We start from the raw sequence: 214,283 nt of genomic DNA on the forward strand, positions 1-214,283 counted from the left end.
AGAGGCTTCCTCATTACTGTCTTAATGGCTGTTCAATTAGAGTTTCCATCACTATGAACTGAAAGTGAATTAGTCCAACACTGTAGACTATGAGCTGCAGTTAACTATTTGTACAAAAGGGTCATTCGAGGCGTGGAAATGGGTTTTATTTCGGGGAGGAACTCATACGGTTGTTACAGTAATGAGAGACTAGGTGTTTTGTCTGCATATGGACTTACAATAATACAATAATGTATATACAGTATGGAGTCCAAGGTCAGCTGAGGCTTTATATTGTCTAACATACAGGGATCTGTGTTTTATGACTAACTACATTATATGCTAATAATATTTCCATGATATTACAAATATTACTATATTGTTAGCATACCACATAGTGAACATTAAGCCTGGTATTTGACAGCACTGTCAGCATGAGCGACATGCAGAGCTGCTAGCAAGGCTTTGTTCTCTTACATAAACACTTCCAGTTCAGGTTTAAGATAATATATAATGTATATAATCCCCAGAAGTGTGTGTGTCAGAGTATACCTGTCTTGATGAGCTGACATGAGCTGTCTTTTGCCATATATGCCCTTTACTGCCAAACAAACATAGTTAATTTTTCTTTTTTCCCCCCAATAATGTCTTCTTCCGTCTTGAACCCTTTGCGATATCCATCAATCCTTAACTGTTGAGGGACACACTCATTTCACAGGTCAATTAATTTTAATCAGACTGTGTCAATTTAATCTGGGTTCAAACCGCTAGACGGACACTTTGTGAAAATCTCATTAACCTTCCCATTTCCAATCTGCTCACTTCATCAGTGGGGCACAGCAATGACTCAGACATTTTAAAACCCACGCATTTTCTGTCAGTAAACAAACTCGTGAATTTGGATAATGTCACAAGAAAAAAGATGCCTAAGAGAGGAAACATGTGACCCCCCCGCACACTGACAACGACATTGACATTGACTTAGTGTCCTCAGGTAGGTGTTTTAATAGCAATAACGCTGGCGAGAAAATCAATGTGAACTCAAGATAAGGTTATGGTTAAATGATTGCTTTGAGGGTAAGGGCCGACTGCGGCAGCAAAAGAATGGTGATGGTTAATGCAGGATACGAGTGACGGCACTTAAACGCTTGTTAAACAAACAGGCCAAAAAGTAAATCTGTCAAACTGCGTTCACGCTGCTCAGACAAATGCTGCTACTGGGATATCTTTTCTTTCACCTGATTTTTTACTACTGTGTACTTTTCTGCATCATGAAGAATTTGTGCATTTTTATTTTATTTTATTTTTGCTGAAACTGAATAGAAATCTAAGAGATTAATAGGTGGCTATTAACACAAAAATAGGTTGGTTTGCATGGCTATGTTGTGTAACTTTCTGAAGCCAGTTAATTAATTCACACCAACATCATGATGAGTGTTTTCCTCTCTCTCTGTCTTGCCAGTTCTCATTCTGGCCACAACTATTTTTGGGTCTTTTCATGTTTACAAGTTAATGCAACACTCTCTATACTCCCCCAGCAACAGCTATAAATACATTGATTGCCAATATAGTCAGACAGCACATCTTAAGAATTATTTCAAGAGAGCATGAAACAGCATTTTAAGTTGTTTTTTGTGCTCAAGCAGACGAGACAGTCTAGTCAAGTATATTACATGGTGTTGTTTATTTCTTTTGGCCATTTCATCCAATTAAAATAGCATTACACGTGGATCATCACTGATTAGTAGATACCATGATGATGTCGGATCTTTGTTCTAAAATGCCCTCTAATTATTTTACCCCTGTCCCACCATGTGTTTTGATTTCAGTCAATGTGACAGATTTTTACCAACAGCTAAATCATTTTTAGTGCAGCGTAGGTTCTCTGAGATTAATGTCTCCATTAACCAGCTGTTTGTATGCTTTCTGTTGCAAAACGTCCATTTTTATAATTTGCAAAATCGTGGAGAGAAAGTGTAAATGAGCTTTTGATTGTACAACACTCTCTTTAAGTAAATGAAACAATACATAATTACATTTTAAACACGTTCGCGCAGTATTTTGAAATGTTATTATCCCTATTTTTGATATTGTAAATAAACAATTGTTCTCTATTGTATATAAAATCGTAAAATTGCAATCATGACTAAGCAGCTGTATGTATGCATTATGTGCAACTAATTTGATTTTACAGATGGAAAACCAACATATTTACACTGGCTACACTGTTGTTAGCTATTAACATGGTTATATTACAGCTTTTATTTAGTGCTCCATTAAAATTTACCAGACTTCAAAGCAAAACCCTGCGACACTACAGAAATACGCTGTTGTTATATGGTGAATCTTTAGGCACGACAATTATATCTTGTCAGCTGAGGTTACACACACTTCATTAAGCTTTACTCTCATTCCAACTAATGCTTAGTGGTTTTTATTTTAAAGGTTTCAGTGTGCTTGGCAGACCAAATCGAGTGCACCCAACCACTACGGCCAAGTACTCATTATTTGGACTTTAGTGTCGTGGAGAGCTGATAAGATGCAAACTCATTTGCATGAGAGGCCAAGACACCCTTCAGAAACCATAGAGCCGTGCAGGAAAGCCACTATACTCAACACTGGCCTTTCATCTCTATCTCTATCTCCTTTACTCTTCTATTCTCTTTCTTCCCTCTAACACACACTCACAATGCCAGGCACAGAGAATAACATGCATGCACTGCAAAAAAAGAAAAAGAAAAAAGACAAGGTTGGCAAGAGATTTTATTTGGAATGAAAGCTTATCAGGTTAATTTTACAATAGTTACCATAGCTTGCAGACTTGTAGCAGTATGTTAACTCTTTCAGGACATTTGTTTTGTAAAAAAGAGAAACTGTCTCACTGAGGGGTTTTTTTGTGTTTTTTTTTCTTTGGGGGGTTCATGATTATTCTCCGAAAAAGGTCATTTTGAAGAGTTAAAGAGCAGCTGCACAAAAATGCCCTTAAGTAAGGGTGATCATTCTTGGTACAAAATACAAGACATTACCTGGCTTGTCATTTTTATAGTGTAGGAATATGAAGACACACTCACATACACACAAACACACGCATGTATGGGTGCTCCTACTCCTGCTCTCACTTTCTCATAAAAGCACTCACTGGCCTTTTTAGTATTCTGATGGGGTTCGTGATTCTCTGTCAACATTTGACTTCACAGGCGGTGGGGATCAGACTCATACAGAGAGAGGCCAACCGCCTGTGGCTCACCACTGCAAAGGACTATTGATAGGGATTACACAGACAAAGGGACAGACTGACAAAATGCCATATAGACGGACACCTGGTCTCCTTACACTTGAAGTGAAAAGACATTTGACGTTAAATAACCTGGATTGGCAGGTACAAAATCAGAAACTGTAAGAATCAACTCCTCTTATTCTGTCATCATTTGAGCTACAGTGGCCCTTTATGGTCAAAAAACACAAGAAAGACAGATGATCAGAAAACAGATAAATAATCTTGCTAATTACAGCAAAGACCTTTTTTATGCCTTGAAGATATATATATGACAAGCAGTTTTTGCTGTGAGGGGCTTAACAGTAATTCATATATATATATAGACCCTTTAACATTCATCTCACATCCAGTTTGCTTCTGGATATGATTCAGCTGGAGTACATTTATGGCTGACATTAAAATGCGACGGCAGTATACACAGTGAAATTGGATTTCTCTTCCCCTCGCCTAAATGCAGATTGTGTCCTTTACGTCCTTTGAAACTGACAGTAAACATCTCATCTTACTTGTTCATCCACAAGTACCCAATTTTTGACATATATTTTACAATTCAAGCCATGTGTTGGCAGTTTGATGTGTTTTTATCTCTGTGTGTATTTTCTTTATGCACATTGCTGTTGCTTTGCATTGCCTTTCCAGGTGCATCCTGGGGCATCTGGGAAACAGAGATGGCATCCTGCACATGCGCTCTGCTTTGCTTAGAGAAAGTGGATTATGTACTGAACACGCTGGTGCAGTAATATCCTGATAGTAGTAAAGCTGCAGAGCTTGTGACTAAATACTGAATATTTAATCTTTACTGATTTAAACTTCTAGTGCATCGTCCTTCCTCTGCATCTGCCACTGACGTGTCCTGGAGCAAGGCACATCTTATCTCTATTGCAGTTATGCCTTCCAGGTGGACTTGAAATGATGAAACATTGTGCTTCTCTCACTCCAGAGCAAGCTCATTTCTTACTGTCATGATCACAGCTGCTAACTCAGTGCTCACGCTGACCTCTCCCATCTGTTTTCATTACCCCAACCCCAGCCCCTGTTTACCTATAATAAGTAGAGAGTAATGGGTAAAAACAATAATGTTACCAGTGCTGGGTCAAATTCCCCATTTGCGAAAAAAAAAAGCGGTCCCTGAAAGATTGGGGGAGTGGGTAAGTCATATAAAGCCTAACTTGTTTCTACTTTCATTTTCATCATCCTGTAGAAGGAATTTGGATAAGGGGTTTTCTTAACCAATACCTCAGTTTAAGAAACTACAACAGGTTTGATGATGAGCTGGCACTCTGTAAAATGAAATGAACTGTGTAAACTAGCAAAAGTGTCGCTTAAAAGGGTTTGCGAAAAAGTGGGATTAATCGGTTATTGAATGCTACAGTTTCACATAAATGACTCTTTTGTCCCGGCTTTACGTATACTAAACCCATGTATCTACTGTATGTTCAGAGTTTGGGTTTAAAATCAACTGGAAGTTCCATGTTTTTACAGATTCTTTTATTTAAAGCATGTTTTAAATGTAATAATTCACCTGGTGGGGACGTTTTAGATGTGCACCTTAAACCATACCAATACTAATCTACTGCCCTCATCATCTGAATACAGTTCTCTCTGAAGAGCGAAGATTATTGCAGCTTTTGCTCTTCAATGAGATAAATTTAACACTCACGCCATCCATGACAGGTGTTATCCTTAGACACCTGGCTGGAGGATTTTGCAATGTGTTTCAGCACAGAAACAGCCTTCAAAGAGTACTCCAAGTAGAGAACCGTTCAAAACGTGTGCTGCTAAGCTTGTTGTGTGCCAGACTGGTGACACAAGTTGTGATTTCTGACTGTAATTCTGGATCTAAATTAGGTTCAGCGAGGCAGAAAATCTCCTAGTAACATTGTCTCTGTGCTACATCCACTAGAAATGCAGATCCTGTTAGCCAGAAGAAAATGTTAGCTGGTCACCTGGTTGCACGATCAGCTGGGTTGTTGTTGGTAGACACATTTCCACTGGCTTGCTCTTGTGGGCTGTTTGATCTGTTGCACACAATTGTAAACATAAACATAAAAGCGTCTTGACTCACTTAAGTTTTAGCCAAGTATTACTCTGCTATGTGTCATGGTCTCCGTGCCTGCCCGGCCGGCCCCACAAGGCTACATGTGTTGTTTGGTTTTCTCTCTCTCTCTCTCCCTCTCTGCCTGGGTGGAGCTCACTGTGGGCTCCCGCCCTTGGCCCACACACCTGACAACAATCAGCTGTCATCACCTGGAGCACTATTTGAGGCTGGAACACAGATCCTCTCGTTGCTGGATGATTGTACTACAGATGTTAGTGATTCTCCCAGCTCCTGTGCTTTAGTATTCTTGTGATTCGTGAGTGACTTCCCTTTCCTCTGCTACAGACTTTCCTCCCTGGACCTGTGACCTCCCTGCCGTGTGAGCGTGCGTGAGTTTGGGCAAGAAGACGTGAGCGAGTGTGAGAGAGCTTCCCCGTGATTCAGAATTAGAATCAGAATACTTTATTGATTCCCTGGAAGTTTGGACTTTCCCTTCACTGTATATATCGTGCACTGGTGCTGTAAATAAACTGTTTTTGGAGATGTCAAACCGCTCTGCTGTTGAGTTCCTACTACCAGTTTGTGACACTATGAGTAAAGAAGTGCACATCATCCAGTGTCTGTCATGGTCCGCGGCCTGGTGCCTGAGGAGCGGATGGGATGCCCACGCCTACGGGTGTGGCTGTCTCTCCACACCTGCATCCCATTCCAAGCGATCATCAGGAGGACTATTTAACCCCGCACGGCCGGCTGCTCCACGTCAGTCCGTTAGTCACCATTCAGCAGTAACTTGGCCCTCACGTGAAGGTGGATGTGGAATCTCTGGTTTCTTTCGAACTATGTTAATCCTTCTACTGTGTGCCCAGGTTATTGTTCAGCGTGTTTGAGCCTACACCTGCTCGTCCTCCTGCCCTCTCCCGCCGACCCTCACCCCTCCCTTTTGTGTAGCTGCAGATTTGACTGCTAACATACAATGAGCTTTCTTCAGCACATCAATAGCCTCTGTTGCAGTATGGAATTCCTTGAGCCCATCATCAACATGATGAGCTCTCTTCATACTCGTCCCTCCATGGTCCATTTCAAACCTGTTGTTTGGCAGACACTGTCTTGGTGATCGAGAGGGGCCACCGTTGGATTAATCTTTAAAGAATTCTTCATTCATAAAGCAAATAAATGCTTGTCTTCAAATGATGATGCCAGCTTATTATCCTCTATGGCAGCGGTGGGGAACTCCAGGCCTCAAGGTCCAGTGTCATCCAGGTTTTAAATGTGTCCTTGATCCAACACAGCTGATTTAAATGGCTAAATTACCACCTCTGTATGTCTTGAAATTCTCCAGCGGCCTGGTAATTAACTAATCATTTGATTCAGGTGTGCTGTACCAGGGTGATATCTAAAACTTGCAAGCTACTGGCCCTTGAGACCTGCAGTTCTCCACCCCTGCTCTATGTTTACTAAAGGTCTGCTTGCTAAGGTTATCTTAAACAGGAGGTCCACTGCAAACCTCTCTTTGACCTTGATGCTGTTTCCACATGGTCTGAAGGAACTGGGTCCACCGTTCTCCAGAATACAGGTCTTAAATGCGTTCACATTAGGTTTGTGGGCTCCCTTCAGGCACATGTCTCCAAATGTTACCCATTCTAAATCAAGGCATTGGGCTTTATTTATTTTATTTTTTTTTTTTATTTTTTTTTTTTTCCCTATTGGCCCATTAAAGTGACTGCACACCTGATGGACATGGATAATGTCCCTTCCAAGCTGTCACGGTCCTGGGTCTGTGACCCAGTGTTTTTTGTTTCTGTATTACTATTGAACTTTGATTTTGTCATTGTTTATCTTTTCTAGTCTTTTGGTGTTCCATGGTTGCGGTCTCACCTAGTCAGGTCCGCGTCTGTCGTTTCCTGTTTTACTTTGAAAGTCTGTGTCCTATGTCAATGTATTGAGTCTTGCTTCCCCTTGGTCTTGTCTGATTACTCCCAGCTGTGTTCCCATTCTTTGTCTCATTCCCTCGTTATCCCTCTGTGTATTTAAGCCTTGCGTTTCCCTCTGTCAGTTGCTGGTTTGTCTGCGTGTCTTCCCCTGTATTTCTGCCGTGTGTCCCTCTATGTTCCACGTCTCAGGTTTTCATGTTTCAGGTTTCCCGTCACAGGTGGGTTTTTTTTGTTGTTTTTTTTTTTTCTTCCTTCCTTTCATTATTATTTTGTAGCTGTTCCCAGTTTAGGTTTTTGTTAGCGTAGTTCTCTGCGATGCTCTGCTTTGGTTTGCATTTTGCCTTTCATTATTAATAAACTTTCTCACAGCTATGGTGTTGCCCGTGCTTGCGTTTGGGTCCAAATCTTATTCCTGACGATTTGCCTCCCAGATCGTGACAGTACGAACCAGCCCATAGCTCAGTCGCCTGCAGTTAAGCCTCCTGCTCCTCTTCCACCACAACTGTCACGACAGTCAGCTGCTCAGGCTCCAGTTCAATCACTCAGTCTGTAGCCCAGTCTCCAGTGTCCCCGCCAATCCAGTCAGCTGCCCAGCAGCCTTCAGCTCAGTCTCTAGCCCAGTTAGCTGTTCAGCCTCCTGTTAAGTCGCCCTTGGCTTAGTCATTACTGTAACCACCAACTCAACTTCCATTACAACCATCATTACTGCCTTGAGCTAAGGTTGCAGCCCAGTCAGCCGCCCGGCCTGCAGCCCAGTCAGCCGCCCGGCCTGCAGCCCAGTCAGCCGCCCGGCCTGCAGCCCAGTCAGCCACTCCACCACCTCTTACACCTCACCACAATCATCTCCGCTCCCCGTAGGTCAGCCCTTAGCTTTGCTCTCTGTAGCTCAGTCTTCAGTTCTGTCAGCCACTCAGCCACCTCGTCAGCTACACACTCAGCCAGGGGTTCAGGAGAACCCAGCCAGCATCACGCCTCGTCAGCTGGAGGGTCTGAGGAGTCTGTCCAGCATCAAGCCACGTCAGCTGGGGATTCGGGTGAGCCCGGCAAAGCATCACGCCACGTCAGCTGGGGGATTGGGAGAGCCCAGCCAGCACCATGCCACGTCAGCTGGGGGATTGGGAGAGCCCAGCCAGCACCATGCCACGTCAGCTGGGTGTTCTGGTGAGTCCGGCCAGCATCTTCTCGTGTCTGCTGACGGCTCCAGTGAGTCTGTTCAGCCACCACCAGCAGCTTCCTCGCTGTCGCCTGCAGCGCCGTTGCCTCCGGCTGCCATGCCGCCATTTGGTCCTGCCTCGTCTGGTCCTGCGGTTGCTACGCCGCCATCCGACCCACGTCCAGCACCTCAACATTGCCGGCCACTTTCCGGGCCACTGGCTGGACATCATCGCCGTCGTGAACGATGTCGCCGCCGCTGGCTTCTGTGCAGCCGGTGTTCTGGTAATCCATCCTACCTGAAAAAACATCCTACCCAATGTTTCTGCGCAGACGCGGTGCATGCGCAAAACACCAATGCTGAATTAACTTCATCCGGAATACTTGCTTACCCATCCGGAATACTTCTTAAGGTTATGGTTAGGGGTAGGGTTAGGTTTAGTCGCAAGTCACCGTCAAATTATAATATGGGTAGGACGTTTTGTCAGAGTAGGATGGTTTCTCAGAACACCGGCCTCCCGACCTGCTCAGTCGCCGCCGCTACCTTCCACGCGGTTGGCCTGCTTAACTGACTTTTGGATCTGTCGACTTCCGGGTCGTTTTCACTTTGAGCTCCTGTGCTGCTGTCCTCCAGCACTCTGGATTATGTGTGGACTGTTGCTGGAGCATCAGTGCCATTGTAGACGCCCTTTTTGGACTCTTGTTCCCTGTTGTTGAAATTTTGCTCCTTGTTTTTCATTTGTTTCAGGTACAGGAATTTCTTCTCTATTATTGGGAGTTAAGTTTCACTCAATAAGTGTCAGTAGTGCTAAGAGTACATCACCATCTAGAGCCAAGTCCATGGCCCTTCTTCCACTGTGTGTATTACGCTGGGACGTGTTTTCAAGGTGTAAGAAGATCCGGCTTCCTGAATGCTGAATATGTCAAAGAAAGCAGACATGACTAGTAACTTGACATCCTTTAGGATATACATTGATTAAACACATCTTTGAACATGTTCAGAGTTGGACTCTGAACAGTGAATAACAGCCTTGCAATCTCTAGCTTTATGGTTTGTAGACATGCAGCATTTGTAGCAAATGGAATGCTCTTTGAGAAAACTCTTCCTCTCATCCAAAGTTTTCATTCTGAAATCCCTACATTTTTCCAGAGTAATTGTTTTCTTGTAAATCATATGATGCTTGTCTGGATCGATGCCAGGCGTTTTGCCATCTGGAGATCTGAAGGCTTCAACCTCTGTCTTATTAGCAGAGATGGGAAACTTGGTCTTCCACTGATTATCTAAAATCCTCTCAGATTTCAGGGAGGCCGCTCTGGAGGGAAAAGCTTTGGTCTGTTTTCATTACCACATGATGGTTAACAAAATTAACAAAGAATGAGAATGGTGGGTAATGAACAAAATAGTTTTGTTTGTATTTGGTGCCTTCAGTAACCTGTGACTCTTGAAGGTTTTGTGGGAGCTTTTCCAGAATTGAGTTGATTCCTCTTGCTGAATTGAGGATGCTCAAACCACATAGGTAGCCCTAATTTTTTTGCTGCATCTACCTCAAGGAAAAGATCGGCAAGCTCTTGAAGATGTCAGTTAACTTTATTAGAGATCTTTGGGAAGTTCTCAAGACATTTGAAAAGCAAAGCTTTGATGACCTCTGGAGAACTTCCTGAAGTTCTTATCTAAACGTTGCCACAATCTGTCAAGATCAGCTGCTGCATTATTGATGTGGACTGCTCTCATTCTTAAAGCATGCTGAAGTTATTCCCCCCTCTAATCCATTTAGTAAGTAAGTCTAGTTCCTCGCTAGGTCTGAGATTTAAGCCTTTTTTTGGAGTTGCGAAAGGTTTGACTTCCACAACAGATAATTCTCTCACCAACTGTCAAATACCTTATAAAAATACTCTGCCGTAAGAAGATCATGATGAGCAAGGAAGGCAGCAAGGTCCGAGACCTCTGTAAAAATCTGTTTAGGTCTGCCACTGATTTCATGAGGACCCCACTGTGAAATAAGAATGGGCAATAGGCTTTAAGGTTGGCGTGAATGATGGTTGCAGTGTCTTGAAATTGTTGGGGTGTGTAAGGAGAGAAAGAGAGGCTGCAACATAGGTTGGCTGGCATATGTAACACTTTTATACCAAGACTCTGAAGTATTCTTCTTTTCATCTGCTGATGAAAGAAGTGTGCATTGATGTATTCATCAGTGTGTTGTTGTGACACAGCTGGAGGTAAAGGAGGGCCAGTGATGATGACATCACTTTTACCATCTTCATTGTCTGCAGCAGTTAATTCTTTATGTGCATTAAGCATTGCAGCAATGCAAGCTATCTCAATTTCCATGTCTATTTGATGTCTGGCAAATTCTGTTCTGCTTCTGCTTTAGCCTGCATTTCTGCTGTATTTCGGCTTGCATGTGATTTGCAAGAATGACGTGAAGACACTGACTTTGCTGATTAATCTTTACACTCTAACCTGACCTCCAGGTTTGAAGCTTCATTTGGATCTGGAGGATTTGACATGTCAGTACTTCACGAAGATGTAGTGTGCATCAAATCCACCATGACATTCTTGATGTATGGTAAATCTTTTCACTCTACAGAACACCTAACACCACTGAACAAAGTCCAACTTTTAAGTTACAGCAGCGCAAACTGTGAATCACACTGTTATTATTCCGTTGATGATGGAGAAAATATAGAAATGTACTACTATTTGGTCCTCATGTTGCTTTCTCTATTTTACTCGACACGACACGAATTAAGGAATTGACTGGTTAGATGTGTATGTTATTTATCACCAACAATATGTATTAAATCAATAAAATTAGTTTCACTTTGATCTCCCCACAAACTAAAGTGTTTTCCACATCTATGTTATTAGGCTGTTAGTCAGTAACGTGTGGGTTTTTTTTGTTTTGTTTTTTTTAAAAACCTACAAGGGTAACAATTTTCAGCAGCATTATCCTGTTATTTACAACAGCCTTGGATTTTATTGATTTTATTGGTCATTTTCTCCTCATCTCTACCATCTGATAACATCTGTGTGTGAAGCAGACATCCCTCATAAGGATTATTCTGTGTGGAGGATGAGTGATAGGACATGCGAAAAGTCCTTTTTATAGAGCTTGAATCATAAAGCCTGGCTTAACAGAGAAAACTGATAACGTTAATGACACCTTTCAAGGACGCTTCCTTGTGTGTCACTGTCTTGTGTCTGCGAGTATCCCAGTATTCCTGATATGTTGGAACAGTAAACAAATTTGCACTGAGCCAGGAGGGAACAAGAACTGTGTTGGCCAAATGAACTTGGAAATAAAGCAACTAGACTTGTTTAAGTTTAGTTAAGCCATTTCACCTCTCTTGGAGTCTTCATCAGTTCTAAAACCAAATTGTGGAGTTTCAGGTATTTAAACCCTTACGGGGGCTGTTGACCCATTATTAATCATTTGGCTCATCACATTATGCCACACGGGCCAGTCAAGTGATACTGACCAATGTGAAAAAAGACATGGGTCAGTATCGCTAGAGGTTTTAGGTGAAACCACTGTGAGACCTTGCCTCATCCTATCATGTGCCCTATTGAGGTCAGCTGATGCAAGATGTGTGTGGGTGTTAAGGCACCTGGGAAGGGATCTCAAAACTGCATTGTAGGTGGCTGATAGTTAGTGTTGCCTTTTCAGTCTGCTGTTTCCTGCCTCATTTAATGTCTTTTATGCCAAATGTTCTTTTCCAAATATAAAATCTACTGAAATCAAGTTGTGAGATTTTACACGATGCACCTTTAAGTCCATTAACTAAAAGGTTAATTGTTATGTTGCGCTTAACACATGTAAGAGTATACACTAAAAGTAAAGTAATAAATGTTTATGTTAATTCCATGTTCTTCCAAAGAATAAAAGCTGCATTCACTTTAGGATTTCAGTATATTTGTTTTTTACTCACTTCTTTTTTCTGTGAAGAGCTGGGAAGTTTTCAGCTCATGCTAGTGCTGACAAGTTCGCTTGGTAGGTTCACATGTGATATTAAGTGGGTGTTTTTGGTCATTTGTGTGTTAGAATGTTTCTTGTTTCTTGCTTCTCACTTCAAAGCTTTCATTATTGTTTTGATTAGCTAGGATTCCGGCATGAGAAGATCTCTGATACACTTAATAATTATGCTGAGCAATAAAAACTGTGCTGCTTTTAGAAACACTGGAATTTGACTAATCTTTGCATAGTATGAACACAGTGTGTGCACAGAATTGAGGTTTTTCACAACAGTTTAGATGTTTGCTAAAATATTTGACAGAAAGTCTGCTTTCTCTCCACCCACTAATTGGCAGAAATTAATCTTTGAAGCCAAAGCTTAGATGATGATGCACTGGTGTGCATTGTGAAATTTTCTGAACAGCTAATCCCACTATCAGATGTCTGCATTGTGGAAATGCGATTATACATGTGGAAACATTTGTGGGGAAATGATAAAGAAAATCTCAGTGGGCGCCACTACAACTTTCTGTGTCCACTCGTGTAATCGTGTATGCATGTGAATTTATGTGCATGCAAAATGTCATTCAAGACAAGCGAGGCTTCGGGGGACTTGGTGCCGTGTGTGCATGCTGAGAAGGCGTGATGCAGGGATTAATCCGTAGAGATTTCTGTAGTGCTGTGAATAATTCATTAAAAATCTGAGTTAATGACACATTTTATTTTCAAGCAGCACTTCTGACTTGAGCTCGAGAGTGGAGTTATGAGTGAATACGGGGATTTGAAAAAGATGTCCGTGTGTGACAAAGACCCAATTGTGTGTGTTGGAGTAATATTGGGATTTTTTTTCTGTATGTCCATTATGAATTAATCCCCTCTGCTTTGTATGTAGAGTGAGTGTATATGCAGATTGGACATACATTTATTCAGAATGTATATACACATGTAATTTTTGCAATCCACTTATGTGTACAAGGTAGTGGGGGGCAGGAGTGCAGGCATGGATAGACCTTAAATATGGCACCAGGCTATCAGAGCAAATTGCTATAGAAGGACTATAACCATTCTGAAACAGAAGCTCCCTGTATTTTGTTGCTCTGTGACTTTAAATCAGTTCTTCCGTTGGTATACACAAGGGTGCGCAGATTGATTAATTTAATTAATTTTCATGCCTTTAAGGAGCTGCTAATCAATCTAAAACACTTTCATCAGTATCTGTTTCATTGGAGTTTTTGTATCACATCTTGTTCTAAATTCTTTTTCACAGGCTTTTCCATCCAGCCAAGAACTGTCTGTGTGTGTGTGTGTGTGTGTGTGTGTGTGTGTGTGTGTGTGTGTGTGTGTGTGTGTGTGTGTGTGTGTGTGTGTGTGTGTGTGTGTGTGTGCACGCACAAAAGCCCCTCCGATTAAATACCGCTGGTTTGCTATTACCCAAAGGCGTGGGCCACCACCACAGCACACCACAGCCATCATATTCATAATGGAGATAAAATTAATTTGCTTTCCCCTCCTCTATCGCTTCCTGCCACTCTCCACCTCCTCTATCGCTTGTTCTCTCTCCCTACTCTCTCTCCTCCTACACCATTCCCTACATACATTTATCTCTATAGTGTCATCTGCCATCTTCTGTGTCTCTTTGTTTCACTGCCATGTTACAGCAGGCCAGGCAGCAGCCTCCAGCCTCTATTGGTGTCAGGTTTGTGAACCGCACAATGGAGAGAGGGGCTATTAGGTGCTTTCTGGCTCCTCTGAAAACGTTTGTAGCAAATAGGCTTGAGCTTGTTCTTGGGTTTTCTTATCAGGAAAACACCATGCTTCAGTGTGCATATCTATCCATTAGTTGTTCTTCTTTGTTGGTTAAAATGTATTAGCATAATTTAAAAAAAAGAAATTTTACTTATGCAACCCATGCAAATGAGCACCTGCTAATGAACTGCTGTTAACAGCCAAGAAAAAGCTGTATAAGAAAAAAAGGAAAATTTATCATAAACTTCTTTTTTCCAAGCATGGGAATACTAGCCATATAGATCCTCTCAAATAGCTGTGAGAGGGACAGAATTCTGAGATTAAAGTCAGAAATGTCAAGTTTTAATCTGATGTTTTTCTCAGAATTCAGTGAAAAAAGAAATCCCCACTGTTTTTTTTTTTTTCTCTAGTATACCTAATCCTCTTCCATAGACATGCACTTTGACTCCCACAAATAACTCTGAATTTACTGGGGTAGTCCATTGTGAAATAATTTGCTGTTATTTGAACTCTACCCGTATAGATGATTTCCCTCACGATGCAGGGATTTTATTTTAAATAATTTAGATATGTGTGTTTTTTCTTTATATATCCTTTCCAAGATGCACTGGCATTCGCAGTACCTTTCTGAATACCTTGTCATGTGGAGTTGAGGAACGACTCAGCCCTCACTAGGGGCAAGATCACTGAGGCAGTTAAACAACTTGGTGGCTGCGTCTCTAGGGTGGATGAGGTTTGCCTTGAGTTCCTAAAGGCTCCAGATGTAGTGCATGCTTTTACAATGTCATGTGGAGATCTGGGACGATGTCTGTGGACTGGTAGACTGGGGTGGTGGTCCCCATCTTTAAGAAGGGGGACCAGAGGATATGTAAGGATGTGTGGGAGTTTGCTCAACCTATCTAAATGGTCTTGGAGAAGACCTAGGCATAGCCAGGTTGGGGGAAGGCTTTCACTTTGGTGGCCTTAGATCCTATCCTACCTCTGGTTTTTGCAGATGATGTGGTTCTACTGGCTTCATCAGGTGGTTAAATGAGAATGAGCAGCTTCAAATCTGAGGCCATGGCTCTCAGCCACAAAAAGATTGAAGTAACCACTCAGGGTCAGAGACAAGTTGCTGCCCCAAGTGGACAGTTTAGGTGTATCGGGGTCTTGTTCACAAGGGATGAGACAGGGGAGCGTGAAATTGACAGATGGATGAGGTCGCGGCTGCAGTGATGTGGACTCTGCACTGGTTCATCGTGTTGAAGAGAGAACTGAACATAAAAGCAAGGCTATGAATTTACTGGTTGATCTACGACCCTACCCTCACATATGGTCACAAGCTCTAGGTAGTGACTGAAAAGAATGAGATTGCAGATGCAAGTGGTGGAAATGTGTTTCAAGGAGTGCCTGGGCTTTCCCTTAGAAATTGAGTGAGGATCTCAGCCATTGAAGAGAGGCCAGAGTAGAGCTGCTAACCCCGCAACCTGGCCCCAGATAAGCAGAAGAAGATGGATGGAAGAAAGAATAACATGTTGAGTATACTGTGAAGTACAACATACAAAGCTTTACCCAAAATAGAAGCAAAATTGATTTTAAAATAGATCAAAAAATACTTGCCGTGTTAAATCTGACAGCAGAAAATGCAGACACCTCCAGAAAAATGAAAAGAAAAAAGCCCAAACACTATCTAATGCAATGATATGCAGAAATCTCTCTGGTTAGGGTTATATAAAAGTATGATAGCAGCTTTATGAAAAGGCACATAACCCAAATAATAATAAAGCACCTTTTTACTTGTACAACAAGCAATTCTTGACATATTCTGCAGACTATAACACAATATACAACATTGTATTTTTACGGTTTCCTAACAATCAAAGGAATACGGTGCAATTTCTATTTAGTGAGAGTTGCTATGTTCAATTAAAATTAATTTATTATCAAATGTTCCTCCATCCAAGGAGGATAGCAAAGCTTATTTCTTGTTCATCCACAGAGAACTACTGTACATCATGACCAAACAACTTGTTAATTCTTTAGTTTTCTGGAAATCTAAGTAAGGTAAGTGCTTAATGTGCGTTGTTGGAGAATGGGGCTTTTAAGTACTCTGCTGATGTGATGCATAATTCAAATCATGTTTAAGAGGAGAGAAAATCATTTGATTGCACCACTTGACTTGGTGAGGGGGAAATGATAAGGCCAATCGGCTGTCATCATCATCTCTCGCTCTCTCTCCCTTTCTCTGTGTCTCTCTCGCTCCTTCTCTGAATGTTTTTTTCTTTAATAGCATTGCCACTCTGAATTTTGAACACACTTATGCGTGTCTCCACAGCATGATACAATCACACTGACCTCATGTGATTTAATGTAATCAGCCTTCCCAGCTTGTGTGAAATTGTATTGTTCTGTTTTAAGGAAAATGCTGTGCGATTCTGTGTAAAGGGATCGCACAGCGTCGAACCAGAATGATTCTGTGGGGGAAACGATGAGGCAATGTCATTAGGCAGACGGTTGTGTGTGAAAAGCTTTTGGCTCCTTCAGGGATAGCAAAACGTGTTAATTATTGTGTGGAACAGAAAGTGTTTGTAATCATGCAAGCTTCAAGGAAGGCTTCATTCACAGTAAATACTCTAGTTGACATGTTTATATAAAAATATTACACTAGATACACAATATACACCTTTCTGACAATCCCATTAAATAGTTAATTAGTGCTTCAGCTGAACTCATTAGTAGATTTGCTGAAAAACAATAAATTAATTTTATTTGATTTTGGCATACAGTTTTTTTGTAACACAGTAAGAATGTTTGACAAAGAAATATTTAAAAAATACAACATAATACAATAAGGTCTAACATCTAAGATTAAAAAGACATGAACTTGTCTGTAGAGTTGTATCTTCTCTGTTGTTTAAATGTAAATTAGTTCCACCCTTCAGAAGCTTATTCAAGTAAGTCAAGTGGCAGCCATAATTTAAAACTTAAAAGCATATCTGTGTCTGAAGTTTCCAGGAGACCACAAGCTGCTGAGGAGCATTTTGAACGCAGGAAACATTCACAATGCTCTAAGTGAAATTCAATTTTATTTATATTGCACCAAATCACAGCAAAAGCCACCTCGGGATTCTTTATTATGTAAAAACCTTTCAAACGTTGAGAGAAAACCCCAACAATCAAATGACCACCTATGACCAAACACTTAGTGACAGTAGGACGAACACGCAGGAAACATCCACAATGCTCTAAGTGAAAGTGTCAGAAATCAATTTCTTTGTGTTTGTAAGTAAGTGAGGTTTTCTATGCCTTAAATCGTGGCTATGGGTCTTAGGGCACTGTAAAAGAAAATTTAAAAAAGAAAGAAAAGTACACTATATTAACAAACGTGTTAGGAACTTGTGTGTCACTGCATTCTTAATCCAAAGAGTTTAATATGATGTTGGCCTACCCTTTGCACCTATGGAATCAGAACGATGCCACCTTGAAACGAAACCGAAAAAAAATATTGAAACCGAAAAAAAATATTGTAACTGAAATAAATGTACTGAAAATTCTTGTATTGAAACCGAAAAAAAAATTGACAGCGAAAAACAATTAATTGAAACTGTAATTATTTTGTTTTCGCTTACAATTTTTTTTTTTTCAGTTTCAATCCTTTTTTTTTCGGTTTCGTTTCAAGGTGGCATCGTTCTGATTCCATATTGCACCCCCTTCTGGGAAGGCTTTTCATAACATTTAGGAGTGTGTTTATTGGGACTTTTGACCATTCTTCCAGAAGCACATTTGTGAGGTGAGACGCTGATCAACTAATATATATGCAGTACTGTGCATTATGGTCACTTTGACTCGACTTAGGTACCGGTGTTACAATATTTCTGTTCTATTAAACTATCTCAGTAAAGCATGACAGTTTCAATGTGACAGTGAGCCATCATGCACAATAACCTTCAACTGAAGCCAAATGGAAGTCTGCAATTAATCATTTTGTCTTATACACTGGTGGTTTTTCTACAGTGACTTGTGTGAAAAAGACCCTGTGATAAAAAAAAAAGTTAACTTTAATTATTAAAAAATTAAATTTTTTAATAATTAAAGTGCCTTACACTGGAAATACTGTGTGTCTCTGCTTTGCTGTATGAAATCATATCATTTCCTGTGTCCCAGATGACTATACATTTAACTCATGGCTCAGATATCTGCTCTCTTGAACGACCTCCATAGTCACTATAGTCTTCGTCTTTCACCATCCAGCTTTCGGTCATCAGAAGAACATGTGGCTCATTGTCATTGTTCACATGCATACTATACAACTGTCAGCAATATAAACATCAATAATGCACCTGGACGTTTACCTTATTGTATACTTGGTAAATAACCACAAACAGGCATTGGGATTGGGAGTATCAGTATAAATACTTTTTCATCATCTATTTTTTGTCTTTTTTTTTTTTTTTAACCCAAATTCATTTGTCAAACTCATAAAAAGAGCCTTCTCCAGGTCCCTGATTCAAAGCTTTGTATTCATCTGAAACTGCCTCTCACCAGCCCTGGGATTTCCATATAAAGTCCTCTTTTCACCCTCATGCTCCCTTTTATGCTCTTTCCTCTCTTTTGCCTTTGATCAAGTGCATTTTCCCTCGTGTTTGGTGGGACGTCAAGCTTGACTGCCTGGCAGTGGCCTTCCTTTTAAATGTTGTTTCTATTGCTCTACTGTCACAGATCACTGGCCAGAGACTGGAGTGGCAAAGGAGGCTTCTACACCATGCGGCACTCATACATTTCTCAATGACGCTCACTGAAAAGGTGGTTTTCTGCTTGTCTGGAACAGTGGGACAGTTTGGCATATGAAGCATCTTCTGCTATGAACGCACCAAAATTGAGCCTATAAGACCAGGATTCAATTTTGTGAGGTCTGATGAGGTAACAGTCATGTGTAATTTAGTTGTATTATTAAGTGGGCTTATTTCAGCATTGGCAACAGAGCCCAAAGGATTTTGTTGGGAGGGGAAACATATTTTTGTCAAGATGTATTATCAGTGGTGGATGAAGTAGCTTATTAATAATGCATCCATATGTACACATATTCTGCTAAACCAGAACAATGAGATAACCACAGAAATGAAAAAAATGTAGGTTTAATGTTTTAAATGCATATTCTAGAATGTTGTATCCAACTTCAAATTAATTTTATTTATATTGCACTAAATCACCCACCTCGGGATTCTTTATTATGTAAACCCTACAATCATTGAGAGAAACCCCCAACAATCAAATGACCACCTATGAGCAAACACTTGGCGACAGTAGGATGGAAAAACTCCCTTTTAACAGGAAAAAACCTCTGGGAGAAACAGGCTCAGGGGGGAGGTAGCCATCTGCTGCAACCACCTGGACATGAGGGGAGGGAGGCAGGACAAAAGACACACTGTGTAGAAACAGCCAGAGATGAACAATAACTACGTAACTGAAATAAATATATAAACACATGGAGAGTAAAAAGAGATGAGTGAAGAAGTAACACTCAGCACATCATAAGAAGCCTCCAGCACCCTAGATCTATTGCGGTGTAACTAAGGGAGGGTACAGGGTTGCCTGGTCCAGCCTTAACTGTAAGCTTTATGGAAAAGGAAGGTTTTAAGCCAAATACAAAAACTAGAGAGGGTGTTTGTCTCTTGATTCCAAACTGGGAACTAGTTCCACAGAGGAGGGGCCTTAAAGCTTAAGACTCTGCCTCCCATTCTACCTTTAAATATCCTAGGAACCAAAAGTAAGCCAGCAGCCTGAATAAAATGTTCTATTGGTGTGAAATTGTATTATGAGGCCTTTAAGATAAGATAGGGCCTGATGACGCAAGACTCTTTAATCTTGCTGTAGCATTTAGGATCAACTGAAGCTTTCTAGTGACTTTTTAGGACACCCTGATAATAATTAATTCATTTATTGTATTGTGTTATAATACTACTTTGTGATAACATACAAGCAACGTGTTCCCGTTACTGCTTGTTTAGAGGATCTAACTTTCAAGCACTGCCATTGATTTGCAGAATTCTTTTTGGGCAGGGGGAGGGGCCCTAAAAGTAACCATACTTTTAACTTCTCCAAGTCTGATGGTATCAGACCCAAGTTTCTTCAGACCCGTGTCTGTTAACCTGAGTCAAATTTACAGCTCACGTATAAGGCAGCATATGATACTGGCGTTGAAGTAGAAGCCGACATTATCAGAGCTTGAGAACTGTTGACCACCACATGTGACTGGAGTGATTGGATGTATTAGTCATGGGCAGAAGGAGGAGGAGTATAGAGCACTAGTGAATGATTTTGTGGCATGGTCTTGGAGAAATAATCTACTTCTGAACATGAGTAAGAAAGAGAGGGTGGGAGTGGATATTGTGGATGAATATAAGTACCTGGATGTCCAGATTAACCACAGATCTCGAAAACCCACACAGAGGCTGTATACAAGACAACAATGTCCTATGGACGCTGAGACCAGGGATGGACTGGGACAAAAAATCGGCCCGGGCATTTTGACTAGAGACCGGCCCACCAAAAATGTGACGTCATTCAGGGGTAAAACCGCAAAGAATTCTGGGAACTTGTGGCAAGAGGTACTAGCGCACGCAGGCTTTCAATTGAACTCAGTTACACAGCGATAAAAAGAAACACAAAAAATGGCAAGAAGCTGTTGTATTATTAACTGCAATAGCCGGCGGCTGCCTCGGGTCTCTCCTCCTCTTGCCTCCCCTTTCCCTTATCCACCTGCTGGCCTCCACCACTTGCTGATGTTGCTAAATCTGTGGAAGCGATGCCATAGCTACCACCAAACAATTCAGTTATTTTTACACTTTGGCAGCGTCTGCCTGAAGGGCTTGTTTCTTTTTGGCCCTAATTTTTTCTGCACCTCCTTTCCTTTTTTTTGTTCTCCATTTTCTTTAGTTCGTCTATAAGATTGCTAAACAAGGGGGCGGGTGCATCCGACCTCCTCGGCTGTAATTGGTCCATCCCAGAGTCGATCATGACCAATTGGCCAATCCAACACCCATCATTATTTATACCCTTCCAAAAAAAAAAAAAAAAAAAAAAAAAAATCGATCGGCCCATAAAAACAAAAAATCGCCAGCGGCCCACCGGGCAAATGCCCGGTATGCCCGATGGCCAGTCCAGCTATGGCTGAGACCTTCCCGATAGAAAATGATGGAGATTTTTAATCAGCCAATTGTGGTGGTTGTGGTGTGCGCTGTTGGCTCTGTGACTGGCTGCAAACTGGACACATTTAAAAAGTGATCACTGAAAAAACTATTTTCAGTCATTCATAACCCTGATCAACTTCATCACCGCTTACAATTTCCGCTAACAGACTGATTCAGCTCCGCTGCCACAAGGACAGATACAGGAAATCTTTCATACAAGATGCAACAACATTTTATAATGCAATTCAGATATCTGACATACAGTGATCTGCTTTTTCATTTGAACATTTTATTGATATTTAAAGTGTTTTTTCCCTTTTATTACTGATTTAGAAATATTATGTATTTCTTTACCGTTGCTTGGAATTTCAAAAATATGGGGAAAATAAAGTATTTCTTAATATTATTGTTGTCTATAATAGTGTTTGTCCGCTGTACTGTTAAGACAATTAAGTCATATTTGCAAATTTGGTTAAATCACTTATGAAAAAATGAATAACACAGATACAAAGGAATACAAATAATCCTAGTACAATTGTTCATTACAGGCACGGAGAGATATGGCAGTCCAGTCTACGGGAGAATTCCGCAACAGCAAGGATGATGATGTAACGATGACAGTAACTTTGAAAATGATCAAAATCCCTGTCCAAATAATCGCTCCGACTCGTTACGAAGATGGTTGAAAACCCTGCTCATGCAACGTCAACGTTTACGACAATTCGTTGCTACGGCAATGAGTGAAGACTGTTTTACGGCAGGCATGTGTATGCAGGGAGCTTGTAGTTAGCGGAATAGCTGTCTACTTAAATTGTGAGAGCGCTTTTTCAACTTTGAAATAAAATTATAAGAAAGCTGAGACTTGTATCCTGGACAAATGGACGTCGGAGAGCTCCTGAACTATCAGGTAGACGTTTCACTCCTGATAATGTGTGTGAGAGCTAACTAAGCTAACAGTAACTTATCTCATTCATTTGGTTGTAAATAAACGCTAACAGTTTAATGAGTGTGAGCATGTAGACTTTTATTTAGCCTCCTTTGTTTGCGTCCTTGTTTAATGATCAGTAAATTAGAACTGAGTGACGCTTGCGCGAAAAGAAAGAACAACTTTGGATCTCAAGTCCGTGTTTACTAACGCTAGCAGTTAGCCCGTTTGCTAAAAGTCTGTTAGCTATCTCGCAGCAGCACATCAAGAGCGGGGAAACTCTGCGGGTTTCCCTGAGATACATCTGTTTAAAACTAGTTATGCATAACAAAGCATTTTGAATCTTTGGCATTCTTTCGTCAGTTTGATTCGGTCTTTTATATGTTAATGTCGAAACAAATATGTAGCTAAACAGTTTCGTTTATCATACATGGACGAGAAATCGACTTCACCCAGTATTTGTATCAAATATGCAAATCGCCATTATATGTCACATTTCATAAATCTGTATTTCAGTAAAATCTCGTCTTCTACTTAGGCTCACTGTTTTAGTTGCAACTTTTTTTTAATGCCATCAGTTTTCTTAGATTAGTTGTTTGACATCTGCTGAAAACTCTGGCAGCTGCTTCGATTAACTTGATAAAATTATATGTGCTCCTTTTTTAAAAATTCATTTGAAAAGTCATGATTGAGTATTTCTATATTGACTTTTCTATAGTTGCCAGATATGACCTAGTCAGGTGCTATAATGGTGTATTTCATTGATTGTTCATTAAATGTCACCTTGCTGAAAACAAGCAACCACATAATTTTGGGCTCTCCCAACACTTTTTCATATATTCGTTTTATAGAGTAAATCCCTGTACACACATTTAATGATCCCTTTTCTTGTTGCAGCCTGATAGGGGAGCAAAGCGTCCCAGGGGCGAAGAGGATGGAGGAGCAGGAGGAGATGAAGACTCCAGAGGAGGGAAGCAGTTGAAAGGGATGAGTGCTAGAGAGCTGGCCAGATACAGGGAGGTGGCAGGAGCAGAAGGAGGTGCTGAGATGAGGGAGACTGAGGAGCTCATAGGGGACAAGAAGATAATCCTGGAAAAGCTGATGGACCAGGATGCAGAAGAACCTGAGGTGGGTTATTGTAATTGTTATGTTATTATTATAGAGTTGTTACTCTGATTTCTTTGGGTGATGAAAAATGAAGAAATGTGACAAAGATCATGAAAATTAAATATGTTCCTTTATTCTCATATGTTTTGAGTTCATAGTTTGCATGGCAATCTTTAAACAGCTTTCACCATACTAGCATGCGTCATCAGGACATAAGCCATATTAGCAAATTCAGATAGATTTACACAAACGCTACTAAAACAAACACAAACATGCTATGATTAAAAATGTTTCAACCAGATTTATACCGAGTCAGACTTATTAGATGTTATTTGTTGGTATACTCTGCATGCACTGTGTCTAAATGTAACTACTTGTGACATCTGTGTCGGTGGAGTAATTAGAACTGATTAAGATTGACAACATTAAATAGACAAAAGTTCAGTTTCTTTAACACGTGGGAGCACATCTATTAAGTCAGACTTACTCAAGAACGTGTTTGTTTCCTGTAAACAACACAAACAACAGACTTAAATGCATTGGCATTTTTCGTGAATGGTGCATTGATAATATAAAAGAGCAATTTAATTCAAATGGAATACAGTGTTAAATGACAAAGCCGGCTAATTTATTTTAGGCAATCTCTGCTTTGAAGACAAATGTGAGATTTGATGGTGCTGCCACTAACCCAAATTCTCATCTTCACTACTGCTGCATCCTGCCTTTAGGCCTGATTAAGAGATCCCTCTTTTTACATCATTTAAAGTCATGCCATTAAACGAGACTTGGCCACTGTGGTCATGTCTGTTTATTGTTCTGTGACCTGTTAAAGTTGGTTAATTAAAAAAACAAAAGTAAACGTCCATTTATAAAGTGTCTTTGTATTTTTTTATTTTTGTTCCAAGCTGCTTAGTCTGCAGTACCAGCTTAGAATAATAAGCAATAAATGATATAAACTGTAAGATGATTATTGTAGTGGGCACACAAAGGTTTTTATAGCCACTTTTCACTTTCCTTTTTCATAGTTTTCTGTGATTCCAAATTTCCCTTTCAGTTTCGTATTGTTCGTTAATCTTTCTGGTTGATTTCTATCCAGGTTTCTGCTTTAAAAAAAGGAATTGCAAAATGGTTTATTCCTCAAAGCTCTTTGAGAGGTCCTCTTGCTCCACTGGGGTTAAAACTTCCCATACATCAATCCTCCAATCACAAAGTTGCCAGTCTTGCCAGTATTGCTGGTCCCATATTCAGTGACCACAGGGGGTGTGCAGTCAGTCTGCGGGGTCTAATGCTCTTGTGGCTTTGACAAACCAAACAAAACTAGATTACTATAACCAGGATCTGGTGTCCTGAATCACCCAGTTAATCTTGGATCTTTCAAGAAACTTGGAGAGAGTGAGACTTGAATTACTGAAACACCTAACATGGTGAAACAGCATAAAAATAAGTTCCAGGAAAGGTTGTTTTATTCTACATTGTTATCTGTCCAGCACTGCGGAGGTTTATAATCTATCAGGAGGTCAAACACATTCTCTTTTCACTCAGATGTATTCCTTCTGATTGAACAAAATGTCTGCACAATTTGCTTCACTCACATGATTAGGGTGACCTACAGTCTCTTTGTTGTTATTGCAGCAGCTGCTTTAATAATTTTATTTTTCCCTTTTTCTCCCCGTCTTCCCTTCTCCATCTTTTTGCTCCCTTTCCCCGTCTCCTGTGCTAATCAAACAGGCAGAACTGGTCGATGAGAGCTCAGTGAAGAAAATGATCCTGACCTTTGAGAAGAGGTCATACAAAAACCAGGAACTAAGGATTAAGTTTCCAGACAATCCAGAAAAGTAAGCCTATTACAGACAGAGTAATAAAGTCTTGTTTGACTTTATTCCACCAAACAAAACTATATGTGGACTTCAGTGGATCTAAAGAAAAAAGAGGGTCTCAGCCTTTCTAAGAAACACTGTCATTATGATCAAACTTATAATGCAAAACTTCTGATTTGTGTTATTAAACTAGGTTCATGGAGTCGGAGCTTGATCTGAATGACATTATCCAGGAAATGCACGTGATTGCTACGATGCCAGATCTCTACCACCTGCTGGTGGAGCTGAACGCCGTCCACTCACTACTGGGCCTCCTCAGTCATGAAAATACTGATATCCTTTCACGTTGAGATTGATTCAGATCACCTCTCTCTATTGAATGTTTTGTTACATAACATTGGTCTTTAAACTTGTTCCCTGTATCCTAGAAGTTTACTGTTGTAAGCGTAGCTAGTAAAAAGAACCAAGGACAGGATAAGAACAATGAATATGAGCTAAGAGAGTTAAGATGTGTCAACTTTTTATTGAATTTGTTGCACACAAAGCTTGTTGCTTTTTTTTTTTTTTTTTTTACTATAAACTTGCTCTTACATTAAAACTGTAACAAAATACAATTTACTAAGTGAGTCATATTTCAGATTCAAAACCATATTGGAGTAAATGCATAAACCCTTAAAAATACACAAAATAAATATTACTATAGCCATTAAAATACCTTCAGTGAAGGCACTGGTACTCAAGATGCATCCCCCAACAACAAATCAAAAATATAGACCAAACTGGGTGATGAATTTGCATTGTGGGTAAAGTAGTCGCCTGGCTTTTAGAGGAAAAGAGAAAGCATTGATTTTACTTCTACAGTAGCATAGGATTGCAGAGTTAAATCGAGTATGGAGTATTGTTATTGGCCTGAGCCTGAGCCACATGTCGCCATAGCCGTGGTGGACCTGCTGCAGGAGCTGACAGATATTGACACACTGCATGAGAGCGAGGATGGTGCTGAGGTACTCATAGATGCTCTGGTGAGTACAAAAGTTTCATGAGTCTCTGATGATATTGATGAAGCAGCACTGTTTGGAGTTAGTACTTAAGCTTCTTGGCTCTGGTGGAGAGAAATTGATTGCTTAGTCTTTGTTAATGAATCAAAAACAAGGTTTTAGTTTAGTCTCACTTAGAAGCATTCGTGGTTTTTGGTTTTGTCTTCTTTGTGTGTGGTTTGAAACACAAATTACATTAAATTAAAATAATTCTAATAAAAAGCGTTGTATTAAAATAACTTCAAAGGGGAAACAAATCCACAAACATTAGTTCTTAGTAAAGCTGCCAGTATCATTTACAGGGGCACAAATGTCTGAAGTTACCTGTTGATTTATTTATTTAAAGTCTTTTTAATTATCTCTCAGCGGTGAGCTGTGACAGTTAAAAAAACATGATGGGATTAGCAACATGACAAGAACTCAGTCAAGAGGAAAAAATGGATTTCAGTATGTAGTTTGATCAGCATAATTATAGCATCGACTCTCCCACTCTTTCTTTTTCCATTCTGTTTTCTTTGTCACCCTCCGGCTGTGTGTGTTGGCATCACTTCACCGTCGATGATCTCTCCCTGTCTCTCCATCTCTGTATATTTAGCCCCCTCATTCCTTTTTTTTTCTTTTCTAGTTCAGCCTGTCGTGCTGCCGGGCTTTCATAAATATTAGAGTGTCGTGATTCTCGATAGCCCATTATGTTTTTTGACATTTAGATCGACACAGACAAAGGTCAAATTACAATAATATGCGGGTAAAGCCATGATGGAGAAAAGAAATACATGCCTGTGTTTCTTCACACCTGTCACTGTGACACTTCCCAGGGAATCAGTTGACTTTTTTTTCTCTGCTACACTTGACAACTTTGGTTGGGAGTCTTGGGAGTTTTTGAGTAGTTTGATCCCAATATTTTACACATCCGCGTGGCATTTTGTACATACTGATAAATTAAGTGCAACTTCATGAGGATAGCACTGTTTCTGATGTGAACAAGATGCCAACACCAGACCTGTGTTGTTGTTGTTTTTAAGTCTCTATGTTAGCTAATTCAAGTTTATTCATTTACCTGGTATGGACTTAAAAAGTGACAGGAGAAGGGAGCAGGAGATTGACAGACGGATTGGTGCTGCGACTGCAGTGATGCGGACGCTGTGCCAGTCTGTTGTGGTGAAGAGAGAGCTGAGTGTGAAAGCGAAGCTCTCAGTTTACTGGTTGATCTACGTCCCTACCCTCACCTATGGTCATGAGCTGTGGGTAGTGACCGAAAGAACAACATCCCCGATACAAACGGCAGAAATGGGCTTCCTCTGAAGGGTGGCTGGCCTCTCCCTTAGAGATAGGGTGAGAAGTTCAGCCATCCGGAAGGGGTTCAGAGTAGAGCCGCTGCTCCTTCACATCGAAAGGAGGCAGTTGAGGTGGTTCAGGCATCTGACAAGGATGCCTCCTGGGCGAGGTGTTCCGGGCATGTCCCACCGGGAGGAGGCCCCGGGGCAGACTGAGGATACGCTGGAGAGATTATATCTCTCGGCTGGCCTGGGAACGCCTTGGTGTCCCCCCGGCCAAGCCAAAGGAGGTGGCTGGAGTGAGGGAAGTTTGGACTTCTCTGCTTGGGCTGTTGCCCCCACGACCTGGCCCCGGATAAGCCAAAATGGATAGTTGGATGGATGGATGACCTCTGTGGATTTTTAGCACTTTCTATAGATGGTAGATTGGATTTTATAGTGGTCTTTGAACAATTTCTGCAGTATAGTTGGTAGCATCATCCTGTTCTATTCAATGAGATCACTGCAGAACATTACTCATAATATTAAAGTACCTTCATTGGCTCAGCTTCTTCCTTTAACGCATGTTGCAAGCCCAGTAAACACAGTACCAGCAGCAGAATGTGGGGATATCACATAAGACGGACCAGTGAAAATCCTCTTTCTATCTGTGTTTAACTGCACATTTAATCCCTGCGATATCTAATTATATGAATGGAAGTGTATTTGTAACAGTACATCTCTGTTTTTTAATATGATAAACAAATGTTGCTGTAGTAAATGAAGAAATCTGTCAGAAGAACTCTCTGGGCTCAAAATGTAAAAAATTGTGTTATTTCAGAAAAATGACAGATTAGGTTCTGGTAGCTCAGCTCAAACTGTCCTGTGATTATAAAACAGATGGTTTCTGTTAATTCACACAAAATTTTCTTTCACTGTGATATATTTAAACAAAACAATTATACAGTAGATAGTGAAAAAAACAGGAACTTTTGCCATTTATTTGTTTATCTATTACTTAATTACTTTGGCATAGTATTAGTGGCCATGGTGGAGGTCTTTATCTGCACAAAAAACTTTAAAGCTAAAATTTTCCAAAGTCGTCTGAGTGGGTTGGATGGGAGTCTTTCCTGGACCGATTCTGGGACCCAGACCTCCTGATTGACATCCCTGAAAGAACCTGTTTCATTGGACCACACCTACTTGCTCTGTTTTCTGGTTCTCATGCTAACCTTCCTCTTTGCAGGCACATTAAGAGGTAGATACGAATTTTTAGTGTGCAATGTCACCAGCAGGCACAGCTCTTTATGTAGCAAGCAGCAATGAATGGTTTGCACATTTGTCAGTTGTGGCCCTCATTAAGGTTTTCAGCAGTTGTGTTATTGTGCTGTTGGTCTGTATAGTAAGCCTTGGGCTTGTTGTTCTTCCTTAAGACATAATGGCGACTACATACCACAATACCTCACAAGAACTGCCTTCCTTTGGCCTAACGCTGTCGTGTAGTTGTCAAATTCCTCAGCTTATCTCCCTACCTCTCCTTAATGGCATGTGCCACTGTAAATAATTAATGAAATGTATTCACTTTATTGAATGGTTGGATGTATAGATGGTTTCTGTGGTGTTGCCCATGGGGCCTTTCTCTGAAATGGTCTTACAAACACAGAACAGAATATTAATGTTACTTTCTGTGTAAGTATAATATGTTGAAATACTGTTTGTGTTCTAAATAACTGACACAGTCAAGTTAAGAACACATATCTGAGGCCTCTATCTTAGTTATATTGGTGTGTGATAGGAAGAACTGTAGATGAAGCAGGATAAACATCAGAAATTGCTGACAAAAGCTGGCTTTTGTGTGTGTTTGTGAGCTGGCTTCTTATATGATAGTGAGTGAGATAGTGACTCGGGTAGCTGTGCAGCGCTCACAGGATGAAGGAATTTTATAAATGCAGTCCATTTACCATGCAATGGAGCGCCCATAAACCTCACTCTTCTTTACAGCTACTTCCAAGGGAAACAGTTTCAGGGCAGCAAAGGTTGGTTGAATCCATTTGTCTGTCCTCTTTGCTGTAATGCCCTCAGCTCCTCTGTCCTTGCTGCCTGAAGGCCAGGTGGCATCCTTGGTAAGATAAATCAAAATGATCCACGGTGGTCTCCAGTGGCTCATAAATCTGTGTTGACTGTCTTCTTTCATCTATAAGAGTACATTTATCCAGCCCGCTGGCACCTTGCAAGCTTTGTGTGGTTATGAGTCTCCAATCTTGACTTGACTGATAACATTCAGACATCGTCAGAGAGGCTCCAACAGGAAGCAAGCGTCTTCTGCAAAGACAAGTCTTAAAAGTGAACCATCTCTCTGTTATCCCTGGATAGTCTATATACATCTTTTCTTTTCTTGTTTTTGAGATGGAGACTGTAATTTTGTTTTCAGACAGTGTAGACACAATCATCTGACAGACCTCCAACAAAGTGCAAGGGTGGGAGTGTTTCTAGAACATGAAAACATTGTCTTTGCTATGTTACCTTTCACCAAAACCTTTAAAAGATGAAAAATTGTTTCTCCAAAAGTCTGATAAATTTATATATGACCTTTGGCAAAATTGTTTTAGAACCGTGACTTGAATTTCATCTTTGTGTGTCTGTAGTTGGAGGGTCAGGTGGTTGCCCTGCTGGTGCAGAATATGGAGCGTCTGGACGAGCAGGTGAAGGAGGAGGCTGATGGAATCTATAACACCCTCGGTAAGGAGACATAATCCCAAATCTTAGCAATGAAACTCCAATTTCTAGTTGTCCTACAGTAAACTGTCATCACACTTGGGAAGAAAAAACATAAACAAAACAAAACACTGGATTTACAGTTAAACAAGGCTACATGTAATAATGTGTTTGTCAGCTAATTCTATATTTTATGCTTGAAAAAGGTTTTGTCCACTTTGGCTAAAATGACATTGAGTAATGGTTTAAAGGACTATACACGGTGCTTTTTCAGCTGTGGAAATAACATGAATGTAACTTTGATTTCCTCAGTCAGGTAATGTCTGAAACTACAGCGCTACCACCTGAAATAGGACTGAAATACAGCTAAAGTCATGTTGTTCTCATCTGTCCAACATATATATATAAAATAAATAAAGCAGTCTGTTGACGTTTTGGCATGAAGCAGTCAAACGTTCATCATGGATTGAGTGGAATAGTAGACAAGTGAAACTGCCCAAACAAAACAGGTGGCAGGAATAAAAATTGGAATTGTTTTTTTTTTTTTTAAACAGTCTGATTCCTGTTGTTCAGTGGAGTGAATTCAAGTAATTCAAGTACTGCTCAGTAGTCTCATATGAGCTTTTTTTATTTTATTTCTGTGTTGCTTGAATGCTTGAAGTTATCAGATTTTGGCTCTTTGGTATTAACAACTACGAGGGCAATCCCAAAAGTAAGGTCTCCCATTTTTTTTAGAAATACAAACAACTGTTTATTTTCTGTAATATTTACATCATTTTAAAGGTTAAAGAATAATTAATTTTTCGACATAATCGCCTTTTCGGTGGATGCATTTTTGTAGACGCTGCGGCAGTTTTAGAAGGCTCATGTCATACCAGCTCGCTGCCTGTCCTTCAGGAAGCGTTGAATCTGTCACCTCTTCATCGGAGCAGAATCGTCTAGGGACAAATGTTCTTTCAACTTAGGGAACAGGTGGTAGTCACTAGACCACTTGTGAACGTTTTTGACATCCATGCACGGCTGTCCGTACACTTTCGTCAATTAGCCTTGAATTTCAACCGGTTTAATGCCTTTTGCGTTCAAAAGTGGAATAACTGCGCGAACCTCACACCTGGCGGTAGCGTTCAACGGGAGCTCCATTTTCAAGGGCTGCCAAGCCAAGATTGAGAATCCTAGCGAAGTCGTGCATGCTTGTTTCGGAGTGCAGAAAGCACCAACCACAACAGTGTGGCAAACAGCCGTACAAACAGTTTCCCCACTGCTTTGGAGATGTTACTTTTGGGATTGCCCTTGTACATATTTTGATGAATCAGCAGGTTCTTATTTGTTATATTTATTATTTGTTTATAGATACATTTTTTCCACCCACCACATGTTTTATTCGTTCTAATTCTGTGGCTGCACTAATTATGTGACCCTTTGCAGAGTTGATGCTGCAGGATTCTTCTACTTTCTGATTTTTTCAGAATAAAATAGAAACAAAAATGTTCTGATTATTTTCTAAAATACTAGTATTATACGGCAAACAACTCTTACATTTATAGATATTTATACTCATTTTGCACAGTAACTGTGTGCTTTAACACTCAGACATCCTGCCTAATAACTGTATTTGGTCTGCTCTTTAGTTGCAGTAACAACACTTACAGCTGCTTGTTGAATTGGAGGGAAGAAATTTCACAAACTGACGATTTGTAGCGGTGGCATGCAATCACAGACCCATGACCAGTGGGCTCTTTAGAATGACCCAATCTTTCACAAATGCTGTAAAGCCAGACTGACTTTTTAATGTATATATTTATTTTCTTATTGTATAATCCTGAGGCAATGGGACTGAAAACACCTGAATTGTGGCCCAACACCTTTGTACATAATGCATGTAGTTCTCTTTCATAGCATTCGTTTCGTGTCTCACTATGGGAACGCCTCCTGCGTGACCTCATCAGAAGCTCAAATACCATTACGCCAGCCCTTACAGGCTGGCTAGGTGACGCCCATGTCAGGAGGGGCCAGTGCCTCCCTATATAATAGGCTGACATGGCGTCAGATGTCATTCAAAAACCTCTTCTCGCTTCTCGCAGAAGCCTGTAGACAACTGTGCTATTGGGTGCTAAAGCTAAACTGTCCACAGATTCGAGTGAACAACTCGGTCGCCGGGCGCTTTGTTCCCAGCTTTTCAGTTGTCCACTAGCATACAAGCAGTAGCAATACTGTTCTGTAGCTAGTGCGGGTGCCAAGTAGCAATACTTTCACCCAGGGAAGTAGCAATACTTTGCTAATAAAGGTACCCCTAGCTTCACCATCAGGTAGCAATACCCTTTGACGCTAGCGGTTTTTACACATTAGGTAGCAATACCTGTAGAAAAGTAGCAACACTTTTCACCCCACGTTAGCGAGGAATAGCAATATTCGCCGCACTCAGTGTCAGTCTCGCTAACGTGCGCAACCCTCTAGCTAACCATGGCTGAGATGCCCGATGATTTGGCCGCAACGCCAGGGCCGAGCTGGGCAGAGGCAGACCCTCAGCCCATTGCGACCGCTTTCCCGTCGCTGGAGGCACACGGAGATCGTGTGTTTTTCCCCGATGCTGGAGTCACCTGGGGAGGAGATGCTAACGAGGACGGAGATGAGTCTGCTGACTCGGAGCTCCTGCTGTCTGACGACGGCGAGGAGGAAGATTTCACCTCCTTGGCTAGCATCAGCTGGGCTGCAAAGCCCTCGACTACCGGCGAGGTTGAAAAACCGACACCGCCGTCTCCCCTGGATCTCGACATGCAGGACATGTGCAAGCGCGCAGCCGCTAGGGTCAACATCCCGTTGCCCGCCATACAAACAGAGGCTGTAAAGTCTCATTTTGACGGTAAGAAATTGTCAAAGGCGAAAAAGACGGGGAAGCATGTGTTGCCTGTTTTCCCTGAGCTACTCGATGAGATAGCGGTGACGTGGAAAGCAAAACCTTACAGCGAGAAACACCCCATCGTGGGGAGCTCTCTGGTGGATTGTCAGGGGATGGAGTCTATTGGCCTCCGCCAGATGCCACAAGTGGAGCCGTTGGTGGCGAGCCATCTTCACCCGAAGACGTCTCTGTCCTCATTGGCTCCATCTCTCCCCTCCAAAACAGACCGCTTCCAGTCTAGCCTTACAGATAAGTGCTACAAGGCAGCGGCTCTGTCAGTAAGAGCCCACAACGCCTCTTCTATGCTAATGGCTTACTAAGCTGAGCTAGAAGAGAGCATGACAGCTAACCCAGATACCACAGTGTGGGAAGAAATCTGCGTTATAACTGACCACGTCCTCCGCCTCCACAAGGTAGCCATACAGGCTACTGGATGAGCCATGGGCCTCATGGTTCTTCAGGAGCGAGCACGCTGGCTCGGGCTCACCAACCTGACGACCAAGGAAAAAGAGGAACTCCTCGACACCCCTGTCGTCCCTCACGGTCTCTTCGGTGCGGCTGTTACATCCATGCAGAAGAGATGTGAGGAGAAAAAGAGAGATGATGAGGCTCTGAAACTCTGCCTGCCGAGGATGGCCCAGCACGCCACCCCAGTAGCACCGCGCCAGTCATTCGCGCAGGCAGCGTCTCGCCCGGTACCCGCTTTCAGGATTCCCAAAGTGCCTAAGACGCAGGCAGCCCCCCAGGCTGCCGGGGCCCCTAAGAAGCCATGGACTCGGAAGCAGTCTCCCCAGGCCAGACCTCAAGCGGTCCCTCCTCCTCCCCCCGCTGCCGCGATCGTGAGGAGGAAGAAGCGGCCGGCCTGACAGCCTCTCCTCTAGGCGGGAGCGAACCCAGTTTCCCCCCTTCAAGGGCCGCCCTGCCGCCTCCCTGCTCCGTTCCAGAGCGAGTTCAACACACAGAGTGCTTAACTCGGGCCGGCGTTCCTGTCACCGGACCCGCCAGAGGGAAAGAGAGCCAAAGTTCGCAGTGTTGTTTCACAGGCACTTCTCTCATGCATTCTGTATTAAAAAAGCCCCGACACGCGCATCCAGGCAGTTTGCCGAGGGCGCTGTCGAGTGTTGCAAAACGCATGAAAAACTCAAACATGCTGAAAAACAGAGCACCGTCTGCCATAACGCAGCCCGTGGAGACTCGCGTTTCCACGGCTGTGATGATGCAGATGAGCCCGTCACCTCACTCGCCTGTGACAGAGGTGACGGGACACCGAAATGGCGTATGTTTCGCGCTGCGACCACAAGGGGGCGCCAAAACGCCACATTCGGTGGAGTGGCCAGTGAGCGCTCTGTCTCTCCACATGAAGAGCTGGGCCACCTGCACTCAGTCAGCATGGGTGCTGAGGACATTGGAAAAGGGCTACAGGCTGCAATTCAGTGTCGCTCCACCACATTTCAAAGAAATCGTTTACTCTCGTGCTCTGCGCGAGTCAGCCAGTTTTCTCCTGGAGGAAATTTCCACCTTGAGAGACAAAGGAGCTATAAGAGTTGTCCCTCCCGAGGAAATGCACAGCGGATTTTATTCAAGGTATTTCCTTGTGCCAAAGAAAGGGGGGAGGGGGATCAGAGCCATTCTGGATCTCCGTGCCCTGAACCGGCATTTGAGGACATACAAGTTCAGGATGTTGACACACGCCTCGCTGCTACGGTTTGTACGAGCGGGCGACTGGTTCACATCAATCGACCTGAGGGATGCTTATTTCCACATCCCCATATATCCCCCACACCGAAAGTATCTGAGATTTGCTTTCCAGGGGATAGCATACGAGTTTGTAGTCCTGCCTTTTGGTCTCTCACTGAGCCCAAGGGTGTTTGTGAAATGTACCGAGGCAGCAGTGGCCCCGCTCAGGAAAAAGGGCATTCGGGTGGCAACATACATCGACGATTGGCTGGTGGCAGCCCCAACCCGCCAGGGAGCGACTTGTCACACAAATGCTCTCATACACCATCTGGAGAGTTTGGGTTTCCAGATAAACGTGGAAAAGAGCACATTGACACCAACTCAATGCATTACTTTCATAGGGCTCAGCCTAGACTCCCTTCGGGTGAGGGCTTTTCTGTCCCCGGAGAGAACAGCGGCCATACAGTCATCCCTAGCACTGTTTCGCAGAGGCAACACAGTGACCCTCAAACAGTGCCAGAGGCTGCTCGGTCTGATGGCTTCTTCTCTAGTGGCGATAACACTGGGACTCAAGCCAACTGGGAAGCCAACTCAATGCATTACTTTCATAGGGCTCAGCCTAACACTGGGACGCCTGCACATGAGAGGCTTTCAGCGCTGGGTGGGCTCACGGGGACTGGACCCTCACCGAGAAGGCCACCGTTGTGTGAGAGTCTCTGCAGACTGTTCACTCGCTCTCCGCGAGTGGAAGAGGCCAGGTTTCTTGTCTCAGGGCGTTGCCATGGGGGCAGTTTCAGCCAGGAAGGTGATTTCCACAGATGCCTCTCTTTCGGGCTGGGGGGCCACCCACGAGGGCAGAACAGTGAATGGGGAATGGGGAATGGGGCCCATGCGCTCCACCCACATAAACTGTCTGGAACTGCTGGCGGTTCACCTGTCGCTAAAACACTTTCTCCCTTGGCTGAGAGGTCATCATGTTTTAGCATCGGACAATTCCACTGTTGTGGCTTACATCAACAGACGGGGGTCTGGGGTCCCCCAAGTTACACACACTGGCACACAGACTGATAGTCTGGAGCAGTGTCCACCTGCTGTCACTGAGAGCAACTCACGTGCCATGGATCTTGAACTTTGGAGCAGATCTTCTCTCCAGGGGCAACCCGCTGTATGGGGACTGGAAGCTTCACCCAGAGGTGGTGAAGCAGATCTGGCTGCGATTCGGTCAGGCGACCGTGGACGTTTATGCATCCAGGGAGAATGCTCAGTGTCCCCTGTTTTACTCGCTGCACGATCAGAGAGCTCCACTCGGGGTGGATGCTCTAGCTCACGAGTGACCGAGAACCCTCCTCTATGCTTTTCCCCCAGTGGCCCTCATTTCTCCAACTCTGGCCAGAGTGAGGGAGAGAAGTCACTATATGATTCTGATAGACCCGCACTGGCCAGGGAAGCACTGGCTGGCGGAGATTTTTCAGCAGCTGTGTGGCCCACCTTGGCCGTTACCACTACGCAGAGACCTCCTGTCTCAGGCACAGGGGGAAATATTCCACCCCCACCCAGAGAGGCTAGCTCTATGGGCTTGGCCCGTGAATGGTTTAACCTGAACACGGTGGGGCTCCCTCATAGTGTTATCGACACTATTCAGTGTTCTAGAGCATTGTCTACTAGGACGCTATATGAGCACAAGTGGCATGTGTTTGAAAGCTGGTGCTTAGAATGACAGGCCATCCCTTTTCAGTGCTCTGTGGCTGTGATTCTGTCGTTTCTTCAGGCCCTGATTGATAAGGGTAAAGCCTTCTCCACCATCAAGGTGTATTTGGCAGCAATTTCAGCCTGCCATATTGGTTTTGAGGGAAAGACTGTTGGCCAGCATCCCTTAATATGCCGTTTCATGAAGGGTGCACGGCGTAAATTGCCTACGTCTAGGCCGTTGGCTCCATCGTGGGACCTTCCCACAGTATTGGCTGTGCTCTCCTGTTGCCCATTTGAACCCCTGGAACAGGTTGAGTTAAAATTTCTGTCCTTGAAGACGGCTTTATTAATTGCTTTAGCTTCTGCTAAACGTGTGGGAGAGATCCACGCTCTCTCAGTGCGTCGGTCATGCATTCAGTTCTCCTCGGATAATACGAGGGTCAGTATGCGGCTCAACCCTGCCTTTGTCCCGAAGGTTGTTGGCACATGTTCCCCTATAGAACTGCCGGCCTTTTGCCCACCGCCTTTCTCCTCAGAGGAGCAACAGCGGCTGCATACCTTGTGTCCAGTCCGTGCTCTGCGCATTTACATGGACCGAACCCAGAGTGTCAGACAAAGTGACCAGCTGTTCGTGTCCTGGGCTAAGCCACATATGGGAAAGCCTGTGTCTAAACAGCGCCTCTCCCATTGGATAGTAGGAGCAATTGCCCTGGCCTATACTAGCAGGGGCCTTCAGCCCCCTGCTGGCTTACGTGCCCATTCCACTAGAGGTCTGGCAACCTCATGGGCTCTCTTTAGGGGTGTTTCTATTCAGGAGGTGTGTGCAGCTGCATGCTGGACCTCACCTCATACATTTGCTAGGTTTTACAGGTTAGATGTGACAGCGCCTAACCTAGCACATTCAGTCCTCAGTGCAGGTTCTTCCCAGGTGGGGCCTCTCCCCTGTGAAGTGCTGTTGAGGACAGTTGTCTTCTTAACAGGCATGTCTGGCAATCCAGTATTTCTCCCATAGTGAGACACGAAACGAATGCTATGAAAGAGAACTTAAGGTTATGTATATAACCCCGGTTCTCTGAGTAGCATGAGTGAGTGTCTCACCAGACCGCCCTCCTTGCTATGGAAGCGAGGAAGAGGTGGGCTTGTTTTGAATGACATCTGACGCTATGTCAGCCTATTATATAGGGAGGCACTGGCCTCTCCTGACATGGGCGTCACCTAGCCAGCCTGTAAGGGCTGGCGTAATGGTATTTGAGCTTCTGATGAGGTCATGCAGGAGGTGTTCCCATAGTGAGACACTCACTCATGCTACTCAGAGAACCGGGGTTATATACATAACCTTAAGTTCACTAAACATAGATGTTTACATTTTTCATTTATTTTTTATATTGCAAACATTTGCACTGTTATCAGTATTTGCACACTATTTTATATAATTTTTTGACAATCTTTAAAGTCATTATTCAATACATTGTTATTGTTAAATAAATATCGTCACATAATCGAGATCTCAATTTCAGTGAAAATAATCGTGATTATCATTTTTGCCATAATCGAGCAGCCCTACTGGACACCACCCTAAATGCAGAGTTGTTCATATGCAAAACAAGGGAGACTCCTATTTGGTGTGCTATCTCAGGTGCTGCAGAGAGTCTGGTCCTAAATTCAACACTTTAAAAACAGACTTGATTAAAAATAGCACCTCAGTAAGATTTGAATATTTTGAGCAAGAATAATTGGCAAAGCGTGCCTTCTTTTTAGAACTGAAACTTGGCGTGTATGAGCCAGGGTTAAGTCTTTGGGCAGTGCGGTGACAGGAAGTCCTTGCAGACTTGGGTTATACGTCATAGAAGCTATAGACTAAGTTTATTTGTATTCTGTTAGCAGTGTGTCCCCCTGTTGCCAGCTGCCCTAGAAATTTTCAGTGACAGTGAAAGGAAGCTGTCAATGCACCAACTCTTTGGAGGTTTTATACCTTTTCAGAGCCTACCATAAAAGTCATAAGAGTTTCTGGGGAGTAATAATTGTATACACAAGGTCCTGGAGAGGGCATGGGCCAGCAGATAGTTTGAAAAGTCCTGGTCTCTGTATTTAGCCCCACATGAATCAGACTTTTCTGCCTCTCAGCTCTTTTTGTGTAGAATGAGTCTACTGAGACGATTTTTTCCCTCTTTGTTGCCAGATTGAGGCCGAGTGTCAAGAGGGCTGTTTAGGTGTGTGTATTTGGCTCTGTGTATGAGGGTTATATCGTGGGGGCAGTGCTTGTGCATCCTCTGCTCAAGTTTGTGTGTGTGAGTTATCAAGGGAGCTCTCCAAGCTTGAATAAGCCTTTTGTCTACCTTGGCTGCTCTCTACTCTGAGCCGGGTGTCCTCCAGGATGCTGTCTGTCTGCTCTGTTTGAATCACTGATAAAGGCTCATCTCTCCCTCAGCACCCTGTCACTTCATCCCCTGTTTCACTCTTTCAATCATTTCCCTGTCATCTGCAGCTGTTCTCTCCAGATGTTTTTGCTTTATTTCAGTTTTTATGCTCTTGCAAAACTCTCTTCCCTTTGTCATCTTGTTATCTCCTCATTCGCTCTGTTTTCCATCCTTCATCCCTGACACTGTCTTCCCGTCCCCTTTTCCCTCCCTTCTGCTTTTCCTCTGCCCTCCTTCCTGTTAATCTTCCTCTTTCCCCCTGGTGTCATGAACACCCCACAATGTCTTTTGCTCTCTTCGACCCCCTCTGCACTTAGTCTACTGTGATGGAGACATCAAGTCTTTCTGATGATAACATTAAGGAAGAAGCTGGGACAGAAATCAGATTAACATTCTATAAAACTGCACCATGTTGTAAAGTCAGAGAATGATTTTTGACTAATAGTTGATTTTGATATTAGGCTTAGAAATAAAACAACATTGCACACAAAGGAACCCAGAGCAACACTGATTAAACATAAGTGTTAGGACAGGCTTCTATAAGGAGGCAGAAAGTGGATTAGTCACATCCGGGCAATTCTTAATCCATTAAATAAGATTGGCATTGGTTTTGATATCAATCTGGCAGATTTTGATGTCTATCAGAAATCCTTTTAGAAACTTACTTAGAATGAAGGGCTGATATTAACAGTAAACGCTGAACTATGGTGTTGTGTGTTGCAGCCATCATTGAGAACATGGCAGAGTTCAGACCAGGCATGTGCACAGAGGCTGCCCAGCAGGGACTCATGCAGTGGCTGCTCAAGAGAATCAAGGTAAGAACGGAAATATTGTTTTAAGTTGCCCCAAGAAGGGTACGTGATTGGTTTGTCAGGTTGTTAGCAGGATTTGATTCATTTTTTTACATTTTTTCCACCAGAAGGCCAACTTAGAAATTTGTAATGGTGGAATCAATCTGGATTAATACATTTCTTTTTAATGATTATTTGTTGCTGCAAGATATTGAGCCTTTACAAATACATATCACATTAAATGTCATCATCATGTTCTTGAGCAAATATCAAAAACTAATCCAGAGTTTTCAGCATCCTTCTCGATTTTTAGACCCAAGGTAAAACAAAATATTTTGAGGATAACTTATGTCGTGACTTCTGTGTTATGGAGTTTATTTACCAGTATTTTGATGTTGAGTTAGCATTTGCCTTTAGTTCCCTTCACTTTAAGACCTTCACGTAGTGTTAAGCTATCTTGCTCCTAAAGGTGTTTGAATTAATTCTCATAGAAATTGCGGTATGAAAAGAAAAATAAAAAGAACGCTTAGACACTGCTAGCATAATGGACAGGTTTTTGACGGGGCTCCCACACAAACGCAAAGCAGGAGATGAAGCATCGCCAAATATGTTTCCAAACCAACTTCATTCCAAGCCAAATACTAGAAAATATGGTGAAGCATGTCTTCCCTTTGGCTTCACCTGCACAAGTGCCGAGGCAGGTCTCTGCGACAGAATTAGTTTTCCTTGCGTCTGGAGCACGCGCTGGGCTCTCCAAATCACGGACAAACAGTATCCCACATTCTTGATTTTTAGTTCACAAACACTTGTTGTAATAACTAACTACTCCTGACATTTCGGAGATGTTAGCTCTTTATACAGTAAAGTTACAGTGGGATACAAATAATATCAGGCTGATGCTGCCACGATTTGTTCCCCCGGTTCAAATCACGGACAAACAGTATCCCACAGTTGTTTATGTTTTGAATCCATTTTTCACAGAGAGGCATTTTTTTGAAAAATGTATTGATAGCAATGTTGAATATTATTACACTGGAAAAAAAATAGTAAAATAATTACTACATGTAAAATAATCACACGTGACGCCTCTGCCTTTGTAAATGGAGCGACAGTAGGTGCGTGTGTAAATGTAAGCGTATAAAAACCGAAGATAATCAGATTAACAGTATTTTGTCTCTATCTGCCATTCTGCAATTCATCTCATGTAAACAATAACGTGGCGCACAGCGTGACGTGAAAAAAGGCACATACCTTTGACGTTGCGTGACAAACTCTGCATTCCTCATCCACACGAAAAGCAAAAAACTGCGTTTTTAAAAAACAAATCTCCGTTTTCGGTGATTCAAAACGGCGTTTACGTGTGGACGAAAGGTCCAAATGCATAGAAACAGCTGCGTTTTCAAAAATACCCCTTTAAGTGTGGACGTAGAGTAAAAGAGTTTGGAGATTATTTTATTACTACCCGTAATTTATTGAAGATTACTTGTATTTGCTTAATTGTTTACTAAATGTTTGAGGTGTGAAATAAACCGCAATGGAGCAAAATATGGGTGTGTGTGGTTGGAGGTTTGTGCAGAGGGGAGGGGGGTTAGGTGGTCGGGGGGCGCGAACATTTTTCTTGTAAAACAAAGGGGGGACCCAGCAAAAAAAGTTTGGGAACCACTGATCTACATTATGATCTACGTTACTTTAGCTCTCTGATTTCTTCTTCAAGGTCAGATAAGGTCAAACCATAAAATGCCTTTAATCTTTAAAACTGTGCTTAAAGTCCTACTGACATTGTTTAGATTAGCAACATTTAGGAAATGATACTGGTATAGAGCGACTGTAAATATCACATCATAGTTGGCAAATATCAAGTCATGTTTTACCTCTGATGATACTTTTAGATTTCACATCTGCCATTCTTTCAAGTTGTCCTCAAAATATGTCATATCTTTAAAGAGTGTGTTGTCAAGAGAAAGAGAATGAGCTCCAGAGTTAGTTAGAAATGTACTGTAGGAAAATATTATATAATAAGATGAAGTTATTCATGTCCAGTTATTTACAAATCAATGCCTGTTATCGTTACCTACTCCTACAAAATGTTTGTGTAAAGCTAACATGTGTCATGCTACCCTTTTTACTACAAACTTCTTAAAGTACGTTTAAAAAGAACAAAGAAAACAAAATGAATATATACGAAATGTAATGCAAATACTGCCCAGAGAGTGAGCTGCCTTGGTGGAGGTTTGTGTTCTCTGAGTGTTTTTGTTGTTGTTGCTGTTGTTAATTTTTTGTATTTGGAGTTTCTGTAAACCAGACAATACAAGCAAGAATTTCAGTTTAAAGAAAGAAAGAAACAAGTTTGTTGTAAAATATGTTTTGATTTCCAAATTCACATAAAAACCACAAGCCTCCACCCGAAAATTAAGCACAGCTTCTCAAGATGAGTAGTAATTAGATTTTGGTCTCTTTCCCTCTCCCTCTAAGGCAAAGATGCCTTTTGATGCTAACAAGCTTTACTGCAGTGAAATCCTGGCCATCTTGCTGCAGAACAATGACAGTAAGTGTGTCTCACTAAATGGTTTGTGGATTCCAAATGATATTAGTTTATCTTTCATATTTTTGCCAACCTATTTCCATTCTTTTCATTCCTTTTTTCTGCGCGTTTAGGCTTAGTCATGGTCTGTCGCAGCCTTATCTTATTGTGCCCTTTCCGTGCTCCCTTTTCCCTCCCTACATATTTTTCCTCAGTGTTACCTTTTCTTTTCTCTCCCTTTCTTTTGCCTTCCACCACTTTATGACTTCATGTTACCTTTTAATGTTTCCCGTTCTCATTGTGCATTTGCCATCTTTCCCGCTAACACTAAAAACCCAGTAGAGCCTCACATAGCCACAGAACTATCTGGTCCTTAAACAAGTAATCGTTAATGGTACAAGTTACATTGACATTCAGCTGGAGTTGTCTCATTTTAAGCTCACCACCCTTCTCATTCACTCGCGCTGCCTCCATCCTATTCCACTTACCTTTCGAACACAAAATATAATGTAAATCTAAAAAAAATGTTCTTTTACAAAAGAACATTTTTCTTTCTTTCGAGAAATGCTGCCAGAAAGGATGTACCTTATTTGAAGTAAGAGTACAGCAAATCATACAGCTGCTAAGAAAATGCCAGTTTGTAAAGAGCTTTGATGTGCTAATTTTAATGTTGAATTGGATTTAAAACTGGACTCTGAAAGAGTGCATTTTAAAATTCAGCATCCCATCCCAGTCCATAAATAGCATGAAAATTGATCATGTTCTCCAGCTCATTCAGCTGTTTATTGTAAAGCGAGCAAAGAAAGGTAAAGGGGGAAAAAGTCATAGCACATAATATTATTAGTGTTGTGTGTGCCACTTTCTAATGTCAATTTATAGGACGTGTGAGTGTGTGTCAGTTGGGTCTGCTGAGAAGCAGAGGTGTGTTGTGTAATGCTCAGGTCTACATGGAATAACTTGTGAGGATGTGTATTTGTCAATGCCCTCATTTTTCCTCATTTGCTGACTCTCTGGAGGTCCCTCGTAGCAGTTGTGTTCCTCAGTATTTATCCCTCTGAAGCACTTCTGTTCTCTCTCTCTCTCTCTCCCCCCCCCCCCCCATTTCTCTTGTTTTCCTCTTTCTCTGTCCACTTAAGCATTCTTTTTCCTGCTTTCTGTCCTCCCCGCTGCTCACTAAATGTCTTTTTTTGCCACCATCTCGACATAATCTCCCTGCTGTCTTTTCCTTTTTATTTTTCTCCTTCACAGATACCAGAGAACTACTGGGTGAGATGGATGGCATTGATGTGCTACTGCAGCAACTATCTGTAAGATTTTTGCTTTTTTTTCCCCTTCTATTTTTAGTTTCTTCTGTTCACTACCCTTCATATTTTCCCAACAGCCCTTTGAGAGGCATACACAGGTGAAGCTTTAGTATTTCTCTAATATGAGCTTCTCCAGATCTGTGGTAAATTGTTACAAATTTAAAAAATAATTAAAAAAAAGAAAGAAATGTGCATACTATGTATCCTTTCAAAATGCTTCCTTTGTTCTCCCGCCTGCCTTCTCCAGGTGTTCAAGCGTCACAACCCGTCCACAGCTGAAGAGCAGGAGATGATGGAGAACCTGTTTGACTCTCTGTGTTCCTGCCTCATGCTGCCCTCCAATCGTGACCGCTTCCTCAGAGGTGAAGGGCTTCAGCTGATGAATCTCATGCTGAGGTGAGGTGGTGTAAGATGTAGAAGTGGAACATTCCCTGATGGCTTCATGCTGTAGATGCTCAGTTTTCACCTGGTTGAGAGCCACCCAAAATGTGTGCATCTCACATTAATACACTTTTTTTTCTTATGATACTCAGCTACTAGGGGTGCAACGATACACAAAATTCACGGTTCGGTTCGGTTCGATACTTTGGTGTCACGGTTCGATATTTTTTCGATACAAAAAAAAATGTTCATGCTTTTTTAATTTGTCATTTATTAAAATTATAAATATATATTTTTAACTCAAAGTACAGGTTTTTAAATTAATGTTGCTGACCACAACAAAGTAATAAAAAAAAACAAACAATCTATCTGATCGAGAAATCACTCATCTTAGGAAAAGAGAGTTTGTTACAGAGAAATGGCTTTTTCCAAAATAAAAGCTATACTATACGCTTCTTCTGGGGTATACTCTCAGTAGCATATTAAACATATCAGGTCCCCATAAGGAGACTCATGTGCTAACGGCTGTCTAAATGACTCAGATAGAGATGGACCGATCCGATATTACGTATCGGTATCGGTCCGATACTGACCCCAAATTACTGGATCGGATATCGGCGAGAAATAAAAAATGTAATCCGATCCATAAATATCAAAAAAAGCACCTCACAAAACTTGCGACAAGGCGTAACTCGTCTCATAACCGTAGCACGTTGCAGCAGTATGCGTCACGTGATAGAGCCGCTGTGTGTATTTGTAGCCTTGCTAGCAAACCAGCATTTCATCTCCGAGGAAGTTTTCCCAGAGAGAAGTAAAGCAAGTGTGTAAGTTCATCTCTGAATGTTTGTAAAGCATTCCCATGTTAAGCTTAACAACAGATATATGGAGCGACTGCCTCTCTCTCTCTCTCTCTCTCCTGCTGCTACTTCAATCGTGAAACAGATCAATGATCAGCTGATCGGCTTTTCTGTCGCGAGTCCGTCTCTCTTCTTAGTTTTTGGCCCACTTCTCACCAGAAAGAGGAAACCAGCGGCTGAACAACAGCAGCACTATTAAGCTTGATAAGCTGTTGTTAGAATTTATTTAATATTATTTTCTACACCAGGATCTTTTTCTACGTAGCTGACGGCTGGTAACTGTGCAGGGGCGGATCTAGCAAAGTGTAGCCAGGGGGGCCAATAGGGCATGAACAGGCAAAAGGGGGCACAAAGACATACTTTTCTTTCTTATTCTCATTTAAAATGTCTAGCTTTTAATAAATAATTATCTGAATCTTACACCCAAAGTTTTAATCTGATGTAAAATATATAGAAGTCCATTACTGTATATAGTAACTGTTAAGTCTAATATACCCTAGTAAGCTATAGTACTTTTTCCTTTGGGAAGATACCATCTGTGCAGTCTGCAGTTCTGTTGAAGAAAGATGTTGAATCTATTTAATTATTCTTGAAAAATAATTTATTTCTGTGCATTTTCCCCCCTGCATCAAATTAAATTTGATTACATCAATTAAGCATCATGAGGTGGAGGGTGGTTTGTTTGCTTTTTGCTGGGGAGTTTGCAACCCTATTAGTTAGGTTGCTTAATATTTGTGCTAAGTACTCTTTAAAATACCAGAATAGGGAGGATGGAGCAGGTTTAAGTTTATTAGATTGATCAGTGTTGCTGAACTATGAAATATAGTGCAGTGTATTTTTTTACATACAGGTATAACAGAATAGCTTTAGTTATTTATTTAAACTTGAGTATAAACTTATACAAAATGCAGCAAGATATTAAAAAAACGTTTTATTGATTAAAAAACACACTATATCGGATTCATATCGGTATCGGCAGATATCCAAATTTATGATATCGGCATCGGTATCGGACATAAAAAAGTGGTATCGTGCCATCTCTAGACTCAGATAAAGCTTGTAGCATGCCTGCTTGTTGTTTTTGTCTGCTTCCACTTGTCTTTGCACTAGGATGATGTCGGAGTAAATGTGCAGTCATATTCGTTGTGTTCCCACTAGTGCTGTCAGCGTTAATCTCGTTGAAATGACGTTAACGCCACAACACGGCAAATCTCCGTTAACAAGCTACCGCGGATTGCCCCGTGCGTGGGGCTGGACGGCCAACACGTTAACGAGCTAACTGCGCTAACGCACTAGTTCCCACCAATGTAATTGAGCATTGTGTGGCACATCCAACATACTGTTTTACTTTTGTCCATGACGCGCTTACGTTCAGGGTCATACGTCACATGAAAACCAAAATCGTTCCAAACGGCACATCTGAATGAGGGTGGGGGAGGTTCAATTTGCCATGTTGCAAGGAGAGCTTAACTTCTGTCTCGCTAGCTTGCCCTGCGCTCAGTGAATCTGCGTTCGACTACTCCGCCTAGGCTGCACTGTCGAGTGCAGATCCACTGAGCGCTCAACACAGAGAGCATCGTCAGAAGGAAAGTTGATAAAATTAATTAAAAATTTTGTATTGTTTGATACATATGCGTACCGAACCGAAAGCACTGTATCGAATGGTTCAATATCGATACGAGTATTGTTGCACCCCTATCAGCTACATATTGCACGCTAAAGCCAAGTGTAATTTAGGTTCAGTCTTGTTAACCCTCTACAGAAATCAGCTTTCACTCTCCTGCTGTTGCAGATGTCGACTACGATGATTTACTTCCCAGTTTCTCTTCAAATTGAGTGCTTGGTGGTGGGCCTCTTTGACAGTTCATTCATGTTATCTGTTGCTGTTCACAGCATCTGCCCAGTTAGTGTTTTTGTTTGGCAAGGTAGTGCTATCATTTACTGCCGTGATAATAACTACTGCTTACAAAACATTTTTAATCTTACGGTGGAAACTGTGATGTTTCAGGAACTTGATATTGCCATACTAGTAGAGCAGGATGATATGGCCAAAAATATTTATCACGATTTGAAAATTTGAGATAACGATATAACTGATGATATAATTGACACTAGACAAAATACTTTACAACTCCACAACTTTATTAGTGCAAAAAAAACAAAAACCATCAATGTATTTTCACTTAAACAAGCAGCTGTTTTTTATGTGCATTAAAGTTATATAAACATTTAACACTTCAAATGCAAATTCCTAGCTCAATAAGTCGCTGTCTTATTGTTGCTCTAGTGTGACTGAGGCATAAAGCAGAGTCATCAGTCCTTTGCAGTTGAAACAGGGCACTCATTTTAATAATTAAACTGGTTTAGTGCTCTGCCATAAAAATTGATATATGGGTAAATTACTGCAAATGCAGTAATTGCTACATGAGAACTAATTAAATGTGAATAGATAAAACTTGGTGACGCTACTTGCCATATACCTGGCCACAGTTTAGTTTCGTCTGGATCATAGATATCGTACATGAACATGTTTGTTGCAATATTGAGTACCAATGAACAGTATCACTTCCACAAATCCAGAAATAGAACTTGGTGTATGAACTTTGTTCTCAGTGTAGTAACATACAGAAGTACTATAAGTGAAACTTTAAATGACTTCTTTATTGATATAAAAATAAACATTAAACGTCTTGATATAGAATGGGGCCGTTCTGGCACAGCTTTCCTTAAACGCCTCTATGCCTGCCGTTTCTGCCAGTCCAATCAATCAACAGCTGGTGGACTGCAGCACTGCAGAGATGTGACCTTAAAGACTCATAAAGACGCATTACACGCCTTTATGAAACCTTCACAGCTTCTGCATTATTGTGCTAATAATCACATCACTGGTCACGCAGATTTAATGCTTCGATCAATATCTCATTATTGGAATGCAGAACCCTTTTTCTGGTAAATCATCTACGAGGGGAAAGGAGAGAGAGTCAGAAAAGGAGGTGGTGGAGTAATTACAACAACATATGACGGAGCAGAATATATAACTCTGGGAATGTTGTAAATGTCTTCTTTAGAAAGAAACAAGTTCTGTAATTTTTCACTTATGAGCACTTCATTGTGCAAGGATGACCTTTTATTTGACACTAAATTCGTACAGAGAAAACTTCCATTTTATCATATTAAATAATCCTGCTGCAGCCCTCAGTCTTCATGTATTCATTACCTCCCTAACAATGTGTCAACAATGTTCCCTGTGCTGTGTGTGTGTGCAATTGCGCACTGCGGTCTCTGCACACAGAAAATCTGCGTTGCGTACAAAAAAAAAAATCGAACCTGAATTGAAATTAAAATTAATACTTTAACAATTCTGTTTTGCAGTGTTAGTCAGTGAGTGACTGGCTGCTCCCGTATGGGATTAGAACAATGCCACCTTATCCCATAGTCCAGCCAATAATGCGATTCACATTTGTATATACGCAGCTAATCAACGTCGTTGAAAGGCTATGACAGCGTCCTTATGTGCCGACTCCGGTGTTTTAGCTAGCAAAGCGGCGTGGCTGATGTGGAGTGAAGCCACATTAATGACAACGTGTACAACCATTGCAGATGTGAGCAGGACAGACGGAACAATTGACGGAAAAAGTGTGGACTTTATACCAGTTTTTAAATTGTGTTGATCGGCCACGTAAAACCAGAGTTACGATAAAAATATATGCAATGTTTGGTTTTCTTCCTGAATGCTATCGTTGTTTATAAAACTGTGTTTTATAAGGAAAACGCTCGAAAGCACTCTCTGCCTGTGAGCAAAAACAAAACCAAAAAAACCCCAGCCTTTCCTATTGGTGGAAAAATGTACCATGTCGACCAATCAAAAAATAATATGGTAATATGGCATTTAGTTGTTTAGGAATGGGGGAAGTTTTAGGAGTGACGACGGTGTTTTGAGATGTGAGAGATTTGCGACATTTAACGCAAATCTTGTGTAGTTAGTGTGTAGTGTAGTCAATAGTTTTGTTGTGTGCGTCAGAACAATGAGGCGACTACTGAATGTTACAGGTGTTACAACAGTGATACATCTCCTGTTGTCAGGCCTGCAGGTATCAGGCTTGTGATGTTCTCCTTTATCTCATAGTGGACAGAAATTATTTTTTGGAGTGGCACAAATAATTTGTGTGGCATCAAATTTGATGCAGAACAGCTGATTGTTCTGTAAATAGTTTGAAATGTTTATTTTAAAAAAACGCCTTGGCTGCATTTTTAGGTAAACAGCTGCAAAAAACTTTGTTGTTTGCATAACTCAGTTACTATTTTGAAGAAGTAACTACATAATTAATTGCCCAACATTGGTCATTATATACTGTATTTTGCAGACAGAGTTACAGGACTCTCTCCCAGACCACAGACTCATAATACAAGTCAGAGCTTTAGAAATAAAAAAAAAAATGTTTTCAAAATTGGAGTTCAACCTATTTTTAACTGTGTAGGTCATGAACAAGTTTTTTGGGTTTTTTTTCATTGTAAGTGGGCTAAAGCACTTAATTAAAAGTAGTCTAACATAAATGTAAATGCTGTAATTTGATTATTTTAATAAACCATGTAACTTGGATGGCTTCGATGCTGGCGTGACCACAGTGCACATGTCTGCTGTTGCTCACAGTCGTCCAAGGGACCGCTCAGGGAGTTTGTGTTTGCTTAGACACATGAAAAATTAGAGGGAACATTGCATGTCAATAACATAGTCAAGCTATTAGCCTGCATTGGATATGTACCTCTCAAATATCACATTTATGTTCTTTTGTTCATTCATTCATATCTATAGACAGACAGACAGATAGATATAGAGACACACACACATCTGCAGCAGAGGGATGATGGAAGCATTTGTCTCATCTGCTCCTTACTAATGGTGAACACATTGCTGTTCAATGCTTCAATAATTGTAACTTAACTTCACTAACTTTTTCATTGTCTTGACCAGAGGTTCCCAAAGTGTGAGGCCCTCACCCTAGGGGGGAGGGAGTTTTATTCCAAAACTTCAAGTAGTGGGCAGTTTCTCCCATTCTACTTTTTTGGATGGATGGGGCACGTTGGAGCATAGTCATTTTTAAATCTCTCCAGAGAGGTTTAATAGGGTTCAAATCTGGGATCTAATTAGGTCACTCAAGGACATTCAGAATGTCCCCTTTGTTATCATGGCTGTGTGCTTAGGTTAGTTGGAAGATTAACCAGAGTGCTCTGGAGAAGGTTATTACCAAGGATGTTTCTGTGTTTTTCCCTTGAACATGACTCGTCTTGCAGTTCCTGTTGCCAGAAAAGATCCCCACAGCGTGATGCTGCCTCCACCATACTTCACTGTAGGGATGCTGTTGACCAGGTGATGAGTGGTGCCTGGTTTCCTCCAGGCATGACGCTTGGCATTGAGGCCAGTGAGTTTAGTCTTTGTTTCATCAGACCAGTGAATTTTGTTTATCATGGTCAGCGTGTCCTTTATGCCTTTTGCTGAACTCCAGCAGGGCTGTCATATGCCTTATTTTGAAAAGTGATTAGTGGAGTGCTGCAGAAATGGTTGGCGTTCTGGAAGGTTTCCTCTGGAAGGCTTTTTTAGATTAGCCATCAGGCTTTGCACTAAGGTCCAGTATAATATGAACAAGGATAATTTTGAACTGTGAATCATAAAAAAAAGCTAGGTGTGGTTTAAAAGAGAGATGTAAATTAGAATAAAGATTCACTTTAAACACCGGATCACTTATATTTTCCTTATATTTATGGTAAACCGCCAACATGCCTAATAAAATAACCCCACATCATACAAAATGTAGTGTTTTTGATAACCAAGATAAACAGAATAATAAAAAAATGAAAAGCTGCTCTACTCACTGTGACGCTTCGATCAAAAGCTCAATTTCAGACCTCTTCAGCCTCATATAACATAAAAGATTTGAGACCTGGTGTCTTGATGAATTCCTGGCAGAGCAAAATATTTGTTAGACCCGCCACTGAAACAGTTTTATCAGAGCAGTTTTACAAACACACAGTACGACTTTTAAATGCGTCACCATTCATATAAGTTCTTATTAATGTAGTTCCCTGTCTTTTCCAGTGGGATGTAGCCATTTTCTGATCAATCCTCGTAACTGTCTTGCTCAGGTTAATAAACTCTTTTCCAGGTTCTTTGACTTTGTTCGGGTTTAGTTTAATCTAGAATCTGACTGAAATCAAAAACATACTGCTGCTGTCATGCTTGTATCCACTAGATACAACCCACAATCCATTTTTTATGTGACAGCAGAGTAGTTCATGACACCAGGACTTTGAGTTAAGTCAGCTGTCTGCTAGCTGAATTGGCTTCCCTTCAGAAGGTTCCCTTCTGAAAGTACACTGCATATCGCTCCCCCTTGCCCTTCACTGCCGTCCATCATATATAATGTGTCTGTCTGCAGAACCAGACACAACTGCCTGAAATATGTGTCCCTCCTGTGAGATAAACACTGTCATCTGTCATTGGTGGGAATGGAGGAAGTGACACTTTGATAGACAGCTACATTTCCTACAAGAAGTGTGTAGAGCGGACGGGGTTGATGCAAAGAGAAGAGAATAGCATATCCTCGTTATTACTACAATAAATTGATGATGAAAAACAGATGACAATTCATCTTGTCGTGTTTACTCGTTTTCTTTTATTAGTAAAAGCATATATGAGTTTTCATGCATTACATTGGGCCGACAGCCTTTAGTGATATACAACTTAATAAATGATGTGAGTGGAGAATATAGGCAACATTTCATTGTTGCTTGGCAAGCTTGCACGTTCCTGAACGTTTCAAATCTTTCATGCTTAATACTGTGAGTGTTGTTTTACAACTTGTACAAATCAGCTCTTTAAAACTGCACTTATTTGTTGTGAATCAAATATAAAGCAGCTGTGTGTTTGTAAGGTATGATTTTTAGTCTGTAAAATGCTATGAAATGCTAAGAGTTGTTTAGACTAAGCCCTGGCTTTGACGAGAGATACTCGAGGGATGTGACAGTCATATAGACCCTGAAAGATATTATTATATGTTTATGCACTTCTAAACTGTCAACAACACCTACAGCTACCATAAAGAAAGTTTGTTTTAACAGTGCTGCAAGGATTGTCAGGCAGCTGTTTGAGGAATTTTCTGAACCACTACAGAAGTTTAAAGTTGCCGCGCAAAAACGCCAAGTATTTGTCAGTAAATTCACAAACCTCACGCTGAGGAGAACAGCGAAAAAAGTATTCTTTTATTTTAGATCTGGATCACTTGTATGTTTTGTTTGCAGATAAGAGAACATTCCAAAAGCCAGAAGCAAATGCTGAAATCCCTTTTACATGGTGCTCGATAACAAAAGTGTTTGCACAAGTAATTCTTCATGCACTCCACTGTTTATTTTAAGTGCTTAAAATTTCCAGCAGCATAATTGTCAAATACCTTGTTTTTTTGTATCTGTTAATTCTAGTGATAATGTAAAGCTATGGTCCAATTTAATCCATGTTGTTTGACTCAGTCACTGCAGGAATAAATATATATTGTTTTTCTGTTAGAAATAAGAACATGCACCTCAAGGCTGAAATTTCATGTAGATATAAATGCATTAAAAAATGGCATGTCTGTTATCGGTGTCTCAATAGCGTTAGCTAGACTTTTCCAGGACAAAATAAAAAAGCCTGCATTTAAGATTTATTCAGTGTTTCTTCTCTATCCTGCAGAGAAAAGAAGATGTCCCGAACCAGTGCTCTGAAGGTCTTGGACCATGGAATGATTGGACCAGAGGGAACAGATAACTGCCATAAATTTGTGGACATCTTGGGGTTGCGAACAATCTTCCCGCTTTTCATGAAAACTCCTAAGAAGATGAGAAAAACTGGTGTTTCAGAGCGGGAGCATGAAGGTCAGTTACTAATTACAGCAGGTCAGCGAGGCTGTGTTCAGCTGTAATCTTGTTACCTTGTTTTGATCTCTTGGAGTAGAGTGAAACATTGGTTCAAGCAATGAAAAAGAAATTATTGCAACATTTCTAAACTGCGTAAAATCTAGGGGGACAAAATATTGATGGGATTGGACTGTTTTTGGTTTTATTTTCTCAGAGACATTATCAATACACTGGTGCCAAAGTATTGACTTTTCCACTTTGTGTCAGTACTTCATGACTCCTCGTGGTGGCACTTTTCAAATGTCTACAAAGCACAGTGTTTGAGAGCAGGGAAAAGGCAAAAACCTGAAGAGATGCATTAAATTGATCCAGCAATGTTAGTCGGATAAAACTTTTGCATTTTTTCTTCTTCTTTGAGTTAAACAGACATTGTGATGTGTTAAAGATAATTGTTTTGAATAATGTTGAACATCACAGAGTTGCTGTATTGCGATTCTAGGTTTTAAATGGGGACTGGGACTAAATGATAAAACACTGTAGCTTTAATGAACTCGGCTGCTCACAGAACTAAACAAACTGTGGTTCATTTTTAACTGTGACCAAACCAGAAAAGACATGTCCCTATTTAAACCTTTGTATGAGGGGCAGCAACTCTCTTTTTAAAGTTATGGTGACTCTTCAGAATCAGAATCAGAATACTTTATTAATCCCTAGGGAAATTATGTGGGTTACAGTTGCTCCAGTACAGTAGCATCAACAAAAACAAACTAGACTATTTATCAACACAATATGTTAAGATATGAGGAATAGCACAATATATACAAGTCACCAAGTAATAAATATTCAGTCAAGTCATTTGCAAGGCAGAAATGCATAAAACTTGTTGGTTCAGATTCATATTTAGGTGTAGAGCTACATAGCTTGTACTTATTTTGCATTACAATCTAAATTTGTTCAAGATCGTCTGCATGATGATCAAAAGTATTGGGGCTACTTTGCCTAACAGTCTTCATAATTTTGGTTGTTTGTCAAATTAAAAAAAAATAATAAATTTTGCTGACCATGCTATGCTAATTGAAGTGATTATAGTAATCAAGCCATGGTAACTTGTTTCTGCTCCTGTTTTCTAGTTTTCCGCAATGTCTAGTCACACTCATTTCCTGCAGGCGCACTCAGTCCTAATCTGCTCATGTATCATGGTTTGCTACCTCTTTGGCCTGTCAGTTTACACTATCAATCCAATCTTGATTGATTTTCCTGCCTGTGCTCTCGAACCTCTCTTGTGTCTGAGTGAGAGATAGGAAGCGCAAACGAGAGACGGCGAGAGAGACGTAGGTTCGTGTCATACACGACAAGTGAGTAAAAATGGAGCGGAGACTGAAGGAAGAGGAGTTAGACAGCTTGTCCATCTCTCTGCCCTTTGTTTGATTATCAACGACCGAGACGTAAAATCCTTCCTCTCCTTCTGTTCGTATTAATTAGGTTTCATATGTCAGCTGGGGCTTGCTTGCTCTGCAGAGAAGAACAAATTGTCTTCCATTGTGTCCCATTTTCACCCAGGGACTCAATAAATTAACCTTTGACCCACTTGAAGAGCAGGACCAAGATAATAAAGCCCCCCCTCAGTGTGTTGAAGCCTCTGGCAGGGCAGACATACTCTTAAAAGACTAATGTGGAAATCCATCCCCAAGGTTCTCCCAGCCCTTGAATTTTGACAAATGTGGTCTTCGTGGGTTTGTATTTGACAACATAAGCTGTGTTTGGAGATCAACAATGTGATATGCAATAATGATTAAAGAGGTCAAGATCAGAATCAGAAAATGATGTTTTTAGGCCAAATCAAACCATGCTCAGTTGGGCTGTTTTGTGGTCTTCAAGGGAAAAACTGGGGAATTACTACTGGTCCTTTTTATAGGCATCATTACATGACATTATTATTAATTTTTTTTAAAAAGCATAAATGCAGAACAGTTCCTACTGAAGGTGGAAGTAGGCAGGTGGAATTTATTACATATGTACTAAATGCATTTCTCTTAAATGTCAAGATTTTCAACTTCTCTTGTAAACTGCAAACTATAAAAATGTTCAAAAATATTACATTTTTGGATTTGGAGAGCTAAAATATTTTCCCTCCTATGGTATGTGAGGTCTTTTAATTAAATGGGTGGCTGTGTCTCTGGAGGTGTCGCAAGCCATCCACTAATGCGAACGTGAGTGGTTTGATCCCTGGCTCCTTCAGTTTTGAAAGCATCGCTTGGAGTGGTAGCTATAGAGTGCTTAAACACATACATCAAAGTGCTGTATTAAATGTGTGTATGAATCAGTGAATGTTGCTTCTAGTAAAGAACATTTCAAAGCTCAGCGTGGAAAAGCACTATAGAAGCACCAGTTAATCTAACTTAATCTTCCATGTTTTTATCCAAAGCTACAAAGAGGATGGTTCACTCGAACAAATTTCTACGTTTCTCTTAACAGTTCAAGATATCTATTAATAATAAAGAGGAAAAGGTTATACCAGCAAGACCAAAATACTGCACATATTTCCTGTCAGATATAAGCAACAGGCATACAATCAATTCAAAATTGTCTTTTAAGTGTTTTGTTTATTCTATTTTTTATGCAGCATTACATCAACTAGTACATACACACACACGTTTCAATAAAAGTGTGTGTGTGTGTGTGTGTGTGTGTGTGGCACACCAGTTGCTTTAGCTACCTTTTTACTTTACTTATATTTACTTTGTTGAACTTGTGGACAGCTGTTTGCCTCCACCACTGTGCATGAAGTAGACTAATTCTGATTTTGTGCATCTCTACTACTTTCTATTTTATTATTTTTATTTTATTTTATTTTCTTCAAATACAAACATAATCATTGGGGGGGAGGGGGACTCAAAATAACTTCATAGAATCAATATAGTGCTTCTAGTTTGATATTTGGCACATGATTACTGTTATTATTCTCTGTGGTTACAAATGGGACCTGCGTAACTTTCCCAATCACGTCTGTATTGATTCGTCAAACAGCAATAGATGTAATGAGTTGCCTGTCACAATATAAGAGTGAACCCTCCTTCTCCGTAAGACTTCTAATTGAATATGGTGTGACTCAAGTGGTTCTCTGGAATAACATAATAACAGTGTAGATTAATTAACTATCATGCGCTTCAAACAGAAGTAATTAGAAACTATGCACCTCTCTGTCCTATCCACAGTCCCCTTGGTTACATTCACTCTATTAGTCTCTCTATCATAAACCTTTTTGTGAAGACTGATCCCTATGAAATCCTTTTTGAAATTAGCACAGCTCAAATGACCAGGGATTGCCAGACCAAGTTGGCACACAGAATGGCATAATTAATAGAGAAATTGTAAGTGGCGAGAAAACACTGAAAAGACGCGAAAAAAAGAAAAACCCAAACAACAAATTACATTTCTGTGCTCATAAGTATTCTTGTCTCGACACCGCCATTCACCTTGTTTTAGGGTATCAGTTTATTGGTGTATGTACTCTGTCATTACCAGTGAAATGAGATTGTATGATGGAAATTGGTGGCAGCCGGTTGTTATATTTAGGTGGCTAATGATGTGAGCGAGTGCGGGAGGGAACAGAAGTAAACAACTAATTTACATGGTGAGGCACAATAGTCCTAGCTCTTTCTCCAGCTCCAACTCAGAAAAGTGTTTGTTTTTTTTGTGTGTGCACTTGTGTGCATGTGCGTGTTTGGTGGTGAGAGAGGGAACAGAGGCCTTTGTGCATGATACATTTTGAATGCCACGCAAACACCTTCCAGTGCTGCGAACGGCCGTATCGCGACCCTTATTTTCTAATGACTGCACTACTATAGGTAATGAGTGAGACATGCTGCCAGAAAGAGACCAGAAGCACCATCATGTTTTATGGCTCTGCAGGTCTGCAAGATATACACGTTGTGGGTATAAAAGATGGAATAGACCATTTGATGGAAATGGCATCCCTTTATGAAAGCAACTCCACTCCTCCTCTTCGTCCTCAATAAGAGATTTCATTACAAAGAAGAAACATCAAACTCTATCATCTTATTACTTTATCACAAGCATCTCTTCTCTGATATTAACAAATGAGATTTTTTTTCCTTAAAGCATGAATGCATAGTAGAATATATGACATTAGATAAGTGACTATAATGGAAAAACTTGGTTATCTAGATATTAAGATGAAACTTGTATATTTCGGGAAAAAAGCCCAGAATCAAATAAAAATCTCCTTTATTCATCCTTCTCCCAGCACAGACGTTTTAGGCATAGATTGGTATCAGTAACATTTTACAAGTATGATTGCAAACTGTGTTGTCGTAGTCGTGCTGTGTTAATCCTATTATTAGTGTATTTCAGAGGGAGAGATATGCTGTTTGAGCCTTGTGTAAAGACATATCTAATTAACATCTTCTTTATATTTGGTCTTTCCTCTATAGGGGGATCATGTTTTATCTCTGTAAACTTTAATGAAATGTGCTGGGGTATATTAACTTGTACTGTATATAAATGGTTTATTTCAACAGACTGATCAAAAAGGGACTTGGACAACATTTAGGTGAAATGTATTACTTAGTAGTAGGGCTGGGCCATATTATACCATTCACGATAATACCGGTACAATGTTAGGCAATGATAATAAAATGAAATATCGCAATAGAATATGGGTAAAACGAGCATGCGCAGTGCCTTTGTTTTCATACACACATGGCCGAAAAAGCATGGCGGCAACGGAGAATGAGAAGGGAGAAAGCGGATCGTTGAGTCAGGATGAACCAGATTTGGTTTGTAAAAATGGTGCCACTTCAGTGATGTGGAACTGGTTTGGTGTTTGTCTGTCAGATACCCACTAAAGCACATTTCTTTTTGTAGAACATGCAAGCGGGCCGTCGTTATTGCCGTATTTGTTGGACTAAGGTGCTCGTAAATCTGGGAGTAATCTGTGTCCTAAACTCTGTCCTTTAAGGTCCCAAAGTCAAACAAACACTGCAGCATCACTGAGAGTTAAATACTGTCTAAATTCTTTCATCTTTAATAAAGTGATCTGCATTGCTACTTTACCAGGTTTAACTATGAAGTTTAACATCCAGGCATCCATGAAAACAGAATTTATTACATTTAACGGAGTTAGAAGTTAGCGGAAGTTAGCTCGCTATTTTCGCTAGTTACCTATGCATGATATAGCATGTTCTGACTGAGAGATTTGTGAAAAAATTCAAATGTACAACTCTGCTATCACTTCCAACATAAATGAAGACAGGAAACTAAACAGCAGTGACGTTTGTAGGGTTACTGAAGTTGGGCTAGGTGGTATATAATGATGTGCTACATGATCGCTAGCGACACAGCTATGTTAGCATAACATAAACAGTGAAGCTGGAGGATGAACGCTAACACTTTTCCACTCGATAAAAGTTAACGTGAGGGTTCCTGATGGTTAGAGACAAATGCAATCGCATGGCAGGATGCTGTAAACGGACCAAACTTCAGTCAGGAGAACAACTGAGACAATCCATCCACAATAATAATGGATTGGATTTATATAGCGCTTTTCAAGGCACCCAAAGCGCTTTACAATACCAATATTCATTCACTCTCGCATTCACACACTGGTGGAGGCAAGCTACTGTTGTAACCACAGCTGCCCTGGGGCAGACTGACAGAAGCGAGGCTGCCATATCGCGCCATCGGCCCCTCTGGCCAACACCAGTAGGCGGTAGGGTAAAGTGTCTTGCCCAAGGACATAACGACCAGGACAGAGAGCTTGGGGACCGAACCGGCGACCTTCCGGTTACTGATGCGCTTCCCAACCCCCTGATCCACGGTCGCCCCAATAGAAGGTTAGTGATTAATATACTGCAACAACATGGGAATAGAGCAGCTGTGATAGAATACAGCATTAATGAATCAATGGTACAGAAGTGGAGGAAGCAAGAAAAATTAGTTGAATAAAGTTTGATTTATCTGACTGCTTTGTTCTGCTTAATGTGCCTTATAATCCGGTGCACCTTATGGTCCGAAAAATACGTATTTGACTTTTTTATTTGGCACACTGCAGTTTAATGTTGCAAAAAACTTCTTTTTTAACTTCAGTGGATATTATACATGGTTATGCTCAGGATATGTCAGCCCATTTCTACTGGAAATGCCTTTTGGTTAAACTTTCAGCAAGGAATTTACATTTGCACTGCTAAATTTTTATATCGCTTTAATGCATATAAAAAACAGCTGCTTGTTTAAGTGAAAATAAATGGATGGGGTTTTTTTTTGTGCTGGTAAAGTTGTGGAGTTGTATTTTGTCTCGCATCAATTATATCGTCAGTTATATCATTATCGCAAATTTTCAAATATATATCGTGATAAATATTTTTGGCCATATCGCTCTGCTGTACTTAGTAGTAGTAGCAAGTAATAAACGTTTCCAATGCATGGGTTGTTTGGTGCAACAAGGTGGAACAAATATATAATATAATAATAATATACCGTACAAAAAGCTTTTTTTTGTTTTGTTTGCAAGACCTATTGTAGTGTTTAGAAAATGATTGCTCTGCGGTCATATACTGTCTGTCAGAAATGGATTAATAGAATGGGTTAAAGTGGGATTTGGCAGGTAGCTGTGAACCCTGTTCTCTGGTGTAACAATGCAGCAAGGGAAAAAAAATCACTTAGAAATAAGACACATAAATTGTATCGTGAGCTCTAGGATGTTTATTTTCATTGCATACAGGTTGTGACCAGCTGACCCATGCTGCCGTTGCTGCTTTAGGTTTTATTGCACTTTGTAAATTAGATAGTTTAACAAGATTTAAATTAATGTCTGCTACTCTAGATAATCTGTCATTTACCAAGAACACCAGAGCTTGCCCTGCACCGGTCCATTATTGCAGTCTTCATCAGAATACTGCGCAATAACCAGTTTAGCCTGCACGAAAGTGTATTTTGATGCAACAAAACTGCTGTACTTCATTTTGTTTTTATGTTTTTCACTATATGAAAAAAAATACATAAATTCAGCAACAGATTATCAATAAATCCTGGAGCTATTGTAAAAAAATCTCTAAATTTAGAACTTTACCCAACCTTTAGATTTTTAGTGTTTCAGATTTCACTGAGCAGTCCTTACCTCTGAAAATAATCTCACAGCTTCTTCTACAGTCCTCTCTTTTTAACACCTTTCTCTGTCTCTGAAAATGAATTATCACACATGAAAATTTTTCCTTCCCTTCTGATCTTCTGTAGTTTTAGCCAGTCAACTTTATTGATATCTGGAGCATGAATACGTCACAGTGATTACAAGAAGAAAGGATGTGTTGAAGACATAAGTTGACTGTGGGATGACATTACTTTCTAAGTACTGAACAAGCATCTTCATCCCATCAACTGTGAGCAACACACAAGTTGCAACACAGAGGTAAATAACTTTCTTGATAGTTTTCTTTAGGAAACTGCCTATCAGATTAGACTACTAATTAACTGGAATTCCCATTCTGGACCGTTCTGTTCCGCTTTAACACCTGTTTAGAAGCAATAAAAGTGCAACCTTAAAATTCTCTTATATTACCTGGTGGAGCTGTCTGCATGTGTCCAGCACAGTCAGATATTGATTTAACCTGACAGCTGCTTTTTTTTTTCGTTGGAAAAAATGGTCTGAAAAATGCATGCTGAGCAGACGTCAAGTGTCCTGCCACAAATTCCAACCTGGCAGCGTCCTTGCTTAATTCCATTAGTAAAGGAACTCTTATTGTTTGCTACATCTCAGAAAGGACAACATTAGATGTCCCATACAAATTACATATAAATTGCTACATTGCCTGTAGTTCATCTGTGATCATGGCTATTCTGACAAATATAGACTAGAACCATATATACTTTGTATACAAAAACTGCTCCCATAAAGCAAAACTGTACTGTATACTGTGTTACAAAGTCTGAAAATCTTACTGAGAAACATAATGAATGAATCCGAAGATGTGGCCTTTGGTCTCTTTCTCCAGACCTTATCCTCCGGAGGAACTTCTAAAGGCCTTTTACTCACCAAGTCCATTGCAAAAAAGTGATGCTAAATTCTGAATTTTTTGGATATGAACTTGCATTTTAGTGGAAAAAGAAAAGTCGAAATTTAGTGATGACAAGCTGGACCTGGTCTTTCTGCACAGAAAACGGAAGAAATAGAGATTCTGGGTTCATCCAATTCTCAAGACAAGCAAGCACCAGGGGGAATTTCATGGTTTCATCCAAGAAGCTCTATCATGGCCGCTTTCGTGCATATTTCAGGATGTCAGCTGGGCAGTTTGAGCTTTTGCTTTTAGAGTTGGGACCACATTTGAGACAGAAAAACAATTTTAGAGAGCCAATTGAGCCGAAGCAGCATCTATCTGTGTCTGAGGTAAAATAGTATTATTTTACTATTTGTATATCCAGTACCTGTGCGCATTTTAGGCTGCAAGCACAGTGGTCTGATTGGTCAGATCTGTTTATTTGCATCTGAAAATTCAAGCTTGGTTAAAAGAAAAACAAATGCCACAAATTCTTCTATGGAACTTATGCGGTTGGTGTGTACAGCTGTATTAAGAAGAATAATTTTAACTCACAAAATATTCAAACAGATTCTACATGTCATGTGTGTTAAGTCATCAACATGGCCTGCATTTTGTCAACAGGAGCATAAATGAACCTTAATTTTTGTCATTTCTGCCCACAAATCCGTCTCTGCTTCTAAGAACATACTCTTAGATACCTGTTTATGTACTCATCTGAGGAACCGTGAAGATGCTAATTAAACAGATGACTGCTTCAATTATGACAAAAATAGGACAGAAACATTAGTTTACTGTGGCAGCTGAAAACATCCAGGACTGCAAATTTCCACCCAAGTTCCCAAATTATCAGACTGTGTACCCACCAACAGGTATTGGAACAAGATGTATTATGCATTTCCCAGGGGCAATATGTAGATTAAGTTTTTAAACTTAGCCAAGCTAATGATAGCAAATTGATAGCAATGAAATGAATCAAACAAACAAAACCACAATTCATTCATGCTCCTTCAGGTACCTCCTGACAGTATCTTGTGGTGCTGAGAGGCTGATTGCTCTCCCTAGGGTGCTCTTAGTCCAGACTCAATCCGTCTATCATTTAGCTACCACCTATCTGTTCTTCTGTCATTCAGAACTACACCATGCTTCCCTTAACTGTCAATCAATAAATGAATCCAGGCCCCTCAGGGTTATTTGCATGTTAACTTAGTGCTATGGATCCCCTGGGGCAAAGCAAATGCAAATGATGAATGATTGATGAAGGATGAGTGAATATTTGCAATTGGAATATTATGCATTGGGTAATGTGAGTGCAAATATTTCTAGGAATATTTGACAGGGACCTTGTTCACTGTTGTGAAGTAGTTTAAGTTTACTCGAGGGTTTCGTGCATTACTTTTTGGCAGTGCAAACACTAACAGCAGTCTCGCTTTGTCTTATTGTCAGCAATGATGTAACTCTAACACGGTGAGGTAGGCTTTTCAGACGACATTGTTGCTTGACATTTATAACGGCAATATCCATTGATCTAGTGTTGTCTTCTTTTGTGACTTTTTGAAGGACTTTGTGGAGTTGTGGATTGCTCCCCCCCTCCCCCCAGTTGTTACACTCATTATTCAAAAGTAAAGCACAGTGTTTGGTTACTTGTATAACCTCTGTTCTCTGAAAACCAATTGTGGTATCTCACTATGGGAGATGTAGCCTACTCCCAGATTGCTAATGATCGGACAGGACAAAGTGAGTTAAGCCACCTCTGGCTCTCAGCAGCAAATGGCGGAGGAAAAGCTGATAGATCCTGGGGCAGCTATAGGTAGACTCCCTAACCTTAGGCATGAAGGCAGGGGCGCAGAGCCACCTTATATAATTATTATAAGGATGGGGGACAAACTGCAGACAGGAACAGGACATAGATAAGTCATTCATAGCATGCAAATCACTCATTGTTTTTGCTGATGCCAAAGCCAGCAATGGTGTTCAACACACTGGGAATGTGCGTCGTGCGTAATGACAGGAGGTGTTTGCTGCTGCACGTAGTCAGGCTGTGTGTCAGTCTGTGCAAAGTTACAGAGCGAGTTCCTCATGACGGTTTATATACGCCACTGCTGTTATGTCTGTTTAACTAAGACATGATAACTTTTCAGAAGTGGCAAAAAACACTTCAGCGTTGGAAAAACTGCTGCCAGCTCCAGGTAATTTTCAGCGAGGTGTCATTTACGGCGGACCCCTCGGAAATATACCCCCATCCTGTTAATGTAGCATCCATTGTCAGTTTTCCTCATAATAACGGTATTCAAAGGGTCACCAACAGTGAACAGTTTGGGGTCCCTCCAGTGACCGAGAGCCAGTAGACATTCGGGGAGAAATTTTGGCCATACGACTGAGATGACGTCTCACATCCAGCTGCAGCAAGGACAGCCCCTGGGGGAATCACCACAACAATCAGCCCAGTTAAACTCAAGCAAGCTGTTAATGAGACCAGCTTTCTGTTGCGAAACAGAGTTATTTGTAGGCTATGCCCTGGAACGCAAACCTAAAGAATTAGCATTTATCCAGCAGTGGAAATGAGTGTCTTGTAGATCTATCGATGTGAATAGATCGAAACAACACATTTTGTGTCAACATTCTGAATTTGTATTTTCTGAGGTGAGAACTGAGGGAGGGTTAATTTCAGAATGGGACCAAATGATCCCCCACCTTTTCGGAATTTGGAAATGTCTGGAATAAAAGCCTAGATACCACTCCTTAGCTTAAGAGAGAGGATATTTTGCTCTCTAAAGCCTTTTTGGCTTGCTCTGTAGCCATTGAACCCACCACACCATTGTAAATGGTTGGTTTCGTTGCAAACTGTAGCCTGTAGCCCCTGGCAACAGTTGTTAACACTCATGAATAGACTGCTCGTGCTTGCCATTCCTCCACCCTGGCAGCTAATTAGCCCGGGGGACGAAAGTTCAGAAACAAGGTCCAGTCACACTGCTCTCTTGGCTTTATGTCTGGCTTCATAAAAAAATAAAACATGTCCGTACATACTAGGGGTGCAACAATACTCGTATCGGTATTGAACCGTTCGATACAGTGCTTTCGGTTCGGTACGCACATGTATCGAACAATACAAAATTTTTTATTTATTTTATGAACTTATCTTCTAACGATGCTGTCTGTGTTGAGCGCTCAGTGAATCTGCATTCGACTACTCCGCCTAGGCTGCACTGTCGAGTGCAGATCCACTGAGCGCAGCGCAAGCTAGCAAGACAGAAGCTAAGCTCGAAATTGAACCTCCCCCACCCTCATTCAGATCTGGTGTTTGGAACTATCTTGGTTTTCATGTGAAGCATGACCCTGATGGTAAGCGCGTCATGGACAAAAGTAAAACAGTATGTCGGATGTGCCACGCAATGCTCAATTGGTGGGAACTAGTGCGTTAGCGCAGTTAGCTTGTTAATGTGTTGACCCCGTCCAGCACCACGCACGGGGCGATCCACGTTAACTCGTTAACGGAGATTTGCTGCGTTATGGCGTTAATGTAATTTTAAAGAGATTAACGCTGACAGCACTAGTGGGAACACAACGAATATCACTGCACATTTACACCGACATCATCCTAGTGCAAAGACAAGTGGAAGCAGACAAAAACAACAAGCATGCATGCTACAAACTTTACCCGAGTCGTTTAGACAGCCGTTAGAACATGATTCTCCTTATGGGGACCTGATATGTTTAATATGCTGCTGAGAATATAGCCCAGAAGAAGCATATAGTATAGAGTGATTTCTCGATCAGATTTATTTATTTTTTTATTTTGTTGTTTCAGCAACATTACATTTAGAAACCATACTTTTGAGTTAAAATATGTATTTATAATTTTAATAAATGACAAATTAAAAAGGCATGATCATTTTCTTGTATCGAAAAAATATCGAACCGTGACACCAGAGTATCGAACCGAACCGTGAATTTTGTGTATCGTTGTCCCCCCTAGTACATACCCACAATTCTACTAAAGGCACAGGATGTATCTGGATGCCACCAAACTAGTTTTCTAACACGCGGATAGCAGTAACGCGACAACTGCTATTATTTCCTCAATGAAAATACATAGCTACAGCATAATAGATGTTCCCGAAAACTAAAAAAAAAAAACACGTTCTTGAACAACCTTAACAGCTGCGTCAATGAACAGATTAAATTAATTATCCTGGTTCAGGACCACTGAGGAGCTCTTATAATCTTTACAGGGAAGAAAGTGAGAATGCCTAGTGTGGGGGCCAGGGGTTGGGGGGGCCCTTGTCCTTGAAGTAATTGGTCTGTCTTGAACAGGCGTGGTGGTAGTGGCGCTTCCATGATTGGTCACGCCAGAGGGCGCTTCCCATAGTGAAATACCGAAGGAGGTTTGAAAGAAAACATTTAAATGAGGTATTGATTGCACACTTTTCTAAAGACAGATGAGGAAGCTTATTTTTACTCAGCTTTGCCCTTTATCTGGTAGCCACAATGTAATCCCGCTCCCACCTCCTGCACAAATCTCAAAGGAGCAGTCTCTGCTTAGTTTTAAACTCTTTGGAAAGAACATTCTGCAGCCAGCGATCAATAGCCTCCCCGCCAGGGCGTGGAGGTGGTGACATCAATTACCACTTGGATCAAGTTGATAAAGTAGTGTCCCTTTGGAAATGGCATTTAGCCTCCTTGTCTTTGTGTACAGGAAATAAGGCTGTCTACATTAAAATAAGGGATCTTTGGACTGAACCGTCCTGATGTGCAGCCTGAGCAGATACTTGTGATACCTCTGAACCAGTCAGAAATAGTTCATTTATTTTTTCCTTTCTTCTGATGTGTCATGATGGTATAAAGGATTTTAATAGAAGTGCTGAGGTGATTTTAGTGTGTCAAAATTTGAAGTATGGTTAATTAATCCTTAATTTAATCCAGTAAGCAAGCAAATCACAGCAGTATAAATCAAAAATTGGTCTACTTTAGACATGGGCATTCTTGCAGTGACTGTTGAGATATGGATAATGTAAGTTCAGAATGCCTTGAAAGTTTCACGTATTGAATTCTCAAATTTTAATGAATCAGAGTTTAATAATATTTGAATCAAAATATAACCGTGGTGTTGTTATTTTGCCATCACCATATGTCACACCTGATTAAGCCATGCCCATATAGGGCTTATCACCAACATTACCTTTTCTCTGTGTCAACAAATAACTAAAAGCTGTTTTTTATTCAAGAATATTTGGTTGCTTAGAGGCATAATTAAAGCACAAAACTACAGTTTCAGGGACTTTAATTACATCAGAAATATTGAGTAAATTATTAGAAGTTTGATGTAAAACATTGGAGGGATTTAGTTTGATAGAAGAGGAATAGATGCGAACAGAAGTGTTAAAATAACCAAATATTTGGCTTGCAGATTTAGCAGGAATACACATTTATTGTTTAATTTTTAGCTTTTGTTACATTTTACATTTCCGCTGAATTGCCATCCTGAAACACTGCAACTCCAGTTTATTTTGCATTGTACGCTGGTTCATTTTCACACTCTTTTCTTTTTCCTCTGCTTTTGATGGATATTTCTATATTCTGAAAAGGCTACATCTGGCAGGTGTTAGAGCCTTAAGTGTTCCAGCCTTCACTTCTTGTGGGTAGAGAGCCTGCGGGTCATAGGGGATTGCACAAAGGGAGCTGACAGCAAATACGACCCCTTTTAAAAAGTAGAAATGGGATTGATTCCTGCACTCTTGTTGCTTAGCAACTGCAAAGCCTCGTTGAGAGAGAATATTGACCTCTTGTTGATAAAGTCCAATTACATTTTTTCCCCCTCCACGCTGTATATCCAGAGATTTTACAATGACATATTCTCTTCTCCCCTTGTGTGTACACTGTATTTCCCATTCAATATCATGGAGCAATATTATGCTATGATTGCTGCCTTTTGGTGCCGCTTTGTGACTAAGAAGGTCTTTGAATGAGATAACACGTCTTACATAGCATGAATTTGGCTAACAAGGGCACTCAATGTGACTAACTGGTTTTTGTTGCTAATTCAGTCAATTAACATGTTTCTAGACCTCCTGCTTGCTAAATGGCCCCAGAGCTGCCACAGACAAATTTCTATCACCCCAATAAATGTAATTCAGCCACAGCCAAAACCATTTAGCATGTTCCAGCATGCCCTAAAATGAAAATTGATTTCTAAATTTCATTAACATTTTTCCCTCCTCTCATTCTGTGCACTCTCTGTAAGAGTATCCACGCTTAGCCGGCTGCGTGCTCTAATTGCAAATTATCAAGTGCTAATCGATTTGTCCTTTCTGTGGATGTGGGTGAGAATGAGCTTTGCGGTAATCGGTTCTTTTTTTCTTAAGAGTTTGAGACTGTTTGCTTTAACTGTAACTGTGGTGAAAGATCATGCACCTGTTGGGTTTTAAGCTTACTGTAAACCCCTGTGAGGTCTTCAGTGAAGGGATGTCGTGCTTGAGATATTTGAGAGATATTTTGTGTCGTTGATGAGCTTTTCTCTTCTCACGTTACTCTTTCTCAGAACACGTCTGCTCCATCATCGCCTCCATGCTGAGAAATCTCAAGTCCCAGCAGAGAAGCAGGCTCCTCAGCAAGTTCACGGAGAACGACTGTGAGAAGGTTTGTATCATTGTCATCTTGCTGGTTTCTTCATTCTTCTTCTTGCCTTGCAACCCCGTTTTGTTTTGCATCTCATGTTTTTGAGTGCTTCATCAGACTGTGTTGTTGTCTTCATTACCAGTTGTTTTTTTCATTCAGAGCAGGTGTACTGTATTTCCTAAATTTAAATGACTTAAAAATATATTTTCTAAAATTCCTTTGTACTCTGTGCAATAGAAATGCACTGATCAATATTAGGAGTAGATAATGGTCCAATCCTGACTCAAATGTGTCAGGACTAGGTATTGGTGAGAGAAGGCTGTGAATACTACTACAGCATGACTGAGCTTAAGTAGCCTTACAGCAAGGGTTATTCTGCACTTTGTCATATGATTGAAACAGGTTTTTACCCAAATACTAGAATGAAACTTACAGGCAGAGATGGGCAGTAAAAATAATCAGATTACAGTAACGCGTTACTTGTAACATATTACTGTAATCTGATTATTTTTTTCAAGTAACGAGTAAAGTAAGGCATTACTATTGCAAAAACAGTAATTAGATTACCGTTACTTTCCCGTAGGAACGCTGCGTTACTGCGTTACTAAAACCGTGATTTTTTTGCGAGAATGTCTCATGACAGTGACGTAAGCGAGTGCGACGTTCGTGACAACAGCTGTGTGCAGATCAACAATGGATAATATATCAAGTGCGGGAGAGAGTATGAGCATGCAGCGTTTAAAGCGTGGAAGTACTGACCTTATTTTGAGTTTGATTCCATAAAAAGTGACAAAAACATTAGCGTCCGTTGTGCGTGGGAAGAAAACTTTTTTTTACACCGAAAAAAAACCCCTAAACAAGCTCCGAGTGTGCAACAACGTAATGGGAAACTCACAGAGAAACTCGCGGATTCTTCCACTGACCGCTGTGGCACACCTGCACCAGGTGAAAATAGAGCAACAGGACCGCTAGTCTTTGATTTTATTTATTTTCTACTGTGTTTTACTTGCATCTATTTACATCTATTTGAAAGAGTGAGTGTAAACACAAAAAATATTTTATTTTATGTGCTGGAATGTGCAGAAATTAGGTTTAAATGTTAAACTAATTTCTTCAAGTCAGAGAATGTTGCATATAATTTAATTTTTGCTTGATGCATAAAGTTAAAAGATTAAAACTAATAAAACAAGTTTTAAAAAAAGAGACTTTTCCATTTGATTACATTTTGTATGATGGATTATGTAGAAAAAGTAGAATTGGGCTGACAGATCTATCGCTTTATCACCTATTCAGGTTGTAAATCGTGTTTTTAAAAAGTAACTAAGTAATTAATTACTTTTGAAAATAAGTAATCAGTAAAGTAACGGGATTACTTTTTTGGGGAAGTAATCAGTAATTAGTTACTGATTACTTTTTTCAAGTAACTTGACCAACACTGCTTACAGGCAACAAAGCTTTCCATATTGGATTCTCTTTCTGTCATTCATCCACACTTGCTAATATTTGATCTTATATAATGTTTAGCCCCGAGATGAGAGCAGCATGCAGTGACCCTACTCTGAGCTGAAATGAGACTAGTGAAAAAATATTGGATGAAAAGCATAATCAAATTTTTTTTAATCTTTTATTTTCTTTATCCTGGTACTGTTTTCATTTATTAGTTTACTAAATGTATATTCTTGGGGGTATTTTTTTTATGTATTTTATTTGTGTATTTTATTTTGTGACATAATCTTTAGGTCCTGATCTTGCGTTACACATTTAAAAAAAATATTGTCTTGAATACTTCTAGTGCTGCTTGGTACTCTGTATCTGCAGACTTTTAAAGTCATTTTATCGGAACTGGGAAAAGTTGATCATCTGTCCCTTTTGGGCACTGGCAGTTGCGTATTTCTCTGTGCTCCATGATGTAGTGCAGCGGTCCCCAACCGTTTTTGCTCCACGGACCGGTTTAATGTCAGACAATATTTTCATGGACCGGCCATTAAGGTGTCGCGGATAAATACAGCAAAATAAAATGATACGACCAAGACAAAAACTGTGGTATTTTGTAAATATAATAATAAACACGAATTCACTGTGTAATTGTGTAACTTTATTAGCAGCATCATCCTGAAATGCGCCAACAACATTGAGTGTAACATCCTCCTCTCTGCCCCTTAACACTCTCTTGTCGCTATGGTAATGTGTAAATATTTCATTCAAAATAAGACACACAACTACAACACGGGAAAAGACCCAGGGAAACCGAGTTAACGATAAAAACCATAAATTTCGCACCCAAGCCTCAACTCTTGCGCCCCGGTACCAAAACAACTCACGGACTGTTACCGGTCCATGACCCGGGGGTTGGAGCCCGCTGGTGTAGTGGATTACATATTCTCTTTACACACAGAAGATCCTTGGTTAGGACTGTTTGTGTACTCCTCATGCCGGCCCCAGCCCACTTAAATGGGAGGATTACATTTGGAGGTCATCTGTGCCTAATCAAACATGCAGATCCATCCGCTGTGGCGACGCTTGTGATTAAGGGAGCAGCCAAAAGAAGCTTTTAACTATTAGTCAGAAAATTCACACGGCAGTCACATCAACTGATTTCCCCCAAGCCTCTTCCTAATATCTTTAGTTTTTGTTCAAACTAGTCTTTAGTTTAAATTTACGTGAGCTGCATCAACAAAACTTACGCCCAGTCGTAACTTTGAGCGGTCTTTGCAATGCAAAATGTTTTACAGCAACTGTAGAGGATCAAAAGGGGAAAAAAGGGCAAGTTCAGTGACATTTCATTTATAAAAGTATTAAAGTTGTGTGGTCAGTAAAAACAAAAACAAAACACTGGCTGCCTAACTTTAACTTCATGACAGCAATGTTGAACATGTATAAATGAATGTATAAATTCTTACTCTTGGAAATAAATTTTAATCATAGATAGACTACATATGTTTTCTTTCAAAAACAAAAATAAATAAATCTATTTTGAAACTGGTAGAAATATCACAGCTAAAAATGTTAGTATACATGGAAACGAATAAAGCAAAAGTGATTAAAGGTGAAAGCCTGAATATTCAGCGTATCCACGATTGGGCTTTGCCACAGATCTTGTTTTCATAACATACTCACATTAGAAGGCCATTCAGCTTCCACACACTTAGGGAACACCTTTACCTGAACCAGTCTGCAGTAGTTCTATTTTTTCCAGAAACCAGTTCTAAGACGTTACAAGAGAGGTTAAATACACGAGGTCATCGAGTCACTCTGTACCTGTGTATACCGTCTCCCATATGTTGCAGAATGTGAGAAAGTAATTATGATGTCAAACCTGACAGCTCGACACACTGCACACTCTCCCACCACCCACCTCAACTCCCACGATCCTACTCACATGTGCCCAAATGTGTCATATTCAGCCTGTGGCTCAAGGCCATTTTAATAGGATGCATGACTTTTTTTGAAAATGCCTGTGGTACAAATCAAATGTCGATAGCTTTCTCACTACTGAGGCAACCCAGAGTCTCATTTTAATCAGCTTTTAAGGTTTGTATCCAGCGTCTGGCGATATGTTAAGGCAATAAGGGAAGCTTGTGTTTTCTTCTCTTTGTTTGCCACTCCATAGGTTCCTCCCTGCAAAAGGTCTGTAGCCAAATGAATGAGGGGATGATCAGTAGCATACTAACATATAAAAAGAAATATGAACTTGGAAATGTATTTTTCTATTGTTACTTCATTTTAAGAAGGTGGAATTTGTTTGTCCCTGTTAGAATTTTTCCATATATGCTCGCAGAGCTTCATCCTGCTTTTGCTCCGCTTTGTAGTGTCCTCTTTTTTTCTACTTCGCTCTATTTCATTTTCTCTCCAGGTTGATCGACTGATGGAGTTGCATTTTAAGTACCTCGAGGCTGTTCAACAGGCTGACAAAAGGATTGAAGGAGAGAAACATGTAAGCGTCTCTTCTTTTATTCCTTTTTCCCATCCCTCCCTCTTACCCTCTCAGTCTGTCAATGAGGCTTTTTGATTTGATGATGAATTTACATTATGCATTCATGTTTCCTGGATTTCATTATTGACCACAAACAAAAGCCATGAATTATGAGTCACTGAGACATTATTCTGAGTAATATTGCTATACAGGCGGTTTTCTTTTTTGGGTTGGTTGATTTGTTTGTTTTGTAGGACAAGACAAATTCCAATAAAGCTCTGTAAAATATAACTAAGAACAGAATGCAAGGATTTCCAAATACCATTAAGCAATGTCCTACTCACAATGGATTAAAAAAAAACATGGAAGAAATGCACCATTTCAGACGAAACTAGAGTTATTTTTAATTTGATGGCATCAACATGGGTGACGGCCATCCCCTCTTCTTTTCGCAACAGTCTGTAAATGTCTGGGACTGAGGAGAGCAGCTGCTAGACTTTTGAGAGAGTGTTGTTTTCCCGTTCTTGTCTGATAGAGGATTCGAGGAAAAGCTGCAGTATGCAGTTTTGCGTTGCCTTGCTTAATTATGCAAGGCCCTCCCTGAAAAAGACAATGGATGGGAGCTTATGTTGCTGTAAAACTTGAATAGATCTTTGACCACTGATGGTACATTTCCAGCTGTGCAAGCTGCCAGTTCCATAAGAACCAATGTACCGGCATACTATATGAGATGCAGACCTTGGCGTTGAGGACTGATGACAAATTGGATGATCCTTCTCCTCTTTAGGACACAGAGTCCATGTTTTCTAAGCAGAAATGTAAATTCATTGGACCGCAGAACAGAGAAGATGGCACTATTTCTGGACCTTGTTCAAATATGGCTTCTTCTTTGCATGATTAAGCTGTGTCCTGCGTTTGTGGACGGCACAGTGAATAGTCTGTACCGAATGCACCCAGATAAGTTGCCCAGAACTTACCATTCCTGCATTCCCTTTCCAGGCCTGGAAGATTGTGTGTGTGTGTGTGTGTGTGTGTGTGTGTGCGTGTGTGTGTGTGTGTGTGTGTGTGTGTGTGCGCGCGCGCGCGTGTGTGTGCGCGTGTGTGTGCGTGTGCGCGTGTGTGTGTGTGGGGCTATAGATGGAGAAACCTTTGGGGCCATTTACTCAAGATTTATGGTCCTTTTTATAAGTGATGAACAGCCTAATTTAGTTTAATGTTTTATAAAAGTCTGTCCATCCATTCCTTCATTTTCTTAACCACTTGTCCAATTCAGGGTCATGCTAGTCATATGGCACGAGGCGGGGTACCCCCCTGGACAGGTGGCCTATTCAGAGTGCCAGAAAATGGGAAGAGGGAAATGTATTGTCAGTAAGAGCTCATTTATCAGGTGGTTTATCTGTAGTGTTGCGTCGACACTCTTTTAAAGGACACGTACAGAAGCATTGCCAGGTTGAATACATTTAGAGAGAGAGGAAGAGAAGGAAGTTAAGAGACAGGTCTGTGAGTTACTTGAGCAGTCTGCAGCAGGTCATCGCAACAGCACAAGATAAACTCTGAGTTGGAGTTGGGAAAAAATGTGGACTGCAGCGCAATATCAGACAGACATGGTTTTGTATTGTCCACCAGCTAAATCTCACTGCAATATAGATGTTCAGATTTCAGCTGCATTTCCTGTTTGAAAGGATTGGTGTTTGCGATCAAAAATACAGTCCTTTTTGTGTTTTTTGGAGGGGGGGGCGGGTAGATAAGATGTGCAGTTCCACACAGTGTCACATCCAAAGCCATGAGGAAAGAGACCTAAAATACAATCACAGTCCTGCTGATAACAATATGACAGTTTACAGAAGAATGGAAAGTTTGATAGCTGTGTGAAAGCGGCCTATTGAGCTGTCTGCGTGTGTATATGTCAGCGCATTGAGCTGTGGGCTAGACGCAACGATAGAGGGCTAGAGATAAAAGATAAATGACCGAGCAGGGGATAATGGCTTGAATGGAGAGAGAAAGAGCCTCAAAAAGGTTGGAAGATAAGAAAAGATATAGTTATACTTTAAATATCTCAACAGATATATAGTCAAAATAAGAGGAGATGGTGTCATAAATGCAAGGAGAAAGAGCGAGGTTTGAGTGAAAGCGAGAATGACAAGGGGAACGGGGGTTTGGCTGGAGACAGATAAGTGTGAGATTCCTATCTAAAGATGACAGAAGATTAATTTCTCAGACAGGCATCTTTGGTGGGATTGCCAAGAAAAGGCCAGACAGTTTGACATTTTCTCTCCATCTCTCTTTCTCCTTTTCTCCTCTCTCTCCCTGCCTCCCTCTATCGTTCTCTTGCCTCTTCTTCCGGGATGGTGGAAGTATGACTGCGATAACATGGTGATAAGAAACATGTCTACGTGTGCAGCTATCTTTGAAGCCACATGGTTTTGCTTCAGCCAGTTCAGACTTCATACTGTGAGCCAGTTTGTCGCACAGCAACAGTATTCTCTTCATTTTACACTGAAAAAGAGAATAATTAAAATATCTAGGCTCTGACTGGAAGTTTTTTCAACTAGTAGTCATGAGCTCAAGTAAATCACATTGATAAGATGCATTTCTTTATTTGAGTGCACATTTTTTAGGTTGAATCAGAGCACTGTTTTAGTTTCCGTGTTGGTGAGCATTATTCACCTTTTATTTTTGCTTGCAAAGGAGCACTTGTACCATTTATAGACTTAGAGTTATATGAATATAAGTGTTTAATGGTGTAGAGCAGGGGTGTCCAACTCCAGGCTTCAAGGGCTGGTGACCTGCAGGTTTTACATGTGTCCTTGATCCAACACAGCTGATTTAAATGGCCAAATTACTTCCTCAACGTGTCTTGAAGTTCTCCAGAGGCCTGGTAATGAACTTATCATTTGATTCAGGTGTGTTGACCCAGGGTGATATCTAAAAACTGCAGGACACCAGCCCTCGAGGCCTGGAGTGGGGTATTCCTGGTGTAGAGCTATATATTGGCATGCATATTGTAGCCTGAAGCCTCTAGCATGTAGCAGGGATATGAAGTACTTTACGGTGGGGTGGTGCTGTCTGTGGACCCAAAGACATTTATAGACTGAAGTGCTTTTTGTCACATTTGGGGTGGTAACACTCATAAAAGGTTAAAGTGAAAATAAGGGCATATACACTCAGGTAGGATGGGTGTTTAATTTAGAGATGGACCGATCCGATATTACGTATCGGTATCAGTCCGATACTGACGTAAATTACTGGATCGGATATCGGAGAGAAATAAAAAATGTAATCCGATCCATTAAATATCAAAAAAAGCACCTCACAAACTTGCGACACGGCGTAACTTGGCTCATAACCGTAGCACGTCAGAGCAGTGTGCGTCACGTAATAGAGCGGCTGTGGCCTGCAGATCTGTTGTCTGGTTCAGCATTTGTAGCCTCGCTACCAAACCAGCATTTCATCTCCGATGAAGTTATCCCAGAGAGAAGTAAAGCAAGAGTGTAAGTTCATCTCTGAATGTTTGTAAAGCATTCCCATGTTAAACTTAACAACCGATATATGGAGCGACTGCCTCTTCTCTCTCTCTCCCTCTCCTGCTGCTACTTCAATCGTGAAACTGATTAATGATCAGCTGATCGGCTTTTCTGTCGCAAGTCCGTCTCTCTTGTTTGTTTTTGGCCCACTTCGTGCCAGAAAGAGGAAACCAGCGGCTGAACAACAGCAGCACATTTAAGCTTGATAAGCTGTTGTTAGAATTTATTTAATATTACTTTCTACACCAGAATCTTTTTCTACGTAGATGACGGCTGGTAACTGTGCAGGGGCGGATCTAGCAAAGTTTAGCCAGGGGGGCCGATAGGGCATGAACAGGGAAAAGGGGGCACAAAGACATACTTTTTTTTCTTATTCTCATTTAAAATGTTTAGCTTTTAATAAATAATTATCTGACTCTTACACCCAAAGTTTTAATCTGATGTAAAATGTATAGAAGTCCATTACTGTATATAGTAACTGTTAAGTCTAATATACCCTAGTAAGCTATAGTACTTTTTCCTTTGGGAAGGTACCATCTGTGCAGTCTGCAATTCTGTTGAAGAAAGATGTTGAATCTATTTAATTATTCTTGAAAAATAATTTATTTCTGTGCATTTTTTTCCACACTGCATCAAATTAAAGTTAATTGCATCGATTAAGCATCATGAGGTGGAGGGTGGGGGGGTGGTTCCCTATTTTTTTTGCTGGGAGTTTGCAACCCTATTAGTTAGGTTGCTTAATATTTGTGCTAAGTACTCTTTAAAATACAAGAATAGGAAGGATGGAGTAGGTTTAACTTTATTAGATTGATCAGTATTGCTGAACTATGAAATATTTTGGGTGGAGTGTATTTTTTTACATACAGGTATAACAGAATAGCTTTAGTGTTGTTGTTTATTTAAACTTGAGTATGAACTTATACAAAATGCAGCAATATATTAAAAAACAGTTTTATTGATTAAAAAGCACACTATGTCGGATTCATATCGGTATCGGCAGATATCCAAATTTATGATATCGGTATCAGACATAAAAAAAGTGGTATCGTGCCATCTCTAGTTTAAATGATGTACGGTTGGTGCTAAGGGGCCAAAAGTGTGCAAAGAAATGATCCCCCACAGCATTACATCATACATTACATCCATTGATACTGTATAGATTTATGTTTTCATCTTGTTTACACCTTAATTCTTCTAGCAGTCTAGCTGTTCTCCTCTGACATCAGCGAGGAAGTTTTGCTGTGTGTAACTTATGGCCTCACGTGTACCCATGAGGCCATGATTGTTCTCTCCAGCTCCTTTTGACATGTCATTTTAATTCACAAACCATAGAAATTCCATTAGTGTTTTCTGATTTGATCACTTCTTCTCCTTAATGTTGGACAATAAATGATACTGCGGTTGCAGTGGTTTCCTTCCCGCTGGTCCGACATCCAGTCCTGAAAACACCCGAGTGATATTTTAAGTCTGTGTGAATCCAAATGCCACGTTACTTTAAATAAGGCGATAAAGACGCCAACCCAGTTCTGTCCAGCGCCTTGTCAGAATCGACTGCCGTCAGCAGCAGCAGCGTTTTATCTCTCTCCGCCGTGCTTTTTGGTTTCCCCTAGTTAAGCCTGTTTTTAAGGGGCGGTAAGCAAAATGTTTTTCCTCTGCAACATATTATCCACAGATTTCTCAGGAGGATAGCAGAGGAAGAGCTGCTGCTGCCTTTTCTCTGCATCTCCAGCCCAGTCCCTTTCTAATAAGCTGCTTATTTTCTTTCCACCTTGGTATCTCTTTCTCTTTTCTTTCTATCCCACTGATTCTCTCCTCCTTTTTCTTAAAGCTGTTTTTCATCCTATCATATTTCCAATTTTCCTTTTTCTGCATTAAATTGCGTTTTTACCTACCTCTAATATTATTAGTCTACTTAATTTCCATACCCCCTTTTTCTTCTACCTCTCCTTCTTCCTTTACTTCCTTGTGAGCAGCTTATGTATAAAATGTATTTCTTGTTGTGCATCTTTTCTCCTTCATCCTCAGTTTCTGTTGCTATATCACACCACCTCACTCCTCACACATCTTTCTTATTTCCCTTAGTTCTCCTTTCCTCCTCTCCCTAATGCCGCTGCTTTCAGTTCTCTTCCTTTCCAAACCTTCCCTTTGCTCTCAGCTTGTTGGTAACAGCTCTTTGAGATTGATGAAGCTCAGCAAAACATGGCTGAGGCCGACCTCAATACTGTAAAATGCCTGAGTGCACTTTCCAAGCTCCTAAGAACTCAGTTGCTGGCGGTGTTGTGTGTGTGCATGTGTGAGAGAGAGCGAGTGTGGGTTTCCTTTACTGGTCTGTAGCAAGTACAGCAGAAATGAGCTAGTTTAGCTTTGCTGACAGTAGACATTTTCAAAGAAAGTCTGTGTTAAGTTGGAATTGGTTTTGCACCTGGATGTGATATATTTAGTTTTCTTAAACGTCCTCCAAGAATAAATGTTTTCCCTCACTCGCTCTCCCTCTATCTGTTTCCTGATTCATGCGCGATTCTTCAGTGAAATTTTGTTTGTGTCACAGCTTGTTTATCTTCCTGTCATCATTTCTCTTTCTCCTCTCAGCTTCTTTTTTTAAATCCTCATCTGTTATTCTTTCCCTTTAAAAGTCACCCTCCATTCATATATTTGACTGTTTAGTCCTCAGGGATTTAGGACTAAAAATTACCTTTAACCAGAGTGTGCCCAGCTCCAGTTTGGACTGAATTATTTAATGTTAACAGGTATTAACCTTTCAGTCTTAATTCAAAAAGACATGTCTCTCATTTCTTCATCTACTGTGTTCATATAAAAATAATTTCTAAAGACTAATACATTTTAAAGGGGAAAAAATGCTGTTGTATTTACAGGTAATGTTGCACTTCACAGATGGAATTATTGTAGTATTATTTTACCAAGGCGTAAACTTAGTCAAGTGTCAGATTACACAGAGACCAATTTTTGCATCTCCTTGTTAAAATCTCTTTCTTTTACCCAGTGATCCAATTTATTTTAACCAATAAATTGGATCTAAATTGGTATAGAAGTGTCACAATCACTGATTTTCACTACATGATTATTGTAGACAATAGACCATGATAGCTTTAAAAAAAAATAATTCCCCAGATGTAAATATTTAAAATATGATGTGGTTAAACTGGTAGCAAGAAATGTGAAGCAGGTGAAAATACAACAAAAAACTGCAGTGGCTAAATCAGGCCATCCAAAAACACCTCTGAGTCAAGGACATGGTGATGGAGTGAACAAGTCAGTGATAGAAAGGAAACGGGGATTAAGAAGTAGCAGAAAGAGCAGACAGCAAACTAGTAATTAAATAAATAATTAGCTAAAGCAAATCTACACCTATGTGAGTGACTCAGTCAAAATGAGCAAGTTTGTTGTGGGAAGTTTCAGTCAGTATGTGAGAGGTGAATGCCGATAGCTATAGTCACCTTATTTCAATCAGCCATGAGGCGAGTGGGTAAGTTCAGGCATCAGTGCAGAGCCGTGCTAAATTGGTGAGTAAGTCAAACCATAACTGTTCTGTTCATGTGCGCTTTTTAAAGAAAACATTATGATGTGATGCCCATGTTTAATTGTTTTAATGGTGAGTACTGCCAATACTGGTGTATCATGATGAACTTAATTAGGTCTAGCACTGAATATGGCCTAATGCAGCAATAAAAGCTTATTTTATTAAAGATATACACTCAGTGGCCACTTAACTATTTACTCCTTGCTTGCACACGGTTAGATTTTTTTCTGCCTTCAGAAGTACCTTATTTGTTCTCTGCGATGACACATTGAAACATGAAATATTTCTCTAAGATTTTAGTCTTTATTGATATCATAGCATCATGCAGTTGTAGCAGATTTTCAGCTGCACAGCCATAATCCAAATCTCCCATTCCACCACATCCCAAAGGTGCTCTCTTTGATTGAGATCTGGTGACTGGGGAGATTAGCTGAGTACACTGAATCATTGTCATGTTAAGGAAAACAGTTTGAGATGACTTGAGCTTTGTGATGTACTACATTATCCTGCTAAAAGCAGACACCCAGTGATGGATACGCTGCGGTCATACAGGCATGGACACGGTCAGCAACAGTACTCGGACAGGCTGTGGCATGTAAACAATGCTCAGTTGTTACTAATGGGCCCCAAGAAAGTATCCGCCATACCATTAGCTTGATTCTTACAAAGACAGAAACATTTTTGTGGGTTTTTTTTGTTGTTGTCGTTTTAATGCTGCTTATGAAACATTCTGACCTAACCACCAGAATGTTGCAAAAGACACTCTCATCAGGCCAGCCAGTGTTTTTCCAAACATCTATTGTTCAACTTGACACCCAGTGTGGTATTCTGCTTCCTTATCCTTTCTGTCTTCAAGGTTCGACAAGGTTGTGCATTCAGAGTTGCTCTTCTGCATACCCTGGCTGTAATAAGTGTTTGTTTGAGTTACTCCTGCCTTCCTGGATCAGTCTAGCTATTCTATTCTGACCTCTAGTATCAAGAAGGCATTTTGGCCACTCATTGGGCATTTTCTCTTTTTCAGACCATTCACCTTAAACCATAGATATGGTGATCATCTGCTGTGGACAATCCCAGTAGATCAGCAGTTTCTGGAAAACTCAAACGAGCCTGTGTGGTGCAAACAACCATGTCAAATTCAGAGTCACTTAAATCATCTTTCTTCCTCATGTTTATGGTTAGTTTGAGCTTCAGCAGATCATCTTGACCATATCCACATGCCTGAATCAATGAGTTTGCTGTCATGTGATTAACGGCGAGAATGTATCATCTAAGCTGAAAATACTACCAAACTGTAATATTCTAATGATGCCTAAATAATACCTATTGCAGTAAACGACCTAATATTGGAAATAGTTGCATTACCGAGTGTGAATACTCTTGATATATTGTAACCATCAGTTGTTTGTGTCTATTTTTGAGACAAAAATAAGTGTAGGTAAAAGTCCAATTGGACCAGTCTCATATACTGCGAGGCAGTCCCTGAAGGACCCATAAGTAGGTTAGGGAAGTGCCTGTGTGAAGGCATTACGTAGCTTTAAAGTCGAAAACACAGATAATCTCATTACACAGTGCACTTTTCAGCTGAGAAACCTCGGATCCTGACATTCAAGTGGATGTGACATACAGCACCCAACTAAACATTGTTCGAGACTAAGCTACTCCCCCCTGCTACACTGTGAAAACTCATCAGTATTGGATTGAAGAACATGACAAAGAGCCTGAGGTGTTGACCTGGCCTGCAAACTCCCCAGATCCCAGTCCAATCAAGCATCCATAGATGCTCTGAACCAAGGCTGATCCACAGAGACCCTCCCTGCAACTATCAGGACCAAAAGGATCTGCTGCCAACATTCCAGTGCCAGATTTCCACAGCGTACCTCAGGAGGTCTGCGTTCATGCCCTGATGGGTCCAAGCTGTTTTGGGGGTGTGATGTATCAGGTGCTATAGCCTTCCCAAGGACTCTGTTGGACACTTTTTTGGTGCTTATTTGGGAGTTTGGTCTAATATGTTAAAATCCTTTCTCTATTTTCAGCATCACGACACCAAATAAGGTAATATGTTTGGTTCTAGAAGAAAATGGTAGCCTTAGAAAAACACCTTTTGTTGGTTCTTTTACTCTTTTGTAACCGTCTTTGTTACAATGTTTGCTTTACTTCCCCAACTCTGGCTAAAAGCAGTGTGCCGCTGCTTTCCTGAGTCTTTGATTGAGTCATCCAGTCAGGGCTAACTCTGATATCACAACTTAAAAGATAAATTACAGGAGAAGTGTAGTCCTGTTCATAAGAGAAACATTGAAGGAAGCTGTCAAAGATCGAGAACACAAAGCTGCTTGAGACTGAACACGGACAAACTGTGTTTTACCGTCAACCATTTCAACATTTGATCAGAGCTCAGCACACACCGAATGTGTTGTTTTTGCTTGCAAATAGCCTAACCCCTCCTTCTGGAGTTTGCTTAAGCTTCATCAAAAACCATTAGTTCCTACACACACAGCCACAGTGGGTTTTTGTAAATTGCTGACAAAGAAATCACTTTAATTCTGCATCGAAGTATGCCAGCAAAAAAGAGAGCACCGGAATAACAAGCAGACACACATCTATACACACACACACACACTCATTAAGGAGCACGCTAGATAAAGGCTCTTGTTCAGAGATATGTACGCTTATGAACATGTCAAACAAAGACGCAAACAAACCTATGTGGTTTCCAAAAGTATGCAGACTGTTCCATAAATCATACACATGCCATCACACAAACACAAGCACAATGCAGCTGAAAATCACTGCTTATTACTTTGTCTGTACTGTAGCCTAGCTGCCAGGCTCCCCTGAGGTTGCAGTAATTGACTTGTCCAGTCCCTCCTTTCAGCACGTTTTTCTTCCTCCGCTTCTTCTGTCCGGTGTTTGCCAGAGGGACCGAGCTGACACACAAAAGATATTGGCCACATTGTCAAAACGTATGAGTGAACAAAACTCTCTCGCTGTAATGAATCCTGCCATAGTGCCTACGCCGGTTCAGCTTTTAATATCCCAAATGTCCACTTCCACTGCTCTCTATAATAAATTGTAAATGCACGTCATTCTTCAAAAAGAACTTCCACTCTCTCACACGTTCATAGGACTTTCTTGATCTGTCGAGCTTTTCTTGCTGTTACTGTCAAGTGTTGCAGGTGACTTTTGCAAAATTTTTATTACTTTTTCTTGTTGATGAGGCCCGTTGTTGCTGAAGTGTAACTAAATGGATTGTGGATCATGGGTTATGGAAAATGCCTTTAGAAGTAAACGTCACACATTAATTATGTTAGGTGAGTTACAGTTATAGAGTTTAAGGCTTTTGGTTAAAAACTGCTTCTAGTCCCTTAAACCCCCCAAAAGGGGGGGGGGGGGGTATTCATATAGATAAATGAAAAACTTTCAGTGTTAATTCACCTAGATTTGTATGTTCTGCAACTTAGATTGGAAGCTGGTTCCTCTGGTTTTCAAAGCAGTGTTTTCACACAGCTCGTTATCAGGCATCAGCTTCTGGAGCTGAGAAATGTGCCAAACTATTCAGTTCTCTATTGGGCACTTGAGGCTGGCTCTGAAAGCGTTGCAACCCCCTTAAACGTTCACGTTAAAATGACATTTAAAAAAAAAAAAAAAAAATCAGTTCCTTGTAAATGGTTCTTATTTTGTGCTTTTCAACTCTTAATACTCAAAGTGCTGTATACAGCTTGCCTTATTCACCCATTCATACATGCACTTTTTCTATGCTTTTTCTACCTAAAGGCTTTTCTATCTACATTCACACACCTTTATACTCTGATGAATGCATAAGAGTACGACTTTGGATTAATATCAAGGATATTTGTCGTGCAGACTGGAGAAACCAGGGTTTGAACCACCAACCCTCCAATTAGTAGAAGACCTGCTCTACCTGAGCTACAGCTTACCAAAAGTGTAAAGCTCCTGGTATTCCCAGGTCGTCTCTCATCCAAGTACTAACCAGGCGCAACTCATTTAATTGAATTATCTGACAAATAATATTGCTTTAAGTGTCATAGAGCCCATCCATGAAGGTTGTTCTTCAGTTTTGATGAGTGAAATTATTCTTAGTCATATGTGTTTTGATAGATTAACATACCAGAGTGCTGATCTTAGCTGTCTTATGTCAGCAAAGAAAACCTTGCACACATTTTTCTGTGACAACATGAGCCTAACTGTAATTTTCTTTCTTTCTGTCATCCTCCATTGGTGACATCATGACTTCTCCTGCCTTGACAGGCCATATGTACACTCTAAAATTATACACTAAATGTGTTTTGAGTCTGGGCAGATGCTTTTTCTATTAGAGGTTGAGGTGATAAAGTTCTCAAAATTAATATTAATAGCTGCCAGGATCATACTGAGGAGGAGTTTTCTGAGCATTTCCCTCTTCCTCCTCTTCTGTCATTTTGAAAAACACCTCTCTCTCCTTGGCACGGTTTCTCAGCACTAAATAAATTAAACTGAGCCTCTGACTGTGGAATCAAATAAAAATGATGCAAGTCTGATACTTCACTGACATTAAAAAAAAACATTTTGCACAAGTATGATATTAAAGTGTCAGGGACATTAGCTGACAGTAGTTTAGCTGAGATTTTTTACGCTGAATATAAAAGACATCAGGTCTTTGACTTGGGTATTTTTCCCCCTATTCTTGTAATTAATGAAGCCTAAACCAGGGGAAACCATGTGTAACCTGTTAGTTTCTTTTAGATTCACTAATTAAGTCAGTCATGCACCATACAACACTTGTAAACTGAACTTAATAACCAGTTTGCAGCATACATGGCAGCACTCCAAATCAAGTATTTTTTAATCAGCATCACCTGTCATGTTTCAGTTCTGCTCTCTGAATCATTCCAGGTAGGTGTGCTTTATAGTACAAGTAGAATAGTTTTACTTTTTTTTTTTTTGTTACTTTGTTACTAGTAGCTGGCTGCAAATGTTGCAAAACATATTATGTGTTCCCATTTCTTTAGCTGGATTAAAAAGAAATGTCAATGCTAACACAGTTTGGGAGGCATAAAATAATATTTTTGGGCCAACAAGGTGATTACTAAGAAGAATCAAAAACTTGGTGTATCTGAGCATGCTATGTAGTTTGTCTTAATTGAAAAAAAAAAAAAGAAGAAGTGGGCAAACCTAAAAATCCAATAAAGACCTGACAGAGGACCTGTGAGATGCATCTGGACCTCTAGCTGATTTATCTGCTGTTCATCTGCTCCTTATCAGAAGTGATGTCAGTGGAAGGATGGCCATCAAGAAGCCATTCTTCAAGAAGGGAAATGGGGAGAAGAGGCTGAGGTATGCCAGATTACACAAGAAAATCAGTGACAACAAGGCTTATGAAGAGAGGTACACCCATTTGTAAAACACAGTTCATGGTGATGAAAAGAAAGAAAAGTATGATCATAAAAAACTAGGAAAAACAGAAAATGGAATGCTGTTGATCATGGACAGGCCTGCTCAGAGCCTGGACGTCATCATTATTGAAGCAGCGTGGGATCTTAACAGAAAACAGAACAAAAATCTGCCAACATCCAAAGAAGAGCTTCGACTGTCCTTTAAGAAGCCTGGAGAAATATTCCTGAAGACCACTTTTAAAAAGCTTGCCTAAGAAACTTCAGGCTGTTTTGCAGAATAAAGTAGACATACCAAACACTGACCTTGAAGCTTGTTAGACTTGTACAAACTCTGAAGGAAAAAAAGAAATGAAGGTTGACGCAAGATTTTTTCCATAGTACTCTAAAGCCAACTAAACAACGAATACTCATCAAAACATTTCCCTGATTCACCACGTCTTACTCAAACTGAACACATATGGGACTTTTTAAACCCTCTTGACAGACGGCACTCTCCGCAAACATCATCAAAACGCCAACTAAGAGATTATGTGTTGGAACAATGGCATTCCGTCTCTCCAGCAGACTTCCAAAGGCTTTGGAGAATCCGTCTCACAGTTCATCAAAGCTCTTCTGGTCCATCAACAATTTAATAAAAATGTATTTTTGTATAATTATTTCAAATGTACTCTAGTGATTACTAATATGACATCTAGACTAGGTCACTACGTAAATATTTTATGCAGTCTCAGGGTTAATGCACAGGGTTTATAGTGTGCGGTCAGCTTGTTGGTTAGGAGTTAATGTGTTACTAGTCTCAATAGCAATAAATGCCATAATATTCAGCATCTCATTCCTTTAAATTCATTTTCTATCTAAATGCAAATATGCTTGTATTTAAAACAAAAACAAAAACTCAGTTACAAAGAAGTACTCCCTGAGCAGGGATACCTCTAGTTGAGAATCACTGATGGAGACGTGGATTATAGTTTTGAAGTCTGCATAATAATATCTTTACCACTGTTTTTCTTGGTGCTTGAGGCTTACCTTGTCTCAGAATTAGTTTTGTGTCTTTGATGAAGTTGGATTGTGAGATTTACTGTATTCCCTCCTAATAATGAGCCGAGTTGGAAACTGAGATGACCCCCCCCCCCCCCCTCTCCTACAGGAGGGAAAGGCAAAGCAGTTTAAATTCAAATAACTTTGTTTCAACTTTTGTGCATCTTTAGTAGGTATGGTTGACAGCAACAAGACTGAGCTCTGGGGCTCTATTTTACAATGCAATAACACTCCTCTTTGTAATAAAACAGAATACTAGGCCACGGTTTTACTCAGAAGACAAAAAATGCCCTACATTTAATGGCTTTATTAACGGTTCTTGTTTTAATTATCTGCATTGTCTTGCATGTTTAACAAGCTGCATTATATACCAGGGCTTTGTTGTAAATGTGCACTGGGCTGTCTTCTCTTAGGAATGAAATCGATAAAGCGGGGCTCCATCCTGCTGTTAAATCACAAAGTCTCTTACACTGACATGCTATTTTGTTTCCCAGCTTTGCAGCATGGTTTAAAAGGGCTTCCACAAAATAGTCTTGTAATGTAGTCCTCAGAAGAGGCAGCTTTTCAATGTGATTGATCTTAAAGGAGAAGTCCTTAGAGATTAAATCATTTGGGTCTGAAGGTCATGGGGATACCCATTAGCTTGATGCTCAAAAATCCATGTTTTGTTGTGTTTTACCAATATACTTTGTCAACCCTGAAATTCTTTTTAAATAATAGGCTAGGCAATAAGTGTCTCTTTTCCGTCATTCTGTCTGGCAGCAAGAATCAGATTTTTAGCTGCTTGTTAAAAGTGAAATTTGGCTGCCTCATTGAAAAGTTAGTATTACCATTTATATTATTCAATATGAAGGTTAAAAAATGGCTACATTTGCATTATCGGTAGCTTAATAAAGCAGGTTTCCTGTGAATGTCACCAAAGACACTCAGTTTGTCATTCTGCAAATACATGAATATTTCAGTGTTTTTATTACAAGGCCAGTTGCATCATTCACAATAAATAGTGACTTTACTGATGACGTTTAGATGTAAATCTTAGAGGCTGCAATGCGCTATACACACTGTTTGTATTTCTGTGCCACTCTAGTGGCTTACGCTTCAGATTCCCCTCTCCCCTCAGGTCTGCTTCTTGATCTCTAATGATGATTAATGTAGGCTGTGTGCTTATTGGCACCACTGTGTTATTGGCATACTGACAGGACCGTTAAGATGGATAACTATGCAAGTGTGTGTACGTATGTGTAAGTGTGTGAGAGCCAGCAGTAGAGCTGTGAAATCGATTGATTTGTTTGTCTGGTCAATAAGAAAATTGATTTGTGGAAGAGGCTGAAAAACAACACCTAAATTAAACTTGGGCTCTGATTTTTTTCTGTTTGTTGAATCTTTTATAACTGTGCCACAAACGACAGAAAACTCTGCTTTGTGCTTGAAAACATTTCTTTTTTTTTTTCTTCTTCTATCTGTTTGTGTGTGTGCAGGAGATGGTCCGTCGTGGGGAGATCTTGGACGACAGCATGGAGGATGAGTTTTACCTTCGTCGTCTGGACGCCGGGCTATTTGTTCTTCAGTTGATCTGCTACATTATGGTGGAGATCAGCAACTCAGGAATCCCACAGGTACACACACATGCGCACGCACGCACGCACGCACGCACGCACGCAAACTGGGCCTGGCTTGCCAATTTCCTTTCAGATTAATTGTTCTTAACATGTCTGATCACACAAACTATGAAAACAGATGGAGGTCAAATAGCTGTTAATGGGTGCAGTTTGTAAAGTGTTACAGTTGCAGGCAAAAAAATACTGCTTAGGCATTTGACTTGCATTATGTCACAGTCTATAACGCCGTGTCACTACTGTTACACTGTAATACTGCTGCTGAAACCTTTTGGCAGGGATAAATTCTAAGGCTAAATTCTACTGCCTGCAAGGTGCAACCACTGCATTGTTTTCTATATTGTAAAAAATATGAATGAAATATTGTGATAAAGATTTGAGGCAATATTTCCCAGCACTAGTGTTTAAAAGGCCTAGTATAACATAAAAGCCACTATAGTAGAGTCCAAGAATGAACATATGGAGCAAACAATTAGCTTAAAGTTGAACATTTTAAGCTAAGCAAACTAGCATTAACTCAAAGTGGAAACTGTCTTTTTACCTACAATGTTACCTTTAGTTCTTGTTTAGCACTAAAATACAGACGAAGTAATAAGACACATCAAAACAAACAACAATATACAGCCTTAGATAATAGGAATTCTATTTTCTTTTCTTTTTTGTCTGCATGTAGCTTCAACAGAGGGTCCATCAAATTCTTAACCTAAGAGGAGGTTCTGTCAAAGTAGTGCGCCACATCATGAGAGGTGAGTAACTTTATCATCTCAATATTTCCTTAGTATCTCTGCTACTCTGCTGCACATAAACATACAGACACTGTTTTATGTGAAAATATATGGGGAGCGCATTAACATATAAATGTGTTTGATCAATACACAAAAAGTTATTAGTATTTTTTAAGCGCTGTTAACGTGAGTAAAGAATTTTTAACATAGCTTTTTATTTTGGATGTTTATGTTATTTTACTTTGCAAACAGGCAAAGTTATTTTATAAAAACCCAAAACAGCCAGGGTTAAAATGAATCAGTTCCTTTTTGCTGGATAACAACCTGCACGCCTTCTCCCCAGGCCATTCTTCTTTGGCAAATCTCTCAAGCTTCTACAAATTTGACAGAGATAGTTCTTTACAAGGAGCTACGCATGTTTTGAGTTGTGTTTATGTTGGAGGACAAAATGACGACCCAGATCCAGTTTGGCTTCTGACTGTTGAAATCTTCAGATATCCTTCATTTTCTCAAGTCCAAACTGAGTTCTGTTGTCTTTTGGCATGATGCTTTCACAGGTGACAGCTCAAACTCTCGCTGAAGTTTTTATATTGTGGAAGAAAATCCTCAGTTTTAGCTTGATTTTACAAACTTTGAGTATTACAGTACATAAAGTTGAAACACATCATTGCACAGCGGTGGTTTGATAAAAAGGTTAGTTTTTCAGAAGGCAAATAGTACTGCTTTTGCTTTTTCTGAAGTAATTATGTTATTGTATGCTTAGAAATGCTATGTTATAAATTCTTTGCTCCGTTAAAAAAAGCAGTTGGAAGAATTCTGACAAAAACCTCCATTCTGATAGTCCTCATCTATCAAATTGAAAGTGTGAAATAATTTTCTCCTTATCTTCATACTCTGCAAATGGGAGAATAATCTGTAGTGACACATTTCTCAGCACAGGCCTTTCCCGTGACTTTATACCAAATCTACAGGTTGATCTGGGACCTTGCCCAAAAGCATACACCCTTCACCTTAGAGTGAACAAGGATAAAAGTAGAAAAACTGCGTATTTTGAAAGGGCAAAGTGGTGCCTTCAAAAGCTGCTCTTACACCCACAGAGATTTATATTACTTTCAGAAGTGCATTTTATTGACACATTTTGTAAAATCCTGTTTCCAAGTGCTTCTCAGCCTGGCAAGGAAACAGCATTTCAGGGGAAAATGTTGGTATAATCGCTGTTCTTTGGCTCTGGTTATTGTTTGATAGCAAGCCTGTGCTGTTCGCCTGCCAAAGTGGTTAGGTTGGAATATAATAAAATACCACAAATAATGTCATATGCTCCTGTTCTCTTGAACAAAGAAGTAGGCCTGGGGAGACCCTGTCACTCTGACCTTTGTTTAGTACATTCTTCCTTTGCATTTGCACTAGCAGTGGTCACACTTGGGACCTTGTATGAGAGGGGTGTTTTTAATATTTAGACTGTCCTGAAGATTACGATATAGAAAATTCAGATGGAAAAATAAACACAATAAAATCGAGCATCTAAAATATCCAGGCAGATGTGATCGTTTGTTTTGTTTTTGTTAATTGTATTACCTTCCTGCAGATGGTAAAACAATATGATGAAATTGAGCCTGGCTTGCAAATCTGAACTGATCATATTGTCACTGAGTAGAGCAGAGACAGTCTGTCTGTCCTTTATTCACTTTTTTCACTTAGCCAGAGATTTCTCCTCGTGCTATATTTGTTTTCTGCCGTCAAAGACCTAGCAGGTTGTGTTATTTCCTTCGCAGCGCGACATCCATCCTTCCCGTATCATTGTCGGATAAAGCTCGAGGACGTGGCTCCGTTCACACACCCTCTGGCTCTCTGTGGCATGTAACACTGTAGATAGAGCCATCCGTCACACATGGCACTGCCAGCAAGCGTGGCATTTCTCCAGTCCTCCCCGTGTGCGTGTGTGCAGGAATTTGTATCCTAAATGTGGCTGTGTGACTCTTTGTTTTCATCTGCATATTTGCATACACGCACATCGTGCTTGTCCACACTATGTTTTTGCTTACTTACAGAGTTTTTGTGTGTGTGTGTGATTGCCATTACCATGTCTCCATATTTATTTGTACGCACATGTCCTTGCTTGCTTTTATCTGCATATTTTTTTAGATATTAACAAACCTTTGAGAGGAAATCCTTGCAGATGTTTACTTCATTTCTGATTCTGTACCCATGGCTGCCCTTGAATGTTTTCTACATATTAATGTGCATGTTAGGTTTCCTTGCATGATCTTGATGTGACTTATTTTTCATAAACTATATTGTGTTTATGTGTTCTGCAAATAACTGTGCGTCCGCATACATAATAGCTTAGAGCCATTGCATATGTCTATCATAATTCATCTGCGCGCGTGTGGTTCAGTGACCTCACCCTTCCTACTAGGCCACAGTGTGTGGAGCCATCTCCCATTTCAAGTGCCCCACCCGGTCAATGTTAAACCACAGGAAAAGGTTAAGCACATGCAGTGTGTGTCGCCTGCTCTGCTATCTTGACCTTAACGGCTTTAGCTTACTGAAGGAAAAAAAAACTGCTCCGCAGGAACAATTTAGCTTGTGTTGTGAAGTTTTTGGTTTTGAATTCTGAGGTTATGGTTCTTCTTTTTTTAAATCTTTCAGTTGTGATAACTTTATATAATAATACTTGGATTTTTACCCAAGTATTGAAGCTAATTCTTACACTTAAAGTTATGATACTAGTAGTTTTGAGCCTACAGTGGACAAAAATGAATGCAATTCTTAAATATTCAGTGTAATACCTTCAAATAAAACTGAAAGTCTGCACTTCAAATTATTTTAACACAATGAAAACCAGCCTTTGTGCCATTAAACTGTACCATTGACTAAAACGGTACTTAAGCGACTAAGCGATTAAGAAGTTGGGTTCTTTCCTGCAGCACATTCTTGTGGCGTGAATCTTTATATCAATAAAGATGTTAGAATAGTTTTGGGGGTTTTAAATCAGAGACCACCCTGACTAACTGCTGATGCAAACTCTGTTATTTTGTTCTATAAGAAGTTCAAAAAAGAGCTTCAAGGTTTACGCCTAGTAGGCCTTCAAGAGGTAAAGAAAGAAAAAGGTGCAAAAGAAGTCTTTACGCTGTATTTAAGCTAAAGGTGGAAGTTGACCAAAATATTGAAACCCTTGCTCACCCTCCCATCATAAAAAAGAACAGTTAAGTAATGTCAAGCCCTTATTCCAGGGATTAGAAATTATGGCTCCCATGGTATCGTGTGGGGTAAGAACATGTACTAAAGAAAGAACTTGCAAGACTTAAAAATACAAACTATTGCATTTAGTGTAAGTAGCAAAGTCCATCTTACAGACTTTCTCTGAAAATATCAAAAATATAGACATAGATAAAAATTAATTTGCGTTTGTTAGATGTGCTGATGAAACTGGTTTATGAGAAGAAAATAAACATTTGCAGCAATTATTGTTTTTTGAAGCTTATGTCTTGCTAAATGTTGTCATGGTATCCAGATTTTAGCTTTTTAGCTTTTGCAGTATCTTTTTTTCCCACTCTCTTTGTTTGTTTGTTAAAAGGCAAACTGCATGATGATTATAGACGGTAGGTTACCCCACTGTGGGCATATTCTGTACCAGCTGTCCTTTGTTCAGTGGGATCACAGTGGCTTGAGACTGATTTAGCAGTGTTTTAAATGACTTATGGTGCTCCAGCTGCAGCTGTAATCACGCTGAAAGTCCTATAGCGTGTCCCTATCCTTGGCTGCCGTTGCAGAGGCTGCTCCTGGAAATGATTCTCCTTGTATTCATGGCAGATCCGTCCCAGTCACTGACCTGAGTAATGGCGATGCTCACTACTGTATTGTCCTCTGCCGTGTTGCCGTGGTGACAGAAGGAGAGGGTACCAGCATGCCAAAGAAAAGGTTCTGCAGAGAGTTGAAGAGTCACGGAATCTCTGACCTCTCTGTCTGTGTGGCTGACTGCAACACCATTTATAGACATGGAGACACTGGCACTCGGTCACAATGACAGGCTGGCAGTAATAGAGGCCATAGATTATCATGTTTTTGTTGAGTTGCTTTCTCTGAGTTGCCCCTCACCTGCTTTTCTCAGTCACCCTTAAAATTGTGCCTTTTTAAGTAAGTCTCATTCGCATCCAAACCTCTGCAGATCAATTTAAAATCCCTGATTCTGACATTCAAGGCTTTTGTATTTGCACTGTGGACGAATCTGCATCCTCATATCTGCAGATGCTGGTCTAACTTTACACTTTCTTAACTTTATGCCTAGTGCTGTGGCCTGCTATAACCTAGCTCTCCCCTGAATACTCAATGATGGAGTAACCCGAGCGGATTACTGTCATCCTGAGCGTCTTCTGACCTGAGCTCAGTGTTTGTACTTCTAGAAGCACTTCTTGTAGCGTGCTATGCTGCCTTTACTTCTAACTTCTTTCTAATGTTGCTCAAACTTAAATACATGTCTGCAGTCTCACTTCAGTTATTTTTTTGTGGTAAAGTAAGGTCTGCTCCTGTCTGCATGCCAAATATCTTTGGGGAAAGTACTAACCCCAAGTTGCGAATGTGTGGATGTTAGATAGGAGCACTTGTATAGAAAGAGTATCGAAAAAAGTGCTTGTGTGAATGGATGAATGAGCAAAGTTGTGTAAAGTGCCACTACATAAAACCACTACATAAGAACTGGTCCATTTACCATAAAAATATGAAAATCTCTTTTTGCACTAGGGCGTCTCCGGTAATCTCACTGTAGCATTCATCTCTACTCAACATTTAAATAAATATACTCTTCTTATCAGGTAAGAAAAGGCAAGAATTAAGCTTGGAAGAAGTGTGGGTTTAGGTATTTAAGCTCATTGTCATCTTAGTGCTTTAAAGAGACATTTTTTCTTTTTCTTAAATAGTTTTAATAGTTTTGGCTATTAGGTATTATCATTGTCTCTCTACAAGTTTCACTGTACAGAACAGTCAAAGAATTATGCATTTTTCAAAAAATCTCTGTGTTAGCTCAAGCTGTTTAGAAGAGAAAATCAAAACTTGGCATGAATTTCTTGCATAAAGCTGACAATAAATGTCAGACTCAACTGTACGCACAGCTTGGCATTTTCCATTTATTTACTCTCAGATTTACCTCAGACTTCATCTTAGTGAAGTAAGCAGTGACCTAAAAAAATGAAACTAACATGGAAGTGGCCAAACTTGGCTAATTACTCCGTTCATTACAACTTTGCAGGGACTTGAAATTCTGCTTTTACTGACTACAGTCTACTCATCTATACTTTTGCTGTACTGTGGGCTTTAAAGCATGATAAATGCTATCTCCAACTGAAGCATGGTCTTAAAATCACGTGAAATATTTTTCTTCTTTTAGAATTTCTGAATGCAAATTTTATACATACATATTTTGATCTACAAAGGTTGACATTACTTTCCATGAGTGGCATTACAAAGTTAAAATTCCTAATGAAAAAGAATGCATCATGCTGCATTTAGGTGTTATTTGTTGTGGTGAGGAAACATAGAAAGTGTTATTGTTAATAGCTTTCCTATTGAATAAGAGTTAGAGAAAGATATTTATTAATCACTGTTAGGGCTGTTCGATATAACGATATATATCGGATGACGATATAAAAACGTCTATTGTTTAATTTTACGCTATTGTTTGTGTTGTGGTGTCTCAAAATAAACTGTTTACAGCAATATTTTTTCATCGTTTTGATGGTTACTGTAGTGGCTATATTAATTTCTTAAAGTTCTCTTTTTCTCTTATATTTTATATAACCACACTACGGACGGACAAGCGCCTGTATTTATGCGTTGTCTTTAGCAACAACGACGGTAAAACCATCGCTCACGTGTCCGCTTGTTTATTTTCCACATAAAACTTTCACAATAAAGCTCAAGATCCTGTTGAGACTTTTCAAAATAAACTGAATCACGTGAAAGAGTATGCAGAGTATTTTCGGATAAGAAGCAAAAAAGACTGTCAGGTGCTAAAAAATAAACCTTAGACTTAGACGTTAGAACAGGCTTTTCCCCGCAGCACGCCGTGTAATAAATACTCACAAAGAAAACGGCGGCCGTTACAACTTATGTCTAAAAATGTATCATTTCATGCATCTGTTAAAACACTCGACTCCAGGTACACGACGCCCAGCTGGAAACACTTCACGCAAGACGAGCGGCCCGAGATTCACAGAATTTACAAAAAAATGTTACATTTTTGTGATTTATATAGTTTCGGACGATAGATGTCTTATATCGGGATATGAGATTTTGTGTCATATCGCACAGCCCTAATCACTGTAGACAAGGACAACTTTATGCACTTGGTCAGCTAAGGAGTTTAAAAGTGCTACTGGTTTTAAATAATGAGTTAAAACCAATTACCATGCCATTTAAGAACCGTGAAATAGCTATTAATGCTCTCCCATACTACTCTGATAGATACAGATTTGTAGGATGTAGCCGTACAGTGGCCAGCAGGTGTGCTAGGCATGTCTGCATGTTAGCCCATTCTTCTTTGGAGAATCTCTCAAGCTTTTTAACATTAGATGGTCGTCTGGGATGGACCTTGATCTTCAGTTCACCCCACAGATTTTCAGTAGAATTCAGATCAGGGCTTTGTGCTTTGGTTCTTGTTGTTCTGGAAGATAAAAACGATGACCCAGACCAAGTTTACCTGCTGACTGCTTGAGGTTTATTTTTCAAAGTAATCCTATATCCTTTTTTCATGATTCCTTCCACCTTGACGAGATTCACAGTTCCAGATACACTGTGATCTTTGGGTTGTACACCTCTCCCTTCTTTCTCCAGATAAGTCTACATAATCTTTCTCCAGGTTATCATTAGCGTGCTTCAGTCTGGCTTGAATGTGTCTCTTTTCTTGGTCTGCAACCTCACGGTCCATTCCTGTGCAGGGTTCTAGTGATTATCTTCTTTGGGACTACATTTCCCAACATGGCTAAGTTCACTCGTGTCTCTGCATTTGTTCTGGGGTCTCAAGAAATATCTCTCACTTGTTTTCTTTCCAGTGTCCTTGAAATTCCCTTCCTACCTCTGCCAGGCTTGTTCTGTGCTGCGTGGCTCTCTTAGTTGTTACTTCTAGTTGATACTTCTCACTCCAGTTCTTGACACGTGGAAACACTTTTTTTTTTTTTTTGTATATCCGTATCCTGCTTTTTGAGCATCAACGCATTTTTTTTAAAGTCTAAACTGATTTCTTTTGTTTTTGTCAGAACAATGAAAAATTAAGAAACAGGTCCTTATAAAACCAGAATTAACATAATAAATAATTTTGCCTGTTCCTCTAGAACATCTGTAGACAAGTAGTATTCTTTTACAGTATCTCTTGAGGTTCGTCCTCAGCCCTATTACATCTGTCACTATCCTTTATGTACAATCTAATAACATAAAAACATCCTTCTACCCTCAAAAGCAAAATCTTCTCTGTGTCTTTGGCAGCCATTCTTTATCCTCCTAAACCCTGTGGGCTCTTGTGAGGAAAGCCCCCCTTCATTCTCGTCTCTCTGAAGTGTCTCCCAGAGAAAAATAGTCTTTTTTTTAATTATTATTTATTTATTTTTTATTCCATCTTTCTGTCTCGACATCCCTGGGTTTAATGTGTAATCCCTGCCTCAGAGGCTGGGTGAGAGAGACGCCGGATGCACGGAGTCCGCCGGGGCTGCGGCAGCTGCAACTTTCTGCACATTAGACTCACAAATCGACCGTCGCGCTGTCTCAGAGGGCTCGTGCGAGAGGCAGACAATAAAGAAAACAGTCAAATGTAGAGCAGTCCACACTTAAGTACAAGCACTGCACAATACACCTGGACCGGTTACTGAGGAAACGGGGTAGATTTCAGTGCAGCCACTGCTGCAGGGCGTCTTATTATAGAAAAGCCCTTTTCTTTTCTTTCTTTCTTTCCACAGGAAACATCCTGTAATTTGACTTTTTGTTGAAAAGTGATGTACAGACTGAAGAATGTCTAGACTAGAATGAAAGGCTATTTAATAACAAAATCCTTTTAATGCATAGTTCCCTTTCGCTAAGTCCTTTTAATATACAGAGAATAGCTTTCACTCTTCCTCCTGAAGTTACAGCGTCTCTGCTCTGCTTCTTTCTAATTATTCAGCATTTTAAGTGCAGGAAGCAGGCGTCATTGCCAGTAATTTCTAACTGAACTTCAGACTTGCCCCAGGGCCCTTGATGGTCAGTTTCTCAAATCAGCTTGCATGCATAATTCAAATTATATTTGTATTCAGTCAGTTTTAAATTAATCAGCACAAAGTAAAGCTGAAGTGAGGTGGTGTTTCAGGACCAGAGCACTGGTTAGTTTTTGGTGGCTTTGACAAAAACCCATCTCATAAATTTTTGTTTTTCTGTGAATATCTTTGCGTTTTTGTGTCTGTTTTATTGAACAAATGAATTATTGAACCTACATTACTCAAATTAAACTTCTTCCTAAACCTGAAGTGTACGTTGTTTTTCTTCCCTCATTCGCCTCCTGTTCAGTGCCGGAGGAACACCAATTCTGTCAATTTCTGGCTCCTAGCATGTTCTGTTTAACCGCAAAATTTAGAAGGCCCACGGCTGTGCTGTCAAGCCATCTAATCCTCTGATTTTTCTTTATGTATTGCAGAGTACGCCGAGAGCATCGGAGATGGAAAGAGCGATGAGTTCAAAGAGGCCGAGCGGAAGAGGATCATGGACCTCGCAGACAACTTCTAAGCTCACTTCTTCTCTTGCAGACGCTCATGCTTTCCCACCCTCAAACACGAGGAACCCCGGTGATCATCAAATCCAGAAATTAATGATTAAATGAACAGAAACAGCTAAAAGCATTCAGTGGAGGGAGATTTGGTTTCATGTGAGAAAGAATTTAAAATTACAGCCCTAAGTTAATAATTTCCTTTTTGTCTACTTGTCTAAGTCTTGTGTCAGAAAATTGGTTCAGTTCCAATGAAGATGTTTGCTGCAGACACAGTGGGAGTTGAGTTTGGAGGGACGAAAATTGTATCTTGACTGAAACACCCAGCCAGCAAGACTACTCTCAGCAACAGTGCTGTTTATTTACTGAACTCTGGTGTTGGACACTGCAGGATAATCATGGACACAGATTTTAAACTCAGAAATTCCCCCCCTCAAAGCTTTTTACCTGGCGAGTTTTTGTTTGGTCTGTTTTGTTTCTGTTTTTGTTTTTTATGGATTTAGGTGTAAAATATTTTCTAATAAAAAAACATTTGGTGATGGAATTCTGATGGCCATTTTGATTTTAGTCATGTTTTACAGCGTGGGATTGGCACAGCAAGCTGATAACAGTCTGTGCACATGAATTTCATTATGCCCCCACAGCAAGCCTATATCTGCAGCCCCGTTCGCAATATTAGAATCCTTGTGGAAAGGCAGACCTGCTTCTTCTTTACTTGTCTAAACCCACCCACGGATGGATCGCAGCAGCCTCCCAGAGCTCTCAACCCACTGCTGTTTTTCGTTGACGCTGATGCTGTTCACGCACATCAGTGAGGAGGTGGATTACAGTACAGCTGTGTACACAAACAGACCTACTGCATTATTGTCTCTGTCTTGTCCACCAGGCAGCATCTTTGTTTGGGAGGGGAAAAAAATGTTATGAATTACATGTTAACTGAGAGAGAATATCAGCCTAGTATCATCATTATCTGATAAGAGTAATTTCTATATAAAGACTGAATTTACGCTTTGGCGACAGTGGGAAGGAAAAACTAAATTTTACAGGAAGAAACCTCCAGCAGAGCCATGCTCCGGGATAGGCATCCATCAGCCGGCCACTGGTTGGGGAGGAGGGCGAGGAGGCGGGACAAAAGACACACTGTGGAATAAAGTCAGAGATTAGAATAATTAAGGATTTAATGCACAGTTGTGTATAAACACATGGGAATCCCCCAGAAACCTAGGCCTATTGCAGCATCCCTAAGGGAGGATACAGGGTCACCCTAATTATTATTAAGTTTCATCAAAAAGGAAAGTTTTTAGCTTATCTTAAAAGCAAAAAGGGTGTCTGTCTCCTGAATCCAAACTGGGAGCTGGTTTCACATAAGAGCAGCCTGAAAGCTCCCCCTCTTTCCTCTTTGTAATACGTTAGGAACCACAAGTAAGGCACGAGTCTGAGAATGAAGTGCTTCATTGGGCTGATTGAAAATAAAATTAAATACAATCATTTTGTGTTATTGACTGCAAATACTGGACAGGGGTTTTTTTTCTTCATAGGTGCAGAGGCAGAAGTTGAAGTGATGAACTGTGTTAGACTTGTGCAGGACACTTGTGTCGATTATGGTCATTGCTAAGTCAGGCCACACACCAATTTTAGATTTTAGCTGAGGATTCTTAAATCTAAAATATCCACCTTCATACTAGCTTTATACTTGATAGATGTTGGGAAGCAGGTGTTATGTCTAATTATATCTTGTTGAATTAAGTTGGTTAAATCTACAAAGAGCAATAAACCTCAGAGCCAAATTTATTTAGAACATTGATACAGTTGCATATGGTTGTGCCCAAGTCCATCTGAGCCTATTAAGAGGTTCATATGACGCAGCTATGTCAGGTTTCTGTCAAAACACTCAGACAGGGCTCAAAGATCAGAGCCTGTTCTTATCGCAGGTAAAGATTTCTGTGCATCTGAACCATAGATGATGACGATTAAATATTAAGATTATTTGCAGATCCTGAATCTAAACTATTTGACTGTGGAGCACGGAAAGTGCTTTTCTACCTTGAAAGGTTCAGCCTTGGTTAGATTTTTCTTACATTGATGGCTTCCGGTTTTTATTACACTATATCCCAACTTTTGTTAGAAACGGGCTTACATTATCAATCACCCATTTAAGTACACCATGTCCTCTCCAGATCCTTGACCATGACTGCTGACAGGAGGCAGCAGTGGTGGGAGGGACTGGGTGGGATACTCACTGACAGCTGCCACATCTGCCGCATTTCCTAAGTGCCTTTACAAAGTCTAATATCACTCAGTAACAAGATGGGTAGAGCGGCGGGGCGTCGTTTGCATACCGTATTGGCAGAGGAGGCCCAGCCCCATGCATCTCCTATCAGTGATTATGACTGCAGCGTGTTTAACAGCGGTTGTACAGCAATTTCACAGCCGAGGGGAGGGAGAATAATTGTATTTTCCGAATGACTGAGTGCAAACACTGTGCACCACTGTGGTTTTGAGCTTTTCTCTTTTTAGTAGGGAAGAAGAAGGTATTCTGATATTGAGAGTGAGCAGAGGGATTGGTAAAGTTTGCAAAACAGACACCTAAATGCTTTGATATATATATATAGAGAGAGAGATAGATAGAGAAATAGATCTGCACAGACACCAGATAAAATCTGTAAAGTTAACATGTAAGGCTAAATATAGCTCTGTAGCTAAGTCTTATTTGTATTAGCACTAATAATATTTAGGTTTGAAATGTTGGCATAATAAAAGCTGTGTATTTTGACCCTCAGTAAACATGGCAAGAAATAACAAAAGCAGGCTGAAAGCAGTGTGATGAGGGGGGAAGGATGGCAACAATCTATGTATACTGCCAGGCAAAATCACTGTATGCGACTTTCGCTAAACACATCTAGCAGGCCGGGAGTTGACATATTCAGTCATGAGCTCGCCCATGTAGACAGCAGTTACTGAGTAAGCATACCGGTGGTGACAGGGAAAGAGGCAGGCTGGCTGTTTAACACCCTCTACCTATATTAATGGCTGTCTAAGGTAAAGGAAGAGACAGCAGAAAACCTGAAGCAGACAGGTGAGATTTGGTCTAATGACAACTGTCTCTTATTGGTTTTGAATTCAGTCTGCCGGCATGGTGCCTTAACTGCCCCGACTGGTCGATCGATATTGGTGGGGTACATGTGGCCGTGAGTTTACACCATTGAAACGGATTTTTCCTTAAGTTCTCAGCATCATCAACTTTGCCTCATTAGCAGTTCGCATACATAAAGCTAACAGCACTAAAACTCGCAGGCTCAAAAAAAGTTAATTGCTCCTGTAGTCCAAATGCCGCTCTGCACCAGAACTCAGCATAGGGGCTGAACTTATTGCTGCATAAGATGTTTCCACCAGAGTATCCACTCTCGCTCCCTACTGTGAAAATAGTTTTTCAGTGAGACCTGGCAAAATATTACTAGCACACATACAACTGTAAGTGTGCCCTAATGGCACCCCTGCAAAGTGACTATCAGGTATTACAACCAGAATGACAAGCAAAACAACAACAGTGTCCTCCTAGCGAGTTATGCTCTTGCTCAAGTTCTGTTCAATGTCCTACAAGCACCTATGATTGAGGGAAAAACAGGAAAACTGAAAGAAAGGTGTTAGTGGACAGGAGGAAAAAAATACTATGAAAAATTGTTTCCTGCCTCCAAAACAAAGAATGCATAGCTTTCACAAGGTTATTGGAACAAAACACTGGACAAATTATGTTGAACGGGCAATATTTGATAGAGAGTGCAATGCTACTGCATACTGACCTAAGACTAGAGGGGCAGCTGCCCCTTTAGCGACTTGATTCAATATTTCAACTGTGCCTTGTGTGAAACAGACTCACCACTGGAAAATAACACAAATACATATCTTAAGCTAAGTAATTCAAAGTTGTGAGGTAGACAGAAACATTAAATAAAATATAATAAAACATATTATAAGTTACATATGTGTATTCAAAGTAAAGTTTTAATTTCTTTTTTGCACAGTTTTTAAGACAAAAAAATCCAGTTGGCAGAGCTGATAAGAAAAAAACACCATCCAGAGTTTTATGTTATTTTGGTTAAATAGGTGGACAAAAATGATGCTCTTGGCTGGGCTGCCCTATATTGAGAAATCTGATCTCTATACTGCTCATGCGAACAGCAGTGAGGCTACATTTCAGCACCACGGACAGCTACACAATACGCAGGCAGCGTGCCCCTGACTTCAGTCTCTAAGGCAAACAAACCACACACCAAATCAGCGATGAAGCTCATTACTGTGGCTCTGCTAGTCTAAACAATGCAATGAATCAGTGAGCAGACTGTCAGCTACATCAAAAGAAACAATTATTTCCCACCACTCCCATTGGTAGTGAGTGGTTCACATTGGACGCAAGAGGTGAGCTATGACACCCCCAAACAGCGCCAATGTATGTGGGTGCACAGGAAACATTGGCGTGGACAGGAAAAAAAGCAGTTAGCCATATGTGGTTGGGATGCCCACTGTGGGCTCAGTTATTTCAGAGTTTAGCAGTGTGTGTGTACAGTGATGAAACGAGCCACTGGCTCTCACTACATGTAGTGAGAGCAACACTTTGTTTACCCAATCCTAATTTTTGATACCTCCCTTGCACGCTTGTCTGGTGAAAAAACACATCCGCGACGACATTAACTCATATTATGAAAACATTATAATACTAAAATACTAATTAGTTTGAATACTAGCTTAATAAGGGTTTTCAGCTTTTATTGGCCTCGCGCCGCTTCATAAAAGCGGATTTCGTTAATGACAAATTCAGCGTCATTAAGTTTGCTGAATGCTTGTAATATCACTCCTCTCATAATTGATATTCCCCACTGCAAGCCGCGGCACTTTCTAATGGGGGGAAAAGTCTCCCTCCGCCGCATGTAGGACCGAGTGAGCGGAAGCAGAGCCACATTCACTCAGTCAGTCAGTCAGCTGGCACAGGAGGAGGCTGCGGCGACTTCCTCGTTATTTCTCGCAGGTATCCCACTCCCTTCGTCGCCAGAACAATCCTTCCGGATTAAACAACAACAAAAGAAAGAAAGAAAAGAGAAAATTTTTGTTTTCGACGTGCACTCCACTCGATGTGAAAAAGAGCGCGAGACAAAACATAAGCGAAATGGGAGCGTTCAGGGTGCTGTTGGGGAGTTTACATTACATGGGACTCTACATGCAACTTAGTGTCTCCACGAGGCAAGCTGGACACGGCGAGATAGAGAACCACATCTCTGGGAACGGTAGGTGTGAGCTCCGCTTCGGACTTCTTTTCTTTCATGGAAAAGGAGGCTGTGGAGAGGGTGGCACAGGTGATGCCATCTGCTCATATGCAGAGGTGGAATTAAACAAAAGAGCATCGCACGGGCTTGAGGCTGGTGCCGATGATGATGCCAACTAGTGGAAATGTGTGTTTTCTTTGTGTGTGTTTAGGTCACTAAAAGTGCTTCTGTTTGTTGTTGTTGTTTTTGTTTTGCGTTCATGCATAAAATTGGAAATACAAAAAGTGTTCATCAACCAGTCAGCCAGCAAGCTTTATCATTTAAATTTAGACCATTTCCAGTGAAATCTGATTCATGTGATCACCATTTTAATGAGTTGTGATCTTGTGATGCATGGCGAGCCAGCCAGCCCTCATGACTGGCATGATTTTGTTTTCTCTGAGTGCTGCAGCTTTCCACCAGTTCTGCTCATCCTCCTGCCTCCTGATCGGTGCGTGATTCATCCCGCCAGAGGAGAGGTGATGCCAGCTGACAGGTGGATGTTAATATTCTCTTGTCATATCCGAGTAAAATCTTTACTGAGGAACCTTTGATCTGGCTCGGATCAGCCCCTCTTCTTTCTCAGCAGGAGCTTTCCTAAATGGCCTCCAGGGTTTACGCTCGGCTATGTCATAAAGTCAAACACACAGTGAATGCCACAGCTCCCCAGTTTGTCCTGGCAACTTTGGCTGAGCCTGCCAATCTCCACAGGTGTCATGCTGCCAGCTTGGCAGATGTGCTTGGCAGGGTTGTGTTTGTCTGGGTCGAAAAAAGAAGAAGTACACTTTTCTTTCAGTGGTAAATGTGCACTCAGACTCTAAGGCACGCCATTCGTAATGTAAAAATGCACCTTAAAACATGATTACATCAAAAATGAGATGCAATGTCTCTCAAACAAAGGCATAAATATAAAATAATGGAGAAGTGGCTGAAACCAGAGCTGTGAAAATGTTGATATTTTTGACAAAACAAAAAAACAAGAACAGAAAATAATCCTAAATATCTATAATACTCATTACGCACAATACGCATTTGCTCAGGTAGTGGACTTCAAAGAAGTATAACAGGAATGACTATTCAGCCTTCAGGTCTCTAGCTGTCCGTGCGCGCAACCGATCCAGGCTTCAGTCTGTAAGCACACTAACTAGCTAGTGCTGGTCCATTTTATAATGCTGCTGTGAACCTAGCATAATCTAATTCTTCTGTCCAACATGAGAAGAAATAAGCAACAGAGATCACATTCTTTTCCTTTACAGAGTCAATAATTCTGGCTACTTGTCAATCTTATTGAAGGGCAGATCAATGATGAATGAAGTAGAAAAGCAGCAGATGCTGTATCTTCTGGTGAGGAGCCACTGGAGAGATTTTTTTTAACCTAGCACTAATGGCTGCAGGTATGTCTCCTTAGACTCTGCTTACAGCACTTGCCACCCCTCACTGACACCCCGGCCATCAGCATCAGTCCGTGCAGAAGTCTGGAGGCTTACTTCCAGTAGCAAAAATAATTTGTGTAGCTCCACCAGCAGATCACCATGCAGGTTTACTGTTGGATGATTTGTTGCTAGACATGAACATTGGTTGCAGATGTCCACGTCCAGTAGAGATTAAACTAAGTTGGGCTAAGACATAAAAGTTGCACTTCTTTGGGTCTGGAACCGCCACTGCATGCTTTTTTTTTCTTTTTTTCTTGAAGCAACAGCACCCCCTTCTAGATTAACGTGTTCCACATACTGCACCTTTAAAAGTCAGCAAATTCACATTTTTTTTAAATTGAATTTGATGAATGTGGTTCTGTAACAAGCTGAGCTGAACTCCTTAATGTGGTTTTATATATGTAGATCGTAGTCACATGTTAACAGGTGCTCATTTATGGAGGAAAAACCTTTGACCCCTCAACAGTTAACCATGTCACATGTTTTTGTTTAACGTTTACAGATGGATGAGGCTGTCCGTATCCACATATCATTAAGACGTTTGTCTGGGATCATCACTATCTCACTATATATATTTGTTAAGGGGCCTGCCTTAAGGTTTGTACCTGCAGGGATCCAAATATATTGGATGCTCTGTGGTCACCACAGGGACTCTCTCTGGCAACATGATTTAGCAGCATCCAACCTGGTGTAAAGTCTGGGCTGGATTCTCATTATATACACCATTCATTAGAATGCACCCCCTTTGTAGTCACATCCTAGTGAAACACTAGCATTTCAGCTTAAAATATTTATCATTTTGTTCCATATGGACCAACATGAAAAATATTTCCTGACAGGTCGCGGTGCATCTGTAAAATAAGGACTCTGACTCCTTACTTCAAGCTGAATAACGTGCTTGTGGGAAGACATATTTTAGGACAGTGGATGTGCAAGATTTTTATGGAAATGAATGTGTGCAGATACACTTGTTTTTGTTTTGTCCTGGGGGGTAAAAATGAGAGAAAAGAGGAGGGCAACAAGAGATTTAAAACTCCTGCAGAACCAAGTGCATTACCAGATTCATGTAGTCTAGTTCCTAATTGAAATACTAAATGGCCTTGCAATGTAATAATTAGTAAAGCACGGTGCATAATACTGTGGTATGGAGTTAAGTCTAATAGGATTTTCAAATGGATTGTTTTTCATAATGAGTGAGGAGGGTAGGAGCGATGAAGGTTCAGCGATTTTGATGGGGATAAACCCACCTGTACTCAGTTAACACCTTTGTATTTGCAGAAGACAATTTTTCCATGACATCCATAGTTATGAGGTGAATTCACAGCATGAGCTGCACCACCGTGAGTCATGTTCAACAAATGGCACGACAGGGTCAACTGAGGGAAATCAAGAGACTTTCATTTTCTTTCCCATTTGGATCGTATTTGTGGTTTCTGAGCCTCTGGGGGTCATAATTCATCCTCGCTTTTCCTTTCCTGCATGAGCTGTATACAAAAGAGTGGGAATGAAGAGAAGCAAATAAGTGTCGAAAGAAAAACAGCCTTGAACTTTATGAAAATCGAGCAAGGATTTCCTGACTGCATCTGCCCAGACGCTGTTTTAGTCTTTGATGCTTTTCAATTAACTCCTAATTAGGAGGATGTGAAACCATTATTCCAACCAATCAATTGGCTTCCAATCAGTGAGGGTAAATGAGCCATTGGGGGAAAATAACAATGTAAAACAAAAAAAAGAAAGAAAGAAAGTAATAAGAAAACAGAGCTCAAGTTTGAATAATATTACCAGAGCTGTCTATGTCTCATCTTTAACCCCTTTTATTCAGCATAAAACCATTTTCCGAGGTAAAACAGGTCATGTTAAAGAATAGATGTTTGTGAGCCTTCACTTAACACCATTCATTTATCTTCACAAAAGTTGACCTTTGCCACCAGAGAAACCAGCACACCTTTCCCATTAATAGATTGGATCAATTAATGAAGGTGATCAATTAATGAAGGTGCCCCTCCAATTATGGCTGCCCCTCCACAAAGTGACAGTTATTTGAGAAGAACATAGTAAATGGGCGCACGAGCATACCCCCCCCCCCCCCCCCCCCCCCCCCCCCCCCCCCCCCCCCCCCCCCCCCCCCCCCCCCCCCCCGCCCCAAACAATCTGGCACACATGCAGCCACGGACTGTGATGGTTACACCTCCTTTACAACTGTTCTTACCGACTGAAACGCCCTTTTTGAGGATTTGTTGCATTATAAATATAGGAGGTGCAGATGGGACTTTCAGTGAAGGCAAACTGGAGCACCAATTAATGACATCACAATACTGTTAGACTATTAAAAATTTATCAGCAGCCAACACAGTATCACTGGCAAACACTGCGCAGCAGCTTGCAGGGTTTACTCCTGTCTTCTATGGAATCGCACACCAAATGTCGATGTGTGCTCATCGCCGCACTCGCGGTTCACATGTGATGGTGGTGACTCAGTACATGATACTGGGGCTCCATACATCATCACTGCAGTGACTACAAAGAAGAATGGCTGTCGTTAAAAAAAAAAAAAAAAAAAAAAGCCAGTCAGGTGCACTGAATTACTGTTACATATATAGAAGACTGAACTGGGTCAGCTAATATGGGCACCTATCCCAGTAGCACTGAGTAAACAATGCGTCGTATTTGCTTTTTCAGGAATAATTACCAAAACAGCTGCTTCATCTCAGAGAGATTTTGTAACAATATTCAGTTAAATAAAAGGTAATGAAGAAAATGAGAGCAGTGTTTCAGTTTTCACATCTGCTCCTTAGTCTGTTAGTGAGTCATACTTCAACTTCGGCCTCGTGACCGTGGGCCATGCGTTTACTAGCCTTTCCAAGAGAACACAGGATAAATTCCTTAGACGCAAAATAAATGCACTGCATGTGTTACTGTTTAGTGCTAAATTTTACGGCTTATTAAGCCAGCCCCATGATTATAATAATGTACTTTAATGGGCAGGGATTGATAAAGCATTTGGAAACTTAATGTGATTCTCGACATCATCCCCTGAATTACTAGCCATATCCTTCCTTTGAGTGGGTGGAGAATAGATCAGTAGCTGAGCACATTGAATCCTGTTTCCAGTCAATCAGCCAGAGCTTTGTAGCTGGGATTAGGAACATTGGTAAGATGTAGCCACCATAACTAACTGCCATGAGGAAATGGCAACATTGGGGATGAGTTGTACACAGCTGCGCGTCATCTTACAGAAATAACCACTCTTAACAGAGCTAAGCAACAAACTTCAGGTGATTGCATCAATGTTGTTGTTGTTTTATGTCTCAGGCTGCTTTGTTAACACCGGGGAAAAGATGGTTTCCTGGGTTAATACATAGAAGGTGAATATTGGCTTCAAGAGCAAGGCATATCTTAATTTTTACAATATTCAACAAAAACTGTGATCTACAGTTTAAAGATCTGTTAAAGTTTTGTGTAACGAGTTAAAGAGGATAATAAATAGATTCAGGACACAGGGTGTAGTGCGCTGTACACCCAACCCAACACTGCATATGGGGGTTTACAACATTGTTGATCAATGTGATTGATTTAGCAATTAACAGATGAATTGAGTGCAGGTTTGATAAACATTTGTTTGAATTATTTATTTAAAAAATACTAAGCATTTGAGGTTGCTGGCTTTTTCTCTTTGGTGCCATCATAAATAAGATATGGTTGGGTTTTTTTTTTGCTAGTGTTGATGGGAAAAAACAATAGCTTTTGAAAAACTGTGAAAATTTCCGTTTTCTCACAGACAACAATTAATCACTAAAAATCTAATTATTTGGAAATGAAACTATCAGCATTCCTTTGATGCACCACCATATACAAGCCTCTGTTTACTCTGCCTCTCAAATGATTAGACTGTGTCAATAAGATGGCTAATTTGACAATATGTGTTGGGTTGTTGTTTTTCTTCCTTATAGGTTTTGTAGCCTGAATTTCCTTCAGGCGTATACTCTCTCTGTCTCTCTGCTACTGTCAGTGAATGTGCTGCACAGAAAGGGATTCAAAAATAGAAAAAGAAGGCCTGTGTCAGAACAAACAGGAAGGACGGGTGAGGGAGAGGGACAGGCTGACAGTTTTAAAGCTTGTTGGTGCTCAGCAGTAGGTAGAGCTAATGCATTTAGGTCCTGACCTCAGTATATACTCCTCACTGAGGAGACAAGTGCTGGAGGGCAGCCTAGGATAAACTACACAAAGGAGAGAACTTACCACTGTAGCTGCAGCTTCCCTCTGCAAAATACACAGCTTTAGTTTTCTCAGGAGTTAAAAATTAATCTTTTTCATGTCTTCCCGACTTTGCCTGCACATCTTTTTGTGAGCAAAGTGTACTCAGAAAGGTAATTCGTGATATTTTCACATTAAGAGGCGCTGGTTCTTCCTGCTCTTCGCCATTCGCTGATAGCTACGTCTTCATGATAGCTGTTTAATTTCAAGCACTGCCACATAGTAGTGGAAACTCGAGATTATTATTTATTATTTTGAAGTAATAAAATAAAATGTGAAATCTCTTAGTTGTAGTCATAGACGTAATCAGTTTGATGGGTCATGCTTCTTCCTAGGGGTGGCATAATTAACCCAAAGGCTCCTTCAGTTACCAAAAGCAAATAAACACCTAGGCACTGCTGAGAGTGAAAATATTTAGCATTTCTGAAAACAAACTCTCAAAACCTTGAGAGCTGCTTTAATTAACACAATTAAAGACTAGCTGAAAGTGGTGTTTTGGAGGGTCAGGTTGGTAATGATCCGCAACTTGGTGAGTAGCTACTTTGGTATTGTTAGTCTCAGCACAGCACGACTGCTCAAGTTTTTGATTTGTTTCACAGTCAGATTTAAATTGCTTTCCTTAAAGTATCCTGAGCTTAAACCAAGCCAGCAAAGAGTCTTAGATGGGACCATCCATAATAACGTTACTTCAATATAGTTTTGGACACTAATGCGATTTTTGTTACTTTAGCTGTTTATCTAAGCATAGTCAAGTTATAGCTACATGATGACTGTGCGGTGATTTAGATTTTATTTATGCTCAGTTCAGTTCAGAACTGAAGAAGCTTCTCGGATGAGAGGTGAAACGTCTTCAAGAGACGCTTTTCTTTTCAAGCTCCTTAGACTACGATGAACTGGATGACTGAGAACCTTCACAGACAACAGAACAGATCCATACGCTTCTGCCTCTCAGATGTCTGCAGCTGGTAAAAGTAGTCCCTGTTCTTTGTAGCCTTGGTGTGCATAGTGACACATGAACCAGTTCTCCACCTACTACAAGTTGCTTGCTAAGAGAAACAGAGCCAAACAAAAGCTACAGCCACCAGCGGCAGTGCAAGACAAAGGGGTAAAGACTGCTTTTATGCTCACCGCTTACTCCCTGTCGCACAGTGGCATGCGCCAAAAATGATGTCACATCCGTTGGCATTCACTGTCATTTCACAGCAACACTGATAGCGACGCACATATACAGAGGGATGTGTTGGAGCAGTCTGAAAACTAGAACCTCTTTGGAAAAAACACTGCAATGTCATTGCTTCCAGTTTTGACCCTTCCTTTATCAGAGCTGATGTGAGTGTATTGTCTTAGTGGTGACGCCTGTTCTTCAGGAGAATACTGCAGTGGCCTTAACAGCAAGCATAAATGGAAATGATTCTGTGAGGATATTGCGGTGGCGTGTGAAGCGACCAGGATGACTGGCCAGAGCACTCTCTTAACCTGAGTAGCCAGCCACAATTTATCTGGGTAGCCTTTTAAAATAGAGCCAATGGCAAACAGAGGTGGGCTGTGATAGTATTGTAATTATTTAACAGTGTCTTAGAAACTCATATGATTAGTCACAGACATTGTCACTTATTTCCTGACAGTAACAGCTGCATGAGCACCGCAGGCGGTCTTGGTGTGGTGAAAATTAAATGCTCATAGTGTTTTTGAATACATTTTTCAGTGAGTTGCTCTTTAAGGATTTTATCAGTTTAGTCAATTAACTCTAACAAAATTGCAGTTAATGAAATTATAACACAATGACTGACTTTAGGGACAGTCTGGCTTATGCAGTCTTGCCACTGTCATAGGCCATTACTGTACTTGGACTGATGTGAAAAAGCATAAGGTTAACCCTGCAGGTTTTGAAGTGAAACTGCTGTTCTGTGGCTCCACCCAGTTTGTTTTATATTCATGTAGAAAGTGAATTAAATGAATAATGGATTTTAAGAAAAAACGACCAGTTAAAAAAAAGAAAGAAAAATAATAGAAAATGCCCAGAACATTTAAATGTCACTCCTGCTATTTTATATTTGTTCTGCGACCAGAAAATATATTATTTGACAAAACAACACGGAGTCACTGAAGACGATCAACGTGGCTAACCTGTATGGAAGCATGGCACTGGTTCAGGTGTTTTGCTCGTTGCTAGACAACGTGTCTTAGACCTTCTGTGTCCTCCATCACCTCTTCCTCCCTTTCCTCGGCTGTCACTGCTCGCCGTGTTGTGTGTACTACACTACGAGACCTCTCCTCTCCCTCGATCGGAACTCTCTTGAAAATCGGCACAAACAAGCTGCGGGGGTCACCCGGCAGTCAAGGACTCTCACTCTGTCTTTCTGTGCAAGTACCTTCTGCCGCGCTCTCTTACAAAGACTTTATGGTTTTGTGTGTGCGTGGGTGGAGGTGGGGGTAGACACTTTGGGAGGGGAAATGATTGCAGACAGCTACCAAAACTACACTTTCTCTGAGGTGTCCCTCTATGACAGAAACTCATCTCCGGGAACTCATCATCTGACCCGTGGATGTGTGCTGCGCGTGCATGCGTGCGAAGCCCTGTGGACGTTGTGTGAGAAATGATAAAGGCAGCTTTGACAGAGATGATCCAAACCCTCTGTGTTCTGTGTCTCAGTGTGTGCGCTTTGCATGGATGTACACTACTGAATTGTGCGTGTGTTTGTGTGTGTGTGTGTGTATACGTGCCAAGTGATGGAGAGGGGGGATAGAGTATTCCCTTATTCCCTCTCAGCATGATGATGTTGAGCGAAGTGCTAGGCTGTGAAGTCTTGTCTGAGAGAGTGTTGCTTATCTTCCATTAGACACATTACTGCCAACGTTGCCATCAAAGTAGAGACATACACACATAAACAAAGACTCTCAGACTCAGAGAGAGTGACACACAAACACACACACACTTCTCCTGGGGAGGCACTTGGCAGGATTCATCTGTTGGCAGTCTCACTGAAGCAGGAAGAGGAGGAGGAGGAAGGAGGCAGGCGAAGAGGGGAACGTTATGTATCCATGGTCCAGGATCAGTCATTTGCAGCCTGAAAGAGCTCCTCAGCCTTCAGCGGGGTGCCACATAATTTAGTGAAGTACCATTGTTCTCTGAAGAGTCCCTCTGATTTCTGCTGCTTCTTTTCCCAGAGTAGGCAGCTGTATTACAAGTTAGCTCAATGTTGATTCCTTATGACTCATTTCGGAAAACTGAACTGATTTTATTTTTTTAGGCCAAGCTGTACATTATGCACCGAAAAAGAAAGAATGAAATCCTGGTGCTGTATGGCACTGTGGCATCATACAAAGCTTTATGTGCAAAGAAGAAAAGAAAATAATTGTGAAGGAATAAATAAAATGAAAAGCTGGGTTTTCATTTTTGTTGAGCTTGGAATGAATCAACCACACAACCTTTGGGTGTGGTTGCAAGGCTGTCGCGTCACTCGTTTGCAGGGAACTCATGATTTAGCGCTACAGTTTAGACTTATGAAAACAATCATCCAAGTCCATTGAGCTACCATGTAATATTCATTATATGAGTTGCTCTGCTGAAGGCCAGAAGAGGCTGCTCGTGATTTCCTCAGTTGCAGCAGGTATGTGCGGTAGATACATATTCTAACTCTGCAGCTTTGGCTGCTACAACAAGAAGCACAATGTCAGTCACATTGACAACCTGTCTGACTTCTGCAATAACAAAATGACTTCATGTAAATAATTTTTTGATGAATAATTCAACTAAGATGCATCAATATGCTGTATCATGGGATTTATTATCCTACAGTCCCGAGGAGCTCACATAAAGGTCCAGTCTTTGTGAATTTTACAGACCTTTCAGTCACATGCCACAGACCTTTGTAAGGGGAAGTATCACATCCATATTAAATTCCCATTTAAGTTGGCTTTTTTGGAGGAGTCTCTTTTAGAAAACCAATCAGCTGGATATGTAAAAACACTTGGTGTAGCTGATAAAAACCTGTCAGCAGCAGTCAGCTTTGGTCTCCTTGCTTATGCAGGCTGCAGTTATCCTTCTGCATGTGAGCTTCATTAGCTCCTACTTCTCAAATGCAAGTTACTTTGATTGTTTCACACACCCATTCCTCACCATGGCAACTGCCTCTTAAGGACTTGAGGCTCTCAAGAAAGTACAGTGACTCCTGCTGTTCTATATGCTGTGATGTTATGGGGCCCCGTGTCAGTCCTTTGAAATCAACCCATCACATAATCAGCAGGCAGCTTCCCATGACTTCAATCATATAGGGGGGAGCTGACTTTGAATATTGCTTTAATGTGTTTGCTTCTTTCATGTGGCTGATATCAAACAAGCATTTACAGTACATTTTGATGATTTTCTGAATCACTGTTTCAATAGCGGCATGGAAAGGTTACATTATTCAGTCAGCATTGCCTTTAATATTAAACCCTTTCAGGCCCAACAATGAGCTTTGCCCTGCCCTGCTGAGGTGTCAGAGGTAATTAGGGAAATTGGATAATTGCACGATGAAGAAGTCACCAAATGCTTCTGCTTGATTTAAGAGTGCAGTCATTAAAATCATTGCTGGGTTTAAATACTGTATGTTGCTCTTAATATAAGCATCCTGTAGCTTCTGTGAAAGTAACTACTACCTAGTTGCTAGTGAAAGTTTGTCCATTGGCTAATAGTCAGAAATTAGTTGGTTTTCACAGGAATCTTTGCAGTTCTGCAGTTCCAGGTCTTGCTACTTAGCAGCTTCCTAGTCATCTCAGACTCTACAGACCAAAGTTAGCAAGTTCAAGTTCAATTAAAGAACTGAACTGAAGACTGAAACAGTGGGGCTGTTTTGGAAGGGTTGCCAGGAGAAACCCTCTTCTCAGTGAAAAGAACATGAAAGCATAGATTAGGTTTGCACAGTTGTATCTGAACAAACTGCAAGACTTCTGGAACAATGTCCCAACAGATGAGACCAAAGTGTAGATCTTTGGCTATAAAGCACAGAGCCATGTTTGGCAAAATCCAAAGTATTCTAGAATCAAATGCCAGACCATCTGTCCGACAGCTAAAGCTTGGCAAAAATTGGGTCATGCAACATGACAAAAATCCCAGTCACACTGGAAAATTTACGACAAAATGGCCGGGGGAAAAAAAGGAAAAAAGTCAAGAATCAAGGTGCTGCAATGGCCCAGTCAAAGTCCAGATCTCAACTTGAGTGAAATGTTGTAGCAGGAACTTAATAGAGCTGTGCACTAACAAATGCCCAAAAGATAATGAACTGAAGCAGCGCTGTAAATAAGAGTGTACCAAAATCCCTCAACTGTGATATAAGAAACTGATGAAGTCATAACTGTTACTGTTTCTTCTAGTTATTGCTGGTAAAGGGGGTTCTGGAAGCTACCAAATGATGGGATGCAATTTTCATGGAGTCCCGTTTAAAAACTTCCTTATAGACTGTAGCTGTGTAAAGCAGACAGCTCAATGGCATCAACTAAAGTTCCTCAAGTCTTGCTACTTAGCGCACATCCTGGTTACACCTCTGAATGAGTTTTTAGGTAGCCACAAATAAACAAAGGAAAAGGAAGAAAGCATACCTTTAATTTCAGAGGTCAACTCCCGCATATCAAATCTAGTAACACTCGCCCCGACCCCCTACCCCCACTCAGTTGAGAGAAAAAACAATGAAAGCATCACTGGCTTCCCCCACCAGATCTCTTCTCAGATCCTTGAGTATCTGTGTGATCGCAAAGACACAGTGCTTTGAAATCCACATTCATTAGGTGCTACTGCACACATAATCAAGAAAGCTGAAACAAAACAAAGCAAGCAGCAAGAATTGCCCTTTTTGTAGCCCTCCCTTTGTGAATTACATACACACACAAGCCAGCACATATCACACCATGCTCAATTACGTAGTGCTGCCCCTGGCCATTCTCAAGCAGGGTTATCCATTAAAATGTTTCTGCAGTTACCAGGCCTAATTACACTGCTGTAGAGAGCCTCTCCCTTACACAGCAGGTGTGAATGTATACGGACACAGACAAAGTGTGGACATTTGTGTGTGACTGCTGCCTGTGAATGAATCTACTGCCAGTGGTTGGTTTTGCAATTACCAAAACTCGAGCTAAATTAACCGGAGCACGTGCGTAGTTGTTTAAAATATTGTTCTGGGTTTACACACACACACACACTGACAGTGACATTCTTGTTGAATCCAATCATGCTCTTTCCCTCCTTTAGCCGACTGCCAGTGATTCACAAATTCTGTCTTTCATGTCCAACTAATAAGCTCTTGGCCATGTCCGAGGCCCTGCATGGTATTTACAAAGGGCTGCTGAGTTGGACAGCTTGATACCTGTGGGCAGTGTAGAATGAGATGTGAAAAAGCACACGTACACAAACACACTAATAGCATTTCACTCAGCTTGGTGTGGAAGAAGTGCACGAGAGAAAATGTATTTTCTCAGTGTGGTTCGTAATGGCTGGTTGCATGGCAGATAACAGCTCTAGACCAGCCTGCAGTTTTCTTTTCTTTTTTTTTAATCTTTTTTTTTTTACTGTTAGAGTTACAGTTAAAATGTTTCTGTTTAATTAATTAACAAGTAATCAGTTCATGCTATTTAATATAATACCTATGATCCTAGCCTTAAATGAAGTCTTTTGTCTGACCGTTTCTCCAAATCCAAAGGAATTTAATTTATGATTTTAAGTGATATGAAAAAGTAATGCAATAAATTTAGTATTTGTCATTAAGCGTTAATGCTCTGTAAAGAAATTAGCTGAACTGAGTTGCTAATTATTTCAGCATTAAGCATCACTAGCCTTTGCTAAGAAGAATAAAGGAGAAGTTGTTATTTGGTCACTGAAGTGTGAATTGTTAACTTTCCTGGCAAACTCTAATGCATGTTCATGTTTTTATCTTTAATATGTGTGTATATACCAAAGCATTTTATGTATTGAAACTCTGTATAGAACGATTCAGCCTTCTTGATGAGAGTAAGATGAACAGAACTATAATTAGCGGAAGCAGATTATGGTTAGTCCAGGTCACCTACCAAGAGAAATGGGCTCTCTCCAACTATAGCAAAAATCAAGAAAAAATTATTATTAGCTTACGAGGAGCTTGTTTAAACCTTTGTTTGTTTATTTAATAGCCAAGCTGTTTTCTCCTGCTCCTAATGTTTTTGCTAAATTAAGCAAACTCCTATTCTCCTAAGAGTCTCAGCAAGAAAGCCAGCACTATATGAAAATAAAGTCAACAGGCATCTACTAGAACGAGGGGCAAAGCACCTCAACAGTGAAAGAATTTTGAGTGTTTTCCAGCCGAGACATGCTGACAATATTCTGCCACAACACAAAGGCTGTGGATGAGGCCGCTCAGAGCTGTGCTTAACCGTCCCCTGGGTGGATTTCTGTCAGCATCCGGCTGTGCAGCTCAGAAATGAACAGTTTGGCTAGAGAGGATGCTGCTCAATACTGGAGCTACATTGCCCTAAACATGACACGCTAGCATGATGAGATCATGCTGCATATCCAGCTGAATTGCTACTAGAGGGATGCTTTAGCCACGAAACTGCTCGCTGCTGAAGCTCAAACTGCAGACAAGGGATTAGTGATGAGAATATGTTGCATATCATATCACCTTTTGACTGGAGGGATGCTTTGGCCAGAGATGATGGTTCCTAGCAGTACATTTGGAAATGTCCCTGTTTCCTCTGTTAGAATTCTTTCAGTGCAGTTCTGTGGCCATTTTATTCTTTGTTCCAGTACATTTTTGGGTAAATGTCTTTGGGATTTAAAAATGGTGTGGGTGTGCATGCTTTAAAGTAAATGGCACCAACGTCACAGTGGCCAGAAAACCTGATTTGGCCTCTAGCAGACAGAAATGTTGTATATTATTTTACAATGCTTTGGTTTATAATATCTAAATGTAATATCAAAGTAATTTAATATGCAATAATATATAAATATAAATATATATAAATGTATCCTTTATTTCCCAATGTGTAGAAAATCTGTTTGTGCCAGAACATTTAGTAAATCACAAGTGCAACGTGTAATATATAATTGATTTAACAAGCTTTAATTAGCACAGTTTCTATAAACAATGGACCTTTTTTCTGTGTTGCACTGATAGATCAGCTTATGTGACTCATAAAATAGCCTAAATGTGTTCATGGAGGTGTGAACATGCTAAACGCTGATTTCTCCGTTTGTGGCAATCATTTGGATTGTTGGATCGTTTAGACTTTTGACCCAGGGTGGTAATTATCACAAACTAAACACTCAGAAACAGGGTTGTTCTTTAAATATGACAGGGGAGACTACGCAGAGTGTACGAAATTACAACGGAAGTTACAATGTACCCAATTCTTGTATTTTGTGCTTTGTGAAAATACAACTTTGAGGTGTAAACAATAGTTTTTGTATTTTATAATGTGGGTCTTCATACTTTTGGCCATTATCACAGCCTCTACAGTGGCAGAGATGCTGTGCTGTTATCAGTTGTAATTGTTGTCGTTTTTATTGATGGTTTATTTGGCATTTTCAGGGACGTGTCTATTCAATGTTATTGCCTACGTAGACTAATGTTTTGCCTTCATATAAAAGTAGAAAAAAAAAAACCCAGTTTAGCCATGTGTTAAAATAGCTTTAGCATAGCATGTTTTAGCGGTTTTGTAATTGGTAATAAAGAAATGCACTGTAATCATTTCATACCTTGTAGGCCACATACATCCAACTGGCTGTTAAGAGGACTGTACCAATAAAACTACAGCCTAATGATCTGTTAATGTATCTATTATCTGATATTAAACACTCTGAGATATCATGGGGAAACTGAACCTTTATTATATAGAAATGCTCCTGTAGTAAATTGAGGAAACCTGTGAAGAAATAAAATTAAAGAAAAAGCACTGGAACCTCATTACTGAGACTTTGTCCTGTGATAAAAGACCACAATTTTGTTAGTCCATAGAAAATGTTCTGCATTTTTGTTTGTTTTACAGTAGCTCCACTAAAAAACAAACAAACAAAACTCTAATGCAAATGGTAAAAAGCCTCAGTTATCCAGTCAATTTACCATGGTTGACACCTGCTTTCTTACATAAATGGTGAGGTTGCATAACGGTAGATACTTAACACAAACAACGCTTTTGTTCATTCATTGTCCCTCCAAATAATCCAAATGTCAGTACAAAGGTGATGTCAGAAATCAGGGTGATTAAGAAACACATGTCAGGTTTAAAATAAACCACCAGAATAACCAAAATAATTGTTAACAAGTAAAAATATTACCTCAAGTCCTCTCCTTGAGGCGTCTAAGTGTCATCCTAGTCAGATACCTAAGCCACCTAAATTGGCTCCTTTTGATGCAGACGCAGCAGCTGTACTCCTAGTCTCCCTTAAATGACCCAAGCTCCTCACCCTCTAAGAGAGAGCCCAAACACTCTTTGATGGAAAATTATTTTCACTGCTTGTATTCATGATCTCATTCTTTCAGTCACAACCCAGAGCTTGTGACCGTAGGTAAGGTTAGGGACATAGATTGACCAGTAAATGCAACGTAAATTGCAAAAACTTATCCTAAATAGTACTCTCCGCCTCTCCCATATTTCCAAGGAGTTGCCATGCATTTGGACCTACATATTTGATTTCATTTTACACCATATACCCTTTCTGACACAACCATCCCATTAATTCAGGCTTCAAGTGGCACAAGGAATACAGTAACCTGTGATCACCTGAGACTGGATTCGTCCCCTTCCAGTCTCAAACTGGGGGTCTTTTGCATGCAAGCAGCGACTTCTGTTATCATTGTCAGTTCCAAGTCCACTTTCAGTCTTTCTGCCATGTTGCCTTAAAAAGACATGTGCATCTAGAACATCTTGTTCACAAATACTGAATATTTAACAGTTTTCTTATGAGGATGGGGAAATAGAACTCAAAGAATCAAAACAAGTGACTAAAGTGGACACTGAGTTGAGTCTTTTGTTCAAGTTGAAACTGGATCCATTGCTTTTATAAGTTAGAGTGAAACTGCTTCCTAGTATAAATCAATTTGCTGATGTAGAATGAAGAGAAAGACTGAACCAGGAAGTGTATGTGAGAATAGCTTTTGTTCATTATGAAAGATGTGATATGATTTTAATAAGAGAATTAACAGTCAGTGGAGATATCATTTCTGCCTATTATGACTAATTCTTGAGTTGCAAAGATCCTAAATGGACAGAACAGAGACATATTTTTTATTGGAAGTTCTACGGCCAAATGCAGATGAGGTCTATATTACCCATATCAAATTACTATAACGTCTTCCCGTATTTCAAACATGGATAAAGAGCTGATCGAATAACTAATTCACAACTTTTTGGATTAAACGTTATTGTGCCTGTAACAGTGAGCCCCTGATAGGCTGTGATGTCTTGCTTTTGTCCTGAGATGTGCGATACATCAAACTCATTAGCTCAACCAAATTGTAGTTTCAGGAAGACAAACACTGCAAATGAAATCTGCTCCAAATGAAGCTCAGTGTCGCTGCTGCAAATAGATTACAACTGAGGAGTTGTATTCCCAACGTCGCCTCTGATTAGCACCGCAACGCCGCCGCTCGTTCTGTTTTTAGAGAGAGTTGTTCCTGTGTGACAGCTCGGCGTCTCGGAGGAGGCCTGATGTGTCGTGTCCCTATTAGATGTGACACTTTTCACGCCTGTTATTCTTCTTTAATCTGCTGTGTCAAAGTCATGCTCTCTCTTTTGTTTTTTTTGTCTTTCTTTCAATCTTTTTTGGCTGTGTCTCACACTTGTCTCACCCCCACTTTTTCTCTCTTCCTTTTCTCCCTTTCTGCACATTAATGTGGCGGAGGTGTCACTGATGTGGCAGCTGCAGAGAAAATGAAAAGATCCGGTCCTGATGCAGGCAGGGCCGGCACTCGCCTATCACAGGCGGTGTGTTTTTTCACCTCTGATTAATCCAATGTGATTTTCTTTAAAATTCTAGGGAACTTTCAAAAAGTAGGCCAAGTACCTATTTCCTACCCTCAGCTTCTTGAGCTGCTGTCTTGAATCCTGAGGCACTCTTTTATGTTTTTTTTTAATGTAATGAGCCACATTGAAGTGAGACTGCACATCCTTCCGTCCATATGCTCAGACCTCCTTCTCCACAGCCACCTCCTCCAGCTCATCCAGGGGGACAGCAAGGTATTCCCCAAGTCATCTGACAGACAAGATCTCTTCATGTCCTGGGTCTTCCCGAAGCCAGGAGCAACAAAAATACTGCACAGGTTCAGATCAGGCAGCGAATTCCTCCCAGTCACACCCTCCAGGTCACACTGTCATTGCCCGCTTGTGTATAGATTGTCCGAGCAGGACAATGTGGTCCCCAACAGGGCCACCCTCAAGCACCAAGGAACTCTTGGGTACACTGACCTGTCGTTTTGCACATAAGAACAGTCAGGACACATTCCCCGACGTAAAGCTGCAGGAAAGCAAACCTCTCATCCACAGGGAAAACCCCATCATACAGACACCCCCAAGGGCACAAGTATACCCACCCCTGTCCGTTTTCTCTCACTAGGGGCAACTTCACATTGGTTCCAGAGCCCAAGCTGTGTCTTGAGGCAACCCCAGCTATATTTAGCCATTTCTTCTTGACCTCAGGGTCTTATACCACCAGAGAGACTGCAAAGTTATTAGAAAATTTCTGGTTCGTGCAACTTGTTTGTCTCAAAAATGTGGTTTTAACAAAAGATTGTTAAACAAAATGTATTGCTTGGTATTTATAGTTAATCAGAGACCCAACAGTTCAGCTGTTTCACATAGGCATGAAGTGGAGTATTATTCATGTTCGGCTTTGCTATCAGGACACTGCAATAAATTGAAGGCCTGCCAGGCTCTAACAATCCTCATATTGCATTCACACCGCCGCTGTCTGTCCTCTGTCCAACCTCTTCAGTATATCACCTTGATTTTTTTGTGAAACTGCCTAACATTGGGAGCAAGCAGCTTCCTTACCTTTTGCTGAAGAACAAATACACATACAGCGTAATCCCAAATGATGTGTAAATATGAATCCAGTCTTCTATTTTCCAAGTGTAATAAACCAGAGTACAGACAGGCAAAAGCACTATGGTAAATAAAACTGCAGCTGATCCATCCATTTGAATAAGCCCACAATTTTTCTGCAAAGTAGAACAGTAAATAGGGTTTTCTCCTGTTTACCTGGCAGTTTTGGTAGCAGTCAAATAATTGTTGCAGTGCCATTTTTCTAGATTTGTAAAGTGCCTCATAACATTTCTTTTTAAGTTTTTACAATGTGAAATGTTTGGGCATTCAATAAGCCCATAAACTTAGAAATCTATGACTGAATGATAGATATTACATTATGGAAGTGGTGTGAAATGTTTTGAGGGTCACCAGAAAACACTGAGAAACAACAGTGTTCATGTCATGTCACTTGCTGTTAGGTTTAGCCTGGACTCTTTATAAAATATGAGCATAGTCACCGTGATGTCAGCCGCTGGTTTCAGGCGTCCACATTTTTGAATGTTGTTGAATGCTAGTCCATAGATGCTATTCCACAGAATTTATTTATTTGTTTGTTTTTTGTTTTGGGGGTTTTTTTGGATACAAAAATGACCACATTTAGATGAGACTGTGGGGCGGTTATCATCTCATGCTTGTGAGACTGGATCCATAAACTGTACAGGTGCAAAACACAGACACACACAGGCTGAAAAACCAAAATAAACCTTCACTTGTGTCGACTTATCTTTTGGGTTGGTTAAAAGCTATTAAATGTTCAATTTTTTAAGCTTAATTTTTCCTGGAATAATGAGGGAACAGGTCTCACCTGGACATGAAACTACTTGTTAATCAACTGAGTGTTAACTTTTGAGCCTCTGAAATGTCTATATAAAAATGGGTGTAATTCCCAAGCAGTTAATGCAATACTTTTGTTAAACATGTTTGATTTAAACATCTTAACTGGCTGATATTGGGTTTTTAACATATTAACAACCATACTCACATGAAAAAAACCCATATAAAACATTTTCTTTTCTTCTGCATCTCTTTAGAACACATATGGCATTTCTTGTTTACTGGATGCTATAGTGTGGAGAAAGAGCGCAAAGATGGGACAGAAGGATGAGGATGGCATTTAGCAAAATGCTGATTTGCAGCCAGCGTATAATGAGCACATGATGCAGGACTGTATAACTCAGTATGAGTCCAAATTAGTCTTAGCTTCTGTTTGGACAACCATAATGAGCTTAAGTTAAAGAACCACAGACTCTTTGCAGACTTGTGGTCTCATTATGTCTATGGTGTTTCTTCCACAGAACAAAAATGGTCAGTGTTATCGCATCATTCAAGAGGGTCTAAATATAGTTTAGTGGCGATACAGAGGAAAAGAAAAATCTGTTAGAGGGATGATTCAGTTTTATGTGTACATAAGATTGTTGGGAGGTTTTATTTTAAGTGAAAAATAAGTTCCTATGACATTAAAATACCAAAAAAAAGGGTAAAAGCTGCAGTGCAAGTAAATTAATCTCAGCCCTATCAGAATTTGTTTGAGCAAGATAAGTCTGAACTGCAGTATCTCTCTCCAGCCTTTTATCTTAAAGTTGACAGCTTCAGACTGCAGCCTTTTTTTTTATATTGTTCCATTCTATCGAAACAATAAAACCTTATCCGCTGCTGTAGTTTCTTTTGTCAGATTCAACAATGCAAGAAGTATTTTTACACAGCGTAGGTCAGTAATCTTAGTGAACTTTCTGACATTGCAGATTTTTTTTTAGCTGAGACATCCATTTAAATGAACTCCGAAAACAGCAGTTTCATGTCATTGTGTTGATCCAGACAAATCCCACCCCATTTGTTGTCTTCCCTTGATGTCATTTCGGAGTTGTTTGGAAATCATTCATTCTAATCTCTGTTTATTGGAATAGTCAACATGCTAATCCGCGCATTATGTTTTACCTCAGTTGTTAAAGCCTCTTTTGTTTATAGACAAACAAAAGTATCACTGCGTGGTTCCTCTGCTATCGTTGAATAGTGGTGTGCAGAGACAGAAGTGATGTTGTAATTATGAGCATTGAATATTGTTAATAATGCAGTTTGACACCATGAGGGGTGGAAAAAATATATATAAATATATATATATATATATATATATATATTTATATATATATATATACACACACACACTACCGGTCAAAAGCTTGAGAATGCCCCAATTTCCAGTTATTTATTCAAATTCAGGTCGCTCGAGTCCAATGAATGAATAGCTTGAAATGGTACAAAGGTAAATGGTGAACTGCCAGAGGTTAAAAAAATATGTATGTATATGTATATTTCAGAATTATATAAGAAGGCCTTTTTGAGGGAACACAAAATTAACAATTTAGCCTGTAAAGCCGGTGCTACTAATTCCTACAGGTGTTCCAACTTTTCAGGATTACTTGCAATCCCCTCTGTCTGCATAAAAGCAGTGTTGGAACACACTGTGGTAACATACCCTCAAAAGTATCAGTTGAACAGTATTGTACTGCAGAAAGTAGTGTGTTGCTACAGAAATGGCAAGAAAAAGGCAATTACAATGGAAGAGAGACAGACCATCATAACAATTAAAAATGTAGGTCTTTCCTACAGAGAAATTGCAAAGAAAGTCAAGGTGTCAGTGAGTACAGTTTCCTTCACCATCAAAATTCACTCAGGCAAGGGAAGAGGTCTGGCAAAGCCACAACTGAATCAGAGGACAGGTTTCTAAGAGTAAACAGCTTGCGTGATAGGCGGCTCACAGGACAACAGCTTGATAGTGGTCGTAGTAAGCAAGTCTGCAGACATCAGAATAAGACAAAGAGTCTTTGCCTGGGCCATGAAACACCGCCATTGGACTACTGAAAATTGGAAGAAGTTATTATGGACTGACGAATCAAAATTTGAAATCTTTCGTTCATCACGCAGGATCTTTGTAAGTCGTCGTGTAGGCAGAAGGATGGTTCCACAGTGTGTGGCATTAACTGTCAAACATGGAGGAGCAAGTGTGATGATCTGGGGCTGTTTTTACTGGATCCAAGGTGACTTGTAGAGAGTGAGAGTGACCCTGAACCAAAATCGGCATCTATCTGTCTATCTATCCGTCTGTCTGTCCTTCGGTCGCTTGATTTTCATCGACTTCACACTGAGTGTGGGAGTAGCTAATCAAGGCAGTGTAAGAGCAATCACATTTGATTAATTGTTATCAAAACTGCTGGTTGTGACAGAAAACTCTCTGTTGAAGAGAAGCAGTTGTCAAGCAGCGCAGGCTCGTGAAAGCTTCAGTTTCTCATTTCGGGATAGATTTGACCTTATTTTAGTCATGAATTCCTAAATCACGTTGCCCTCCATCTCCGAGATACTCCTAGAAGTTGTAGGTAGGCAACTTTGTGCCACTCTTTAAACTTCCAGTCTAGCTAGGGTGATGAACATGCATCTTTGAATGAACATTGTTTTCTAAAAATGTAACAAAGTAAACCCCTTCTTCCACATTCACAATTGTCTGTTTTGTTACCTCTCCCGCCTCCATCTTGCAGGGTGTAAAGTTCCCCCGATACTCTCTGTGTTTGATTACATTCATTCTCTGATGAAGCTACGCTGCAGTCTGTCCTGTAATCTCTGTCATTCATCAATGTCAGCCTTAATAGAGGCAAAGAGGAAAAGGAAGGGTTGTTGGTAAACCTCCTGTGACTGGCTATACATCTGCTGATGTGTGTTTGTGTGTGTCTGAGAGAGAGAGAGAGAAACTGTGTGTGTTTGTTAAATCGAGCCTCCTTTGACTATTTGCGTCCTCTCAAAAAGCTCATTTTATGTTATATGTCCGCAGGATTATCTGCTTTCACTTAATGAGTGTTGGAAAGCTAGTGTAAGAGTGTACCTCTCAGTTCGGAAAGGTGTGTGCACATCCAATAAGCCTGTTCACTTATTTATCCGTGCTGTCAGCTCGCCCCATGAGAGCCTTACTCGCACAACAGTAACCTGCAAAGAGGAGAGGGTGAGTGAGGAGGAAAAGCACAAGGAAGCAGGGAAGGAGGGGAAGAAGGAGGTGTGAATTGAGTGGAAGGGAATTTCACCACTCCCTGCCAGACACTGAGGCTCAGTTCCAGCTGTCCTGTCTACCAACACCCCACCTCCAACCTCCCCTCCCTCCCCCTCCCCCCCCCCCCTTCTCCCTGTTGGTGCCTGTATGCCTCAAGCAGTGGACTCAAAGGCTTTATCAGCTCTGGCTTTTAGCAGAGTGGAGATAATGGGAGGCACTTTTGGCTCTTTGCAGCAGCTCCATATAACCAATAGTGCGCTTTCAGTCCAATTAAAGAAAGCTTCTTCATGTGTGAGGAAGACATAGAGGTCCATCTGTGACACACCATCCACTTCATACTCAACAAATGTTTCCTATTGCAGTTTACTGAATATAGATTCAAACTGTAAGTCTATTTATGAAATGCTATTTTAACTGCAGCTAAACATTTCATACAGTTCCACCTGTGGCAAAACACAGAGGTATTATAGAGATATTATCACAGGGACTTCTTTATGTTACATTATGTTGAAATGCTCTCCTTGCCTTAGGCTTTGCTTATATGTGAAGGAGAGTCCTACTTTGACTAAATTGTTCTCCCAGTGAAGTAAAGTTGACTTTGATGACATGTGGAAGGAAGTTATTCTGGTGTACACTGGTTTTATTGCCACTGCATATTGGCTTTCCAGCAGCTACAACACATTACAGAACTGTTCAGTAATGCCATTAAGCCTCTGTCGTATTTTGTGTCCAGTGAACAAATGTTGCTGTGCTACACTGCTAATTTAAAATGGTAAACATGATAAAAGTAGCAGCTAATAATATACATATTGTCCTTGGGATCATTTTAATATACAGTGGGGAAATAATTATTTGCTAAATTTATACATTTGCTAACTTACAAAGAAATGAACACTGGTGGTTTAATTTTAATTAACAGAATATCAACAAAAAATCTAGAAAAACACATTACATAAAAGTTATATATTGATTTACATGTAATTGAGTGAAGTACATATTTGATCTCCTACACCCAGCCAGAATTTTGGCAACTAATGATGTCCATCCGGTGTCCAAGTAGCACACAGATTACAATTAGTCAGTCAATTACTGGATCATTTTCGTCCATTTCACCATAGGTAACACCAAAGGGCTGTCAAAGGACAACTGCAACAAGACTGTAGACATGCTTAAGGCTGGAATGGGGTATAAGACAGTCAGCAAGATGCTTGGTGAAAAGGTGATGGCTTATTTGGAAACTGAAGAAATATTAAATAACCATCAATTGCCCACGGTCTGGAGCTCCATGCAAGTTTGTTAATGATCTGAAGGCAGTTAGGGCCATGGTCACCAAGAACACCATTAGTGGCACACTACACCATATTGGGTTAAAATCTTGCACCCACGAAGTTCCTCTGCTCAATAAGGCACATGTACAGGCCCATCTTAAGTTTGTCAGGGAACATGTTGCACTCATCTCCAAGAAACTAAATGGGAAGACTTGGGTGCTGTGGTCAAATAAAGCCAAAATCTGGCTCTTTTGGCATCAACTCGACCCACCAACTGCAAGTGTACCATCCCCACAGTCAAGCATGGAGGTGGAAGTGTTATGGTTTGGGGCTGTTTTCTGCTAATTCACAGCGATGGGTTTTACAGCTTGACAGTGGCCCAGACCATACTGCAGGGCAATAAAGAAGTGGCTAAAGGTCATGAAGTGGCCTAGTCAGTCTCCAGACTTAAGTCCTATAGAAAATCTGTGCCCAAAGCTGAAGCTTTGGGCTGTAAAGCTCTAGCCAAGAAACCTAAACAATTAGGAGGGTTTCTATAAAAATGAGTGGGCCAAAGATGCCTCCTGAGATGTGAGCAAACCTGGTGTCTTACTGCTGTGCTTGCTAACAAGAGTGTCTCCATGAAGTAGTAAGTCATGTTTTGCTTTTGGATCAAATACGTATTTCAGTCAATGAATTGCAAATCAGTGCATAAAATTTATGTAAAATGTTTTTTTTCCCTGATTTTTATTAATATTCTGTGTAGATGTACATCCTCACAGAGCCACTACCATGGCTAATGAAACACTTATTTACTCTAAATGCCAAGAAAATGCATTTGTAATGCTTCTTTCATAGCTCTTCTTCTTATTAACTTTGTTTTTTCACTCACTTAACATTGTTTTATTTTTGGAAACGTATTCTTTCTGTAAGGTAGTAACTGACCATACATTTAATAACATGTTTGCCTGTATGGAATTTCTGCAATTTTGCAGGTTCATACATTTTCACTTTACTGTTAGACTACGGGTTTTTATACACCATCACAGTAAGTTTAAGAACATTTTCAAAGTACTGTGTTGGAATATTAAGTTTTATTATCATCATTAGCTTAACCTTTGGTGAAATGTGTCCAATGATATCAATCGAATATTTCATCAAGTGACAGAGAGCCAAATGTAGTAGCAGTTCTGCATTTCTTCCAGGTTTGGTTGCATGCTGTAATTTAGAAAATGTCTCATCTGCCACTGTCCCTCCTACACACTTGTCACTGTAGGTGTTTGCTTGTTTTCACAGAGGCAGTAGAGGCCAATAAAGGCTGATACCACTGTGCAGTGTTGGTACTGCTGTAATTGTGGTTTTCAAAGTGATTTTTTCAAAACGCATTTATTTTCAAATGTAGGAATCAACCTGTGGGAGATGGGCAAAATCTCAGTTTTAGCTTTGTGAAATAATTCTTCAGTGGGACTTGCAATGCAAATCGACATGGTTTTAAAAAAAAAACGCTGCTGCAAGCAAAAACAAGCATTATCTGTTTACTAGTGACACGTTCCTTCAGAGATTTCTGAAAGATTTGCAAACTAAACTGTAAGCAAAAATGTCTTAATTTCATCCTGCTGGCAGAATTCCGCTGTCGTTTTGAAGAAAAACGGTCTGAAGTGTTTATTTGTGTAAATGTCTTGTTGATGTGGACTATTTTTGTTACAGAATTAGAAGCCCTTAGGATTGAAATGATTGATAAGCCTTTTTTGGGGCCTTTTCGAGAATCCTTCCTCCACACACAGCCCCCACCCCCGATATCTGCTCAGAGTCAAGCCCAACACGGATAGCGTACGTTTTGCTGTAAAACTTGGGTGCCGCATTTTAGCTCGTGCAGCTGTCGACTTCTATCTTTTTGCCCATATTGGTGCTGGAGAGGATACTCGAGGGTGCATTAGAGAGGGTAGGGAGATTAGATATAGAGTGCTGATATCTCTCCTGTTTCTCTCCCGCTATGTCTCCTCTTCGCTGCCACTGCCTGGCCCAGGAGAATAGACTGGTAGAAGCAGCTTTTGTAGAAGCAGAGAAAGAAGGATGCACCCTGTTGTGATTTCAGCAGGCCTGTTTCTTTCATTTCGCCTTTTCTCCTCCCTCTGACTTCATCAGTTGTTTTTCTGCCTTCTTCTTTGAAACTTAGTCTTTCCATACCTGCAATGCTGCAGAAAGCACTATGCATAACAAAATAAAACACACAGTTATCCTTTACGTTATGGGAGAGAAAAAAAGGGTGTTTCTTGGCTGCTTGTTAGTCTGAGCACTGAGTGTTTTGTTGGATTGTTGAAATCATGGCTTTATCTCCACACCTCGTGCACACAGTTTTCTATTGGGAACTGTTATAGATTCACCTTGGAGATGACTTTATTTATTGTTCTGTCTTTCAGGCTGAGAAACACATACATCAAATTCAATGACTGATTGATTGGGGAGGCACTTTTAATTGCTGTGTTTTTATACACTGTACTAATGGAAACAGGGGAACTGAGGCTTTCAGCAAAAGCATGCATGCTTTTGGACTGGGCGAGGAAACGGTACCCACTCGAACACAGAGAGAACATGTAGACTCCACAACAAAAGGTCTTTGATTTGAACCCAAGTCCTTCTTCCTGTGAGGCAACAGTGCTAATCACCACGCCATACTGCTCGCTTTAGTTTATTTATATTGATTTTTGATTTGTTGATCCAAATATTTCAGTGCAGCTGCAGAATAGCATCGTATGAATAGTGTAGAGTCATTCCCGCCCTCCCAGGGAATAAATTGCTACTGAATATGATACATTCAAAGTTTTCATGTCGGTGATATCTTTGTGGATTTTCATGAATGCTATGAAATCTGGTGCAAATATTCCCGGTACAGCATGAATCATATCAGGGTGCATCTGACCCAGTGGTGGTTCCTGTGTTGTAGCTAATCTTGCGCGTCCATCTGTTGTGTTTGGTGAATAAATAAAGCTGTGCAGTGAATGGCTGGATAGTGTTGTAGCTTGAAAATGTGTATTTTTAAAACATTTTTTGGGGGGGATCTCTAATGCAAACAAGATACATTAAACACTTGTGTTGCACACACAGCTTTTAATGTTTAACATGGTAATCTATGGTAATTTATTATCAAATGAATTATTTAAAGTTGAATCTTAGGTGACATCCTGCACTTGTTGCGAGATGACTGGTGTAAAATTCAAGACTGGGATGCCAAATCCATCCCGTTAGAAAAAGGTTTAACACCACGAGAAGCTGTTCAGAATTTTGCTTTATTCAAACTGCATTTTAAATGTCATTGTTCTAAATGATTGTAGATCACACTATAACAAAGCAAAAGCTTGCAACATGTGTAGCTATAAAGTATGCACATACCCCAGTATACCCAAAATATATATACATTTCTATACCTCAAGTTTCTGTAGCATTAGACTCTGTATGGAGACCGTCGTAAACACCAAGCGACGGCTCATAAACACAGTGGCATTTACTCATCGCTGCTTAAACCTTCTTATCATCCATCACTGTTTTATGGCTAGTTAGCTCAGCTCCTGCTGCAACTGACCACACACAAGCCACGAGGCATTTTCATTGAGGCTTGTAAAAATCATTACACACCTGACTGTGATGTGTCCTTTGAAATAACTCACATAAGCCAAATTAGTGATGCTACTTGGTGTGAACACTTACATTTTATGTTTTTACAGCTGTATTCTCTTTCCAGTGTGGACAGGAAGTGATATGTGCTAATTGATGATAGCTGATTAGTATTGCAGGTTGCAGACTTGACAAATAGCACGATGGGTAGGACTGAGTGCCTTTCCATGAGTATTCAAAACGCTGGAAAAGTTTGCTTCTTTTCAAAAATAGTCTGTTTTTAATAAAACTTCACCTCTCAATTCCCCTAGCCCCAAACTATTCCACATTCATTATGCTGAGGAAACACTTTATTTCATTCTGTTGTTTGGACTGCTGATGAAAGTTGTGAAGCATTGTAGACTTATGAATAGGCAATAGGCACAGCAAATTTAAAATGTGCCTTTCTGCAGTGAATTCATTTGTGGTTTCTCATTAGTGAATCTTCAAAAAAAAAAAAAGAGAGACACAGAGAGAGGGGAAAAAAAACCTCTAACATCTTCCAAAGAGACAAAACAATCTCGTGGATTCTGCTTGCTCAGGCTGGCTGGTTTGTCTTCGGCTATGCTCAAGCTTAAAGCTTCCGGCAGGTTCTCTGTGTAACTGATGGCAGCTGTTTACCACCGAACTGTTTAGAAGCTCATTATTAGAGCGTGAAGCTTGTTATGAGGCCATGTGAGAGACTCGTTACTCGCTAATTATTTCTGAGGAGCTGCCTGGCAAGCTGTGATGGAAGTAAAAAGAGAGAGAAGCAGAGAGACATAGTGTTGCAGAGGGGTCAAATGAGTGAGGCTTTCTTACAGTTTGTTTTAATCCACTGGGAATTTCAGTTCACTGGAGTGTACATGAATTTAAGCTTAATCTGTATGTTTGCCATGTGCTTGTTTTACTTGGTAGATTTAATTTTAAAAGGGTGAATGGGATCATTTTGAGGGGTCGAAAAGATGTAGAAAGGAATAAAAAACAAAGATAATTTGGGCTCTTTTCATTTCTAGCTTGTCAGAGGGTTAGGGTTTTCGTCAAATTTTCAACACTTCTGACTTTGCAGTACCCTAGTGTAAGTTGCACGATCTAATATCGTCGTGTTGGTGTTGTTCCCAGATCAACATAGTAAATGTTGTTCCAGGATCAACATTGCAAGTGACCAATCAGAATGTTGTGACGTCATACTTTTGCGACTTCGGGAAAAACCGACATAAAACAAAAAACTGTACTTAAGCTGCGAGAAACCACCTCTGTCCGCCAATCAACGGACCCTGACCCTTTAATAAACGCTAAGCAGAATTGATATTGTCCTTGCAACATTGGAATTTCATAAATGCACGAATGGCTTGGCGCGCCAAAGAATAATGTCACAACAATGTGATTGGTCACTTGCAATGTTGATCCTGGAACGACATTTACTATGTTGTTCCAAGAACAACACCAACACGACGATATCAGATCATCCGTGTAAGTTGGGGTGAGTCAGTCTAACATACTCTTGATTGAACCATTTATAGCAGGGGTGTCCAACTCCAGGCCTTGAGAGCTGGTGTCCTACAGATTTTAGACGTGTCCTTGATCCAACACAGCTGATTCAAATGGCTAAATGACCTTTTCAACATGTCTTGAAGTTCTCCAGAGGCCTGGTAATGAACTAATCATTTGATTAGTTCTAAAACCTGCAGAACACCGGCTCTCGAGGCCTGGAGTTCCCTACCCCTGATTTATAGTAATGTGATGATGACATTGCCGTATACACACCAGTGTTGGTCAAGTTACTTGAAAAAAGTAATTAGTAACTAATTACTGATTACTTTTTCCAAAAAGTATTCCCATTACTTTGCTGATTACTTATTTTCAAAAATAATTAGTTACTTAGTTACTTTTAAAAAACATGATACACAACCTAAATAGGTAATAAAGCAGCAGACCTTTCAGCCCAGTTCTACTTTTTCATATAAAATGTAATCAAATGAAAAAAAGTCTCTTTTTAAAACTTGTTTTTTTTAGTTTTAATGTTTTAACTTCATGCACATCGCATTAAGCAAATATTAAATTATATGCAACAGTCTTTGACTTGAAGAAATTTGTTTAGCGTTTAAACCTATTTTCTGCATATTCCAGCATATAAAATAAAGTTTTTTTTTCTTTGTTTACACTCACTCTTTCAAGTAGATGCAAGTAAAACACAGCAGAAAATAAATAAAATCAAAGACTCAGCAGCACTGAGTCCTGTTGCTCTTAAATCTATTTTCACCTATTTAGCAGAAGGGGAGCAGTCGGTGGTTTGCCCGGTGCTGCAGTGGTCATGTCAGTGGGGGGATACGGGAGTTTCTCTGTGAATTTCACATTCCCGTGGCAGTGTGCTAGGTACTTGCTCAGACGTTTAGATTGTGTTTTTGCTGTAAAAATACATTTTCTTCCCATTCAGTGTACTCTAATGTTTTTGTCATTTTTTACGGAATCAAACTCAAAGTAAGGTCAGTACTTCCACATTTTAAACGCTGCACGCTCGTACTCTTTCCCGCACTCTATATATTATCCATTGTTGATCTGCACACGTTTGTTACCACGAACGTCGCTCGCGCTTACGTCATTGTCTTTTTTTTTTTTTTTTTTTTTTTTTTTTTTCCTCGCGCTTACGTCATTGTCATGAGACACTCTCACAAAGAAAATCGCGGTTTAGTAACGCAGTAACACAGCGTGGTTAGTAACAGTAATCTTTTCTGCAATAGTAATCTCTTACATTACTCATTACTTGAAAAAGTCTTAATGATTTTTGTATTTTTTTTAAAATAACAAACAAATAAAGATGTGACTGAAGTGTTGCATTACCTGGGATTAAAACAGATTAAAGCCATTTTTGCATTGTTCTGTGAATCCCAGTTTTGCAGGGGTGGTTGAATCAGAGTATAGATCTGCAGAATTCATCCTGCTACTTCTATGAGCACATTATCAATAAACACAAGTGATCTGATTCCACTGGCAGAACTGCTGAACTGACCACTCCTAAAAATGTTTGTTGTTTCTCTGATTGGTTTAACTTTTCAACCTGCTGGCCTCTTTCATTTCTCCTTCTCCTGCTCCTTCTCTCACCCCAACCGGTCGCAGCAGATGGCCGCCCCTCCCTGAGCCTGGTTCTGCCGGAGGTTTCTTCCTGTTAAAAGGGAGTTTTTCCTTCCCACTGTCGCCAAAGTGCTTGCTCATAGGGGGTCATATGATTGTTGGGTTTTTCTCTGTATCTATGAAGCGCCTTGAGGCGACTTTTGTTGTGATTTGGCGCTATATAAATAAAATTGAATTGAATTGAATTGAATTGAATTTGCAGTCAAAATGTGCATTTGAAGTATTTTCTATTTCTTAAATTTGTTATGGAATAACAAGGGAACAGGCCTCACCTGCCCAGAAAGCTGCATGAATAAAATGATTGTAATACTTAATAAGTTCATGATTTAAATTAAAGCTGAAAGTCTGCCATTCAAACACATATTGATTCATGTCAAATCCACTGTGATGGTATATGCAAGCAGAATTACGAAAATTGTGCTTAAGTACTTAGGGACCTAACTGTTAAGTAACACTTCTCTATTATACACTCTACTGGAATACTGTAAGAAATGTATTAGATGACGTCCCACAAATTGTTGCTTGTAGGATTTTCCTGTAGATTACAGTTGGTAAACTGTAAAATAACAGTTTCATGCTGGAAAATACTCCGCTTACAGTGTAAGCAGTGGATAGATTGTTTTGCAAGAATGGATATAAATAAACCCAGGGGGGATTTAAGTTGTCACAGCGGCAGAAAATATAGTGGAGATAAAAATACAACAAATAGACATACAGATAAAGATACAGATAAAGAGGTAAATAGGGCAACTTTATCTTTATGGGATGTGTATGCAACCACGATCAATTATAATAGATATTTTTACCTCATTAGTCTCCATCTTCACTGGGTCCATGAGACAATCATTTATAACTGACTTGAAGCTGGTTGTGCCTCTCAGGGTTCCCAATGAAGAGAAGAGAAATCATACAGCACCTTACAGGCTGCATGTTTTTATGGATAGCAGAGAAGACAGAAATAGCTCCAGCTCAAGTCCTGAATTTCTTATTGTTCCAAACGGAGGCGCTGAGCAAGACAAGCGATGCAGTCCAGAGCAAAATAAGCCATCATCGGGATGAGGAACCTGATTCCTGTGGCTGTTTTATTGTCGTTATTATTAATGGAGATAAAACAAGGAAGCTGGATAGTTGATTTTTCTATAAATTCTGCAGAAAGAAAGGTTGCGTCTAAATCTGGTGTATCTGGTACATGTTATGTGAAAAGAAGATTGAGGTGACATGAGAATGACTGGATTAAATCAAGCCGTTCTAGATAGTAAATGCCACAGCTAGCTGATCCCGTTACCAATGACAATACAGGGCATTTCAGTATATTGTTATGTTTCTCGTACTCCATCGAAGTGAGCCTCTTCACTCGCCTGCTGTTGCTCTCAGACATGCGGTGAAACAAGAGATGCTTTAAGCGCATTCATCTCATACTGCTTTGTAATACAAGGGCTTAGTTGTTATTCTGAACTCTCTGCTCTCATTGTGTTTTTGTGAAGAAATAATCGCTCAGTGATGATGTGGTAATAATTTCTTGTGCCGAGGTGCCACCTTTTGTTGTGTTGAATTACAGGAAAAAGATGACTTGTCCTTGGTGTTCTGGCTGAACCCTCTGGCTCAGGAAGCCATGTTCTCCTTTTAACCTTTTTCATTTGATTAAGAGGGAAAACAGTGTTTGACCTGCGCTGTGGGGAGGCAGGCCGGCAGCTGGGATTTAGGCCAAAACAGCAGGAAACTGATCTCAAATGGAGGAGCTGGCAAAGCCAAGGGTGGTGAAGGTCCACACACACATAGACAATACACATGTGTGCATTGTGTGCCACTGCGGTTGTGCAGTGTTGCTGTACATAGAATACAGACACAATAGATTTTGGACATAAGAGCATACAACACAAAATTCCATATGCACGCACTGGTGTGTATTACAGATCGTTTCATTTTAACCTCTTTTAGCTCATTGTTTTGGTTTATGTTGACACAGTTCTCAGTGTAAACAAATGACAGAAAGTCAAATACTTTCTGCTAATATGGGCTGTTGGAAACCAAGCTAGAGCCAAAAGCAGAATGTATATAACTGTATATTTATCATTTCTTCCACCTTGTCTAGCCTCTGGTCATTTAATTTTTTTTACCTTGCTACAGTAATGTGTAAGGTGTGTACAGGTAAGGGGTAAACTTCCAAACAAAATAGGAAACACATAGATTGGAACCCATAGAACAGCTATTTAATCATTTTTAATCATTTTTGTTTAATGGAAATTTTGACTTACCGGAGGCACCTTGTAACAGGCATTACAACCTTATCCTTCACATCAAAAGAAAAACATATGCAAAATATGAAGCCTGTTTTACTCTACTATTTGCTAAAGTCAGATAAGCATGTGGACACGTGATACTGAAGGTAAAGCTGTTTGTGTGCTTCCAATAACAGAAATCAAAATGAATGGATAACATAGTGTTACAGCAGCAGGTCTTAGGAAAAGACACATTTTAAGTTTATGGCAGCAGATCTGACATCGTCTGTCTTTTCCAAAAAAAAAAAAGATTAACTCCAACCAGCTCTCGCTGAACCCGTGATCCTCTTGAGAAGAGGAGAAGAAAAGGTCTCCTCTATAACATATTTTTCAAAACTTTTATGCTCTTCAGTTCTTGAAATTCTCCCCATCATTCAATACCATCGCAGAGACATCTGATTTATTTAAGTTCACTTCCCAACATGATAGCAACACCAGGCATACAGCCCCACAGAGCAATAAAAATAACTATAATTAACCACCAGAAGGCCAAGCCACTGTCATCTGGCTGTAGGGGTATCTTTCAGTCTACAGCTAAGCATAAAGCATCCACTGCGCAAAAATGAATAGCACTGTGATGTTTAATTTCATCCATTTAACCAGCAGATTAAAGCACAACTAAAAGTAGCAACTACAAATAGATTCACATTTGGATGTGTATGCATCCATTGGGGATTATTAACTAAGTTACTGTTGTAATGAAAACGTAATTCTATTTTTGCAGAAATGTAGCTGGGCAACACGGCAATGTAACCCTTCTTTTTCTGTGTGTAATGGAAGATGCGCATACATCAGTTTAATTACCGTTCTAATAGGCTGTGAGCCACATTACATTGTAACCACTTGCTTAACTGTTATGAAGCCATTTCAAGATGCTGAAAAGCTCTTGAAAGCACTGTACGCGGCACGATGCACCACCAGCCATCTCGCACACTGAGCAGCATTGACATTCAGAGGCTGATGCCGCCAGCTGCCCGATCATGATGGATTCAGATCGTGAGCAGAAAAGGCACAGAGAGGCTCAGTGTTGCCAAAGCCCTTATGTATTAGAAAAAAAACTCGACTGTTGCACCAATGCGTTGTGGAAGCTATGAGGAGTGAGAGAGGGTTACACAAGGCTGCGGGCGAAATGCACAGAAGCAAATGCATGACGGGTCTCTCAATATCCTTGTTAGGCAGCTGTGAAATAACATATGAGCCCTTGGAAAGTGATTTTTTTTTCTTTTTTCTTTTTGAGGCGTGGAGAAGAGGAGAAGTGAACAGCAAAAAGTTTTACCCGTGTACTCTGCTTGGATTTAAATGACTGCTCTTGAATTCACAGTCACTCCAGGTGTAGTCCTCAGAGCTTGTCAGAGTTGTGATTTGGCCTCTGTTTTGAGATAAAGATCATAAATAAATAAATTTAAGAATGATTACATTTTAGTTCTTCACTTCACCATCTCTTTAAAGTGCATTACTGTGCTGTAAATTGTGATATTTTTTTTTTGCTGTGGTTATTCGATTTATGCCTGCTGTGGTCTGTTTACCCTCCAAATCTCCAACTATAAATGGAGCAAAGAATATGTGCAGCTACACGGTTCCCCATTGGCAAGCCTTAGACACAGAGCTTTTAGAAAGGTTAGGAATTTATGTATATAAACAGTAAAAAATGATAAAAAAAAAAAAAAACATTTTCTAGAACTAATATCCACTGCTAGATTCAGGAGTCACTTTTTAAACTGTGCACTGTAGGTCAGGATCTGTGCAGTTGTGGAGCCTATACCTGCTGCTGGATGGTTGTTAAAGCCTCCCAAATGTATGCGCTGTCAGCTTATCTTGTTTTCTATTTCTGTAGGTTTACTAGAAAAGATGTGAATGCATTAATGAGTTTTGTAGAGTACCAGTAACAGAGCTAAACTTAGTATCAAAAGTCAAGTAGCAAATTATACAACTGACTGGATCGGACTTTTTTGCCCACAAAAGTTCTTTAATTCTTCATGGCATAAATTTAACATTCCTTAGAGATTTTAATCCATATTGATACAGCTGCTGCAAATTTGTCAGCTGTACATCTATGAAGCAAATCATCCCAAAGCAATGCTGGATTGAAATCTGTGTACATTAAACTCATTGTCATCTTCAAAAATTTTTTAGGATGACTTGAGTTGTGTGACATAGGGCAGCGGTCCCCAACCTTTTTTGCGCCACGGACCGGTTTATGCCCGACAATATTTTCACGGACCGGCCTTTAAGGTGTCGCGGATAAATACAACAAAATAAAACTAGTACCGGTACCGAAAAAAAGAAGATTTATTCATAACACACGTGAAAAGACCTAGTTAATGATAAAAACGATAACAAAATAACGCTGAAAACCGATAAAAACTATGAAAACCATACATTTCACACCTGAGCCTCAACTCTCGTGGCCCGGTACCAAACAACTCGCGGACGGGTACCGGTCCGAGGCCCCGGGGTTGGGGACCGCTGACATAGGGCACATTATTCTGATGGAGGCATCAGTTGGTACTGAGAGACGCAGCAGAAATCAAGACTAATCGGGCCCTCCAACATTCTTTCAGACTTTTGTTGATTAGTTTTGGTGAGCTGGTGGGAATGGTAGTCTTAGCTTTCTGTTCTTAGCTGACAGGAGTGGCACTTGGTTTGGTCTTCTGCTGCTGTAGCCCATCTGCTCCAACGTGCTGTGCGTTCAGAACAGTCTGGCCATTCTCCCGTGACATCTGGCACCAACAAGGCCATTTTCTTCCAGAGAACTGCCACATTGGACATTTTATCTAACATTATCTGCCTCCTGTTTGGTGCTGGGCAGGTAGTATTGGTGAACATATTGGAGCTGAAAACAACTAGCTGCCACCAATCACTGAGAAAATCAGCATTTCCAAAGCAAAAACCGTCATCTTCCAACGCAGTCCCAGTGTCTTTGCTCTTGACTGATTTTCTTCCTTCTTCATTTCCTCAGTAAAAACAAAAGGAAATACTGTGAACTCTTATAATGACTTTATTGACATTGTGCCTGCAGGGTATGATTATATCTCTTCTGAATGCTATACATAAGACAAGCCATAAACCAAATTTACTAAAAGAATTCTGTCCAGAGAGGTAATAAGTAAATAATCAGAAAATGTAATTTGTTTTGCAATAACTCATCTTAGAACCTCCTGTATCTCTTCTCCTTGAATTTACATCCTTCTTGTGGAAAGCAATGGACAGAGCACAAGAGAGGTGAAGAAGTACGTGCAGGCAGGGTGGAGAGGAGTGTGATCTATAACAGAAGGGTAGCAGCAAGTGTGAAAGGTAGTTTCTTGACTTAAGAAATGTTATATTTATGGTTCTTTCAACAAAACAGAAAACAATTTCCTTCCTTTCTCTCGAAAATTTCGCTATTTGGAAAAGTGTCATCTGGGCGGATCTCATCCGTGTAAACAAGCTTATAAGGAGTGTAAGATAGACGTTAGGTTGGCCAGAGTAAGTACGCTACAAAGGAACATTTCCTGTTCCCCTCTTATCACCACTGTAATTACCACATTCCACTTCTCAAAGAAATAAACAATAGCAGGCGCCTCTGCAGCTTTCTCCACTCCAAGCTATCTGCTGCCTCACACGCTGTCCTCCACCTTCCTCCTCCTCCTCTCCTGTCCCTCTCCCTCTGTCTCACACACAGCGCATCTCATATTAATTCTTCCCATATACAAACACACAGAGCCACACTCTCACAAACATCACTCGTTAATTTGATCTCTGCTGATGATTTATTTTCTCGATGACTGCGCAAACACACGTAGCCTTTTCTTCTCAGCCCCCGTTAATTTGTCTGTCCATCTCTTCCTCTTCCTGTGGTAACAGGGCTGACACGGAGTGTGACTTGTCAGCCATCCTGTAGCTTTTAAGCACCAACTTGCAGCAGTCGCCCGAGAGCCTTCCGTCGTTTATCTCGCGGATAATAATAATGCTTAGGGGTGAGCAGACCTAACTCATCACTGCCTTTTATGGCTTCAACAATGCAGTGATTATAAATGGCTATTAATAAGAGATACAGCATTAGAGAGCCACAAGTTTGAATCATCATTACAGGAGAATTGTTCAGATTTGCAGAGTAGCAGAAGATAATTTAATTCTGCACGACAATATGTAAGATTTTCCTCAGATTTGTTACATTTTAAAAGCTGCTTTTAAAGTCTTAAACAGGTGCGGGAAATATTGTAATTAAGAAAAGAGACATTTTACTGGATGAGGCAGACTGAGAAACAGCACATCGTGCTATCAAATTAGCATCTGCTGTGTGGGTTTTGTAAATTGCTGGGTGAGAATTATCTCTCTTACATTATAATAAACTGCTGATGACTATCACATTTTCATGTGGTTTTATAATTTGGGAAGCATTAAAGCCCCCTCCCCCCCAAAAAATGCCCAAGGATTTTGCATTGTGGGCTTCACAGCTAAGTGGGAAAAGATAGATTATCGTTGCTAAAAGCAAATTCAAAGGCTCTATCTTCCACCGTTCTTTATGTCCCAGCTTTGAATATTATCTACAAGAGAAGGGCCACGGGCATTGTTGCTGACTCCGGCTGTGTAATGTCAAATCGATACCTGGTGTGTTTCGGGTTTCACAAATGAAAAATACAAGCAGATTTGATCAATGTACAAGAGGGATGTATGACTCGAGGCTTGTACCGCTCTCGTAATACAAGACGGATCCATAGCGCAGCCTCACTGGTTGAACGGGCGAGATTAATCTATGAACCGAGATGAAAATCGGCACTTAGTTGGCACTGATTTCACTCAGTCTTACTGAGTGAATAAGCTGGACAAATCTTGGTAGGGGCAATTTCAAAGGTGGAGATTTTTTAAAGTTTACTGAAGTTTACAGTTTGAAGGAAAACTCCTAATTCCTGCATGATAAATGAAAAGTTTTGTAGACAATGCTGAAAATACGGCAGTGATGTAGACGCAAGCAACGAATTCAGTGTTGCGTTTCTTTCATAGTAGTAGACATCTCTGGTGTGATTAATCACTGCCTGTTGAGTTTTGTTTAGATTTTTTTGGTGGGAGTATGTGAAAGGAAAGGGATGAAGAATAAAAATGATGTAAGATTCTTGTTTTCTTGTGTTCATGTGTGAATGTTTTCCATTGTTTTAATGTTTAAACTGTGTGAAATATATTTTTAATGACTCCCGAGCTTTCAGCCGGGCTTTGAATTGGCCATTTCCATAACCCTCTTTTTTGAGCCATTCCTTGGCAAATTTACTATGCTTAGTATCATTTTCATGGTGATCAATTCAATTCCAGTTTAGCTTGAACCTTTGGACAGACGGCCTCATATTGTCTTCAACGACTCTTTCATATGATGCATGGCACATTATTTAAAACAATGGGCTGTCTTCTGTTTATTGGCAGAATTAATTTTTTCTCTATGGTTACTCTTGGATAGCAAAGACTTTTTCCTGGCACAGCTCTTGCACATTTAAAATTAGGGCCATGGCGTGATTGTAGATACATGCACTTTAACACCTGCAGAAGGTGAATTTGGGTGGCTATTGAAAATTTATTTTTGTAGAAAATTCTCTTGCATTTGGCAGTTTTCCCATTCATGGGAAAACTAGCAGTAGTTACTTTTGTTATTTATAAATTACCTTTTGTTAAATAATTCAAAGATTAAAATCTATTGACAGACTGACAGGCATACACATACAACACACTTTGATTTTTAGACCAAAGACCAAAGAAACGCACTTTTCCATCAGTCTAAGGAAGCTTAACTGTGAATTAATCCTTTATATTCAGTCATCCATCTGTGGATCATGCTAACCTAGTTTAATAACTCTTGCATGATTTTCACTGTGAACAGTAGCTAGCACACTGCTTCACAGCAAATCCACTGGCCAGTTGGGTCTTTCAGATTGGAGTTTGCTGTCATGATTCGGCTGTGTGCAGGCAGGAAGAGGACCCAAAATACAAAACTCAACACACAGCTTTATTGCTGACACACAGAAATAATACAGGCCTAAACCAAACTGGAAAATATAAACTAAACTTCACCAAGAAGCAGACAAGGAAATACACAGCATGCGGGAGGACATGACACTGACACAGAGAAACACAGGGCTTAAAAACATTGGGGAATAACGAGGGGAATGAAACACAGGAGGAAAGCACAGCTGAGAGAACTCAGACATGACGAGACAAGGAAGCAAAGCAGAATACACTTACTTGAGACACAGACCTTCAAAGTAAAACAGGAAGTACACAGAGACAGCCTGGAGGGAGATAGAGAACATGGAGGAGCACATGACAGTATGAGGAAACACAGAACACAAGGAGTGGGAACAAAGCACAATACTCAAATCACTATATCCACTTAGACACACAGAGGGAGACACAGGGGTCAGCTACATAGAGGGAAACCGATTAAATACACAGGAAACTAAACATAGAATACAGGAAACCTAAGGACACTGGACACTATGGAATAAACTAAGACACAAAGAGAACCTTAAACATCAAACATAATACAAGAGACACAAGGAACTCAAAACGCTGGGTCGAGAGACCCAGGATCCTGACATTTGCATGCTCTCTCTGTGCCTGCATGGGTTCTCTCTGAGTACCCTGGCAAATCCAGAGATATACACTTAGTGGGGATAGGTTAATTGGGGATTCAAAATTGCCCCTAGATATGAAGGGTTATCTTTCTCCTTTTGTCAGCCTTGTGATAGACTGTTGATCTGTCCAGGGTGTACCCCACCTCTTGCTCTATGACAGCTGGGATAGGGTCTAACTCCTCTCGGATGGGTGGGCATACATTTTCTCCTGTTTATTCTTATAATGTGATGGAAACTCTTACATATTCAGTTCAGGTCATTTGTGTTTTATTTGCACCCTTTATTGTTGGATTGAAAACCCCAATAATCAGATTATGAGCTTGGCGATGGTGGGAAGTAAAAACTCAGTTTTAACAGGAAGAAACCTTCGGTTCAGCGAGGCGTAGCCATTTGCTGCAACCGGTTGGGGGTCCTGAGCCTCTCCCTGAGCCTGGTTCTGCAGGAGCCTAATCCTAAAGTTATCAAGGATGATTTTTAAAATTTTAGGAACCACACTGTCTTCAGTCTTTACTGAGATATTCCTCTCACTGGCTTGGGAATTCCTAAAAAATAAACCTAAACCTACCTCATCCTTCACATGTACCACGTAAGTCACACTCAGCAGATACTTTCTTCCAGTTAAACACCATATTCGATCATATGATGATACTGCTGTAAAGTGGCCCACTGGATCACTATTATGGGTTGGACCGCACCCATCGTCAGACTCACCCTTTCGTGTAATCTCAGCTACAAAGCTATAAAGTTTCATGACTGCTTCATATACTGTTGTGATTTTAAAGGTTTAAGCGATCACAGCTACATTGTTTTAAGTTTTAAAAAAGCCTTTTTTTCTCAATAGGTTTCATAAACGCCAAAACATTGAACATTTTTTATGTGTAGTTTTCAAATATAACTTACACTTCCTTCTCCTCACCCTTGGGGTCTTTCTTCAGTACACACCCACTCATTCTGCCTGTTCGCGTTCATCAGTCTCACCTTCACACACACACTTATCATTTAGCTGTAGCAGCTTGAAAATGGAACAAAGAAAGCACTCACCTCGTTTCCGCCATGATTTATGCTAGGGCTGCTGTATTATTGGTTCAGTTAATATGCAGACTCATTACACTCATCCCAGTCTCAGATTTATCAACTGTTTTGCTGAAGCAATTTAAGGGTTTTCCTGAAAATTGATTTAAGTGTTTCAGAATATATTTCTGAGCACTTATCACTAACAACTTCCTCCTTCAATTTCACTCTACCTCAATTTTAATTTGACAGAAAAGGGTCTCAAGCTCTAACTTTCTCTCTTCTCTGAAAGATTGTTGGATTTGTGATGTATAAATCAAACCTCACTGTGTGTTTGAATGTTGGATCAGAACATTTTCTACCCTTACAAAAGTAAAACCGAGCAGAAAAAATGAATACATAGTGATTAAGTGCCCTTTTACCAGGCTCAAGTCAAGAAAATTGTCATCCACTTGTAAAAAGCTCATTACGGTTTTGGTGCAAGCTCCAAAGGGCATCCACTTCAGGCTTGCTGGTCTGTCTGAACTGAAAGCTAGCTACTAGAACCATTTGTTAACCGTGTCTGTGTCTGTCCAGCCATGTTCACAGAGGTGCCTCACGATATGACTGCCCAAAGAGGCCAGGATGTGGAGATGGCCTGCTCATTCAGAGGAGCGGGAACTCCTTCCTATGCACTGGAAATCCAGTGGTGGTACATCAGGAACCATCTTGACTGGACCCACAGGCAGCCCTGGACAACTAATGAAGTAAGTTCACAACAGAAATTCTGGCTCCTTTTTTTGGTTTTATTTAAAGGATATGTTCACCCTTAGTGATGTTGTTTACATGTGGTCATCCTTCCTGAGATAGTTAACACAGCCACCTGGAAAATCTAAATGCTCAGTTGAATCACTACTGCCTGACTGCTTGTTTCTACAATGTTACCAAAATGATCAAAAAGATGAAAAATGAAAATAAAAGATCAACTCCAGATGAATTATAGATGATCTTGCAATGGGATCCCACCAGCCCAGTGATGCTGATGCACACACTAGAGTTGGCACTGTAGTAAATGTGTTTGTAACATGTAAATGAACAGATTAGAAATCAAAGAAGGGGCAATAAGTATGCAAAGGAAAACAGACTAATGTGGGTGCAGGTTTGTAAGGTGGGAACAGGTTTTGAGCCCCTTGCCTCGATTTCTTCCAGTGTCCTTTACCCAGTACTGATCTTGGAACTCAGCCTTCATTTTGACCTCAGCTACACACTTGTCAGGTTTCATGTCTGTGTGATCACATTGCTAAAATATGCCCACAGAGACACATTTCAACACCTGCCAAAGTGCTCAAAACAACCTTTATGGCAGTTGCCACAGCAGGTGTTTTTAAGCCCACGGACTCATAAGGTGAAATAAGTATTTACGCTCACTGTCTCTGAGTTGTCTTCAGAAATGGTCTTTTTTGAGTATATGGGAGAGTAAGGTAATATGAGCCCTTTTTCTTTTTTAACTTGACTTGAACTATAGTTAGAGAATTACAACCTCAAGTCCAAAGAAAGTGGCGTTATGGATCAGCTTGCCACATGCAGACTGTAAGCTTTGGTCCCATTTTGCCCCACAGTCTTTCTCATCTTAACCAGCTCCCCCTCCCACAACACGTGTATATCCCTTATGATTTCACATTAGCTCGTATTAAAGTCTTTAAAACAACTTTAATTATTCTATTAGCCACATGGGGGCGAAAATTAATAAAACGATGCAGAAGAACATGAAGCCAATACAATCACATAATTAGGTGTTAACCAGCTGTTCTTACATCTACTAGACTTCGAGTAACATTAGCACTCATTTTGACTCAGATTCCATATCACATTTATATTCAATATTAAATATGTTTTGTTTTTCAGATGTCTGACAGTTAAGCAGTTGGTTTGTTTTTCTTGATGCATGTAGGAATTGATAAGACAGAGTCAGACTGAGCTAAATACAGTAACTGTGTATAAAACGGACCAAGAAGGAGCCAAAAATCTGCACAAAACTGCACATTATGATGGTATTTGTCCCACAACAGCTGAAGTTTTCCTCCAAAAAAAACTTGAAAAAACCCTTGCTAATTTTATGTTGATTTGTGTGTTTGTGAAATATTGACTGTAGTATGTGGGCTTCAGTATCTAACTGGCACACTAAGAACAACAAGAAACATAATCAGTTCTGTATTCTGGTACATGTGTTTCACTTTTAGTTTTAGAAAGCCAATCAAACTGAGATCCTTCTGCTAATGTTTGTCACTTTTCCTAGGTGGCTCCTGAGGAGGAGATGGCAAAGGATGCTACAAAGATAAGTGTGAGTTGTGAACAATATCTGCAGTTATTTTCACCAGAAAGCCGTTATGTTTGCCTTGGTGTTAGAAGACTCAAAATGCTTATGATTACATTTAAATTTCTTGTTCTGCATGATCCACAGATGTTGTGCTTATGCTGTATTGCACACAGCGATCTGATTTTCAGTCGTTGCAGCTCGCATGGTGGGTGAACGCTCCAGACGGTGCATTAACACGTTCACTAAAAACCTCGATGGCTCTGCAGAAGCACAGCGTCAGGCAAAGAGCAGGCAGCGCTGCTGCTCGTGGGTGGTTAAGTGTCCTCCCCATGGGGGAGTGGCCCCTGAGGGCTTCATCTGCAAATTTTAATAAACACTACTGAAACTTTGTGGCTGCAGTACCAGATCTCAGTAAAACACAGTGGAAAAGGAAGGGTGGGAAGTCAGCAGATCTTTTTATATCTCCTCTGGTACTCCCCCTGGCAAACGGAAAAATAGGTGAGCCTTTTATTGAAAGAAGCAGGACAGTATAGAGTAACTCAACATTTTGACTTTTTTCTAATTACCTGCAGAAGTGAGCAGACTGCAGGACCGACTGCATGTTATCTCTACATAAACTTATTCCCCTAGCCTTATCTCTTTCCACTGACTTTATAATTACAAAAATGAACCAAAAAATGTTCTACTTTCTGGGGTTTTAAAGCTGTGTGTGTGTGTGTGTGTGTGTGTGTGTGTGTGTGTGTGTGTGTGTGTGTGTGTGTGTGTGTGTGTGTGTGTGTGTGTGTGTGTAGAAGTTGAAGATGCATAAAGCTGCATTAAACATGCAGAAACATGTACACACAAAAACCTTTCAGCTTTCTCCCAAAAGGCTAGCTGCTGCTGAATCACTGATGCTGTGTTTTTGTGACTGTGTGTGTTTGTCTGTGTGCTTTTGTGTGTCTGTGTGCATGTTTGTGTGGGTGGAGCAAAACACTGCAGGCTACACAGCTGCAAAATCATTATGAGCTCTCTCTATATAATGGATCCTGGCACACATCCATACAGTCAAACAAAAAAACACCATGAGATGCTCACATATGCAGCCGCAAACTCGCAAACGGCACGCATTAAGCTCACGCTTACAGCCAAACGCGCAAATGTCACTGCCACACACGACGCACACATCCCAACATCTACTGGCGTCACGAGGAGGAAGGTGGGTGATAAATGAAGTTGTATTTATATCTTGGTGCGTCGCATCTCAAGATGTCCCCAGACTCTCATCATCTTAACTCCTGCTCTGCAAACTTGCAAAGCATTTGACGTCTTCTCTTCGTACTTTCACAGATTTTATTGTTTGTCTGAGTGATTGGCTTGGAGGAGGCATAGACTTAGAGTGCATCCAGGCCACACCACACATTTATTCTATTCTTCTTATGATCTTTCTTTTGTACCTCCAGGACTTCACGCATCTTAACTATCTTCAAAATACACTCAGCTCATTTTCTCAACACAGACGAGTGTATGATAGGCAGCCACAAGCCTTAAGTGGCTTGACTGAATTTGCATGCAAGAAGGATGCTTATACAATCAAAGTAATAATTTGGCATTTTGAAACGATGCACTGATTTGCATTCTCGCTGATTGTTAGATGAGAAGATAAATGCCACGGCTGTGATGTCGTTTTGTCTTGATTTTCTGTGTGTTGTGTTCTTCTTCTGAGGAAATCCGGCTCAGGACTGCAAAGGGGAAAAAAAACTTTTTGTGAAATCTGATACATTTGGATGAGCCATCCATCTATCATCATCTTAACCACTTAACCGATTCAGAGAGAAAAAAAAAGATTACAGGTGTTTCCAAAAATTGCACAGGTTTACAAGAAAATTATAAATTTCATAACGTTTTAAAAGTTTGCAGTCAACAAATGAGATTAAAGTTACAAATTTATGAGAAATGTTGCAGAAACTGTCTTTTTGTAAATGAGCCGCATCACTTCATTTTGCAAGTGTGATCACCATCACGCGACAGAGGCTACGAGTAAACAAGGAGCGCTGCCAATTTCATTCAGACCAGTGTGTTATTCTCTTCTAAACAGGCACAATTCAGGGTCGTGTCCAGATGCTTATGATAATATGAAGATTCACTAAAATACTGAGTTTATCCTTACTGCCGAGTCAGATTTTGAAGTGTAATTTGTGTGGCCAGGCATAAAAATGGCAAGTGGGCCACATGTGTGATGTAATGAGGTTGTTCCCACTTTACAAAGGGTAGCCTTGAGGTTCACTAAAAATGATGACTTTAATCTCACAGACCATGCAGTACTCTGCAAGTCTTGAGCTGCCTCTTATTTCTTCACTCATTTCTTTGTATGCTGCTACAAAGACAACGAGAAATAGGTGCAGCGATTTATTGAAATGTGCAAACATATTCAGAAATTATGTTGCCTGGCAAAAAACACAAAAAACCCTTTGAACAGGGTCAGCTACAAGGACTGGACTGAAAATAACTAAAAAGAAGAGCTAAAGAGAAACTCTAAAAGACCTGCAGAAAACCTGTGAACTCAAAACTATCTTAAATATGACAACAAGTTTGACTCCTTTGAAGGCAAATGTATAAAAATGAAGGACTTTTGCACAGCCCTGTATATGTTGACCCAGCTCAAACTTCTACTATTTTACCTACAATGGCATTAATACGCTGCTGTAGCTGCCCGGTGTGAATAATAAAACTTCATAGCTGAAGCCAAGAAACAGCACACCATACTTAGTTGAAGTGAGAAGGTGAGTGCACATTTTGTAAGAACGTAACTCATCTCGGGGTCTGTGAGATAGCAAAAGTCCTTTTTGGGGAGGGTTTATTTTGAAGGCTCATCTTCAGCTGTATATACAGAACAAGAACAAAGCCAAACAAAGCTGATCTGACAGCACAGATAGCTACAGTATTGGAGCAGCTTTTTGCTGAAATATTAGTTGAATCATTTTCAGGGTTTTCAAATTGCTCTTTTTCATTTTTTGAAAGAGTAAATGACATTTTCCTTCTATTCCAGTTAAAGGGACTCATGAAAATTGCAACATTAATTAATTCAGTACTCTCAATAGATGGCAGGTTTTTCTTGGTCTGATATGAACAGGAGCTATAGTGACTGTTAGTTCATTCATTCATCAAACTAATAGCTTTTACTTCACTACATTTATTGTTGGGTTGCCATTATCTAAAAACAGCCACTCATTGGTAAAATATCTTCTGATTGGAAGTTATATTGGATATATTTGTAACAGTCCAACCACATTATATGTTTTTTTATTTGTTTGTTTGTTTTTTTGTCTGTCTGTCTGTTCATCAGGTTGTGAAGGTTGTAGGAAGCAACATCTCCCACAAACTCCGCCTCTCCCGAGTCAAGCCGTCTGACGAGGGCACGTACGAGTGCCGCGTCATTGACTTCAGTGACATCGAGGGCGCGCGTCACCACCGCGTCAGAGCCTACCTGCAGGTGGTGCCAGAGAGCGACGTAATCAGCCACAACCCCAGCAACAACTTTGAGGCCATGGACGACACCAAGAGAGGAGTGGGATTCTCTGACGGGGACGACGGGGAGTCTCTCGGTGGCACCAAAGAGCACGCTCACAGCCATCACCAGAATCACGGGCACCACCAGGAGCATGGCAAGCGTTCTTCTTCACCTGCCCACCACAGCCACGGCGGCAGCAGCAGCAGCAGCAGTCAGCAACACAAGGCGGGCAGAGATCTGAGGAAGAGGGACGTGGACAGTAACCACAGTAGCCACAATGACTGCACCAACGAACCGAGCTGTGCGCTGTAGATGGCATTACACAAGGATTGCATAATATGATGTGTGTCACAGCATAAAAAAGCTATTCTTCCCACACAGTGCAGGCCTGTGCACAAATCCAGAATCTCTAGAAAATGTCCAGTATGGCTTATTCTAAGCACAGGGCTGCAAACTGTGCAGGGAATGTAGCTTTTTCTCGCTGTGCATGGGTCTGGGTTGGACTGCTCACCTGTCTGTAAAGCCTGGCTTCACAGCATTCAGCAAAAGGGTGGGAAGGGGGAGGGGGGTGCTGATGTGTAGATCTAGGCAGCTCCACAGGTTCTGGTCTCAGCACCAATTATAAAAAAAGAAAAGAAAAAAGAGACTTCTGTCTTACTATTAACCCGTGCTCTGTTCCACTCTTGTACTTTAGATACTGTAAAAGACACACTCTGCTTTCATGCTCATACTTCTTCCACTGCCTTACTCTGTCATTTGATACACCCTCAGAAAAGAAAGGCTGATATTGTACATTTTATAACTGGGTCTGTCCCCAGTAGAAAAAAATCCTCCCTTTTATTCTGAGAGTATTCTGAATGAAACTCAGCCTACTTCTTTCCCTGAAAATCTTTTTCAGCTTCATTACATCTTTTTTTTTTCCTCTTCTGTGTGTATTCAATAAGTATACAGCCACACATTGACAAGTGTTCTCCCTGTGTTCCCAGAGCAGCAGTGCTTATCCAGCACAGACACAAGTCTTAAATCACAAATATATCGATAGTTTGAAAAGGGAGAGATTTTAAATCAAACCAACAACAACACGGGCTGTATCCTCCCCGCAGAGCTCTTTTGAGTTTATGATGCCTCTCTGAAAATTTGCCTTCTCGCTCGTGCTGCAGGTTTGATCCACTCATGGCTGTTCACGCTGAGAGAAATCAATCAATCAAATCGCTCCATGCAGACCCCACCCTATTGGAAAGCCATGAAACGGTTAAATCACAATGCCTCTAAATTAAACAGATTTGGTGTGCCTCTGAATCCTGACTATAAATACATAGAAGGAACAGATCGTGATCTTCGTGGAACAAACTTCCCCCTTTTATGGAGGAGCTGGGCTGTATTCCTCTCCCAGCTTAGTTCTTTTATTCCAGTGCTCTGGCCCAGTTCTTATCAGTCATTTTAAAAGAAAAAAGCCTCAATCCTCTCCACTACAAGCCTCTAAACCCACCCTGTGTATATGACTGTAAAATATGAATTAAAGCTAGTGCATGTTTAGTGATTTTCTTAAAAAAAAAAAAGACTTTTGCAGCCAACCAATAAAAACAGTGTTACCTGAGTTTACTTATATTGTAAAAAAAAAAAAAAAAAAAAACATCATTCTGTTCCGAATCCATATTTTACTTTTAAAGTCCTTTCAATTAGATCTTTTCGTTTTTAAGCAGTTTTCTGTTGCTTTCCTGCTTTCCAAAAGTGCTGTACAGACAGATGAATGACACATTCTCTCCATAGCTGCTCAGAAAGGGGGGCTCCCCTAATGTATCTTAGTACTTCAGCAGTGTTTCTTAAACTACTGTATTTGCAGGGCAGCAAACATGAGTGTAATCACATAATAATGAGCCTGAACATGTGTGTCTGAAAAGGTCTGAGGGGCCGTTTTACTTCTGCCATTTTCAAGAATAATCTCTTTGGTTAGATGCTTGTATGAAACCTCATCTGTAAAGGTGAAGGGGAGGCTTTCTGGGCTGTAGGTTACTCTGAAGGGATCAATTGGGACAATGTGGACGTGGGTAACACTTTGGATAAAGCCTTCGGCAGTGAGGGGGTAAAGTAAGAGGAAATGTTAGTGAAACACTGAAATCCTCTGCCTCAAAATATATTCTTGGGTTTCAAAGGCCATGAATGGTTCCACTTCTTTGGTGTATTACTCTCCAGAGGGACAACAGTGCTTCTGTTGCTATGAGTAGACTTCAGGAGGCTGGTTTAATGGTTTAAAGCGGTGATCAGCAGAATTATTTTTCAACCAGTAATTTGATTTGATGTTTTGTAAAGAAGAGATTACTGTTGGGGTGAAAAAAAGAGGGAAATGTACATTTCTTCTAGAATGTTTGGTCTCTCACTAAGTGTATGCCTTTATCAAATGAAATAAATTGTATATGAAAGTTTGAGTTTGAGTACTCACTACACATTTCTACCTAAGTGGGTGTTTTTTGTTGTTCTTCACCAGTTGCAGTTTACCTTTACGGCCCCTTGCTCTGTGTGTGCCTGTCCATGTGCATCAAGGAGCAGCGATGTTCGGCAGTTGCCTGCGTGTAATAGGTGCTGCCAGATTCCCCTCATCCTATTGCTGCTGATGACTAATGGTGCTATTGTCAGTACTGGCAGCAGGATAAATAGCAACAGCACCGGATGAGATAAAGAGGCGCTGTGCCGTGCTCGCTAACATTAAGCCAGGCCAGCTAAATACAAAACATGTGGCGATCTTGTTTCCCCACACTAGACGCGTCATACATCCATTATGGAGCGGTGAGGTGGGGAGGTCCCGGGCTCTCCCATCAGTGAGGAGATAATGGAAGAGACATTCTGCTTCCTTCATTTACACATCTCTTGAACCCTGCAGGGCTCTGACTGATAACAATGATAGATCGGCCAGCATCCTTGTCACTATGTCAAGCAACCTCTGCCTTAATAGGGCACAGCCTGTTCTAACCAGAGCTAGATTTGCCATAGAGTATCCAAAGGATCTTGAAGCACTTCCTTTACTTCTAATTTTTCTAATTGCTGAAAATCTCATTGAAAAAAACAAAAAACAAAAAAAACTTTGTCCGTGTTGTCTTACTACAACCATCAAAAAGTAGGACACAAATGTACAGCTTAAAAAGAAAAGAAAAATCAATCAATCAACAGCTGTAACCGTATATATATATATATATACATATATACATATCTTATCTTCCCTTTTTTTCCCGAGGAGGGAATCTCAGCAGATGGATCCAAACACATTTTTACATCAAATGACCTTCTTGATGTAATCCTCTCATTTATCCAGGCTTGGGACCAGCAGTACGAGTATACTAGCTTTGGAAGCTAGTATACTTCCAAAGCTAGTATACTAGTTTTGGAAGTATACTAATAATATTAGTATATTAGTATACTAATACTAATAGTATTAGTATACTAATAATATTTTCCTTATTAGTGCCTCGGGAAAATAAGGGAAGAGCCAAAAAATGTCCAATACTGTAGTTTTTGTTTTCTCTTTTTGATCAAACATAACTCAATAGCGCTCCATTTTCACCTAATTTTAATGTACAGTAAGTACTAATTGTGGGCTAGCAGAAGCTAGGAGGTTAGATAATCAAGGTAATGACTAAGGGACATTTTCTAAATGACAGAGTAGCTCTTAATGACACAGAGCTGGGTGATTAGAAAGAAGAGAATCTGGGAAATAAAACTGCTATCATAATGAAATTGGCTGACAAATATTTAAATATTTTCGTTGCTTTAAAAACAAAGTTTTATGACATAGCTGCTGTCATATCAGGACTTTTTTAAGGTCATTGTTAAAATTATATTTGTAACACACTATACGATGTGTTTCCTGTGACGCGCATAGTAATGAATAGTTTACCTGATGGACAGTATTTTAGATGTGCTGCTAGGTATGTATTGTGATATTCAGCATGTGTCAGACTGATGATAAATAAAGTAATTCACCGTTATGAATATATCAGTGAAGTAGCCACACTGACCCAGTGCCTGACATCACAGATACATCCAGCACTGTGAGTGTGTCTCACTGATGAGCCGGACTTTAAAGCTTTTAGGTTTTGGTTGAAAAACGAATATTTATGAAGATGATGCACTCACCTGTTAGTTTTGGTCTTTCACATGATTTATTTGAAGCTTTTCTGGGTAGAAACCTTTAAAAAAATGCTGCCAGTCTAAATATTATAGACTAACATTTAATAGAAGATATAAGCTGTAGAATTTAAATTATTATTTTTAGCAGGAAATTTGGTTAAAAAGAGACTTCACTTTTTCATCTGCATACACTTTTTTTGGAGTGGGGGTAAATTATGTTACCAAGGATACTGTTTCCTATCTGGACAAACTCTTGAAGCCAGCCTTTCAACCCTCTGAGCTACAGACACATTTTAAGTGCACACAGCACTATGAGCGACATTCACAATCCCTCTTCTCAAGTGCAGCTTTCACATCAGCAGAATGAAAACCTTTTGAGTTGGGTGATCTTTGGTGATTATCTTTCAAGTTCACGAATTTAAAAAAAAAAAAATTAGGGTCGGCAAAAGCAAAATTGCTTCAAAATGCTCAAACTTGACGAGTGAAAAGAAATAGAAAATCTAACATTTGTATTTCCTTAACGTGCCTGTGAAACACAAAAACCGATCAAACAGAATCAGCAGCTCTTTTCCTAATGTAGAAGACGTGTCAGGTGTGGTCCTGGTTCCTTTAATACCTTGCTGTTTATCAGAACTGTGCACACCATGAAGTTTATCACAAACATATCTGACGGCTGCTTTTTTTGGCACAGCTGATAGACTTTCTTTCAGCTAAATGACCTGTTGGAGTCGTGGTTCAATAAGTTGTCCGTTTGTGAGAAGAGTCAATTTCATCAAGCAGCAGCTCATTAGCTGACTGGCTGGTTAACTGTCTCAGTAACGGAGCCAAACTCCTCCTTGAGCAGTTTGAACACGTTGTCCGAGAACTCGTCTCACGGCCTGCCGTGCCGTTCAGCTGCACCGGCAGGAGGTCGGGGTGGTGTGGGATGTAAGAGGACAGGCAGTGGAGCTCATTTAGAGTAAACCAGAAGGTGTCCGGATCCACCTGGATTAAGTGTCGGAACACACTGTGCAGGAAAGGGAAAGAAACATGGGAACAGGATTAGCTCTGAGCTGTGTGTTGCTTTTTACGTAATATCTATTGTATGGAAAACACCTTCCTATAATCCAAAGTGACAGACTGAAAGAGTTTTGCTAGCTTTAACATGCGGACCAACAGTTTAACTATAAGCTCATTAACTCAACACTGCCTTTCTCTTCAGGTTTGGTTTTTAAATCACCTCCAAGCAGGAAAACACTTAAGTATATTAAAGCATGTATTTTTACTTGTGGCTGCTATGTTGCTACCCAAACACTTAGATCAATAATTCAGAATGATGTGAGTTATAAAAGGCTGCTTGCATACTGCATTTTTGCTAGTGTGATGGTGAAACGAGTTCCCTTTCAGATTCATACACACAGTATTGGGAGATCACAGCCCTACATGTCCTGAAGACACTTCTATTCACGCCTGTAAGGCAACTGACCTGTGATGATATGCCACATATAAACTCGTCATCACAGTCGTTCCTCACTGTTTATGCTCTTTACCTGGCTAGGAACACTTTTGCCAAGTTTGCTAGCTATTGCTAGTTAGCTCTGTTGTGTGCCAACCTGACGTTAGCTTAACTGCTCCTGTTGGTTTTAGCCACCACTGCTGAACTACATCTGCGTATTTCTGGGAGTTACCTTCTCAAGGGACAAAATTAGTGAGGGTGATATTTAAATAAAGCCCAAAAAGTGATTTACTAAAGATTGCAGCAAAGGATTAAAAGTCTTGTATTACAGGTAATATACTTTAAAGTCATGAATACTGGTGTCTGCAATATTTATAAACTCAGCAGCCACTTGGTTCGACATTAAATACAATTATCTAATCATCCAATTACAGGCAGTATTTCAGTATGTATGTTCAAACTAAGCATCAGAATGGGGAAGAAATGCGGTTTTAGTGACTTGAATGTCGTATGATTGTATTTCATAAAATGCTGATCTACAGGGATTCTTCCAACAGAACCATCCTTAAGGTTTATATAGATGGTCTAATAAAGAGAAAATACCCTGTGTGCTGCAGTTCTCTTGATGAAAATGTCTTGTTGATGCCAGAAGTTAGACATCTTTACGGACCTTCTCCACTGTATAGTGACTGATTCTGCAGAAAGTTGGCAACCTGCACACTATGTGCCCAGCATCCATTGACCCCATGTTGTGATTTTACATGGCTTATCACTTCGTGGCTGAGATGCTGTTGTCTGCATGTCTAAATTCTTGATTTTATAAGCCTGTGGCCATTGAAGTGATTGGAACTCCTGAATTCTGCTGAAATATTTGAATATTAGAGCCAGAATTCAGAATTCAATGTGTAGTGGTGTACCTAACTTTGGTGTACCGCTGCAATATAAAGTCAGATGGCGTTAACTTATTGCCTTCCTAAAAAAAACAACAATAGTTTGATTTGCTAGCCCTACAATGTATGGCCTTTATATTAAACATTTGCTATTAGCAGTAATACAGTTGTTGTCAAATCAACTAAGACTGAAAACTCTGAGATCTGCACTTTAAATATTCATGTATAATTAACTAGCATTCAAAGTATCAGGAAGAAAAAACTATTAGTTATTACTGATTAATAGTTAAACACTCCAAATGTGCTTCATCAGAGCTGTGTGTTGTGGTTTGATTAGAAACAGACTGAAGATTCATTTGCAGGGCCATGTGAGCGCAGATTTGAAAAAACAAAACAAGAAAAAAAACAACAACTTGTCTTTTATAAAAAATATCAGACCATACTAAATTATTATCAGGCAGGACATGCTAGAATTTCGATACCCAAAGAAAAGTACCGCCTTGCACATAGTACAAATTCAGGCTTCACAAACATCGAGGTCTGCTTCAGCTGAGAAAACCAAACACAGGACATTTTTACTATATTTTATTTATATAAAAATCTGATATTTTTTTTACTTTTATCCAGAAATTACAACAGAAATCAACTTGTAAAAGAAAATAAAAAAGACTAAAATGCAACAAAGCCAAGTTAATGTCACGGATTAATCACAGCAGCAGAATACAGTTTGAGCTCGGTGCCTGGTCTTCGGGTGGATCACTCCCTGCAAATATGTTACTCATAAAACTCCAGGAGCACACAGGTGGATGCTGGGGTGGTGGATGGGCTGAAACAGCAGGCAGTGGTGCAGTAGGTTGTGAGGAAAGTGGGGCACGTTACATGTGCAGCTCCAGGCTTCACTCCATACGTGGTTACTGTTGTGAGTGCTTCTTTTATGATTACGTCCAGTGCGTGCACATAATGACGCTTTTATATCCAAAAGAACAAATCCTTTAAAGATATGATCCTGGTTCCAAATATATGGTAAAGATAAGAAGGGAGGAGGGAAAGAAGAGGAACTAGGAAAAAGATGAAAGAGTATAAAAAGTAGACCAAGCCTGGACTTTACCTCTGCTAACTCCTAATGAGCTCAGTAAAACTGCTGAGGTGGTTCAGGTGGAGAATTTCACAGCAGGCTGTTTGCACATCCCTGGATTTCAGAGATCCACTCTTCCTGACATTAAGGAGTGGATGTATGTGGGAAAAAGGGGTGCCTCTTTTTCCTCTACACTTCCCCCACCTTTATGTCTTGAGTCTATTGGTGGCCCAGCTCCCCGTGTTTTCCTTTCCTCCCATTCACCTGGTGCGCCTTTCGTAACCTTGCCAGCTCCTGCTCCCTCCATCCACTCTTTCATCTTCCTCCTCCTATCTCACTCACACTCTGTATCTCTCTCTTTCACCATCCTTCCCAGCAGACATTTAGCAACTCCCTGAGCTGCAAACTGGGCTGCCTTTCAAGCCTCATTTCAAAACATGTCTCTCTCCCTCTCTGCTTACTCTATTTGCCAATTCAACCCACACTCGGCTTCAACCAGGCCTGCTCGCTGTGTGTCAAGAATAAAAGCAGCAGTGCACATTTCAGAGTTAAATGGGATTATTTAGCAGCTGCTTTTATCCCCTTTCTTCCTCCCTTTCTGGGGCTACACTCTTGGCCTGTAGTCTTTTGTGGAATCAAGGTGTTCGGATGGAAGGAGAGGAATAAGAAATACTAAAGAGGAAAGGGCCTGGTGCTGGTAAATTTTGCAGTAAATGAGTAACAGGGTGGAATTGGAGCTGAAGCTGGAGCTGAAACATATTATTTGTTTCAGTCAATGTGTGTTTCTGTCTTTCTCTCTCTGTGACTAAGGCTTGGTAATTGGCTTGCTGCAGGCGTCCCAGAGGTAAGCTGTAGCCAAATCGGTATTCACATGAGTGAGGCTGCAGCCGCTGACTGTTTCTCTGTTGCTCCTTCGTATTCCTTCCATCTCCCAACACCAAATCTCTCCCCTGTCAGATAGAAAGGAGGACAGCGTCAAGTGCCAGCAACGAAAATCAAGCACAGGATTGATAAAGGAAAAAAATAGTCTCCTTCTTTGATGGGAAAAATAAGACCTTTTCTTTTTAGCATGGGTACATCTTAATAATAAAGCAACATGGGCATCATGGCTTAGCGGTCAGCACTGTTGCCTCGCAGCAGGATGCCTTGGGTATAAAACAAGAACAGGTCCTGACTTTGTGGCGTTTATGTGCTCTCCGTGTGATTCTGTGTGTCCAGGAGTTCTGGTTTGTCCAGCCATCAAATAGTGTGCTAGGCTAATGTTGTCCATTTTGGCAAAAGGAAAACTCAAATTTCTAAATCTCAAGAGATTAATTTCCTCATAAAAAACAAGGTTTAAAAAGACAAGAGAGGTTACGCTTCCACTGCTTTACCCCTCTGAGAGAGGTTGCCTGAGATAGTACTAACCAGTAATGGAGTACAAGATAAGCAGAAAATCCTTCAGTGACCTTTAAAGCTTTTGTTTTTTTAAGGCCATACAATGTATTGACACAGACAGGAAGCATGTAAATATAGAGAGACTGTATTTATTAATCCCACTGGGAATTTTTAAGCATAATCTATAACAGCTTGTGCCCAGTGTTCTGTTAGTGGTTGGGTGTAGAAACTCCAGGACTAAAGACCTTGAATCTAACCGAGGTTAGAAGTCTGCCCATGGCTGAGACTCAAGAAAAAGAGCCTGACTTCAGCTATGACATGTGAGAGCTGAGCCCGGCGTCATGCTTCTTCACAGCAGACAGAGCCTTGCTTTGGCAACCAAATGAGCTGAAATGCTCACTGGCCAATTTATTAGATAACGCCGCAACTGCTCATTAGTGCAAATATCTGCTCAACCGATCATGTGACAGCAACATTCGCAACGCAGCTAGAAACTGTCAACAGAAAAACAAGGCCACAGTGGCAAACTCTAAATATTAAATTGAAAATTGTGGGAAAACTATTCCAGCTAGCCTAACAGATCTCTATTCCTCCTCCTGCAATAGAAGGTAGGGTCAGGAAAACAGTGAATCCATGGATTAGTTGTGCCATCTAAGAGGCTAGCAGTGTTGCTGTGATGGTGGGGGATATTTTCCATGACTTTATGTCCCTTAAAACTAATTCAGCATTCTTTAAATTCTATTGCTGGCCATGATCATTCACTTAAGAGCACAACCAACACATCTTCTTTATGATTCTTTATGATGTTCCTTTGAACAAGAACATATTTGAAATAATCTCCAAGTCTTCTCGAGCTGGTTCCACTAAAAACAAGTTAATGACCATTCACTGTACTCGAGCAGCCTTAACACTTACCAGATGTCAAGCGTGTAGATTAATAACATGAACGGTCATCTGACAATCTGCAGCTTTAGCTTGATGCCAACACAGACCAGCACCTTCTTAAAATTGTTCCTAGGAGTAACTGGGACACAATTACCCTCAGATCTCAAGCTGTGAGACATTTTCGGACTGTCTTGCACACACAGCATGCTTAAGATCTCACCAGAGAGTTTCAATTATCAGGTCAAGAGGCTATAAGAGCCAATCCAAAAGCTTTAAAGTAGTTCAAGGTTGTTGTTTTTTTTTAACCATGGAACACCCCAAGAAGTCCCATGTCCCGATATGTAAGAGCTGTTTTGGAGGCACTGACGAGCCCTGCAGCTAGCATGGCTAAAATCCAATCAGGCTCATTTTGTTTCCATCTCACACTTAAACTTTATAATTTCAGCTAATAATACTGTCCAGTACAAATGACAACATGAATGATGTCCTGCAGTGTCTTTCAAAATTTTGTGCACTCTTCCAACTTTAAGAAAAATAAACATTATGAATTTACATCAATTGGATTAATTCAAATGCCACACGTGCATAAAGAAATTATTTTATTTAGTGTTGAACATATCCGCACTACAGTCTAACCAGAACTTACACTATCTTGACTGTTGCCCAAATGCATTTTGGCTCCTTTGTTAGGTGTAGTCTTACTGTGTTTAAATACAGAAGCATCAGAGCCAGTATATGCAAACACTGCTCACAGTTTTTACACTAAAACCATCAGACAACTGTGAGCAGTAGTTATCATTTCATCGTAATAGTTTTCACTATCAAGCACAGGAACAGTGATTAAGTATGCCTGAAAGAACGGCGATGAATTATGTGTTTAGTAAAAATTATGGTATTGCATTGACAGTGTGTTTGGGATCACTGTCATGCTTAAAAATGATGCCATGTGAATCAGACGTTTTCCAGATTGCATTGGATAGTGGATCAAAATCTGACTGCACTTTTATGGGTTAATAATTCCATCAGTTTTGACAAGATCTCCACTGCTGAAACAGAGCACCAAGCCATGACAGAACCTCCACTGTGTTTTACAGACAGCTTTACACCCTCACAGCCATCACTACACTACATTCCAACCTGTGCCAAATTTTTGGCTAATAGCAGAATTTTGCATAGTACTGCATATAAGATCTGATGACGACGATATAATAAAGATCAAAAAGAAGGAATTACCTATAGGGCCCAGATCATAAAAGTACATATACTGACTTCTAAGCAAGTTAGTTCATGAGAAGCAAATTACCTTTGTGACAGAGGATAAAGTGAATGCTGCCAAAATTATCTCGGGTCTATTAGAGTTCTCATTTAATACACAATAATAATTTGTCTTAATGTGACTCAACCACCCATCCGATTAACCCATTTAATAGAAACGATTGGACCTTTTTTCCAAATTACGGTCTACTGTTATATACATTTGGCAGCTCTGCCAAGGCAGAAGGAGACAGCAGGAGGTAGTCACAGTAAGGGAGCTTTGCATTCTAACTGAGAGACCAATACAGTTTATTCTCTGCAAGTCAATGTAAGAAACCGCCGCCTTTCAGGTAAAGCTAACAAATCCTCATCACAATGTTAACACTGTATTTGAGTTCAGGTATGTATACTTTAATGACATTTTTAATCTGTGAAATTATTCTTCACTTTACAGGTGTGTATACCAAAACCATTAAACCTACAGAAACTTGCAGTTATTCTTTTTCCTCTCAGAGAAACAGTTTAGATTTGCAGTCAGTACAGTCTGTACTCTGATTTTGTTTGAAATACAGTGTTAATGTCAAACCGAGGGGCCAGTGAGGCATTTCAAACCAAACTGTCAGCTAAATATATGATTCCAGTGATAGTGGTATAACTGTGGCTGTAAAACTCTATTTATATGGATTTTATTTATTAAGAAATTAGCAATCAGATTTTTTTTCTCCTGATACCCGCTCCCTCATTATTCCACGACAAAATAAGCAGATAAATGATCTGGAGTTTTTCATTATTTCATGACAACTTATAAGAGTTGAACTTCCATTTCAGAGAAGACTCAAAATGCAGTCCGAAGAGTTAATGATCTAAGTGAGAGAGAGAGAGATAGCAGAGTGTTTATGGACTTAACAATTTAATGCATTCTTTAAATACACTTATGCAAAACACAGTGACAAGATGAGCAACACTAAAAGGACTGGGAAATCCTGGAGGGTGACTAAAGTGGATACTCACAGAAATCTTTTCTTGGTGAAGAAAAACCTTACAAAAAACGTACAAGTCAAGAAGTCACTAGAGGGGATAGACATATTGATGTGACAGCCGAATTGTTGTTTTCCCTCTGTACTGCGAAGTACAGATGGCTGACTCAGTCACCCAAACTAAACCCAGCTAAGCAGGTTTGTCGCCCTATGAAGACAAAACTGAAGGCTAAGTATCCACAGCGAGCAGCAGTAAATGATGTCAGAGCATCTTTAGTGAGGAACCTAAATTTGGTGATCCTTGATGGCTACAAGCTTCAGGTAACCACTGATTAAAAAACATTAAAAGTATTAAAAATAATCTTACAAGGTTTAAAATTATTTTAGCTTGTACAGTTTGGAGCCTGTAGGGAGGCTATGTAAGAAATATTTATGGGCCTGACTATGTGCAGCACTTCAGCTGCTGAACTGCACAGTTTAATTGCAATTCTCTTTGAGGTTATGTGTCACAAGAAAGACCCCGTTCTTTTCAAATATTCCACATGATCTGTTTTTAATATTAAATGAGGATCACTCGCTGTGGCTTTAACAGCTTCACGTGTGGTATTTTAAAGACAATCTGAGAAAATATCTGTAGATCATGTTGCTAAGTTACAAGTTCTCAATGTAGAATTAGAACAATGTTTTAACATCTTTTAAGTTGCTAAAATAATATACCAGTGACATGCTAAGTGCTCTGACGTCCGCTGATCAGTGTACGTCCTAATCACTTTCTCTGTTACTGCAGACGGGTACAGATGGCCTCTCTGACGGTTTACTTAATGACTTTTCTCACCTTTTAATTGCAGCTCATTTAAAAGTAGAAAGAGTAAAAGCACAGACTCTGACTGAAGAGCCCTGTGTGGTGAGAGGTTAGAATGTTAAAGCTTACTAACAATAATTCTGCCTGTCCAGGCATTTATTCTCAAAATTGCCCACTCCCACTTAATACGTTATCACGTCTGGCTGAGGCAGACTGTATGTGTTTGCAAGAGAGGACTCAAACACAGACCAAAAACTGAACGTGACGTGGATTTAACAAAAAACAAGCCGTTTATTGAGGCTAGGAAACCAGGTACAAGCAAAGGGCATAGGTGAAAGTAAGCAATAACCTAAACTGGGTTAACTAAAACTAAACATGAAAAACCTGAAACATGGTGAACTGACATGGATACCTGAAGTTGTGACGTGGATGAGCAGACGACCTGACAAGGAATGACTGAAGACACACGGACTAAAAACGGAAACACATGGGGAAACAGCTGACACACATGAACATAACGACGTCACAAGAGGAGAGTAAAACTAAAAACATTGAACATAGGAATACACGACCCCTTCAAAATAAAACAGGAAACATAATGAGATGCAGACATGACAACATGAACTTGACAACATGAGACTCACAGACATGAAACACATGAAGGGCAAGGGAGACTTCACAGGGGTTGAAAACACAAGGGGGAACTAATAAGCAAATGAACATAGGAAACCTAATGAGCTTAAACATACTATAAACATCAAAATGAACTGAAACTCAAAACACTGGATCATAGGACCCAGGATCGTGACACACATCTCCCTCACCACTGCTGGTTAATCTCCTTTTTAAAACCATCTTTACACTGCAGTCCTTGTCACTGTTAGATGCAACGCTGGCTCTGGAAAGGCTGCAGACAGCTCTGTCACCTTTGTGACATGTGGTGTCACCAGCTGCTAACTTTTCATCTGTCAGCGATGAACCTCAGTGGGAGGGTGTGACATTCGTGATGTTCACTCTGTCACTCAGTTCACCTCCACACTGCACAGGTGACCAGCCTGGGGCCACCACTATTGAAAATCAAATCCCAGTTTTGTAGAATGAAACTTATTTTTATAATGCTTAAAAAAAAATAAAATGAGCATTTCATTTCCAGTTTAAGTATCCAGACCACCCTGTCACTTGGACCCCATCAGCCAACTGTAGATTAGAAAAACAAGAAAAAAAAATTCAAAATTCACATCCCTCCATCTTACTTAACTGTGCATCCAGTTTAGGGTCATGCAGCGTTGAAGGCTCTTCCCAGATGTCACAGGGTGAAAGGCAGGGCATACCCTGGACAGATCACCAGCCTCTCACAGGGCTAACATGTAGAGACACACACTCACATTCACACCGACCAGTTAAACCTCCACACTGAAAGGCACCACCTGGCCGGCAGGTTCCAACCAGGAGTCTTCTTTGTTAGGTGATGGATTGTAACATGTCACATTAGGAGTGAGATCATCTCAGTACTCCTCGGACACACAAATGACAGCATGAATACTAAAGGGCATGCACACACACACACACACACACACACACACTGAACAGCTTTGGAAAATTAGAGCAATCCGCAGCCATTATGTTGTGACAGGGACATCAGCGCCTAATGAACTTAATGACTGATGAAAAATCACACAAGCAGCTCATAATTGCATAATTGGTAATGTAATGGCAGAAGCCTGCAGGCCGCTTGAATATTTTCAACATGCTAATGAAAGTATGTTGAGCACAAAGTAAACAAAAATAACAACAACTTCTCTGATCTTATCAATTAAATGGCTTCGCATTTTCTGATTGAACAATCACGTTTCTCAGTTGGGTATAAGAAGAGCTGCTTGCACTCGTAGCTGTGTGTGCAGTTTGGACCTGAGCAGCATCCTGCTGGCACAGCTGGCTGTGGTCCGTATCATCAAAGTCAAGTCAAGTCAAAATATGGTGAATGACAGAGCTGCCACAGTGAAGAGGCATTTTTAGTAATAACATCACTGTCATGCGTTTAGGATGTCAAACTGTTTCACAGTTTAAGGTTTGTATAATAAAACAGAGATGCCCTGATTTATGCTGGGACACCAATGGTTGATTTTCATTGTTATACGAGACTGCCACCTGGTGGTGAAGGAGCTTCAGCTTCAGTTAAATATTACAGCTGGAAAGAGGTAATCTATCTTCACTGTGGTTTTACATAAATGGGCTTCATGTTGCACCAGTCTCCATAAATTGAGGCGTCATACTAAGAATAGTTGTCTTGCTCTGATTTGTCCATGTTGTGGCTGCTTTGATCATTGCCAGATCCCAGGTACAGTTCTACAGGATGATGCACTATGTTGTGTCTTGGTGAAACTGTGCTGTTTGTGAGCACTGTGTCTCTATTCTCTTACCCAGATCCAGTCTCTGGCACAGTGAGCCCAGCCCCTGCAATACAGCCAGCTGCAGTTTGTAGGCCAGGGTGTGTGTGTAGACAGGCCCAGCCTTGGCGCTGATTGGAGCCTGCCGTGCCAGAGAGGCGCTCAGCTTGGGCAGAACCTCTTTAGAAACCCTCCTCCTCACAAAGTCCCCACATGTTTCACCCAGCACACACAGCACCTGGAATGAAATGTACAAAAATGTAATGTACAAAAGCAGCAAGCTGTCAAAATTCAATAAAACCTTCCTGTTGTGTACTCATGGATGAATTATAGTATTTACAAAACTTGGATATATCCAAAAGCTGCATGTAGCTGATGAAACAATTTCCCAGCAGCAGCTCTGAGTGAATAAATGACTGTTTACAGACTTAATGTGTCTGAATTTGTCAGTTCATCAATGAAAACATGAATAACAAATTCAAAAATAGTCCAGCTGATGACAGGAGCTGACGAGTAGTCTAACTTACACCGACAAGTTGAATCAGCTGACACTTGCACCAAAGATCACAAAAAACTAACACCTTCATTTATCACAAAGTCCCACTTTGTGATTCTCTGAGACATTTTAAAAAGCAGCCTCTAAGAAGGCATCCACACAGTGATTTTTCTGTGCTGATAGAAGAAATGTTAGTAGAGTCTTCACATTACAACCCAAAAAAGAAAATAATAGAATTATTTCTGAATGAAGTAAGCCTGTTGTTGGGCAGCATCTTTGATTCGTTCAATATTACAAGTTACTAAACATGACTTGAATAATTTTGACTCACATAATGAAAAGAGAGATTTGTTTTATTTACCCTGAAGGCTCTGAGGACCGCTAATGGGTCATCGGCTGTGAGTCTCTGCAGGAGTGCTGGCCAGCAGCGATGAAATGCTGGTTACTGCCAGTTTTGCAGTGAGGTTCAGATTTCTATGAATCTAAATTACAATGATCCATCTCCTCTACACTCTGAATCTAATATAACCATCACTACAACCTATAGCTTATATTCCACTGGCCCTTAGACAGACCTATTACCTCAGTCTTCTGTCTCATCATCCTCTATTCCAATGCCCTCTGCCAGTTCTTTCTGTTTGCAGTAATTCAGCAGGAATTGGCGAATGCTGAGGTATTCCTGGTCACTGGAGCTCTACCTGGACCTGGCAGATGTACTGGTCCTGCTACAATTGGAAGGAAACCACCTTGCTAAAGGAAAAACAAGACAACAATATGAACATAGGTTTGGTTACAATAAAATAAGTCAGCTGATCAAATCAGTGTGACACAAACACTGATGTTTTTTTTAGAAAGAGCCCATTAGGGAGATTTAATTTATACATATGTTCATTTTTACTGTGAGGGCTTGTAAAATTGCAAACACCTATAGTGCCGCTGTATAAATATTATTATGAATATTAATTCTACAGCAGAAAACAACTCGGCATTTAAACCTGTCAGGGTCCTGGGTCCCTTGACCCAGCATGTTTAGTTCTTTGTGCTTTTTGTATTATTGTACTTGTGTGAGTTATTCTATGGTTTCTAGTTTGATCCCTTGCCCTTCATGTTTCTGTGTACCCTCTGTTCTGTGTAAGTCTGTGTCTGCATGTTTGAGTTTACCTCTGTGTCTTTTGGTTCTTAGAGTCCTCTACCTTATGGTTTGTCTCTGTGTTTCTTAGTTGCTGTCTCCACCGTGTCAAGTTTGCGTCTCTATGTCGTACTTCCTGTTTTACTTTGAAGGTCTCTGTCTTATCTCAGTGTGTTCAGCTTACGCTTCCTTGTCTCGTCAGTTCTGATTTCCCCCAGCTGTGCTCTCCTTCTGTGTCTCATTCCCCTCGTTACTTCCCAGTGTATTTAAACCCTGTGTTTCTCTGAGTCAGTGTCGTGTCGTCCCTCAAGCTGTGTGTTTCCTTGTGTGCCTCGCTGCAAAGTGAGTTTATATTTTCCCAGTTTAGTTTTGTATGCTTTTCCCCTGCCAGCCAATAAAGCTGAGTTTTTTGAGTTCATCCCTTGAGTCTGAGTGCCTGCATCTTGGGTCCTACTCCTGCCTGCCACACGGCGATTCATGACAAAACCATCATGATGTATTAAAAGTTTCCAAAGATACTGATAATTTGATAACAAGTTATTTATCCTGAAGTGTACTCATTGATAGAAACTTTGAAAGGCTCTGCAGAAAACATAAAGTTAAGCAACATAAAAAAAATGTGGCAGAGCATGCCACGAGTTACATTTTCTTCCTTGTCCTCTTTGACTCCCAGCATATGTGAGACTCAAGCTGATATCACTGTTGAAATCTTACCCAGTGCCTTCATGAGCGCGTGCAGCGCGGAGCAGAAAAGAGCAGCTGTGCGCTCGTAGCTGAGATCCAGAGCCGTCAGCACATCCTGAACGATGTCCCCTACCAGCGGCAGCAGGCTGCAGTCAGAGTGAGTCAACATAACTGTCAACACCCGTGGAGCCTGGCCAACAAGACAGGATTATAATGAAATACAGTACAAGCTCAGGGCATCACAGGCTTAAACAGACAAAGGAGGAAATCGGGTAAACCCTCCAGCAGTCATTTCTGTGTCCATTTTGGGCTAAAAACAAAAACATGTCATAACTACCTGTGGATGCTGGCTGAGCCTCTGAAGGTTGAGTGAAATGTCATTAATTAGGTAGTCAGAGTTCTCATTGATCAGTTCCTTGAAGGAAGCGTATCCACAGACCTTACTGATGTCCCACATGGAGCTCAGTGCCGCCTGGCTGACCAGCAGCGTCTCCTCACCAGCTTTCTCCAGCACAGGATACAGCGAGGTCATCAACAAGGGACGGAAATCGCGGCCCAACGCCTGAGCACAGCAGGCGATGCCCTCGAGTTTGATGCACAGCTGCCAGATGTTGCGGTTGAGCTGGTGGATCGTGGATGTTGATGATGAAGGAATCACTTGGAGAGAGCTTGTATCTGAGTTGCCGGCATCACTGTTGGATATGGAGAGTAGTCTGGATGGACTGAGCAGCTACGCAAGGAGACAAAACACATGTTAATGCACTGCTTTCTAACCACTTTTACACATGTACTGCAGACCTGAGGTTTTCTAGATATTATCCATGCACGTGAGAACGCAAATGTCTGACACAGTTAGATCAGACATTAAACAGCTTTTAGCCTTCCCACAAAAACAAAAACCACACAGGCTGTTATAAAATGCTCATCCTACCCACTCATATGTAAAGTGTTAAAATCAATGTGTGGCCCACCTGACACTAAGAGACAAACTTGAATACAAGAGCAGTAATAATAATAATAATAATAATAATAATAATAATAACAATAATAATAATAATAATAATGATAATAATAATGACTGGATTTTAAAAAGTTTAAATTTGTTCAGTAGCCCATTGAACGGCAGAAATTAGGTTTTCTTTTCCAAAGTAAGTAAAAGGAAAAAACGAACATGAGTACGAACTTCTCTGTGAACGTACCCTGAATGATGATATGTGATGAGCTTGAACTTGATTGGCTAAAAGAAACTAATTTAGCTAACTTAAGAACATGTCGTGTGGCAAGATAGATGCACTTAAATGTTTTAAGTCATTTAAGCCAAATTGACACCAAATTTCAACTTTGTGAGCTGACAGTTTTGGGATTTCTGTGTTTTAGATTACAAAAATAAAAGAAAAAGATCTACAGATTCAGGTTTGTGGTATGGCCTGTGGTATGGTCGTCACTATGGACATCACTGGCGTTGATTTAATACCCACCCCCCCCCCCCCCCCCCCCCCCCAATCTTTACCGAGTACCATACATTGCCTCACATCACAGTTCTTGTGTTTCCTTTTCAAAAGTTTTGTTGTGCTCAGAGAAATCAAATATATCAAATTTGCATGGCTTTCTTCAGCCTGCCAGGTGGTGCAGAGAACCCTGGCCAGCCCCTGGCAGCCTGAACCACAGACGGGCACCGGTTTGGTTCTCACTCAGTCGCTCATGCTGTAGGTTCTCCCTGGTAGGGGGATTTCTGGGTTGCGTTCCCCCTAAGGAATCACAATTTTTTTTCTTTTCTTTTTTTGGGTGCTGGGGCCCTGTGTTTATGAAGCTGGGATTCGTGGGACGTCTTTGTTGTCATGGCTACCAAGAAAAACGTCAGCTTGGGGGAGAGCGTAGCGCTGATAAGCACACACTCATTCATGGATCATCACATTGCCATTAGCAGTCCACACACCAGTAAAGATGAAGAAGAAAACACTACTTAGGTGTCTTTTCATTTCATTGTTCACTCTGAAAACAACACTGTTACTCTAGAATTGCACAAAACTGCTTGATGCACCAAACCAAAGTTTTCAGCCACAGCTTATGATCCAACATCTGTGTTCTGAAATGTATTTCCTCAGATTGAAGCTGGCTGGGTGAAAGAAAACAACTTGCCCTATCTCTTTCTTCTTTTCTTTTGTTTTTTTTTTATAATCCCCACATTATCACTCGCTCATTTTCTTCCGCTTAACCAAAGCAAGTGGCAGCAACCTAAGCAGGGTATTCCAGTCAAATTCTCCCCCCTTACTTTACGTAATCTTTAGCTGATACAGGAAATACAAAGCAGTTGAGTCAACTGGCATTTCCAAAAGTACACATGCCCACTTCAAAGCTATAATTTTCGACATTGCTGCATAATCTGTCCATTATACTAGAGCTGCTATTCCTACTGTTTTATTTCATGATCGCAGATGTTAAAAGTCAAGATCATAAGTATTCTCACCAAGTTCATCATGAAGATTATTAAGTGAATTACTGGGCACATGCATACTTTATGGACACTGAACAAACCCCAGTATTTTTCATAAAGCTCCACTCCAGTAAAAATAACAGGCAACAAGATTCACTTTTTACATACTGTCAGATGTGTTCTGGCACTAAATTTAGTTTTCAGGATCCATAAAGATTCACCTTAGTTATCTATTTATTTATTTCTTTAGGATTATGGTGATATTTTCACTAGAGAAGTATGCCATCTTAGCTATTAACTGTAGATCACAACTGAAAGCAGCAGCGAGGACTGATGTACAAGTAATTGGATTTCAAATAGCTGTAAATAAAATTTGAAGTCCTTTATGCTCTCCTGTCTTTACATTGTTACTTCAGAGTTAAACTGAGTACACAAAGCATTCAGATATTAATCAGAATGTTGTATTCAACAAAATAAAATGCTTTATATGTATACTTATAGCTTGTACCTACTACTTATAGCAACATATGCAACATATGTACTTGATTCCATATGTTTAACTGTGCTGTACATGTTTCTGTCTTTAAAATAATGCCACTTGCTGTTTGTTTGATTTACTAGAGAAATGAAAGACAGTAAATGAATATCAAGTTATTACAATTTGGGGTAATATATATTTTATTCTTTTAACCTCCTAAGACCTGGCGTCCACATATGTGGACATCACATTTTGGGTTATTTAGACCAAAATACTTAATTTTGCTCTACAAGGGCCTGATATCCACTTACGAGGACATTATACTGCTGCTGTTCTATCAAAACTTTAAATGAATATCCTCATATGTGGCTCTCAATTTTCTTAGAAACAAAAATCAGGTAAAAAAAAAAAAAATCTGGTTGTTTTTACATTCATCGGGTCCCAATCAGCCCAATCAAATATCAAAGAGAAATTAAAAATGCATACCGTTGAAGAGTTCGGGTCTTAGGAGGTTAAGATGACCCTCATCCAGGTCACACTGCTTATAGGCATTTTCATAACCATAACCAGATAGAGCTGGAGTCATTTAACCTCTATAGAACCATGCTGTTGTTCAGGAAGTATGTTTCATTTCAGCTGTCTTGTTGGGATTAGTCGGTCGTGTGAAGCATAATAACCGAGTTTTCATATATATATTTCTGAACCAGGAGAGCAGCAACAAGTGTATATAAGGTATAATTCTGTAATGGAAGGCTTTAGGACCCAGGGGACCCAAAGGAGGGTATAAAAGAGGAAATAGCGGCAGGTGCTCTTCTTCGGGGAATTTAATCTAGTAGGGCACAGGTAAGGGAACTGGTGGGGTTTCTGAAGGATATATGTGTTTATGAAAGAGTGTAGGGTCCTTTTTTTTTTTTTTTTTTTTTTTGGTTTTGTATTGTTTTTTGGATACAGATTGTAAGCTCACTGTCTGATCCATACTCATCCATATAGTAGGAGGCGGTAATGCTCCTTTACGTTGGTTGCCAACTGCCGTTAAACACAAAGAAGAAGAAGCGGGTGCTCTTCTTCACTCTCTTGCACTGACAAGCTGCTGTGAAGGTGAAGAGCCTGAGATGGAGCTTGAGAAGTTCCCCTCAAATACAAAACATAACAAAACGTGTCTTTTAATTTCTCCCAGTCAAAGCACATGCCTGCTTGCTTGATGACTCATTTGGAAAACTCCAAAACACAAACTTAACAATGTGGTGTACGCTGTACAGTGTAGCGAGGAATGCCCAGACCTCTACATTGGAGAGACCAAACAGCCACTTCACAAGCGCATGGCACAACATAGAAGAGCCACCTCCACGGGACAAGACTCAGCTGTCCATCTGCATCTAAAGGACAAAGGTCACTCTTTTGAGGATGCCAGTGTTCACATTTTGGACAGAGAGGACAGATGGTTTGAAAGAGGAGTGAAAGAAGCCATTTACGTCCACTGTGAGCGACCATCTTTGAACAGAGGCGGTGGCTTAAGACACCAACTGTCTGCCATCTATAATCCAGTTTTGAGATCCCTTCCCAGACGCCTTAACGCCCACTCACATCCTGGGCCATCTGACCTCAGGAAATCACATGATAGGGTGGGGCCATGTTTCACAATGAGCTCACCCGAAACCCTGGCTGATTGTGACCCACACCCGTTTTCACACCTTGGCTCATGTGATTAGGTAGAGGATCATCAGGGGGTCCTTTTGTCCCTCCTTTGGGGGGATACTCCCCCCACTGTTCCCCGCTTGAAGTATGCACACATTAAACACACACAGCAAGCGAGCGAGCAAGAGAGAGCCCGAGCGTGCACTTTAAATATAGGAATTTTTTATTGCTTCTATTAGCCTGTCATGTAGCGCAAGGTAATAACAGGCGGGCTCTTAGCAGAGTCGAAACAGAGATTTCATAGGTTTGATCCCTCGGCGTGCCTATATCTGTAACTTCTCTGCTAAGGGGGACCTGGGTGCGCTAAACTTCCAGGAACCCGACCATTTAACAAATAAAGTAAATATTGCAAAAAAGGTAATTAGATTACTGTTACTTTCCCATAAGCATGCTGCGTTACTGTGTTGCTAAACCTTGATTTTGTTTGCGAGCATGTCTCATGACAATGATGTAAACGAGTGCAACGTTCATGGCAACAGCTGTGTGCAGATCAACAATGGATAATATATCGAGTGCGGGAGAGAGTATGGCAGCGTTTAAAGTGTGGAAGTACTGACCTTAGTTTTTAAAAAGTAACTAAGTAACTAATTACTTTTGAAAATAATTAATCAGTAAAGTAACGCAATTACTTTTTGGGGGAAGTAATCAGTAATTAGTTACTGATTGGGTAATTAGTTACTGATCAAGTAACCTGACCAACACTGGTCATGTTAGCACGTTACCTTCAACAGGTGGGGCTTAATAAAGAGGCACACACTCGTTTCACTGCAGGGTCCCTTCATTCATCACATAATCCATGTCGGGCAAAGTGTAAATCCCGAGGCTAAAATCACTTTTTTAAATTGTAATTTAAAAAATGGGTTTTGAAATGAGGTTTTTCAAAAACATTTTGAAAATCACTTTTTTAAAAATTGGAATTCAAAACTGAATTTACAAATGCAGAATTTATTCTACAATTTATTACTTAATTACATAATTCTTTATTTCGATGCGTGTGGCTCTTTTGGTCCTTCATAAAGGTAGGGGAAATATTTTCACTGTAATTATTATTATATAATTATTAGCTTAAAAAATCCAGACTTTACAAAGGGAAATAAGGTCCAGCTAAGTAGAATTCAGTATTCTTGGCTATGTGGTATGAATTCTAACCAATCAGACTTCCTGTGCTATATTTTAACTGGAAACCCTGTCACGATCCAGGGCCGCACAAGACAGACTCTTAGTGGAATTTACGCAGAGGCACAGAAATAACGTGGTTCACAAGACTTTATTTCAATAAAGCACAGAATTGTCAAAAAAAGAAAAAGTGTCCTCTCTAAACTAAGGTTTTCGCAATAAAACGACGAAACAAGGATGATAACCGAGAACTTTTGTAGAGTTATGAAACAACAATAATTTGCTACAAAGGCTAGAAAAGAAAAGCTGAGATTTAAGAAAAATGCTCCCTTAATCTCATTTTTAAAATATTAGGAAACACTGTAGAGAACACTCCTTCCTTGTTGGCTACAGTCATCACTTCATTTAAAAATAAAAAGCTATACAGTGAAAACGTTTGCTTAATCAAAAAATGACTGCATAGACTTGTAGTCAGTCATTTGACAAAGTTTTGCAACCTCAAGTTGCCAAAAAACTACTGTAGGTTGTTCCCTGTCACAGCAGGTAGCTCTGCATGTTTGATTTGGAAGAGTTTTACACTCAGTGTCCTTCTGACATAACCCCAAAGTTATCTGCTTCTGGAATCCAACTAGCAATTCTTTGTTTATTAAGCAGACACGTTAACCACTACATCTCTGGAGGCATACAACAAAGCTGGGAAGATTTAGTGAGTTTCATTCACTATCATGTGTAACAGTGAACCCAGAAGAATCTGTCTGCTGGGCTGAAACCTCGTAGAGCCATCTCAAATCAGCAAAGGCCTTTAGTGTGACCATGTCTGATTTTCATAAGAATTTTAAGGTTTGTAAATTGGTTAAGTTTGGACATATATGATTGCTGTGAAATTTAAGCTTAATGTATAAAATACTTTTAAAGATTTAAAAAACAAATTCTCCATCAACCCACTTAAATCAAAGGTAAAAGCCTGAAAAAGAAAATAAATTCTTAGTTACAACATTTGGTATGTTGTTATTCCACTGTTTTAAATTAAAAAAAAAACAAAACATTTTAAATGAATTGCAATTGAAATCTCATGTTATTGGCATTTTATTGACATTGGCCAAGCTTTTTTTTTTTGTGGTTTTGGGTGACAAAATTTCTGTTATATTTGAGTTCTTTATCCATTCATTCATCCCTGTCATTATTATCAGTTTTCCACGTTATTTTTTTTTTAGCGCATTTACTGCACAAAGGCCTAATTCACATCTGAGATAAATCATTTCAAATTACTGAAGTTGAGAGGAATGCACTACAAAAGCAACTGATCTTTCAACCATGCTTCTTTCTCTCATAGAGATGCGAAGAAAACATGTGAGTAAGAGAAGTAAGGAGACCTGTTAGTAGTGATGCCCGCTCAAAGCTGACGCTCTGGCTTGTGTGTCCAAAAAAAACAACGACGCACTGCATTCAGTGGTTTATAAGGAAATTAATCATTTGTGGGGTTTGATCATTCCACTGATCATTTTATTGAGAGATATGGAGCCAGCGAGGAAGGGAGGAGGTGGTTGATTTTAGTCATTCGAGTGGGTTTGCTAGGTTTCTGTTCTTGTTGTTTGCTTTTGTTTTGTGTGGGGGTTTTTTTTATCTGTAAATGTGAAAATGTAAACTGTTTTAACAAAACAAAAATCTGCTTTTCATAGTACAAATATCATTTAAAAACTTTAGAAAGCCTTCCATTTGACTCTTTAAATTTTAATAAAATTAAAATATATATTTTATTTTTAAAAAAATCTTAAAATGTTATTCTACAAAATGTGCAGCAATTTAATGTGTTTAGTCTTTTTAGGTGATAGCCTGTGGGACCCAGGTAGACCGTATACCTGCATCTCTCCCGACTTGCATTGCAGTTTATCTGCACTCCAGCTTCTTCTGTTTTAAATGAATAAAACCAAACAGGATAACCCTAAATGCATCATGTTTTTACTTTACAAGTTCATAAGCATTTTCCCTTTCCAGTTTCATACCCCTGGTCAAAAATATGTATAAGAAAATTGGCCTAATATAATCTTATTTATAAACATACCTGTCTCGTGATTAATTGTATAAGTACATGGAGGCAGGACCTCACAGCAGAACCATATTCCATAATGTGCTGTACAGTATCATATGTATCTTATATGTATCTTTCATCTACTGTATTTACCAACATCAAGTACTGACAAGCAAAGAAAGACCACACCATGACACATGTTTAAATAAGAAAAGTTTATAGTTTAAATTTATTAATTAAACAAATAGACATATTTTTCCCCCATGTTCAAAGCAACACAAGCGTGGCCCATTATCAGACAGAATTGGGAACTCAAGTGGTCAGTCATAATGAAGCCGTTTAATTTTTAGATTCAAGCTGCTCGTCATATTTTGCTTCGTTTGGCCATGATGCTACAAACACCAGAGGGTGCTGTTATTCCAACCCCATCAAACTGGATCACTAACGCTCTCTGCAGTGCAGCCAAGGAAAAGGCAACAAAAGACAACAAATCAAGTTTTCTCTGGCACAGGGGAGTATCATGACCATCACCATTAACATTTTTATTTCATCTGTAGTCTACTATCTGCACAGGATGTACAGGATGAAACCGGAGACTGTAATGAACCACACCAGGTTTTATAACTGAGAAAGAGTCATATAATGAGGTGAAAAAAGAAGAGCAAGATTACAGCCAAAGCATTTATGACAGACTAACATGTACTATGGCCAAGGTCTCATACCAAGCAGGAGGCAGGGCTTTTTGATCTCAGGCTTGGATTTAAAAGCGCTGCCTCCTGCTTCCTAAGCAAGGAGGTGACTGTTTGAGACTCCTACAGGTGAGCAAGATCTTTATATAAACATTAGCATATGAAGTGAAAACTGATTTTTGAACATTTGGCAATCTCCTGTGTAAAATATTACATCAGTTAGTGATAATAATCAAACAGATTTACACACAAATCTCAAAATTATGATCAAGATTATGACCTAAAAGTATTTTATGGACACTTGATATTGTGTTATATACACCAAGACAACTCTCTCTGAACTCGCTGTTTCAGAGCGCAGTGAACCTGTACAGGGAAGCAGTGAGTGAGCAGTGATTCCAGTAGATCAGTCTCTGAAAGGAAGGAGAAGTTTTCACATGGAGTCCAACGGTACCCCCAGCGTGCAATACGACCGCTGGAATGAGGAAAATATCAATATGAACGTGGAGGCTTCACAGCCTGTTCTGCGAAGGTGAGACTTGAAATGATGCATGGCATTAAAGTCGCATATTTCCCAGTGGTATAGAGAAGCAAAGCTACAATGCACTGAATAGAAACAGAACTACATGGATGAGATAAAACATAAAAATATAATGTATAGGTTTGATGGGGGGCATTGCAAATTCAGTTTCAAATTCAGCATTATACGAAAAATATACCCACAAGTATTGTTTTAACCTTTTAAGCCTGAACCACTAAATAATTGATTCTTCCTCCCCTTCTCTGCCATTCACAGGATCTACAACAGAATGTGCACCGGCAACATTGGAATAGCAGTGAAGGTTGCAGGAGCTGTAGCTGCACTGGTGACTGTTTACATTATAGGATACGTGACTGGATACCACATCCATCGATGCCCGTAGAATGAAGGAAGCCATCACAAGATAAAAGTGCATGGACAAACCATGAATTTATACAATGCTACGTTAACAGTAAAATTAAAATCAACTCATATTTCAATTTTTATGGAAAAAAACACAAATCTGTGGCCTTGTGTGGGATTCAGTGCCTCTGATAAATCTCATGTCCACCTTCTTAATAAAAAGAAGCTGAAAGCTGTATTGCAGTCCTGGTGGATAGTTGTTGCTACTGTAAAACTACAGTATCACTGGGCACTCAGTTGTATTTTAAAATGCAATTGTATCTGAATGTTTCTTGCCAAATTCATTCATTCAAAGGAAATTCACTCTTAACTGACATCAAGCACTGACAGCATTTTCTGAACTCTAGACAGCCTTTTCCTTTTTTGCTGCACACTGATTTCACTATGCTTTTCAGCCCATAATTAGTTTTCCAGCATTATGTAGCAAAGACATACTGATTTGTACATTCAATGGTATTTGCAGCTCCTAGATGAGTGTTCCACTTTTCAGAAATGCATCTAAACACAATCATCAGTTAAACTGTGCAGGACTGGCTGATTACACAGCTTCTTAAAAAGGAGTGACTGCAGCAGTTGACTTGTTATAGTTTGTGAAACACCCTCCACAAACATTCACCAGCAACTACACAGGAGTTTAATGTCCCAGTTATTAGCGCATTACAATTATCTTTAAAAAAAATTATCAGAAAAAGCAGCAATGATGAATTATCCTTATTATGGAGACTTTTAACACTCATGTATACATGAGTGTTAAAGGTATAGCAGAATTTTATGTGCTATAGCACATAAAATTCTGCTTTTAAAAAGAGAAATTAAGTTAATCAAAACTAACTGTGGCATTCTTGACTGATGCTTAGGTTAGAAATATAACAGCATCTAATGTAGTATTTCTGAATGAATCTGAATAATGCCTAACTAAACTCACAGTTTGCTGGACGTTTCACTGCAGCTCCTTTGTAATCATTCCTTCTTCTAATGCTCTGCTTTGAGAACTCACTTTTTGTTTCAAATAAATCCAACTTTTACTTTCATACAGTGTCTGTTGTTTATTTCATGCATTCGATTACCCTCTGGAAAACCTGCTCCAGATATTTACCATAGTCATATATTTGTGTTTATTACACCTGAAATATTAAAGTATAAGGGCATCAAATCTTTCACTGACATTTTGACATTAACCCCTTTGTAACATGAGAACAAAGTGGACAGGCTGTTTGGACTAGGAAATGACATGAAAGATTTGAAAGTGCACATTTAACGCTCTACATTTTTATTCTTTTACTCTGCCCTATCTATAGGGTAGCTTTTGTATGATTCACTTTTCCATACATTCATCTGTTTCTACCATTTATACAGTAGAAAAACTGATGGATGGATGTTTAAAATAATCTTTATGTATCCTATGATTGCCCTCAGTGAGCTCCCAAACAACATCCACTGTTTTAGCTCCTGTCCCTTTAAGACCATCTTTTCTTAAAGGCAGCTATTCTCTGATTGGCTGTCATAAGTGCCAATCATTCCTCAAAGATCCCAGGTAAACAAAAAAACAAACAAACACTTGACTTTTAGTTCTGTGTTTATTTCAAAGTGTTAAACTCAGATCGCCTTCATGTCTTTATTCAGAATACTAATATCCTACAAGTATTGAATCTACAAAAAATGTCTCCATTGAAATGAGATGTAAGATAAGATAAGATAAGATAAGATAACCTTTATTAGTCCCACACGTGGGAAATTTGTTTTGTCACAGCAGGAAGTGGACAGTGCAAAAGTTATGAAGCAAAAATTAGAATACAATAAGAATAAATACAGTACACAACTGTACAGAATAGAATAAATAAAATACTATATACAGTAGAATAAAATAGAATAAAATATACAATAAGAAAAAAATAGAATACAAATGCTATATACAACTGAGTAAAAAATACAAGGACATATTCTACCTAATATGTACAGTATAATCTGCTGTTTACAAAAATAAATGATTAAAATGTAAAAAAAAAACAGCAGCACATTTCTGTTGCAATGTAAAACAGATATATATCTGGCTGCAATGGGGCACATAGTGCCACTATAACTGACATGCACATCAGTGAGTTTATTGAGTTCATGTTCTTTTTGTCCAGGTTAGCTCCAGTGGATCCGGTGTAAATCACTTTAAGAGCAATTTGAAAGTCTTTCTTAACTATGAACAAAACTGTGATAATGAGGAAGGAAATGTAACTCCGGTAGCAATAAAGATATCTGGATAACAAGTATAGTACAATAATTTAACAGCTTGCTGTGTCATCAATCAGTCTGACTTTCTACTACAAATTACAGTGGGTCTTCTTTATTTTATGCAATTAAAGAAGCGATCATCACTGAGAAAATATATGCTTATATATAAATATATAAGATCTGATTATAAACATGAGCTCTAATCCAGCAAATATTGCCTCCATATATGACAAAAAGGACTCCAAGCTGAGGAAATTATTCTCTCAATTCAAGAACACTAATGACTTTTTCTTAGACATCTTCTTAGCACGGAAAGGGAATACAGATGGAAAAATAATGAATGAATTCATGATTTCTGAGGCTCACTAAATAGCGAGCCATATTATTTCTGCAGCCACGTGGACGTTTTTACCTCGCTTTCTAATGTAAAATTTAAACCACAGATGTTAATGCAAGGGCATAAAAAGTATGTGTAATTTTATGACAAAGATGTCATGTAGCACAACTGGTTAAAAACTTCTGACATCTGTATATGGGGTTTGGCTAAGAAATCTCACAAGAATACGCAAATGTCTTCTGAGTTCTGTGCGCCTTTTGTTATCATAAAGCTGTACGTGAGAATTGTTAACAATGAAGAAGTCACTGTTTTGTTGAACACAGTTCACATAACTTTACGCATAATACAAATGCTCTGTTTACCGAGACTCTACTGAAATGTAGTGTGGCCTTAAAAAAAAAATCAGCGTCAAACTCTGGGGAAATCCGTGATCGTGACGTCACTGTGTGAAGGCAGCCGGGAGGCGGACCTGAAGGAGGACGGTTCACCTAACTCTACAGCGTGTCTGAGCAAAATGTAACATGGATGAGGAGATCGCTGAAAGTTGGGAAGAAGCTGCTGATAGTGGGGTAAATAACAAATGTCTCAATGTAGCTTCGGTTAAAGACGCATGTGCTTCTAGGCGATTCATTTTAACGACGAGTTAGCTTTAAGAAGTTCCCATAACGCTGTTTAACGTTAACGGGTCTTACGGGCCAACAATGTGGCTAAAGCTAATGTTAGCTGTAAGAAACTTGGCGAACAAGTAGCAATAGCTCGATACTGAACCAGGCTTAACGCGGACTTTGCCAAGCAAACGACTGAAGCTGTTTGGAATAATTTCGCGTTGAATGTCGTTAATGTGCTAGATTTTTAGCTAACGTTGGCGAGCTAAGCACTATGGCTTCTGACGCGAGCTAAACCCCGGAATTCCAATTGAAATGCTAAGGTTCAAGTTGGCTAATGTAATGCTAAGCTGGCCATTTATTGCTCAGTAGAAAATGTGTCAAAATAAAGTCAGTTTATTTGTCGGCAGGTATAGGCACTTCGCACAAGAGCACCAGAGCCCATCTTCATATCTAAATTTGCCTCATATTCATTTCGGCATACATTTTTAAAGCTTAAAACATATCTTGGAAAAAATGACATCCCCGCGTTAACCTCACAGCCAAAGCAGCTCGTGGATGGCGACAAGCAGCGTTGTCAATTTAAGAAGGAGGAAATTTGTCAGAAAGTGAATATAAGCTTCTTTAAATAGGCACCGCTACGTTGTCGTTCATTTTCATGGGGCCTGATTGAAAGTGGTTGTATTGTTCAGCGTGTTCTTCCCCTCGCCTTCACAAGGCCAGGCTGTTGCGCGACTATTTCGGCCATGTTGTCAACTAGTTCCCGGTTTGATATCTAGTTATGTCACCAAACTGGTCAGTTGGTATCACTCAGCTAACATTAGGTAGCTGTCGTCACGGTAGTTTGGCAAACGCTCGTTAGCTGGTGACGTCACGAACGTGGCTCTTGGTTGGGGCTGGCCGGAACTTCAGAAGCTCCTCAGCTTGAACTTGCGGGTTGATTTAACGTATTTTGCTGGGGGTTCGCCGGTACCTCTGCTAACATCTACATTTAGTTTTCGTTGGCAACATCAGGCGGCTAATGTTAGCAGGCGGAACACTCACTCTGTTATGACTTGGCAGCTGTTGTGCACATGTATAAATAGCTTGTAACTGAATCCCAACTTCAATCCACTTTCCCACTTATTGCCTGCTGAACTTCTTCCTATCTTGAACGTTTCATTTGTTTATATGTAACCTCATGCATGCTGGTTTTCCACACAGGAAATGGAAAAACGGTTGGAAGAGAAGCTAAGGATCAGCCAGAAAGAAAAGTAAGGATTTTAAAGGTTGAAGAAAAATGTTTTGTGTTCTTATGCTTCTTGCTGTTCCCACTATACTTGTACCATTTATAGCAATACCTGCTTTTGTTAATACAACTTTTTTTAAAGACTTTAATTCTATCCTCTAAACCTATTAGCACCCATTTGTAGCGGCCTCTTCCCATCTGTCATGTAAGTAAATTTACATGGACGGCCTCTGTTGTTTTGCTTCCAGGGATTCCAGCAATTCTTCAAGATCTCTGAAGAAAACCATGGTGATACAGGACGACTCCTTACCAGCTGCACCTCCACCCCAGATACGCATTTTGAAGCGGCCTGCGAGTAACGGTTCTCTGACCTCTGGCCTGAATCAGAACAGGCCTACACCGCAGGTCAAATCCCTGGCCCAGAGAGAAGCAGAGTATGCCGAGGCCAGGAAGAGAATACTGGGCAGCGCTTGCCCAGAGGAGACGCCTCAGGATAAGCCCAACATAGACAGGTAATACTCATCAAATATAACTGAGGAGTTTTAATCACAGCCTAACAAAATGCTTGCTTACTTTAGGGAGCTTAGCAGTCATTTGACAGAACAGCAACCTACGCACAGGCACAAGTATGAAGTTTGTGTTTCAGTCTAAAATGCAAGGCAGTCTCTTATCACAATTTCAAAACGGGGTTGTTTTTATTTGACAGTAATCTATACTCTTGGATAAACAGGAGCTTTGAGGACACGATTACTAGGATGGGTGGACTTCATGTCCTCCCGCTCTGAAGATTACGGCTAATTAATATATCTTTTGGTTTTGGTTGAAACTTACTGATCACAGAAAGCTTCCCAATCCTTTGCATTACTTAATGTGACATTATTTGATTAAAAAATAGGAAGTTCTATTCATTTGATTTGAGTTTTGCCACAATCAGTGTTAATGCAACCAAAGTGCAGTAGTGTAAAAGTTGAAAGTTTGATTTGCATAAGATTGTTTTTTTTTTAAAGACAAAACTGTAAAATCGTGTGCAGGTACTTGTCTCTCGTGACACGACAGGAATCCTTTAAGTAGGACAGTTCTGGAGTAGGACGTCCATTCGAAACAAAAACTATGACTGAACATTGCCAACTGGCAGTGAGTTGTGTGCAGTTTGTGTCAAGCTGTGGGCATATGGAAAAGACTGCTGTCTCTAATTTATTCCAGTTTCTTTTTTTTTTCATGCCAGACCAGGGCACAATAACTCTACACTGCCTTCAGAGGACACCAGATCAAACAGTCACACTGTCCGGCAGCCAGCCGGCCCAGACGGCACCCAAGGGTTCCGACAGCACAGATAAGTGCACCTAGAGGGCCCCCCAGCCCCTGAGGGAGAGAGATAAAGGGTCTCTTGAGAGCAAATGCAGTACTGTATTCTTAAAAACGTCTTCCTTCAGTTCCCACGTACACGGGGATCTATAAGTAAAGCATCCTTGCTGTCGGCCTCTTTCACAGCCGTCTAGGACCGACAGGGAGCGAGGAACTCCAGGAAGAAGTCCAATGAAAACGTGCTCTCATCTCTCCCCACTTCAATCTGTTTGGCACTGTGATTATGGACATCTTCTGGACTCACTGTGATGTTCCCCTTTAAGAAAAGCTCCTCGCCTCCATCTGTCTCCCCTCTGGTTCTAAGTGGCTTCACCAGGGGATGCCAAAAGGACAAACAGAAAGACTTAAACAGAGGAGGAAAAATGAGGGGCCATGTTAAAATGAGATGAGCTGGTACTTGTGCAGCAGCTTTCTCCCAGCAATAAGACGTCACCTTTTTGTGTTTTTAATTTTCAGATGTTGGCTCACTAAATTTTAATCTCATCTTTCTCTCGCTTGTCTTTATCAAATCTAGGGTTGTTCTGATATCTAACAGGTAAAAGTATGTCTCTCTCACACACACATACACCGCAAGAATCTGTTTAGAGCAGCTTTTTATATTGAGTTTGTTTTTTAAAATAAACATAGCATTTGCTGTTTTTAAGAAATAGGAAATATGTTTTCCACCTTTATTTGGTGGCAAAATCTGACAATATTACATGTTGGGTTCTTTGTATGGTTTAAACACCTGGAACTGCAGCTGGTGTCTAAAATGCACACACTGCTAATGAGTACTTGACTGAGATTTTAGATATATCAGGACACCACCTAATATGTAAATTGCCATTTGTTTCTTAAAACAGGGGTTAGGATTTATGTGTGAAGTTGTATATCTGACAAGGTATGTTTACGTTTTTTTTTTTTTTTAAAGCTTTCTGGCTGTCTTCCTTAGACTGTCATTTCATTTCTATTTAAAAGTAAAGGCAAAAAAGATGAGATGTTGGATTGAAGTCCATTTTAAGTAGCTTTCCTGCAGTTTTTTCTTTAAGAAGAGGGCAGCAATGTCAGAGCAGTATTTTTTAACTAAAAAAGAACCAAAAGCCCTTTTTTTAAAAACAAAAACTAATAAAAAAAAAACCAACAACCTAAAAATCATTATTTGAAGGTGATGTTGGCAGCAATTTAAAGAAGGGTCAGGTGGTGAATTTACTGCTGTACCTCTCGAGCCTCACTGTCTTAACTCCACCTTGTTGGCGGCGTGCTTCTTTTCTTCACACACCCCACTGAAGTACAGCATGTAGGAACTCAGGTCAAGTGAATGAGGCTGAATGAATGAATAAGATTGTATTTTTCCAGCAGGGTTGATTGCTCATACAGCTAATGTCCGTATTTAAGCTTGGGTTGGCACTTAGAAACTGTGCTCTATAAATTGCAATGTAACTGAAATGATGTCTATGCCCCAAGGTGTATGAATGTTGGGTGTGTTTTGTTTTTTTTCCCCACAGTCAGCATTTTAGTCACAAGAATGGTGAGGGATGGTCCACTGCTTAAATGGAGCAGCTAGATGCGATCCAGAGAGCAGTTGCCTTTGTGGCTTTCAAAGACCATTGTGTTCAATAGATTTTCTTTTTTTTGGGAAACAGAGGAGATTTCAAAGCCATATTAAATGGTGTGACATAAACACAAAGTTCTTACAGTGGTTGAATTCAGCTTGTGCCTCCTGTATCACATCTTTACTTCCTGATTATTTTTTTTTGGGTTGTGTTACTGTATTTCAAGAAACTGAGGGTGAGTTCACAGTACTGGTAAGCGATTTTTGTTCAGGAATTCTAACGACAGAGCAGGAGTGCGAACACAAACTGCCTGTAAATACTTTAATAAAATGATTTGGAGAAAAAAAAAGTTTACGTTCAGTGCTTTGCATTGGAAAACACATTAAACCCATGGAAATAACTTGTTAAAAAAAAACAAAAAAACACGCAGCTTAAATAAAAATAGTTTATTATTGAAGACTTTGCATTGTTGGTCAAGTTGGGGATGTAGTTTGGCTCAGATTACAGTCACGGAAGGCCAAGCAGATGCTAGCTAAAGCACACAACTGTATCTGTGGGGGTCAGAGTTTGATTGAGAGGCGGCCATGATGTAGAGTCTGACAGAAGAGAGTCCAGCTGTTTATACTGTTTCTTAGACGGACGCTTCCCTCGCAGCAGTCGAAGGCAGTTCAAAAGACCCAGGTCTATCAGCACCTGGGAGGAAAAAACATGGAAGTGGTAGAATTCAGGGAATCTGTCGATATACAGTACTGCACAACAGTACTGAGGCACAGAAATTATATTTTGCTCAGAAAATGACAAATTATTACTGTCTCAGCTCTTGGCTGGATTTCTGTTTATTTTATGTTCATCTGATATAAGTTACTTTTTAGACCCAGCACTTTTATAAAGAGTTTTTTTTTTTTTAAAAAAAAAAAAAAAAAAAAAAAAAAGCAAGTCAGTGTCCAAAGAAAATTTTGAAAGAACTTCAGAGTCTTGAACTATTGCTCAAGACCTACTTTGCAAAACAAGCCTGGCTCCTTGAAAGCAAAGTATAAGGAAATGAAGTGTGAAGACTTTTGCACAGTACCGTATCTCACTTAAAGCAATGAAAGCATCATTATTACTATTACCCCATTTAATTTGATCCCTCTGTCCCACTGCAGCCTGTTTAACAGTCTACAAGATGTCAAGGTTTATGATACCGTGTAACCTCTTGCTTCTTATTGTTCCCTCACTGTTAACTATTTATTTTTTTAGATGCTTCTCTATTTTATTTAAATGTGGCCACAGTTGTTAAATGTTACATTTACAGTTACATCAATTCACTACAGAAAAATCCCATCTTCTTTATTCAGGCCTTCAACACCTCTAGAGTGGACTATGTGTGGTTAGTCCAAAATGCTGCTGTGCATCTTTTAACAGGTATCAGAAAGCATGGTCACATCACTCCTTTGGTCAGCACTGCTGCTTTTAAAATGTGCTATAATAATAAAAAAAATGAAAGTCTACAGTAGGGCCTTATTCTAGCAAACATGTTCACTTTAGAATATTACGAGCTTTCTATCACAGCCACTGTAAAGATGTCTGATTTCGTTGATTTTGCTGCGTAGTTTAACAGACAGGGAATCTGGGAAGCTCCGTACAAATCACTCACCTCCACAACAAAACAAATGAGGAAGTTGAGAGCAGCCAGACTAACGAGCAGCAATTTAAAATTCATGTCAGAGATGTTGTACAGTTGAAGTAACCAGCTAAAGACAGCCCCAGGATACAACACCAGCCAGGTCGTCACACCAAACTGGATGAACAGCAGGATAAGGAAAACCACTGGGAAAAGAAGAGAAAAACACTTGTGACTCAACTGTCCTGCATCAGTGATAAGTTTCACTAATAATGTTGAACTCAGTATGACTTTCATGAATAGTTCTAAATTTGCCCAAATACATCGCCCTCCCAAACTGAAATCATCCTCCTTTGGCATTTGAACATGTTGACTCACTGTTGTGATAGAGGGGTTTCTTGTGGGGGTAGCTCTTGGTGACCACCACTGACATGATGATGTACTGGAAACCTGATATGTCAAACACACAGGTGTTTTCGAAGTTTGGCAGATTGGCTGTTCCGACCTCAGTCGCATTGAGAGGAATATACCTAAAAATGAAGGAGGAGACAAATAAGAGTTAAGTGCAGAACACGTGGGATGCTCTTTTCTAAATCTGCATCTGAACACACAGAAGTCAACGTAAACAGTTTTCTTGAGGGCAGTCTGATGAGAAATAAAAGCTATTTTGCTGACCACTCCTCTGAGGTTGTGATGAAGAGCGCAGCCAGCTGGCCCAGAGCGATCATGCAGGTGTGGATGAAGAGACTGCCCAGTACAGGCAGGGCCAACAGACTAGCCGCGGGTCTGGAAGGATGCAGCTCTTCACTAGGGCCTCCTCTTCCCATCACAATGGCCAGCAGAGTCACCAGAAGAATGTCACAATACAGGAACTGCTGGTCTGCTACGCTCGTCTTCACCTGAACACACACCAAGAATGATTATTTAGAGGAGAAAAAAAAAACAAACCTGTGTGATTTAGGACTTTGTTTTGTTTTCACGCAGATCAAGTCAACCGAACTGTGGTTCTGTTTAGCATTTGGTGTTAAGAGACTGCACAGGTCACATCTTATGGGCTACCAAAGTGTTCAATATTAAGTGAAAGAACATTTTCCAAATTTTAAAGTTTGAGCGCCACATACACATAGTCATTTCCATTTGCTTCTAAGAATAACAGTTAAAACTGCTTTTTTTGAGGAGAGCTGAACAGAATGCATTGTGCTTTCGCTCATGCCGTTTTATTAAAATTTTTTAGCCACATTCGTTTCTCACTACCTGTAGACCAGGTTGTACCGTTTTGTTTTGGGGGGGGGGGGGGGGGGGGTTCACCCTTGGCAGCGAGAAGTCCAATCAAGCATTTGTGATAACTTGCAATGAATGTTTCACATCGCTATGGAGGAACTTTGCTCAACTTTTCTTCGGAGAACTGCTTTCATTCAGCCAAAGCAGAGGGTTTTCCAGCATGAGTGACCTGGATGACCTTCAACGAGCTCTTGGAGTATTTTTGGTAGGCTTGCCACTGTAGGTCCACCACTGTTCCAAGTTTTCTCCATTTGTGGATCATGTCTCTCTCTGTGGATCCCTGGAGTCCCAAACCATCAGATATTTAACCCTTTCCAGACTGATAGATGTTGATTAATTTGTTTTTAAGCTGCTTTTTGAGATCTTTTTGCCTGTTTCGCTTTGTCAAACAGGTCACGTGATTTCTTCATCCAACAGGTCTGCTAGTAATCAGGCCTGGGTGTGAAACTGAACTCATTGTTAAAAAAAAACAAACAAAAACAAACAAATGCAGCTAATCACATTAATTCATAATTAATATAGAGGGTGGGATGAAGAGGGGGCAATAACCATTTCCCACAGGGCCAGGTACCAAAATGTAGGTATCATTACACCTACATTTTGTGTTATCTTTGTCTTTGCTTATCTGAAACATGTGTAATGTTTATTATGAGTTATTTATACACATATTTTCATAAATTTTCAGTTTATTTCAGTCATTTTATCCATAAAATGTATGTTTTGGTTTATTTCTACAATGGATGAAAAGCTGGCAATAAATTGCAGCTTCATGTTTAAGGTGATCTACGGGGACAAAGCAGAGAAAGATGAAGGAGTTGTGATCTGCTGATACTCACCGTGTAGAGGATGATGACGGAGCAGAACTGAATGAGGCTGTAGAGGGCCATGTATCTAAAGAGACTGAAGGAGGTGACCAGAGAACATCGTCCCTCTCTGAATGGAAAAAGAGGAGGAGGGGGGGAAAAAAAAGGACAGATTATTTTCTTTTTGCAGACACAAATGAGAAGTTTGGTTGGTTTTCAAAAAGACTTCCCCCATCTGCTTTGTGTTTTCTAGGCTTTTAATCTCAGGCTTTACCTGATAAGCAGGGGCACACAGCTGATGTTTTCAGTTTTGGAAGTAAAAGGTGAAGCAACTGAAGCCTCAGCTTCGGAAAGAGAAACCCCGACATCAGCAGCTCTTAGTGCCCCGCAGTCATTGGCCCCGTCTCCACACATCCCCACTCGGTAGCTTCAGAAACAGTAGCAGTATTTCACAGTTAATGTTATAAAAATGACTCTCTTTCAGTATATTTCTACTCTGTTTTATTTTCCATTTGTTCTCCTTATGTGTCAACTCCTTTCTAGTTTGTGTACACTACAGAAACTGCACTCACTTCAGTTTTTGCAGCTCCTTCACTAGCTGGGTTTTCTGGTCAGGGGCCATGCGTGCAAATATCGTGGCTCTCATCAAAACCTGCAGTGACAGCAGGTTAAAGTCATTAGTGTGCAAGTGTGGTGCACTGTCAAAGTATTCCTGTTTACACAGTTTCCATTACCTTCGGCAGATACTCAGGGAAGTGGTCACAGAGGACAGCAAAGGACTTGCCATTGATAGCCAAGTGATAGACAAAACCACCCTGATACAAACCCTGAGAGAGGAGGAGAGACATCAGTAACAGTAACTCGAATGAATCCTGCCGGTTAAAAAAAAAGTAGGCCATAGCTGGACTTATGCATACAACTGTCATAGAAACAGAAAGCATTCAAGCTGTTAAGAAATGTGTTGATATGAGAGAGAGATGAAGATCACACCATTTCATTTGCCTTCAAAGCTGCACAAATTTGCTTCCATTAAAAATGAACTATAACCAGGCAACAATATGAGTCCTCGACTTTACTTGAGCACTGAGGTCATTTACTTCCATGTTTGCAGGCCACAGGCACAAACACAGAAACCAGGCGTGACATCAGTGAGCAACACTTCAACAGGAACTCTTTCACAACGTAGCCGTTTCATAATTTCATAGCTGCTAGTGTGACTGTAACAAACATTTTAGCAACAGAGTACAATCCAGAGTGGAGTGTCCCATTTAAGCAAGACCAACCTGAGTGATGACCTCTACTGAACTTTGGCCAGAAAGAGCTGCGTCCTCCTCCAGGCTGAACCTCAGGGTGGGCATGGACTGGGCAGTGTGGGGGGTTGCAGTGATGAAGATCACCTTCTCGTCAGATCCCACCATCCCACAGGTTTTTGCTACATTAACTGCTGTTAGAACATTGTCCCCTAGGGTTAAAAAGACCTTTAAAAAACCCATCTGTGTCGATTCCTGCAACTTTCTATCTTATAACAAGAAATATTATAAGTTGCACGGTCAGTGGTGAATACAAAAATATTCCTCACCAGTGACCATAATGCTGCGAACGTTCGCGTTTCTCAGGATGTTGATAACTTTGGCACTCTCAGGCTTTACCAAGTTCTTCATCATCAGCAAACCCAGGAAGTGCATGTCTTTCTCTACTTCCCCTCTGTGGACAAACAGCTTGATCAGCAAACATATTAAACTTAAAGATCATTTTTTTAAAAATGGATACGTTTTTGTGCCACAATTAAGCCAGAAATATAGACTATGTTCTTACCGCTCAATGGTGCTTAAGTTAGAGTTCACATCTAATGGCTTGTAGGCGACTGCGAGAACCCTGAGGCCTTCACTGGAGAAGCTGTGCAGTTTGCTGGAGAACTGTGCTGGAACTGGAAATGCAAACATTCCATTTTGGACAAATGTCATAAAATAGGAAAACGTACTGCAAAAAAACAAAACGTGAGTGAATGTCACTAAAGCTATAGTTATGATTCGTGTCAATTTTGAACCTGTTTGAGTCTGGCAGAGGCTCGCCACCATCTCTGGAGATCCTTTGATGAAAGCAAGAGCTGAGCGCCCTCCGTGGGTCACTGTCACCACACTCATCCTCTGCAGGGCTGAGGAGAAGGGAAACCTCTGTACAATGGCCATCGCCTCATCCGTGGACTGAGAGCAAAATGAAAGAATAAATGAAGACTTTCGGCAAGTTCTTGATCTTTCCAAATGGCAGACAGACAGAAAAAAAAAAAAAAAAAAAAAAATCACACTGCTTAAGCTTACGCATTTTCATTTATCCACCTGCCCTGGCTACATCTGCTTTCCAACTGTCTTTCATTAGAAAAGAGGCACAAACCAAGTACATCTTTCATTATCAGCAGCCGAAACACAGGAGCAACTATTTGAAAAAAAAAAAACCTAAAAAAAAATACCGCTGCCCATATAACAACTTTACAGTCAGTAAGCATTCGCTTTAATAAATCCTACTGATCAACCTGTATCAGTGATAACAGGGATACTCACTGCTCCATAAGCTTGTTGATCTGGTGGTCTCATTACTGCCAAAACTTTGTGGCCTCCAAACTCTGCATTTAGCACACTGCCATCTCCATCTGGCTCTTGAAGAGTCTGCAAAATCAGAAAAAACTGAACTCCAATTCCCATTAATGTTTTCAGATTGTGAAACTGAAAGAGCCTCCAAGCATACATTTTCATCAATTATTTAAAAAAAAAAAAAAAAAACAATCCAAATTTTTAAATGAGATGCATGCGAGCTCAAGCACTTTGAAATAAGTAACACGGTAACATACCCAACCAGTGGACTCGACCATCTTAAGCTCCAAAGGGTCTCCGAGGAGCTGGCCACACAGCAGCGCAACAGTGTGACAGCAAGCCAAGCCGGACCTCAGGTGCCCCGGAGGCAAAAGCCTGGGCTCAGGCACCAGCTCTGAAAAACCGGCAGGCCCCGCCTCCATCACTCCCCACACATCCAGACCCTCCTCTGTCAATGTTCCTGTCTGAGAAAACAGATGTACAAAGCACCAGCAACATGTAAAGTCGCTGTGGTTCATCTATGTACACAGCACACTTCTAGCAACACTCTCCCTCCTCACCTTGTCAAAGCAGAAGAGTGAGACCTTGCCACAGATGTTAATGCGCGGTGGACTGATGCAGAAGATGCCACGTTGCTTCAACCTTCGCTGAGCGTAGATTGTGCCAGTAGTGATGGCAGCAGGCAGAGCGGGAGGCACCGCAATGGTCACAATATCTAGACTCCTAATAACCAGCTCTGCCCAGGTCACCTGGATACACATCCAACCACAGGTCAGTGATAGCATTTTACTATTCGAGCAAAACATGAAGGCACTAGAGATGCCACTTACATTTGATCTATAGAGGACCACAAAAATGTAAATGGTTCCAATGAGAGCTGCAGCAGTGAGATGGGGAATATTGGAAAAACTTGTTATTGGGTCAAAAGGCTTCATGTCTCAATGATAACCAGGTTGCTGTTAAAGCTCTTACCAACTGAAGCCAGGATGAGCAGGAACTTGACGGCATCTCTGTAAAAGCGGAAGTCGATTGGCTGAGGATATAAAATGGAGCTGACCAGGTCACCTTTGGCTGTGAAAAACCCTGCGGATAATCCACATACAAACAGAAGTGGTTTCACTTGGTGTATAAACAGTTTAAGTGCCAAAATATATTTAATGTATAATTATTTGCAACTGTAAACCCTTTTATATTTTCTTTATACTCATGTTTATTAATCACTTCAGGAAAGTCTGATCCGTCTTGCCTCAGTGAAAAATATTTCCGCATGGAGTCAAACCATCACAGGGTCCCTTCAACTTGCAAAATAAACTCTAAAAGAACGAATCACATCAACCGTTTCTCTACTCACCGGTGCTTGTAACAACAGCAACAGCCCCACCGCCTCCTGGTCTTCCTCCCTTTGCCTGAATGAGCTGCGTACCGGAGAACAGGGTGTGTCTGCGCTCAGTGTCTGAGCTGTACTTCCTATCACTAGCCTGCAGTGGAGTCTTGAGCACGGGGACACTTTCGCCTGGACACAGATGACAAGAGCAGATTACTGCACACATTCCTCAAAAGTCAGGCTGTAATAAGAATTAGTAACACACTTTTATGACCAAGCGCCACGACCATTAGTTGGTCAAATAATAAAAATGTGTCTGAAGCAAGTTATGTACCCTCTTTTGGGCAGACTCATATACTAAACATTCATTGAATAACTAGCACTGACATGTAAAGTAGTTGGGAAGTGAAGAAAATCCCTTCTGATGGCCAATTTGTTGCTTCAGTCACACTCAAGGTTGTGAAATGTGACTTGACTCTAGCCTTGATAACACTTTTAAATTAGTCTTGTGGGCACGACGAGCAAATAACATGACCACTGAGGAGCACGGCCAATCAATTTTGTTTTTCTACACATTAACTTCAGATGCGGAGAATCGGGTCAGGACCTGGTTATGATAGTTACATAGGGACATTGTTAAAAACTGTCGTCTCTCACAAAGCAGGAAATTGTCTGCCTCACATTTATTCTCACTACTGGAACGACTCAGTGTGGTTTATCCCAGGGTGCTACCTGGTTAGAACACACTGAAGGCACGATGCAGGATCTACAAATTCATCAGACTATTACCTGTTCTAAAACATCATATGGGCCATAGAGCTATCATACATTACACAGACTGGCAAATAAAATGTCCAAACATTTGCTCTCACGTGCACCTCTGCAGGATGTCTTAGAAAAGTTCGAAATGGCTGTTTGAAAATGTCTTTAGGTGCTGTTAAGGTCAATTAATTACCTGTGAGCATGCTCTCATTGAGAAGACACTCCCCAGCCAGCAGGGCAGCATCGCAGGGCAGCAGCATACCTTCCTGAGGGATGATCAAACAGTCGCCGGGGACCAATTCCACTGAACTCACACACTCCTCCTCTGAGAAAACACACAGTCCAGTACAGATGTCTATGCGAAGGCTTCTGGAGTGACTAGTCAGAATCAAAAACCTACTAGAACATGATAATTTCACACTTAACTTTGCAAATGTTTGTCCTCGTGACCAGTCCTGCACTAATGTGCTTAATGTAGTACTTTTCTCTGTTTCTGCATGTGTAACCTTATAGGCAATGTGGAACCAAATTATATTTTCTCAAAAAAATAAATTCATATTAGAAAACATCTGATTAAAACAAACAAACCAACAAAAATACCCCTCACCTCCCGACTTTCTGCGAATAGTGACGGTTGTGATTAGCTGGGCCATGTTGCGAAGCGTGATGCTTTGCTGATCACAAAAACATAAATACCATTATTCTCTCGTTTCAGTGCTTAAACACAGTCAGTTACAATTCCAGTGTGTTTCTGATAACAGGCTCACCTTCCGGGTCTCATAAAGTGAGATACTGATGGAGATGACAGAGATAATAAATATACATATGGCATAAATATAATATTGATCAACCATCCAGAGAATGATGCTGAACATCTGGAACACATAGAATGGGTTGAGGATCTACAAAAACAAAAAAAGAGTGAAAAAATATGTTAAAAAATATATATAACTGGATGCATCATGTGAGCTTTTTAAATAAATTATTACATCCAATATTTAAAAGCCAAATGAAAAAGAAATCGGTATGAAGGTAATCATGTATCCCACCTCCTGAAACAGCAGCTTTGGGTAAGGCTTCACAGGCACATCAATAAGATTTGTTCCATATATGGTTCTCCTGAAAGAAATTGTGCATTTGATTATTCAGCATGGTCCTCTGAGATTAGGGAATGTGTTGTGCCCATGTGTTTCCTACCTAAAGCTCTGCTCCAGGGGACTCAGTCCCTTTTGGGAGCCATGCAGGTTATTGCAGGTCCAGTCCTCATTGAGGACACTATAAAAACAAATAAATCCACTTTTTTTTTCCCACAACACAACGAGTGCATTAGACTACTAAAAGAGTGAATTTTGGGGGTATGTTCTTCTTTTTATTTAAGACACACAAACTCATGAGTCTAGTTTAGTTGAATCCCACTGCATTATAGTTTTTTCCGTACCTAACACGACAGAACGCGCCTTTCCTATCCACCCAGACGTAACGCAGTCCTTCAAACAGGTAGTACCGCAGCAGTGTTTTCTGCAACACAATAAAGCTGTCAGATCTTGAAGAAGTACCATTCAGGACAAAAGGTTCTGCTGAAACATCTGCTTTACCTCCTCTTTGTACAGCTGAACTGTATCTCTGGATTCGGTATCCTCTGACTGTCCAAGCAACTCCAAACTGGAAAGAAACAACCAAGTTAGATTAGTTTTGTTTAACAGTTCTCTTAGATACATGTACACAGTTGAAAGGCTTAGGGTGTGTGAATATATAGACAAGTAGTTCACCTTCCCTCCTCCATCTCCTCTGTAAGGACCTCCACCACATGCTGCTGGCCAAACCTGTCCTGAAGGAAAAGGTTACACAAATTCACCAGTTAGAGTTGGAAACTGGACACTTTCTTAAAGCAAGACAGGAAGTATCCAACAGAAAACTGCCATTCAATCTGGGTGATCAGAACATCACAAAATAAAGTAAAGTAATAACTGTTCAGGTTAGTGTAAGCAGGAGTATTTCACTAAAATGTTCCAGTACCTCAGTGATTCACCCACCTGCTGTTCAAACCTTCTGTTTACATTTGGCAGCCAATCTGAAGACAGTTGGCGTAAAAGGAAGCTGGTCTTAATGAGAGAGGAACTAAAAAAGCTTGTTTCAAACTGTGAATGCAGGACACCAGGAATACAAAGCTGGAGATGACGCCCTATTTAAAACTTTGAAATGGAACTATCATTGCATATATTAGCAAGCATATATTTTTAAAAAGTTACGTAAAGTTACGCTAGTATGCTGGATGCCCTTCCTGACGCAACCCCAAAGGGATTTTTGTTTCTTCCTGGAATCTTTTGTTGGAAAATGTGTAAACAACTATACATAATACATATACTAAAACTCTATGACCAAGCCAGTTTTTGCAATAAGAAGCCTAGATTAAGTCCTGCAAGGACAATGTGGAACAAAGTGATAGGCAGTGATAATAATGCCAGCCATCAGGTTGAGTTTACTTCAGCATAGGAACTGTTTGATTATCTCACTCTGAGAAGCAGAATATCCGCCAAAGCTGGAGGGCAGGACTTGCAGCGGGCAAAGACACCAAACCGTGGGCGCCAGTGAAACACAAGCAGGAGGAGCCCCAAGGACAGCAGGGCAGCCAGTCGACACAACCACACCCGCCAGCGCACCCACTTATACCCCTGAACATCCTGGTGGGAGAGAGAACCAAACAGGATTTCAGGTTCAAAATCAGACTCATTTTCACATCCACACAGCGGTTCATTTCCATAAATCTAGTCAACTTATCATTGCTGGCATTGCATGTTAAACAGCCACTGTAGGAAGCCAGATTGTGTCAGGTATTGTCTTTGGAAGTGATACTAAAAACCACAAATGAGATAAGTTATTTATAACAAGGTCACAGAGATTAACGCGAGTTCTGCATCTACAGGTGACAAGTGCTGGGCACAACATCAAGTCACCAGTTTCTGCACTTTCACTTATACAGCATTTGATTTTCCCAGTGTAACCTTTTCTTTTCTATATCTAACTCACAGCTAGATAACAAACAACACACACCACAACAGGAATCAGAAACACTGAGTAGGTTCTTACCATGTGTGTGTCAGGACTCAGCAGGGGGTCTCGAGGACTGGGTGAGGGGAGTCCGCTCTGCGGCTCCACCACACTACCTACAGAACAGGATATGCAGGGTGAATAGTGCCTCTGTTAAAACATTAACATGAACTGAGCAGCATAACACACACACACACACGCACACATACATACATACACACACACACACACACCCCTTCAAAGTCAATATTGACAAAACGCAGTGCAAAGCTTGTGTCCGGTCCATGCCGCAAACTTGAAGAAGACTTTCTTTAATGTGAGACATCCTGAGCAGGAATTCAGATACAAATATTAAAAAATGTTTTGCCTCTGCAATGTAGTCTAAACTGAACAGGGAGAGCTCTCCAGTCCAGGAGAGTGCAGGTAAAAACATGTCACAGTTGTTCATCTGTGTACTTCTAAATAAATAAGATCACAATGTATATGATTTTTAGGAGATTCAAGAGTCACCATAAACTCTAATGAAGTCAATCCACGCATCTCATTAAGCTGGTAACACTGAGGTTTTACGAAAACATTAACTTTACAGCGCGAGAGAGGTGAAAAGCTCGCTATAAACTCATACCGATAACAGCGAAACAAAAAACAAAATCACAATAAACGAAGCTATTTTCAGAACAGACTTCCGCTTCCAAACAGCTGGCTCGTATCGAAAAGAAAACCACATTCCTTTACTTTGAAAACACAATTAAGGAATAGACTGACCTTACCGTCAAAGCGCGATTAAAATTAAGCCTTTTCCCTAAAGTTACGGATCAGACCACCTTGCAGTGGGGCTTCGGCTCCTTGTAACCTGCACTGATCCGGGCTCTTCATACCTACGAGTCTAACCGGCTTCTGATACAAACCCGTCACACGAAACGTCACCCGGAAAACTGCAGACAGGACGTTCATTTTTATTTATTTTAATCTAGTTTTTGCATCATATCTGAGACTACGCATGCGGACAAATAGACAGGACAGTTACATTAAAAAAAAAAATGTACTGGGGAAAGGGGAATATTATCTTATTATTATAAAGGTAGCTAACAGCCAGAGTGCAGCCCGCCCACCGCCCCGGGTAAGGTAACCATGGGAACGGCACAGTAATTAAACCGCACCTGCGCACAGTATGAGGGGTATTCAATACCTCACAGCTGTTTTCTAGCACAGACATTACACTGCTGCTTTCCCTCGTTTGAAAACTAAAAGAACGAGTTATTCTGGTTCATACGCGCGCGCGCGCGCACACACACAGTTAGAGACAACAACACAATTAAGTTTCTGTGCTTGTTTGCGCCACCAGCTATCTTAAAATACACTGGATGTTGCTGCAACACTGTGGACAGTGCTAGCTGAGAAACAGTGATTGCTCTCTGCCTTTCTTATCGTTAGCTTTGCTGAGATAAAAGACAAAGTGGAGATAGCAGAGGGCTAATCTGCACCTTTACCAGATCACCTACCCCCATCTAGTTTATGTCCCAGTACACCTTAAATACATTTAACTACATTTCCACAGATAACAAAAGAGAGAAACTCTACAGAGGTAAGAATCTACATTTTAAGGGGAAAAATGCCTTTTACAGCCAAATGTTTTAACTGGTTTATATCAAACTTCTGTCTTTCTATTAAAATTATAATTAGACTGAAGACGGTGCTTTGTCAAAATAATTTTCAACATGACTCCTGACTACCAGGTTTTGCTTCTAAAAAGACTTACATTTGCCTACCTCATTTCACTTCAAGACCAAGATGATATTGATTGGAAAAACAAGAAACACACACACGCGCACGTATCAAGTTATTATTAAGACAATATATTGTGCATGATAAGTGATTGTATTGGGTGTTACCATAACTGCTGCATGTTCATAATAAGAATATGATGTACGACACACGCACGTACACACGCACGCCACCCTGACCACAAGAAACAACCGAGTCATCTGTTCTGCCATGCCTGTACTGCAGTCATGTGGAGGATTATCCAAGTTGGGCAATTTGACCAAATCACATGCTCACTTTGGTCGAACTAGGCCATACTCAACCATAAGAAGCCTGTAAAGTATCATCTATTCATTCACCACAGTGGGCCTTGATTTTGAAGTCATTCACCACGGTTTTCTGTGTACCTAACTATTTGGAATGGCTCATTTAACGACATGTTGCTACTCACCAGCTTCTACCAATTTTCTTTGTAAAAATCAGTGCTTGATTTCATCCGGTTAAGAGTCACCAACTGATTCAAATAGGTCACCCATGTAAGTTGTCATCTCTTTACAAAATGTAGAGCACATTGTGCACAAACTTAAGAAAGCCCAGACTTTCAATTTCACGATAAAACAGAACTTACACAGAGTAAAATTTCTGCAGCGTCTCAAAAGGGAAATGCCCTGTGTGCAAAAAAAAAAAAAAAGACTAGACAGACACAAGACAGTCATCTGAGCTGAGGATGCAAAAACAAATCCTTGAAATTAAATAACCCAATACTGGGCTTTTCTGCCAGGACCAAGAGCCTGTACACCCAAAGGATAACCTTGCCATCTTGATATGGCCAGTAAATTCCTTTGTTACATCTTAGCAACTTAGAAACAGTTTTAGCAACAACAGCAGTGACATTTACTGACTCGGAGCCCAAACAATACTTTATGAAAGTGCAAAAGGACACAAACTTATTAACACGCAGCACAAGTGCTAGTATTTGTAGCTGCAGCAGATACAACAGCAATACCATAAGTAACAGTAAATTGAGGAAACAGTAGTTTCTGTATTGCTTTTGTAAGTAGCAAAAGTAGGGCAATGGTGAAGTCTTTAGATTGCCAAGGCCTAAAGGGATAAGCATTAATTCATCTCCAGGGTATTATGTTATTGGCTGAAATTTCACAAGAACTTGACTGAAAAATCAGTGGCAGCAGGTCTTATAGAGCGACTGTTGTCAGTAAGTATGGAGGAGGTGAGAAGAGAGGTAAACAATGAGTGTCTACAGGGTGGGGCTTCTGTTATGGTTGGGTCTGCATTTCATCTAGTGGTGTTGGGATCTTGTCAAAACTGACAGAATTATGAATGGAGCAAAGTACCATCAGATTTTGACCCGCCATACAATGCATGGAATTGGAAATGTCTGATTGGCAGTGGGTTTATGGCAATGGCCAGTGCAGTAAAAGCACACATTTATAGAAAAGTAGAACACTATCAGTCATGAATTGGACTGTCCCCAGAGCCCAGACCTGAACATTATCGAAGCAATGTAGGATCATCTAAACAGAAAACAGAACAAAAGCAGCCAACATCCAAAGAAGAGCTTTGAATGTTCTTCAAGAAGACTGGAGAACTATTCTTGAAGACTACTTAAAGACATTTTTATGAAAGATGCCTAACAGAGTTCAGACTGTGCTGAAGAATAAAGGTTACTTCCTAGCTTGCTTGAACTGTAAAAACTAGGTTGCTGCCTTATATACTGTATTTTCATTTACGTTTGCACATTTTTCGATAAATCGCTGCACCTTTTTCCCATTTTCCTACAAAAATATAAAGAAATGAAAGGTGGCTCGCTTCACATTAGAGTTGAATTTCCAGTAATTCTGGATGCTTATCTTTATTAGCAGCCCTTTGTCCTTTGTTGACACTATACTGACATAGTACACAGTCGATCAAATGAAAAAATAAGAAAGTGGGACCTTAGTACGCAAGCTGACAGAAGATGACCGTTAGTTTTTGCCATCAGTGGCCAACATTTATCCGTATCTAGCGAGATAACAGAGTTGTGGCTAACAGTTAGCAAACACAGTGTGTATGTTTGCAGGAAACGTTCCCTTTAAAGCATCCGCACTTACCGCGCCTGTTCATCCCGTCATCAGATCCCGCATACCTCTCATACCATCATAATGTTAATGACAAACAGTTTCCTCCTCCCGGTCATAAAAGCTTCTTTCAAACCATGCAGCGACCCAAACTACAATGACACATGTCTACGGATACCCTCCTCGTCCAAAATTGTGACGACGCAGAAATAGCATTACGTTAAAGAGCGTGGTACGCGAAGCGGTGATGTTTACTGCTGGTTTGGTAAGGACCACAAATATCTGCTCATTTATTTCACGTGGCGCGTTTTCCCAAATAAAGCCGTCATGATATGCGTGAACAGTTATTGTTTTAGGTGCAGTTCATGTGGATCACGCATATCATGACAAAAACATGTCATGTTTACATGTCCCTAGAAAGAAAATTGGCATCCAACAAATTAACTTTGGCCTTACACGAAAAGAAAGGTTTACATTTTTATTAAATGGCCAAAAATAACAAATAAAATGCTATGACCTAATATTGGAAAACCCGTTTAATTAAATTTAAATACCAACCAATCGTATTCAGCCATCGCCAAGAGTAGAGGCGGGTGCAAGGGCGTAGATTTGGTTTTGGCATTGGTGGGGACGGATGATTCAACCACCGAACCACCTTTTTGTCTTTGCTTCTTGATAAAAAGGGAGAAATATACTTGCCTACATATGCTATTCTACATGCTTTTAAACCATTTAAAATTACAATTCATAGTTTTATATGTGAATTATATAATGTTAAATTACTATTAAATGTATTTTAGACTTTAGTTTACTTCAGCCATATTCCATATAAATCAGGTATCATACAAAAATAAAAATAGCTTCAAATACAGTCATGACAATAAAAGAAAATGACTTTAAGGACTTAACAACATTACTTCAGTTATATTACACCAACATCTCTTATATACATTAGCACTAAGGGAACACTGAATGACCTGGTGGGTTTTGTCCATAAAACTACTCATCTAAGATTACCACAAAGTAAAAGATTTCTCAGCAAAATTATGCAACATTTTAGGCACACTATACAAACATTACTGATGAGTCACTCATCAGTAATGTTTGTAGGGTGAGTGCATTTTTAAAATAATTTCTGCAAACTGCACTACAAGGTGGAATATTTGCAAAATCATGGCTACCTCATGATATACTGTCTCAAAATTAACCCTATGAATATGTTAGTACCATTAGGATGAAATTTTAACGTTAGACGTATAATTTTAACAGCCTCTGTAAACTAATATCCTGGCTTGCTCGAGGCTGCCATTTTCTCTGACAGTTTAATTAAATCAAAATTAGAAATGCTGCTCTGTGAGACTGAGATAACTAATAGAGCTGCCTGCTGTGCAGTTAGTTTCCAAAACACGTTATTCATGGTTCAAATGTTAGACTGATGTGGGCCAAAGCCTAGCATAGCCTGTAACGTTGTTATGACGGACACATTTTATGAGGGAGCTTGTAACTTACAGGTTTCTTTGAAAAATACTTTCTTATATCCAGGTTCTTCCTTTGCGCTGCCATCCTCCTCTCCTCCTTGCAGGTCCTTGCAGCGCAGGCTTGGCGCTGCTAAAACTAAATAGAGCTCCCTGAAAGGCACAGCCAATCACATTGGCCATATTTGTCACATGAGGTAGGATTCCAGTAGAGAACGTAATTTAACTCTTTCTGCGCCGACCGAATGAGACGTTGACAGATCGTTATTTCTTTCTATTGGGTTTGTTTTTCTTTACTCGAAGAGATCAAATTATTGGTGGGGAAAATTCAATAATTGCTGGATATTGGTTGGGACATGTCCCTTCCGTCCATGCCAAATCTACGCCCTTGGGTGGATTAATCCAAATATCGATACCTACGCTCTTATATGTATAGATACCAGCGCGATAGGACCAATACTTTGTTTCTATCCAAGTTCACCACGCAGTTAAATAAATTAATAATAAATTAATAAATGTGTTAAATAAATTATTTACTTGCCAATGAAAACATATACTTGAAACATGAGCTACTAAAAATGTTTGAATCTTTTTGCATTGACTGTCACCTCTATTTTATTTATAGCCTACAACACATTAAAACAAGAGAAGCTGACCTAAAGTTGGTTAGAGACAGGCACATTTCAGGTCTTCAAAAGAAAAGTTTCAACATACATGCAAAACTGAAAAGTGTGAATTACTGTATTAACTAATTATTGTGGGAGGTAAAAAAAAAAAAAAAAAAATCTGTTTTAGTGGTCATTAGAATGTATCTAAAATCTGCAAACTCATGACACACTGCTCTTTCTGGCATAGCTGGTATCTATACCAATAAGAGCGTCGGTACCTTTAAAGATAAAAAGTATTGGTACTGGTATCGACAATATTGGCCCTGTATTTACTTAGTGTTGGATCAATACCAGAATGTGCAGTATGACAGAGCACTACCACAAAGGCTGGTATGGAGACAGTGCTTTAGCATAACACGGGTGTAATATTACCTGGTTACATTTTACCACTACTCATTCTGCTAAGAATATTTATGGTCCAAAAAAAATGTTCTCGTTTACACAGTGAAATCGGCTTACTACAGATCAATAACACATGCAGCCCCGTAGCTGTTGGGCAGCTTGTAGGTGTAGGACATCAAAATTTAGAATTCGGGTAGCGCTTGTCATTATGACAACAGGTGCAGATTTTTCACCATAGGTTATTTTTTCCTCTTTGCCATGAGCAGAAAATTATGTCACTGTGACAAAACATTTGATACGTTTTCATCTCATTATCCTTCAGTATTGGAATGAAAGTTGCGAAGGTGATCAGCATATGAGCATGGCCTCCATATCAAGCTTTACTTGAGTTTAATGATTATGCATATAAATATTAACAATCTGATACAATTTCAAGCAAATGTAGTACTGCATGCAAAAAGGAGAACTGTAGTCCAACATGTCACAACACTTGTACGGCATTTCTAGCATCATTTTCTCAGAATTTCCATCTTCCTGTTCACTTAAACACACTTGGACTCATTCAAACACATAAGACACTCATCAAGAGCACAAAATGTACAGTTCTAAGCAAGGTTTACAGCTGGCCTCCAAAGTTTGAGGTATTCTCAGTGGATCTTGAACCAGTTTCATATTCACACACTCATGAAGCTGCTGCTTTCTTCTCTTTGTAAGTCGCCATCATTTTCTTGATCTCAGCGATGGCCTTTCCCGGGTTGAGTCCCTGTAGAGAAGTGAGTCAGACAGAGTGAGAAACTGAAAGTCTTAACTGTGAGGAAGTGTGTGTTTGGTCACATCGGAGCACCTTGGGACAAGTCTTAGTGCAGTTCATGATAGTGTGGCAGCGGTACAGCGAGAAGGGGTCCTGAAGTTTAGACAGGCGCTCCTCTGTGAATTCATCACGGGAGTCAATCATCCACCGGTACGCCTGTGGGATAAAGACACCAAATTCAGTATCAATGGCATCTCCACCAGCAGTTAAAAAAAAGAGCTATCTCCCTAACATTATAATAATAATATAATATATTACCTACCTGCATAAGGACAGCAGGTCCAAGATATTTGTCTCCATTCCACCAGTAGCTGGGACAGCTGGTGCTGCAGCAGGCACAGAGGATGCACTCGTACAGGCCATCCTGTTATGTTAGACAGTCAAATACCAGCTTATTCTGCCTGTTTACTCAAATTAGCAACAGCTCCTAAAACGTTGCTACCAAATTAATTATTTATTTTAATGGTTAAACCAGAGGTGTCAAGCATGACGCCTGGGGGCCAGAATCGGCCCAGTGTGAAGAAAGACAGACATTTGGACTTTTAACTGCATTCCTCAGGCTTTACAGCTTCTCCTAATGACAAAAAGTTCCCCCATGGCATCTCACAATACAGCAAAGTAATTACATTATAGATTTCTGTAATTTTACACATTTACTTCTTACAATTTAAGCCAAAAGAGTCAGGCTGACAGATTTCTTCCAATTTACTACAGCAGCATTTCTTTATCATGTAGGAAAACCGAGGCACACTGTTGAAATGAAGCTTCTTCATCTTATAATAAGATATCCCATTGATTAAATCTGTAGTTAAACTTCTGAAGACTGACAGAAAGTGGAGTTTCACTGGTCTAGCCTACATAATATAAAAGTTGGCTGTATGTGGTCAGCAATGTAAAATAAGTTTGACATCTCTGGGTTACGCGATCAGTTCTCAACGTGTTATACAGTACTGAATGGCTTCAATGTTGCTTGTGTTAACCATGTGAATCACGTAGAGATTAAAAGAATAAGTTTTTTTCTTTTTCTACCAGCTTCTGTCTGTCCTCCACTGACTGGAAATACTGCTCCTTCCCCTCCTGAGATTCATCTTTCTTTTTCAGGTAGGGCTCGATGGATTTGTACTGCGCGTAGAAGTTGCTCATATCCTGGTGGTAATAAGGAGAGACACATGATGAATGTAATAAACTGTAATATATTTTCTTCCACGTCGCTTGTTTTCTCGCAGTACTTACAGGCACCAGATCTTTGACGACATACATGTGTGGAAGCGGGTAGATTTTGGTGGGTTTGCTAGTGTTGGCGTCGATCTTGTTGAGGCACGCCAGCGTGTTTCCTCCATTTATATTCATGGCACATGAGCCGCAGATACCTGAAGATATTTGAGATATTCACAGACAGTCAGTCTGAAACCAAGTCACTGATTTCTTTCATTCAGAAATTGTTCACATTATTATGTGCAAACAGAATCCAAATAGCCTCTCTTACCCTCACGGCAGGAACGTCTGAATGTGAGCGTGGGGTCTATTTCATTCTTGATCTTAATGAGGGCATCCAGAACCATCGGCCCACAGCTGTAATAATGAGGACACGTCAGTAGATTAGACAATGGCATAAAACGTGCAGTAAAAAGTAAACATACTGCTCAGCAGCCTTCTGTTCAATGACCAGTTCGTGACTTACGTGTTGAGATCGATTTCATACGTCTGCATTCGTGGTTTGTCTCCGGACTTGTCGGGGTCCCAGCGGTAAACCTGGAACTTTTTGATCCTGGGTTCAGGAGCCAGAGCAGCTGCAGTCTGAGCATGACGCACCATCTGTACCACAGATAGTAAACAAACAATCCCAAATGAACTGAAGTGAACATTCCCAAGGTATCTGAATAAGAACAGTACAACAGCACAGTCCAATTAAAAACATTAGATATGTACAAAGGGATGCCTCATGATGTGACATTCCTGTTGGAGGTGTCATGTAAAACTAATCTGGGAGTATCCTGGAATACAAGAGTCTAGTACGAGTGCTAATGCATTCCCTCATATGAACAACAGCAACAAGGGCATTTAATTTACAGTTATAATGACAGACAGTACACTTAGATGCCCTCAGATCAGTCTTTGTCGTGTTGTGTATTTACACAACACAGTTACTTACTGTACGCTCCTTTTGTGTAAGATAGTATGGAGTCTCCCCCTAGTGGAGGCCTGAAAGAACTGAACTGAAAGCGTTACATCACCTTGCGGACTTTGGTTATCTAACTGACTCTTCCAGGACAAATAAAAGATTAATTTAATGCATTAATAACTGATATATTTATTAGAAGTTATGAAGTGTATAACCTATATGCACTACCACTCAACAAAGAGGTCTTTACGAGGAAAAAAAGTTATCCGACAGTTTTCGCTTGACAGCTGACTCTGTCAAGTACTCTGTCAAGTCAGAGTTACACATAGGCATAGGATACAAAAAGGCATATGCTACACATAGGCATAAACACTTTGTGATAATATCCTGTAGCCTAGCAAAAAAGTAAACGGTGCACGAACCAACAAAAACAGCCATTAATAGTTACGTCAGTGAAGCCTTCAAATATCGAATTAGATGTTTTTTGTTGGGTTTTTTTTTTTCTACTTACCACCATCACACTAGAATTCCTAAAAGCCAAAACATTTCTACTCAGACACGCCACCGACATGTTTCTGCCTGGATATTTCTGACAGCCACAATAGTCTCGGTCACTTTACGTGAAATGCTGTTGTCTGTGCTCCTGATGTAAGCCGAGACCACGCCCCCTACGTGTTTGACGCAGTGAACGTCTTTTTTGTTGCCTTCACGTCCCCTCTCGAAATTCTTTAAAGTCGTCAAACATATTAGTCTGCTCTGACTAAAGCTCGTGCAGAATTACGTGAAGCATGAAACGAGAACATTTTAACATTTTAACAATCATGTATGAAACTCTGCTTAATCACTTAGCTGGGCCGTAGGGGTAGGTTTAATCATTGGTCATCCATATTTTTCCGACAGCACCTGAAAGTAGCATACGTATGAGACTCTTTCACAACTCTCATTGCTGGGTCAGTTCCATACTTTAAAATGCAAGGTTGTTGTTTGGAGTAATTTATCTTAGGTTATGATTGTAATCAATTCTCTTTGTCCCAAAACCCTAATCATTGCTTTATGAGGAAATTAATACTATTTATCTATCTATAAAGACACCATATTTTAAGATATTTTCAAAATTTAAGTTAATCCGAAATGTTTTACGTTCTTTTACATGGTTTATTTTCGTAATACAGAGCAGAGTCACCAGAACGTCACTCCAACATGCTGGTTGCAGTTTCATGAAGCATCTCAAGGAACACCCTGCCTGTCTGCCAGTGTTGGTCAAGTTACTTGAAAAAAGTAATCAGTAACTAATTACCGATTACTTCCCCCCAAAAGTAATCCTGTTACTTTACTGATTACTTATTTTCAAAAGTAATTAATTACTTAGTCATAGTTACTTTTTAAAAACACGATTTACAACCTGAATAGGTGATAAAGCAATAGATCTTTCAGCCCAATTCTAATTTTTCTGCATAATCCATCATACAAAATGTAATCAAATGGAAAAGTCTCTTTTTAAAACTTGTTTTATTAATTTTAATCTTTTAACTGTATGCATCAAACAAAAATTTAATTAAATGCAACATTCACTGACTGGAAGAAATTTGTTTAACATTTAAACCTATTTTCTGCACATTCCAGCACATAAAATAAAATATTTTTTGTGTGTTTACACTCACTCTTTCAAATAGATGCAAGTAAAACACAGCAGATAATAAATAAAATCAAAGACTAGCGGTCCTGTTGCTCTATTTTCACCTGTAAAGCAGGAGTGAGATAGGTGGAGGTTTACCCTGGTGCAGGTGTGTCGCAGCGGTCAGTTGAAGAATCCGCGAGTTTCTCTGTGAATTTCCCATTATGTCGTAGAGCACTCGGTGCTTGCTTGGAAGTTTAGGGTTTTTTTCGCTGTAAAAATAAGTTTTCTTCCCACGCACAACTGACGCTAATGTTTTTGTCACTTTTTATGGAATCAAAGTCAAAGTAAGGTCAGTACTTCCACGCTTTAAACGCTGCACGCTCATACTCTCTCCCGCACTCGATATATTATCCATTGTTTATCTGCACTAGTGATGTGCGGATCGATCCTGAAATATCGATTCCTCCGATACCAATCATTTATGTTCTAGAATCGATTCTCACATTAAAATATCGATATTTTAGTAATTTAGAGTAAATTTGTAGTTTATCGTTAACAGGAACACAGTGGAAAGAAACTATAACATTTGGATCGTCTACATTCAAAGGAACTACTTCCTCTTCCACCTTTCATAGTCATGTGCGAAATACCGCTGTCTAAATGTCTGGCAGCCCCTTGGCGTGCGCACTCACAACAATGGCTGAGCGTAATTAAAGTCATGTGCGGACTTATTTTACCTCCACAAACAGCTGAGACGTGGTTTGCGATACATGTGGCAAAAAAGTGCTCCGAGAGTGAGGTGTTGTGGCCATACTAGGGGGACATTCAAAAGGGCTGTTTGGGGGGGGTAAATACATTTTACCGGGTAGTACGTCGCAGGCTTCCTCGGAGGAACCCTCCCGAGGGTTTAATAAAGTTAAATTTAATTTAATCTAATAACTTTAATCTCAGCCTCTCAGTTATCAAAGTGACTTATATATCATGTTTAACCCGAGTAGCGAAAGACCGCGGGGGTTTGAAAATGATGTGTCGGTCGGCTCAGATATTTGAAGTTTACACAGCTACATTTTCACCTGAAAATATGTTAAAAGTTTTTTTGCGACCCAGAAAGAGAAATAAGAGTGATATTAAAACTAAGCAGCTGCCGCCATTGTTGGAAACTGGAATTGGCTGGACCGCGCTATGAATTCTGCGATATGGTTTTTCAATTTTGTTGTCCGGGTGGAAAATCAGGAGAATGGTGGCTCCAGGAGATTTTCGGGAGGGGCACTGAAATTCAGGATTCTCCCGGAAAAATCGGGAGGGTTGGCATGTATGGTTGTGGCAACATCACTAACCTTGTCAAACACCTCAGAGTAAATTATATCACAGAATATGATGAGTTTATGTTGGCGCGAACTGAAGAGGAGGAGAGGGACAGGTGCTGCTGGGGCGAGACAGACGTCTCTCACGGAGTCCTTTAGTGCTGCAGGCTGGCAAGGTGTTCAAATAGCACAACTTCAGGGTTTTTTTATTTCTATATGATGAACTCTGCATTATTAAGTGATACGAACAAATAATCTGATGTCCTGTAATCATTATGACGCTATAATTTGAGATACAATAAATAAAATAAGTTTTTGTGCAAAGTATCGGTATCGGATCAGTATCGTTGATACCACCCTGAATATTACTTGGTATCGGATCAGAAAGAAAATCAGTGGTATCGCACATGACTAATCTGCACACAGCTGTTGTCACAAACGTCGCACTCGGTTACGTCACTGTCATGAGACATTCTCGCAAAAAAATCTCGGTTTTAGTAATGCAGTAGCGCAGCATTCCTACGGGAAAGTAACAGTAATCTAAGGACCGTTACCCTTACTTTACAAGTAACGCGTTACTGCCCATCTCTGCTGTCCGCAGACTGACAGGGGTCAAGATGACAGCATCTTCTTTTCAAACCCCTAATTCTGAAATTGCTGGGATGCTGTGTAAAATGTAAATAAAAACAGAGTGCAATGATTCACAAATCTCACAAACCCATATTTTATTTACAGTAAAACTGAGAAAACAGAGACGATGTACAATTTTAGCTCATCCTAAATTTGATAGCAGCAACAGATTTAAAGTTAGGACAGGAGGGCCATGTTTACCACTGTGTATTATCTCCTTTCCTTATAGTTTGTAAATGTTTGGGAATGGGGGAGACCAGTTGAACTGCTGGAATTCTAGGAGAGGAATGTTGTCTCATTCTGTAGACAACATTCCATCATTCTGATGTAGGATTTAACCAGGCCAGTTTAGCACCCAGACTCTTATACTATGAACACATGCACTGTGTGGTTTGGCTTGTTGAAATATGCAAGGCCTTCCCTGCGGATGGGAGTAAATTTTGGCCTAAAGCCTTTCAGCACTGATGGCACCTTTTCCAGATGTGCCCATGAGAATAGAACAGTTTTCCACTTTACCTTAAACCATATTAAACGAGTCTTAATTCAGAGAACACAGCAGCATTTCTATATCACATATAGCTTCTTCTTTGCATGATTGCAGCTTTAACTTGCACTTGTTGATGAAGTGAACTGTATCTATGCAGGGATTTGCATGAAATAGTCACGACTGTGCTGCCGCAGTGCTGCCTGAAGACGTTCAAAGATCACAGTCATCTAATATTGATTTTCACACTTGTCCCTTGTTCAGAGTATCATGAATCGCTGTGTGCAGGCAAGAGATTGGACCCAAAATACAGGACTCGCAACTCAAAAAGGCAGTTTATTGTAGACTCAGGAAAATGATACAACTAATGATGAACTAAACTAGACTGGGAAAATATAACCTAAAGTTTCACAGAGAGGCACACAAAGGGTCACACAGCATGAGGGACAACACGACACGGAACAGAGGGGGAACACTGACATAAATACACAGAAGGTAACGAGGGAAGTGGAAGCACACAGAGAACACAGCTGAGGACACACATGACAGAGTGGGGAGGACACAAACTGAAAATGCTGATGCCAAGATGCGGACCTTAAACATAACACAGAAAGTACACAGAGATAGCCAAGAGAGGCAGAGAGAGAGAACACACAAGGTGTGGAAGCAAAGCGCAATAACTCGAATCACTATATCCACGGTCACACAGAGGGAGACACAGAGGACAACACAAGGGGGAAATCTAATAAGCAATACTGAACAGAAAACCTAGGGATCTTAAGAATACAAATGAACTTAATACAGAATGTCAAAACTCAAAACATCAGGTCCGAAGTCCTGGGACCATGACTCACAGAGAGTTCTCCATATTATAGAAGATAAGATCTTTTGATGATACCATGTACTGTAGAAGACAAGATACTCACCAGTTCCACAATTTTACATTGAGGAACATTATTCTGAAATTTTTCCACAATTTATGGACCCAGTTTTTCTGCTGACTAATGAACTTCTGCCCATCTTCAATCCTCAGAAACCCTGCAGCTCTAATATGCTCTTTACACCCAATGCTGTAACTGATCTGTTGGCAATTAACCTACTTAGTTGCAAAACTGAACTTCAGCTGTTTCTTTTTAGTGCTTCTTACTTTTCCAGCCTTTTGTTGTCCCTGTACCAATATTAAAGAGAAACTGTACTTCTGTTGCTGAGCTGAGCTGATATTTTTAATAAACCAAAGTAACACGTCTCTGTTTAAACATTTGATGTGTTTTCTGTGTGCTGTTTTTACCCCTGTGCTAAAACCAGAGCAGTGTTTGGGTGCAACTTCAAGTGCATGAAAAATTTACGATGTTAAATTCGGGAGGAATCCATAAGTGTCTCCAGCTTGCAACAAAAGAGATTGTTCGTGCAAGTACGCTAAGCATGAACTATTTATTTACAAAAAGATAAAAACTGTAAACTCAGTAAATCAGTGGTGTGGTATGTACACTTGAATGAGCAAGCAAACTACCTCTGGCCATCAGCCCAGAAGCCTGTCTGCCATGTGGAGGAGAAGAGAGAGAAATGGTGGCCAGGGTAGTTCCCTGTATACTCTAGGCCACAATCAGCCCTTGATGACAGATCCAACCCTGAATCACATGACCCGAAAAACTGAGGAGGGTCATCATAGTGAACCTATAGTGGCCAACCTCACCCTGAAAACCTATTTGTACATGCAGCTCACGGGGGCCATGAAAAAAAATCGAATAAACCCCAAGGATAACATTGGAGACATTTACAAGTATTAAAGACTGAAATGATGCTGGTATGGATAAAGCTGAAGAACCTGACCAAGATGAAACAGATGGAGACAAAGATCCTACAGAGCTAAAAGGACAGCTTGAAAAAACAAACAATGGCTCACAGAGATAGCTCAATAAAAAGTAAAATGCCGCACTCAAAGTGACAAAAAGAGTGCCAAGACGAGAAGAATAAAAAAGGAAGCAAAGGAAATCTCAATCAGGTTGATGAAGGACAACAGAGGAAGAGAAAATAAGGAGAAAATGGAAAGTGGAGGAAGAAAGAAGAAGAGAGAACGTGAGCAAGCAAGAACTTGACCTCCTTTCCATCCATCGCTTTGGCCTTTTATATCAGGTTCAGCCAAAAGTAATGCATGTGACTGTTAATGGTTACATTATGTTCCACCTCTAGAGGGCACAACTTGGTAGTCTGTGTGGCTGAGCTCAGGCAACAGTTTTCCCTTTAAATGGACACCAGTAATAAATATCAGCTAAATGGGGCAGTCCTCATTAGTTATAACACTGCAGTGAAGTCTATGATAAAAGAAAAACAATGCTGATGTTTTAGCTAACTTGCTACTGGGATCGCCAAACCTCAATTATGTTGCTTTTGGCAGCAGGAGGTGTTTTTTTAGGAGAGACCTGACACCATTTCCAACACCACGACCACATTTTCTAACTAGCTGCTGAAACATGGCAGAGCACTGAGCAGTGCCATGTGTTTTCTTCAAGTTGTTACTGTACACTGCGTCAGAGGTTATATACAGCAGGTGGGCTCCCATTAAATATCACACAAACAGGGAACTGTTTGCTCTCCTTTGCACTATCATTATTTAATAAGAAAATAATATGTTGTGTTTACAGGTTATTCAACTGCCCCCAAGTGGCAAAACAACAAAACCAATTATTTATTTATTCAGAGAGAGCCTGGCTATACGCACTTGTTTACAGCGACCACAACAAGATATTCATGGAAGACAACAAGAGATGCTCGATGAGGAACAGCCTTAATAAAAGGAGCCACAAAAATTACCCCCAAACCAGAGCAACTGTTTCCACTGAAATACTTTCCATGCTAAATTATACTAAAATTATATAAAATTGCCTTTTACCAAGCACTTGGTGACAATGGGAAGAAAAAACTCCCCTTTAATACAAAGAAACCTGTGGCAGAACCAGGTTCAGGGAGTATCAGCCATCTGCCACAACTGGTTTGGGGGTGAGGGGAGCAGGACAGGACAAAAGACACAAATCCACCCTAATTAAAAGTAGGTCAATGCAAATAATATCTGTTTCTTTTTTTCTTTCCAGCTAACGTTTAACATCAAATGCAGCTGTAAGAAAAAGGTGGCAGCAGAGGCCAAAACCTGTGCTTTACAGGAACCAGAAATCTGATCACAGAACAGATGAACCTGAAAGCTGCTGAACACAGACAGACTGTCCTTGAGTCTATGAGGTGAGAGAGGAAATGACTTCGTTCTTTCCTTAATCCTCAGAGTGACTGCTATGTTATCTTCTAGTATCTCACTCAGCAGCGCTTTAAGCAGGAATCTCACAGGGCAGCAGTGACTGGAGCTGCCATCGAGGCAGCAGTCAGTGTGATAATTGTGCTGCGTTGCTGGCAAGACTGCAGGAGCAGTGTTTGGGCAGCGATTCAGGGCCTTCATCTCAGTCTGGGACAAACTCACAGCCATGCTTAATCTCTGTCTGACCTGTCAGGCTCTGTCACACTTTCACCACAGGAGCACTGTAGGAGTTTGTGGGAGGCAGTGGTCCTCATTCCTTCAAAAATGTCTTTTTTTCTAGCGTAGGTTGCTTGATTGACCCTGATGGCAGCAACAATTTGTGCAGCACGAATTTGTGGCAGGTGATGAATGCATCGTCTTGGACTGAAAGACCTCCAAGTTAACTGTTTGCCATCAAAGACAGAATTAAGATCAAATTACGTTCACATTTCCATAATTTAAAAAGGAAAAATCATTTGCTCTCTAGTTTGTACTGCTAATAAAATCCAACTGTTGCTGATCATTATCATCACAAGGAGGAATTACATGCAGGATGTGTGGCTAAATAGGACTAATTTAGGGCTCCATAAATTAGCTTACACTAGTAAAGTACTGAGTATCAATAAAAGTTTTTTGTGCCACTTCTTTGATTTACTGAAACAACATTTCTTTATGATGTAGAAAAACTGAGATGTTCATTCATCTTAGTGATTAAATGTGTAAACTGCTTTAAAATGACAGAAAGGAAAGTTTTAACTGCTCTGAAACGATTACACGTTTACACTTCTCCCTAAGCCAGGCGCTGCTGGAGGTTTCTTCCTGTTAAAAGGGAGTTTTTCTTTTCCACTTACTTAGAGGCAGTCGTTTGATTGTTAGGGTTTTCTATACTATAATTCCAGGGTTTTTCTCTTATATTAAGCACCCGGAGGTGAGTGTTGTCAAGATTTGGCGCTATGTAAATAAAACTGAATTTAAGAAATCTATAGCCTTTCCGTGGGTTTTCCAACATCAACTTGGAAGTGCATAAAATTTCAAAATAAAATAAATGCTTTCAGTTGTCTATTCATGTGCCATGTGTAGTGCATCCTGTTGATTCTGCCAAACAGGCTGACTCCGAGAGGATTTCTTGAATGTAACATAAAAAAAAGAAGCAAACGCTTTCAGAGATGCTTTGAAATACCAATGTGGTGTTAAGAATGAATGACTACATTAATTTTAGTATATCTAAAAGCAAAGCTATGGTTATTTTCAGGCTTGGTTTGACTATTTTTCACTTCTGCAAGTTATATTTATGCTGCAAGTTCAAACATAAAAGCCTGAGTGAACATGGTTTATCATTCTGATGTACTTTTCAGCCCATATTCACATGCACATAAAATGGCTGTTACAAAAAATACCAAATGCTGCACTCGAGTCTATATATAGATGTTCCAGCCTTCTCACTATAGCTAAAATCAGATTACCCAGCTCATCACGCAGCTCCTGAATGTACAGAGAATTAAAACTAAATGAAGTGACGATACATACGCCACCGAGATACTCCATAGTCTTCTCTCTCTCTCTCCTCTCGTGTGTTATAAGAGGCTGAAATCTTTTATCTTTATGCATTTACTGTAAAACACACCACGTTCCCCTGTGTATGAAATGTACCACACAAATAAAGCTAACTTGACTCCACTTTTATCTAGTTCACACAAGCAACTTTGAAAGAAACGAGAAGAATTACCTGTGACGACTTGAATCCCTGAGCAGAACAAAGTCCTGTAAGAATACATCCTAGTACATCTGGACAGGAAGCAACTCTCCTCACAAATAAATAAATCATAAATAAACATAAATCTATGTAATGCTATGCATTTTATTTCTAGTTCAAACTGACTCCATTAAGAAAATAAAAAAGGTTAGCATGATGAGTGATGGTATCACAACACTGTAAAGCACAGATTATGAATAAATATTTCCTACATACATCATTGGCATATACAAATGATATAAAAAACAATGTAATTGGTCATTTATAATGCTTATAACAATAAATAAATATTTACTTTATACCTTTAAGATGGCAGTGAAATTCTGTTCTATTTTTTCCCTCTTTTTCCATTTCCTCTCAGAAACTGGCTCTCCATTCAAGCATGGACTGTGCCACTGTGACAGGTGGAGACGTGGCACCCATGGGGAGCAATGGAGTCACTGCCACAAGGTGTTTGAGCGAGCCAACGCCAGCAGGAGAGGGGGAAGCACTTTATTGTGCTCCATTAACAATCAATGAATTAGATCATGCGAATCAGCTGTTAAATACTGACTCTTGAATAGGGTTGAATACAGTAGACTGTTATAGTGGTATATGTGGAAATGGTTTGGGGTTTATTTATTTATTTTTTACTGGCTAATTAAATAAATGTTTTAATGTTCATTCTCTTTGATGTTCTCTTCTGCAGCGTCTTGCTGTTCGCAGATGAAGCTGACGCGTTCTTGTGTAAGCGAGCCACGGTGAGTTCAGCTGCAGTGCCATATGCATGGTGATGATGCCCTGTTTTTTTGATCAGATATTTATGAGTCATGATTTTTGCATTGTGGGAGTGAAGTAGTGAGGACTTTGATGGCACCCTCAGTGCATTCCTGTACTGCACCGGGAGCAAAGCGACACATTGGCGTTTTATTGGTGCTTTATTTACCGTTTACACTGTTGGCCATGAAAAGGTCACCGCTGTGACTAAAAAGGTCACAAAGTGGGTATAGTAATGACTGGGCCTTTAATGGCAACGTGGATGGGATTTCAAACTTTTTTTAAAAAAATAGTTTAGCTGTACTTGACAAATTTGCATTGGCCCCCTAACTGCAGAGAGACAGTTAGTGCTTGTCTTGGTTCTGGATGGCTGAGGTGATTTACCACTGCAAAGGAAAGTAATAGTCCCCAGACACTTCTTTGCTAGCTCAAGTTGTATTGTAGTGTGTATAATGCTTTCAATCGTGAAACCACAGTGGTGCAGTATCATGTTTACAGCCTTTATGAAAAGATCTTTAAGTCCCCAGCAACACAAGCAGACTACTTTGCTCTGTGAAAATACCAAGTTTTAGGTATGGTTAGATGGAGTTAAAGGTCAGATATGGTTAAAGCTCAAAAGTGACTATTGTGCAGACTGTTTTTGCTTAACTCAGCAGGAATTTAAAGCTGATCTAGATGAACAAAGGGCAGAAGGGTTCAGACATTTCAAAGTACAGAGGCAGCACATCTGATTGTAAAAACTTGGTGATCAGGAGAAAGCCTCACTAATTCAAAACCAACCTGGCAACAAATGTGTTTCCTGCAAGGATGGAGTTTTGACGTACCTTTACAATGATGATGCCATCAAGCAGCGCAGTGTTCAGAGAAAATAACCTCTGATGGAAGCAGGTGTCAGGTTTGGCATGGCAAGTGTACTCTGGCACATGCATGGTTTGCTCATTGCCCATTGCTTGGTCACACTTTGAACAAGTCCTACAGTTTTTCACTCCAAAATTAACGATATACATTGAATCTGAAATTAGTTCAACCCTGACTGCTTCATTCGAATACTCACAGAATTTCATTCATTTTCAACTGTGTCTCGTTGCTACATCACTGCAGTTTATTTATGCACCTACACACTGCAAGGCAATGGCTAAGGAGCAAGCACAAGCTGCTTTACTTGCACAAAATTAAGACAGAACCCTAACTATACAACAAGTAGTTTTCAGGTGGAAGCAGCCACTCCATCTATAAAGAGAGTGAAGATGTTGCTGCATTAACTGCTAGAACAACAAATGTACATGAAACAGAACCAGCTGAATCAAATGTTGACAGGACAAAATGCTGAGAGCGGCTGAGCCTGTGAAGGATCTGACTGAGTAGGCCAAGTTGGTCTGTTGGTCCAGATATTGTTGCACTTAAGCTGAAGAACATACTGCATGCACTGAGGCTCTTATAGACGCTGAAGTTTATCCCAGGTTCCAGCATACAAGAATCTGTTGTGAGTAGAGGGAGACAGCTGCTAATGTAATGCAAGAAACCGAGTCCAGAGACATTGTCAGTGAGGAAGGCTTAGATGTTGTCCTCTCTAGAGATGATGTAGGGACGACACCAACATGGAGATTTTTCTTGGGGTGAGTCAGTAGCCACTGCTACTCACAGAGAAGCAATTAAAGCTGGACTACAGTATATAGCAATTGGCAGTACAGCAGATTATATTATACCAGTGTAGCTTGAATGAGTAGACATTGGAAAATTTAAACAAGCCTGAATGTATAATAAGTATAGGTTGATGATGGTGTAGCAGCTCTCACTGAGGAGATGTGGGGAGAAAAAGGAGATTAAGAATTCAGCAGTTGTTCCAGAACCAAGGTTGATATAAATAGATTATGATGTCAGAACTTTAACTTGTTCACAAAAAAAGGATTTCAAAACAGATAGAGTCTAAAAAAAAAAAGGTCAGTGTGGAAGTGCCTTAAGCCTGTAGTCTAATGGGGGATGACCCCTCTGCTGGCAAAAAGCCTTTTATTGGACAAGGTGTCTCTGGTGTCCCCCTGGTACTGTTGTTCCTGCATCGTCATAATAATGTTGGTCCAGGATGAGCATTGCTACTGACCAGTCACACTGTTGTGATGTCATAGGAAGAAAAAGAAAAAAATACCCTTGTTTATTTAAAACTCTCTTCTGGAGCAAATATTAAGGATTTCACATGTTTATTTATTAATTTATTCAATATAACATTCAATATAATATTTTATCAAGTTAGGTTTGCTGTCAGCCAAATTTAAGTTACTCATGCTGGTTTGTTTGTGATCATTTGTAAGATAGCATTAGCTAATTCTTGGCTAATGCTAACTGATTGGTCAGACACGATGCTGGACAACACCAGCACGGGGATATCGGCCAACTCCCTCGTCTCGCTCTCCACTCTTTGATGTCTGTAAGTAATTTCCTGTTGAGTTTACAGATACAGTTGATAGTTTCAAGTCTTATTTAGTACAACATTAACATTTTGTAAATGTTTTAGCACATGGCTACCTTGCATTAGCAATTTGCTTCCATTTGAGCAAAAGCAGCTGGAAAACATGCCTGTCTGAGGGCTATACTGGACTTTCTAAACCAATGGGTGATGTCAAGGTGGGGGCGTAACCATCTTTTATATACAGTCTGTCAGTCTGCCCTTCAGACTCCCAGCAATGAAAATGGGAAATTTCTTTCAGCACATCAGAGTTCATAAGCTAAAGTCAACAAAATGACCACTGAGGAACTTTGATCACATGCTGTAAGTATAGCGATACTATATTCTTTTACCAACATGGTATATTTCATGTGCTGTAAACAACAAGATAAAAAATAATATTTAGATTCTGGGCTATAGTATTTTCGAACAACTGGCACAGGCCAACTTTTGCATTCCTTATTCCTGTATTTCCTTATACTCGTGTGCTGTTTCCAAAGTCTGACTGTGAGTACACTTTAAAACAGCGTTTAACCTAATAATAACTGGAACAAAATGAATCAATAATTTGTCACAAAAGTGGAGATTTTCCATCTTCTCATAAAACAGATTTTTGGCTTGCAGACTGAAATGAAACATTCGTTTAAAATATGTCAACTTATGCACAATTAGACACTGTGAGTGCACGTGGAGCCAGCATCTGTCGATGACGACCGAAGGACATGTATCTGGTAACATATACATTAGGGCCAAAGTATTCTTCTAAATGTCCTCGCTGCCTCC

General features: G+C 40.2%; 7 protein-coding genes across 13 annotated transcripts; 4 read left to right on the forward strand and 3 right to left on the reverse strand.

The window, feature by feature from the left end:
- The first annotated feature begins 21,959 nt into the window (after positions 1 to 21,959).
- ctnnbl1 (catenin, beta like 1) lies at positions 21,960 to 96,263 on the forward strand. 2 transcript variants are annotated; one of them, XM_085145292.1, is made up of 16 exons: positions 21,960 to 22,152; positions 23,068 to 23,298; positions 25,006 to 25,112; positions 25,288 to 25,439; positions 26,031 to 26,116; positions 30,030 to 30,123; positions 39,502 to 39,593; positions 42,042 to 42,114; positions 43,339 to 43,397; positions 43,642 to 43,790; positions 52,356 to 52,537; positions 67,109 to 67,206; positions 71,039 to 71,119; positions 86,067 to 86,204; positions 86,878 to 86,950; positions 88,702 to 95,575. In XM_085145292.1, exons 1-16 carry the CDS (start codon positions 22,123 to 22,125, stop codon positions 88,788 to 88,790), a joined length of 1,734 nt encoding a protein of 577 aa, XP_085001418.1. In that variant the 5' UTR covers positions 21,960 to 22,122; the 3' UTR covers positions 88,791 to 95,575. The 2 variants fall into 2 exon arrangements, with proteins under 2 accessions (XP_085001418.1, XP_085001417.1); XM_085145291.1 differs by lacking the exon at positions 88,702 to 95,575 and adding an exon at positions 95,583 to 96,263 and having other exon boundaries at positions 21,961 to 22,152.
- On the forward strand, positions 33,765 to 36,718 carry LOC146494970 (uncharacterized). Its single transcript, XM_085145290.1, has one exon. It carries the CDS (start codon positions 33,765 to 33,767, stop codon positions 36,387 to 36,389), a length of 2,625 nt encoding a protein of 874 aa, XP_085001416.1. The 3' UTR covers positions 36,390 to 36,718.
- Positions 96,264 to 100,576: 4,313 nt separating the features above from the next.
- Positions 100,577 to 148,799, forward strand: vstm2la (V-set and transmembrane domain containing 2 like a). The gene is made up of 4 exons (XM_085145304.1): positions 100,577 to 100,930; positions 141,173 to 141,342; positions 142,872 to 142,916; positions 146,215 to 148,799. The coding sequence occupies exons 1-4, from the start codon at positions 100,813 to 100,815 to the stop codon at positions 146,689 to 146,691; spliced, it is 810 nt and encodes a 269-aa protein (XP_085001430.1). The 5' UTR covers positions 100,577 to 100,812; the 3' UTR covers positions 146,692 to 148,799.
- A 2,127-nt stretch (positions 148,800 to 150,926) lies between these two features.
- Positions 150,927 to 164,953, reverse strand: tti1 (TELO2 interacting protein 1). 4 transcript variants are annotated; one of them, XM_085145310.1, is made up of 5 exons: positions 164,230 to 164,953; positions 163,923 to 164,082; positions 162,662 to 162,829; positions 161,617 to 161,821; positions 150,927 to 154,851 (listed from the first exon to the last, which is right to left on the reverse strand). In XM_085145310.1, exons 3-5 carry the CDS (start codon positions 162,680 to 162,682, stop codon positions 154,769 to 154,771), a joined length of 309 nt encoding a protein of 102 aa, XP_085001436.1. In that variant the 5' UTR covers positions 162,683 to 162,829; positions 163,923 to 164,082; positions 164,230 to 164,953; the 3' UTR covers positions 150,927 to 154,768. The 4 variants fall into 4 exon arrangements, with proteins under 4 accessions (XP_085001436.1, XP_085001434.1, XP_085001435.1 ...); XM_085145308.1 differs by having other exon boundaries at positions 162,441 to 162,829; positions 164,230 to 164,914; XM_085145309.1 differs by lacking the exon at positions 150,927 to 154,851 and having other exon boundaries at positions 156,455 to 161,821; positions 164,230 to 164,914.
- Positions 164,954 to 176,270: 11,317 nt separating this feature from the next.
- On the forward strand, positions 176,271 to 182,065 carry szrd1 (SUZ RNA binding domain containing 1). The gene is made up of 4 exons (XM_085146202.1): positions 176,271 to 176,405; positions 177,645 to 177,694; positions 177,918 to 178,181; positions 178,895 to 182,065. The coding sequence occupies exons 1-4, from the start codon at positions 176,358 to 176,360 to the stop codon at positions 179,004 to 179,006; spliced, it is 474 nt and encodes a 157-aa protein (XP_085002328.1). The 5' UTR covers positions 176,271 to 176,357; the 3' UTR covers positions 179,007 to 182,065.
- On the reverse strand, positions 180,635 to 196,091 carry atp13a2 (ATPase cation transporting 13A2). Of its 3 annotated transcripts, none has more exons than XM_085146197.1 (29): positions 195,848 to 196,091; positions 192,015 to 192,091; positions 191,441 to 191,608; positions 190,697 to 190,755; positions 190,523 to 190,589; positions 190,366 to 190,445; positions 190,125 to 190,202; positions 189,977 to 190,046; positions 189,695 to 189,829; positions 189,535 to 189,601; positions 189,121 to 189,252; positions 188,193 to 188,354; positions 187,814 to 187,924; positions 187,672 to 187,718; positions 187,402 to 187,590; positions 187,099 to 187,305; positions 186,812 to 186,916; positions 186,301 to 186,457; positions 186,069 to 186,180; positions 185,833 to 185,957; positions 185,537 to 185,715; positions 184,988 to 185,080; positions 184,826 to 184,905; positions 184,528 to 184,680; positions 184,287 to 184,383; positions 182,845 to 183,068; positions 182,548 to 182,699; positions 182,203 to 182,375; positions 180,635 to 181,259 (listed from the first exon to the last, which is right to left on the reverse strand). In XM_085146197.1, exons 1-29 carry the CDS (start codon positions 195,858 to 195,860, stop codon positions 181,095 to 181,097), a joined length of 3,477 nt encoding a protein of 1,158 aa, XP_085002323.1. In that variant the 5' UTR covers positions 195,861 to 196,091; the 3' UTR covers positions 180,635 to 181,094. The 3 variants fall into 3 exon arrangements, with proteins under 3 accessions (XP_085002323.1, XP_085002324.1, XP_085002325.1); XM_085146198.1 differs by lacking the exon at positions 195,848 to 196,091 and adding an exon at positions 192,746 to 195,372; XM_085146199.1 differs by lacking the exon at positions 195,848 to 196,091 and adding an exon at positions 192,741 to 195,372.
- Positions 196,092 to 198,672: 2,581 nt separating this feature from the next.
- On the reverse strand, positions 198,673 to 201,891 carry LOC146494975 (succinate dehydrogenase [ubiquinone] iron-sulfur subunit, mitochondrial-like). The gene is made up of 8 exons (XM_085146200.1): positions 201,744 to 201,891; positions 200,792 to 200,925; positions 200,597 to 200,682; positions 200,344 to 200,480; positions 200,140 to 200,256; positions 199,373 to 199,474; positions 199,144 to 199,266; positions 198,673 to 199,062 (listed from the first exon to the last, which is right to left on the reverse strand). The coding sequence occupies exons 1-8, from the start codon at positions 201,801 to 201,803 to the stop codon at positions 198,982 to 198,984; spliced, it is 840 nt and encodes a 279-aa protein (XP_085002326.1). The 5' UTR covers positions 201,804 to 201,891; the 3' UTR covers positions 198,673 to 198,981.
- Between the last annotated feature and the right edge of the window lie 12,392 nt (positions 201,892 to 214,283).

Source organism: Neolamprologus multifasciatus, chromosome 20 (assembly GCF_963576455.1).
Source record: "Neolamprologus multifasciatus chromosome 20, fNeoMul1.2, whole genome shotgun sequence".
NCBI classification, from domain to species: Eukaryota; Metazoa; Chordata; class Actinopteri; order Cichliformes; family Cichlidae; genus Neolamprologus; species Neolamprologus multifasciatus.

Bases quoted from the DNA above. Each gene is read 5' to 3' on its own strand.
- ctnnbl1 (XM_085145292.1), top strand. From the start codon at position 22,123: ATGGACGTCGGAGAGCTCCTGAACTATCAG. The intron at 30,124-39,501 runs GTAAGGAGACAT...TGTGTGTTGCAG, and splicing joins TGGAATCTATAACACCCTCG to CCATCATTGAGAACATGGCA. The intron at 39,594-42,041 runs GTAAGAACGGAA...TCTCCCTCTAAG, and splicing joins GGCTGCTCAAGAGAATCAAG to GCAAAGATGCCTTTTGATGC.
- LOC146494970 (XM_085145290.1), top strand. From the start codon at position 33,765: ATGGACTCGGAAGCAGTCTCCCCAGGCCAGACCTCAAGCGGTCCCTCC.
- vstm2la (XM_085145304.1), top strand. From the start codon at position 100,813: ATGGGAGCGTTCAGGGTGCTGTTGGGGAGTTTACATTACATGGGACTC. The intron at 100,931-141,172 runs GTAGGTGTGAGC...GTGTCTGTCCAG, and splicing joins GAACCACATCTCTGGGAACG to CCATGTTCACAGAGGTGCCT. The intron at 141,343-142,871 runs GTAAGTTCACAA...CACTTTTCCTAG, and splicing joins AGCCCTGGACAACTAATGAA to GTGGCTCCTGAGGAGGAGAT.
- tti1 (XM_085145308.1), bottom strand. From the start codon at position 164,424: ATGACCTCGCTGTATCCTGTGCTGGAGAAAGCTGGTGAGGAGACGCTG. The intron at 164,083-164,229 runs GTAGTTATGACA...CTTGTTGGCCAG, and splicing joins GGCTCAGCCAGCATCCACAG to GCTCCACGGGTGTTGACAGT. The intron at 162,830-163,922 runs GTAAGATTTCAA...TTTTTCCTTTAG, and splicing joins CGCGCTCATGAAGGCACTGG to CAAGGTGGTTTCCTTCCAAT.
- szrd1 (XM_085146202.1), top strand. From the start codon at position 176,358: ATGGATGAGGAGATCGCTGAAAGTTGGGAAGAAGCTGCTGATAGTGGG. The intron at 176,406-177,644 runs GTAAATAACAAA...TTTTCCACACAG, and splicing joins AAGAAGCTGCTGATAGTGGG to GAAATGGAAAAACGGTTGGA. The intron at 177,695-177,917 runs GTAAGGATTTTA...TTTTGCTTCCAG, and splicing joins AGGATCAGCCAGAAAGAAAA to GGATTCCAGCAATTCTTCAA.
- atp13a2 (XM_085146197.1), bottom strand. The intron at 190,446-190,522 runs GTAAAGCAGATG...ATTGTGTTGCAG, and splicing joins TTCAGCTGTACAAAGAGGAG to AAAACACTGCTGCGGTACTA. The intron at 185,958-186,068 runs GTAAGAACATAG...GTTTGTCCACAG, and splicing joins AACTTAAGCACCATTGAGCG to AGGGGAAGTAGAGAAAGACA.
- LOC146494975 (XM_085146200.1), bottom strand. From the start codon at position 201,803: ATGTCGGTGGCGTGTCTGAGTAGAAATGTTTTGGCTTTTAGGAATTCT. The intron at 200,481-200,596 runs GTAAGAGAGGCT...AAATATCTTCAG, and splicing joins CAGACGTTCCTGCCGTGAGG to GTATCTGCGGCTCATGTGCC. The intron at 200,257-200,343 runs GTAAGTACTGCG...TATTACCACCAG, and splicing joins TCGTCAAAGATCTGGTGCCT to GATATGAGCAACTTCTACGC.